A 272,740-nucleotide genomic window follows, 5' to 3' on the forward strand; every position below is an offset into this window, starting at 1 on the left:
GTTCGAACACAATGTAACGTTGGTAGAACAGAAACTGGCAAAGAGTCACGTTCACAGGAGAGAGATTCCAGCTTTTCCGAGCAGATGGGAGAATGTGTGACTACCGCCGACGAGAAACGTCACGTTGTTGCGTTCAAGATGTCAAACCGTTTGGAGGTGGTAGCATCTGTAGCCCTGTCCATGTTGATGCCTTGATGTGAAAGATTATGGCTTTGCTCACGAAATACTTTGTATCGATGAGTTGTGTGCACGTGTTTATTTCCTCTGTTATGTACACTCTGATGTCTAACGTTGACATGAAACTAATTGCGGTAGTTTTCTCACAGATTTCATTTTTCATATTTTCAAGAGTTTTGGTTACCGTATATGCCAAAATAACCTATACGGAATTTTATTTATAATTTTAGAAAGAGATAGGGTTCGCAAATGATTCAGTACTAAAACATATTAACTTTGGACTCAACATTTGGAGGTACCACTTGGATTTTATTATCCCCGAAAATTCTTGATAAAAATAATCGTACTTCAGACTGTTGAAAAACAAAATTGCCTGCCACAACAGAAAATATCTGGTTTTGTAGCTGAAGCTGAAATTGTTTTTCTAATCTCAATACAGATGTACATCATCGTAATATTTTAGGAAAGTATTTCTTAAGTCATATTTATTCAACTGTATTTATCGTTAAAATGGCCCGTCACTCATTCATAACAAACCTCATTCAGGAAATATGGGTTCCATGTGGTTTGTCTCAGAATGACAAAAGTTGTTGACTGGGCTACTGTCTACGTAAACTTGCAGCGCGTACCAACAGTGGAACCAGTTTACACAAGTTTGCTACGAATGTAAGCTCCACCCCAGCGCATGGCACCTTCCTTGGCGTGTACCCAATGTGGTATCGCTGCGTGGATATTGGACTCACGGAAGCTAAAAGCCGGACAGAATGTCAACAAGAGGAGCGAAGTGTGTGCTCATAGATCTGAGTGGGACGCTGCACATAGAGGATGAGGAGGTGCCAGGGTCTGTGGAAGCCTTGAAAAGGTCGGTGAGATGTCTTTCAAAATATCCACGGTTGTAGAAATAACGGGGGGTGGTGGGGGTGTTACGTTCCCATAGCAGCCCACGTGCAAGCCCCGCCGCCGGAGCCGTAAGTCACGTCGTTTGCCTACAGCTGTCCACACGTGCGCATATTAGGGCTGCAACGAATACACTATGAGGCGAATACGATTCGTATCACGAATATAGGGTAACGAATATGAATATTAATTCACGAATACAATAACAAGTCAGCAGCTGATGTTTTATTTGTTATATTCAGTGGAACAAATACAACACAAATTATTTGACATGGTTTGTTAATTATTAATAATTAAATTTTCGTTGTGTTCATGCAAATTCCTGCATTCTGATTAGCTGAATTGATCACGTGTTATTGCATTCATTTCCCAATGAATGTAAAAAATTAAGCCACGCCCACCGCGGCGCACTACTTTTATTACCGCGGAATGTCGGGGAATCCCAATATTACAGTCGAGGGAATTCCCTTTCTGCTCACGTGTATCGTCATGCACAGGACATTTAGCGACTTTCATGCATATTCATTTTCCAAACAACCCTTTGAAACCGAAGGCCGAAAACGAATGAAACAGCAAACGTGCAGGCTCTCTCGCCTATTTTTTTCCCGCTCGTCACGGTTCAACTTTCATGTCTTCGGGTTTCATTTCTAACTAGCATTTCTCCAACTGTGTTTTACCGTAATCAGGGAAGTAATGTTTGAATCAGCAGTAAATGACCATGTTATTTGAAACAGCCGCCTTCTCTCGGTCGACATATTTTTTCCGTTTCGTTACAGTCTGACTGTTGCAGTTCTTTTCGCCTCTTGCCTTAATTGACAGGTCTAATGAACATTGTTTTAATCCCACTCTCCGTTGATTGGCTACTGAATGTGTAGGCGTGTCAAGTTATGTGCATAAATTAAACGATCACCTGATTCATGTCACGCCACTGTATATATTCCTACACCTGGAATGTTTATCAATATCGTCATTTTTGTCTGTTTTGATATATGCAACTGTTTTGGGTTAAACTATTGTAGCTAAAACATTTTTAACGGTGTCGAATTTAATTATAAGCATTGACTGTATATTTTTTTCGGTTCATTGAGGTATGAATCGAAAAACCAATGTGCAAACTTTTGTAAGAATCCGCTACGCGGATTCATACAGTTTGCACATCGGTTTTTTGATTCATACCTCAATGAACCGAAAAAAATACACAGTCAATGCTTAAATATATTATACATTTATACATTTATACATTTATATACTGCACTTATCCAGGTCCTACGATCTGCTTAAATGCGACAATGACCAGTGACCACAATATTGTCAAATTAAATAGTATAAGAGTGTTGTCTTTTGAAGAAATCTATGCATATAATATGTTCTTATGGGTATTTTTATGTAAATGCACATGCTTGCATATTCATAAATATTCGATTCTAGTGGCCACGAATAACGTTTTTAATTCATGAATTGTTATGGTTCGATTCACCGAATACGTGAGTGAATCGTAACAGCCCTAGTGCATATACACGAATGTTTGGCGTATTAGGACTTGGACGAGTCCAAATTTACTACCCGGGTACCCACCACCCTATTACCCGACCCTACCCTGTAGGTATTTAGAGATAGGTACAAACTGTCCGATTTGGAAAAGTTTGTCCTTAGCCCTGTCAAAATGTATTTAGATTCACTTGTAAAACGATCTGGTCATGCATACACTGAAGTTTACTGCATGAAGTTTTATCTTTATTCAAACATATAAAAGTCAGAAGGAATTGGTCCATTGTCAGAAAGAAAAAGGAACATTAGTGACTTATAGTGTAACCACTGACTTTTAGATACTTTTTGTCAATAATATATCATGTGACTAACCACTGGTCCGGGTAGTCCTGTGGGTACCTGGGTCCTACTCAGTACCCACCCGACCCGAGTTGCCTGCCCCAGCCTTATGGCATATGGCCCTTTTCTAAAATGTTAAATAATTGTGGAAAAAGAAGTTTTTTTTAATGTGTTACCTATTTTCGAGTCTCCAACTCAGTAAATGAAATACAAATAATTTGAACAAGATATATCATTGTATAGTCGAAATGAAGTCACAGGCACATCATCGTACATATACTATAGAAGGGGCGGTCAGGTAGCCTGATGGTTTAAGCGTTTGCTCGTCACGCCGAAGACCCGGGTTCGATTCCCGACATGGGTACAATGTGTGGAGCCCATTTCTGGTGTCCCCGCCGTGATATTGCTGGAATATTGCTAAAAGCGGCATAAAACCATACTCACTCACTCACATACTATACATATAGAGGGGTGTGAGTTTTGATGATATGAATATGAGTTCCTGTGTATTAAAACTAATCCTTACACAGTCCTCAAGATCATACCAGCTGGTTGCAGAGAGAGTAGATTTAAAGGTAATGAAATTTTCAAAGAAGATGTGTACTTTCAAAATCATACTATTTTTCTTGCGACTGTTTTCCACATGTTCAAAACGATTTCAGCATCTATGTTATTTTGTCAACATGACCAGTATCAAAGACCAGCTTTGTACTAATTGTACCAGGAATGTTCCAGGCAGTGTTGGGGGCACGGGTGGCCCAGTCGTATAAGGCGCCGCAATTCGCTGTGCAGAGTTGCGTCCCTTGGGCAGGCCAGAAACCTATGATTGTGGGTTTGAATCCCGGTTCGCCCCGATTATGTTTCTAGGTTTGTCAGCACCATACCCGTGCTCGTGGGTTTCACCAAAGTGGTAAACGTCTGAGACCTGCATCTCTTCGGGCTTTCTTCCCATATTAAGCTGACACGCCGTGATATAACTGGAATAATGTTAAAAGCGGCATTTAACCCAACACACTCACTCACTCCAGGCAGTGTTAAACCTGACTCGGACACAGAATGTTTAATATGTGATATTTTCCCTGCAGGTTGAGGGAGAGTGATTTGAAAGTCCGCTTTGTGACCAACACCACCAAGGAGAGCAAGCGTGTTCTCCTCCAGCGCCTGAACCAGATCGGATTTGACGTGGCACTGGATGATGTGTTCACATCGTTGACTGCAGCCCATGATGCGGTGAGGGAGAAGAAACTGCGGCCCATGCTGCTGTTGGACGACCGGGCGATGGAGGACTTCGATGGTGAATATGGAGCTGCTAAGTGAACGATCACTCTTGGCAGTTTGAAGATTTCCTCTTTGCTCAAATTTGTGTTATTAAGTCAGATTTGCTTTGTTTTCTATGAACATTGAAGTTTGAAAAACTGTTTTGAAGAGATTCCTTTAAGTTTGACAGAGCAAACCTTATCAAATGTAGGGGAAACATTTTGTGATTTAGGTATGTGAGGACAGGGATTTTGCTGGAGAAGAGAGGACATTGTCATGATTTAATCATTTGTTGATAGGACGTTCTTCTATTCCATTATTACCCTGCTCAGCAATAAGAGGCACGGGTGGCCCAGTCGTCTAAGGTGCCGCGATTCGCTGTGCAGAGTTGCATCCCTTGGGCATGCCAGAAAGCTAAGATTGTGGGTTCGAATCCCGGTTCACCCCGATTATGTTTCTAGGTTTGTCAGCACCATACCCGTGCTCGTGGGTTTCGCCGAAATGGTAAACGTCTGAGACCTGCATCACTTCGGGCTTTCCTCCCACATAAAGCTGACACGCCGCAATATGACTGGAATACTGTTAAAAGCAGCGATAAACACAACTCACTCACTCACTCAGCAATAAGGGGATGAAACAAGGTCAGGTCAGCTTGTGGTCAGTATATAGTGTCTTGAGTGGGGTAACCATGTTAAAAGTGGGATGGTATCTCTGTGGGCTATCACTATGAAGTCAGCATAAGTCTCCGACTAATAAATATGTGTGCACACACACATATAAGAGGACTGGTCATTTATAATGGGGATGGGGGGGGGGGGGGCAGTGAGATTGGCCACAGGAAGACACACACACATTTTAAGTTATTGATTTGTTTAAGTTATTTATTTTCGTTTTCATGAAAGTACACTGGTTGATTCTGTAACATGTACGAATCTAATGGCTGACGTTTTTTGTTTCAGACATAGATACTGAAGATCCGAATGCGGTCGTTGTTGGCCTGGCTCCGGACAAGTTTCACTACGATGTTCTCAACTCAGCCTTCAGGTAGTCAGTGATCACCTTCCAGGTCATTGACCCGTGAAGACCCGGGGTAGAATAGGTCTTCAGCAACCCATGCTTGCCGTGAAAGGTCGACCATGCTTGTCGTAAGAGGCGACTAACGGGATTGGGTGGTCAGGCTCGCTGACTTGGTTGATACATGTCATTATATCCCATTTGTGTGGATTGATGCTCATAGAGTCAATCACTGGATTGTCTGGTCCAGACTCAATTATTTACAGACCGCCGTCATATAGCTTGGATATTGTTGAGTGCAGCGTTAAACAAAAACACAAACAATGGAGGTGAATCATCAGGGTTCAGGTTGAAACTGTGTCACGTGGTAGCACCTGTTCCTGTAGGAATTTACAAGGGTTGTTTATTCTGGGTCCCAGAGCACTCAAAGGGGTCCCTGGTTTGACAATGTGATTAAAATCAGATCTTAGTTCTCGCTACCGCTAAACAAACATCCCATTAGGGGTCACGTCAGACCAACCTTGCGCAAACTTTGACCAACCAATGGAATGACCATTCAGAAGGAAGCTTTCTCGTGCTTTACGGCACTAATTTCAATTTGGCGACTACGCTTCGAAACATATTTTGACAAATTCTCGATAAAAAATTTGAAACCTGAACAAAGAACATTCTGGAATGACTAATAGATGGTCTAGATTGTATGGATTCAGTCGTTAAACCCGTAACTATCGTTCAGAGTTAAAGTTTTCGAGGTTGCATGATTAGAAATCACATTCCGACTGTCACTTTCATAATCTGGTAAGGGATGCTCTGATTGGTTGGATGATAGGTCGTTCTGACATGACCCTTAATGGGATGTCCTCAGATCTTTGTTTAGCAGTAGCGAGAACTGAGGTCTTATTTTAATGAGATTGCCGGTTTAAAAAATTGGGGTTCGAAGCTAAAATAATTTGGGTCACAGGGAAATGTCAGAAATAGAATACCTTACTCTACCACACGTGACGTAAGATTGTGTATGCTCTGAGGCCGCTAGTTAAAATTAGTTCCCTAACTGAAACAAATCTACACATGCCAGCTGTAGAAGGTCATGGAGTGCGGAAATTACAATCAAACACGGGGCGGTCGGGTAGCCTAGTGGTTAAAGCGTTCGCTCGTCACACCGAAGACCCGAGTTTGATTCCCGACATGGGTACAATGTGTGAAGCCCATTTCTGGTGTCCCCCGCCGAGATATTGCTGGAATTTTGCGAAAAGCGTCGTAAAACCATACTCACTCACTCACTCACTACAATCAAACACTGTTGTGGCATATTCTGTCTTTATTCATCAGTTTTCAGTTGTGTCGAACCTCAGCTAACTAGGAAATATTTACATCGGTCCTTTCAACTTCGACACAACTGTTTGAAGTTATTGTATGTGGTACCAATGACATCCGATTGGCTAAAAATTACACACGGTTTGGGTTGTTGATGTTCGCTCACGCGTCTATGGAGGGGTCGTCAAGAGATATCACATCAGAATAAATGTGACAGTATCTGATTTTAGTGAGATCGGAAGGTATACTTGCTTATGACTATTTCATTATTTTTCAGGTTGTTGTTAAATGGCTGCCCACTGATTGCAGTTCACAAAGGAAGGTACTACAGGAGGAAAGATGGGCTGGCGCTGGGCCCAGGTAGGTCAACAATGATAATCTACAATGTACCGTATTAAGTCTAAATAACAGTCCGGCCCTTAGACAGTTGGGGGTTTATTAAAACCATTCACAGCAAGTTTAATTTGTTGTCAGAGATCGGGCCGCAGGGGTTGGTTTGTTTGTTGTTTAACGCCGCACTCAGCAATATTCCAGCTATATGACGGCGGTCTGTAAATAATCGAGTCTGGACCAGACAATCCAGTGATTGACATCATGAGCATCGATCCACGCAATTGGGATCAATGACATGCATCAACCAAGTCAGCGAGCTTGACCACCCGATCCCGATAGTCGCATTTTACGACAAGCAGTGTCGCCTTTTACGGCAAGCATGGGTTGCTGAAGACCTATTCTACCCCGGAACCATCACGGGTATCGAGCCGCAGTGAACCAACTTAGTAACTACAGGTTTCTGGTAATAGTTACCAGGCAATGATATTGCCCTTCTTCACTGCTGTTTCCTGTATTAATCAGCAATATATACACAAGAAACTATGGACTGTCATGTACATTTTCAGTCTTAGGAGGGGTGCTTATAAAGAAGTTTAGCTATGGCATTCCTCCCACATAAAGCTGACACGTCGTGATATACCGTATTCGACATAACAAGCGCCCAGGGCACTCTCAAAATTAGAAATGGGAGGCTCTTATTAGAATATTATTTTGGTGAAAAACAGTTGAAAGATCTTACATTTCGTGGTTTATGCTGACAGCCTGAAATGCCAGATATATTTTTCCAGAATTTAATTTCCCATGATTGAGGGTGCATATAACATACATATTATACAAGAATAAATAAGTCTTGTGTACATTGATCAATCGGAAGGGGTGCTAATTGGGATTGTTCACTAGCCAATATATAAGCAAATATCGCCATGGGTGCTTATTAGAGCGGGGTGCTTATTGCGTCGAATACGGTAACTGGAATACCGGTACTGTTAAAAGCAGCACTATGCCCAAAACTCTCTCACCCGCTCAGATTATGCACTTAATTGGCTTCTCTCCTGTTAATCCCACAAGCTTCACCAGCTTTACCTTTGTACATTAATCCTAACTTGTGAAAACAGATCAGCAAAAACGGAAAAAGCTTTTAAGACCAATGGCACTTTGACATTCTTCCCCCATTAAGCTGTCAAATATGACAGAAATAATGTGCACCATGTTCAAAGCCACCTTCCCGAGGCAAGGGAGTTATCTGACTATAAAATTCCAGTTTCCACCCTTGCCGAACTAGGCTGGTATTATGGAGTTACATTTTGTCTGGACTAACGAGTCTATGCATAGTCCAATCAAAATCGCGCACCGAAATCGAAATCCGGTTCGTAAACTGTCATGCAGATTTCGGTCGATTGCAGGATTTGCAAAGCATGTGCATCGCTAACTTGTTGTAAACAGATATTTTCTAAATCTTTTCATGTTTTTAATCAAGGTGCTCACGTGATTTGAAGCCCTTCGCGATGTAAGACTCGATTTATCACAATATAGATCTTGATTATCGATCAGATCGTCTTGACTGGGCGCCACCGTTTTGTTTGAAGCAAATGCAAGTGATACGAGATGTTGAATCTGATTGGTCAGTAGGAGAGGCATAGAAAGGACATAACTCGCAGTAGCCACTGGTGGCGCTATGATCGAGCCCAGTAATTCCAGCCTAGTTCAGGAAGGGTGGAAACTTGACTTTTAAAGTAAGTTAACTCTCTTGCCTCGGGAAGATGGTTCAAAACAGCTTAGAAACTCACTCATGTCTGCCTTCATACATGGTCACATCTGGACTGCATACATAGCTCCATCAGCTTGAGTGCATCATTTCTCCATTGTTTGACAACACATACCTTGCACCCTTTTCAAATTATGGTTTTCTAGTCACCAGTTTGTCACAGAATTTGTCTTGCTCATGTGCTTGAAATCCACCACCAATCAAATATGCCTCCTGCCAGTGTGAGTTCAGTGTATAGCTACATTCAAAATCGTGGCAGGGTAAAAAGCAATCCCTCGATAAGAAAACTTACAACTTGCAACTTGGATAACAGCTTCTGGTTTAGTGCATTATCAAGCTGGAGTGACAACAACCAAGTGATGAGAGGTTATAACAGTATAAGAATCTACGAAACGTCACTATATGCAATAAAGTTGTTATCTATAAAGTTGTATATTTTCTTACTCACCAACTTCTAGTTTGTTTTTTGTTTGTTGTTTAACGTCGCACTCAGCAATATTCCAGCTATATGACAGCGATCTGTAAAATAATCGAATCTGGACCAGACAATCAAGTGATTGACATCATGAGCATCGATCCACGCAATTGGAATAGATGACATGTATCAACCAAGTCAGCGAGCCTGACCACCCGATCCCGTTAGTCGCCTTTTACAACGAGCATAGTCGCCTTTTACGGCAAGTATGGGTTGCTGAAGACCTATTCTACCCCGGAACACCAACTTCTAGAATGCCAATCAAACAGTTTATCCCTCAAATATGTTTAATAGAAACGAGATATATTACACTGATTATTCGAGAATGCATTCAGAGCCACATCTGTTCAGTTCTTTAACATTTATTTTCCCTTACAATTCAGACCGCCTCCGTGGTCTAGTGGTAGAGCGTCTGCCCGGAGAGCAGAAGGTCCAGGGTTCGATTCCTGGCCGCGTCATACCAAAAGACGTTAAAAGATGGTACTTGTTGTATTTGTGTCTGGCTCTCGGCATTAAGGGGCTAAAACAAGGACTGGTCGGCTCGGAGTCAGTATACTGTGTCTGAGTGGGGTATTCATGTTAAACTGCGGCATGGTATCTCAGTGAGCTAGCACTATAAGTCGGCATCAGTCCGGACTGGTACAAGCAGCCACACAAACACACACACGTGCATGCACGACGCTATATAAGTGCAATAATCTTGGACGCGACGTTTAACCCCATTTCACCTCACCTCACCTCCTTACAATTCATTTTGGCCACTGAATAGAAATCAGTTGGTTATCTGTAGCAGCACCTGTTGAGCTGGGCTGACTCTGACAAGTTGTCCAACTTTGATGGTTTCTCCGACAGGTCCGTTTGTAGCCGGCCTGGAATATGCAACAGGGACAACAGCAGAGGTTGTGGGCAAGCCAGAGACACGCTTCTTCCTGTCAGCCATCAGAGACATGGACTGTCAGCCTGGCCAGTGTGTCATGATTGGTGATGTAAGTATACCAAGAGTGAGTGAGTGAGTGAGTGAGTGAGTGAAAGATGGACGTCGTACATATATTGTGATGTATTATCAATTAACAGACTAAAATGTTTAGAGAGTATGGAGCGGAGATTCCAGGCTAAATAAGTTGACTGTAACCTCTACTAATCATAGTAGCGGACTGTTGTTCAAGTAGTTACAATGAGTTACCAGGCTGCAGTTATTGTACTGATGGCTGTCTAGTTTAAATAGTTACGATGAGTTACCTGGTTGCAGTTATTGTACTGATGGCTGTCTAGTTTAAATAGTTACGATGAGTTACCTGGTTGCAGTTATTGTACTGATGGCTGTCTAGTTTAAATAGTTACGATGAGTTACCTGGTTGCAGTTATTGTACTGATGGCTGTCTAGTTTAAATAGTTACGATGAGTTACCTGGTTGCAGTTATTGTACTGATGGCTGTCTAGTTTAAATAGTTACGATGAGTTTCCTGGCTGCACTTATTGTACCAAGAGCTGTCTAGTTGAAATAGTTACGATGAGTTACCTGGTTGCAGTTATTGTACTGATGGCTGTCTAGTTGAAATAGTTACGATGAGTTACCTGGTTGCAGTTATTGTACTGATGGCTGTCTAGTTTAAATAGTTACGATGAGTTACCTGGTTGCAGTTATTGTACTGATGGCTGTCTAGTTTAAATAGTTACGATGAGTTACCTGGTTGCAGTTATTGTACTGATGGCTGTCTAGTTTAAATAGTTACGATGAGTTACCTGGTTGCAGTTATTGTACCAAGAGCTGTCTAGTTTAAATAGTTACGATGAGTTACCTGGTTGCAGTTATTGTACTGATGGCTGTCTAGTTTAAATAGTTACGATGAGTTACCTGGTTGCAGTTATTGTACTGATGGCTGTCTAGTTTAAATAGTTACGATGAGTTACCTGGTTGCAGTTATTGTACTGATGGCTGTCTAGTTTAAATAGTTACGATGAGTTACCTGGTTGCAGTTATTGTACTGATGGCTGTCTAGTTTAAATAGTTACGATGAGTTACCTGGTTGCAGTTATTGTACTGATGGCTGTCTAGTTTAAATAGTTACGATGAGTTACCTGGTTGCAGTTATTGTACTGATGGCTGTCTAGTTTAAATAGTTACGATGAGTTACCTGGTTGCAGTTATTGTACTGATGGCTGTCTAGTTGAAATAGTTACGATGAGTTACCTGGTTGCAGTTATTGTACTGATGGCTGTCTAGTTTAAATAGTTACGATGAGTTACCTGGTTGCAGTTATTGTACCAAGAGCTGTCTAGTTTAAATAGTTACGATGAGTTACCTGGTTGCAGTTATTGTACTGATGGCTGTCTAGTTTAAATAGTTACGATGAGTTACCTGGTTGCAGTTATTGTACTGATGGCTGTCTAGTTTAAATAGTTACGATGAGTTACCTGGTTGCAGTTATTGTACTGATGGCTGTCTAGTTTAAATAGTTACGATGAGTTACCTGGTTGCAGTTATTGTACTGATGGCTGTCTAGTTTAAATAGTTACGATGAGTTACCTGGTTGCAGTTATTGTACCAAGAGCTGTCTAGTTTAAATAGTTACGATGAGTTACCTGGTTGCAGTTATTGTACTGATGGCTGTCTAGTTGAAATAGTTACGATGAGTTACCTGGTTGCAGTTATTGTACTGATGGCTGTCTAGTTTAAATAGTTACGATGAGTTACCTGGTTGCAGTTATTGTACTGATGGCTGTCTAGTTGAAATAGTTACGATGAGTTACCTGGTTGCAGTTATTGTACTGATGGCTGTCTAGTTTAAATAGTTACGATGAGTTACCTGGTTGCAGTTATTGTACTGATGGCTGTCTAGTTTAAATAGTTACGATGAGTTACCTGGTTGCAGTTATTGTACTGATGGCTGTCTAGTTTAAATAGTTACGATGAGTTACCTGGTTGCAGTTATTGTACTGAGAGCTGTCTAGTTTAAATAGTTACGATGAGTTACCTGGTTGCAGTTATTGTACTGATGGCTGTCTAGTTTAAATAGTTACGATGAGTTACCTGGTTGCAGTTATTGTACTGATGGCTGTCTAGTTTAAATAGTTACGATGAGTTACCTGGTTGCAGTTATTGTACTGATGGCTGTCTAGTTTAAATAGTTACGATGAGTTACCTGGTTGCAGTTATTGTACTGATGGCTGTCTAGTTGAAATAGTTACGATGAGTTACCTGGTTGCAGTTATTGTACTGATGGCTGTCTAGTTTAAATAGTTACGATGAGTTACCTGGTTGCAGTTATTGTACTGATGGCTGTCTAGTTGAAATAGTTACGATGAGTTACCTGGTTGCAGTTATTGTACTGAGAGCTGTCTAGTTGAAATAGTTACGATGAGTTACCTGGTTGCAGTTATTGTACTGATGGCTGTCTAGTTTAAATAGTTACGATGAGTTACCTGGTTGCAGTTATTGTACTGATGGCTGTCTAGTTTAAATAGTTACGATGAGTTACCTGGTTGCAGTTATTGTACTGATGGCTGTCTAGTTGAAATAGTTACGATGAGTTTCCTGGCTGCACTTATTGTACCAAGAGCTGTCTAGTTTAAATAGTTACGATGAGTTACCTGGTTGCAGTTATTGTACTGAGAGCTGTCTAGTTGAAATAGTTACGATGAGTTATGTGAGATGCATCCTTAGGCACATCAGGATCAAATGATTCTGGGTCCAAACCTCAGAATTACTCACTCATGGGTTTCCCAAGGTAGTAAATATCTGTGATCTGCCACTCTGGACTGCAAGATGACACACTGTGTGAAAGATTGTTCAAGGCAATGGATCCAACTCACTTAGCCACGATTATTTCTAAACATTGCTAAAGTGTCATATTTGTCAGAGATGTTTGTTTCTGTGTAAAGGATGTGCGGGATGACGTGGGCGGGTCGCAGACTGCTGGCATGATCGGAATACTCGTGAAAACAGGTGGGTGTGTGTCTTGTCACGTGAAGATACTCAAATCTCTTTATGCTCTCCACACTAATGTCCAACCCAGTCGATGGAACCCGTGAAGATTCCGGGGTAGAATAGGTCTTCAGCAACCCATGCTTGCCGTAAAAGGCGACTATGCTTGTCGTAAAAGGCGACTAACAGGATTGGGTGGTCAGGCTCGCTGACTTGGTTGATACATGTCATTGATCCCAATTGCGTGGATCGATGCTCATGATATCAATCACTGGATTGTCTGGTCCAGACTCGATTATTTACAGACCCCCGTCATATAGCTGTAATATTGCTGAGTGCGGCGTTAAACAAAAAACCAACCAACCAACCCAGTCGACGGGTGCAAAGTCGAAGGACACCCTTAAATGAAATCGCAATAACTGTTTAACGAGTAGGCTTTGCGTAGCATTTACGTGTGGTATGAATAAATGCTCAACTTGCAAACTATCAAAACTTTCAGTAGTTTATTTACCTCTAAAAGAAAACATCGTGAGTTAAGAAAGTATCGGCAAAATTTATCGGTACACAAATACCAGTTACGGCCATTGTGGACTTTTGGCACTTCACGTTTAGCGGCATGCAGTCTGATATTTTCTATATAATTTGATCATAATTTTTGGTTTGCTGATGAAAATTATCCTAATAGTTATCCTAATTCATATGACTGCCTCTGTGAAGATCCAAGTTAGAATTGGCTTTCAGCAACCATGCTTTTCATAAGAGGCATCTGTTGGCATCGGGTGGTATTTCTCGTTGACTTGGTTAATGAATGTCATCGTATCCCAGTGGCATAGATTGATGCTCATGATGTCAATCATTGGATTGTCTGGTCCAGACTAAAAAATTTACAGACTGCAATCATGTAGCTGGAATATTACATTTCTTCTTATTCCTCGATCTTGGTGTGGAAACGCCCCAGAACAAAGTTTCAAGCTTAAAAAAACCCCACTCACCCAAACACATCCCACACATCCCACACATCACCAAATCACCACTGTGATCATGGGTCACCCACCACTTAAATCCCGTGCGACACGACCCCTGCGACCTGATCACCTGACATCGAGCACCCTCATTCTCAATTGTATTGCTTGGGGTCCGCCTTATGTCCTTGGGAGCGCATGTGTGAGGTCTGTCTTGTAGAACCTGCTGGCCGGGGACAGGGTGTTTGTACAAAAGGTTTAAGTACAAGTACAATTACATGAGGTTTAAGTCGTGACCGAGTAGGTGTCGCCTGGCTCACGGTTAGGCGGTCGTTCTTGGAACGGCATCCTGTGTAAAACCATGGAACACATGATTCCCCGATGTCATGATGTATATCTCTTGGTAGCATAAAGAGGGTTTTTGAAGCAACCCTTACACGAGTTTATCACTAATCCTTGTAAAATCCTTTGAATTTTCCTGATTAGTTCCAGCTTCCTCGTGTACGTCTCACGGTTGAAGTCCTTACAGGCTAGGGTGTCTGCGCCCCACCATCCAACTGTGGGATAAATGCATACTGTGAGATAGGATAAGTTTAAAAATTTGTAAATTTTCTAATGAATTGTATATTTATATACTTATCCTATCTCACATGCTAAATGCCCACCCAACCATCCCGCATCACAGTTACACCAGCCTGTACGCTCTAGCTCTGGATATGTCAGGTGATCAGGTCGCAGGGGTCGTGTCGCACGGGATTTAAGTGGTGCGTGACCGGTGATCACAGTGGTGATTTGGTGATGTATGGGATGTGTTTGGGTGAGTGGTGTTTTTGAAGCTGGAAACTTTGTTCTAGGGCGTTTCCATACCAAGATCGAAGAATAAGAAGAAGTGCATAGTGTGAGATAGGATAAGTATATAAATATACAATTTATTTGAAAATTTACAATTTCTTGCAGTATGAACCAAATTCATTATCAAGGTAACTAATCATTGCAGGAAAGTACCAGGATGGAGACGAAGGGAAGATCTCCCCACCACCGAGTCACGTAGCATCCGACTTCCCCCATGCTGTTGATATCATCTTGGGAAGTCAGCAACAGTGTAGCTCATGACAACAGACCAGCAACTGCGTAGCTCATGACAACAGACCAGCAACTGTGTAAACAGACCAGCAACTGTGTAGCTGTTGATAACAGACCAGCAACTGTGTAGCTGTTGACAACAGACCAGCAACTGTTTTAGCTCTTGATAAGAGACCAGCAGCTGTGTAGCCGTTGATAACAGACCAGCAACTGAGTAGCTGTTGATAACAGACCAGCAACTGTGAAGCCGTTGATAACAGATGAGCAACTGTGTAGCTGTTGATAACAGACCAGCACCTGAGTAGCTGTTTATAACAGACCAGAAACTGTGTAGCTCTTGATTACAGACCCGCAACTGTGTAGCTCTTGATAACAGACCAGCAACTGTGTATCTGTTGATAACAGACCAGCAACTGTGTAGCTGTTGATAACAGACCAGCAACTGTGTAGCTGTTGATAACAGACCAGCAACTGTGTAGCTGTTGATAACAGACCAGCAACTGTGTAGCTGTTGATAACAGACTCGCAACTGTGTAGCTGACAACAACAGATCAGCAACTGTGTAGCTGTTGATAACAGACCAGCAACTGTGTAGCTGACAACAACAGACCAGCAACTGTGTATCTGTTGATAACAGACCAGCAACTATGTAGCTGTTGATAACAGACCAGCAACTGTGTAGCTGTTGATAACAGACCCGCAACTGTGTAGCTGTTGATAACAGACCAGCAACTGTGAAGCTGTTGATAACAGACCAGCAACTGAGTAGCTGTTGATAACAGACCCGCAACTGTGTAGCCGTTGATAACAGACCAGCAACTGGGGCCGACGCTGAAATGGATTCATGAACTATCTGAACAATTGCCGGTCATGAAAACAACAGAACAACTGTGGCAAATGCCCAATGAAGAAACGGGTTAGAATTTGTCTTCAGCAACCTATCCTTGTCATAAAATGGCGAGTAAGATGTTCAGTTTGTCATGTCAGACTCGCTGACTTGGTTGATGCATGTCATTGTGTCCCAATTGCGTAGATTGACGCTCATGAAGTCAATCACTAGAGTATCCGGTCCAGACCTCCATCATATAGCTGGAATGTTGCTGGGTGTGGCATTGAACAACAAACGAAGCTACAGATCCTGCAGAGATCATCACAGATGATGAACTCGGGAACTTGTCGTGATTTGAAAACTCAGGATGATGAGGATGATGAGATGTTTGTTGATGGTGGTTGCGCATCCTTCAACACGGGTTCTGTTTGTCTCTCCATGCCTGCTTATTCCCCACATCTGTGTGGCAAGTGCTGAGGTACCTGTTTATAGGATGACAATGTCATTGCTACGCACAGTGTTCCTGCTGGCTTTTGAAACTGCGAGTCCCGGTTGACTGGCAACTCTAATTTACCATTCCCCTCAATTTTTATCAATCCCATCTTTGAACAAATCAAAATATGTGTGAAAATTACCTGGTTTTAATTCTTTAAAAATCACGTTCAATGCAGTTTCCCTTCATGGCTGACACATTCAATGACCTCATCTCTGAAATAATTTAGTTATACGTCATTCACAAGAAGTCCAGTCACAATTTTCTCTTCTTTTTTTCTGCAATATTTCACTTTGGTTCAAGGCTAGGTGGCTACAAATATAAGTCTGAGTGTCCAGTGCTGGAGATATTAGGGGTGACACAATTATCATCATGAGGCAATTACACTTGCCACAAAGACATCTGGTTTGATAAGAAGGAGCTCTATATCAACCTGTTACAATTTAACATTCACAGCTGATCTTAAGTTAGTTTTTCAATGTATAAAATGCTACCAGTTTATTAAAAAAAAGAAATGGTAATAGTTATATATATTCGTGAATACAGTAAACTACGTTCATAACAAACACACTTATAACGAACTGACCGATATAACAACCCTTTTTTTAGTCCCGACCATTTGTTGTATATATGCTGTACATATGCTTATAACGAACTACGGCGATTACGAACTAGATTTAGGGGTCCCTTTTAGTTTGTTGTAACCATAGTTTACTGTACATATAAAAATGTGCAGTCTGAAATACCAAGTCAGAAATCACCACCACTTGTGACCCATATACTGATTCTGTTTGTTTGGATCTGTCGTTCTAAGAAGTGTTACACCCCGATTATGTTTCTAGGTTTGTCAGCACCATACCCGTGCTCGTGGGTTTCAACGAAGTGGTAACATCTAAGACCTGCATCACTTCGGGCTTTCCTCCCACATTAAGCTGACACGCCGTGATATAACTGGAATACTGCTAAAAGCGGCGTTAAACCCAACTCACTCACTCACTCACTACGCCGCTTTTAGCAATATTCCAGCAATATCACGGCAGGGACACCAGGAATGGGCTTCACACATTGTACCCATGTCGGGAATCGAACCCTGGTCTTCCGCGTGACGAGCGAACGCTTTAACCTCTAGGCTACCCGACCGCCCCAAGAAGTGTTCAGAAACAGTCAGGTGTTATTTGTCTTTGGTGGTAAACTGCTGTGGTCCTACACCTAATCTCCTCTTGTTTTCAATATATTCTGGAAGGTTCAATCCACCTTTGTTATTGACTGTCCAGAATTTGTAGTACAACCCTCCTCTTAGAGTGCATTTGAGGAGGGGCTTGGGGGATTGTCTTCTCCCATCCAAAGAGAATATAATTGATACTACCAAGTTGAACTACTGCTTGGTAGTATCAATAATCTTCTCTTTGCCGGCTTCTTTGTCATAGCCGACAAAACACCTTTCTCACCACGATCCTCCAGGGGGCCTGAGTGGCCCAGTCGTCTAAGGCGCCGCGTTTCACTGTGCAGAGTTGCGTCCCTTGGGCACGCCAGAAGCTTATGATTGTGGGTTCGAATCCCGGTTTGCCCCGATTATGTTTCTAGGTTTGTCAGCACCATACCCGTGATCGTGGGTTTCACCGAAGTGGTAAACGTCTGAGACCTGCATCACTTCAGGCTTTCCTCCCACATTAAGGTCACATGACGTGATATAACTGGAATACTGTTAAAAGCGGCGTTAAACCCAACTCACTCACTCACTGCGATCATCCAGTTTCTTTATACTTTGGTTATGAGCAAAACAGTTTGTGCCAAATACATACCATCTTCCCGAGGCAAGAGAGTTAACTTGTGCAGAGTTGCGTTCCTTGGGCATGCCAGAAATCTATGATCGTGGGTTCAAATCCTGGTTCACCCTGATGTGTTTCAAGGTTTTTAGGTTTGTCAGCACCAATCCTGTGCTCATGGGTTTCACCAAAGTGATAAACGTCTAAGACCTGCATCACTTTGGGCTTTCCTCCCACATCAAGCTGGAAGCTTTTGTACAATTGGATTTATGCCATTTGAAGAGTCAAATGCTCTTCCTCTGGCAGTTCATCATACAAATCAAACTTCTGGATTTCCTTAGCACGGTCACTCACAGGAAGTGCTGAGATTACATCTCTGGAGTTTGACACAAACTTGTGAAGTCGCAGTCCACCCTTGGCACAAATACCTTTGATGTCACTGATCAAGCTAATGGCTTTGTCAGCTGTGGGAACAGATTCCAATCCATCATCAACATAAAAGTTGTGACTCACAAAGTTTGCTGCCTTTGATCCAAACTCCTTCTCATAGTCATTCGCTGTTTGTTTGAGTCCATGATTTGCACATCCTGGAGAAGATGTAGCTCCAAACAAATGTACATTCATTCTGTACTCTTTAGGCTCACTTTCACTTTGGCCATTCTCCCACCAAAGGAGTCCGCCCGGAGAGCGGAAGGTCCGGGGTTCGATACCCGGCCGCATCATACCAAAAGACGTTAAAAGATGGTACTTGTTGTTACCCTGTCTGGCGCTCGACATTAAGGGGCTAAAACAAGGACTGGTCGGCTCGGAGTCCGTATACTGTGTCTGAATGGGTTATTCATGTTAAACTGCGGCATGGTATCTCAGTGGGCTAGCACTATAAATCGGCATCAGTCCGGACTAGTACAAGCAGCCACACACACACGCACGTGCATGCACGTCGCTATATAAGTGCAATAATCTTGGACGCGACGTTAAACCCCATTTCACCTCACCTCACCCACCAAAGGAATCTTAAGAAGTGTCGGTGTTCCTTATGAACTTTGAACTGATGGAACATTTGTTCAATGTCATACAGAAATGCTACTTGTTCTTGACGGAATCTGCAAAGTATTTCAATCAAAACATTGGTAAGATCAGGGCCTTGCAGCAAGTGATCGTTCAAAGATTGACCCTAAAATTTGGCACTGCAATCAAATACCACACGTATCTGATCTCGTTTCTTGGGCTGATATACCCTAAGGGGGCACGGGTGGCCCAGTCGTCTAAGGCGCCGTGATTCGCTGTGCAGAGTTGCGTCCCTTGGGCAGGCCAGAAACCTATGATTGTGGGTTCGAATCCCGGTTCGCCCTGATTATGTTTCTAGGTTTGTCAGCACCATACCTGTGCTCGTGGGTTTCACCGAAGTGGTAAACGTCTGAGACCTGCATCACTTCGGGCTTTCCTCCCACATTAAGCTGACACGCCGTGATATAACTGGAATAATGTTAAAGGCGGCGTTAAACCCAACTCACTCACTCACTGATATACCCCATGGTGTGGGATATACCAAACCTTGCCTGTGACAGTTTGACATTCTGATTCCGGAACAAGCTCACCATGTCCATTCTGGATGATATTTTGCATGAATGTCACATAATCATTCCGGTATTTCGAGTTGTTCTTGAATCTACATTTCAACTGATTTAGCCTGCGAACAGCAAAGGATCTGTCATTTGGTAAAACAGGTTCTGTTTCTCTGAATGGTAATGGCATTGTATAATGTAGATCATATCTTTGCTGAATCCCTTCTTCAAGCTTTGACAGAAACTGTTGGTCATCATAGGACAGTGAAATCTTGTCAGACTGATGCTCACTGAAGTCAAGTTCCATCATTTTTGTCACTTGGGCAGGTGAGAGAGTTTCCTTGATGGAAGCGTGAAAGGCAACAAACACTTGATTTGTGCAATTCTCAGCCCTCATAGGAGCCAGCTGTGATGGAACTATTAGGAATGTTTGGTTTAACAAAACTGTCCAAATGGCATGCTGGTTTTCTTGGGGAATTAGTCAGCAAATAGCCGTAGTCAAAGGAGACTAATCAAAATTTTATTTACAAGAACAATTAACAATGAGCAATTTACAATATCTTAGAACATAGTTGATGGTGCCACAGAGAGTCGGTACAACGCTCTGGGCTGTGGGAGAGAGATCTGCTTGGTATGAGCGACAAACCCCTTCTGCCTTACATTTGGCTTCTGTATGAATTTAACAAAAATTAGAACAATAAAAAGAAATATGATTGGTTGATACACGATGGGCTGTGCCTTATGGTTAATGAATGGCTAGACAGAGGGGAATACTTAATCCTGTTAATCCTGTTGGACTGGCACTAATCTTGTTGACATATTTACTGGGTGCTTTGAAAGAATTTATGGTGTCACTATAGAAGAGCTTGTATGGTGGCTAATCCTTAATGCCCTATAGACGAGCTTGTATGGGGGCTAATCCTTATTGCACTATAGACGAGCTTGTATGGGGGCTTATCTTAAATGAGTCTAAATTGAAGTAATTGCTGAATGTTATTCTAATATAGGTGATGACAGATTTACTTAAATAAAATAGTTCAAGGTAATCTATAAGACTATGTAGACATATCTTTTGTCTGGGAGATGGGATCTTGATACCTTAGACTAGCATTTATCTAAAAGCTTCAAATCTATTAAACTATGTAGACATAACTCTTGTCTTATTGAATGGTATGACTAGGAGATGTGCTCCCGTTACCTTAGGCTAGCATCTATCTAAAAAGCTATAACTGAAACTATTGATATTTTATATGTGCATTTTACCTGATGATAAGTATTACTTGCTAAACTATAATTATATGAAATGATGTATAAATATTACACCATGATAACTCATAAAAGCACTTGATGTGGATCTAATTATTATAGGAAAACTTAGTATAAATGTTATATCATGATAGAACCTCGAAGCTCAAAATCCTAAGACTAACACCAATTGGATCATCAACGTTCTCATCAAGTTTGTTAGGGTCTACTATACCTACTATTCCCCAACCAAGATCAGTTCCTGGTCCATAGGGTTCATTGCCAACAGGAGGAATGACGTCACGTGGTGCTAGAGCACGCGAACAGTTGTAGCCAATAAGAAGTCCTACATCACAATCTTGCAATGGCATGAGCTTATCAGCTATCATCTCCAAATGTGACAACTGTTTGGCAGTGTCAGGTTTGGGAATATGAGATCGATCAGCAGGCATTATTTCTCTTGAATACACTGTAGGAAGTGATATTCTGTCAGGGTTATCATACCCTCGCACCAATAGTCCAGTAAACTTTTTACTTTCCACTAGCTGATCCTCAGCAAGCATAGTAGATAACGCTAATTTCACACTCGTACCTTCCACACCAAGTTCACTACAAGTGCTGTCTAATATAAACGAAGTGTCAGACAGTGTGTCCAACAAGGCATACTCTAGCTTCTCATTATCTGGATCGGTCTCCTCTCATTAGTAAGACAGCCCAGTTTTGAGACACCTTAAAAGAACAATGTCATACCTGGTTGCACATGTTAATCAGGTAATTAACCCCTATCATGAAAATGGATTTGTCTAATTATAGACAAAAGAAATGACTCAAGATGCTTGATACCCTCTTTTACTTTTTTTCATTCAACATTTTAATTCATCCATCCCTTAAATCCATTGTTTTAACATATTCGCCACTAAGAGTTCAGTTAAAGTTCACATCACAGTTCACATCGTTGTCACACTGACACAACCTTAATCCATCTTCAGAAGTTTGCCACAGCATCCAAGAACTGGAGTGGTGTCTTGACACCCTGGGATAGCTGATCCTTCAGTCTGGAAAGTCGATTGTCAATCTCCTTGTACACACGCTTTCTTGCTGGTGGAGCTGCACCTAGGTCTAACTGAGATAGCTTGGTCTTCTCAGATTTCTCAATCTTCTTGATCTCGATGAACCTGTAGAGAGATCATTGCAGTGAGATACCCACACTGGCACAATCATTGAACATTTGCTGCAGTTGCTTGTCTCATTAAGATGGCTCACTTCAGTATGTGAACTGATTGTCTTCACTTGTGTCTCTTGCGTACCACTTTCCTTGGTATCAGGAACGTTTGGCTTCAAATCACCATGTAGTGATGTTTGATGATGTTTTGAACAAGTTTTGCAAATGTTCCTCTTAGGACAATCCTTTGCTCTATGACCATGTTTCATACAACCAAAACACAGAGCATTTGCAAAGGCAAAGTCCTTTCTCTCTTGCAAAGTCTTTGATAAGAAAGTTTTGCAATCATCAAGTGAATGACCTTTTTGGCACAAAAGGCACCACCTTGTTTCAGGCATTTTCTCAGATTTGTCCTCCTTTTCTGACTATTTTCTCACCTTAGCAGTATGAGAGATCTTTCCACTGACATTCTTCAAATTCCTAGCCACATTTGCTTGTGAACGTGCATCACTGAGCTTAAGATTACCCCTCTGTGGCAGACAGGAAGTCACCGGGTCGCAAGCAATGTTTGATTCCTTGACCATGAATTTCACAAATTCTTTGAATGGTGGGAATCTTCTTTGAGTTTCTCGCCGGTCGGAGAAGGCATCGCTAGTTGTGAGAAGAAAATATCCTTCGACAGCTTCCTTCGCTGCACCCAACAAGTATCTCTTCAAGTAATATATTCTTTCTATTGGTGGAATCCCCTTTCGTTCTATTAGAGTTTCAAATGCACTTTTCCAATCAGGATACATAAGCGGGTCACCAGCAAATACACCTGGTTCTGGTGGACTAAGCGCCCAAGACTGATCTGTCCTGCAAATGATTTTGTCAGATAGCTTAGGTCAAGCACTTGCTGTTGTGGACAAATGTTTGCTTGATTCACACTTGCTGATGGGGGGGGGCATGGGTGGCCCAGTCGTCTAAGACGCCGTGGTTCGCTGTGCAGAGTTGTGTCCCTTGGGCACGCCAGAAACCTATGATCGTTGGTTCGAATCCCAGTTCGCCCCGATTATGTTTCTAGGTTTGTCAACACCATACCCGTGCTCGTGGGCTTCACCGAAGTGGTAAACGTCTGAGACCTGCATCACTTCGGGCTTTCCTCCCACATTAAGCTGACACGCAGCGATATAACTGGAATACTGTTAAGAGCGGCGATAAACCCAACTCACTCACTCACTGATGGGATTTGTGTATTCATCTGAGGTGGTGCTTGTATCATACTGATATCATGTGTGGGTACCCTTACATTTGAAACTGGCGCTGTCATTGGATGTGTATGCATCCATGTACTTTCAGGATCAGCCCTGTGGGTTTGCCCAACATGAGCTGAAATGTTCCTTGGTACAAATTCTTTCACAGATGCATTTAGTTCATAATGCAAAGAAACAGATGGTGATGTTTCACCCACATTTGTTTCGCCTAAAGAGTTGATTGGCATAGTATCAGAAACAACAGGTAATTTCCTCTCAGTAGAGTCTACTGTATTTGAAGACTGCACATACTCTTCAACATAACCTGCCATGTCATCAGGAGGTAATGAAGGTAGGCTTCTCTCAGAAACAGAACTGCTTTCTTCTGACTCAAACATAGCAATTGCATCAAATTTAGCTTCTGCCATACAAAGTTCTTTCATAAGCTGAATCTTTTCGTATTCTGCCTTTTTCTACACAAGTTCCAATCCTTTCATAGCCTGAATCTTTTCAAATTCCACCTTTTCCCTCTCAAGTTCCAATCTTTTCATAGATTCCATTCTATGAATTCAAGTTTTGCCCGAAGCTCAGCTGCTACAGCTGCTGCACCAACTAGTTTGGAATGGCTTGAACATTGTGATGAACTGGTTGATTTAGACTTAGCTGATCGTCTTGATTTATGACTCTTGGGAGACCTTTCTGACTGCTTTGATTTTCTTTCACTGTTACGTTTTCACTGGGGTATACATTTAGTTCCCAAATAACTACCGTATTTTCTTGAGTATAGTGCGCACCCATGTATAATGCGCACCCCCCTCTAGCGGATTCACTTTTTAAAAAAAATAAAAATTGAATACCAAGCGCTGAAAAGAAATTACACCTTTCCCCTTTAGTAATGTTCGGCAAACAAACGGGTGATGAGAAACTTGGTCAGTACAAATTCGAAATTTGAGAGAAAAAAATCACCAGACATGTTGATTTACCGTTTAAATTGTATTTTTTTGTTCTGCTAGGCATTGTTTTATATCCAGGGATTAAGATTACCTTGTGTATTTTCTCGTAAACTAAGCCGGACACAGCAATCAGCTGTACTCACGTTTTCTTGGAATCTACCGTTGATTCGGTCAAGACACGCCCAATGATATAACTTTACAGGATTTTAATGCAAGGATCGGCAAAAATTGTATCTGAAACTATTTTTTTATCAGGCTGTTTGTTGGTTGATGGCTTGTTGTCCTTAGGGTTGAATGAGACCTGCCGCTAGTTTTGGTGGGGCCAGTTAGATCGGTTTTCCTGCCTCAGTGGTTCGAGTGGGGCAGTGCTGGTGTTCCTCTTCCTGGTGTCGATTGCGACGTAGGATGGAGCCTTCTGTGGTTTCCACTATGTATGACCTTGGCTCTGGTGATTTTCGTACTATAGTGGCATTCTTCCACCTTCCAGATTGTTGGTCTCTGACACTGATAGGCTGGTTAGGAATAAGTGGCGGAAGCTCCTCACCTGCCCTGTTGTCAAAGTGTTCCTTTTGCTGAAGTTGTCGTTCTTCTAGATGGCGTCTGACGTCTTCCCGCATATTGTTGTTGTTTTTGGCCCTCATTGGTATGTTCAACTTCATTTTCCGGGTGTTTAGGAGTTCGGCTGGTGAGGGAAGGTTATGATCGATTGAGGTTGCACGTAATATGAGCATAGCTTGGCTTTTTGCAGTGTTCGTTTGGCTGTTTGGATTTGCCGCTCTATGAAGCCGTTCGACTGGGGGTAGTGTGGGCTGGATGTTATATGGGTAAATCCCCAGGCTTGGGCAAATTTGTGAAATTGTTCAGCTGAGAAATGTGGGAAGTTGTCGCTAATGCCTTTCTCTGGTATGCCTTGTTCTGCAAATATGGCTTTCAGTGTTGAGATGGTACCTCTGCTGCCTCCGGACATCTTCCTGATTATGGGAAATGTAGAATAGTAGTCACTTACTATGATGTATTCTTCTCCCTCCATGTAAAATAGATCGGTTCCCAGCACTTGCCACGGTTGTGTGGGAAGTTCATGTTGGAGCAGGGGTTCTGCAGGTTGGCATTTCTGGAACTTTCGGCACACATGGCAGCTTTTTATCATGTTTCCAATGTCGGTCCCAATGGAGCGCCAAAAGACACATGTCTTCGCTCTGAGTTTGGTCTTCTCTATCCCCTGATGTGCTTCATGTAGTTTCCCTAGTATCTCTTGCTTCATACTTGTTGGGATGATGACACAATCCCCCTTCAGTAGTAATCCATCCTCAATGGATAGTTCGTCCCTGTATGCCCAGTAGGGCCTGATGGGGGCTGGTAGTTGCTAGGGTCTTTCAGGCCAGCCTTCCAATATGATCTCTTTTAGAGCTTGTGGTGCAGCGTCCTTACTGGTCTCTTCTTTTAGGGACCGTATCTTTTTGTCGGAGAACTGTCAATTGTCTTGCTGGTCTTGCCAGGTGATCGGGAGAGGGCATCTGCCACCTCCATCATGCTTCCCGGTCTGTATTTGATGGTCACATCGTAAGGCTGTACCCGCAGTAGCATTCTTTGAAGTCGTTGGGGCACTACTGACAGGTTTTTGAGGTGGATCATGGTTTGTGGTCTGTTTCCACGACGAACTGTTTCCCGTATGGGTATGTATGGAACCATTCACACCCGAATACAACAGCGAGCATCTCCCTCTCTATGTTTGCGTACCTTTGCTCTGTCTCACTTACAGATTTTGAGGCGAATGTTATCGGCTTTTCGTTTTGCATCAGGACAGTTTCGAGACCTTTCATGGAAGCGTCCACTCTGAGATTGGAGTCCAGTGTGGGGTTGAAGTAAGTCAGCGTTACAGCCTTACAATACCGGAGGTCGACATCAGCAACGCCGACCATCTTCAACTTGTTCCCGGTGTATGAACGCAGAACTGTATTTGTTTTCCAGATGACAGGAGCTTCTGTACTTGAGCAGGTCTTGTCAAATATTTTCTTGGTTATAATGGAGTAAGTTGTGCCGGTGTCTAACTGTAGTTGTAGAGGTGAGGTGAGGTGAAATGGGGTTTAACGTCGCGTCCAAGATTATTGCACTTATATAGCGATGTGGATGTACGTGTGTGTGTGTGTTTGTGTGGCTGCTTGTACTAGTCCGGACTGATGCCGATTTATAGTGCTACCCCACTGAGATACCATGCTGCGGTTTAACATGAATACCCCACTCAGACACAGTATACTGACTCTGAGCTGACCAGTCCTTGTTTTAGTCCCTTAATGCCGAGCGCCAGACAGGGTAACAACAAGTACCATCTTTTAACGTCTACCGGTATCACTGACAAAACCTAGTCCGTATTCTTGAACACAATCACTGTCGTAATTGTCCGTCTGGTGTGAATTGTCTTCAACAGCATTTGCACTGTGGTTATACTTTGAATGTTTACGAAGTCTACACATCTTCACAATATGTCCCTTTCAATCACAATATTTGTGGAATTCTTCTTTGAACTTTCATTTGTCACTGGAATGATCTTCACCTCCACAGCGATAACATTCCATTCATATTGTCTCTCACTGTTGTCATGGTAACCAGGCTTGAGCGACTATGCTTGTCGTGAAAGGCGACTAACGGGATCAGGTGGTCGACTCGCTGACTTGGTTGATGCATGTCATCGATCCCAATTGCGTGGATCGATGCTCATGACATCGATGACTGGATTGTCTGGTCCAGACTCAGTTATTTACAGACTGCCGTCACATAGCTGGAATATTGCTGAGTGCAGCGTCAAACAACAAACCAACCAACCAACGTATCTTTTTGGAGTATTTGCCCTCAACAATCCTAAGGGCTACCATGCTGCATAGGAAAGGGGCTTGTGTCAATCGGACAAGTTAGGTTACCCTTGTCCTGAACATTTTTATTAATTTTGTCACAATCGTGGTGTTGATGGATCCTCTGGTTGATAATCAGTTGCGACATGCTCGTGTTATGGTTGGTGGATTTGTAATGCCTGTATGGAAACCTTCTTGGAAACCTAGGATGAAGTATGAGGTCATATTTGTGTCAGGAGTATCAGATAATTTGGCCTTCAGTGTCTCAATGGTATCTGAAGATGGGCTTGGCATCAAGTCATTTATCAGACTTCCCTGTCTTTATGGCTTGGTGTTTGGGATGGTTTTGCTTGCATATCAAGAAAACATGCATAAACCTGCAATGTTGGTGGCTGCATCCTCTGTCGTTGTAATTGTTGCAAATGTATCGTCCATGGTGGAAGATGATAGCTCGTCCATAGGCGTCAGAATTGCTCTTCCTTGCTCTTGCATATCTCTGGGTGCCAATGATGATTTGGGTTGGTCGTCGAGTGACAAGGGACAGAATTCAGTTGCATGATTCAATTCACGGCACAGTTGACATGCGTCAGCTTTCCTGAATGTGAAGATTTTGGGGTACACTTCTCAGTCCAGCTTGCCCCTGCTACTTGTGCTGGGAACATCCTGTGATATGTGTAGAAAACATTGTCATCTGTCATCTGAAGAGGCTTATTGTGTCGGGAGAGGGCGGTGAGGACTGCGTTTTGTGCTGCAGTACAACTCTTGTGATAAGGTCGACTGATTGTTGAAGGGCTTGAACTAGGTATGTGAAACCATATTTATACAAATAAATATGTCCAATAAAAATAGTTCAGTATTTTTTATTGAAATGTTAGAAGGAAATTACAGATGTATCTGAGCAGAAAATCTTGCTGTTATGGTCCACATTCAGGGACATTGGGCAGCTGGAGGCTCGGGCAAAACAAAAGTAACCTATAGTAAAAGTAACCACCCGTGAAGATCCGGGGTGGGCCTTCAGCAACCCATGCTTGTCATAAAGCAACTATGCTTGCCGTAAGAGGCGACTAATGGGATCAGGTGGTCAGGCTCGCTGACTTGCATGATGTTGTGTTTTCCCACTAAACTTTCTGATATCAGGAACTGGTTTCCACAATTGTCGAACCACCAACAATAAAACCTCGTCAGTATGAACAGGTGGTGCAGAAGATACACTTTCTTGTTCGTCAGGCGACTGAACAAAGATACGACCTTCACGACGTCTGGGTGTGTTCCGATCTGAATGTCTCCTCTCCCTATGACCTAGCTCATTCTGTTCTATGTCATTGTTACCATCATGATTTCCAGATGTGTTCCGATCTGAATGTCTCCTCTCCCTATGACCTAGCTCATTCTGTTCTATGTCATTTCTACCATCACTACGTCTAGATGTGTTCCGATCTGAATGTCTCCTCTCCCTATGATCTAGCTCATTCTGTTCTATGTCATTGTTACCATCATGATGTCCAGATGTGTTCCGATCTGAATGTCTCCTCTCCCTATGACCTAGCTCATGCTGTTCTATGTCATTGTTACCATCATGATGTCCTGATGTGTTCCGATCTGAATGACTCCTGTCCATATGACTAGGCTCATGCTGTTCTATGTCATTGTTACCATCATGATTTCCAGATGTGTTCCGATCTGAATGACTCCTGTCCTTATGACTAGGCTATTGCTGTTCTATGTTGTCTGTACCATCAACATGTCCAGATGTGTTCCTATCAGAATGACTCCTGTCCTTATGACTAGGCTATTGCTGTTCTATGTTGTCTGTACCATCAACATGTCCAGATGTGTTCCTATCAGAATGACTCCTGTCCTTATGACTAGGCTATTGCTGTTCTATGTTGTCTGTACCATCAACATGTCCAGATGTGTTCCTATCAGAATGACTCCTGTCCATATGACTAGGCTCATGCTCTTCTATGATGTCTGTACCATCAACCTGTCTAGATGTGTTCCTATCAGAATGACTCCTGTCCTTATGACTAGGTTATTGCTGTTCTATGTTGTCTGTACCATCAACATGTCTAGATGTGTTCCTATCAGAATGACTCCTGTCCTTATGACTAGGCTCATGCTCTTCTAAGTTGTCTGTACCATCATACCGATCAAGAACAGACTTCTTCGCCTCTGTGATAGCTAGTTCTGTCAATTCAAGTTTTTCTTCTTCCATCTCAAGTTTCAATTTCCTAAATTCTAGATCTGGCTTTCTCTCTAATGCAGCTGCCCTTGCCGACAATTCGGCACTCTTCTGTTCCTCCCTGAGCAGTGCTGAGGCTACTGAACTCACCCTGGAAACAAGTGATCTGTTACTTCTACTTGTCCTGGACCTTACTTCATGCCTCTCCAAATGAACAGATTCAATAGGTTCTTTGTCCTTAATTAGTAGCCATGTATAGTCTGGAAGGTAATTTAAGGTACCGATGTTTACTACAATATCTGAACAACTATTTGACCTACTCCAGTCAAAGTTGGTATGAGATTATTAAACAGTCATACATAACAGGATTTTACATTTAAAGACAATCGGTGCGTGAATAAAAAATCTGTCTATTTAGCTATCACTATATTTCATCAACAACCAGACCTGTTTGTCATGGGTGGAACGAGCAGTCATTGAAACAGCCATATGCATAATGCTACCCCTGCGTCACAGGGCCATATGACACAGTTGAACCAATCGACTCAACTCGAAATGGTGCACGGGAATCACGCACGTTGAGATGCAAACGCTAACACCGTATTCGTGCGTGCGTGATTCCCGTGCAACCTTTCGAGTTGAGTCGATTGGTTCAACTGTGTCGCACTTGTGAACAGCCAGTCTCTATAAGCACCTTGTACATAAGAATAATCATCTTCAATGAGCATCAAAGAATCTATATGCCCTTCTACTAGTTTGAACTTCTTACAAATACCATGTATTTTCTTTTCTTTTAATTCCATGCGGTATTGAAGACCTTTCTCTGTCTCTTTTCTAATCCTAGCCTCTGCACTACCATCAATACTTGTGAGATTATCATCACCGGTCTTTTCATTGTTTGGGTAAAACGTCAATATTTGTTCTTCTTTATAGTAGATGGATCTATATAGCCAATTCAGAAAACAAGCAAAACTGAAGACTGTAGTGTAAGTTTATATCAAAGCTCAGTTCATATTTCATAGTGTTTACAGTTGTTGAACATGTTGAAGTCTCACTTGTAACAGATTGACTGCAATAAATAAGAAAATAGGGAAAATATAGCATGGCATAATGCTATTTTACATTGTGATAATATTACAATATTATGTATCAAACTTCACCAATAAAGATGTATTTTTACAAAGTCTACATCTTTGAAATACTACAGAACTGAAACATGTCAGACAGGTCATATAACCAAGCTTTATATGAATATGCATTTATTGTTAAATATTACGTTTGAAAAGCCCTCGCAAAACAACCTGTTGCGAAATCTATTTTTCATACCTCTTGCAAAGCGAGCGAGTTTTGAATGCAGTAAACATCTTCGAAAGCCATGTGAAAATACAGACTAAATAACGTGACTGAATACTATAGAAAATGCTGCTAATAAGTTAATTATATTAACACAAAATGCTTCCAAGCAAAAAATGCTATTAAAGTAATTCATAACGTTTGTAGACCATCTGTTCTTCCTAAAGAACCCTAATGGCCATGATGGCAGGCAGGCAGGCGACATACTTCCAAAATAAAACATACCATGTCCCAGCAATTAGCCCCCCTTTGTAACCACAAAAATTGCAACCCGCTAAAAACTTGACAATAAATCACCCCTATTTGTGCCAAGGTCAATCATAGCAATTCTCAGACAATCTTACGAGAACACATAAATACCAAATAATAAATTTATCGTTTTGGCCGTAACACATGTCATCGTATCCCAATCACGTAGATCGATGTTTGTGATGTCGATCACTGGATTGTCTGGTCCAGACTCGATTATTTACAGACCGTTGTCACATCGCTGGAATAGACTAAATAACGTGACTGAATACTATAGAAAGTGCTGCTGATTATATTAACACAAAATGCTTCCAAGCAAAGACTGCTAATATAGTTATTCACACCGTTTTTAGACCATCTGTTCTTCCTAAAGAACCCTTATGGCCATGATGACAGGCAGGCAGGCGAATACCCACTCAGACCTGTCAACCCCTCATCATGATGTGGGAGATTTGCCTCCAAAGGGGGAGATTTTTAAAAAGTGACAATAACACTTGACGAAGATAATATACAAGTTTAATTATAGCTCAGATAAAGGCATCATATCACAGCATATCAAACTGGATAGAGGGCATTTGACAAATAAACGAAACAATAACAAAATTCTATATGGCCATTTAACTGTCTCAAATGTGCTGTGAATTGTACAGTTTTGTAGCACATTCAGCTTTGCTCAAGGTGTCTTTGTTGAATGTGCAGCTGTCGCATGGGTCTCTGCAGTTCACCTTACAACTCAGCAGAGCACTGACCGTGGAATTATCCAGTTCTGATCTGCCCTCTGTCTTTATTTTCCTGACCTTGGAAAACAATCTCTCGGTGTCAGCATTAGAATTAGGAATGAGACAGAGCTTGATGGCCAGGGCAGACAGATACTTGAATCTTCTGGTGCCATCCAGAGTCTTCTGTTTCTGCAGCTTAATCCAGTACTGCTCTGGCTTTAGTGTGCTTGAAGGCAGCTCCCCTGGTGGTGTCAGGCTCAATCTCATTAAAATCAGACCTCAGTTCTCGCTACCGCTAAACAAAGATCTGAGGACATCCCATTAGGGGTCACGTCAGAACAACCTTTCACCCGTCCAATCAGAGCATCGCTTACAAGATTATGAAAGTGACAGTCGGAATGTGATTTCTAATCATGCAGCCTCGAAAACTTTAACTCCGAACGATAGTTACAGGTTGAATCCATACCATCTAGACCATCTATTAGTCAAAACCAGAATGGTCTTTTGTTCAGGTTTCAAATTTGTAATCGAGAATTTGTCAAAATATGTTTCGAAGCGTAGTTGCCAATTTAAAATTTGTGCCGTAAAGCACGAGAAAGCTGCCTTCTGATTAGTCATTCCATTGGTCGGTCAAAGTTCGCGCAAGGTCGGTCTGACGTGACCCGTAATGGGATGTCCTCAGATCTTTGATTAGCGGTAGCGAGAACTAAGATCTGATTTTAATGAGATTGTGTCAGGCTGTACTCCAAGAACTCCTCTACTCCAGGAGCTCTTCTGTCAGTTCATCTGTCACGGAAATGCTATGACAGAAGCACAGGCCAGGACTGAAACATTAGGAAGATATAATATTATAATGTTATATAAATATCTCAATGCTACATCATGTAATATTTAAATTAATTAGGAAAATTAATAAATAGATGAAATATTTATTGTACATGACTATACCTGAGTCTGATGTGAAAGCCTGCTTTTTTTCAAGGTCTGGGTTGATCCATCCAGTATTTTTCAGGACTTCATTCCCAAATGGTAATTTCTTCAACATTGTTGTCACAGTTTCCTGATAGAAGAGCCTGATGTTTCTGAAATAAAGAGGTTGCACTAGTTTTTAATACACATTTTATGTGATATAATGCAGATATAATAACATATGCTGCATATTTCAGAATATTAAGAACTTACCTCATGAATCAAGGGGCGGTCGGGTAGCCTAGTGGTTAAAGCGTTCGCTCGTCACGCCAAAGACCTGGGTTCGATTCCCGACATGGGTACAATGTGTGAAGCCCATTTCTGGTGTCCCCTGCCGTGATATCGCTGGAATATTGCTAAAAGCGGCGTAAAACCATACTCACTCACTCCCTCACTGTGGCACCCTCACCTATACTTAAGATATTGTTCATTGTTAATTGTTCTTGTAAATAAAATTGTGATTAGTCTCCTGTGACTCCGGCTCTTTGCTGACTAATTCCCCCAAGAAAACCAGCACACCATTGGAAGGATTTGTTCATCCGAACAGAACCATAATATATCTCTCTATTCTTTTGCTTTTTGCCATTTTTAGTCTTTGGTTCGTGTTTTCCCAATAGCACTTTTTGTCTTCTCTTCTTTGAGACGGGGCAGTCGGGTAGCCTAGTGGTTAAAGCGTTCGCTCGTCACGCCGAAGACCCGGGTTCGATTCCCGACATGGGTACAATGTGTGAAGCCCATTTCTGGTGACCCCCGCCGTGATATTGCTGGAATATTGCTAAAAGCGGCGTAAAACCATACTCACTCACTCTTCTTTGAGACAACCTCTTGTCTAGGGGAAAGAGTGCCTGCCTCTATATATATAAAATTCTCGCTCGGGAAATAACGGAATTTAGACACCCGTGTCGTAAACATAGTATGACATGAACACGAATATGATGTTCTATTTGAAGACGATGTCTACACACAAAGACAAATTCTAGTGTTTACCTATAAAGACAGCAAGGAGCAACAGCAGTGGAACCACAATATGTCAAAATGATGTCAACAATCTTCAGCTATGATGTCGTTTCTGGTATGATGTCATTCTGACCTCACGTCACAATAAGATTCGAATGACGTCAACAATGACATCCGGATGACGGAAACGATACACTGTTGTCTCGTGACGTGATATGACCCAAGGGCACATACGATTTTTATGAACCCTGATATGTTCGCCCTGGTTGGTAATAAATCAATGCTATGTTAAAGTGTAGGGAATGGGCACAAGGTTTGGTTGGTTGGTTGTTTTTTTGTTTAATGCGTACTCAGCAATATTCCAGCTATATGACGGCGGTCTGTAAATAATCGAGTCTGGACCAGACAATCCAGTGATTGATATCATGAGCATCGATCCACACAATGGGAATCGATGACATGCATCAACCAATTCAGCGAGCCTGACCACCCGATCCCGTTAGTCGCCTTTTACAAGCATAGTCGCCATTACGGCAAGCATGGGTTGGTGAAGACCTATTCTACCCCGGATTTTCAAGGGTGTGGACACAAGGGATATAGTACTTGAGCTGAAATTTTGATTCAGTATGTTATTTGAAAGCTTTTATTGTTTAGGGACAAGAATGTGTTCATATTTTGATACTGAGTCATCAGCATGTGAGGATGTCACTAAACATTGCTAGCATTACTGTTTCCAACTTCACTGGCTTAAATATGTGACCGTTAATTTTTCCAGAAATGTGCAAATGATGAACAAAATATTACGAGTGGTAGGGGTAGCTCTGATCTTGCAGCCTCGTTTCAGTACGAATATTCATTTCATGTCTTGAATTTTGATGGTCATATTAATCTACAGAATTTTTTTTTTTTTTTTTATTAACTGAGAGGTGTGAATAAGAAAATCACCTATAAAATCTCATTAGCCACTCAGCTGATATTTCAGAATCTTTAGCCCAACCTGCATGTTGCTAGCCATGGTCTAGCAGGCTGGTGTATATTTCACACTGACTCATTCATACATGAAAAGAGATTGATTTGAATGTTTGGAAAAAAAGTCCTTTTTGTTTTAGTGTTGTTTTTGTCAGGGTAACATGGCCCATGCTAGACAGCTGTTTCTATTCCACCTTCACGGGGCCTCATCCCAGGTTTTACCTCCATATCACTTTGTTCCCTTGTCTGTTGTCTTTGTACATCTCAATGCTGTATATGTAGCTCTTACTTTTATATAACTGTCATAGCGACTGATTTACGACACCCATTGTCTGAAGAACATTTAATTGCAAAGGCTCATTACCCTGGAGCCATGACATTTATATGCCTTGAAACATTTAATTGCTGTTATTTATAAGACGCTAATCCTATTTGTTAATCCCAATTTTTGTGTACATTGACCGTCTGCCATCCTGAACAGGATGTGCAAGTATGTCACTGATGATTTACATTTATATTTATTACTTACTAAATGTCAGGTGACCTTGGCTATATAAGCCTTGGTCCAGAAAGGAGAGAATAGGAAAAAAGAAAGGTCTTACCCTTAGCCTAGCTAGGGTTAGGCTGGGTGCTCCGGGGCACCAAGACAACAACCACTACCACTATGTGCTGACCTGGCACATAGTGTCTTTTGTATGTATATATCTACATGTATAAAATAAAACTGTATATACTGCAAGCCATCGTCTCCAAGTTGTCACTTCCTACTGAGAACCATACGTCGGCCTCTTGCATATACGAGTATGCAAATTGTTCATTAATCAACGTCAACACCGCCACGCGTTGTTATAACCATGTCTAGGGCTGGGACAGGTTACTTGGGTACTCGGGTCAGTTGGGTCCTGACTGGGACGCGGGTACCCACAGGACTACCCGGACCCGTGGTTAGTCACGTGATATATTGTTTGATGACAAAAACTTACTGTAGCTCAGTGGTTACATGATAAGTCGCTTATGTTCGCATTTCTTTCTGACGATGCACACTTCAGTCAAATTCAGTGAATGCATGATCTGACTGTTTGACACATGTATCTAAATAGTTTTAGCCAGGGCTGCGGTAAAACAATTACCAAATTGACATTTTGTTCCCTACTCTTGAGACTTGCAGTGGGTACTCGGGTAGAGTCGGGTAATCGGGGGTCAGGTACCCGGGTAGTAAATTTGGACTCGTCCCAGCCCTAACCATGTCCTACACAGATTTGATGGCTTGCTTGATGAACGTTCAGAAACAGTGCATTGAAAGAATAAAGAAGTTGAAATCCATGCCTGGTCGGTCTTATTGTTACTACAGCTTTCTAAAAGATTAAAGTTTGTTTGTTTGTTGTGTCATAGCGACTGATTTACGACATCCATTGTCTAAGTTGTCATAGCGACTGATTTACGACATCCATTGTCTAAGTTGTCATAGTGACTGATTTACGACATCCATTGTCTAAGTTGTCATAGTGACTGATTTACGACATCCATTGTCTAAGTTGTCATAGCGACTGATTTACGACATCCATTGTCTAAGTTGTCATAGTGACTGATTTACGACATCCATTGTCTAAGTTGTCATAGTGACTGATTTACGACATCCATTGTCTGAAGAACATTTGATTGCAAAGGCTCATTACCCTGGAGCCATGACTTGAAACACTTTCTTTTCTCTTCTCTCTCTCAATCATTCTGGACCAAGGCTTATATAGCCAAGGTCACCTGACATTTAGTAAGTAATAAATATAAATATAAACAGTAATTCATCAATGACATACTTGCACATACTGTTCAGGATGGCAGACGGTTGATGTAGACAAAAATGGGGATTAACAAATAGGATTAGCATCTTATAAATAACAGCAATTAAATGTTTCAAGTCATGGCTCCAGGGTAATGAGCCTTTGCAATCAAATGTTCTTCAGACAATGGATGTCGTAAATCAGTCGCTATGACACCTGCATCACTTCGGGCTTTCCTCCCACATTAAGCTGACACGCCGTGATATAACTGGAATACTGTTAAAAGCGGCGTTAAACCCAACTCACTCACTCACTCATAGATATGCAAGTTCTTATTTTCATAATCTGAACAAATACTTACATCATCTGCCATTCACATTAATAAAAAAGAGTACAACACTTTGCAAATATTTTATTAAACAGCAACAACTCAAGCTATGATATACAATGCATGTATATAAAGACAAACAAGACAAACATAAAAATTGTGCAGAACATTCAGTGTACCCAAGTGACCATGTTGAGTGCAATAACAAAATTCCTTTGGGAGACATATTTTTGATTTGCCCATTTGTACCAGTTTCAACCTCGCGACGGCCATTCCAGACTATCCTTTTTAAAAGTATTTTGAATAAGTCATACAGTCCGTAACAGTTGTTCTGTGTTGAGCTTTAGAAGTTGCATGATAAGACAACATATTCCGTTAACAATGTAACATAACAATATGAATCGATAAACGATCACGCACGTTGATACTACTTAATTTTGTTTATCTGACATACTCGTAAATCCGACATAATCATATGCAACCAACAGTGTCGGATTAACGGGACTTGACTGTATATGCCAATCACATATTCCTAGGTTTGGTCCCTAATAGCATTCATAACAAAAATGTGATTAAAATAAATCTAGTCATGCAGATCTGTTTGTTCTCATGTGGTTTATTGTAATACCGTATTTGACGTAATAAGTGCCCCGCTCTAATAAGCACCCACGGAGATATTTGCTAATATATGGCAAGTGAACAATCCCAATTAGCACCCCTTCCGATTGATCGGTGTACACTAAACTTACTTATTTTAGTATAATACGCACTCGTGTGTTATGCGCACCCTATATCATTTACCACATTCCGCAGCAGCGCCAACTCATATTTATCAATGCACCAATAATCATATTTTCTTCTGTTTCATTTTTTTACGAGTCTATACATCAAGATAAACTTTTGTCATGGTTAACTTTCAGTGAGAAAATATCTCAAGAGTCGAAGAACTATTTCCATTTGCGTAGTTTTCATCTGTTTGTCATCGAAGGAGAGTTAGCGGTACGGTCACTTTGATGTATAAATATATATTGTCTTGCACCTCACAGTCGTAGTTTTAGTGTCAAATAATGATTCAAAACAATATGCAAAGCGTCAGTCTATTCTGATTTCAGGGGGCGGTCGGGTAGCCTAGTGGTTAAAGCGTTCGCTCGTCACGCCGAAGACCCGGGTTTGATTCCAGACATGGGTACAATGTGTGAAGCCCATTTCTGGTGTCCCCCGCCGTGATATTGCTGGAATATTGCTAAAAGCGGCGTAAAAACCATACTCACTCACTCACTCACTTTGATTTCAGTGTTTGTTTAAAAACGAGAGAAAAGTCCGGTCACATGATATGCAAATAAGCCCGTGGTAGTGCTTTTATGGGAAGTGATGTTACTTCTGAAAACGCTGATTAATTAAAACTAGATGTACTTTTTAGGATATTTGTATTTATACATTAATCTTGTGTAGGTGGTTGTAGTTGTTTATTCACAAGCTGTATACATCGATTGTTAAACTGGTGACATGTCATGTCATTGTTTGTGAGAGACATACTTATCTTAAGGGGTAAAATACTGAGTGGTCGTTTTCTGCGTTCGTCAAACCACGAAATTTATGATCTTTCAATTCCGGGTTTTTTCACTAAAATTATATTTCAATAAGCGCCCCCTATTTCTAATTTTGAGAGCGACCTGGGCGCTTATTACATCAAATACAGTAATTGTTATTTCAATAAAATATGTGTGTGTTATTTTAAAAGGAAATAACTCGTGGATAGTTCTCTTTGACATTTTAGTTCAAATGATTATGCATACTGTATATTGCTGTGTATAAGGCGAGTTTTTCATACCTAAAATGAGGGGGTTAACAGGATTATGTTTCCAGGTTTGTCAGCACCATACCCGTGCTCGTGGGTTTCACCAAAGTGGTAAACGTCAGAGACCTGCATCACTTCGGTCCTCCCACATTAAGCTGGCTATCTGTGATATAACTGGAATACTGTTAAAAGCGGTGTTGGACCCCACTCACTTACTCTTTTCAAAGGAAATAACTCATGGATAGTTATCTTTGACATTTTAGTTCAAATAATTATACATAACCATGACAACAGGAGCAATACTTTACCAAATATTTACATAAACACTACCAGTGTGAATAATCTTTCTCAAACATTCACAAAGAGCTATGTACAAAATATGAAATGTTATGTTTGAAAGGGACTTCATTCAGCCATCAAAGTTAAAAAATATAATGGTTGATATGTGAAAATGATGTTGAGGGGTTTGGATCTGTATCGCCCACCTGATGAAGGGGCAAGATTGTTTTGATTTTTGCTAAACGCCACACTCAGCAATATTGCAGCTTAATGGTTGTTTGGTTTGTTGTTTAACGCAGCACTCAGCAATATTCCAGCTATATGACGGCGGTCTGTAAATAATCTAATCTGTACCAGACAATCCAGTCATTGACATCATGAGCATCAATCCACGCAATTGGGATCGATGACATGCATCAACCAAGTCAGCGAGCCTGACCACCCGATCCTGTAGGTCGCCTCTTACGACAAGCATGGGTTGCTGAAGAGCTAGTCTACCCCCGATCTTCATGGGTCTTCTGTGGCCTCGAATGGCCAGCATGGGTTGCTAGGACCAGATCTGACACAGAATCATGGGGTGACCAGCAAGTAGCCGCAAAGAGTTGTGTAATACGAGTGAGTGAGTGAGTTGGGTTTAACGCCGCTTTTAACAGTATTCCAGTTATATCGCGGCATGTCAGCTTAATGTGGGAGGAAAGCCCGAAGTGATGCAGGTCTCAGACGTTTACCACTTCGGTGAAACCTACGAGCACGGGTATGGTGCTGACAAACCTAGAAACATAATCGGGGCGAACCGGGATTCGAACCCACAATCATAGGTTTCTGGAGAGCCCAAGAGACACAACTCTGCACAGCGAATCGCGGCACCTTATACGACTGGGCCAGCCGTGCCCCCTGTGTAATACAAATACAGAGTTAAAATCTACAAATCTTACAATCAACATGTAAACGCCAACACTAGATCACAACTAACATCAAGCAAACTGATCATGTTTGTAAGATTCTATGAATTGCTACATGTATATACCTCATGTACCAATGTTACATTTATGTCTACTGAATTAAAATAAAAATATTTATAAAAAAAGAGAAAAAAGCAATATGACATAAAAACGTGTCAAGGAGTAGCTTGTATTGAAATCTGGTTATAAAAAACATAATTCTGTGTGTGAAAAGATCAAACAATAAATTTCTTACATTATTCACTTCTTACATTATTCACTTCTTACATTATTCAATTCTTACACTATTTAATTCTTACATTATTCAATTCATACATACATCTGAATGAGACACCACTCTTTCGTTTTCACATCCTGAACTTCCACGTAACCATGGAAACATTTACCTTTGACATAAATCTAATTTTAGTATATACTAAAAAAAGTAATTAAAGTGTACTCAATGTTTGAATGACAGATTAACTTTAGTGTTCATTCACTTGTTTTGAGTAGTGCAGGTATACATCTAGGAGACACAAATGCCGGAATTAAAAGTGTGTAACGGAAGAGTCTTCCTTGACTCGAGAACCGATCCACTTCTTTATATTCAGATGCAGAGGAAACAACTACATCCTTCTTGCCATTCAATACAATATATCCTCTTTATCACATCTCTACAGCCAAGTGTAGAATTACTTCCATATAAGAGTTGGACAATCAGTTGACAGCAATTTGATTTACCGTATTCGACGTAATAGGCGCCCAGGGTACTCTCAAAATTAGAAATAGGGGCCTAGAATTAATTTTTGTGAAAAAATAAACAGAGTGGAAAGATCGTAAATTTCGTGGTTTTTTTCTGACAGCCTGAAATGATACAAATGAAAAGTTTTCCAGAATTTAATTGCTCATAATTGAGGGTGCATATAACACATGAGTACATATTATTCACGAATAAATAAGTCTTGTGTACATTGATCAATTGGAAGGGGTGCTAATTGGGATTGTTCACTAGCCAATGTATTAGCAAATATCTCCTTGCACGCTTATAAGAGCGGGGCACTTATTACGTCGAATATGTTTTTTATAATCAAGCAAATATCATAAAATATTGTAAAATATATGAATAGAAAAACAAGAAGATATCAATATGCCACTAAAAACCAATAGCTATGCAATGAGTAAATACAAACACAGTCAGGAATAAAACAATTGGAGCACTATGTACTCTCTGCCATAAAAAACTCTGGTTGACTCTGATTTTAAGGGGCTCCAATTATCCTTACATACAAGATAGCTACGCGATAAATCACAAAGAACAATGAACAACGAAGCATGGTTTATTTCACGATAAAACATTGTTTTATCGGGAGGTCATTTCGGGAGATTCAATCATACGCTCGCAACATGATGACGTCGCATATTAGGTGACGTTAATTTTGAGAGGCGAGTGTCTATTGAGTTGTTTCCCCACTGATAAAGCTGGGCAAGGCAGATGAACATGATGGCCAAACAATTGCATGCAAAAGCAGGAGAGATATGACAATTGGTATAAGGAGAAAAGGTACAAATAATCGATACAAGTAGAGATTCTCGACGAGAATATGCGAGAAAGACCAAATTTACCCCCCTGTTCATAAAATGGACTTGTCCGGCCGAGGTCAGGTATAATTCAGGGAGTTATCATTATTCAAATACAGGTAAATATTTTGAAAGCTTGCACATTTTATTAACATTCTTAAATAGGCTGTACATAATATTGATCTCTCAAATAAGAAATAAAGGACTCATCATCGCTTATCTTACAATCTGAACAAGAGTTTGCCAATAACGTGGCTATATCCCCTGCCCCTGTTGCAGAATTTATGACATAATTAAATCTAAACGAACCGGAAACGAACCCTACCCTCACAGAACCTAAGTCCATCTTGTTGCCATGGAAACGTAAAAAATAAAAATTTCTAAATAGCAAAAGGCACCAGTTCAGCATGTACCTGACATACCTGCAAAGTTTGATGAAAAAATATTGAACGGTTTATGAGTTATGCTCCGGAAACGAAACGTGACGGACGGACGGAGCCCGTTTCTATATCCCCCGCCAACTTTGTTGGGCGGGGGATAATAAAAAATCAAAGCGCATCATATGTTATTTTGCATACCACATTTCTCCTGCATTCACAACATGCAGAAATGACGAAATAATGGACAAAAATTATAATTTCAATCTGTTTATATTCAGATAAGAGTTGAGTGACGCTACAGCTGAGGTCATTCTAGCAAAGTTTCAGCTTCAGGTAAGGTGAGGTGAAATGTGGTTTAACGTCGCGTCCATTATTATTGCTCTTATATAGCGACTCGCATGCGTGTGTGTGTGGCTGCTTGTACTAGTCCGGACTGATGCCGATTTATAGTGCTAGCTCACTGAGATACCATGCCGCAGTTTAACATGAATACCCCACTCAGACACAGTATACTGACTCCGAGCCGACCAGTCCTTGTTTTAGCCCCTTAACGCCGAGCGGCAGACAGGGTAACAACAAGTACCATCTTTTAACGTCTTTTGGTATGACGCGGCCGTGGATCGAACCCTGGACCTTCCACTGTCCAGGCGGACGCTCTACCACTAGACCACGGAGGCAGTCTTCAGCTTCCGGAGCCTTGTAGTTTGAGAGGACACAACGACAAGGCAAAAGCTAACAATGGACATCCGCACAACATACAACATTTCACTGTTGAGCTGAAAATCTTTTGTGGCGGCATCGGTCAACTTCAAACAAACCTTAAGAGCAGTACTGCTTCAAGAGGCCATTTAATAGTCTTGCCAACTCACACTCCGACACAGTAAAGATACTTATCATACCTTCATGTCAGAATGATGAGATCGGATTGGTGATTTTGATAAAATATGATGTATCCTGCCTTGGAGGGGGAATATTATTTCTCATTGGGTGAATAAATCCCTATACCCCACCACTGGCAAGTCAGGCAGCACGTGGGTTTCTGAGAGGCAAAACAAATCCCTTATACCCCGCTCCAAAGCAAAAAGCTGCTTGTTTTTTCCCCCGAGTCATTAGAAGGTTGAAGCTGAGTTACCGTATTCAACGTAATAAACGCCCAGGGAGCTTTCATAATTAGAAATAGGGGGCTCTTATTAGAATATTATTTTGGTGAAAAATAACAGAGTTGAAAGATAAATTTTGTGGTTTATGCTGACAGCCTGAAATGTTTAAATACGAGAGATACAATTTTTGCAGAATTTAATTGCCCATAATTAAGGCTGCATATAACACGCTAGTGTGTATTATATGCGAATAAATGAGTCTTGTGTACATTGATCAATCGGAAGGGGTGCTAATTGGGATTGTTCACTAGCCAATATATTAGCAAAAAATTGCCGTGGGCGCTTATTAGAGCGGGGTGCTTATTACGTCGAATACGGTAATTTCAAAGCATGTTTATCTTTTCAACAGTCCTAAGACAGTCTCAATGTCGTTACCAGGAATCAAGATGAGGATAGGGCAATCCTCTGCAGATGAACCACATAATGATCCAGGTCAAGATCCAGCTTCATGAGGCTTGCACTTTCATGAGTTGTTGAACTTCAAATGAAATTTTACACCGAGAGGATGATAGCCAATGCACGATTCATTTCAGGCCACCCCAAAATAAGGAGAGTCCTTTCTATAAACTGTTTCATAACATATTTGTTCCCTCAATCAAGCTGACGGCTGCCATTTGCCGTGCAGAGTTGTGTCCCTTGGGCACGTCAGAAACCTATGATCGCGGGTTCTAATCCTGCTTCCGCCGTTGCTTGTGGGTTTCACCAAAGTTTACCCTCGAAGACCTGCACTTCAGGTTTATCTCCCACATCAATGTGACAGGCCGTGATAGAAATTAAGGCTGGGACGGGTAACTCGGGTACTCGGGTTGGTTGGGTCCTGAGTAGGACCCGGTACCCACAGGACTACCCGGACCCGTGGTTAGTCACGTGATATATTGTTTAATGACAAAAATTATCTAAAACTCTGGTTACACTATAAGTCACTAATGTTCCCATTTCTTTCTGACAATGCACCCATTCCTTCTGACTTTTATATGTTTGAATAAAGATAAAACTTCATGCATTAAACGTCAGTGTATGCATGATCAGATCGTTTTAAACGTGAATCTAAATATATTTTGCAGGGCTAAGGTCAAACTTTTCCAAATCGGATAGTTTGTACCTATCTCTAAATATCTACAACGGGTACCAGGGTAGGGTCAGGTAATAGGGTGGTGGGTACCTGGGTAGTCCCAGCCCTAATAGAAATGGAATAATGTTCCAAGCAGCCTTAACCCCAACTCACTAGGGCTGGGACGAGTCCAAATTTACTACCCGGGTACCCACACCCCTATTACCCGACCCTACCCAGGTACCCGCTGTTGGTGTCAAGAGATAGGTACAAAATGTAATAGTTTGACAGTAGCTCTGGCAGAATGTTTTTAGATAGACGTATAAAACGATGTGGTCACACTGAAGTTGACTTAAGGTTTAGCTTTGTTCAAACATATTTAAGTCAGAAGGAATGTGTTCATAGTCATGAAGAAATGCGAACATTAGAGACTTAAAATTATCGTGTAACGATGTAGTTTTATAGTGATTTTTTGTCATGAAACAATACATCACGTCACTAACCACGGGCCTGGGTAGTCTTGTGGGTACCCGGGTCCTCTCAGTACCCACCCGACCCGGGTACCCGAGTTGCCCGTCCCTGCCCTACAACTCACTCACTCACTCGAGTTGAGTAGAGGTTCTGTTGAAGATTCCGAAGCGTTGTCAACCGACTCCGGCAGATGAGACTGTATGGCACAGATAAAATTCTTCTTCACTCTTGCATTCCTATCAATGTCTGAAGGCCATTTAATATGATGGACAAGTCCCAGTCGAGATCGTAATCCAGCTTCAAGTCCTTGCAACGAATCTCTTAAGGGGCCATTGTGAATGAGGATGATTCGTGTCCCTCCCTGGCAATTTGTAGCTGCATCCATTAAAGATTCCAACCGAGGAACCCGACTATCTGAGGGTCTGAGATAGATTAGCGCGAAGGAACTGCTGGTTAGGGCATCCATCGCAGCGGAAGCTTCCACTGGAATGAAACATGTTAAAAGATAACTTCTTTGAGTGGCATTTAGAAGTTGGAATGGTAACTAAGACAAAATTGTTATGGATGAGCAACTTCTTTATTACAATTGGGCGACGTTTCGGTGTAGATTCTAACACAGTGATCGGTTATAACGGTGTTAGAATCTACACCGAAACGTCACCCAGTTGTAATTAAGAAGTTGCTCATCCATAACAATTTTGTCTTAGTTATGTTAAAAGATGTTACAGTGGATAATATTGAAAGTCCAGTAAAACTAAATTTGATCGTGAAAATCAATATCTACATGTTATAAACATGTTTTTCTGCATTTCAAAGCATTTCAGGTGAGTACTGTTTGTGGATACTGATTGATCTTCATCCGAAACGCCCTGAAGATTCTGATCACTTGGTTACGATTTTGGAGAATGTCTGATAAAATCATTAAAATGTCCTCATGGCATTTGTCGGTGAATCAGTACCTCAAGTAAACTGCATGTTTCAATTCCATATTGTTATACTTCTATTAAGAATCTTGCAATTCCATAGGTTAATCAGTACAACATGACGAAAAATACATTCGATATAGACCCCGAAATCATGTGACTGACCCTGTCCTCAAATATTGACTGATCACATGCAAGGCCGTGCTTAACTTTTTTTGACAGGGGGGGGGGGGGGGGGGGCAAATATTTTTACAAGTATCACTTGTCCCCAACTTGTATTTTCATGATTCAAATAAAACTGTTTTAGTACAGGGGGGTCCGATCCCGGTTCGCCCCGATTATGTTTCTAGGTTTGTCAGCACCATACCCGTGCTCGTGGGTTTCACCGAAGTGGTAAACGTCTAAGACCTGCTTCACTTGGGGCTTCCTCCCACATTAAGCTGACACGCCGTGATATAACTGGAATACTGTTAAAAGAGGCGTTAAACCCAACTCACTCACTCACTCATTCACTCATAAGATCAATTGATCTTCCCATTCCAGTGACCTTAACAGGCACAAACGTTTGTTATGTTGAGATCTACTACATGCTACTGTGACAAGGGATTAACTTTAATAACCATGGCAACCTCATTAAAATCGGATCTTAGTTCACTCTATGGCTAAACAAAGATCTGAGGACATCCCATTACGGGTCACGTCAGAACGACCTTTCATCCAACCAATCAGAGCATCGCTTACAAGATCGTGAAAGTGACAGTCGGAATGTGTTTTCTGATCATGCAACCTCGAAAATGTTAACACGGGGTATTCCGAACGACTGATTCCGTCAAAATTATTGTCTATCTCTCGCTTCCGTGAGATAAACATTTGAGCGGAGGAGGCGTTGCACAGTACGTGGAAACCACTTCCAAACAATCGCAACCATATATTAGACACTTCGGAATGTTCGTTTGTTCATATTTCAAAATTTTAATCGAGAACTGTGTCAACATATTTTTAAAGCGTAGTCTGAAATGGAAGTCCCCAGGTTGAAACAAGTGCTGTAAAGCTTGAGAAAGCTGCTTTCTAATTGGCTGATGTCAACTTCTTGTTCTTGTTAGTCATTTAGTCACTATATGGCTCAGATACTGCCGATGTGACGTAAAACTTTTACTCACTGACTGTTAGTCATTTCAGTGGTCGGTCAAAGTTCGCGAAAGGTCATTCTGACGTGACCTGTAATGGGATGTCCTCAGATCTTTGTTTAGCCGCACATGAACTAAGAGCTGAGATTGATAACCATGGTAACAGTAAAAATGGTGAAACAATGGCTGAAAAGAATTATTAGGGTCACGACAAATAGGAAGACATCCTGAAATTGTGAAATACTTACATTCTGCTCCTTGGATGTCATCATAGGGAAAGAAGACAGCGTAATCATTTCTCAAGTTACTCGTTATATGATTCCTCACTTCGTCATCGTTGTCTGGGTGGCACAAGACGATCAGATCGTGTCGCTTGTTGGCTGAAAGGTAAACTTAAAAGTCAGGGCCTCGTTCCTCAAAGCTATCTTAGCGCTCAGGTGATCGTAAGTCCCATACTTTAACATAGGCTTATGATCATCATAGTGCTAAGATCGCTTTGTGGAACAAGGTCCAGGCCTAGTTGTTTGTTGTTTAATGCCTCACTCAGCAATATTCCAGCTCCATAATGGCTCTGAATACACAATGCCATTTACAAAGTGTTCAAATGTAACAAATGTTATATTTGGGATAACACTTTCTTTGTAAAGTACAGATTCTCGTACTTTTTGGGTTGAGTCCTGTCAGGGAGCCTCGTCAAGATGACACGCAATCAACCAAGTCACTGAGCTTGACCATGTGATTTAATATTTTTTGTTTTGTTTGTTGTTTAACGCCGCACTCAGCAATATTCCAGCTATATGACGGCGGTCTGTAAAATAATCGAGTCTGGACCAGACAATCCAGTGATTGACATCATGAGCATCCAAGTCAGCGAGCCTGACCACCTGATCCCATAAGTCACCTGTTATGACAAGCATAGTCGCCTTTTACGACATGTATGGGTTGCTGAAGACCTATTCTACCACGGAATCTTCACGGGTTATGTGTTTTAATAAGTCAGCTCTTACATACAGCATGGTTGCTAGGGACCTACTCTAACATGGGTTAAAGTCAGGAATGTTGAGGGGTGAGGACGAAGGTTGCCAAAACGACCACAGGCATGGTGCTGAGAAATCAAGGATCATAACGGCAGGTCTGGGACGGGTCCAAATCTACCCTGCTAACAGACCCTCCCTTGGAGACAAACAGGATCGGGTGGTCAGACTCGCTGACGAATAGGTCTTCAGCAACCCATGCTTGCTGTGAAAGGCGACTATGCTTGTCGTAAGAGGCGACAAACCGGATCGGGTGGTCAGACTCGTTGACGTGGTTGAAGCATGTCATCAATCCCAATTGCGGGGATCGATGCTCATGATATCAATCACTGGATTGTCTGGTCCAGACTCGATTATTTACAGACCGCCGTCATATAGCTGGAATATTGCTGAGTGCGGCGTAAAACAACAAACAACAAACCAATCGAATCCTATTGTGACATAAGGTCGGAATGACTTCACACTAGAAATGATGTCATACCTGAAGACTTTTGACGTCATTTGACTAATCATGGTTTATGATGTAACTCCAATGTGCACTGACTGGACAGGAGGAAAGGATTATTATTCTGCACAAAAAACACCAGTATTAATCAAAGTTTCCACTGAAGCACATGTAGCACATGTGGTGTCACCTTTGGCACGTCACTTTGCTTGTAATATGCCTCTGTTTACACCGCAGCATGGGGCACGGGTGGCCCAGTCGTCTAAGGCGCTGCGATTCGCTGTGCAGAGTTGCGTCCCTTGGGCACGCCAGAAACCTATGATTATGGGTTCGAATCCCGGTTCGCCCTGATTATGTTTCTAGGTTTGTCAGCACCATACCCGTGCTCATGGGTTTCACCGAAGTGGTAAACGTCTGAGACCTGCATCACTTCGGGCTTTCCTCCCACATTAAGCTGACGTGCCGTGATATAACTGGAATACTGTTAAAAGCAGCGTTAAACCCGACTCACTCACTCACTACACCACAGCAAATGGGTACCCAGTAGGATAAGATGATATTGTGACCTTCTTGAACCTCACAGGCAGAGCTTGGGTAGTATACTCCCCAGGGAGCTGAGAATGAATATCGATTGCACACTGATCCATTGACCTCAGTGATTATGACAGGGCTACAGAAAATATAACATAAAATGTCATGATTTACAGCTACGTTACTGTAGTGACACGGGATGGATTAAAGGATTCGTAAACTACAAAGTGAATTTCGGGATAACAATAATTGCGACAAGGTCAATATGTTAAAACAAGGACCCTCATACATTTTAGAATCAAATGCCAAATGGTCTTTGTCGCCAATACAAATTGTCTAGAAGTAATGAAGCAAAATAAATGAGGTGTGAAAACGAACGCTGAAAAAAGTGCACTTGTTGGAAATGTAAACAAAGCCATTCGTCTATTCGTTGAGTACATTGGCTCGAGATCTGCATTTTCAGAATATACACGGAAAGAGAATCGTAGGAAGAATTAGGGAATTAAACCTATATACATTGCAATAATTTGATATTTTCAACAGAACTTGTCGAAGTTCCCGTCCTGTGTGACGCCATGACTGACGCAAAATAACGCACAACGACAACGGTATTTATCAGAATTTCTGACTATTTTCGTTGGTTTCAATGAAAAATACAACAACAAAAAACAGTACACAGATTGTCAGAATGTTTCTGTTTACTTACATGTCACATTTATGTATATATGAACCCTGAATCAACGAAAGTCCCCTCGTAAAATCCCGCGCACTGTTGACAGTCAACACGCCATTTTGTAAAATTCGGTCACCGGTAGTGATGTCAAACTTCAACATATTTGTTGTACATATTTGGTAATTTCTCTGAGGTGAAGGTCCTTGAATGAAAGTACACACGATCATTGTTAACTGCTTTTTACTGTTTCATGATTTAGATCTTGCATATCTTTTGTACATTTTTTTCACACAATTAATTTCACTTTGGATATTAATCAATGTTCAATATGATATCATACCTAGATATAGGCCACAACGTATATGAACGTTTGATAATCTCCTGTTTGTTTGAAGAATGTTCACATATGAAGTTGATAAGTTTATAGTGTTGTATACGATATTTCTTTAATTTGAACAAGTGTACATGTGACAGGTACATTTACATTTCATCTTGTATGTATTTCTAGGGAGTGTAATAGTCAATATTATAAGTTCATATAAATAGTGTCCGTGAATAGCCGTTTCATTTTATTTTATAACTAAAACTGACGATATAACTTAACCATAATCGATATTATTTTTCGTTAAATTATATGCACACATTTCTTGAAGAATTGGCTTGGTCTTGGATTTTTTTTATGCCATTTGATATACAGAACAGTGATATCTCAGGATTCGCCAGGAGCGCGTTAGTCACTATGGTGATTGTGATTTTGGTAATTATTTCATTGTAATTTTTTTTAATTAAAAATTTAAAATCCCAATAATTCCCATGAATAGAGATAATAAAAATATTTGTTATCAATTTTGTATTTCAATTTGCGTCCATTGTTAATTAGTATGCAAAAAATGCTGAGTAATTATATATTCCTACACAGTGATTCGGTCGCTTGCTTCAGGGAATTCAAATAATATTTTCACCCTCTGACATTTGGTCATGTGACCCAAATCAGCCAATCACAACACAGAACACACTTTCTATAGGTTTACAATGTTGATTTATCAACCAAACTGGCTCCCACAGGAGATATTGCTTGGATTAGATCAAGCAATATCTACACTGTAGATATCTCTGCAATGAAATTACATCACAATGCTTTGCAGACCATTGTGACGTCACTGGTTACCATGACATCACAATCAAATGACATCACTAATGGCTCTGCTACTGAAGCTGTTAGCAGTACTCTTTACACTGAAGACACTGCTAATTGTAAACCTACAGGAAGTGTGTTCTGTGTTGTGATTGGCTAAATTGGGTCACATTACCAAATGTCAAAGGGTGAAAATATGATTTGCATTCCCTGAAGCAAGCAATAGGTTTACAATATCGATAAATACTATGTGTGTGTCTATTTCCGGGATTTTATTGAGTATTTGCATCTTGGAAATTTTCATTCGGGTCCCTCAGGCTAACGCTTTCAGGTTTCCAGATGAATTTCCAAGATGCAAATACTCGATAAAATCCCGGAAATAGACACACACATAGTATTTATCTTCTAATTACTGTCTACAAATAGAAAAAGTTGGAAGAATGATGTTTGATGATAAATAAAATCTCACCCTCGTGTCTTTGATATCAAATACATCAACAACTCGTGTTGATATATTTTATATCAAAAGAAACTCAGGTGAGATTCTCTATATCTCATATTAGATATAAATGACTGGACTCTCTGCACCCCTCATTGTTTATTCTCCCTGCAGTGTTTTATTGTCTGATACACAGTTATTTCTTCTTATTTACCTTGTCTTAGTGGTAGACGGTGAAACTTGGTTCTCATCCAGAACTGGACCTGGTCTTTCCAAGGCAGGATGAGAAGTGTGACGAGAAGAGGCACGATGATGACGACAGCCAGAACAGCCAGAACAGCCACCCCCCACCCGGGGAGAACTTCCTTTTGTGCTGAAACAACATTGCTGGCGTGTAGCTACAGTGGCTGACCTTGGCCTGCTTAGATGCTGATAATTTGCTTCAAGTCTGAAGCAAACACATTATCTTGTTATAGAATCTTGCCATTCCATTGGTTAATCCGTACCACAGAGTGAGTGAGTGAGTGAGTGAGTGAGTGAGTGAGTGCGTGCGTGCGTGCGTGCGTGCGTGCGTGCGTGCGTGCGTGCGTGAGTGAGTGAGTGAGTGAGTATGGTTTTACGCCGCTTTTAGCAATATTCGAGCAATATCACGGCGGGGACACCAGAAATGGGCTTCACACAATGTACCCATGTTGGGAATTGAACCCTGGTCTTCGGTTTGACAAGCAAACGCTTTAACCCCTAGGCTACCCGACCGCCCCTCCACAGGATGAATCAGTACATTTCAATGTAGACCTCCAAATCATGTAACCGACACTGACCTCAAAGATAGACTCATAACATGATCAGTATTGACCTGTCACTTGATGAATAATGACATGTCTGGTTTGTTTGTTTGTTCGTTTGTTGTATAACGCCACATTCAGCAATATTCTAGCTATATGACATCCCAGACAATCCAGTGATTGATATCATGAGCATCAATCTACGCAACTGGGAGACGATGACATGCATCAACCAAGTCAGCGAGTCTGACCACCCGATCCCATTAGTGGCCTCTTACAACAAGCACAGTCGCCTTTTACAGCAGGCATGGGATGCTGAAGACCTATTCTACCCTGGATCTTCACGGGTCGGTGGCAGAGAGTAGGTGGATGGGTGACGGTGTTCAGCAAAGTTGACTCCTCAGAGGTCGAAGGGCTTCAGTCCTGCCCCACACTGAAACTCACGTTACATTTGGTGTCCCCTTACGCAAGTGACTTTGTTAGATAGGCACCTCTGTATAACCAGCATGGAATGGGAAGTAACATTTCATGGTTTGCAGGGGGCACAGGTGGCCCAGTCGTCTAAGGCGCTGCATTTCGCTGTGCAGAGTTGCGTCCCTTGGGCACGCCAGAATCCTATAATTGTGTGTTCGAATCCCGGTTCGCCCCGATTATGTTTCTAGGTTTGTCAGCTCCGTACCCGTGCTCATGGGTTTCACCGAAGTCTTAAACGTCTTAGACCTGCATCACGTCGGGCTTTCCTACCACATTGCTGACGCGCTGTGATATGACTGGAATACTGTTAAAAGCGCCATTAAACCCAACTCACTAACTCACTCATTCCTGCAGCGAAACAGAGGAAGGTTTAATGGCTTCATAAACTTTAAACTCAGTTTCAGTAAAACAAATCAAATGGTTACATCTGACGAGGTAAATCTGGGAAAACACAACCCTCGGACCCCACCCTTTTGGGACTCAGACCAATTTAGGTGTCGGGTCTTTGGGTCCTTGTTTTCGCATACTGACCTCGTCAAGAATCGGCATCACTGAGCAGTGCACAATAAAAGAGGAATATATCTTACGTAAATCGACAAATTGTACGGGAAAGGACTTTCCATTAGGCGTCACTGCGAAAAGATAACACATATAACTGGAGGTCATGTTGTCCTGGGTGATGGTCTTGAAGGTCAGTATACTGCCAAGTATATTCCCGTTGCTGAAACGACAGAGATTTTATAAAATGCATTTGATCAACTATAATCTAAAAATTATATTTTGTTTGATTTTGTAATATTATTTATGACAAAAAGAGGGTCAGGAAAACATGAAAAAAATGAAAAACATTTTAGTTTATAATTGCGACTTTTGATCTGGGACCCATTATAAATGAGATTTACAATCTCTTGACATGTTTTGCCTTAGTAAACATAACCATCTAATTTCTATCATTAAACATTCAACATTAAAATAAACCAGAAACCAGGTCTGGACCCAGAGTGAGTGAGTGAGTTGGGTTTAACGCCGCTTTTAACAGTATTCCAGTTATATCATGGTGTGACAGCTTAATGTGGGAGGAAAGCATGTGATGCATGTCTCAGATGCTTACCACTTCGGTGAAACCCATGAGCACGGGTATGGTGCTGACAAACCTAGAAACATAATCGGGGCGAACCGGGATTTCAAACCCACAATCGTAGGATTCTGGCGTGCCCAAGGGAGTTGAAAAGCACGGAGCAAAGGCCATAACTCTTTAAAAATGAATTTAAGACACAAATGTTCAAACTCAGTTAAGATCATGATCAGTAATATCAGTGTGTAGAATTTCATTTCTCTGACTCTCTGACTTAATTAGTTTGTGAGAAACTTTGTCGCTTTAGAAAGCGAACAGATGGACGGACGGACGAACACTGTTCCTATACCCCACTTCATGTCTGGGGATAATCGATTATCAATGGCGTCTCGATTACCCAATGAAACAGATTTCACTGGGCACAAAAGGCAAGATAGCTGAAAATCTTCAAAATTCCAGATTAGAACAGCTCCCTAGCAAAAGATGCTGGTTGTACAGTGGGGATTCCAGATTAGAACAGCTCCCTAGCAACCTATGCTGGTCGTACCGTGGGGAATCAGGGTTAGAACAGCTCCCTAGCAACCTATGCTGGTCGTACCGTAGGGATTCCGGGTTAGAACAGCTCCCTAGCAACCTATGCTGGTCGTGCCGTGGAGATTCCAGATTAGAACAGCTCCCTAGCAACCTATGCTGGTCGTACCGTGGAGACTCCAGATTAGAACAGCTCCCTAGCAACCTATGTTGGTTTCACTGTGGGGATTCCAGATTAGAACAGCTCCCTAGCAACCTATGCTGGTCGTACCGTGGAGACTCCAGATTAGAACAGCTCCCTAGCAACCTATGCTGGTCTGAAGTGACCTGAAATCCTACCTCTTATTCACCATCTCCACAGAAAATAACGGATGATCTCCTTCAAGCTTAAAGGGGGGTTTTCCTGTCCTCATCCAGAAAGCACTTTTAGTGTTTGGCAAGCCACAGCCAAAGTATCCTCGGCACTCCAGGGTCTTCGTTTGGCCGAGTCTGACCATCTGCTTTGGCTCCGGCATACGCTCCACTATCACCTTGCCGGCTGCTTTGTCACATTCTGACATTAAGACATAAAGAGTGAGTGAGTGAGTTGAGTTGGGTTTAACGCCGCTTTTAACAGTATTCCGGTTATATCGCGGCGTGTCAGCTTAATGTGGGAGGAAAGCCCGAAGTGATGCAGGTCTCAGACGTTTACCACTTCGGTGAAACCCACGAGCATGGGTATGGTGCTGACAAACCTAGAAACATATTCGGGGCGAACAGGGATTCGAACCCACAATCATAGGTTTCTGGCATGCCCAAGGGACGCAACTCTGCACAGCGAATCGCGGTGCCTTAGACGACTGGGCCACCCATGCCCCTTAGACATAAAGACATTAAGAATATCAACATGCATGATTATATATCATTAACTGTAAGAGCAAAAGGATCTTATTGGCTAATCAATGTCTGGTAAAATAGACATTAAAATTTGACTAAACAGCTAACAGGGCATTATGACATCATTGTTTGATGTGACAGTACGACCCAAAGTCCTCTGAAGTTCGCTGGGTCAAAAGCGATTTTGAAACCTCATTCAGGAAAGGTGGGCGGTATGACCAGTATATCATGATATGAAATACGATTGAATACATACCTGTTTTGAAAATACTGGATCTTTTCCGTTTTTTACAATCATGGATATTTTCATCTTGTTAGCAAAAGTTACATAAATGATGTTATTATGATATTCAGAAATTTGCAACTGCTTCCTGTGATGGAAGAAGCGAAACCATTATCAAACAACTTACTATTATAATGCATCTATTATGCATGCTTTGTAACCATGGCATCATCTTACAAAATGGCATCTTCCCTTTAAAGCAAACGCAAGTGATACGAGAGGTGGAATCTGATTGGTCCATAGGAGAAGCTTAGAAGGGACATAACTGTTAATAGCCACTCGTGGCGCTACGATCGAGCCCAGTAATTCCAGCCAAGTTTGGCAAGGGTGGAAACTGGACTTTTAAATTCAGTTATGTCTCTTACCTTTGGAAGATGGGTAATTCTGGAATACAATAGGGAATAGGTCCCCAGCAACTGAAGGGATCGGTGGTTAGACTTGGTGATGGTCAATTGCATGGTACTGCACCGCGATGGAGTGGATTGTTGCTCATGACATTGAGCAGTGTTTGTTGGTCCAGACTTAGTTATTTCAGACAGCATTCGTGCCCAACTCGTGTTATTCCGGGACAAGCCGAATAGCGACTCGTGCCCCTCTCATGGCCATTTCTGCGACCGGGTTTCGTCTTAGCGCAAACGGGCATACCCAAAACAATTGTCAACTCGTTGCGTAATGGTTCACATATTATTTCCCCATGTAGTTTATATGTTTCAGATGCAATTTAAAGCACATTGGGACGTGCGGAATTATACAGTATGATTGAACCCATTTAACTGTGTCTTGGGTATATTTTAGATGAAAGACATATGTAAAATCAAAAATTATTTCTGAGGGATTCTTTGACGAAGAACTTAAAATCATACGTGCATTCTGATTAGTTTGTCGTATTTTCGCACATAACATTCATCGACAGGGGGACGAGTCTTCTTGCAGGTAACGAGTGGTGACGAATTTTCACAGAGATCATATGGCTGACATTTTGCTTAGTTCGCGAAGAACGAACAAACATACAAGATCGGGATTGGGTTTTTAGTAACGTTTACCATGGTTACAAAGACAGATACAGGCTGAGATGGATCACCATATAATTGCAGGTTTTTACGTGATGCGGAAATGTGCATCCAGTACACACAAATGTGTATGGAAAATGGACACAGAATTTTTTTTTATAGCGTCCTAAACATGCTAAAAGACGCAATATAATCATAATAATATTCATTGTATAAATTCAAGGAAAATAAAGTTCCTGAAATTCAGGTTATTATTAAATCTTACAGTACACTACACCATTTCATTACTTAACATATATTTCCTGTAAGCACTCTTGAATCAGTAACAGTGGGTCCTCATTCTAACATGATAACTTGAGTAGTAGTAAGTAAATATTCTCTGATGGCCCCAAACTCTGCGTGTACGGATTGGTCCACCTCCAGAATATTGGATACCTATCCGCTATGTTTGTTTCAAGCTAATCCCACAGCTGCATTCTAAACTAGGGCGATGAAGCTCAAAATAAGCATATAAAATTACTCTGCTTGCGTAAACAAGGATTATATCCAACCTAAATATTATCCCAGAGGAAGTTTTACTCTAGAGTATAGCGTAGGGTAGGATTAAACACACTGATATGGGTTCAAATTCACTCGGGAGAATCATCCTGACACAAGAGAATTTCATGAATGTATGAATGAATAAATATTTATTTTTACTTTTATTTCAACCGACCTTTTCTCGAAAAGCAGGAATAAAACTGAAACATCGAACATAGGTCTTCAGCAACCCATACTTGCCGTTAAAGGCGACTATGCTTGTCGTAAGAGGCGACTAACGGGATCGGGCGGTCAGGCTCGCTGACTTGGTTGATACATGTCATCAATCCGAATTGCGTGGATCGATGCTCATGATGTCAATCACTGGATTGTCTCGTCCAGACTCGATTATTTTACAGACCGCTGTCATATAGCTGGAATATTGCTGAGTGCGACGTTAAACAAAAAAACACCAAAAAAACTGTGAAACATAAAACTTAACGTGTGGCCTAACAAAGATGGGGAAACTAAAAATGACATCAAATTATGATAGCAACGATTCCATTTCAGATTTTTACTTACCAGCAACATAGAGTTCAAACTGAAAGGTGACATTGCGTGTTGTGTTGTGGGCCACACAAACATAGGTTCCGTTGTCCAGCATTAAAGCCTTGTTGATCTCCAAAACTTGCTGACGTTCTTTGAAAGTATACCTCTTGTTATCAAACACCAATACAGTCATGGTTCCATTGTATTGTCGGAACCATTTAATATCTCCCATGAAGTTGTTAGCACAGCAATGGATGTTCACAAAATGATCCTTGCGTACATCGTCTGCCTCGGAATTCTCCCTCGAGAAGGACAGCTCGTCTGAAAGTTGGAACAAGAACTAGACTTATCCAGTTACTTGACCCACAGTAAGTTTCACTTCAGCCAAACTAAAATTCACTTTAATGATTTTAACCTCCTTAGTGAGTGAGTGAGTATGGTTTTACGCCGCTTTTAGCAATATTCCAGCAATATCACGGCGGGGGACACCAGAAATGGGCTTCACACATTGTACCCATGTCGGGAATCGAACCCGGGTCTTCGGCGTGACGAGCGAACTAACCTCCTTAGTGACACAGCAAGAGGATGGCGCCATCCTCATCACCCTGCCTTTCTTGCCGCAATTCACACCAATCAAATAATTTGATATTTCAGAACAGAAACAACTCATTAAGTCGAATTCCTGTGAAACCATAGAATATGTTGTGTTGTGTGTACTTGAAGATAAACAAGAAACCATATCATAAAGATTTAAGTTACACCATGATCAAACTAGTCCACAACCCATGTTCAGACAATGAGTTTCAGTTTATGAAAAAAAGTGTTCCAGATTAAGGGGATTGTGGGGCAGTTGAGGTATACTCCTTCGGGTTTTTTAATCTAGGGACCTATTAACATAAGGGTTATGAAAAGGACCCCTTGACATTTATGTTTAACTTCAAACACTGTAAAATACAGAAAACTATGGTTTAAACTAACTCAAAGGGAACATTTATATTCATTCATTATAACTGTAGTTTGTTGAAAGCCTATATACAACATATTAGGGGTGTCACGATAAATTGAACTATCGATATATTGCTCATAATAATTGGTAAGCACTTAAAGTCAATAAATCGATTGTTAAATCAGTTTCCCATCAATAGCATCGATTTCATCAGGAATATCGATAGTTTCGATTGTATTTACCATATCAATAAAATACATGCAATGCTGTACAAATTTGTTTTTCTTTTGATCATGAGTGGTAGTAATTTACACATGGTAATGTGGAAGTTACTTTTTCTTAAATTATTAGGGTAAAGAACAAAAAAATCAGTCATATCTCAAACTTTACTTTTTATTTGTTGTTATGGTTATCACATTCAAAGGAAACTTCAGTTCCAAGGTTTAATCCAACTCTAAAATTCATCTAAAATGATACACTGAAAACTATCGATATTTATCACAATGGTTGCTTGCAATATCAATAGTTATCGCAATAGTTTCTTTCAATATCAATAGTTATCGCAATAGTGAATTCTAGGCCAATAGTCACCCCTACAATTCACAGTGCAGAGTTGCATCCCTCGGAACATCCCATTAGGGGTCATGTCAGAACGACCTTTCATCCAACCAATCAGAGCGTCACTTACAAGATCATGAAAGTGACAGTCGGAATGTGATTTCTAATCATGCAACGTCGAAAACTTTAACACGGGGTATTCCGGACGATAGTTACAGGCTAAACGACTGAATCCACACAATCTAGACCATCTATTAGCCATTCCAGAATGTTCTTTTGTTCAGGTTTCAAATTCTTAATTGAGTATTTGTCAAAATATGTTTTGAAGCGTAGTCGCCAATTTGAAATTAGTGCCGTAAAGCACGAGTAAGCTGCCTTCTGATTGGCTAATGTCGACTTCATGTCAGTCATTCCATTGGTCGGTCAAAGTTCGCGCAAGGTCGGTATGACGTGACCCGTAATGGGATGTTCTCAGATCTTTGTTTAGCATCAGCGGGAACTAAGATCTGATTTTAATGAGATTGGTTTTACACAGATACATCCAACTGCTACTGTTGAATTTTGAAATCTATGTTTATTTATTATCTTTGTTATTTCAGTCATCCATTGATGACTTTAATAGAAAATAAAAAATAGAAAGTAAATAGCCTCCTCCCACTATTGACAAAAAGGCAGATGATAATCAAGCAATTACCGTATTCGACGTAATAAGCGCCCCGCTCTAAGCACCCACGGCGACATTTGCTAAGATATTGGCTTGCGAACAATCCCAATTAGCACCCCTTCCGATTGATCAATGTACACAATACTTATTTATTCGCGTATAATATGCACTCGTGTGTTATATGCACCCTTATATGCATTTAATTCTGGAAAAATATATCTGTCGTATATAAACATTTCAGGCTGTCAGCATAAACCACGAAATTTATCTTTCGACTCATCTTTTTTCCACCAAAATGACATTCTAATAAGAGCCCCCTATTTCTAATTTTAAGAGCGCCCTGGGCGCTTATTACGTCGAATACGGTAATGTGTTATGGCCTCAACATGACACTTCTCACACAGAGACTTGATTGTATACATCTGCAGCAATAACAAAGTGGTACCTGAATCCTTGACACAGATGCAGGTGACAGGGTCGACCATCAACAACGCCCAGATGAGCAGCCACTGTAGCAGACCTTCCATCACCACCTGGCAACCAAGAAACAGTCATTAAAGCACTGAGGTGAGGTGAGGTGAGGTGAGGTGAGGTGAGGTGAGGTGGGGTGAGGTGGGGTGAGGTGGGGTAAAAGTGGGTTTAACGTCGCGACCAAGATTATTGCACTTATATAGTGACGTGCATGCACGTGTATGTGTGTGTGTGGCTGCTTGTACTAGCCCGAACTGATGCCAATTTATAGTGCTAGCACACTGAGATACCATGCCGCAGTTTAACATGAATACCCCGCTCAGACACAGTATACTGACTCCAAGTCAACCAGTCCTTGTTTTAGCCCCTTAATGCCGAGCGCCAGACAGGGTGACAACAGGTACCATCTCTTAACATCTTTTGGTATGACGCGGCCGGGGATCGAACCCCGTACCTTTCGCTCTCCTCCAGTGAAAGACATTTCATCAGGTGGGGTAGAGGTGTGCGATGATATCAGTATTCTTTAATATGAAATACTAATGACTACGGATCACAATACATTTGTAAAAATACCGGTATATTGCGTTTTTCAAAATATATTCATCTTGTTTACACACGTGACAATTCAAATTCAAATTCTGAAATTCTGAAATTAGCAACTGTTTCCTGTGATGGAAAACGTTAAAGCTTTGTTACCATAGCAACATCCAACAAAATAATAAGTTGACAAAAATGTGCCGTGGGAGTTCTTTTTATTCAGGTTTATAACAAATTACAGATGAGAGAAAGCATACAATATATTGTGGTGTGTATTGCTATACAAGAATCATTATTGAAATATAGCTACACATCGTATCCCTTCAGCGAATTCAGGTGAATAAACAGGTATAACAAACTTCAATAAAATTATGAAATGTGATATAAAACATCACTAGACATGATGATTTACCATTCAGGGTGCATTTCCTGCTCTCCAAGGCATTGTTTTATATGCAGAGATTAAGATTACCATGTGTATTTTCTCGTAAACTAAGTTGGATATAGCAATCAGCTGTGCACGTTTCCTCCCAATCTACCGATGATTCAGTTAAAACGTACCCAATGATACAACTTCAAAGAATTTTGATGTAATGGTTGGAAGAAATTGTATCTGAAATTATTATTTTATCAGGAATAATATATTCCAATATGGTGTTATTTTAGTTGCAGCTTCCAATATATACTTAAAATGATAAGAACCATAAGCATAGCACTTTGGTACGTATGGAACAATTTGGACCAGTCACCGTAGGGACTATCACTAAAGTGGAGCAAAGATATCTGAAAACTTTTCGGGCAGAAAGTACTAGGGCTGAAACTACATCCCGAAACACCGATGCATTGCGATTCACTCCACACGATACGGTGCGCGATTTGTGAGGTGCTGTATCAAATTTTCATGATACCTTTTTCTTAATAAACTTTTATCACTAATACGTTTTAAATGTGTTTTAAATTAATTTTAAATTCGAACCAAGTCATAAAAAGTAGGGAAAATATAATTTCGCTACACATGCGTACGTCTTCAAAAATACAGCGGCTATGCTAGCATTGTATATCAGTAGCAGTTCAAGCTTTCTGATTGGCTGTGCGGTCTCTAACTCAAACATGTCGGAAAAAGCAGATGATCGTCCTTTGCTGGAAAAACCATCAGAGACTCACAAATCAGTAGTTTGGGAACATTTCGGGTTCCTAGTAACATTTGAAGATGGAATCAAACACATGTGCAAAGATCAAACGTGCTGTCGCATGTGTCAAACAAGGTTGAAATACACGGGCAGCACGACAAACATGACAACACACATACGCCGCCATCACCCATTTATAGACATTACTATCTAGTCACAACTCTCAAATATGTAGGACCGTTACTTTCATGGAAATGGCAGATGAATCATTAATTTTAAATACTCATTACAGTATATAGTTTATGACTCATGAGCATTCATTCACTTTCATTTTAATAAACTGAGTTTAATTCATTTATCTCTTGTCTTCTCTTGTCACTATGAGTATCGGAGCGTATCGAGATACGTATCGAATCGTGAAGTAAGTATCGAGATGCGTGTCGTATCGTGATCTAGGTGTATCGTTGCAGCCCTAGAAAGTATAGCGAAAACTGCAAGTGGTACACACTCATTATAGTTTCATGAAGCAGATATGCAAAGCTATAGAAGCTACGTATTTCCGTAAAATACCCCCCCCCCAAAAAAAAAATATTCAATCCCCAATTACTTTCATTACATACAGAAACGCATGCATTCAATGAAAAACTCAAATGTATAAAAACAGCATGCATAAATATGGTTTATTATACCCAATGAAGCTTTTTCAGCATGTGTACAACGGAACTAATTTCTGAAACACAATTAGAGTTAATTTAATTTCCGAGTCAAGCCTATATTTTGAACCATTATATATATCTGAAACATTATTTAATTTTTTTTTAATCTCAAAATGTTTACTCATTTTGGGAAAAACCCTATTTAGTGATGAATCGATGAGTGAAAAAATAATGAAAACTGTATCAACCCAATTAAGACAGAAATCCTTCGAGTAAAAACTCAATTGCTCAAAAAGTTATCTGGAACTCCAAGATATGGCTCATCCATCGAAAATCTTTCCCTCAATGAGGGAGTCTTTCTCATAAGAGCTCCCTAGTAGGGCTGGTATGGGTAACTCGGGTACCCGGGTCAGGTGGGTACTGAGTAGGACCCGGGTACCCACAGGACTACCCGGACCTGTGGTTGGTCACGTGACATGTTGTTTAAATTATCTAGAATTCTATGGTTACACTACAAGTCACAAATGTTCGCATTTCTTTCTAACTATGCACCCATTCCTTCTGACATTTCATGGTTGAACAAAGATATAACTTAAGCCAACTTCAGTGTATGCATGACCAGATTGTTAAAAACATGTATCTAAATACGTTTTGCCAGTGCTATGGTAAAAAAAATGCCCAATCGGACATTTTGTACCTATCTCTTGAGACCTGGAATGTTGCTGAGTGCGGCGTTAAACAACTAACAAACACACATCATAGCATTCATTCACTCACCTGATGAAGGAGTAAGAATATACTCCAAAAAGTTGTGTTCCTCGTTATAAAGAGGTTGACATCCATAAATTCTCTACTTCGTACTTAAGTTGAAAAATTTATTTTCCTATTTTCCGAAGAAGTAAAGTCATAACAGTCTTACAGTACTTACCCTCATTACCGTCAATATTACATTCAGTATTACAGTATATTAGTCAATGGTAATCTTGACAGGATGTTGCAAAACTTACCAGACACCGTGAAGACTATTGTTAGCCACTCGCAACAATTTCATGGCGCAAAACTTTCCGGGATTACAGTATGTATAAATATCCTGGTAAATATACGACGTACAGTACAGGGCTGTTGTTGACAGATCTATCAGTGTATCATGCCTGATTAGTCACACATACATTTCAGTGTGATATCCGGCTGTGCTTTAACACTGAGAACTTGTGACAGTATATTGTCATGATACAATGGTATCAGCCTTGCATATAAAAATGCTTGCTTTTACCTCACATTGCTTTTCAACAGCAGAACAGGTCTACCCGGAACAAATAGAGGATGTGTTACAAGGCATTTATTTTCCTCATAAGGGTAGAATGTTTGTGATACCCGGGATGATCCGGGTTAGAATAGGTCTTCAGAAACCCATGCTTGTCTCCCCTGTGAAGATCCGGGGTAGAATAGGTCTTCAGCAACCCATGCTTGTCTCCTTCATGCAGATCTGGGTTAGAATTGGTCTTCAGCAACCCATGCTTGTCTCCCCCGTGAAGATCCGGGGTAGAATAGGTCTTCAGCAACCCATGCTTGTCCCCCCTGTCAAGATCCGGGGTAGAATAGGTCTCAGCAACCCATGCTTGTCATAAACGACGACTATGTTTTCTAAGAGTCAACTAACAGGATCGGGTGGTCAGTTTCACTGACTTGGTTGATGCATGTCATCATATCCCAATTGCATAGATCAATGCTCATTTCAATCACTGGATTGTCTGGTCCAGACTAGGAACTTATTTTAACCATGACATTACGATTTTAATGGCACACTAAAACAAGAAAGAAGTGAGCATACCCCCTTTATCCCCGCTGGTCAACAACAAACAGTAAATAGTTTGTTAATTAATGAAATATACCTGTTGCTTTAAGTCAGAGGAACTGCCCTTTCCTTTGTAACCCCATTATGTTTGAAATGAACACATGTTTTTGCAAATATATTTTAATCTAGTGTGGGATAATCAATGCTTAGCACAACATACATTCTTGATGTTTCTTAATGTTTCTATGGAAACGGCAAAAATATAAAAATTCAGAATCTTCAAACTAGCAAAAGGCACAAGTACTCATTGTGGTGAATGTGTCTAGCAAGTTTGGTGAAGCTAGGGTGCATGGTTAAAAAGATAAGGGCCGTACAAAACACCCACCCTAAAAGTTTAAGTTTCTAATGTTTCCATGGAAACGGCAAAAATATAAAAATTCAGAATCTTCAAACTAGCAAAAGGCACAAGTACTCATTGTGGTGAATGTGTCTAGCAAGTTTGGTGAAGCTAGGGTGCATGGTTAAAAAGATAAGGGCCGTACAAAACACCCACCCTAAAAGTTTAAGTTTCTAATGTTTCCATGGAAACGGCAAAAATATAAATATTCAGAATCTTCAAACTAGCAAAAGGCACAAGTACTCATTATGGTTAATGTGTGTAGAAAGTTTGGTGAAGCTAGGGTGCATAGTTAAAAAGATATAGGCCGTACAAAACACCCACCCTAAAAGTTTAAGTTTCTAATGTTTCCATGGAAACGGCAAAAATATAAATATTCAGAATCTTCAAACTAGCAAAAGGCACAAGTACTCATTGTGGTGAATGTGTCTAGCAAGTTTGGTGAAGCTAGGGTGCATGGTTAAAAAGATAAGGGCCGTACAAAACACCCACCCTAAAAGTTTAAGTTTCTAATGTTTCCATGGAAACAGCAAAAATATAAAAATTCAGAATCTTCAAACTAGCAAAAGGCACAAGTACTCATTGTGGTGAATGTGTCTAGCAAGTTTGGTGAAGCTAGGGTGCATGGTTAAAAAGATAAGGGCCGTACAAAACACCCACCCTAAAAGTTTAAGTTTCTAATGTTTCCATGGAAACGGCAAAAATATAAATATTCAGAATCTTCAAACTAGCAAAAGGCACAAGTACTCATTGTGGTGAATGTGTCTAGCAAGTTTGGTGAAGCTAGGGTGCATGGTTAAAAAGATAAGGGCCGTACAAAACACCCACCCTAAAAGTTTAAGTTTCTAATGTTTCCATGGAAACGGCAAAAATATAAAAATTCAGAATCTTCAAACTAGCAAAAGGCACAAGTACTCATTGTGGTGAATGTGTCTAGCAAGTTTGGTGAAGCTAGGGTGCATGGTTAAAAAGGTAAGGGCCGTACAAAACACCCACCCTAAAAGTTTAAGTTTCTAATGTTTCCATGGAAACAGCAAAAATATAAAAATTCAGAATCTTCAAACTAGCAAAAGGCACAAGTACTCATTATGGTTAATGTGTGTAGAAAGTTTGGTGAAGCTAGGGTGCATGGTTAAAAAGATAAGGGCCGTACAAAACACCCACCCTAAAGTTTAAGTTTCTAATGTTTCCATGGAAACAGCAAAAATATAAAAATTCAGAATCTTCAAACTAGCAAAAGGCACAAGTACTCATTATGGTTAATGTGTGTAGAAAGTTTGGTGAAGCTAGGGTGCATGGTTAAAAAGATAAGGGCCGTACAAAACACCCACCCTAAAGTTTAAGTTTCTAATGTTTTCATGGAAACAGCAAAAATATAAAAATTCAGAATCTTCAAACTAGCAAAAGGCACAAGTACTCATTATGGTTAATGTGTGTAGAAAGTTTGGTGAAGCTAGGGTGCATAGTTAAAAAGATAAGGGCCGTACAAAACACCCACCCTAAAGTTTAAGTTTCTAATGTTTCCATGGAAACGGCAAAAATATAAAAATTCAGAATCTTCAAACTAGCAAAAGGCACAAGTACTCATTGTGGTGAATGTGTCTAGCAAGTTTGGTGAAGCTAGGGTGCATAGTTAAAGGATAAGGGCCGTACAAAACACCCACCCTAAAAGTTTAAGTTTCTAATGTTTCCATGGAAACGGCAAAAATATAAAAATTCAGAATCTTCAAACTAGCAAAAGGCACAAGTACTCATTGTGGTGAATGTGTCTAGCAAGTTTGGTGAAGCTAGGGTGCATGGTTAAAAAGATAAGGGCCGTACAAAACACCCACCCTAAAAGTTTAAGTTTCTAATGTTTCCATGGAAACGGCAAAAATATAAAAATTCAGAATCTTCAAACTAGCAAAAGGCACAAGTACTCATTATGGTTAATGTGTGTAGAAAGTTTGGTGAAGCTAGGGTGCATGGTTAAAAAGATAAGGGCCGTACAAAACACCCACCCTAAAGTTTAAGTTTCTAATGTTTCCATGGAAACAGCAAAAATATAAAAATTCAGAATCTTCAAACTAGCAAAAGGCACAAGTACTCATTATGGTTAATGTGTGTAGAAAGTTTGGTGAAGCTAGGGTGCATGGTTAAAAAGATAAGGGCCGTACAAAACACCCACCCTAAAGTTTAAGTTTCTAATGTTTTCATGGAAACAGCAAAAATATAAAAATTCAGAATCTTCAAACTAGCAAAAGGCACAAGTACTCATTATGGTTAATGTGTGTAGAAAGTTTGGTGAAGCTAGGGTGCATAGTTAAAAAGATAAGGGCCGTACAAAACACCCACCCTAAAGTTTAAGTTTCTAATGTTTCCATGGAAACGGCAAAAATATAAAAATTCAGAATCTTCAAACTAGCAAAAGGCACAAGTACTCATTGTGGTGAATGTGTCTGGCAAGTTTGGTGAAGCAAGGGTGCATGGTTAAAAAGATAAGGGCCGTACAAAACACCCACCCTAAAAGTTTAAGTTTCTAATGTTTCCATGGAAACGGCAAAAATATAAAAATTCAGAATCTTCAAACTAGCAAAAGGCACAAGTACTCATTGTGGTGAATGTGTCTAGCAAGTTTGGTGAAGCTAGGGTGCATGGTTAAAAAGATATAGGCCGTACAAAACACCCACCCTAAAAGTTTAAGTTTCTAATGTTTCCATGGAAACGGCAAAAATATAAAAATTCAGAATCTTCAAACTAGCAAAAGGCACAAGTACTCATTGTGGTGAATGTGTCTGGCAAGTTTGGTGAAGCAAGGGTGCATGGTTAAAAAGATAAGGGCCGTACAAAAGCTCCGACGGAAGGACAGAAGAACAAACAAAACAAATATGAACAACAGGCTTCACTGACAACATACCATTTTTCAGTTCTTGGACCTAGTTCAATCTAATGATACATCATTCCAACACAACACATTATACAATGCATGGGGATGCCCTTTACACATGACTGTGGTTACAGCATCTGCACAACAGGATGCTAGGCTCTCACTCCTCAGGAAATAGTTGAAACAATACCTCACATAGTGGCGCGTCTTGCATGAAACAAAGTGTACCATTGTTCATTTACGTGGTGAATATAATCAGTGATGAAGGTAACTGTGTGAATTCCACTTGTCACATACTGGTACATACAATAACTGTGTTTATACATACACACTATGGTATACGCTGCAATATCATATATGTGGTGAATATAATCAGTGATGAGGGTAATATGTAGATTCCACTTGTCACATACTGGTACATACAATAACTGTGTTAATACATTGCACACACTATGGTATACGCTGCAATATCATATATGTGGTGAATATAATCAGTGATGTGGATAATATGTGATTCCACTTGTCAAATACTGGTACATACAATAACTGTGTTTATACATATACACTATGGTATACGCTGCAATATCATATATGTGGTGAATATAATCAGTGATGTGGATAATATGTGATTCCACTTGTCAAATACTGGTACATACAATAACTGTGTTTATACATATACACTATGGTATACGCTGCAATATCATATATGTGGTGAATATAATCAGTGATGTGGGTAATATGTAGATTCCACTTGTCACATACTGGTACATACAATAACTGTGTTTATACATACACACTATGGTATACGCTGCAATATCATATACGTGGTGAATATAATCAGTGATGTGGGTAATATGTAGATTCCACTTGTCACATACTGGTACATACAATAACTGTGTTTATACATCATACACACTATGGTACACGCTGCAATATCATATATGTGGTGAATATAATCAGTGATGTGGGCAATATGTAGATTCCACTTGTCACATACTGGTACATACAATAACTGTGTTTATACATCATACACACTATGGTATACGCTGCAATATCATATATGTGGTGAATATAATCAGTGATGTGGGTAATATGTAGATTCCACTTGTCACATACTGGTACATACAATAACTGTGTTTATACATATACACACTATGGTATACGCTGCAATATCATATATGTGGTGAATATAATCAGTGATGTGGGTAATATGTAGATTCCACTTGTCACATACTGGTACATACAATAACTGTGTTTATACATATACACTATGGTATACGCTGCAATATCATATATGTGGTGAATATAATCAGTGATGTGGGTAATATGTAGATTCCACTTGTCACATACTGGTACATACAATAACTGTGTTTATACATACACACTATGGTATACGCTGCAATATCATATATGTGGTGAATAATATCAGTGATGTGGGTAATATGTAGATTCCACTTGTCACATACTGGTACATACAATAACTGTGTTTATACATATACACACTATGGTATACGCTGCAATATCATATATGTGGTGAATATAATCAGTGATGTGGGTAATATGTGAATTCCACTTGTCACATACTGGTACATACAATAACTATGTTTATACATCATACACACTATGGTATACGCTGCAATATCATATATGTGGTGAATATAATCAGTGATGAGGGTAATATGTAGATTCCACTTGTCACATACTGGTACATACAATAACTGTGTTTATACATCATACACACTATGGTATACGCTGCAATATCATATATGTGGTGAATATAATCAGTGATGTGGGTAATATGTAGATTCCACTTGTCACATACTGGTACATACAATAACTGTGTTTATACATCATACACACTATGGTATACGCTGCAATATCATATATGTGGTGAATATAATCAGTGATGTGGGTAATATGCAGATTCCACTTGTCACATACTGGTACATACAATAACTGTGTTTATACATCAAACACACTATGGTATACGCTGCAATATCATATATGTGGTGAATATAATCAGTGATGTGGGTAATATGTAGATTCCACTTGTCACATACTGGTACATACAATAACTGTGTTTATACATATACACACTATGGTATACGCTGCAATATCATATATGTGGTGAATATAATCAGTGATGTGGGTAATATGTGAATTCCACTTGTCACATACTGGTACATACAATAACTGTGTTTATACATCATACACACTATGGTATACGCTGCAATATCACCAAATAATCACGTGCTACATGAACGGGCCTGCTGTTCATATTTATAAAACAAACAAAGAGTCATTATGTAAGCAGGAGGGATAAAACTAGGGATGACAATGTAATTTATGCACGATTAAATGCAATACAGTTTAGACAAGGATATTTATGTGCTTTTACAAAAACTTTAAATATGTTTGTTGGAATTAAATTGTGCCAACGGGAAGAATGCCTTTGACATCAATGTCATTTCACCATGCGATTGATAATAACAAACGGTAGAGTAGTTTAGATCGGTTGGTTTGTTGTTTAACGCCTCACTCAGCAATATTACAGCTATATGACGGCGGTCTGTAAATAATCGAGTCTGGACCAGACAATCCAGTGATTAATATCATGAGCATCGATCCACGCATTTGGAATCGATGACATGTATCAACCAAGTCAGCGAGCCTGACCACCCGATCCCGTTAGTCGCTTTTTACGACAAGCATAGTCGCCTTTTACGGCAAGTATGGGTTGCTGAAGACCTATTCTACCCCGGAATCTTCACGGGTCGTGTAGTTTAGAAAGTCTGCCCTTTCCTTTTCATTGCGATTGATAACACTGTTTTCAATTTCTGAATCCCCAGGTTTCTTTGTGAATACTACAGTGTATTATGTGTATCCCTATATTCATCGTCTATATTTCCTGTCCAGTTAAAGACCGCCTCCGTGGTCTAGTGGATAGAGCGTCTGCCCAGAGAGCGGAACCTCCGGGGTTTGGTCCCCAGATGCGTCATACCAAAAGACGTTAAAAGATGGTGCTTGTTGATACCCTGTCTGACGTTCGGCATTAAGGGACTAAAACAAGGACTGGTCGGCTCGGAGTCAGTATACTGTGTCTGAGTGGGATATTCATGTTAAACTGCAGCATGGTATCTCAGTCAGCTAGCACTGTAAATTGGCATCAGTCCGGACTAGTACAAGCAGCCACACACACACACACACACACACACACACACATGCACGTAGCTATATACGTGCAATGATCTAGGACGCGACGTTAACCCCAATTCACCTTACCTGTCCAGTTGAAGGAGACTACAGATCCCTTGCTTCATACAATACACACTGACACAGGTATTTTTGTTAAGAAATTTCTAAAGTCACCATTCAGATACTAATAACTTATTTCAACCCTACCATTATGTCTTTAATGGCACTCTAAAACAAAGAACTGCCCACTAAATCACCCAAACCCACAAATACTGAAAGTCAAGATGCAACAATTTACAGCTTCAATCTGTTCTGTCATTCTGATTAAGTGAGTGAGTGAGTTGGGTTTAACGCCGCTTTTAACAGTATTCCAGTTATATCATGGCGTGTCAGCTTAATGTGGGAGGAAAGCCCGAAGTGATGCAGGTCTCAGACGTTTACTACTTCGGTGAAACCCACGAGCACGGGTATGGTGCTGACAAACCTAGAAACATAATCAGGGTGAACCGGGATTCAAACCCACAATCATAGGTTTCTGGCGTGCCCAAGGGACGCAACTCTGCACAGGGAATCGCGGCGCCTTAGACAACTGGGCCACCCGTGCCCCCCATTCTGATTAAGACATACAGAGTAGAGAGACACTTCCTATTTTTAAGGAGTCAGTTAGCAATACAGGCAGCTGTTTGGGAGGGAAGCCACAACTCGGATGCCATTAATCAGAGCTCCAGATAAGCTTGTCGTGTTGTGGGTATTTTACCCATGCATTTTAAAATCATTGGGTATCAGTAATTCTATCTGGGTATTCAAATTTCCACAAGAATACTTCCACAAGAAAGTGTGATGGCAAATGATCATGATGTAACTGTCATCATGGAGTTTGCAAGGTTGACAGAATGCCCGTTTATAATTTCAAAATAAGTTGCTGATTTGCTAAACGAATACGCAGGGTTACTTCACAATATTTTGATGATACGCACAAGTTTTATTTTTGTAGCGTATCTGTAATGTTTGTTGCATATTTGATACGCTTCGATTATATTTTACTGCGTATTTATGCATTTCTGATGCGTATTTTACGCAGATACGCAGCTTATCTGGAGCTCTGCTATCTATTTTTGTTTATTTATTTTTGCAATACAGGCAGTTGATGTGGGAGAAAAGCCACAACTCAGGTGCCATTAAGTTAACATTCACATTTTTCATTGGTAAACTGGTGTCTCAGTCTAAAATATAGCGAGTAAATAACAGTAAACATGAAGTTAATTTTCATAATTAAATATATTATATACTTTCATAATTTCTGTGATTATGGGTAGGTCTCCAGTAACCTAAGTAACTAAAGGGATTGGATGGTCAGAGTCGGCGCCTTGGTAGGGAGTTGTTCATAATATCAACCACTGGTATGACTGATCCATGAATACACAATGCCATCTTGAAAGTGGTCAAACGTAACAAATGTTATATTTGGGATCACACTTCCACAGTGAAGTACAAATTCTTGTAATTTGGGGGGTTGAGTCCCATCCGGGATTTGAACCTACACTGCCAGAGTGAGGCACCTAATCGCCAGCCCTCAAAGTCAGCGATCTAACCCACTCAGCCACTGAGGCTTCCACAAAAGAAAACACAATGCCTTTCAAAAAGTGGTCAAATGTAAGAAATATTATGTTTGGGATAACACTTCTTTAGTAAATTAAACAGAGCTCCAGATAGCTTATTGAGCAATTGATATTTTTACTGGCTGGCCGCAAGGAACCCTGGGTTGGCGAGTGATTTGGCTTCATTCGACCGAGGTATATTTATATCGTAATCTAGGCTTTGATAAACACTGGCTTCTAATCAAATCAAACTGGAAATGAGTATTTTTGGTAACTCAATCGTAAGGAAAATACACAAGCTTTCTCTTCAATTTACCAATATAAAATACAAAGACTACACTCTGCGCAGCACTTGCGTTGTTGGCTTCACTGTGTGGAGCTCTATAGTTTTGTTTTGAAATTTGATTCGGGTGCGTGACATCACATTCAAAAATTATTTCATGCATGACTTAAAAACACACAGAACAATCGACGTAATGTCCCCTTAAAGGGCAACAACACTGCAAGTGTGAAAGTATTGAAATACAGACATCATGGATTCCAAATTTGCTAATTATGGACCATAGTTTCGACTGGTTGGACTTGTGATAAAATTATCAATAAGTTGTCATCAGTATCAGTGTTGTCAGACACTGTATTCGGTTTGACAGCTGAACCGATCACTGTTTAATATATCTACTGATTGTCTATATAAAGACATGAAAATCTATTGATGATGTTGACTGCTGACCTCATATGCTTAATTACTAAGTAATGAGTTGGCAAAGCACTGGGAAACCACTCACCATATCGGACTTTACATGTCAAAGCTGGCAAATATTGACAAAATCTCTGATGGTGCCTACCTGTTATCTGGTCCCTACACACAAAGACCACTGCACTGGTGTTCAACTTCAAGACAATCTCGAGGAAAGCTGCAGTCGACACTATCAATGTTGTTTACTTGACAGCACTACTGGGGTGCTGGCGACAATCTACCGGATCCATATCTCTACTGTCGACACTATCCGAGTTGTTTACTTGAAACAGCAGCGATACGTATTCTTTCGATGCACTTGAATTCGCCAAGATAGAAAACTCTCACCATATACATCTACCTTCATATTTACAACGCGATTGTAGCTTGTATTCCAAGACGCAATACCAATTTAGTTGTCACGGCTTCTGCAAATTATATGCATTTAATCTACACCGTTCGGCCCCACCGTTCATTAACTAAAGCATTGCCAACAAGTCGCCGTTATTGCGTTAAAGTGAAGTTGAGAAACATTTTAGAATTGATAACAACGCGCTTAATTTGCGAGTCATTTTCAGGTAGATATACGCACTCTGAAACAAAACGACACATTGTCAAAGCATACCTTTGTCTTTACGTGAAATCTGAAGGTGTTGTCTGCCTCGGATATTGTAAGAAAACATCCACAGGCGGATATGTAACAGTCCTCCCGTGAGTCAGGCGTGACCCATATGACACTCCTGACTGTACGAACACGGAAGTAAGCCTGACTGCTGTCGATGTGCGGAGCAGACGACCTATCTCAAGTCAAATTTCAGATTTGATGTGTAGATCACAAAGCATGTGGAAAGTATATGACTGAATTTCTTGATAATTCGTCCACACAATCGGACAATCACCTGTCTGAATGGTGAACGGCGGTACCAGCGGCGAGGGGGACGTCACACACGGTGCAGCAGAACTTCTGATTGTTCTGGCTGGTTCCTGAATCTTGGTGGTCGATTGGCGGGAATTGGTGCAACTCGAAAGGTAAGATTGGCGCGCGGCGTGTCCTTTCACGTGATATAGAATGAGGGGAATCACCCGTCTTGCCCCAAACCCCCCACGAGGTGGATTTCTTGTAATCAGTAATCAGTGATATAACGGTTGGCGCAGTATTGAACACGGCAAGGCCACCGCGAGCGTCGCTGGCAGTGTCGTGATCCATTATCACATATCTCTCAATTACTGGGCCTACCTTTAGAATTCAGCACCAGAAACGCTTTCAAACTAATGACATGTAACCCCAGAGAATCGTCCTCTCGAGATATTGCATGTGGTGCTGTATTCTAAAGGTGCTCCAATTACTGTTTTGACAAGTGATAAACAAGAGTCATCAGAAAGATGACATATCCCCCCCCCCCCCCCCCCCCCCGCAGCTGTCTGTAAAGTAACCACAAGTAAATGTTCAATTCTGTATGTAATTAGTCAAGAGTTGAATGTTCTTAAAGAAGCATACATTGTTTACCCACGAAAGATCCACCATGGTCGCATCCATATGAAATGGAAAGTAAAACAAGTGTGTTTCTGTGGGTTTTTTTTTATGCAAACAAATGACAAATTACAAGAAACAATGACTAAACAAGCGTATAGTCAACAAAGTCATCTATATCCCCCGCCCATTTTAACACGTTATGGTCCCAAACCAGGTAACTGACCCAACATTTCTCTTAGCCCATGTCAAAATAGCTGCAATGGAAATTCTAAAATACATTTCTAAAACTCCTGAATATCAAATGGCACCAGTTCAGTATGTGCTTTATATATAGACTTGCAATGTTTGGCAAGGAAATATTTAACAGTTTGTTTGTTATAATTATATACTCCATAAGTGAACCCACCCTATATTAAAACTTAATTCCAACTTGTTGCAAAATGAAACGTAAAAAAAATAAAAAAATAACATTCCTAAATAGCAAAAGGCACCAGTTCAGTATGTGCCTGGTAGACATGCAAAGTTTTGTAAGAAATTATTTAACGGTTTTTGAGTTACACTTTGGAAATGAACACCACCCTTATAGAACCTAAGTCCAACTTGTTGCCATGGAAACATAAAAAAAATAAAAAATTCTAAAATTCCTAAATAGCAAAAGGCACAACTTCACCACTTGAGTGATATAAATGCAAAGTTTGATGAAGAAATTTTTAACAGTTTCGGAGTTCTGCTCCGGAAACATACATCACTCACAATGTAAGCCTATGTCCAGCATGCTTTCATGAAAATTGGAAAATGAAAAAATTGGAAAAATTCCAAAATAGCAAAAGGCACAACTTCACCACTTAAGTAATATAAATGCAAAGTTTGATGAAGAAATATTTAATGGTTTTCGAGTTCTGCTCCGGCAATGATTCAGACGGACGGACGGACGGACGGACATACATGCCCATAGCTATATCCCCCCACATTATATGCCGGGGGGATAAAAATGCGCTTGTACAGCTTTTCAAACGGTAAGACGCATCCGAATCCTTGAGAGCAATAACACTATATGTAGTATCATTGACTTGAATTTATCTGAAATGTCATAGAAAGAGATTGCCAGCAGAAAAAGCATGGATGATAAATTCAGTACCTAGTTTTGTTTGTTTCTTGGTGTGGTTGGTTGGTTGGTTTGTTGTTTAAAGTGGCACTCAGCAATATTTCAGCTATATGACGGCGGTCTGTAAATAATCGAGTCTGGACCAGACATTCCAGTGATTGAAATCATGAGGCTCGATTCTGGGGGAATATAGCTGATATCTTCTGTGTTTGTTATTTGGGGGGAATATAGCTGATATCATCTGTTTAAGTTGCTCGGGGGAATAGAGCTGGTATCATCTGTTTATGTTACTCGGGGGAATATAGCTGATATCATCTGTTTATGTTACTCGGGGGAATATAGCTGATATCATCTGTTTATGTTACTCGGTGGGAATATAGCTGATATCATCTGTTTAAGTTACTCGGCGGGAATACAGCTGATATCATCTGTTTAAGTTATTCAGCGGGAATATAGCTGATATCATCTGTTTAAGTTGCTCAGGGGAATATCACTGATATCATCTGTTTATGTTACTCGGGGGAATATCACTGATATCATCTGTTTATGTTACTCGGGGGAATATAGCTGATATCATCTGTTTATGTTACTGGGGGGAATATAGCTGATATCATCTGTTTATGTTACTCGGGGAAATATAGCTGATATCATCTGTTTATGTTACTCGGGGGAATATAGCTGATATCATCTGTTTATGTTACTCGGGGGAATATAGCTGATATCATCTGTTTATGTTACTCGGGGGAATATAACTAACATTTAGTGTGTTTGTTTTCAGGCATGTGGTTCACTCTTGCTTTGGCCTTGACCTTGCCATCAATGAGTATTTCTGCAGACTGTACATCCTCCAAGTGTAGTGGTACTGTTAACACGTCAGGTGAGTGAGCATGGTTTTACACCCCCTCTTGCAATATTCCAGCAATTGTACGACAGGGTCACCACAAATGGGCTTCACACATTGTGGGAACTGAACCCAGGTCTTAGTCATGACGAGCGAACGCTTCAACCACTAGCCCCCCCCCCCCCAAATATCTGCACCCAGTAGACTACCATCTTGTCTTGAAATGAAAATCTTTTTCAGAACAGTTGTAAGATTATCTTAACATGATAAAATAAAAGGGAGTCAGGAGACTGTCCTCAGAACCTGCAGTAATCTAGACTTGCCAACTATTATAGACTTGCTTGGGATATATTGGATATATTTGTTTCAGGGTCTGTATGACGCACTATGCACCAAGCTATAGAACCAGAAACTATGCTCACTGAGAGTCAATATAATATCTTGTTTGTTTGTTTGTTGTTTAATGCCACACTCAGCACTATTCCAGCTATATGATGGGGGTCTGTAAATAATAGTGTCTGGACCAGACAATCCAGTGATTGACATCATGACATGCATCAATCTATGCAATTGGGATACAAGTCATCCAAGTCAGTGGGCCTGACCACCAAATCCTGTATAGCAGGATCTTCACAGATTTTGTATTGAGACTAGATATTTTCTCAGCTCCAGCTGCAAAGCCAGGTATCTTTTTAATTGAAACAATTAGACAAGTATTATTTTTTGTTAAAACATTGTAACAATGTAATTTTGGTTTCAAACAATTTCCTTCTTCTTTTTTTTCCAAGAGACTAAAGCATAGATTTTTTTCCAAGCATTTACAGGGACAATTTTGTATTTTGGGGAGGGAGGGGGCGGGGGAGGGGGTTACAGATCAAACCCAAGGCCCAACCACCACCCCAGAATATCAAATGGTTGGTCCTATAGTAAGGGCAGGGTTAGAAATTGGCCCTTGTCCTGTAGTCCTTGCCAAACTGCCCAATAGTGAAGGTATCATGAGGACTAGTAGATATTTGCCATATTTAAGGATATTGCTATATGTTATCATTATAAGGACTAGTGGACCAAAAATGTTAGTTTCTAACACTGAAGGATTTCACCTATACATCAGACGGTAGGGGATGCAATACCACCTTCCTGTATCAATTCATATTTTACACCTGTATAGATTCATATTTTAATCCCGTATCGTTTCATACATGGGACATTTAAAACAGATATGTAATGACTTTGTTGGCAAAATGGGCCATACCTAATATTAAGTGAACAATTTTTATCATTATCCATTTATGTTATATCTACATTGTACAATGTACATAGTTTTAAGACTTAAATTTTGTCCTAGTCTTTTCCTAGCTGGTGTTGTCGGTCCAGTTTTATTTGAAATTTGAATAAAATTGATTGAAATAATATATATTTTCAAATGGACCAGATATGTAGAAAGATTCAAACCATTTGAATGCTGTTTATCATACCCCATGAAATATAAAAATACACACCAAATTGCTTTGATGTAATAGACCTGTGAAGATTCCGGGGTAGAATAGGTCTATGGTGACTATGCTTGTCGTAAAAGGCGACTAACGGGATCAGGTGGTCAGGCTTGGTTGATGCATGTCATCGATCCCAAATGCGTGGATTGATGCTCATGATATCAATCACTGGATTGTCTGGTCCAGACTCGATTATTTACAGTCCGCCGTCATATAGCGGGAATATTGCTGAGTGCGGCGTTAAACAACAAACCAACCAACTTTGATGTAATACATGTCATATCAGGTCATAGTCATATCGTTACATCCCTTCTCATTAACATAACTGAATGAATTGATACAGGTATAGTCTCTGGTATAACTGGTATAGTCTCATTGAGTGTAAGTATCCATTATTTTTGTGAGTTTTAAATTATTCTTTACTTGTACATCTGCCATCATCTCTGTGAGTGAATGTTGTTTTATGCCAGACAGCAATATTACATATACATCCTAGGGGCTTGTGAATAATGCGGAGGAAAAAAACCAACGTAAAATTTGTTTTGATGTTAATATTAAAAGATGAAACTTTATAAAGAATGCATTCGCTATCCATTCACCAAAGGGACAAAATAGTTTTTTGAAATTTGGGAAAATGAAAAAGGATACTTAACAAGAAAAGTGCTAATGTAATACTCATAAATAGTCCCATTGATTCCCTGGCTTGGAATCCCGACTAACCATTTATTTTCAACAAATCAGATTGCAGCTTAAACTCCCATTTATTTAACAGTCATCCTCAACAGCCAGGATAATTGAGTGAGTGAGTGAGTATGGTTTTACGCCGCTTTTAGCAATATTCCAGCAATATCACAGCGAGGAACACCAGAAATGGGCTTCACAAATTGTACCCATGTTGGGAATCGAACCCGGGTCTTCGGTGTGACGAGCGACCACTTTAACCACTAGGCTACCCGACTGCCCCCAGGATAATTGCTTATGCTTGGCTCATTTAGGCATCTGTGATATAACTAGAATATCACTGGTCCTCATGCTATCAATCACTGGTTTGTCTGGTCCAGACTTGATCCTTCACAAGCCACCATGACATATATGTAATATAGACAACTGGCATAAAACAACTTTCACTCACTCATGTTGTAGTTGTTCCCCATGCTGTCAATCACTGGTTTGTCTGGTCCAGACATGAATCTTTACAAGCCACAGTGACGTATCCGTAATATTGCCGACTAGCATAAAACAACATTCACTCACCCAGGACTATCTGTTTCAGCTTCCCTTCAATTTATTGACAACCCCGACTTACACCCGTTTCGTCAACCTGGTCGGTACTTGTCCATGGATTGCTGTGCAGATGGATTCACGGACATGGAGTGGTACTTCAGCCACAACAAGAGCAGTCCGTGGCAGCCTTGGCCGTGGACGTCGTGCGAGTGGTGTGCAGGAGGTGTGGACCCCTACCATGAGCTGTGTGGGAGCAACCAGACTCTGAGCATCATCAGTACCAACACCGATACTGACACGGGATGGTACTTGTGCAATGCGTCCAACTCCGACACACAACAATATATACAGAGGAGGTTCCGCGTTGTGGTTGCAGGTAAGATAGGGATGTTGTAGTTGCAGGTAGTGGAGGTGTTGTAGTTGCAGTTAAGATGGGGATGTTGTAGTTGCAGGTAAGAAGGGGATGTTGTAGTTGCAGGTAAGATAGGGATGTTGTAGTTGCAGGTAGTGGAGGTGTTGTAGTTGCAGGTAAGATAGGGATGTTGTAGTTGCAGGTAAGATAGGGATGTTGTAGTTGCAGGTAGGGGGGATGTTGTAGTTGCAGGTAAGATGGGGATGTTGCAGTTGCAGGTAAGATGGGGATGTTGTAGTTGCAGGTAAGAAGGGGATGTTGTAGTTGCAGGTGAGACGGGGATGTTGTAGTTGCAGGTAAGATGGGGATGTTGTAGTTGCAGTTAAGACGGGGATGTTGTAGTTGCAGTTAAGATGGGGATGTTGTAGTTGCAGGTAAGAAGGGGATGTTGTAGTTGCAGGTAGTGGAGGTGTTGTAGTTGCAGGTAAGATGGGGATGTTGTAGTTGCAGGTAAGAAGGGGATGTTGTAGTTGCAGGTAGTGGAGGCGTTGTAGTTGCAGGTAAGATGGGGATGTTGCAGTTGCAGGTAAGATGGGGATGTTGTAGTTGCAGGTGAGACGGGGATGTTGTAGTTGCAGGTAAGATGGGGATGTTGTAGTTGCAGGTAAGATAGGGATGTTGTAGTTGCAGGTAAGATGGGGATGTTGTAGTTGCAGGTAAGATAGGGATGTTGTAGTTGCAGGTAGTGGAGGTGTTGTAGTTGCAGGTAAGATAGGGATGTTGTAGTTGCAGGTAAGATAGGGATGTTGTAGTTGCAGGTAGGGGGGATGTTGTAGTTGCAGGTAAGATGGGGATGTTGCAGTTGCAGGTAAGATGGGGATGTTGTAGTTGCAGGTAAGAAGGGGATGTTGTAGTTGCAGGTGAGACGGGGATGTTGTAGTTGCAGGTAAGATAGGGATGTTGTAGTTGCAGGTAAGATGGGGATGTTGCAGTTGCAGGTAAGATGGGGATGTTGTAGTTGCAGGTGAGACGGGGATGTTGTAGTTGCAGGTAAGATGGGGATGTTGTAGTTGCAGGTGAGACGGGGATGTTGTAGTTGCAGGTAAGACGGGGATGTTGTAGTTGCAGGTAAGATGGGGATGTTGTAGTTGCAGGTAAGATGGGGATGTTGTAGTTGCAGGTAAGACGGGGATGTTGCAGTTGCAGGTAGTGGAGGCGTTGTAGTTGCAGGTAGTGGGGATGTTGTAGTTGCAGGTAAGATAGGGATGTAGTTGCAGTTAAGATGGGGATGTTGTAGTTGCAGGTAGTGGAGGTGTTGTAGTTGCAGGTAAGATGGGGATGTTGTAGTTGCAGGTAAGAAGGGGATGTTGTAGTTGCAGGTAGTGGAGGCGTTGTAGTTGCAGTTAAGATGGGGATGTTGTAGTTGCAGGTAAGAAGGGGATGTTGTAGTTGCAGGTAGTGGAGGCGTTGTAGTTGCAGGTAAGAAGGGGATGTTGTAGTTGCAGGTAAGAAGGGGATGTTGTAGTTGCAGGTAAGACGGGGATGTTGTAGTTGCAGGTAAGATAGGGATGTTGTAGTTGCAGGTAAGAAGGGGATGTTGTAGTTGCAGGTAGTGGAGGTGTTGTAGTTGCAGGTAAGATAGGGATGTTGTAGTTGCAGGTAGTGGAGGCGTTGTAGTTGTAGTTGCAGGTAAGACGGGGATGTTGTAGTTGCAGGTAAGACGGGGATGTTGTAGTTGCAGGTAAGATGGGGATGTTGTAGTTGCAGGTAGGGGGGATGTTGTAGTTGCAGGTAGTGGAGGCGTTGTAGTTGCAGGTAAGATGGGGATGTTGTAGTTGCAGGTAAGATGGGGATGTTGTAGTTGCAGGTAAGACGGGGATGTTGCAGTTGCAGGTAAGACGGGGATGTTGTAGTTGCAGGTAAGACGGGGATGTTGTAGTTGCAGGTAAGACGGGGATGTTGTAGTTGCAGGTAAGATGGGGATGTTGTAGTTGCAGGTAAGATAGGGATGTTGTAGTTGCAGGTAGTGGAGGCGTTGTAGTTGCAGGTAAGACGGGGATGTTGTAGTTGCAGGTAGTGGAGGTGTTGTAGTTGCAGGTAAGATGGGGATGTTGTAGTTGCAGGTAGGGGGGATGTTGTAGTTGCAGGTAGTGGAGGCGTTGTAGTTGCAGGTAAGATGGGGATGTTGTAGTTGCAGGTAAGATGGGGATGTTGTAGTTGCAGGTAAGACGGGGATGTTGCAGTTGCAGGTAAGACGGGGATGTTGTAGTTGCAGGTAAGACGGGGATGTTGTAGTTGCAGGTAAGATAGGGATGTAGTTGCAGTTAAGATGGGGATGTTGTAGTTGCAGGTAAGATGGGGATGTTGTAGTTGCAGGTAAGATGGGGATGTTGTAGTTGCAGGTAAGACGGGGATGTTGCAGTTGCAGGTAAGACGGGGATGTTGCAGTTGCAGGTAAGATGGGGATGTTGTAGTTGCAGGTAAGATAGGGATGTTGTAGTTGCAGGTAGGGGGGATGTTGTAGTTGCAGGTAAGATGGGGATGTTGTAGTTGCAGGTAAGATAGGGATGTTGTTGTTGCAGGTAAGATAGGGATGTTGTTGTTGCAGGTAGTGGAGGTGTTGTAGTTGCAGGTAAGATGCAGATGTTGTAGTTGCAAGTGAAAACGTAAATATATTCATCCATTGCGCCATACCTGACACTTCCAACAGTAAATTGATAGTGTGCCAGGTATTTGGCCATTTTGTCTATGAAAGAGATGGCTTACAACCCACCGATAAGAGCATGTGCAAGTATCGTGATACGTATCAGATCGAACAGTTGGGGATATTCTGAGTATCCAGGTGTGGGATAAAACTGACCGGTAGTTCGAAGATGTTGGTGTTCGAATAGCATGCGATTTGGGTTAGACATGATGCATGGTAAGCTTCATTTCAAAATAAACAAAAGTAACCAGTCTATACATTGTTGCCTCCTTAGAGTGTAAGCTTGCACAGTATCACTGAGTGGAGTGGTATTGTTAAGGCTCACGCATTTTAGTGAGCGTACAGTGTTCACGTTTACTGGTAATTACCAGTTTTGTACCAATAGAATTAGGCTTAGACCAGTAATTCATGTGACTGCCAGTCCCTGTGGACTGGCAAATAAGGTACCTTATCATACCTCCATGTCAGATTGATGAGACCTGATTGGTCCACATGATCTTGATAAAATACTGTGTAACCCGCCTATGAGGTTAATAAGTGTCTCAGCGGGGGAATAAATCTCGTATACCCTGCCACAAACACTACAGGCTGCATGTGATTTTCTGAGAGAAAAGAGAAATCCTTTATACCCTACTTCAAAGCAAAAATCCGCACGCTTTTCCGAAACAATGGATGTCATGTGACGATGGGTGTCATAGCGCGAGGTAACTTCAGCTCAATCGAGCAGCTGTTTTCTATCAATTTGGAATATATTTGAATTATTTAACAATGTCGTATTAAAACATGTCGGTAAAATAAATTCGTTGTAGCAGGGTCACTCAGGGTACAAGGGGTTTTATACAACTCGCCTCCTGCGTTAGGTTTTATATTAAACCTCACGTGGGACGCATAAAACCCCATGTACCTCGCATGATCCTTTTACAACTTATAGGGGCGGTCGGGTAGCCTAGTGGTTAAAGCGTTCGCTCGTCACGCCGAAGACCCGGGTTCGATTCCCGACATGGGTACAATGTGTGAAGCCCATTTCTGGTGTCCCCCGCCGTGATATTGCTGGAATATTGCTAAAAGCGGCGTAAAACCAAACTCACTCACTCTACAACTTATATTGAATATCGACAACAAAAATTGGGTGGGACAGGTCATTTTTAAGCCATTTTCAAAAGCCAGCATGAGCACTGACTTAGGACACATTTTTATCGCATTTTGGGAGAGACGTGAAGCCTGTATGCGACAAATATTTACTTCTTCCCATTCACTGTCTCAACAAAAACATCCGCTGTTTATATTATGCAATAGCTTCTGCGAATTTGCTGATATGATCGAAAACTTTGCTTGCATGCATGTTGTCACATTTACTTTCGTTTACTGTAAAACATGAAATTAACGCGAGCGCGAAAAATGCGAGTGGTCTTTGCTCGCATTATTAAACATCGCATTTATATCAACAATAAGACATTTTGGATAGCAGAAATACCAAATACAAACAACTATGTATTCCACATCAATGTTTATTGAGCAGCACTTGTAACAATTACATACACAATGTCATTCAAACACTAATTACATCCTGTGAATTGTCACTGCTGGGGTCAAGACAAGAGTTCTACTCACTCATGTCATCACTGATCACACCTGCAAGTCCAGACAGATGCCACCCAACACGGTGTCTTTGCACTTTGCGACTGCATCAAAGACCGACACAAGCCAGCTCGCAAGTATTGTTTTAGTGGAAGTACTCTACACAGCGCTGATAAGCGGTGCTATTTGGTGTGTGATTGGATTAATGTAAGGTTGGATTAGGGTGAGGATTCTCCTGTAAACCTGACAGGACATTTTGTTCAGATATAAATCCACTTGAGAGGAGGGTGTGTCGCATTCATATTGAGTCGCTATTTTTGCTAGGGGCCAGCAGTCACATTCTTTTGGAGACACATTAATTTCACGTTTTACAGTATTATTATTTGAAATGTCAAGCTTAACGTGCGTCAGTTCCAGCTCAAATCCCATCCTGTTCGCACGCCATGTCCAAACATCCAATCAGATTTAACTCCATCTGGACACTCAGATTAAACCTATCAAATGTTTAGTAGTATAGTTTAGCCCACTACCATTTCAATGATTAAACATGGTGGACAAAGATGTATTTAATAGGGGTGAAACGATACTGCAAGGTAACGATACGATACGTATCATGATACACAGATCGTGATACGATACGTATAGCAATACACATATTCACGTCAAATTGCATGGAAACTTCTTGACAATAAATATTTCAGAGCTGCTTCAAAAGGAAAAGCTAGCTGTAGACACATGATTGTAATGCAGAGGACCAGATAAGCTTTTGGTGTTGCGGGTATTTTACCCATGCATTTTAAAATCATTGGGTATCAGTAATTCTATCTGCGTATTCAAATTTCTGTTACCCACTAGTTTTTACACATGTGGGTATTTAAGTTAAATATTTAAAAACACTCTTCATCAAGTCCCTGCAAACTGGTGTCGTGTGGGTTCGAGAGCTTTACAGGACCCAAAAATACCACGATACTTCCACAAGAAAGTGTGATGGCAAATGATCATGATGTAACTGTCATCGTGGAGTTTGGCAAGGTTGACGGAATGCCCATTTATAATTTCAAAATAAGTTGCTGATTTGCTAATCGAATACGCAGGGTTACTTCACAATATTTTGATGATACTCACACGTTTTATTTTTGTAGCGTATCTGTAATGTTTGTTGCGTATTTGATACGCTTGGATTTTATTTTACTGTGTATTTATGCATTTCTGATGCGTATTTCACACAGATATGCAGCTTATCTGGAGCTCTGTAATGGCTTTTTTTGGTAGTGAACTTGAAACGCTAATTACAACACATTTTCCATTATCTGACTGATAAAAAAGCCAGGGGTCAATAAACGAATTCCCGTAGTAAGTAATTTGTTTCAGCAAGTGTATTGCCTTGTATCGATACTGAGAAAAATGTATCGTATTGACATGTGAAAAGTCACGATGCACGGGTGCACTGATATATCTTTTCACCCCTGGTATTTAATACACTTGCTTCACTCTGTGATGACCTTGACGGCAGCATGTCCAAACAGCCAGTCAAATTCATCCCTATCTGGACACCCAGAATACCCCTATCAAATGTTTAGTGGTATAGTTTAGCCCACTCCCATGTCAATGGTTAGACCCGTGAAGATTCGAGTAGAATAGGTCTTCAGCAACCCATGCTTGCCGTAAAAGGCAACTATGCTTGTCGTAAGAAGCGACTAACGGGATCGGGTGGTCAGGCTCGCTGACTTGGTTGATGCGTGTCATCAATCCCAATTACGTGGATCGATGCTTATGATGTCAATCACTGGATTGTCTGGTCCAGACTCGATTATTTTCAGACCGCCATCGTAAAGCTGGAATATTGTGCACGTTAAACAACAGACAAACAATGTTTAGACACGGTGGACTGATATGTATTCAACACAGTACGTGTGACTTGCTTCAGACTGTGATGACCTTGACGGCAACATCCAAGTGTTCCAGCAACCTGGCCTCACCCAGAAAGCAGTCATAGGCAGCAACTTGACCTTGACCTGTGGTGGAAACTTCGGATGTCCAACAGCTGATAAGGATCGCCATGCCAACTGGTCCCGTGTGTCCCCAGATGGCAAGGCCCATCCCCTTCTCCCTGATGCAGATAAACATTACAGGATTGTCTTCAGTCATGGGTAGGTAGCCAGGGCTCCATTTAAGGAACTTGAGTTAACTTGCACCATGTCGACATAAAAACCAGGTTGCACCAAAAAACCCATCTTCCTGAGGCAAGGGCATTAACTGACTTTTAAAGTCCAGTTTCCACCCTTGACGAACTAAGCTGCAATTTTCAAGCTCGATCATAGCACCACCACTTGCTATTACGAGTGATGTCCCATCTATGTCCCTCCTACTGACCAATCAGATTCCACCTCTTCTGTCACTTGCAATAGCTTCAAGCAAAATGGCAGCGCCCAGTCAAGTAATAAAACGGGTCTTACCTCGCAAAGTGGATCAAATCACTTGAGCACCTTGATTGAAAACATGAAAAGATTTCCAAACTATCTGTCGACGATCTGTTTGTGGCACACATACTTTGCAAATCCTTCAGTCGACAGAGATCTGCACGTTGAAATCTATATTGTTTACTAACCGGATGTCCAGTTCGTTTCGCAATTTTGATTGGACTATGCAGACTTGTTAGTCGGACCAAAATGTAACTCCGGAATACCAGCCTAGTTCTGCAAGGATGGAAACTAGACTTTTACTGCCAGTTAACTCTCTTACCTCGGGAAGACGCAAAAGACCCACACAGGTTGCATCCTGGTCCAAAAAATGTATCAAAGTTGAAACATAGCCAGTCTGCTGCCACTGTTGCATAAATTAATTATAAATTGCTGTACATAACCCACAGTTTGATGACTTCAAACCTTAAAAAGCATGACAAATTACACAAAACACAGAGATAAGCAATGTACATGTAGTATGGTAATTATATAACTTCGTTGGGCAGGGGACATAGAAACGGGCTCCGTCCGTCCATCACGTTTTGTTTCCGTAGCATAACTCAGAAACCGTTATATATTTTTTCATGAAACTTTGCATGTCTGTCAGATACAACAGTTAACTTTATGCTGACATCAATGTCATACGATGTATATTTGTTAGTTCCAGAGTTGAAGATACAACAGTTAACTCTGTACTGACATCAATGTCATACAATGTATATTTGTTAATTCCAGAGTTGAAGACACAACAGTTAACTCTGTACTGACATCAATGTCATACCATGTATCTTTGTTAATTTCTCAGTTGAAGATACAACAGTTAGCTCTATACTGACATCAATGTCACACAATGTATATTTGTTAATTCCAGAGTTGAAGATACAACAGTTAGCTCTATACTGACAGTGAAAGGAGTGAGAATGTCAGACTTCAATCAGACTTATATCTGTCATCTATCAACAAACACCAGTGTACTCACATGGAACCTGACAATACACAAGCAGGGTAAGTTTGTTTTCTATCTTTGTGTCCAAATTTCTCTTTGGTTCACTCACTCACTCACTCACTCACTCACTCACTCACTCACTCACTCACTCACTCACATAAATACAAATCATTTCTTATTAGAGACTGGTCCTTTAATGAGGGGAGCGGGAAGATTAATCTTGTATTTTGCCAAGACACACTAGGACTGGGATGGGAGACTCGGGTACCCGGGTCGGGTGGGTACTGAGTAGGACCCGGGTACCCACAGGACTACCCGGATTCGTATTTAGTCACGTGATATGTTGTTTAATGACAAACATTATCTAGAACTCTATGGTTACACTACAAGTCACTAATGTTCGCATTTCTTTCTGACTATGCATCCATTCCTTCTGATTTCTCATATGGTATAATGATATAACTTAGTTCAACTTCAGTGTATGCATGACCAGACTGTTCAATACATGTATCTTAATATGTTTTGCCAGGGCTATGCTAAAAATGTTACCAATCGGACATTTTGAGACATTCCTGAGACCTACAGCTGGTACCCGGGCAGTAAATTTGGACTCATCCCAGCCCTAACCCTAATACACACAGACACACACACATCTTTTATGTCAAATCATTTTCATTTTTGACCCCCTCTCCCTCCCCTCCCCTCCCCCTTCCCTACACACACATTTCATGTCATATTTTTTCATTTTCTAGGGCCCCCCTCCCCCTTTCAGTGTGGAAAGCTGGAGGGAGAATAGGTCTTCAGCAACCCATGTTTGCCGTAAAAGGTGACTATGCTTGTCGTAAGAGGCGGCTAACGGGATCAGGTGGTCAGGCTCGCTGACTTGGTTGATGCATGTCATGGATCCCAATTGCATGGATCAATGCTCATGATATCAATCCCTGGACTGTCTGGTCCAGACTGGATTATTTACAGACCGCCGTCACATAGCTGGAATATTGCTGTGTGCGGCGTTAAACAACAAACAAACAAACAACAACAACAATCAGTTGGAAGATCCTGTGTGTCAACTATACCCTTGTTTCATTTTCTATCCCCCCCTCCCCTTCAGGGTGGAAAGATGCTGGTGATGTGAAGCCCTGATCGTGTGTTTCAGATGTCCAGGAGAAGTTGAAGTGGATGGAGATAGTCGTCAGTGTGGGGGTTGTGGGGGGTTTTGCTCTTCTTCTGGGGATAGCAGTGGTTGTCTACTTGTGTTACAAGCCTCAGGTTCACTACAGATTTCACAGAATGCGTGGCCACCTGCTTGTCCGAGGTAGGTTTCTCTGTTTTTTTAGGGTTTGATAGTTTGTTTGTGTCTTGACTGGGCATTGCCATTTTGTTTGGAGCAATTGCAAGTGATAGAAGAGGTGGAATCTGATTGGTCAATGGGAGGGACATAGAAGGGACATCACTCGTAATAGCTACTGGTGGCGCTATGATCGAAATGAAATCGAAATCCGGTTCGTAAACTGTCATGCAGATTTCGGCCAAATGCAGGATTTGCAAAGCATGTGAGCCGCAACTCGGTGTGAACAGATATTTTCCAAATCTTTTCATGTTTTTAATCAAGGTGCTCACATGATTTGATGCATTTCGCAATGTAAGATCCGTTTTATCACAAAATAGATGTTGATTATCGATCAGATCGTCTTGACTGGGCGCCGCCATTTTGTTTGAAACAAATGCAAGTGATACGAAGGGTGGAATCTGATTGGTCCGTAGGAGAGGCTTAGAAGGGACTTAACTCGTAATAGCCACTGGTGGTGCTACGATCGAGCCCAGGAATTCCAGCCTAGTTCAGCAAGGGTGGAAACTGGACTTTTAAAGTCAGTTAACTCTCTTGCCTCGGGAAGATGATTGCAGACATGTCAAGGGAAGAAACAGCATGCTATATCAAATAGCATTGTTTTAAGTATTAGGATTTTTTTATTTTGGGGAAAATGGAAATAAAAACGAAACGTTCAGCTGACTTTACAATGATGCGGGCAGTGCCTGAGAACCAAGACAATTATTTTTTTTAGCCTTACTTTCTGCAATAAATTGAAAAGGGTATTTTCAATTTTGTCTAGATAAGCCATGTTGCTTGGTGTTTTACTAAAGATTATATTTATTCCTGAACTCAATTTATGTACTCCAAAATTAGTAGAATTTCAGTATTTTCAATTTTGCCAGTTCATATCCTTTTACTTGAATTGTTTGAAGAGCTGTGTTCCAAATTAAGCAGGGAGGCCAAGAACATTAGTGAAGGACATCAGTGAAAGTTCCAACTGGGAGGGAGGACTAGCTCCTTTCTTTTCCTTTCCCTGACACTGTCCCACAGTGAAGATTACTGGTCCTCATTGAAGTGAAAATTGAAATTCTAATTACTGTTGACACATGCAATAGGAGTTTTACAAAACTTTTTTTTTTCAATGTAATCCACCACTCATCTACATTAGCTAGCCCTAACTGATTCCCAACCCTGACAGATCCCCAACCCTGACAGATCCCCAACCCTGACAGATCCCCAACCCTGACTAACTCCCAACCCTGACTGACTCCCAACCCTGACTGATTCCCAACCCTAACTGATTCCCAACCCTAACTGATTCCCAACCCTGACAGATCCCCAACCCTGACTGACTCCCAACCCTGACTGACTCCCAACCCTGACTGACTCCCAACCCTAACTGATTCCCAACCCTGACAGATCCCCAACCCTGACTGACTCCCAACCCTGACTGACCCCCAACCCTGACTGACTCCCAACCCTGACTGACTCCCAACCCTAACTGATTCCCAACCCTGACAGATCCCCAACCCTGACTGACTCCCAACCCTGACTGACCCCCAACCCTGACTGACTCCCAACCCTGACTGATTCCCAACCCTGACAGATCCCCAACCCTGACTGATTCCCAACCCTAACTGATTCCCAACCCTAACTGATTCCCAACCCTGACAGATCCCCAACCCTGACTGACTCCCAACCCTGACTGACCCCCAACCCTGACTGACTCCCAACCCTGACTGATTCCCAACCCTGACTGATTCCCAACCCTGACTGATCCCTAACCCTGACTGATCCCTAACCCTGACTGACTCCCAAACCTGACTGATCCCTAACCCTGATTCCTTGTTGAAGGTCCCAATGAAGAGGATTTCCACGACACTGCTGTTATACATGGTACTTCTGACAAGATCGCTGACTTTGCCAAGGAGGAGATTATACGTCCTCTGCAGAATGAAGGCTACGATGTCTTCACCCATGAAAGTCTTCCAGATTCCGCAAGTGAGTGTTTGCTTACATTACACGTGAGAGAGTGAATATGTTTTAGGGAGATCTTAAATATTTCAGCAATATCACTCTTTATTACTTATGAGGGCAAATATCGGGGTTCATAAAAATCATACGTGCCCTAGGGTCATATCACGTCACAGGACAACAGTGTATTGTTTCCGTCATCCGGATGGCATTGTTGACGTCATTTGAATCTTATTGTGACGTCAAGTCGAAATGACACAGCACTAGATTGTTGACGTCATTCGACAAATTGTGGTTCCGCTGCTGTTGCGACTTGCTGTCCTCGTAGGTAATCACTAAAATTTGTCTCTGTATGTAGACATCTTCTTCGGTAATAAATAAAACATTATATTCGTGTTCATGTCATACTATGTTTACGACACTCGTGCCTAAGTTCCGGTATTTAAACACTCATGTTGTAAACATAGTATGACATGAACATGATTATAATATCCTCTATGTGTGATGCAGTGAATGGCTTTTAACTCTTGGAGGGGTGACACTAGGGATGTCATGATTCACAAATACATCAGTCTTTCAAAATATTCTCAGACGATACAATACGCGATACACACTTACATGTATCGATTCATGTTTTAATTCTGTATCGTTTCAAACATGGACCAATTCATACAAATTTAATTAATTACTTTTTGGAGGAACATCTTAAGTATTTCACAAAATACTTATGTTGACATTCTAGTTTTATTTGAAATAAAATATTGATTGAAATGTGACATTTGTATTATTTGATGGTTATTTGCAAGTATCTAAGTTACATGAAACTCTCTGACTCGGGGGGCGGTCGGGTATGCCAGTGGTTAAAGCGTTCGCTCCTCACGCCGAAGACCCGGGTTCGATTCCCGACATGGGTACAATGTGTGAAGCCCATTTCTGGTGTCTCCTGCCGTGATATTGCTGGAATATTGCTAAAAGCGGCATAAACCCATACTCACTCACTCCCTCACTCACTTTGTGGAAGTTGTTTGAATGTCTGTTCTGTTGTATTTCAGCTGTGATCGAGCCGGTTGATGCGATCGAACGGTGTATGAGTGTGATTCTGGTCCTGAATGCGGCCGAGATGAGTAGGGAAGAAATGAAACTACTTGTGAGTGTTGCAATGGACTGCCACGGCACCCGAATGGTGGTCATTGAGATGAAGGACAAACGATCCACTGGATCCTTGAGGGAAGAGGTTCTTGACAACTACCTCAACGACCTGCCCAAAGTTCTAAAAACAGTCCCGTGGTACGGATCACGGAACATGAGCAGGCGACAGAAGGACAACTTGTTGTACACCATCAAGTCCTCCCTCCCTGAACCACGGGGAAGTGTTGAAGAAGGGCGCAAGAGTCGTGTCAACCCAAGACAGACAAGCAGTTCAAGCACTGCACGACTACTACCAGGAGGTGATCAGTCTGTTTCTTCAGTTTCTGGAGCTGATATTGAAATGAGAAAGTCAAACTCAGAACATCCAGATTTTGCGGATGGTGAAGGTAATGATGAAGTGTTCAGTGTCGATGTGCAGTCTAGACCTGTTTCAAAGTCAAGGCCAACATTGCGTCGCTCCGATCGTGTGTCAAGCAGTAGTCCGTTTGTGAAACAACTTTCAGACGATAGTGGCTATGCAAAGTCTCCATGTTTTGGCTCAGAGCCGAACGAATCAAGAATTCCTTTTAAAGATGCATCACATGACAACTCGGCAGTGGGATCAGATGGGGGCGTACGTGCAGCTGTACCTAATTTCTAGTATTTCCCCATCATTTTGAGAAAGTAAATTTCTAAGACATGTTTCCTCATCTTCACCAAGTCCATCATTCTTGGGGTAGAATTATTTATGATGTTATGTAGACTTTACATTGTATGATAGGCATTACTTTAAAGTTGACAGATGACAAAGTGGACACACTTTATGGATAACAGTTTCTTTATTTACTGTAAAGGCGATGTTTTGGTATAGATCCTTATACCATTGTCAAGCAAGGCTGACTTATGTTTACTTGCTGAAAATACACAATCACAGGTGCTGAAAAATCACGGAATCATTATTGTAGGGCCAGGTACGCGACTCGCTATTACCCAACCTACCCGGGTACGCGACTCGCTATTACCCGACCTACTGGGGTACACAACTTGCTATTACCCGACCAACCCGGGTACACAACTTGCTATTACCCGACCTACCCGGGTACACAACTTGCTATTACCCGACCTACCCGGGTACACAACTTGCTATTACCCGACCTACCCTGGTACACAACTCGCTATTACCCGACCTACCCGGGTACACAACTCGCTATTACCCGACCTACCCGGGTACACAACTTGCTATTACCCGACCTACCCGGGTACACAACTCGCTATTACCCAACCTACCCGGGTACACAACTCGCTATTACCCGACCTACCCGGGTACACAACTCGCTATTACCCGACCTACCCGGGTACACAACTCGCTATTACCCAACCTACCCGGGTACACAACTTGCTATTACCCGACCTACCCGGGTACACAACTCGCTATTACCCGACCTACCCGGGTACACAACTCGCTATTACCCGACCAACCCGGGTACACAACTTGCTATTACCCGACCTACCCGGGTACACAACTCGCTATTACCCAACCTACCCGGGTACACAACTCGCTATTACCCGACCTACTGGGGTACACAACTTGCTATTACCCGACCAACCCGGGTACACAACTTGCTATTACCCGACCTACCCGGGTACACAACTCGCTATTACCCGACCTACCCGGGTACACAACTTGCTATTACCCGACCTACCCGGGTACACAACTTGCTATTACCCGACCTACCCTGGTACACAACTCGCTATTACCCGACCTACCCGGGTACACAACTCGCTATTACCCGACCTACCCGGGTACACAACTTGCTATTACCCGACCTACCCGGGTACACAACTCGCTATTACCCGACCTACCCGGGTACACAACTCGCTATTACCCAACCTACCCGGGTACACAACTTGCTATTACCCGACCTACCCGGGTACACAACTCGCTATTACCCGACCTACCCGGGTACACAACTTGCTATTACCCGACCTACCCGGGTACACAACTCGCTATTACCCAACCTACCCGGGTACACAACTCGCTATTACCCGACCTACCCGGGTACACAACTCGCTATTACCCGACCTACCCGGGTACACAACTCGCTATTACCCAACCTACCCGGGTACACAACTTGCTATTACCCGACCTACCCGGGTACACAACTCGCTATTACCCGACCTACCCGGGTACACAACTCGCTATTACCCGACCAACCCGGGTACACAACTTGCTATTACCCGACCTACCCGGGTACACAACTCGCTATTACCCGACCTACCCGGGTACACAACTCGCTATTACCCGACCTACTGGGGTACACAACTTGCTATTACCCGACCAACCCGGGTACACAACTTGCTATTACCCGACCTACCCGGGTACACAACTTGCTATTACCCGACCTACCCGGGTACACAACTTGCTATTACCCGACCTACCCTGGTACACAACTCGCTATTACCCGACCTACCCGGGTACACAACTCGCTATTACCCGACCTACCCGGGTACACAACTCGCTAATACCCGACCTACCTGGGTACCTGCTGTTGGCCTCCAAACTAGGGTACAAAATGTCCGACTTGGAATTGTTTTACTAGAGGCCGGGCAAAAATCTTAGATACAGGTTTAAAACAATCTGATCGTGCATTCACTGAAGTTGAATGATGCTTTGTCTTTACTCAAACATATAAATGTCAGAAGGAATGTTTGCATAGTCAGAAAGAAATTTGAACATTGGCAATCGCAGTGTAACAATGGAGTTTTATTTGCCATTACACAGTACAGTCAAGTCTCGTTATTCCGACAATCGGCTTTATCCGACACTAATGATGGGAACCGATTAAACGATTAAATCAGTGATATTTAGACCTCTTAATCGGATATTCTTGCACTCCGACTTCGACTCCGACTCCGACACTCCTAATTTGCAACGAAGTACAGAAATCACTCATTAATCTGTCTCGTTAATCCGACACAGTGATCAGCTTACTCCGTGGTCATCTGCCTGCGAGTACACAGCCAGTGTTTTGATGCGAGACGAGCCGTCTGCTAGCTGCATATTACAACGGCTGTAGAGATAAACTTGTTCAACAATAAACAAAAAGAAGCTTTTGATAAACAAAACAATAATAATCACATGCTTAGATTACTGTTTATTTCGTTTATTCGACATACTCGTTAATCCGACATGATTATCAACCAACCATGTCGGATTAACGGGACTTGACCGTATATCACATGACTAGTCACAGGTCCGGCTCCCCAGGAATGACCCGCCCGGAGGACTGACGTTACCCACCCGAGCCATATTGTCATGTGTGTTGTATGTGTGTTGTATGTTTGTTTGTTTGTTTGTTTGTTGTTTAACGCCGCACTCAGCAATATTCCAGCTATATGACGGCGTCCATAAATAATCGAGTCTGGGCCAGACAATCCAGTGGTTGACATCATGAGCATCGATACACGCAATTGGGATTGATGACATGCATCAACCAAGTCAGCGAGCCTGGCCACCCGATCCCCTTAGTCGCATCTTACGACAAGCATAGTCGCCTTTTACGGCAAGCATGGGTTGCTGAAGACCCATTCTACCCCGGATCTTCACGGGTCGTGTGTTGCATGAAATCAGACTGAACTGAAATTCACCTGTGACGTCATATGACTTCAACTGAAACTGACCGATCAGCCTTTGACATTTTTTGTTTTTTTATCAATTGGTTTACAGATCTGCTGTCCATAAAAATCAGGAAAGTAGGGGAAAAAAATTATTCTCAATTGACACTTTATCACTGAGTCTGAAAACTGATTTGGCAATAAAATATACCGTATTCGATGTAATAAGCGCCCTGCTCTTATAAGCGCCCACAGTGACATTTGCTAAGATATTGGCTTGTGAACAATCCCAATTAGCACCCCTTCCGATTGATCAATGTACACAAGACTTATTTATTCGGGTATAATACGCACTCGTGTGTTATATGCACCCTTATATTGTCAGATATAAACATTTCAGGCTGTCAGCATAAACCACGAAATGAATTGTTCAACTCTGTTTTTTTCCCACCAAAATAATATTCGAATAAGAGCCCCCTATTTCTAATTTTGAGAGCGCCCTGGGCACTTATTACGTTGAATACGGTATCACAAACTGTTTTTATGCATGTCTGGACACAAGATGCTAAACTCACCACGACAGCATGTTAAAATAATTGTACAGGAACTTGGCGATCCTGACATTGAATTATTATTAATATTTTTAATACCATATTTTTTTTTTGAAAGTGCTTAATTTTGTTTTAAAAATGAGAGAAAAAATCTGTAAATTAACTAATAAAAAAGGCTGTGAGCATTATTAAAATGCACATTTGCAAATATTGACTTACTCTCATCAGTCAATGTAGGTTTAAGGATACTTTTTGTTTGTTTGTTGTTTAACATTGCACACAGCAAGGTTCCAGCTATATGACGGCGGTCTGTAAATAATCTAGTCTGGGCCAGACAAGCCAGTGATTAACATCATGATCATCGACCTACGTCAATGGGATACATTGACATGCATCAACCAAGTCAGCGAGCCTGACCACCTGATCCCGTTAGTCGCCTCTTCACGAGCGAAGTGTGTAATACAGTGAATGCAGCACATGTTTTCGGACATGCTAACAAGCATTGCAGTTTTTAAGACACCAATTTTTGTATACATTCCCAATTGGTCTCTCTGGAGTGAGAGTGAGTTGGGTTTAACGCCGCTATTAACAGTATTCCAGTCATATCATGGCGTGTCAGCTTAATGTGGGAGGAAAGCCCGAAGTGATGCAGGTCTCACAGTGTTTACCACTTCGGTGAAACCCACGAGCAAGGGTATGGTGCTGACAAACCTAGAAACATAATCGGGGCGAACCGGAATTCGAACCCAAAATCATAGGTTTCTGGTGTGCCCAAGGGACGCAACTCTGCATGAACAGCAAATCCCGGTGCCTTAGATGACTGGGCCACCCGTGCCCCAATGTTTCTCTGGATGATAGTCCTGTTGATAATGACAACAACAGCAACTTTATGTAGCAGGGCGTAAGATGACATCCTTACCTTGTCAGCCTGCTGACGGGGTTAACCTCTTTGGTCATGTGGACAAGGCATCCGACCTGGGTCAGAAGGTCCGTGGTTCAGATCCCATCACGGGACTCGGAAATTTTATGGCTGCTACATTGGCGCCCAATGTGGGGCTGAGCAGGTTCATATTAAATTTGAGCAAAATAAGCCTCAGTACCCTACTAAGCGGCCCGGGACGTGCCTTCTGTTGACGGGGGAGTATGTAGCAGGGCGTGGAGTCATCCCACAGATGACATCCTTACCTTGTCAGCCTGCTGACGGGGTTAACCTCTTTGGTCATGTGGACAAGGCGTCCGACCTCTGATTAGAAGGTCAGTGGTTCGGATCCCATCACGGGACTCGGAAATTTTATGGCCACTACATTTACATTGTACAGTTTTCAAATGAACTCCAACCTTGGTTAAATGCAATATTTTGTACCATGCTAATTCACATGGTAGAGGGGTTTTCTCAATTAACCTAAATTCTTTCCTATATTGCAGGTGTTTCAACCAGAGTAGTATGATGGAGACGAGGGGGCGATGGCGATGGTGAGATCTGCATATACTGATATATCCTGAATCACAAGCACAAATAATGGTCACTTTTTTGGTTTACAGATGCTCCGACTATCCGAGTCAATCTGTTTTTTTTGTTTTTTTCCTTTTTAGTTGCTCACTGGTTCTTGATAATTCTTAAAAAGTATTGATTATCAGTTATGTTTTCTGGCCTTTTTGTTATTTTATGAAATAAGGCTTTTGTGCTTCCATCTTTGTTCCGGTATTCCCTTTGTTTTTCAACCAACAAAACCAACCAATCCACACAATATGATGCTAAATGACATGTTACAAAAGGCTATGGTTTTATTTTTTTTAAACCTTTCTCACATTCACATGATAGTCAAATAATATAAACCCTAGATGAGAAAAAGACTTTCCATGCCTTTGCATGTGTTTGTGATAAGCTCAGCAAACACCTGGTGTCATCAGTATTGATAGTGATTTATTAACACATACTTATCATATGGTCGGAATCGTACCATGGACTCTGAATTTAGCAGAAATTTCTTATGATTCTGGAAAGGTTTTGTTGTTGTTATTAGATCAATCTCCGTCTTTATGCTGACCATGCTCCTGTAGTGCCCATCCTTGGTCTAGACATTGTTACTGGTGACTGGCAATCTCATTAAAATCAGATCTTAGTTCTCGCTACCTCTAAACAATAAACCCTCCATCTTGATTTGAAACCTCCTGTCTTTGTTCTGTAGTTCCCCTGGCTACAGAGATATATATGTAACTAAAGCATTTATCCATGACATAAGCTTATGACATAAAAACATGTATGTCATACCCCAATGACATAAGTATGCAAATTAGATATGCAAATTAGATAACCGGAAGTGGGACTTTTTCGCCGGTGCACGTGAGTAGGTGTTTACAAACAACATGGATACATTTGATGTTGGAGACATTATTTCAATTATTCTGGAAAAGTCTGTGCAAGTATATTGTTTAAAATAATCCGAGGAACTTTTTTTCTCAGCGAAGGAATATGTCATAACGGAGTTAGGAGGTTGTTTATTTTGGTTTACACGGCTATGGAAAACATGTATCACTACGCATGATCTATACGTAAGATTTCGACAAGTTGCTGATGTTAATGTTTAATGCAATTATTCCTTAATTGGGAAGCAAAAATGTGAAAATGATAAATAGAATTCATCACGAGTGTTTTTTAATATGGGAAATATCAACCTCGTCCCGTTAATCGGTATTTGCCTCGTCAAAGGCTCGGCAAATACCAATTAACTAAGACTCGGTTGATATTTCCCATATTAAAAAACACTCGTGATGAATCCTCTATATTTATGTAACAGGGATACAGGAATACAAAAAGTTAAAAATGTCATGTTCGTATTGTGTCCCAAGAATATTAGTCAAAACAGACCATGTGATTTGGTCATTGCGGCACATTTTTACTGGCACCCAGTTCAAGCCAGTGGTGCCTTCACTACGCATAACGGTATTGTCGCAGGCGCACATTCGTCCAGGCACAATCTCATTAAAATCAGATCTGAGTTCTCGCTACCGCTAAACAAATATCTGAGGACATCCCATTACCGGTCACATCAGAACAACCTTTCGCAAATTTTGACCAACCAATGAAATGACTGACAAGAAATTGACATCGGCCAATCAGAAGGCAGCTTTCTCGAGCTTTACGACACTAGTTTCAAACTGGCGACTACGCTTCGAAACATATTTTGACGTATTCTCGATTAAATATTTTAAACTGATAAGAAGAACATTCAGGAATGGCAAATAGATGGCCTAGATTGTATGGATATAATCATATAACCTGTAACTGTCGTTCAGAATACCCCGTGTTAAATATTTCGTGGTTGCATGATTAGAAAACACATTCCAACTGTTACTTTCATGATCTGGTAAGCGACGCTCTGATTGGTCGTATGAAAGGTCGTTCTGACGTGACCCCTAATGGGATGTCCTCACATATTTGTTTAGCGATAGCAAGAACTAAGATCTGATTTTGATGAGATTGGGTGACTGGTGTCAAGTTTGAAATGGTCTCTGTGTAGGGTAATCATGAACTGTTAGTTTAAAGTAAATCATTAAATTTGAGTTTACAGACAAAAAGTTTTGAATGATTTGAATCAAAGACTGTGAATTAGCCAAACCCTTGTCTGCCGGACTGTATGTAACATTTATTTTTAATTGGGCATTTTATTAAACATTTTGAAATAAATAAATAGCAAATTATTCAATGGCTTTGGAATGGCAAACCTAGCCATTTTTGATGCTGAACCAAAAAATAAATTAAGCCAGGCCCACTAATGAATTACTGTTTCCTGATTGGTTAATATTAGAATGGGCGGGGCTTGTGTTGCATTGTTGTGCTCAATGATGTCACTGATGTTGTATTGTTGTCTACAGTTTTTTGTCCAAATGATTAAATAAACAGTCAGTGAAGTTATATTTTTTACGGATTTATTTTAAAAATTGATTTAAATTTGTCAACGTAATTAAAAAAAAAGGTGTGCCCAGAGTTTTGTGTTTATAATTCAATAACGCAAAATATATATGAAGTCAATTCTTATATAAACCTTGATGAAAATAAGAACAACTGGGAGTGAACTTCAGCGAGCTGCTCCAAACTCAAGACTGCATCAGTACCAAGTGTGGTTGCTGTGTAGGAGAGCGCCGCCATCTAACACCATCTGTGTGCATACCCATAGCTTTTGTGTGGCTGCAAACCCTGGTCCATCATCTATCCTATAGACACCCCTATATGTGAAGCCCATTTCTGGTGTCCCCTGCCATGATATTGCTGGAATATTGCTGGAATATACTCACCCATGCCCAATCCTCCCAGAGATCCTTGCCCTTGAGAGAGCTCAACGCTTTGCCTCCCTGTGGGGTACCCGGGTCCTACTCTGTACCCCAAGTTACACATCCCCTAATACCCTAATCTTCAGTGCTTGACATAATCATTTCATCCTGACACTAATCTTGCTCAGTTTTGTACGTTGATTGAATTATTTTTATAAAATTCTGAAATAGATAAATTCTAAAAGACAGCTGTCAATGTTAAATGCTGATATTGTGACATATTAATGTATCATTGTGATGTTATAATATGCCACAGACTCCCCAAGGATATCACTGAAACATGTTAAAAGATTTTTAATGTGGTGTTATTTTTTGTCATTATGTCTTTGAGATATGTATGTGTATATTCTCATTCAAAAAGTGCTCAACGAATTTGTTATAAACATGTGTATATTTCATCCTTCAATGATGGAAATATCTGTCTATTCGGTCTTTCAACAACTCCTGTGAATGTGCACATTAACATGAAGTGAGTTTTTTTCATTTTTTTGCGGTCTGATCCATTGCGGAGATGTGGTATAGAAATGTGATGTAATTAGATATCATCTCTGAGAAAATATATGGAAATATGTTGTACATCTCAAAGAAAACTCATTGGCGTACATGATACGTGACCAGACGGACCAGTGGATGATATAATGAGCAACTACTCACGATGACACCCAATCAACCCAGTCATGGAACCTGACCATCTGATCCATCTGGTCACCTCTTACGACCAGCATACGTTGCTGGGGACCTTGTCTGACCCGTAATCTGTGAAAGGTTGACAATAGAGCCACACGGATAGGTTTACTTACATTGGACCTTGTCTGACCCGTGATCCGTCAGGGGTTGACAACAGAGCCACACGGATAGGTTTACTTACATTGGACTTTGTCTGACCTGTGATCCGTCAGGGGTTGACAACAGAGCCACACGGATAGGTTTACTTACATTGGACCTTGTCTGACCAGTGATCCGTCAGGGGTTGACAATAGAGCCAAGCGGATAGGTTTACTTACATTGGACCTTGTCTGACCCGTGATCCGTCAGGGATTGACAATAGAGCCACACGGATAGGTTTACTTACATTGGACCTTGTCTGACCCGTGATCCGTCAGGGGTTGACAACAGAGCCACACGGATAGGTTTACTTACATTGGACCTTGTCTGACCCGTGATCTGTCAGGGGCAGTTAACAACAGAGCCACACGGATAGGTTTACTTACATTGGACCTTGTCTGACCCGTGATCTGTCAGGGGTTGACAACAGAGCCACACGGATAGGTTTACTTACATTGGACCTTGTCTGACCCGTGATCTGTCAGGGGCAGTTAACAACAGAGCCACACGGATAGGTTTACTTACATTGGACCTTGTCTGACCCGTGATCCGTCAGGGGTTGACAACAGAGCCACACGGATAGGTTTACTTACATTGGAAAACTCACACATGGGACAGACATGGAACTAAAAAGGGCTTCACACTTTGTACCCACGAGGGGAATTGAACCCTGGTCCACATTATGGTCTTGTATGTTTGTTTGTTTTTTTGTTTGTTTGTTTGTTTGTTAGTTGTTTGACGCCGCACTCAGCAATATTTCAGCTATATGACGGCGGTCTGTAAATAATCGAGTCTGGACCATACAATCCAGTGATTGACATCATGACATGCATCAACCAAGTCAGCAAGCCTGACTACCCGATCCCGTTAGTCTCCTGGAATATTGCTCAAAGTAGCGTAAAACCAAACTCACTCACTCACTCATGTACAAGAATGGAATCCCATTGTGATGCAAGCTTTGTCTTTTTCATACCCCGTTATTTGAAATTATTTGAAATAAATCTTACATTCATAGGTTTTGAAGCACTAATGTACAGAAAATAATTACCCTCCCCTAATTCTTGTCCCTGAAAATACAAAATGCAAAAGCTTGTTAATTCATGGTTGCGTTAATTTCAAGATTAACATATTTTGTTCAAATTGGTATTTTGTAAAAATTCAATTCAAATGAAAGGTATGTTAACATTGCATTCAATGCAATAATGTTAAACTGAGCATTAAAGCGTTGTCCTCTATATTAGTCATGTTATGACTAAAACACAAGTCACCTGGCAAAGCCATGACATTAGTCATATATAAATGACATATGATAGATATGATAGTGATTCATAAACACATGATCATGGAGTTGTACTATGGACTTTGTTTTATCAGATATTTAATGTGATTATGAGAAGGGTTTTGTTGCTTATATTTAATATATTAACAACGCGTGTGGTCTGATGTTGATTAATGAATAATTTGCATACTCATATATATATGCAAGGGGCCGACGTATGGTTCTCAGTAGGAAGTGACAAATTGGAGACGATGGCTTGCGGTATATACAGTTTTACTTTATACATGTAGATATGTACATACAAAAGACACTATGTGTCAGGTCAGCACATAGTGGTAGTGGTTGTTGTCTAGGTGCCCCAGAGCACCCAGCCTAAGCCTTAGCCTACAGTTAGCCTGAGTGTTTCAAGGCATATAGATGTCATGGCTCCAGGGTAATGAACCGTTGCAATTAAATGTTCTTGAGACAATGGGTGTCGTAAATCAGTCGCTATGACAATATGCAGAAGCCCGAGGTCTTCCATTAAATGCCCGACGAAGGAAGGCAGTTGAAAAGACCGAGGGTTTCTGCAAATGACAATGCCCTGAAAATAGTGTTACTGTTATTACAGCTAAAATGGATGGAATTTGTTATCACATAAATAGAAACAATATCGGTTTTGAAAAATTTACTGCAATCAACACGAATGTCACTGACCCACTTTTACAAATATGGAAACGTCATAGAACAAACCAGATGACGTCACTATTGAACGTGACGTCACCTATCCCTATCCTACGACGTCGCCTAACAACGGGCGTGATAATGGCCAGTTGTAAAGCAACAGCAGCCCGCTCATTTTTGATATCATGCGGGCGGTTTAATGATAATTCTATCCATTTTACCTATAATTATAAATATAACAGCATCAATTGGGAATGTTTTATTCCAATTTGGGAGTTTTTACTGACATTTACTGCAGACTTAGGGTAAAATTTCGGCTACAATCAGGCCTAGATATATCCCTGGAATGGGTCGCAAGTGTTTATCACAATATATGTTTAGGGTGTACAAGGTGATGATATCAAAGTCTGGGTATTGCCGCTCAATATTTCCAGGTTAAAATATTTCTTGTATAAATGTAAGATAACAAATGACCTACCATGATTTGTACAAGTCTATTCATTTTAGTAAAAATGGTTTGAATGAGTTTTTTTACCGGTTGGGAAATGTATCTTTGTTTATTAGAAAACCGGTAAGAAACTACTAATTACTACTTTTTTAGAGAAGCTGCCATAACATTGTACATCATAATTTAAATCTAATATGTGTGAATGCTGCCTTTGTGTTGTCCAGTGAAAGAACTACAATTGTTTGTTTGTTTGTTGTTTAACGCTGCACTCAGCAATATTCCAGCTATATGACGGCGGTCTGTAAAATAATAGTCTGGACCAGAAAATCCAGTGATTGATATTATGAGCATTGATCCACGCATGCATCAACCAAGTCAGCGAGCCTGACCACCCAATCCCATTTGTCGCCTTTTACGACAAGCATAGTCGCCTTTTACGGCAAGTATGGGTTGCTGAAGACCTATTCTACCCCGGAATCGAAAGAACTACAAAATAAACCCTCTATCTTGATTTAAAACCTCATGTCTTTGTTCTCTAGTTCCCCTGGCTACAGAGATATATATGTAACAGGGATACAGGAATAAAAAAAGTTAAAAATGTCATGTTTGTATTGTGTCCGAAGAATATTAGTCAAAACAGACCATGTGATTTGGTCATTGTGGCACATTTTTACTGGCACCCAGTTCAAGCCAGTGGTGCCTTCACTACATTAGGGGTCACGTCTAAACGACTGAATCCTTACAATCTAGACCATCTAGTCCTGAATGTTTTTTGTTCAGGTTTCAAATTTGTAAATCGAGGATTTGTCCAAATATGTTTCGAAGCGCCAATTTGAAATTTGTGCCGTAAAGCTCGAGAAAGCTGCCTTCTGATTGGCCAATGTCAATTTCTTGTCAGTCATTTCATTGGTCGGTCAAAGTTCGTGCAAGGTCGGTCTGACGTGACCCGTAATGGGATGTCCTCAGATCTTTGTTAAGCGGTAGCAAGAACTAAGGTCTGATTTTAATGAGATTGTCCAGGCACCTGCTTGAGAGCCTGTATCTGCTTAACCTTAGCCTGCTGAATTTTTTTAGCATGAGGCGCCATAAAGAGGATGGGCGATTTCAAACAGTCGGTTCATCATTAAACAAGGGACAGTTGAAGAACTATTTCGCACATTTATTCCTGAGAGAAAACAACGTGTTATTATAATATAAAAATAATAAAAATATCCTAATGTTTTCAGTCAAACCAAGGTTTAGACCAAAGCGAACATAAATATTTTAAATTTTGTTGAACTTACCTGAATTATGTTATTGAAGGTGGTATGCATTTCATGTTAGGAACCTGTTAAAATCGTTAAATTTGTGCAAATTGTTTCAATAATTATATCTCTGATATCTTAATTCTAACTCGATTTTTATCCACCCGATCCCGTTAGTCGCCTTTTACGACAAGCAAAGTCGCCTTTCACGGCAAGGATGAGTTGCTGAAGACCTGTTCTACCCCGGAATCTTCACAAGTTACATCTTACATGACAAGGTATAAACAAAAGCAGACAGGGATGCAAGTTGTAGCTTTTAATTAAACAGAAAAACATCACAGCACTCATGTTTTTTAAAGCAAAGCCAACACTCAGATATTGTATGGCTTTTGTCACACTGCAGTATCCTTTGGTGTGGTTTTTTTATAATTACTTGGGTTACGGATCTAACCCCCCCCCCAAAAAAAAAATAAATGAAAATTGTGAAGAAAAAATAAATAAATAATTTTTTAAATATTTTTTTTATCTCTCCAAAGGATGTTGAAAAAAATCTTCCGAGAAGGCAGATAGGGAAGAAAAGTAATCCGTTTGACGTATAAAACTTCCCATAACATTTGGTATTTAATTTTATAATGATTTACTGAAACAATACTTAAAAAGGATAATTTTAAGAAAATATGTTTGGGAATGTTTGCTTTTATCTTTAGTTTGACTACCATTCCCATGGTCCTTGAAAACAATCTGCTTACAAAAAATAATTAAACAGAGGCCTCGATATGTACCACTCTAGTCAGCCATAACTAATACTGTCGTAACCATTACGTGTCACATCAACTTTTCTTGTCCAGTATGTCATCAATGTCTTGTATGAGTTTGTTCGTTTGCAGGAGAGCATGTCTCACTGAACTAAATCCATCCAACATTTCCATCGTACGCTTATCACTTGATCCCATTGGCTGCAGCTGGTTGCCTGGATACATCATGTTAGCTGGAATATGATTGGATGATGGTCTAGAGCTCTGCACAAAAGACCCTGACCCAGGGTAAGAGGAATGAAGTGAAAGATTGTTTCTGATTGGCTGTGGATATATTGTTGATTGCCATGAATTTGATGTTAACTTGTCTGTCATTGGCTGAGCAGGTGTCGAACTATCAATAATTGGACAGAATTGATTGGATGTCACAGATTGTTGAATACTGTTTGGTGCAGATTTCAGTCCTTGATATTGTGGCACAGATCCCAGGCTGCTGTAACCATGGTTACTTCCCATGATGTCGGTTGTACCACCGTTTCCTGTTGCCATGGATACTGGATCCACCTTGCTGGCGGAAGCTGCTCGAAGGACAGTGTTCTCCACGATGTCTGATGTCATGTGAAGGAAGTTCACCAATGAGTGAAGGAGTACCCTTATTAAAACACTAAACCTTTTTATCGCCCCAAAAACAGTAAATATTTCAGCAAAATAAAAGTCTTATATTTCCCGATCCATATGTCCTAATTATATTATTGGTAGAAAAAGAAATGATTAATTGAGTGAGTGAGTATGGTTTTACGCCGCTTTTAGCAATATTCCAGCAATATCACGGCGGGGGACACAAGAAATGGGCTTCACACATTGTACCCATGTGTTCAACGTGACGAGCGAACACTTTAACCCCTAGGCTTCCCGACCGCCCAGAAATTATTAAGCTAAGTGTGTTTTCGAAATTGTAAATATCATATTTTAAATATAAATTGTTTTGTGCAAGCCTATGGCAAAATATACCATATATGGCCGTAGATAAGCCGAACTTTGAGGACCAGAAAAAAAAAAGATTCTGCAGAAAGGGGTCGGCGTAAGTAAAGGTTGCACTTTCATCAAACTCTTTTTCTGTTATTAAAAAAAAGTAACATTTACGATACAGAAATACATGAGGATAAAAATCTCTTTATCTTACAATGTCATATATAAAATAACCAAAGTTAAAGACATTTAACCTGAGTGGTTTAACGCCGCTTTTAACATCATTCCAGTTATATGTGTCACCTTAATGTGGGAGGAAAGCCCGAAGTGATGCAGGTCTCAGACGTTTACCACTTCAGTGAAACCAACGAGCACGGGTATGGTGCAGACAAAACTAGAAACATAATCGGGGCGAACCGGGATTTGAACCCATAATCATAGGTTTCTGGTGTGCCCAAGGGACGCAACTCTGCACAGGGAATCACAGCGCCTTAGACAAATGGGCCACCCATGCCCCCACATTTAACCTGGACCCTTGGTTTGAAAGGATACAATTGAAACAGTTTATTTTCTGAAGCTCCAGGGCTGCTGACCTGAAAAACATGAGAAACAAAATGTTAGCTTACTCATATTGTTGTGGCCAACAGCATGAGAAGGGGCAGAATGTTTGTTGGTTGTTAGTTTGTTTATTTGTTGTTAACGCCGCACTCAACAACATTACAGCCATATGAAGGCAGTTTGTAAACAATCAAGTCTGGACCAGACAATCCAGTGATTGACATCATGAGCATCGATCCATGCAATTGGGATATAATGACATTCAACAAGAAAGTCTGACCACCCGATCTTGTTAGTCGCCTCTTACGACAAGTATGGATTGCTGAAGACCTTCTAGCCTGGACCTTTATCAGGTGTCCTAAACTTCACGGAAGCTTGTTTTAATCAAATTCAAATGTAAATTAAAATAAAGCCTTTTGTTTTCATTGGGTGTGTGTGTTTGGTCTATAGTGTCCCTGACTTACCCTTGGGCGTTCACCGTCTGTCCCAGTCTCTCGTAGAACTGTTTCCTGTCGAGAGGGGAAGCGTTTACCCATGACGCCCACTCCGTGGCCTGACTCACGTATCTGCAACGGATGACAGCACAGCGATAAAAACTACTGTATTCAACATAAAAAGCGCAAAGGGCGCTCTCAAAATTAGTAATAATTAAGGGGCACTTATTAGAATATAATTTTGGTGGAAAAAAAACAGTGTGTAAGATTGTAAATTTCTAGGTTTATGTACCTGAAATGATACAAAAGAAAACTCTGTGCGTTTTATACACCACAGATATATTTTTCCAGGATTTAATTGCCCATAATTAAGGGTGTATATAACACAGGAGTGCGTATTATACACTAATAAATAAGTCTTGTGTACATTGATCAATCGAAGAGATGCTCATTGGGATTGTTCACTAGCCAATATATCAGCAAATATCACTGTGGGTGCTTATTAGAGAGGGGCGCTTATTTACGGTAATACGGTAACTATTTTAGTCCACTAGTCCTTATAATGACAACCTATAGAAAACCATTAAAAATGGCAAATTTCTTCTAGTCCTTATGATAGCTTAATTATTGGTCAGTTTGGCAAGGACTACAGGACAAGTGCCAATTTCTAACGCTGTGATAGCTTAACTATTGGTCAGTTTGGCAAGGACTACAGGACAAGTGCCAATTTCTAACGCTGTGATAGCTTAACTATTGGTCAGTTTGGCAAGGACTACAGGACAAGTGCCAATTTCTAACGCTTTGATAGCTTAACTATTGGTCAGTTTGGCAAGGACTACAGGACAAGTGCCAATTTCTAACGCTGTGATAGCTTAACTATTGGTCAGTTTGGCAAGGACTACAGGACAAGTGCCAATTTCTAACGCTGTGATAGCTTAACTATTGGTCAGTTTGGCAAGGACTACAGGACAAGTGCCAATTTCTAACGCTTTGATAGCTTAAAGGGGAAGTGTACACGCAAAAATCACTTTCTTTCTTTTTCTAAACAAAACGCAATTTTAGAATTAATTAGTATCTGTGTTTGAAAATATACACTAATTTTTTTTCACAGTGAAAGTAGGAAGCTCACAATAGTGTTAAAATGATATGCCGTTATGAGGCCTTCGTTTGACGAGCGAAATAGGCCTGAGTTATCCCCCTTAGATTATGACGTAATTGGTGCCAATTCAACTGGGTCCCTGTCTATTCTCAACGCAAAAGATATCAAGGACCAGTTTGCGGTCAAACAACATGGTCTACGACACACTCTGGCGCAGTAGTGACTCAGCATAACACAATTCTGGCTGGCATCTGAGACGCTAGAATCACAAAACTGTACCTACACCACGTGAAGCGGCTCTAACAAAGCATGATGACGTCATAATGTTTATCAATTGGCACCAATGACGTCATATTGCAAGGGGCATAAGCCATGGTGTTTTTGTTATGGAAATAGAACACTTGGTAAATGTGAAAAATATAAATCGTTTTAATGCAAAAAATATGTTAATTAAATATGATGTTTTTATATTTTTGTCTATGACACTTCTATGTTAACACTTTTAATGTGGAAAAAGTACAAGAAAAATTGGTTCATTTCCGTGTGAACTTGCCCTTTAACTATTGGTCAGTTTGGCAAGGACTACAGGACAAGTGCCAATTTCTAACGCTGTGATAGCTTAACTATTGGTCAGTTTGGCAAGGACTACAGGACAAGTGCCAATTTCTAACGCTGTGATAGCTTAACTATTGGTCAGTTTGGCAAGGACTACAGGACTAGTGCCAATTTCTAACCCTGCAGCATCACACATACAAGGATGAGAACGGATATTTTCCTTTTCAGCTGAATCTTCTTTTCAATAGAGCATGGTCCATAATTTGGAGGCGTTTAACAAATTTGTGGTCACTAAAAACCGTGGAAATTCGTGGATCCGTGGAAGATTCTCACCCCTGCACATATACAGCACCATCAACCGAGGTGAAGTATTTTGTCCCCAACTTAACATCCAGTTGCACTGGAGACCACAACAAAGGCTCTGTAGCTCACTTGAATTTTTTTGGATTGTTTCTCAGCATTAGGTTTAAAGGGCAACAAGACTTTAACTTTGAAAGAATTGAACTATGGGTGGCTTTTTTCTTCGCGGATTTAAAATTTGCTTATTATGGACTAAAATCGCAACTGGTTTGTCTTGTGTCGAGCGCTATTCTCTGTTTTTAATCATAAATGTACAGGGATTAGAATGTGCTTTTTTTTTAAAACACAGTAAGTTTCTGGGCAACTATGTGTTTATTGTAATGGCCTGTGTCACAAAAGTGAGCCTTGCCGAAATTAGCGGTTTCGTGGTAAATTCTCAATCCCAAATGTTTATATGGTTGAAAAATTGGCAAAACTGACATTTTCAATATTTCAGACATTTTCTAAAATAAAACAGAATTTTGTGAGATGTTTTTGAAACTACGTAGCTGGAATTATCCTTTCAACATCACTGACCAGACAAGCATGTTGTAGACCAGACAAGCATGTAGATCAGACAAGCATGTTGTAGACCAGACAAGCACGTTGTTGATCAGACAAGCACATGGTAGTTAATCTTTGCTATAGGATACACGACTCACTTGTGGTACGTCCCAGGTTTCAACTTGTTGACCAGGATGTATTTCCCAGAAGGCAGCAGGAGGCGGCAGGTGTCGCTGTCAACTTCGTTGTCAAGAGCGGTGACAGTTGCAACGTTTGGGAGAGAGGAGTTAACACACTGGAATATGATCAGAAAAACATGCTAGATCATATGTTCTTTTAACATCAGATATACAACCTAGATCATGTGTTCTTTTAACATCAGATATACAAGCTAGATCATGTGTTCTTTTAACATCAGATATACAAGCTAGATCATGTGTCCTTCTAACATCAGATATACAAGCTAGATCATGTGTTCTTTAAACATCAGATATACCAGCTAGATCATGTGTCCTTCTAACATCAGATATACAAGCTAGATCATGTGTTCTAACATCAGATATACAAGCTAGATCATGTGTTCTAACATCAGATTTACAAGCTAGATCATGTGTTCTTCTAACATCAGATATACAAGCTAGATCATGTGTCCTTCTAACATCAGATATACAAGCTAGATCATGTGTCCTTCTAACATCTGATATACAAGCTAGATCATGTGTTCTAACATCAGATATACAAGCTAGATCATGTGTCCTTCTAACACCAGATATACAAGCTAGATCATGTGTTCTTTTAACATCAGATATACAAGCTAGATCATGTGTTCTAACATCAGATATACAAGCTAGATCATGTGTTTTAACATCAGATATACAAGCTAGATCATGTGTTCTAACATCAGATATACAAGCTAGATCATGTGTTCTAACATCAGATATACAAGCTAGATCATGTGTCCTCCTAACATCAGATATACAAGCTAGATCATGTGTCCTTCTAACATCAGATATACAAGCTAGATCATGTGTTCTTTTAACATCAGATATACAAGCTAGATCATGTGTTCTTTAAACATCAGATATACCAGCTAGATCATGTGTTCTTTTAACATCAGATATACAAGCTAGATCATGTGTCCTCCTAACATCAGATATACAAGCTAGATCATGTGTCCTTCTAACATCAGATATACAAGCTAGATCATGTGTCCTCCTAACATCAGATATACAAGCTAGATCATGTGTCCTTCTAACATCAGATATACAAGCTAGATCATGTGTTCTTTTAACATCAGATATACAAGCTAGATCATGTGTTCTTTTAACATCAGATATACAAGCTAGATCATGTGTTCTTTTAACATCAGATATACAGGCTAGATCATGTGTCCTCCTAACATCAGATATACAAGCTAGATCATGTGTCCTTCTAACATCAGATATACCAGCTAGATCATGTGTTCTTTAAACATCAGATATACAAGCTAGATCATGTGTTCTTTTAACATCAGATATACAAGCTAGATCATGTGTTCTTTTAACATCAGATATACCAGCTAGATCATGTGTTCTTTTAACATCAGATATACAAGCTAGATCATGTGTCCTTCTAACATCAGATATACAAGCTAGATCATGTGTCCTTCTAACATCAGATATACAAGCTAGATCATGTGTCCTTCTAACATCAGATATACAAGCTAGATCATGTGTTCTTTTAACATCAGATATACAAGCAAGATCATGTGTCCTTCTAACATCAGATATACAAGCTAGATCATGTGTTCTTTTAACATCAGATATACAAGCTAGATCATGTGTCCTTCTAACATCAGATATACAAGCTAGATCATGTGTTCTTTAAACATCAGATATACAAGCTAGATCATGTGTCCTTCTAACACCAGATATACAAGCTAGATCATGTGTTCTAACATCAGATATACAAGCTAGATCATGTGTTCTTTTAACATCAGATATACAAGCTAGATCATGTGTTCTAACATCAGATATACAAGCTAGATCATGTGTTCTTTTAACATCAGATATACCAGCTAGATCATGTGTCCTTCTAACACCAGATATACAAGCTAGATCATGTGTCCTTCTAACATCAGATATACAAGCTAGATCATGTGTCCTCCTAACATAAGATATACAAGCTAGATCATGTGTTCTAACATCAGATATACAAGCTAGATCATGTGTCCTTCTAACATCAGATATACAAGCTAGATCATGTGTTCTTTAAACATCAGATATACAAGCTAGATCATGTGTCCTTCTAACACCAGATATACAAGCTAGATCATGTGTTCTAACATCAGATATACAGGCTAGATCATGTGTCCTCCTAACATCAGATATACAAGCTAGATCATGTGTTCTAACATCAGATATACAAGCTAGATCATGTGTCCTCCTAACATCAGATATACAGGCTAGATCATGTGTCCTAACATCAGATATACAAGCTAGATCATGTGTCCTTCTAACACCAGATATACAAGCTAGATCATGTGTCCTCCTAACATCAGATATACAAGCTAGATCATGTGTTCTAACATCAGATATACAAGCTAGATCATGTGTCCTCCTAACATCAGATATACAGGCTAGATCATGTGTCCTAACATCAGATATACCAGCTAGATCATGTGTCCTTCTAACACCAGATATACAAGCTAGATCATGTGTCCTTCTAACATCAGATATACAAGCTAGATCATGTGTCCTTCTAACATCAGATATACAAGCTAGATCATGTGTCCTTCTAACATCAGATATACAAGCTAGATCATGTGTTCTTTAAACATCAGATATACCAGCTAGATCATGTGTCCTTCTAACATCAGATATACAAGCTAGATCATGTGTCCTTCTAACATCAGATATACAAGCTAGATCATGTGTTCTTTTAACATCAGATATACAAGCTAGATCATGTGTCCTCCTAACATCAGATATACAGGCTAGATCATGTGTCCTAACATCAGATATACAAGCTAGATCATGTGTCCTAACATCAGATATACAAGCTAGATCATGTGTTCTAACATCAGATATACAAGCTAGATCATGTGTCCTCCTAACATCAGATATACAAGCTAGATCATGTGTTCTAACATCAGATATACAAGCTAGATCATGTGTCCTCACATCAGATATATACAAGCTAGATCATGTGTTCTAACATCAGATATACAAGCTAGATCATGTGTCCTCCTAACATCAGATATACAAGCTAGATCATGTGTCCTTCTAACATCAGATATACAAGCTAGATCATGTGTTCTTTAAACATCAGATATACAAGCTAGATCATGTGTCCTCCTAACATCAGATATACAGGCTAGATCATGTGTCCTCCTAATATCAGATATACAAGCTAGATCATGTGTCCTTCTAACATCAGATATACAAGCTAGATCATGTGTCCTTCTAACATCAGATATACAAGCTAGATCATGTGTTCTTTTAACATCAGATATACAAGCTAGATCATGTGTCCTTCTAACATCAGATATACAAGCTAGATCATGTGTCCTTCTAACATCAGATATACAAGCTAGATCATGTGTTCTTTAAACATCAGATATACCAGCTAGATCATGTGTCCTTCTAACATCAGATATACAAGCTAGATCATGTGTCCTTCTAACATCAGATATACAAGCTAGATCATGTGTTCTTTTAACATCAGATATACAAGCTAGATCATGTGTCCTTCTAACATCAGATATACAAGCTAGATCATGTGTTCTTTAAACATCAGATATACAAGCTAGATCATGTGTCCTTCTAACATCAGATATACAAGCTAGATCATGTGTTCTTTTAACATCAGATATACAAGCTAGATCATGTGTCCTTCTAACATCAGATATACCAGCTAGATCATGTGTTCTTTAAACATCAGATATACCAGCTAGATCATGTGTCCTTCTAACATCAGATATACCAGCTAGATCATGTGTCCTTCTAACATCAGATATACCAGCTAGATCATGTGTTCTTTAAACATCAGATATACCAGCTAGATCATGTGTCCTTCTAACATCAGATATACCAGCTAGATCATGTGTTCTTTAAACATCAGATATACCAGCTAGATCATGTGTCCTTCTAACATCAGATATACAAGCTAGATCATGTGTTCTTTTAACATCAGATATACAAGCTAGATCATGTGTCCTTCTAACATCAGATATACAAGCTAGATAATGTGTCCTTCTAACATCAGATATACAAGCTAGATCATGTGTCCTTTTAACATCTGATATACAGGCTAGATCATGTGTCCTTCTAACACCAGATATACAAGCTAGATCATGTGTTCTAACATCAGATATACAAGCTAGATCATGTGTTCTTTTAACATCAGATATACAAGCTAGATCATGTGTTCTAACATCAGATATACAAGCTAGATCATGTGTTCTTTTAACATCAGATATACAAGCTAGATCATGTGTCCTCCTAACATAAGATATACAAGCTAGATCATGTGTCCTCCTAACATCAGATATACAGGCTAGATCATGTGTTCTAACATCAGATATACAAGCTAGATCATGTGTCCTTCTAACATCAGATATACAAGCTAGATCATGTGTTCTTTTAACATCAGATATACAAGCTAGATCATGTGTCCTCCTAACATCAGATATACAAGCTAGATCATGTGTCCTTCTAACATCAGATATACAAGCTAGATCATGTGTTCTAACATCAGATATACAAGCTAGATCATGTGTTCTAACATCAGATATACAAGCTAGATCATGTGTTCTAACATCAGATATACAAGCTAGATCATGTGTTCTAACATCAGATATACAGGCTAGATCATGTGTCCTTCTAACATCAGATATACAAGCTAGATCATGTGTCCTCCTAACATCAGATATACAAGCTAGATAATGTGTCCTTCTAACATCAGATATACAAGCTAGATCATGTGTCCTTCTAACATCAGATATACAAGCTAGATCATGTGTCCTTCTAACACCAGATATACAAGCTAGATCATGTGTCCTAATATCAGATATACAAGCTAGATCATGTGTCCTTCTAACATCAGATATACAAGCTAGATCATGTGTCCTTCTAACATCAGATATACAAGCTAGATCATGTGTCCTTCTAACATCAGATATACAAGCAAGATCATGTGTTCTAACATCAGATATACAAGCTAGATCATGTGTTCTAACATCAGATATACAAGCTAGATCATGTGTTCTAACATCAGATATACAAGCTAGATCATGTGTCCTTCTAACATCAGATATACAAGCTAGATCATGTGTTCTAACATCAGATATACAAGCTAGATCATGTGTTCTAACATCAGATATACAAGCTAGATCATGTGTTCTAACATCAGATATACAGGCTAGATCATGTGTCCTTCTAACATCAGATATACAAGCTAGATCATGTGTCCTCCTAACATCAGATATACAAGCTAGATCATGTGTTCTTCTAACATCAGATATACAAGCTAGATCATGTGTCCTTCTAACATCAGATATACAAGCTAGATCATGTGTTCTAACATCAGATATACAAGCTAGATCATGTGTTCTTCTAACATCAGATATACAAGCTAGATCATGTGTCCTTCTAACATCAGATATACAAGCTAGATCATGTGTCCTTCTAACATCTGATATACAAGCTAGATCAAGTGTCCTTCTAACATCAGATATACAAGCTAGATCATGTGTCCTTCTAACACCAGATATACAAGCTAGATCATGTGTTCTAACATCAGATTTACAAGCTAGATCATGTGTTCTTTTAACATCAGATATACAAGCTAGATCATGTGTTCTAACATCAGATATACAAGCTAGATCATGTGTCCTTCTAACATCAGATATACAAGCTAGATCATGTGTCCTTCTAACATCAGATATACAAGCAAGATCATGTGTTCTAACATCAGATATACAAGCTAGATCATGTGTCCTTCTAACATCTGATATACAAGCTAGATCATGTGTCCTTCTAACATCAGATATACAAGCTAGATCATGTGTCCTTCTAACACCAGATATACAAGCTAGATCATGTGTTCTAACATCAGATTTACAAGCTAGATCATGTGTTCTTTTAACATCAGATATACAAGCTAGATCATGTGTTCTAACATCAGATATACAAGCTAGATCATGTGTCCTTCTAACATCAGATATACAAGCTAGATCATGTGTCCTTCTAACATCAGATATACAAGCAAGATCATGTGTTCTAACATCAGATATACAAGCTAGATCATGTGTTCTAACATCAGATATACAAGCTAGATCATGTGTTCTAACATCAGATATACAAGCTAGATCATGTGTTCTAACATCAGATATACAGGCTAGATCATGTGTCCTTCTAACATCAGATATACAAGCTAGATCATGTGTCCTCCTAACATCAGATATACAAGCTAGATCATGTGTTCTTCTAACATCAGATATACAAGCTAGATCATGTGTCCTTCTAACATCAGATATACAAGCTAGATCATGTGTTCTAACATCAGATATACAAGCTAGATCATGTGTTCTTCTAACATCAGATATACAAGCTAGATCATGTGTTCTTCTAACATCAGATATACCAGCTAGATCACGTGTCCTTCTAACACCAGATATACAAGCTAGATCATGTGTCCTTCTAACATCAGATATACCAGCTAGATCATGTGTTCTTCTAACATCAGATATACAAGCTAGATCATGTGTCCTTCTAACATCTGATATACAAGCTAGATCATGTGTCCTTCTAACATCTGATATACAAGCTAGATCATGTGTCCTTCTAACATCTGATATACCAGCTAGATCATGTGTTCTTTTAACATCAGATATACAAGCTAGATCATGTGTCCTTCTAACATCAGATATACAAGCTAGATCATGTGTCCTTCTAACATCTGACATACAAGCTAGATCATGTGTCCTTCTAACATCAGATATACAAGCTAGATCATGTGTTCTAACATCAGATATACAAGCTAGATCATGTGTTGTAAGATCAGATATACAAGCTAGAAAGCTCAAAATTAGAAATGGGGGCTCTTACAAGAATATTATTTTGGTGGAAAAAAAACAGATTTGAAAGTTTGTAAATTTTCGTTGTTTATGCTGACAGCCTGAAATGTTTATCATAAGTCTTGTGTACATTGATCAATCAGAAGGGGTGCTAATTGAGATTGTTCAGTAGCCAATACGTTAGCAAATATCGCTGTGGGCGCTTATTAGAGCGGGGGGCTTATTACGTTGTTTACGGTAAGCCATCTAGCTGTGTTTGGTTTTATGAATGGATCAGTAAAAGGCAGTGACGACACCAGGGGTATGTGAAGGGTAAGCTAGTCCTGCCCTACCGATACCACTCACACAATAAACATAAAAAGATAAAGTGCTTGTAGCCTGATGCCTACCATGCAACGGTGGGCTGTAAACAAACCAGACAATCAAATAATTGACTAAAATTCTATAGACACTGCACTGACTCTACCTGGTGACTGTCTGCATGACTATCACATTCCTCAATGGGCCTACCTGGGGACTGTCTGCATGACTATCACATTCCTCAATGGGCCTACCTGGGGACTGTCTGCATGACTATCACATTCCTCAATGGGCCTACCTGGTGACTGTCTGCATGACTATCACATTCCTCAATGGGCCTACCTGGGGACTGTCTGCAGGACTATCACATTCCTCAATGGGCCTACCTGGGGACTGTCTGCATGACTATCACATTCCTCAATGGGCCTACCTGGGGACTGTCTGCATGACTATCACATTCCTCAATGGGCCTACCTGGGGACTGTCTGCATGACTATCACATTCCTCAATGGGCCTACCTGGTGACTATCTGCATGACTATCACATTCCTCAATGGGCCTACCTGGTGACTGTCTGCATGACTATCACATTCCTCAATGGGCCTACCTGGGGACTGTCTGCAGGACTATCACATTCCTCAATGGGCCTACCTGGTGACTGTCTGCATGACTATCACATTCCTCAATGGGCCTACCTGGTGACTGTCTGCATGACTATCACATTCCTCAATAGGCCTACCTGGGGACTGTCTGCATGACTATCACATTCCTCAATGGGCCTACCTGGTGACTGTCTGCATGACTATCACATTCCTCAATGGGCCTACCTGGTGACTGTCTGCATGACTATCACATTCCTCAATAGGCCTACCTGGGGACTGTCTGCATGAGTATCACATTCCTCAATGGGCCTACCTGGGGACTGTCTGCAGGACTATCACATTCCTCAATGGGCCTACCTGGGGACTGTCTGCAGGACTATCACATTCCTCAATGGGCCTACCTGGTGACTGTCTGCATGACTATCACATTCCTCAATAGGCCTACCTGGGGACTGTCTGCATGACTATCACATTCCTCAATGGGCCTACCTGATGACTGTCTGCATGACTATCACATTCCTCAATGGGCCTACCTGGGGACTGTCTGCAGGACTATCACATTCCTCAATGGGCCTACCTGGGGACTGTCTGCATGACTATCACATTCCTCAATGGGCCTACCTGATGACTGTCTGCATGACTATCACATTCCTCAGTGGGCCTACCTGCTGACTGTCTGCATGACTATCACATTCCTCAATGGGCCTACCTGCTGACTGTCTGCATGACTATCACATTCCTCAATGGGCCTACCTGCTGACTGTCTGCATGAGTATGCTGTGCACATTCCTCAACCCGCCTGGAGAAGTCGCAGACCATGTCCAGAGATGTTCGGTCATCAAACACCACGCGGACCCGACCGTTAGTGTGTGCCGTGAAGCGCCCGGCGCCGGGGATGTACGCCTCTTCAAGGATGCTCACGGACAAAGGCTCCTGGACTGTTGTCGGCGCCACCTGGTGGAGAAGTGAGTCAGTTAATTAGATCAGCAACACTACAAATATATCATGGTAGGAAACTGTAATTTGTTCAGCAACAGATGGCTGATGTGTTGACCCTCTTCCAGGTAAATCACCCACGTCCACTGTGGTTGGTTGGTTTGTTGTTTTACGCCGCACTCAGCATTATTCCAGCTATATGATGGCAGTTTGTTAATAATCGAGTCTGGACCAGACAATCCAGTGATTAATATCATGAGCATCGATCCACGCAATTGTTTGTTTGTTTGTTGTTTAACGTCACACTCAGCAATATTCCAGCTATATGACAGAGGTCTGTAAATAATCGAGTCTGGACCAGACAATCCAGTGATTGACATCATGAGCATCGATTTTGGGATCGATGACATGCATCAACCAAGTCAGCGAGTCTTACCACCCGATCCTGTAAGTCGCCTTTTACGGCAAGCATGGGTTGCTGAAGACCTGTTCTACTCCGGAATCTTCACGGGACCCATGTCGACTGTTACACCATTTGTCCCAAGTACACATCATTCTGTTGGATTTTGACTATTTGTTTGGGTTAAGTTTATGTTTAGCGGGCTTTGTTTAAGTTGGAAGGGAAGTAACTCTTATTTGTTGCTGGTATCGATATGTGCAAGAAACTGTGCTGTTAGCAAGGGACCATGGAGGTTATAAAATGGCAATTACTCTATTACTAGAAAATACAAAACTTCAGTAACCAAGAAGTAAGACATTATTAATGTGGCCACTTATTTACATATTTGTTTCTAAATATTAGTATATTTCATAGATGTTTCTGCATTGTATTGCAGTCCAGTATTTTAACTCAAAGGCACTCTTCAACTTTGAACAAGTGTTAGAACATGTGTCTATTAACTAGAATAAACTCGATGAAGCTTAGGCCAGGCTTTTTTTATTTTTAGGATTACAGATATTTCAGCCCAAAGTCCAGGGTTGGAGAAGGGGAAAAAAAAGAAGAAAAAGCCAGATGCATTTTTGTTAATGCAGAATGCATCTGGTATACTTTATGAACATATTGTGTGCTCAAAAAAATGCCATTTGTGACAATAAAGCCCCTTGTAACAATAAAATTCTACCACTTACAACACGGACAATTGTCAAGGCTTTGAGATCAACAAAGATCAATTATGTATCTCTTTACTAGTTTACAACGGTAAATTCATATGTTTTTTATTAAAAGGTGATGATAACAAAAAAAATAACTATTTATAATAAAATAATTTATAATAAATATTTTTTTTACATTTTCTCAAGAATTGGAGTCGGCAGGTCCGTAATCCGAAAAATATAAAACACCTGGTCTTACGAGTGAAAATACACAATCCTCAAAACCCACACATTCTATGGTTAGGTTTTAATCTCTTATGGTGATGAAAGACGAGGCTGAGGTTCTATTTATCATCTAACAGTATCCAACATCATTCGTCCAGTTCTTTTTAGTTGAAAACAGTAATAAGCAGTGTCTTGAGTGCACCCAGCTTCAGCAGCAGAAAGATTAGCAATGTCATTTGATTGTGATGTCATTGTGATGCAGTTTCATTGCCGTGATATCTCCTGGGAGAGACTACTTGATCACACACAAGTGATATCTTGTGGGAGAGACTGCTTGATCACACAAAAGTGATATCTCGTGGGAGAGACTGCTTGATCTCAGCCAAGTGATATCTTGTGGGAGAGACTGCTTGATCACACAAAAGTGATATCTCATGGGAGTGACCGCTTGATCTCAGCCAAGTGATATCTTGTGGGAGTGACCGCTTGATCTCACACAAGTGATATCTTGTGGGAGTGACCGCTTGATCACACACAAGTGATATCTTGTGGGAGAGACTACTTGATCACACACAAGTGATATCTCATGGGAGTGACCGCTTGATCTCAGCCAAGTGATATCTTGTGGGAGTGACCGCTTGATCACACACAAGTGATATCTTGTGGGAGAGACTACTTGATCTCACACAAGTGATATCTCGTGGGAGAGACTGCTTGATCACACACAAGTGATATCTCGTGGGAGAGACTGCTTAATCGCACACAAGTGATATCTCGTGGGAGAGACTGCTTGATCACACACAAGTGATATCTCATGGGAAAGACTGCTTGATCACACACAAGTGATATCTCGTGGGAGAGACTGCTTGATCACACACAAGTGATATCTCCGGCGGAGGCCAGTTTTGGATGATAAATGATGTTATCACATCTTGACACGTCTTATTGTGGGAACCAAATTCTTATTTAGTTATCTTTCAAAACAATCTTTGGAATCTACATCTTCTTCTTAGAGGCAGCCAAAAAATTTAACTTTAGGCCCGTAATGAATGTGGTTTAAGCCTGTAAGTTCTCATGTCTGAGTCAGTAAGAGGGGCTACAATGGTGGTCTACGATCCAGACTTCTCAATTGTCACATGTTTTATTATAAATACTCAAAGCTTCATTTCGGAAGTGACGTCCAAATCTCCATCTCTCTTTTCACCAAGAGCACAGGATTTCTCTCACTCAAAAGTGCTATGTGACTGATGCGAAAGAGAACAATGAATGTGAATGGGTCTGTGGCATTTATCATAACCTCTCAGCAACCACTTTGTTGTTTGTTAGTTTGTTGTTTAACTCCGCTCTCATCAATATATGATGGGGATCTGTAAATAATCGAGTCCGGACCAGACGATCCAGTGATTGACATCATGTGCATCCATCCACACTGGACATGCATCAACCAAGTCAGCGAGCCTGACCACCCGATCCCGTTAGTCGCCTCTTACAACAAGCATAGTCGCCTTTTACGACAAGCATGGGTTGCTGAAGACCTATTCTACCCCGGATCTTCACGGGACAGCAACCCATGAGTGAGTGAGTGAGTGAGTATGGTTTTACGCCACTTTTAGCAATATTCCAGCAATCTCACGGCGGGAGACACCAGAAATGGGCTTCACACATTGTACCCATGTCGGGAATCGAACCCGGGTCTTCGGCGTGACGAGCGAACGCTTTAACCACTAGGCTACCCGACCGCCCCCCAGCAACCCACGAGATGAGGGACTACACTAACGTCCTACCTTCCAGCATGGCTGCTCCTCAGAGTGGGAGAGCTTGTCTCTCTGTACGGCTTCACACAGCAATCTGTCAGGAGAATCAGAACATTGTCACATGTGCTCATACATCTCCTCTTGGTCAGCCAAGGAAAGGTCTAATAGTTGATGTCATCTTGGCCACAAAGAATATATAGCTTCATACTTATGATGATGACAGGAATATTATAAATAATAACTTCTCTCTGATACAGACACAACGTTTCACAGCTACTTCGTGCCTCTCCGTAAGATGTCAGGAGAATCATTCATTTTATTTCCAGTACATATAGGCCACAGGCCTTCATGTACAAAAATTGAGTACAGACAGGTTTTAAACATTCAGTTTCGCATTTCTTACTTCATTTGCATATTATAGATATTTTGCTAGATTTGTAATAATATATGTATCTGGTGATGACAGAAGCATATTAAATTTATGGACGTTAGGATGACAATAGAACTTTGCTTTGAGATATAGTTGCCGTAACTTGACATACGATGGACAAATAAGCAGGAAGTGGTACTCGGTTTCAAGGAGAATCAGAACATTGTGACATGTGCTCATACATCTCCTCTTGGTCAGCCAAGGAAAGGTCTAACAGTTGATGTCATCTTGGCCACAAAGAATATATAGCTTCATACTTATGATGATGACAGGAATATTATAAATAATAACTTCTCTCTGATACAGACACAACGTTTCACAGGTACTTCGTGCCCCTCCGTAAGGTGAACAACAGAGTTGGGGAACATGCCATATATAAATATACATACTAACGTACGCATAAAAAGCCATTTATAACTATAGTCTGGAAGGTAATTTAAGGTACCAATGTTTACTACAATATCTGAAAAACTATTGGACCTACTCCAGTCACGGGTGGTAGCCTTATGCAGATGGCTGTTTCAATGAATGCTCTTTCCACCCGTGACTGGAGTAGGTCCAATAGTTTTTCAGATATTGTAGTAAACATTGGTACCTTAAATTACCTTCCAGACTATAGACGATCCCGGGCCGCGTCATACAAAAAGACGTTAAAAGATTGTACTTGTTGTTACCCTGTCTGGCGCTCGGCATTAAGGGGCTAAAACAAGGACTGGTTGGCTCGGAGTCAGTATACTGTGTCTGAGTGGGGTATTCATGTTAAACTGCGGCATGGTATCTCAGTGAGCTAGCACTATAAATCGGCATCAGTCCGGACTAGTACAAGCAGCCACACACACACATACACGTGCATGCACGTCGCTATATAAGTGCAATAATCTTGGACGCGACGTTAAACCCAATTTCACCTCACCTCACCTCCAGACTATAGATACATACAAGTGAAGCCAGTTGTGACAAAATTATTGTTGATATATCAATTACATTCCTGTCATAATATACTCACCGCCAAAAGAAACATGAATACCATACATGTTGGTTATTACCATATTCGACGTAATAAGCGCCCCGCTCTACTAAGAGCCCACAGCGATATTTGCTAATATATAGGCTAGTGGACAATCCCAATTAGCATCCCTTCCGACTGATCAATGTACACAAGACTTATTTATTCGCATACAATACACACTCTTGTGCTATATGAACCTTTAATTATGGGCAATTAAATTCTGGAAAAATATATCTGTCGTATATAAAGATTTCAGGCTGTCAGCATAAACTACGAAATTTATCTTTCAACGCTGTTTTTTTCCACCAAAATAAAATTCTTAATCTATTTCCAATTTTGAGAGCGCCCTGGGCGCTTTTTACATCGTATACGGTATATGAAGAATTACTCATATTCAAGAGATATTAGATTTATTTGATACACAATGGTATGTTGTGTGAACTGACGCTTGGGAATACATTGCATGTGACGTAAAGATCCATGACTTGAGATGCACCATTTGTCTCGTGCAGGATTATCTTGTAAAGTTTGGAAATCACGTGCAGCATATCATGAAAAGAATGAAGACACTCTGTGGAAACACTTGACTGATGTCAGTTTTGTCATTAATTGGTACAAACTGGAAACATCTCTTCTTAACATAAATACTTCTCTATATGGTTATAAGGTTCACGTTTCTTTTGGCATTAACGTAGGAAGAATTAAGTGGCGCCGGTTTGAGATGGTTGCCACTTTTGTGTAATCCGCACGCACAGGTGCCAGGGATGGAAAGTTGCACAAGGTAAGTGAATTTTCCTGATGACTGACTCTGAGTGACAATGGGTTATAAGAAAACAGGACGTGAGGTATTATTTATTTATTTATGTTCTGGCTGGTTGGACAAGGTATGGAAGTGAAAATACGAAATATGTCTACGTTTTTTTTGTTCTTTGTCTCCTAAGGGCTAGCAGATGTTTCAAACATTTTGTGGGTGTTTGCTATAGGTGGCCACTGTTAGGGCACTAGACATTCTTGGTTAATTTCCATACCTGCAGGTCCTGACAAACCAAGAATAATGATGTTATGTTTTTTCTTTTCTCCTTTTGTCCTTTCCTTGCCGATGTTACACCGTACACTCACCTACTTGCCCTCTTGAGCACCTTCTCCAGGGAGTACTTGGTGGTGGACGTGGGTGGAGGAAGTGCTCGTAACGAGAAAGTCCTCTCCTCCAGCTGGGGATAGAACCACTTGTTTAGTAAATCGGTTCTAGCAAATCGGTTCTAGTAAATTTGTTCTAGCAAATTTGTTCGAGTAAATTTGTTCTAGCAAATCCGTTCCAGCAAATCTGTTCAAGTAAATTCACAATTATACCCTGCTTGTGAGTGAGTTGGGTTAAGGGCTGCTTTGAGGTGTATTCGAATAATGTCAGGGCGTGTCAGCTTAATGTGGGAGGAAAGCCCGAAGTGATGCAGGTCTCCGACGTTTACCACTTCGGTGAAAGTTTGAAACCCACGAGCACGGGTATGGTGCTGACAAACCTAGAGGTGAGGTGAGGTGAAATTGGGTTTAACGTCGCGTCCAAGATTATTGCACTTATATAGCGACGTGTATGCACGTGTATGTGTGTGTGTGGCTGCTTGTACTAGTCCGGACTGATGCCGATTTATAGTGCTAGCTCACTGAGATACCATGCCGCAGTTTAACATGAATACCCCACTCAGACACAGTATACTGACTCCGAGCCGACCAGTCCTTGTTTTATCCCCTTAATGCCGAGCGCCAGACAGGGTAACAACAAGTACAATCTTTTAACGTCTTTTTGTATGACGCGGCCCGGGATCGAACCCTGGACCTTCCGCTCTCCGGGCAGACGCTCTACCACAAGACCACGGAAGCGGTCGACAAACCTAGAAACATAGTTGGGGCGAACCGGGATTCAAACCCACAATCACAGGTTTCTGGCGTGCCCAAGGGACGCAACTCTGCACAGCGAATAGCGGCGCCTTAGACGACTGGGCCACCCGTGCCCCCAAGTGAATCCAGGATTGTATATTGTATTACAAGTTCTCATAATCACATGAGATGGGTGGACCCGTGAAGATCCGGGGTAGAATAGCTCTTCAGCAACCCATGCTTGCTGTAAAAGGCGACTATGCTTGTCGTAACAGGTGACTAACGGGATCAGGTGGTCAGGCTCGCTGATTTGGTTGATGCATGTCATCGATCTCAATTGCGTAGATCAGTGCTCATGATATCAATCACTGGATTGTCTTGTCCAGACTCGATTATTTACAGACCGCCGTGATATAGCTGGAATATTGCTGAGTGCGGCGTTAAACAACAAACTAAACAAACCCACACAAGATGGTAGAGAGGTCACAAGAGGTCGTTGGTGACAAAAAACATGAAATCATCTTTCTTGTGGCAATTACAAGATAACTATTGTTTTTTGCTACATATTTCATTACTTGAGGAGCCCTTTCAATACTTGGTTAAGGGGTGTCAACAATTGTGTGATGTATGAGATAAATATTTCTTTGAACATGATTGACACACGTATCATGAATGTCCGCCATTTTTATCTTTAATATTATTTTATGACTTTGCAGCAGCTGTTTTGAACTTGGGGAAGAAACCTAACACTAAAGATCATCTACTACAAAGACTGTAGATCCTAGCCATGCAGATAATGTCCAGACAGAGTCAGTTTTGACATCTTATTGCAACAGTTTAGAGGATTTAACTTATGACTGATTTTTTAGGCATCTGCAGGAAACACATTTATTAAAACATGTCTTCTTTGTTTGTTGGTTAGCACCACATTCAGCTATATGACGGCGGTCTGTAAATAATCAAGTCTGGACCAGACAATCCAGTGTTTGACATCATGAGCATCATTCTATACAATTGGGATATGATTACATGCATCAACCAAGTCAGCAAGCCTGACAACCCGATCCCGTTAGTCGCCTCTTACGACAAGCATAGTCGCCTTTTATGGCAAGCATGGGTTGCTGAAGACCTATTCTACCTATCAGTGTTATATGCTCAAATGAAGGAGGACACAAAATTATATATGTTTGTTTGTTGTTTAACGCCTCACTCAGCAATATTCCAGCAATATGACGGCGGTCTGTAAATAATCAAGTCTGGACCAGACAATCCAGTGTTTGACATCATGAGCATCAATCTACACAATTGGGATATGATGACATGCTTCGACCAAGTCAGCGAGTCTGACCACCCGATCTTTTTAGTCCTCTCTAACAACAAGCATAGGTTGCTGGAGACCAATTCTGGCGTTATTTTTAATTTTTGTTTCTGTGGATCTGAACTGCCATGTCTCACCTTGTCCCCAGCAGGAAGGATCTGGGTGTAGAACTGTCCAGACACGCCCTGTGAGAGGAAGACACTGCCGTCCCCGGGGTAGATCTCCAGCACCTTCATGGCGGGCAGGTGGATCAATCTGTACACACACTCAACATTCAGAGCAAACTTCTACACAATAGGGGTGACTAGTTAGAAAGATAAATAGTGCTGGCACCTCATTACCTGCCCAACCATAGACTGTAGGGGCGAAACGATACAGCGAGGTCACGATAAGTATCAGTGAGTGAGTGAGTACGGTTTTACGCCGCTTTTAGCAATATTCCAGCAATATCACGGCGGGGGACACCAGAAATGGGCTTCACACATTGTACCCATGTCGGGAATCGAACCCAGGTCTTATGCGTGACGAGCGAACGCTTTAACCACTAGGCTACCCGACCGCCCCACGATAAGTATCAAGATACAAAGGTCCAATATGATATGTATCGCGATATGCATATTTCTTAACTATGAGGAGTGAGTGAGTGAGTATGGTTTTACGCCGCTTTTAGCAATATTCCAGCAATATCACGGCGGGGGACACCAGAAATGGGCTTCACACATTGTACCCATGTCGGGAATCGAACCCAGGTCTTAGGCGTGACGAGCGAACGCTTTAACCACTAGGCTACCCGACCGCCCCACGATAAGTATCAAGATACAAAGGTCCAATATGATATGTATCGCGATATGCATATTTCTTAACTATGAGGAGTGAGTGAGTGAGTATGGTTTTACGCCGCTTTTAGCAATATTCCAGCAATATCACGGCGGGGGACACCAGAAATGGGCTTCACACATTGTACCCATGTCGGGAATCGAACCCGGGTCTTTGCCATGACGAGCTAACGCTTTAACCACTGGGCTACCCGACCGCCCCTCTTAACTATGATTATTTCAGAGCTGGTTCAAGAAGAAAAGCTAGCTGTAGACACAGTTTTGTTGCGGTTATTTTTAGTAGTGAACTTAATTACCACACATTTTTCATTTTTTGACTGACAAAACGCCGAGGGGTCATTAAACGAACAGTAATGTATTTAAGCAAGATTATCGTCTTGTATTGATACTGATAAAAATGTATCATGTATCATATCGGCACATGAAAACTCATGATGCACTGGTGCACAGATGTATTGTTTCACCTCTAATAATCATTTTTTTTATGAATTCATGATATTTAGCAGCTTGCAGATTCACAAGGGATAAGAAAACATATGAAAACATGTGAAAACATATGAAAACATGTGAAAACATATGAAAACATATGAAAACATGTGAAAACATGTGAAAACATATGAAAACATGTGAAAACGGCTAGGAATGTCATCGATAATCGCGATATCGACAAGTTTTATATGTCAATACTGATTCAACAGTGTTCGAAATAAGTAACTGTGGCAGGTAGATCTTGTGTTGGGCCGCCATTTCAAATTTTTATGTGTTCTTATGCCCTGCAGCAAATTAACGTGAGTATTTACTTGTCACAATAAGCTGCCATTTTTTAAATGAGGGCCCGAAGAGTTTAGTCAGAGCCTGCAGCTTCTAAAGTCTGTGGGTTCTGGTGACAACCTGGTAATTCTTTTATTTCAAACACTGTGTATCGATACAAATTTATGAACATCAATACTAAATTAATAATTTACTGAGACAGAAACATTTACATTTATTGAGATTGCCCTGTCTAAGATTGACAATAAGAGTGAGTGAGTGAGTTGGGTTTAACGCCGCTTTTAACAGTATTGCAGTTATATCGTGGCGTGTCAGCTTAATGTGGGAGGAAAGCCCGAAGTGATGCAGGTCTCAGACGTTTACCACTTCGGTCAAACCCACGAGCACGGGTATGGTGCTGACAAACCTAGAAACATAATCGGGGCGAACCGGGATTCAAACCCACAATCATAGGTTTCTGGCGTGCCCAAGGGACGCAACTCTGCACAGCGAATCACGGCGCCTTAGACGACTTGGCCACCCGTGCCCCCCTGGACAATAAGAAGGCAGAAATTCACTTTTCAACATTTAATGGATGAACCTCGTTCATATTTAGCAATAAGTTAATTATTTGCAGGTGTACTTAGGGAATTTTTATTTCTACACATTGAGAATAACTCAATTGTTATTAATCAATATCTCAATATATTGTGACTGTGATATTGTGTACTTTTTAGTGACGTCAAGCCCTCCAATCAATGACACCTCTAGTTTAGTCTACCTGTATATAATCCCATCCACCATGATGACCTTGAGTCGGCCGGGGTTGAATCTGTCCAGGTCGCCCTGGTGGGCATCAACAGGCGCCCACTTGTGGCGGTGTGGGGCGTGGCAGGTGAGGGGGATCGGCTGAGGGAGGGGGGACATGCTGGTGTGTTTCTTGTCAATCTTCAGTGGGAGACGACCCGGGGGCATCTGACTGTTGTCCTCATCTACAAGCAACACTCCGACTTTAGTAACTAAACAACTGACTTCAGTATTTGTCGCGTTTATGGAGCTATATACGTTAAAACTGATGTCCACACTGTATAAGTGTGCGTAGTACGCAGGTTTTGAAGTTTATAACTCCATTAACATAAAAAAATATGGAAATCATTTCTTATAAATAAATACGACAATAATAATAATTTAATCCTCAACACACACAAACCTGTAGAAACGAACACAAAATCAGCGACATCATTCAGCGCAATAAGGCTACAAAATAATTATAGTTTTGGTCCTCAGGCACTGCCCGTCAGAGTGTCCACTGCATGTTTCGTTTTTATTTCCAAATCACAAAAAAATCCCAATACTTTTAAACAAAATGTGATCCAATATAGCACACAGTTACTTCCCTTCACATGTGCACCGCTTTACTGCACATCTCGTGTTATGGTCATGGCGGCAATAGGAATTTGTATGCTTGTTTATGTAGGGAGGCCCTTTCCCAGGTTGATGATACACAACTTTATTTGGTTACATACTAGTTCGAACAAGCATAAAAAAAACACCGCCCGCCGGCACTTTATTTTCAAAAATCAGTGCCTGAGAACCAATTCTTTCATTTTTTTAAGCCTAATGCTATACAAACCTCTCCCATTGTAATTAGCCAATCAGGAAACAGTAGGCAGTTTGTGGATGTGGCTGAATATTTTCTTCAGTTTATAGAAACATAAACGCCAAAACAAATTGCTTGGTCAGCCAATCAAATCCACAGAATCATGTGCAATATATTTCTTGTTGTCATTCACACTTAAAGGTGTCAAAATCGTAGTGACAAACATCCTCGAATATCCAGGGTATAATATCTCCATTTCATTCCCACAAACACCCTGGACCCGTTCAGCACCATAGTTTCAGGAGCTGCATCACTGTCTCCGTCTCCCTTATCACTAGCGTCCGCCCGGAGAGCGGAAGGTCCGGGGTTCGATCCCCGGCCACGTCATACAAAAAGACGTTAAAAGATGGTACTTGTTGTTACCCTGTCTGGCGCTCGGCATTAAGGGGCTAAAACAAGGACTGGTCGGCTCGGAGTCAGTATATTGTGTCTGAGTGGGGTATTCATGTTAAACTGCGGCATGGTATCTCAGTGAGCTAGCACTATAAATCGGCATCAGTCCGGACTAGTACAAGCAGCCACACACACACACACACGTGCATGCACGTCGCTATATAAGTGCAATAATCTTGGACGCGACGTTGAACCCCATTTCACCTCACCTCACCCTTATCACTAACCTAGCACAGAAAGTCTCTTGCTTGTGACAGTCGTTTGATTAGACAGCTGTTAAACTATTCAAAGCTGGCTCGCAACAATGATGTGTATATTTTATTCACTTCTTCAGTGCTCCAGATAACTTTTTGAGCAATTGAGTTTTTACTCTAGGGTTTCTATTCTAATTGGGTTGTTACATTTTTCATTGGGTAACCAATATTTCTTCTCTCATAAATTCATCACTCTATTGGGTTTTTCCCAAAATTAGTGAACATTTTAAGATTTTAAAAAATGAAAAAATGTTTTAGATGTATATTGACTCGGAAAGTAAATTGTGTTTCGGAAATTAGCTCATTTGTATGCATGATGAAAAAGCTTCATTTGGTATATATGTTGAGTTCTTCATTTAATGCATGCGTTTCTGTACACAAGTTAATTGAAAGTCACAGAGTCAGACCACCTATCCATTAGGTCTCCCCTTATATAGCGTAGAGGACCTAATCTAACCTTGAGAAACAGAATGTCTTTCATCTTAGGGACTTAATAACAACTGATTACTGAGAACCTATTCGAACCCAGAACAACACAATGTCTTTCATCTTAGGGACATTATAACAGCTGATTACTGAGGACCTATTCTAACCCAGAGCAACAGGATGTCTTTCATCTTAGGGACATTATAACAGCTGATTACTGAGGACCTATTCTAACCCAGAACGACAGAATAACAGCTGATTACTGAGGACCTATTCTAACCCAGAACGACAGAATGTCTTTCATCTTAGGGACATTATAACAGCTGATTACTGAGGACCTATGCTAACCCAGAACGACAGAATGTCTTTCATCTTAGGGACATTATAACAGCTGATTACTGAGGACCTATTTTAACCCAGAACGACAGAATGTCTTTCATCTTAGGGACATTATAACAGCTGATTACTGAGGACCTATTTTTACCCAGAACGACAGAATGTCTTTCATCTTAGGGACATTATAACAGCTGATTACTGAGGACCTATTTTAACCCAGAACGACAGAATGTCTTTCATCTTAGGGACATTATAACAGCTGATTACTGAGGACCTATTCTAACCCAGAACGACAGAATGTCTTTCATCTTAGGGACATTATAACAGCTGATTACTGAGGACCTATTTTTACCCAGAACGACAGAATGTCTCTTCAAGGATGAGAAAAAAATGTACAAACTTCAAAAACATTTACCCAAATTATAATAATGATGACTCCCTGAATAGAATCTGACCATTCTATGCACAGGTGGATATTCTCATAATCCTCATGTCGATTACCTGTACCTTTTCTTCAAATATCAATTATCATATCTCTCCCGCTTTTGTGTGTGATAGTTCGGCCATCACGTTTATCTATGTTGCCCAGTTACATCTTTGGAGGACAACTCACTAGATAGTCCCCTCTCAAATATAATGTCATCCAATATATGATGTCATCAAGTTTTACAAATCTCCAGAAATGATGTCAAGATAAAACAATATTTTATCGTCAAATAAACCGTTCTTCGTTCTTCTTTACTCTTTGCGATTTATCGCATAGCTATCTTATCCAATAGCTTTAATTATAGACAGACTTCTAATCTATTTGGTCGCCTTGTACGACAAGCATTATGAGCAAAGGGCACTGGCAGGGTTTAACAAAACTTGGACTGAAAATTTAAAAAAAAGAAGTAAATTACCATAACTAAAAAGGAAAATATAGTTCGATGACAGACTGGCTAACATATTACAACAGTGTCATGTAAAACATGCATCACTCCAAGTTTCTCAATTTCACAATTATAATTATGGATATTAATTACATAATCTATGACCCATGAAGATTCCGGGGTAGAACAGGTCTTCAGCAACCCATGCTTGCCGTAAAAGGCGACTTTGCTTGTCGTAAGAGGCGACTAACGGGATCGGGTGGTCAGGCTCACTGACTTGGTTGATGCATGTCATCAATCCCAATTGCTTGGATTGATGCTCATGATATTAATCACTGGATTGTCTGGTCCAGACTCGATTATTTACATACCGCTGTCATATAGCTGGAATATTGCTGAGTGCGGCGTTAAACAACCAACCAACCAACCAACCAACCAACCAACATAATCTACATCCACTAACCTGTGTGACTCTCAGACGCTCTCTCCTCCGCAAGTTTTAATGGATGCCGCCATCGAGTTGGACACTCGTTACAAGAAATATGTCTGGTGACCCATGTATACAGCTGGCGACAGGCGGGACGGTCTGCACTGCTGTTGGCGGACGACACACTTTTCTCTCTCTCTTCTGAAGAGTAACTGATGTTTCGACTCATGCTGTGTTCGCCTGTACTGTTTCCGACACTGTTTGACAATTGTCCCACATTGTGTCCGTGGTTTTGTCCTGGTAACACAGGCGAGGCGGACCTCTGTTCCAGGGAGAGTTCATGATGTCCCACTGTGACGTCGACATCAATAGTTGTACACAGCCCTTCCGATGAGATCTTGCTGATGCTGGAGATGTCGTGAGTGGCAGGTGACGTCTCTGTGCTGCCGGCACCGTAGCGCCGAAACATGGACGTCCGACCGAATGGCGTCATTACAGCTTCGTCTCCCCCACCTGGGTCTCCCTCGTCGGCGAAGTTGGTCGGTGTGGAAATACGAGTGTACGCGGGGTCGACTCTTGTCTTCTTGTCTTTGGCTTCATTAACAGATTTGCCTTCAACAACAGATTGGCCTTTCTTCGGAATCGAATTGCTTCTTGTTTCCGTGGTCTGACCTCCATCAAGTGGCCCCATGTTGCCAGCATTACTCTCCGACCGATCACCCGTCTGACATCCTGATGTATTGTTCAATGTCTGGTTACGTCCCGATAAAGGTTTTTGAGAGTCGTCACTCTTGTTCTGAGATGAATTGCAAGATGCTGACCGTCTGGATGAAGACACATTCTTATTCTTCACTGGTTCCTGACTTATTTTTGAAAGGTAACAAACAGTAAAGTCACGCTTGTGTTCTGACAGAGACAGACTGGCAAACTCGTCACAGGAGAAGATGCGGACGCTGCCATCTGGGAGGTGCTCTGCCCGGGACCGGTCAGCTGTCTTCGGCCAGGCTACCTCCTGGACGTCTGTATACAAGGGCTGAAAGACGAAACTTATCCCCTGGTGATCTGGATGATACACTTAATGTCATCAATGAATATTTGGTTCAGATTCCAGGCAAGGAACCGATGATGAAATGTTATCATTCTCAAATTACATAATTTCATTTTCATAAATTTCTGGGGGATAACAAGGTTGACATAAAGTTTTATGTGTCTGACAATTAATAAATTTCCAAACCTTTTTAGTCTACTAGTCCTTATGATGATAACATATAGCAAAACCCTTAAAAATGGCAAATTTCTACCAGTCCTTATACTGCCTTAACTATTGGGCGGTTTGGCAAGGACTACAAGACAGTGCTGTAAAGGTTTTATTTTTCTATTCTATCCATAAATCAGCCTTTTTTGACACATAAATTGTGACAGTTTGACCACCACCACGACAGCGTACCACCACGTCCTCATTGACCAGCAGGTCGTCACACAGGTAGGGTCGGTCAGCAAATCGGTTGCGGAAGTCCACAGCCTGAAGCACTTTCTGCCTGTACTCGCTGGTCACATACCGACATCGTTGTTGTATCTTTCGCAAACCTACACAAATATTACATCTTGACAATAGTTTTTTAAAGGAATACACTTAAAAGAGTCTTGTTTGATTGTTATTTAACGTCGCTCTCAGAAATATTCAAGAAAATGCCCTGTAAATAATAAAGTCTTGACCAGACAATCCAATGATTGATACTGTGAGCATAGATCTACGTCATCAGGGTGCGATGCATCTTCCTGAGGCAAGAGAGTTAACTGACTTTAAAAGTCCAGTTTCCACCCTTGCTGAACTAGGCTGGAATTCCTGGGCTCAATCATAGCGCCACCAGTGGTTATTATGAGTTATGTCCCTTCTAAGCCTTTCCTATGGACCAATCAGATTCCACCTCTCGTATCACTTGCGTTCGTTTCAAACAAAATGGCGGCACCCAGTCAAGACAATCTGCTCGATAATCAAGATCTATTTTGTAATAATCGCGAAATGCATCAAACCACATCACTACCTTGATTAAAAACATGAAAAGATTTTGAAAATATCTGTTCACATGAGTTGGCGGTGCAAATGCTTTGCAAATCCTGCAATCAACTGAAATCTGCACGACAGTTTACGAACCAGATTTCGATTTGGTTGCGCAATTTTGATTGGACTATGCATAGACTCGTTAGTCCAGCCCAAATGTAACTCCATAATACCAGCCTAGTTCGGCAAGGGTGGAAACTGGACTTTTATAGTCAGTTAACTCTCTTGACTCGAGAAGATTGGTGCGATCACATACAACCAACAAGTCACTGACACTATTTGGTTGCCTTTGTTTGTTTGTTTGTTGTTTAACGTCACACTCAACAATTTTCCAGCTATATGACGGCGGTCTGTAAATAATCAAGTCTGGACCAGACAATCCAGTGATCGATGTACGCAATTGGGATAGGATGACACGCATCAACCATGTCATCGAGGCTTACGACAAGCATAGTCGTCTTTTACAGCAAACATAGGTTGCTGAAGACCTATTCTCTACCCGGAGCTTCTACAGTTTGGGGACCTTATCTAACATTGGTGGAGAATTTCTGATTCAGGCCCGTTCCACAAATCAATCTAAGCACTAAGACCATCGTTGCTCCTATACTTTAAAATAGACAGCAGAATTACAGCAAGACATTATTAAAATATCTGTGCACTTTAAAAGCAGTAGGCCAGCTACTTTCTTATTTCATAGTCCTCTGATTTTTAGGTGAAAAATACTTGGTCAGTAGGGTGGCAAAACAAATAGAATAAAATAAACATTACAGGGTATTTTTTGTTCTTTGAAACATTATCCCCACACATTGCCATGTGTCCCATGGAGATTCCGGGTTGGAATAGGTCTTCAGCAACCCATGCTTGTCGTAAGAGGCGACTAATGGGATCGGGTGGACAGGCTCACTGACTTGGTTGATGAATGTCATCTTATCCCAATTGATAAGATCAATGCTCATGATGTCAATCACTGGATTGTTTGGCCCAGACCCATCATTTAAAAACAGCCATCACATAGCTGAAATATGGCTGAGTGTGGCGTTTAACAAGAAACATCAAAACATTGCCAAGTTTGCTGTGTCTACCTATTATAAGGGTAACGCTATTTTTCAGGGCATTATCATTTGCAGAAGCCCGAGGCCTTCCATTAACTGCCCGACGAAGGAGGGCAGTTGAAAAGACCGAGGGCTTCTGCAAATGACAGTGCCCTGAAAAAGAGCGTTACTGTTATTATAGCTAAAATGGATGGAATTTTTTATCAAATAAAAAGAAACAACAACATCGGTTTTGAAACATTTACTGCAATCAACACGAATGTCACTGCAACATTTTACAAATATGTAAACGTCATAGAACAAACCAGATGACGTCACTATAATATGTGACGTCACTTTCTCTACCCTATGACGTCACCTAACAACTGGCTTGCTAATGGCCCGTCGTCAAGCAATATGAGGGCATTATCAAGTTACAGTGGCCCGCTCATTTCTGATAACGTGTGGGCGGTTTAATGATAATTCTATCCATTTTAGGTATAATGTCAGATAATTAAGTTCTTCATAGGCAAAATATATTTTCTCTCAGATTTCTTTCTTTACCCACTGTAAATGTTTTTACGGTCTGCAGAGTTTGAAAATATATTTAGATCAAAAGTTTCAGCGTAACTAATCCTCAACACTACCTGCTACAGGGTGTTGTCCTGGCTGTGGTTTGTCGTGGTGTAACACACTAGCCCCGCATGGCGACAGCTGCAGACTTGAGCCATCACAGTATCGCACCTCCACCGCATCGTTAGTGTACAGCACCATCAGCGACGGCGTGGAGGACATCTTCAGAACCTGTCACGACAAATGAACCCAGACTAATTTCATAAGATTTGCAGTCCCCCAAGTTCTTTAAACCTTACTAGCCTGCTAACTGTAATGGCCATCTTCCCGAGGCAAGAGAGTTAACTGACCATAAAAGTCCAGTTTCCACCCTTGCCGAACTAGGCTGGTATTATGGAGTTACATTTTGGCTGGACTAATAAGTCTATGCATAGTCCAATCAAAATCACGCACCGAAATTGAAATCCGGTTCGTAAACTGTCATGCAGATTTCGATCGATTGCAGGATTTGCAAAGCATGTGCACCGCCAACCTCGGTGTCAGCAGATATTTTCCAAATCTTTTCATGTTTTGAATCAAGGTGCTAAACGTGATTTGATGCATTTCGCGATGTAAGACCTGTTTTATCACAATATAGATCTTGATTATCGATCAGATCGTCCTGACTGAGCGCCACCATTTTGTGTGAAGCAAATGCAAGTGATGGAATCTGATTGGTCCATAGGAGAGGCTTAAAAGGGATGTAAATGGTAATAGCCACTGGTGGCGCTACGATCGAGCCCAGTAATTCCAGCCTAGTTCGGCAAGGGTGGAAACTGGACTTTTAAAGTCAGTTAACTCTCTTGCCTCAGAAAGATGTGTAATGACATGATGTTGATCAATGTAGTAATAGTAAGTGAATGTTGTTTTACGTGCAAATCAGCAATACTCCACAGGGTTTTATAGGATGCAGAAGTGTGTGTGCTGTACTCACAAATGAATAGAATGGACGTAGAGAAAACAATTTGTATCAAATTCTTGTTAAGAAATAAAAGGGTCCTGAAATTAAAGTAATCATCAAATCTTACAGTTCTACATACTAGGGTTGGGACGGGTAACTCTGGTACCCGGGTCGGGTGGGTACTGAGTAGTACCCGTTTACCCACAGGACTACCTGGACCGTGGTTGGTCACGCGGTATGTTGTTCAATGATAAAAAATATCTGGAACTCTACACTACAAATTACTAATGTTCGCATTTCATTCTGACTTTGCACCCATTCCTTCTGATTTGTCATATGGTTGAATAAAGATTTAACTTAATTCAACTTCAGTATATGTGTAGCGGCCATAAAATTTCCGAGTCCCATGATGGGATGCGAACCATGGACCTTCTGATCCGAGGTCGGACGCCTTGTCCACATGACCAGAGAGGTTAACCCTGTCAGCAGGCTGACATGGTAAGGATGTCCTCTGTGGGATGACTCCACGCACTGCTGCATATGCATGACCAGATTGTTCAATACATGTATCTAAATACGTTTTGCCAGGGCTCTGTTAAATAATTCCTAATCGGACATTTTGAGACATCTCTTGAGTACAACAAAGGGTACCCGGGTAGGGTCGGGTAATAGGGGTGTGGGTACCGGGGTAGTCAATTGGGACTCGTCCCAGCCCTACGATACACTACACCATTTTACTGTTTTATTATTATTATTATTACAGGACCCTCATGAGTTCTGACATCAATGATGAGGGGTCCCCAGGACCCCCAGATTTATAAGTCAAGATAAAAACCTGGCCACTCAGCGATATGGCAGCCACTGTTACACCCGTCTCAGCCAGGGGAACCAGTGACTTAAATCATTAGTAATTTGTCGTAAGAGGCGACTAACGGGATCGGGTGGTCAGGCTCGCTGACTTGGTTGATACATGTCATCGATCCCAATTGCGTGGATCAATGCTCATGATATCAATCACTGGATTGTCTGGTCCAGACTCGATTATTTACAGACCGCCGTCATATAGCTGGAATATTGCTGAGTGCGGCGTTAAACAACAAACCAACCAACCAACCAACATTAGAAATTTTTCAGTAGGGGCACTATGAAACGTTATAATAGTTTATCATCTTGTTTCACATACATCGCTGTACAAGTAGCAGTGATCTCAGATTTAATTTGGCGCTAGACCATATGTAGATCTATAATGTTTATGTTATCAATGTTTTTGTTGGTACAGTCCTGTTCAAAACACTGTACACTCTCTTCAATTACAAATTACCTTGCCAAGGGACCCATAGAAATATTATTTCTTTCAGAAACATAACAATACAATTATTGTTTTTATTAAGCAATTTATCAGAAGAGTACAGATATATTATAATATTGATTAGAGAGTATATATATGGGGTATTTACAAAGATATTTTGGAAAGTAACCCTCTAGTATTATTTACTAATTCAGAGTGTGACAAATACGTCAAATAACCTAGCACAACTTGTGTCAATTTTGACATTTAGGGACACATATAAAGTCATGCCACGCTGATTGTCTCCCTTGACATGTTATTTTTCATCGCCGATCGCTTGCCATAACACTTAGGTGTGCACATTTCGTTCCTCTTTCTAATACGTGTTGACTACTGACTTAAACATCAACTTGAAATAATTTACCTATATAGGTATTTTCACATCGTTTTTGTTGTTTCCGCCATTTTTCGATTCGACAAGACTAAACACGAAAGACCAATCATTTTGAGAAACTGATCAAGGGAGGTCACTCCAAAATTAATTGACTGTACGTGCTTCGTGAAGTAGCGTATTCAGTATTCATGGCTGTCGACTACAAGTTCGATTCTGCAAAACCAAATAATTTATACTCTGGTCTCTGATTATGTATAGAAAGAGGGCGCATGCTCTTTGAAAATAATTTAATCCATGAATGAATATTCCATGACGAATGATAAAAGAAAACGATTCAAGTTTATTTTTCAGTGTTGTGTAAAAGATATCTATAAACATGTAAGGTCGGTCTACAATCTAAGTATACTAAGTTGATTCACGTAACATTCCTTCCCAAATTATCGAGTTTGCTCTCTTGAGAGGAACGTTGCATAAACCTCGTCGCAGTTGCGGGATATCCTGTGTGCTTCATTGTTCTCACATCAGGAAAAAGGACGTACGTTTGTTCAATCTGTTTGATGTTATCTGTCTGTGTTTGACACGTGGCCCTGCTGATATAACGCACGTGTTTCCTGTCCTGGTACATATAGTTTCCCTTTCGCTTTCAAGTTGGGGACAAGTGATACTTGCATGCACAAATATTTGCCCCCCCCCCCCCCCCCCCCCCCTTTCAAAAAAAGTTAACTACGGCCTTGTCTGTCGATACGAATATTTAATTAACTGGCATAGTGTCCAAAGGTCTATTACATGTCCTTCTTTAGCGGTCGGGTAGCCTAGTGGTTAAAGTGTTCGCTCGTCACGCCGAAGACCCGGGTTCGATTCCCGACATGGCTACAATGTGCGAAGCCCATTTCGGGTGTTCCCCGCCGTGATACTGCCAATCTCATTAAAATCAGATCTAAGTTCTCGCTGTCGCGAAACAAGGCTAAGCTTAGCGAAAGCGAGAGCTAAGATATCTGATTTTAATAAGATTGTGATATTGCTGGAATATTGCTTAGAGCGGCGTAAAACAATACTCACTCACTCATTAGCCCCGGGATAGCATACTTATCTCACGCTGCAGTCTGAAATAATATCATACAAATATCACTTGAACTATTTTACTGTGTAGCATTTGGACGATCTGCTGTTTGAGTTGAACATTGTTGCTTTAAGCAGTGCACAGATATTGTCTTCGCTTTGTGTCCACATTATTTCGGTTGCGTGAATGAAAAAAACGTCGTAAACTGAGAGACCTGTAAAGCCCAACAATACGACATATTGGCGACGTGACGTCACTGAAAGCAAAATCGGGGTCATTACTACTCATCTCCGCATGTAGTTTTTATCGTTTCATACTTTTTATTTCTGAATATAAATCTTCTATGCTTGCTGTGTCTATTTAGATAGGAGAACTTCCCGGGGTAAGGGAGTTTGCATATTTAACTTTTGTTTGTTTGTTTGTTTGTCGTTTAACGTCGCATTCAGCAATATTCCAGCTATATGACGGCGATAATCGAATCTGGACCAGATGATCCAGTGGTTGACATCATGAACATCGATCCACTCAATTGGCATCGATGACATGCACCAACCAAGTCAGCGAGCCTGACCCTTCGATCCCGTTAGTCGCCTCTTACAACAAGCATAGTCGCCTTTTACGCAATCTCATTGAAATCAGATCTTAGTTCTCGCAACGCTAAACTTTGTTTAGCGGTAGCGAGAACAGAGGTCTGATTTTAATGAGATTGCCTTTCACGTCAAGCATGGGTCGCTGAAGATTTATTCTACCCCGGATCTTCACGGGTGGCATATTTAAGTGGTTTGATAGGACGCTATGTCCAGGTTAACCATTAATGAATGATCTGCAGTCTAAATCGCGGATAACTACTTTTGTAGAATTGTACCATTTCACAAATTGCTGTATTAATTCCTGTAGTTTGTTGCAAGGGGAAAAAACGTGTTGTGGCGTTTCGTGTTCATTTTCGTATAAAGCACATAGCGCAGAAAGTACATGCGCCGTCACCTCGTCTACCTGTTTTGTGTAGAAATGAACTTGTAATAATTTTCTGACTGTTTATATTGAAAGTTCCGCGTTTTATTGTCAATATTTGCATCTTGATTGAATTCAAAGCATCTAGACGAGTTTTCTAATTTTATTGTCAATTTTTAACTTCAGCAGTTTAGTAGTTTAGATTTATACTTTGGTTTTCCTGAAACAGTTTTTATTAAGCTTGACAGGATTTTTTTGGTCGCACTCCGCAATATTCCAGCTATATGACGGCGGTCTGTAAATAATCGGGTCTGGACCAGACAATCCAGTGATTGATATCATGAGCATCGATGCAAACAATTTGAATCGATGACATCCATCAACCAAGTCAGCGAGCCTGACCCTCCGATCCCGTTAGTCGCCTCTGACGACAAGAACAGTCGCCTTTTACAGCAAGCACGGGTTGCTGAAGACCTTTTCTACCCCGGATCTTCACGGGTCCCCAATGGTTTGTTGCTCGTATGGAGCCTTTCAATTAATTTTATCCATATCACAATTTATCTTTACATCCTAACTGGTGATCTAACTGTTCGCAGATCTTAAAGAAGAAACGAACATCCTTTTACAAATAGACAATATCCGTGTCCCAAACCTGTTACAATGTATTTGATTTTCTGGCTATGGTAAGGGAGGTAATCGCTTAATTAGTAGTAAAGAAAAACATAGTGTTAGATGTAAAACAGGGAATGGGTTGAAACCTTCATTGTACATATTGTTTTAAACATGCCTGTGTTGGTAAGACCAGACGCCATAAACATTTTATGGTCTCTGATAAAACAAAATGAGAAAATTATTTTCTGTTTATTTATTTGGTTTGCCATTTGAATGAGGACATGCTAATTTGTTGCCACCGCGTTTATGCCTCGTATCAACGTTCCTTGTTTATGTTTCTTTACTGATTTTTGTTTGTTGAAAGAATGATTTTGGATAATAAATCTCACCTTCCTAACTCGTGTTTATGGAAGCCTTTTAGGGCCATTTGTTTTTTTTAATTTGTTTTCGATACAATCTTGAAATTTCAAGATACTAAGTTGAAATTTCAAGAAACTAAGTTGAAATTTCAAGAAACTATCTTGAAATTTCAAGATACAGAAGTTGATACTATCTTGAAATTTCAAATTAGTTTCTTGAAATTTCAAGATAGTATCGAAATTTTTTTTAAAAACCAAATGGCCCTAAAAGGCGTCCGTACGTGTTGATATTATGGCATATGAAAAGACACGAGAATGAAATTTTTTATTTATTTGTGACTGGTTGGTCCCGAAAAGTGCCTGAATCTTCACAGAGTCAATAGATAAGCGAGAACCAGTATTCCTCTATTGCTTAATCATTGTGTGCCGATATATGTACGTGTGTATTTGTTTGTGACTTGTATATCCGCATAATAATATTTGCAACAGTAGGTACAATTAATACAAATATATTATTTTATGTACAGTTTACTCTTATTTTTAATTTTTTTTATTTTTTTTATCTTAAACATATTTTATTTCAGTTCAGTAGACATAAATGTAACATTAGTTAAAACATGATCAGATATGGGAATCATATATTGATTGACCGATAAATTATAATAAGTAGGCTGATAATTCCTTCCATTTTCTGTGGAATCTATTAATACTACTATTTTTCATTTTCATTTTTCATTATTTTCTATTTTACATACATCTTTCAATATTTTTTATGAAAAGAGGAAAGCATAATGGAGTGACAGTTTACTCTTATTAATTGTTAAATGTCGTTTGTAGGGAGAGGTGTTTAAACAGTTTTAACCTGTTTACCAATCCCATTCCGTTTGAGGAAATAAATATTGTTCAAGTCATTATCTTGTGAACCAAAAGCATACTGGTCTTATAACTAACGTAAACTCCACGTTCGTAATTGACTTCCACGTGTGAGTGATAATTTTTAGGCAACCCAGAAGGTGGCGCTGCGATATTGGAAGAGGAAGCCATGTTTGATTGATTTTTAAGGTACGAAAGCGTAACATTTTGTTCGAGTTTGCGTTTGTTCCGCATTAATTTCTTATGGTAAACATGAATTTTGATAAGTTTCCAATTGTACACGTTGAATGGACAGAATAGCATGCTCGAAGGCAATATCGTTCCTGCTTTATTCTCGACTAGAAATCCGTAAATACAAAGCGCATTTTGTTTGCTGACGTTGTGCTTGTGTTGAATGTTGCAACGTATGTACTGAGAATTGTACCTATTTTCAACTTATTTCAGGAGAACATTCGTTTTAATGTCCTGTTTTAGGCCATTTGAAAGGGTTAACGTGTTTTTGTTGCAGTATTGTAAGGTCAAAAGTTCATTCGTCGTGAAATTGATGTTGACCAGCTGACCGCGATAATCCTCGTCCGTCATTGCCCAAAATAGGAGCATTTTACGAGAGCGTTGCAATTAGGTTTAGATCTATTGCGGATGGCTTTATAGATTGCAGAATACCAGATACAGGGTTAGAACTAAACTGTAAAGCTTTATTAGCCTGGTTGAAGATAAAATGCCCTTGTAATGTTAATACAATGGGGAAATTTTGAAATAGGTACTAGCCCGTAGGAATTTGTACTAGCCTCGGGCTAGCAGGCTAGTGTTAATTTCTAACCCTGAGATATGTGCGATTATAGAATCTACCCTTGTCCCCTGGATCCTTGGGTAGCCTGGTGTTAGCTCGCGTTAGCTAGTCACACCGAAGACCTGGGTTTGATTCCTGACATGGGTACAATGTGTGAAGCCCATTTCTGGTGTTCCCTGCTGTGATATTGCTAAAAGCGGCGTTAAATCAAATTCACTCACACACTTCAATAAGACAGTGGCGAAAGTATTCTATCATGTCTATAGTGGCTCTAAACTAAGAATGAAATACAAATGAGAGGAATTGGTAGGCACTTGTATTATCAATTGGCTAACAAAGCAGTTTACCAGGCACAGCTTACTCAAGCGCTAATAGGCTCAGGATGCTGACGTCTGTTCTCGCTTCACAGATCTTTTGTGCATATTGGTAGCATAGCTTCTGTATTGGAACAGAATGCATTTACTATGCAAATAAGTATCAAGTTTGGTAGTTTCTTTTAGTTAGTCTGACTCAAATTCTTGACTATAAAGCATAGAATCCATGGCAACTAGTATTAATATGCATGAGAATTTGTTATCTTAAGTGGGAGATATGTTTTTTTCTCTCAGTTATCGCAAATAAATGGACAGTAGTTGGGCATGGCAGAGACTGTATACCGATATATGGTCTGAACAGGCTGAAGATGTCTGACATCTCGGCCATCTGCCCACCAGGTCCCAGCAATCTTGGCAGCTGTGTAATAACCAACAACACACAAATTGAGATCTGGTAATGGTATATGGGGCACGGGTGGCCCAGTCGTCTAAGGCGCCGCGATTCGCTGTGCAGAGTTGCGTCCCTTGGGCACGCCAGAAACCTATGATTGTGGGTTCGAATCACGGTTCGCCACGATTATGTTTCTAGGTTTGTCAGCACCATACCCATGCTCGTGGGTTTCACCGAAGTGGTAAACGTCTTGAGATCTGCATCGCTTGGGGCTTTCCTCCCCATTAAGCTGACATGTCGTGATATAACTGGAATATTGTTAAAAGCGACGTTAAACCCAACTCACTCACTCACTCACTCACTGGTAATGGTATATGTCAATAAAGTACATATTAATTAATATTAAGTGCCAATCAGTACCTACAGCGCATTAGGAGCAGTTATCTCTGTCTATTATTTCATCCATCAATACAGGCTCTAAAGCAGTGATAGAAACTAACAGTTTTAGTCCACTAGTTTTTATGATAACGTATAGCTGAACCCTTACAAAGGGGCAAAACTCGTCTTGTCCTTATAACTTAACCATTTGGCAGTTTGGTAAAGACTATGACTAGTGCCAATTTCTAACGCTGTAAAGTAATTATGTACAAGTACAGAACGCAACATGATTTCATTACTTTAAGTTACAGGATGCTCATATTGCCTGCAAGGACCCTTAAAATCAATTATTGGGGTCCCCTGAAACCCCACTTTTGTAAGTCAAGGTAAAACCCTGCATGATATAGCTGGAATACTCTTCAAGGTGGTGTTAAAACCAACCAACTCGCTCACTCACTCAGCAAAATCACTGAAATATTGAGTTGGTTGGCTGCTTGTCGGACGCCTGGGAAATTCTGAACATGCTGAAAGGACTATAGAAATATGAAATATTTAAATTCAAACTGACAACTCCCATGCAGATTCTATCAGTCTCTGGCTTTCATTACCCATACTTGATTATTTACATGCAACCGTGATATGGATATAATCTGATAATACTGCAGGCTGATGTAAGACATCATCCGTTCAGTGGGCCGGCCACTCCATGAGATATTAGTAGTTTCATTGACACCATGCAGGGTTTCAGATGGCCCTCGGTCACCGGTCATAGACCGATAAACTTTCTATTTGACTGATGGTTTGTTTAAGTTGTCAGACTTTTGACTGATAGAAATGCTAAGCAAGGCGTCACACGTGTCATAATTTCATGATTAAATAGTAAATAGTAAGGATTATTCCACTTAGGGTATCGATTTGGAGCCATCGATTTTAATGCTCTCATAAAGTATAGTGCCAATCAAGACTCAGTTGTCCTTGTGTCTGGGGGATGGGGGGTGAAGTTGATTGTACTGTATTGTACTGATTTAACTTCGAAATTTTACTGCATCCGGCATCTTTGTTTAAGTGACTTACTGACTTTTGCCACTGACTTCTTACATTTCTTGGGTCCAAGTCATTGACCTGTATACAGCTTTTTGTGTCAAAATCACTGCCATGGGTTCCACTTACCCTCTGTTTATTTGTGATAGACAATTCTTATTCTTTCAGCTTCATTTCACACAACTACAGCAAGATGATTGAACAAGACAGACCTGGAAAGATATTTGTTGGAGGCCTTACTTCAAATGTTGACAGAGAGACACTTGAAACAGCATTTGCTAAATTTGGCAGAATCACAGAAAGTAAGTGAACACTTACCATTTGTTAATTGTATCAGTCAGTGACCCACAGATGTTTGAGCAAACTATACCGAGTAGTGTTTTGCAACCTTATTAACCTGAGATCAGAGTTCTTGCTGCCACTAAAGAAAGATCTGAGAACATCCCATCACAGGTCATGTCGAATGACCTGTCATCTGACCAATCAGTGTTGCTTACCAGATCAAGAAAGTGACATTCGAATGTTTTCGGCATCTGGCATCCCCAAAATGGTTAACATGGGGTTTTCTGAATGACATTTTCTGGCTGTACAATCTTGCTTCAGTGGGATAAACATTTCAATCAGAAGACTTTCCATAGCCCGTGGGAAGTACTGCCATACAATCTTGGTCATCTAGGACTACCTCTGTGGTCTAGTGGATAGAACGATGCCCGGAAAGTGGAAGGTCGTGGGTTTAGTCCCCGGCATCACACCAAAAGATGTTAAAAGATGGTATTTCTTACCATGAGAGCAGGGTTAGAAACTAAGAGTTTTCGTCCACTAGTCCTTATAATGATAACATATAGTAAAACCTTAAACAGGGCAAATTTCTACAAGGTCTTATGATACCTTTACCATTGGGCAGTTTGGCAAGGACTATAAGACGAGTGCCAATTTCTAATGCTGTCAGAGAGGCTAAACAAGGACTGGTCGGCGCGGAGTCCGTATACTGTGTCTGAGTGGGGTATTCATGTTAAGCTGTGGCATGGTATCTTGGTGGGCTAGCACTATAAATTGGCATTAGCCTGGACAAGTACAAACAGCCACACACAGACGCAAATGCATGCGCGTCGCTATATACATAAGTGCAACAATCTTGAATGCAGCGTTAAATTCCATTTCACTTCACACATCTTGGACACCTATTACTGTATTAGACATTTATTTTGTTCAGATTTAAAATTTTGAATTGCTTTTTTTTAAGGCGTAGTCTTGAATGGAATTTGCCATTTTGAAATTAGAGTCATAAAGCTTCGGAAAGCTGCTTTCCAATTGGCGTATGTCGACTTCTTGGTCGTTTCATTTGTTGGTCGTGTTTGAGTAATATGTTTGCAAAGGACATGAAGTGCAGGGGGCGTTGGGTAGCCTACTGGTTAAAGCATTCGCTAGTCACACCAAAGACACTGCTTTGATTCCCGACATGGGTACAATGTGTAGAGCCCATTTCTGTGTCCCCCGCTGTGATATTGCTAAAAGCGGCGTAAAACCATTCTCACATCATGTGCAGATACTGCACAAGGTTGGGGGAAAACCCAGTCCCATTATAGGAAACTATGTACCATGATGTACAGTAAATCTGCTTTTTGTTCATAAAATGCACTGTTCAATGTTCACTGTCTGACTTGTATTATACTCACAAATTCACACCTATATACCTTGTATATACAGTTTCAATTTTGGCATGATTGCTGCAATATTGGGAAAGATAGATCTGATATAATAAAGAGTTGACTAAGCAACTTGTTTCATCCAATTTACAGTTCTCATAATAAGAGACAAAATCACCAACCAGTCACGTGGATATGGATTCATCACATACGAAAATCCCTTGGATGCTGAGGATGCAGTGAAAGGAATGGATGGAGAAGTAAGCTGCAATGATTTATGTAATAGTTGAACAAGGCTCTTGTTGTCAAATGCTACTAGCCAACTGATTCTTCCCCGAGTGGAGTTTATGCACATAGCCTTTGACCATGAGGTCCCTGACATGTCAAAATGATATACCGTATTCGATGGCGTAAGGGCGCTCTCAAAATTAGAAATAGGGGGCTCTTATTAGAATATTATTTTGTCGAATAAAAACAGTGTATGCTGACAGCCTGAAATGTTTATGTACGACCGATATATTTTTTCAGAATTTAATTGCCCATAATTAAGGGGGCATATAACACAGGAGTGCGTATTATACTTGAATAAATGAGTCTTGCGTACATTGATGAATCGGAAGGGGTGCTAATTTGGATTGTTCACGAGCCAATATAATAGCAAATATCGCCGTGGGCTCTTATTAGAGCGGGGCGCTTATTACGTCGAATACGGTACATGTTTTACAGTTGTTAGTGGGTTGTCTGTATTGTGACTGTGCCGTGATAATTTCAGTTTTCACTTAATTTTCTGCTTGGAATGGGGCACATATGCCCCCTTTTCTGCTTGAATGGAGAGGCATGTGGCCAAAAAAATTCAGATTTCTAGGTTCAGCCCTGCAGTACTAACACAGCCAACCTGTTATTGGCCCATTTATTTTTGGGGGGGGGGGAATCTACTGCAGAAATGTTAAAATTCAATCCTAAATTCTGCAGCTAGTGTTAGCAACTTCTAAAATATTTCTATCCCAACTGAGACAACTAATTCATTGTACTGACTGCCAATAAGAATGGTAGTTAAATCAATATTGTGTAATTTCTATTTGGCCTAGCACAGGGGTCAATTTAACCGCTGTCCCACTGAACGGCGGCCAGTTAAAATTATGGAGTGCTTGTTGAAACGTAAAGTAGATGTCCATCTGGCTAGTCAAACTTTCAACCTCTGTGTGTATTTTTTATTTTTTTATTTGGACACTAACCGTGAATCATGTAACTTGGATGAAAAATTATTTAGGTGGGGTGAGGCCCTGTGAATGGTAACACAAAGAAAGATATATCAACACCATCTGGGTAGACTGACAACCTGTGGTCATTTTGTAATGTTGTGTACAACAACATCTTTATTTGCTCATATTAGTCATAATAATCTCAGAGTGCAGGAAAAGGCGTTTTTAGGGGTGAAGAGTTCTAAAATTTCCAGAGCACTGGTGTATTCTCCCTGTGATAGTATTACCCTGGACCTGTGAAGATCCGGGGTAGAATAGGTCTTCAGCGACCCATGCTTGCCATAAATGGTGACTATGCTTGGTGTAAGAGGCGACTAACGTGATCGGGTGGTCAGGCTCGCTGACTTGGTTGATGCATGTCATTGTATCCCAATTGCATGGATCGATGCTCATGATGTCAATCACTGTATTGTCTGGTCCAGACTCGATTATTTACAGACCGCCGTCGTATAGCTTGAATATTGCTGAGTGCGGCGTTAAACAACAAACAAAGTATTTCCCTGAAGCTCCCTTCATGGTCAGTGTATGGGCAGCCCTACAATTGTACTATATCGATAGGACTTTAATAATGCAAACAGCATTGACGATGGTATGCATAACGATTGATAGTTTCAATAGTTGCAGTTAGTTATAATTAAACAAATTATGCATCAGAAAACTTTATGGTCAGATTTCAAACCTGCTGTGTGTTGGCGACAAAGAAGGTGAAAACTTCAGATTGGAGTTACTTCCCTTTAGTTTGTGTTGCTTTTGGAAGGAAATTAGCCAACTTTGATGGCAATACTTTATTTTTTTCTATTGCATTGATTAATTTACTTATCAAGTTTTGATATAATACTATTGAAAAACCATTGCAATACCGTTGCAATAGTTGATAACTATCGCAGTACTATTGCAATAGTGTGGGGTACTATTACAATACAATTGCAATAGTGAGTGTATCCTCAATAGTCATCCCTAGCACTTGGCAATAACAACCTATGTATTCAAATATATGTGACTCTCATGTCAAATCTGGAAACTAGTTGTTACAGAAGTTGTAGGTTCCCTCATTTCAGACCATTAATGGCAAGGAAATTCACGTTGAACAAGCCGTGAGAGCAGTACACGATGACCGAGGCGGAGGGATGAGGTCCAGCCGTGGGGGTGGCAGGTCAAGGGGTGGTTCCTCCATGCGCAGCAGGGGCAGTCGAGGGGGTCTGTCAAGTAGAAGGGGAGGTTTCAGCACACGGGATGGTGGCGGCAGTCGAGACAGTTCACGAAGGATGGATTCCATGAGACGAGGATCTCCGCCACCAAGGCGTGGATCTTCAGGAATGAGAGGGCGTGGACGTGGTGGACCTATGATAAGGTATGTTCACTGTACTGCTGATATTGAAATCTTGAAGTATAACATACCCAAAACACCTGTGTGTTAGTAAGTTGTTTTTCTAAATGATAAACACCTCCCTTTTCATTACATTTAGAGCTTTTTCTGTACAACTTATTTTTGATAATATTTTGTTAATGTGAAGACTGAATGAATTAGTTGGAAGTTTGGTATAAAAGGAATATGATAAGGCTAAAAAAATAATAGTCTTGGTTCTCAGGCACCTCCCGCACCGTTCTCAGGCACCTCCCGCACCGGTCTCAGGCACCTCCCGCACCGGTCTCAGGCACTGTCATCATAAAAAAAATCCTAATACTTAAAACCAATGTGATCCAATATAGCACACAGTTACTTTCACATGCGTACTGCTTTACTGCGCATCTCGATTATGGTAATGGGAGCAATAGGAATTTGTATGCTTTTTAATGTAGGGAGGCCCTTTCCCAGTTTGATCGTACACAACTATTTATATGGCTACATACTAGTTTGAACAAGCAAAAAACACCAAAACAACCTGCTCGCTCTTTATTTTCAAAAGTCATTGCCTGAGAACATGTTCTTTTATTTCTATGAGCCTAATTTCTCTTATTTTTAGAACTTGATTCACAGGAAAAGATGCAATTTTGTTCACTGTTATTATGATAACTTACTGTTCTCCATCCACCCCAAAAAAGCCCAGGGCACTTGTTGGATGCCTCTTTTAAGAGACAGATAGCTTTGACTTTGTTTCGTAGTCTATCCCAGTAAGACAGACCTTACTTGGTATTGTATGCTATGGTGTTTTGAAGTGACTTATAGTCTCTAGGTGTTTCTTGAAGTAACTGTGAACACTGAAATATCTCGCATCAACAAGATTTCACTTTACTATGATGATTTCTTCCAAGTCAAGAGGTGAATAGTTACTTTGCTTTTGTTCAAGGATTTGAATTAAGTTTTGTTTGTTTTGTACAGAAAACATATTAATCGACGCACAAGTTTTTCGTAAGTAGTGGGTGGAATTTTTGTACATGTTTCATGATCATTTTGGGAGCTTAAGAAAATAAGACCTTTGTCGTCTGAAAATGTTTGAATCCACTGTATAAAAATTGTTTCCCGACCAGTGTTTGAAATAAGTGCTTGCCTGACTGTGGCAGGTAGACCTTGTGTCTGGCCCATAGTTTCAAATTTGTGTGGGTCTTCATGGCCTGTGGTAAATTTACCTCTCGATTTATTGGTCAAAATAAGCTGCAGTTTTAATAATGAGGGCCTGAAAAGTTGAGTCAGAGCCTGCCACATCTAAAGTCTGTAGGTTCTGATGGCAGCCTGGCAATCTCTTTTATTTCAAACACTGTTCCCGACAAGAAAAAATGTTCATGATCATCATCATTTCCCAGATCTTTAGCTTGAAATCTGCTTATTCTTGTGTGTTAAATGTCACATGCAGTCTTATTGCAAGATCTATCCAGGGAAAAAACTACTAGCTGGAATATTATTTTACCTGAGGCACAATCAGGCTAAAGTATCTGATCTTTCATTGTATCACTAATATTATGTAGGTATTTTATTAATAAATTTCGGATAAATGTGAGAATGAAAGGATCATAAGATCATTTGACAGTATTTTGTAAGTTTCACTGAAGCTAAAATGTTCTCAGTCATGTAGGAGACTACCCAAATTGTCTGTTAATTTCTAATTAAGAGCTGGTTGATGACAATTTTATGAGCCATTAGACATAGCAGTTCTTAAGAGCTTTGACCTCTCTGCACTGCCGAGACTCATGTTTGCAGTTCCTGTCATTTCCATTGTTGGTAGCACCATAGTTCTTTAAAGCTCTGCACGCTAACGTCGAACCCATTCGACAGAGGTGTCCATCCCCGTGCATCTGATGTCGAACCCATTCGACAGGCGAATAGCATAACAACACCCCAAAATAAAACTCGCCATATCTATTTACCGAGAAGGCTTTGCGTAACATTTAAATTACGTATGACATGCATAAATGCTCAACTTGCTCAATATCAAATGTTCAGTCATTTATTTACCTCAAAAAGAAAATATCGCGAGTTTAAAATGTTTCGGCCAAACTTCTCGGCACACAACTACCAGAAACGGCCATTGTTGACTTTTGGCACTTCACGTTGAGCGGCATGCAGTCCGATATTTTCTTTATAATTTCATCATTTTTCCTATTCGATCATAATTTTTTGTTTGCTGACGAAAGGAAAACACCCATGTTCCTTTATTTCTAAAAATTAGCAACTTTCGGTGTAACTAATTGTAAACAAAAACAATCTGAATCGTAACATCATCGATTGGATGGAACTTGTACGATCATGGCAACGGCGGTAAACAAACAACTCCACATGCATAGTTATCCCGTTAGACTATTACAATCATTTTGTTACATCTAACTTAATTTTCTAGAATTATTGACACGTATGTATAAATCTTTGTAAAAAGAATTTCATTTTTAAAGAGTTTGCAAATGATTTCGTTTGATAAACTTTCCGACACATTGACAAGCCGACAAACGTCAGTGATACGTTTGGGCGTGGCCTAACTCGCGATTTGTTGAGTTGAACAAAGTCAACACACACTGCGAAAAATGACAAATATTGAATGAAACGCAAAATCTGAACTGATATACATTCTAGGTAAACCATTCAATAGCAAAATAATGCATTTTACGAGAAATAATCAAAATACTTGCAATTTTAGCTATCATTTCTGAAACCGGAAGCACGTACCGCATGTGACACATGGAAGCAAAATATGCAAAAGTTGGTAAGCTATCATAAAGAAATTCCGAAATAGATTCAAATTCAAAAGAAAATACATAATTTACTATTTATTGATATGGAGAGCAATCTTCACTCCTATTTGTTTCATATTTCTTCGTGATTGTCGCCATCAAATGTGTAAGTCTAAATCCGAAACCGTAATGGATTTCACGCTCGATGATTTTAATTTTAAAATATTTTCTAAAAACGAACGCAACGGAGAGCGATACAACGTATTGATATGCCATAATAATAACATAATATTGTTATTGGTCTAACATTACAAAAAGAACAATTTAAATATTAAAGATGTTGTTGAAAACTTTCTGAGAACCTCCCGTCCTCTGAACCGATAACATTTTGGTACACAACGAGGTGTAAATAGATATAGATTCTAGGCTCCTATTTATATATATATATGTGATTTTGTACCCAAAACAAATTAAATTGTACCCAAAATACTTTGTGCATTTGTACCTAAGAAAATAAGACAATAATCTATAATTATATTTATGTTTTCATGTAGATGAACAGAACACATAATAAAATATTTCATCAAGTTCCAAATATGATTATGACTGTGATCCTTGAAATTGATTGTTTAGTTTTGAGAGAAAATTGACGTCTTGTCACAGAAGGAGAGGCCAGTTATTTTGGTTAAAGTAAGAATGAATTGTTTTGATAGGAAAGTGATATTATGTTAAGTTTAAGACACCAAATTAATGTATATCTTTGAAATAATTCTAGGTAGATCTACAAAATCACATACCCATTTGGGTAACAAATTACTAGAAATTTTGGGTACAAAAGTCACCACTGTACATTTCAATTGATTTTCGTGAATCAATGGGATAAAAAAAATTCGTATGAATGATTCCTTTTCTCATTTTTTTAAGACAAGAATTTGTTTTACATAACAAAACAGGCAGATCTACACGGATCACATTTAGTCCTAAAAAGGTGAAAAATATGGACACCTCAGAAATGAGGGCTTATAAGGTTATAATTCTACCTAACTAGTCACATGGTTTGACTTAGATCTAGGTCTATCTAAGAAAAGTCCTTATGAAAATCTTTTTTAATTTTTTTTATGACACTGACATTTCTGGCACTTAGACAAAGAGTATTCAAGGAAAGACAGATATGTTTTTGAATGAAAATATGACTTTCCTTTATAATTCTTTTTTCATGATGACAGGGGAACTTTTATACACACCAGCTGAGGAAGTTGTGATACTGTGATTGCATACAAAGAAAAAACAGGTTGGAAGCAGTACCTGTATGTATAAAATAGACCACATAAGGTGAACAAAAGTAATGGATTGGCTGACTGGAAAAAATACATCTGGCAAGGGTAAACATGTACACAGGCATGTTTCTTTTCATTCCAACCAGAAGACTGAGATAGCATTTTCTAAGAAACCTATGGCAAACTTACCAGCTCATGTGCCACCATGGTTCTTGTGATTAAACAAACAAAAATGTCATGTACTGTTACAAGTACTTTTACTGTAATTAAATTACATTAATTCCTATTAAATTATATTTCAGAATTGTTTTATTTGGAAACAAACCACATAATGCACAAGATTAATGTCCATATGAGTTTAGTATGTATATGTTAAGGATCTGATTTATTCATTATTCATGGAATACTAAAATTAAAATGATGACATCAGAGAGTTACTTATTCACATAGTTGATTTTCAGAGTGCAAGATAATAATTGTTGTATAAATATGTTTAAACTAAAGATAATAATTGAAGTTTGATCAGTTACACTGTGCTGATGCAAAGACTAATATTTACTGTCCCCACACACCATCATTGTGGGAAAAATAACTATTAAATATAACTTAAAATTTTAAAACCTGTAAACAGCTGTAAATAATTAAACAATTACAAATCTATCATCAATGCGCAATCATGGTGGTCTTCATATTTTTGGAATAAATTTAGAAATCCTTCGTGAAACTGTTCTAAAATCATGCTAGAATCTATGAATGTATTCCCGAAAGGAAAACTATCCTAAATGTAATGTGGAACTAACACCGAAAATATGTACGTAGCATTTTATTGCTTATATATACCCTATCATATTCGGCAACGCGGGGATGTAATTTTGAAACAAGTTTTGTCAAGCCCATTTTCGCGCACCTGTTGTTGAGGGTGATCTTGCTGATCGACGATATCCATAGACGTATTGCGTGGGATACACTTGTTGTAGTGAAACTTATCAGCATGTACATCGCAGAAATATGAATCATGTCCCATTTATATTCACAACATTGAATGGTGATTTTTTAAATATCAACAGAAGTTCAAATAAAAGATACCGAGAAACTTGCATGTGGCATGTTGATTTATCGTCTACCGTTTCCGGGTCACGGGAGCATGCAAGGTCAAACGGATTAACTAATACGCGAATTATATCGTCAAAGTCACATTTTTATTTCATGTTAGTGGTGATTACTGATACTGTGTATCGACTTATATTTTTGCTGTATGTGATAGGCGAACTATTTCAAAATTTACTGTAATTGTTTTGTTTCGAAAGCTTATCAGCAGACTACCCCTGTCTGTGACATCACATCCGGTGACCTTTGCACTTATTGAAATAGTGCTGTCAGAATTCACGATCTTTATTTTCATTTTTCTCTCGTCATATTTATTGGAATATGACGAATAAAACATTCTTCGATTGAGAAGATCGTCAACTTTCGTTAAGTTATATTTATAAAGGCAATGTAAACTTTGTTGATATTAAAATAGCAATAAGTTATGCGGAGGTCGGGCGAAGCGCGCCATGTTTGATTTTAGGACGTCTGCTAGCATCATGACACGGGTTGTTTATTTTTGTATATCGTAAATATTCAACCAAAACGCTTGAAATTAGGATTAGTGAATATTTATAAGTCATTAATTGTTTCCTGCAAATTTTATAACATGACACGTCAGATTTACCCGAATATTCGTATTTCTGCAACCGACATGATGACCTCGAAAATTAAGTTATTTTTCTGTTTAACGTTTAGATAATAAATTCACTGAAATGGTTCATAATTTACCATCGCGCTGATATGTGCCGATTATAAAACCCGAATTTTTACTCAATTAAAATTAAGATATCGGAGATATGATTATTGAAATCAATTTGCAAAAATGTTACGATATTAAAAGGTTCCTAGCATGAAATGCAAACCACCTTCAATAACGCAATTCAGGTAAGTTCAAGAAAATTTACAAATTTTGTGTTCGTTTTGGTTTAAACTTTGGTATAATTGAAAACACCAGGATATTTTTATATAGAATTGTGTAGTTTTCTATCAGGAATAAATGTGCAAAATATTTCTTCAATTGGCCATTGTTTAATGAGGCACCGACTGTTTGAAATCACCCACCCTCTTTAGAGCGCCTTATGCTAAAATTAATCCAGCAGGCAGGGGTAAGAAGTGTGAAAATAATTCAGCAGGCTAAAGGTTAAGATCTACCAAACCATTTGGCATCAATAATAATGCCTCTTCCTTTTTATTGGTCCTATTATCAGTGATGAACAAGTTTCATCTTCAAAGCCATGACATTAGTTATGAACATGAATTGGGAAATGATTAATTCCAGTTTTGGAATTTAGACTTCGGACAAATTTCTGCCTCTGAGCAGGTCTAGAAAGTGAAAATAAGAAACATGTTTGGCCTTGAAAGGTTGTTATCCATTGTTCTGGTATTGTTTGACCTGGGGTACACTGATTACAGCATACATTTTGCACATCTGTGTGAGCTGTAGAGACCTTAGTTAGAATCAAGTTATGTTTCCATCGATTCATGTTGTCATTTTGTAGAAGTTGCCCATTTGCACTTCTTGTTGAGTATTTGCTGATTGTACTCACTTCAGTCTGATGTATACTTCTCAAAAGAAGTTAAAGAACAGTCAGTTTGTTCATATGACTTTAGTAGTCTGTCATGATATGACTGATAAACCAGAGCCATATGATAAAATCAGGTGTTTAACTTCCTTTGAGTAGTATATTTGCCAGATCTATTTACAGATATATACGCAATCTGAAAAGGTTACATTGGGTGATTACACATAGTGTTGTTGTACTGTTGGGATTTTAAAGCTTTCCATGTGTAGTTGTACTCAGAATTTATGGGGTCATGGTGCTTTATTGTGCTTATGTTACACAGATACGCAGACAATCTCATTAGAATCTGATCTTTGCACTTGCTACAGCTACACAGGCAGCTGAAGACACCAAAATACATGGCACGTCAGAGCAACCTTACATCTGACCAATTAGATGTGAGGGTTAACAAAGGGGATACCATACAACAGTTAACGGATGTACGACTGATTCCGTATGCTAGCCATAGTCCATCTTTCGCTTGAATGTCCTATGCCTTTATAAACAGGGTAGACTCTCCATAGTCCATGAGGAGTACTGCTACACAATCTTGGCCATCTATTACTAGTATTAGACATTGCAGAATTTTCTTTTGTTCAGTTTTCACATTTTGAATTTAGAACTAATCAAGCGTGTTAAAATATTTTTCAAAGCATAGTCTGGAATGGAAGTCGACATGTTGAAATAAGTGCCATAAACTTTCAAAGGGTTGCTTTCTGATTGCTTAAAGTTGACTTCCTGTTAGCATGGTTAGTCAGTTCTTTATGATTTCTTTGTTCAGGATCTATGCAGAGCTCCAGATAAGCTTTTGGTGTTGTGGGTATTTTACTCATGCATTTTAAAATCATTGGGTATCAGTAATTCTATCTGGGTATTCAAATTTCTGTTACCCACTAGTTTTTACACTAGGGTATTTAAGTTAAATATTTAAAAACACTATTCATCTAGTCCCTGCAAACTGGTGTCGTGTGGGTTCGAGAGCATTATAGGACTCAAAAATACCACGATACTTCCACAAGAAATTGTGACGGCAAATGATCATGATGTAACTGTCATCGTGGAGTTTGGCAAGGTTGACGGAATGTCCGTTTATAATTTCAAAATAAGTTGCTGATTTGCTAATCGAATACGCAGGGTTACTTCACAATATTTTGATGATACGCACAAGTTTTATTTTTGTAGCGAATCTGTAATGTTCGTTGCGTATTTGATACGCTTGGATTTTATTTTACTGCGTAATTCTGCATTTTTTATGCGTATTTTACGCAGATATGCAGCTTATCTGGAGCTCTGATCTATGTCATGTAAATGTTTGACTCCCCACCATGCCCACTGTGGAATGAAAACTGAAAGGGAAGCTATGTTAACATGTAAACTTTTAGTGGTTGGAATTATCATCATGAACATACTCATTGGTTATCATCAGCTTCTTGCAACTGATTGATCGGTCATCAGCATAAAATTGTGAGTGTATTTTCCACATATTAGCAGTGCACGTTATAAATGTTTCCCATCAGCACGTGAAATGGTCAAAATCTTATTCATGACATGAAAATAACTTTATGGTTTACATGGTATTGATGTGTACTTATTCCATGTATTCATAACCAAGTTAATATGAAAACTTAGCTGCACCAGACAAAACCAGGTTGTTGTGTGCACTTGGTGCATGTAGACAGAAATATTAGGTTGCAGTTTTCAATAATAGATTGAACTTGTGCCAGTTTTATATAGTTTAATCAAGCCCTGTCATATGATACTGCTTTGCACAAGTTAATTAAGAATGAAGTACCAGTGTTGCAGTCTTTGTATTTATGTTGTACAGTGTACTGTATTAGTACTTGGTAGCTCAGTTGTTGTTTTTGATAGTAGATATTGCGCTTGTGGTATGCAAATGTTGGAAAAGGGAGCCTTTGTTAATCACAACTGAGTGCCTGGCTTATGTTATTGCCGCAATCAATTCTTTATTTATTATTGAGTTTCAAAGCTGTTAGTTCTGTTAGTTAGTCAATCAGTCATGCTAATACTACATCTTTTGCCCAGTGGCAACCATGGACACCGTTTTGCAGTGGTTTTCCTTGTCTGGTCAGTGTGATGGAGAATGTTGTATTTGTATTTCAGGGGTCGCAGCAGCAGTTTTGGACGGAGAGAAATGACTCCCCCTAGGAAGTCCATGATGCTTCACTCCTCCCCACCCCGTTATTCTGATGGTCCGTCCAGACGGGGCCCGTCCTACAATGATTCCCCTCCACCAAGAAGAATGTCCTCTGATTATGGTATGCTTTTTAATGTAGGGTACATTTCAATTTTCCCAAAATAAACCTACACAAAGCACTGGATCCATGCCCGTGGCAGGAATATATCTAGGACTCCAAACTAGGTAAAATTTGTAAATTTGATCCTAGGAAGGTAAACAGTGTAAATTCACATGTTTGTTTGGCCAGGTTATTGACTCAATGTTGTGTTTATTTTTCACAAAAAACAGTACTGCTCATGATTTTCATTTTTTTGTTGTTGAATCAGATTTTGTATATCCGTGGCTTTTCCCACCCAGAAAATGATTCGATCCATTTCTAGGCTGTAATCCTATGAAAACCATAGATCTGAACAGCCAGTGCAATTTGCCATGACTTTCACAATATGTTGTGCAAGTGGCTGTATGGTACTCTGATGAAACAAAGTGAGATCGATATCAGAACAAGGAAGTAAACATTACACGGCTGTCAGCTGGATTGGTCCTGGGTTTACACTTTTAAAGTTATAATCAGTACTTGTTACTAATATTTTGTCAAAATTGCCCCAAAATCTTCAAATATTTAAAGATGTCCTGGGTTTCATTGCATGAAGAAGAGTCAAGCAAGTCAGGAAATCATTTTCCACACCTCTGCCCTTATCCATTGATAAATTGTACCATTAAAGTTTGTGGTTCTTCTGTTCTACAGTTCTATCATGTGGTCTCAGTATTTAAATATTGGTTTTATAAATACTAGCATCAACTTTTATGTTTTGTAGATCGCAGAGATAGCAGATTTACAAGCAGTGGTATCTCTGATCGTCTTCCTCCACGTAGCCGAGATATATATCAGTCTTCCCCTCCACGAGACTCGGGCCGGCTCATGGACAGGTACTTGCCTCCACATGCGCACACACGCACACACACACCTTCAAATAGGTATACTGTAATCATATCATATGGTTGATGAAACATATGGATGCTATACCTATTTGCACCTGATTGCTTTCAACTGGCTTCACCATAATGTTGCCATGATTTGTTTGTAGTTATTGTCTGATGACATCCTCCTGTCTTTTGTGTCTTCCCGCTGCCAGTATGTCGTGCTTTGTTTACTAGTAATAATATCTCATACACAGGGTCAATTCCACAAGGTGATCTTAGCGCTAAGATGATCATAACTCCCATATTATGACACTAACTTACAACAACTGTAGTGCTAAGATCGCTTTGAGGAACCGCCCAAGCCTCATGCCTCAAAGCGCTCTTAGCAATGTGGTGTTCCTAACATCCATCCATACCTTGACATAACCTTGCAATAGTCTTAGCGCTAAGGTTGGTTTGTGGAACTGGAGATTCTCAGAAAAAAGTCATGAAAAGCTTGAGAGTTGTCTCCCTTTGATCATGACTCAAGTTGAAGAAATATCATGAAATATTTGTTTGATATATATATATTTTCTGGTTAACCATTTTAAAGACTTTAACTGGAATTAAAGATGAAATCGTTTTCATTTAAACTGTAAAGTGAAAACCATTCCAATCGAAGGGTTGTATTTTTTTACTTCAATTATTAATCAGTTCCAGATAATGCATGTAGTGCTGTTTTTGCATGAGTTTTGTTTGTTCACTGCCTGCTACATTTCATTCATGGCTTCGGGCACTTTGCAAGGATTGTGTTGAAAGTTTGCACAAATATTCCATGTGCGGTTAAATTTGATGAATAGATTGAATTGAAATTATTTAATAGTGAGCATTTGGGTCTTTTATTCTATGTGCATCTGAAGTCACAAGTGCAAATTCGATATTAGTAAATTTCTTTCAGTCTTCCAGCAAGCTTAACTTATGGAAATTCATGTAAGACAGGGATTTATCGAGACCTGCTCAGAGGCCAATATTTGGCCACAAGTCTGAATTAAAACAATCTCATTAAAATCAGATCTTAGTTTTTGCTACCGCTAAACAAAGATCTGAGGACATCCCATTATGGGTCACGTCAGAACGACCTTTCGCGAATTTTGACCGACCAATGAAATGACTCACAAGAAATCGCCATTAGCCAATCAGAAGGCAGCTTTCTCGAGCTTTACGACACTAGTTTCAAACTGGCGACTACGATTCCAAACATATTTTGACATATTCCCGATTAAAAAAATTAAAACTGATAAGAAGAACATTCTGGAATGGCTTATAGATGGCCTAGATTGTATGGATATAATCATAAAACCCGTAACTGTCGTTCGGAATACCCCGTGTTAAATATTTCGTGGTTGCATGATTAGAAAACACATTCCGACTGTCACTTTCATATTCTGGTAAGCGACGCTCTGATTGGTTGGATGAAAGGTCATTCTGACATGACCCTTGGGATGTCCTCAGATCTTTGTTTAGCGGTAGCGAGAACTTAGATATGATTTTAATGAGATTGGAATTAAAAATTTCCCTATTCCTCAGAATGTATGAAAACAAGAACATTATGAAATCCAACTTGACCAATATTGTGATAAACGTTTTTCCAAATTGGACTGACAAGGGTACTAATTCTGAAGTCATAGATAAATCCCTGAAAGTAGTGTGGAGGAAAAGTTGAAGAAAAATAACTAAGGGCACTATGGTTGGGGCTCTTTTATCTTGTTCCTGGAAATTGAATTCTCCTAACATGGAAAATAAGTGCAAACTTTTAAGATGATCGGCCACTCCCAGCATGATGTGGATGTGCTTTTTCATTGCAGTCGTATGTCATCAGGTCGGGGTAGCCGAGATTATCAGAGTTCGCGAGATTACCCCCCACAGAGGGACTACAATTCTCGCAATTTCACTCCCGACAGAGAACCAATCAGATCACGGCTGCCTCCGCAAAGGTGGGTTTCCATGGTGACACCGTGGGCCATGGGTTCATTGTATTGTGTGAGACTATGGATCTTGCTGTTCACACACCAGTGCAGTATTTGACGTATGTTCTTGTTGAATGTTTAATTCCACATTTTCCAGACAATGATCAATGAATATTGAGGAAGTTATAGCCTCCAGTAGAGGCAAGCCATTGTGATACTGTTGTATCAAGGTGACATTAGCAATACAATCTCGGAAGTGTTGTGTAATACTTGGCCAATTGTCTCCCTTGGACCATGCTTGTAGTTGAAAATGATTTGCGTCCATCACTTACAAGTGATTAGTAGCTGAGGCAGGTAAAAGTAGCCGGTATAAATGTTGTGACTGGTGTTGTTTGTGTCTTGCTGACATCTGGTTGATGTTGATTGTTGCTGTTTAGATTCTAGACATTTAGGTTTGTTATTCTGCAATTAACAAAAAACAAGGATATTTCGATTATATTTAATATTTAGCATGTGAAATTTTGCTCTTTGTGCCCATTGCTTACAGGGTTTGAATTTCCTTGAATTTTCGAAATGGCACAGTGTCTTAAGGGCACACTTTAAAGGATTCCATTTTGATTATATTAAAAATATGTTATATGAAGGCAGTGATAAATGTTACACATTCACAAGTAAACTGGACAAAGACATGGCAAATGATGGATTTATTAACATGGTTAATGAACTGAAATTCAAGTTACCCTTTCCTTTTTCATTGAAAAGTATTCAGGTTAGCACACCTACCGTATTCGACATAATAAGCGCCCAGGGGCCTCTCAAATTTAGAAATAAGGGGCTCTTATTAGAATATCATTTTGTTGAAAAAAAACAGAGTTTAAATTTTTTTTTCGTGGTTTATGCTGACAGCCTGAAATGTTTATATACGACAGATTTTTTTCCCCAGAAATTAATTGCCCATAATTAAGGCTGCATATTACACGCTAGTGTGTATTATGTGCGAATAAATAAGTCTTGTGTACATTGATCAATTGGAATGGGTCCTAATTGGGATTGTTCGTTAGCCAATATATTAGCAAATATCACCGTGGGCTCTTATTACGTCGAATACGGAAAATCCTAAAGGGCACTCCTAAACATCCACACAGGCGCCTTGTGGCACACTCGAAACAAAATGCATTTTGCTCCTGGCTTGGATCATGGACCCAAGATCCTATTTATTCTAATGTGTAATTAAACCATGTTAATTGGTCTACTATTAAGATGTTATGAATATTATGAAAACAAATATGAATCAAGTTCTGAAACAAAGACTTCTTAAACATCTTCATCACGGCTAGTGATTTAGAAACTGATATTGTAACCCTAAACTTTCAAGGCAGTGTTTTATTGGCATTTGCTTGTGGTAGTTTGACATTTTTTATGGAAATAATTGATTGTAATTGTATTGATATACTTGATAAGGGAGTTCTCCCTGTTGGGATTCCAGGTTGAAATAGGTCCCAACCTTTGCTGTTTGTATTGGTGGTCAGAATTGGAGACTTGGTTGATATCGTGTCTGTACTCTGATGACTTCTGATGAATATTGATGTCATTTTGATTTTATGGTAGAGGATTGGTTATTTAAAGCCTCCATTATACAGCTAGGATATCCCAGATTGCAGTATCAAACATCATGCAAAACAAAATGTATTGTTATTTATGGATAATATTGAACATTCACAGCACTCACATGTAAAGCTTGCTTCAGAACGCATTGTCATGATCACCTCTGGTGGTGTTCTAAAGCATGAGGTCTTCAGCAAACCATGTTTGCCGTGAAAGGCGACTACACTTGTAGGAGGTGACTTACGGGATTGGGTGAAAAGGCGACTCGGTGACTTGGTTGATGCATGTCATTGTATCCCAATGGATCGATGCTCATGATGTCAATCACTGGATTGTCTGGTCCAGACTCGGTTATTTACAGACCATTGTTAGAATATTGCTGAGTGTGGCGTTAAACAAACAAGCAACCAAACTAAAGCATGAACTGCATCTTGATATATTGTGAATCATTCACTTCCCATCATCTCCCACACTCCACATAGTCTCGCACGCTCAACACCGTCTCCCACTCATCATCCTCGCCTTGACTTACATTCAGTGTGCTAGAATAACTTAGATGGATGTCCTAAATGTGAGAGTATGTGAGAGTCCTCCCATTGCTCTGTAACATATAGAGATGCTTTTTCGCCATGGTGTCTGTCACTAGTGATGACCTTCAAAAGGTTACATGTTTGTTGTGGTATTATGAGATGTGGAGAACAGATACTGGTGTCAAGATCAGTGCATAAGGAACATGCCCCAGAGGATCAACCAGGAAAACAGGAACATCCAGGCTTCGTATCATACACTGCAACATGTGTGTTAATGCTAGTCTATCTGAGTTTCATACAACCAGCAATATAATTATGTTCATGCTTGTCTACCCGTGAAGATACGGCGTAGAATAGGTCTGCAGCGACCCATGCTTGCCGTATATGGTGACAATGCTTGTCGTAAAAGGCGACTAATGGGATCGGGTGGTCAGGCTTACTGACTTGGATGATGCATGTCATCGATCCCATTTGCTTGGATTGATGCTCCATGATATCAATCACTGCATTGCCTGGTCCAGATTCTATTATTTACAGACTGCCGTCATATAGCTTGAATATTGCTGAGTGCGGTGTAAAACAACCAACCAATCATGCTGGTCTATTGGAGAGTCATACACCCAGCAACATAATTATGTTCATGCTTGTCTATTGGAGAGTCATACACCCAGCAACATAATTATGTTCATGCTAGTCTATTGGAGAGTCTTACACCCAGCAACATAATTATGTTCATGCTAGTCTATTGGAGAGTCATACACCCAGCAACATAATTATGTTCATGCTAGTGTATTGGAGTGTCATACACCAAGCAACATGTTCATGCTAGTGTATTGGAGTTTCATACACCCAGCAACATGTTCATGCTAGTGTATTGGAGTTTCTTAAACCCAGCAACATGTTCATGCTAGTGTATTGGAGAGTCATACACCCAGCAACATGTTCATGCTAGTGTATTGGCGTTTCCTACACCCAGAAACATGTTCATGCTAGTGTATTGGAGTTTCTTAAACCCAGCAACATGTTCATGCTAGTGTATTGGAGTTTCATACACCAAGCAACATGTTCATGCTAGTGTATTGGAGTTTCCTACACCAAGCAACATGTTCATGCTAGTGTATTGGAGTTTCCTACACCAAGCAACATGTTCATGCTAGTGTATTGGCGTTTCATACACCCAGCAACAGGTTCATGCTAGTGTATTGGAGTTTCTTAAACCCAGCAACATGTTCATGCTAGTGTATTGGAGTTTCATACACCCAGCAACATGTTCATGCTAGTGTATTGGAGTTTCTTAAACCCAGCAACATGTTCATGCTAGTGTATTGGAGTTTCATACACCCAGCAACATGTTCATGCTAGTGTATTGGAGAGTAATACACCCAGCAACATAATTATGTTCATGCTAGTGTATTGGAGTTTCATACACCAAGCAACATAATTATGTTTGTGCTAGTGTATTGGAGTTTCATACACCCAGCAACATGTTCATGCTAGTGTATTGGAGTTTCATACACCCAGCAACATAATTATGTTTGTGCTAGTGTATTGGAGTTTCATACACCCAGCAACATGTTCATGCTAGTGTATTGGAGTTTCATACACCCAGCAACATAATTATGTTCATACTAGTGTATTGGCGTTTCATACACCCAGCAACATAATTATGTTCATGCTAGTGTATTGGAGTTTCATACACCCAGCATCATGTTCATGCTAGTGTATCAGAGTTTCATACACCCAGCAACATGTTCATGCTTGTGTATTGGAGTTTCATACACCCACCCAGCAACATGTTCATGCTAGTGTATTGGAGAGTCATACACCCAGCAACATGTTCATGCTAGTGTATTGGAGTTTCTTAAACCCAGCAACATGTTCATGCTTGTCTATTGGAGAGTCATACACCCAGCAACATAATTATGTTTGTGCTTGTGTCATCGTATCCCAATTGTGTAGATTGATGCTCATGTCAATCACTGAATTGTCTGGTCCAGACTCAATTACTTACAGACTGTCTTCACATTGCCTGAATATTGTGCAGTGTTAACAACGAACAAGCATCTACAACAAGTCTTGAGTTTACTAGCTCAACTTGTAATCTGTGTATGATGCTGTATGAAAGTTGAATCAGATGGCAGTAATAGTGCCAGCTCTTACATGCAAGACTTTCAACTTTCTTATACTCTTTACTGTAAGCCTGTATGTTCAAATATAAGCCAATTCTATATATGGAATTCATCATGAAACAGAAATATATAAATTTGGAATTTCTTGCGCTTACCTTTTGTGATCAGTATATAATCCAAAGGCATAACAGGCACATGGGTGGTTAAGGAGCGCAATTTGCTGTGCAGCGTTGCGTCCCTTTGGCACACCAGGAACCAATGACTGCGTTGGAATCCTGTGCTCGTGGGTTTCAGCAAAGTGGTAAATGTCTCAGTTGCTTCAAATTTAAGCTGATATGCTGTTCTTTAACTGGAATACTGTTAAAAGCGGCTTTAACCAAACTCACTCACCCCAAAGACATAACTTAGTTGTATACGCATGTAACATTCTTTAAGATGTTTCAAATGTTTGGAAACTTCACCCAAGAAACCTCCCAAGTCACAGGTATGACTGACACGACAGATGGATCTTGTTCACATACCCAGTACGGCTAGTGGGGGCACGGGTGGCCCATTCGTCTAAGGCGTCACGATTCACTGTGCAGATTCGCATGCACGCCAGAAACCTATGATTGTGGGTTCGAATCCCGGTTCGCCCCGATTATGTTTCTAGGTTTGTCAGCACCATACCCGTGCTCGTGGGTTTCACCCAAGTGGTAAACGTCTGAAACCTGCATCACTTCGGGCTTTCCTCCCACATTAAGCTGACATTGCGCGATATAACTGGAATACTGTTAAAAGCGGCGTTAAACCCAACTCACTCACTCAGTAGGGCTAGGGATTATTGAATAACTCACGATAGTACAGTGTTCCCTTGCTATTGTGCTCTTCAATATAGCGCTAACTCGGTTATAGCACACGGTAAAGTAAGGCTCCCAAAATTTACTAAGAAACTCAAGTTTTCCAATGACACGATGTTTTCCCCCATTATCAGCTGATCAACGTGATCACTGTGATAACACAACACCGGAAATACCAGTCAACAAATCCGAACTGAAGTACGCAATTTAATCCTATTCTTATAATATCTAGTTATAAACAAATTGTTCATTGTTTATCTGGACCAATGTTTGCAATATATTTTATTAGTTATATTCAAAATTTCATTCAATAATAATAATAATGTTTACAATAATTTTTCGGCGAAATCGTATGCGCAGTGATCGGTAGATCGCACAACTCATCGTTATTTACAGCAACCACGGTCAGTTTACCGCTATTGACGCCTTGAAACGAACTTTAGTTGCAAAAGAAAGGATACACATATCATACATGCCGATCCGTGACCCGCTAAAAGTCATATTTGAGGCAGTTTGACTATTAAATGTCAACATGACGTTTTCGCAATCGAAATACATGTAGCGCGGGAAGTCCCTATGGTGACTGGTCAAATTGTTCCATACGTAAAAAAATATCCTGCATACCACTTGTACCAAAGTGCTACGCTTATGATTCTTATAATTCTAAGTAGATATGTAGGGGAAGCTCCAACTAAAATAACACGATATTGGAATATAGTACTCTTGATAAAATAATAATTAAAGATACAATTTCTTCCGACCATTACATCAAAATTCTTTGAAGTTGTATCATTGGGTACTTTTTAAGTGAATCACTGGTAGATTGGGAGGATTACTATTACGATAAAATACACACAGTAATCTTAATCTAATATAAAACAATGCCTTGGAGAGCAGGAAATACATTTTAAATGGTAAATCATGTCTAGTGATGTTTTATATCAGATTTAATACTTTTATTGACCAAGTTTGTCATTCCTATTTATTCAGCTGAATTCGCTAAAGGGATACGATGTGTTTTTTGAAAGCACATATTAATAATCTTTTTTACACTATGTATCGTAAACACTTCTATTCTAATCTTTTTTAAAGTCTGAAATGTGCAACGTAGATCGTGTTAGGTAGGCAAAACATGTATTCTGTTGTACTGGTCATCTACCACCTACGACTCGATCTTCGTTCAACCGCTGATCATCTATGAAGCTCATCAATTATTTGTACCCCTAAGGTAGCGTTGTAGCGAGGGATCACTGTAGCAATACCTTGTTTGAGCCGAAATAGAGGTAGGTTTTTACAGGCTTAAAAAGATATGTATATCTTGTTTCAGACTGAACTAGCCATAACAATAAGCAACGTGTTGTGTGTGCTTTTCAAGCCTATTGAGGGGGCACGGGTGGCCCAGTCGTCTAAGGTGCCGCGATTCGCTGTGCAGAGTTGCGTCCCTTGGGCACGCCAGAAACCTATGATTGTGGGTTCGAATCCCGGTTCGCCCCGATTATGTTTCTAGGTTTGTCAGCACCATACCCGTACTCGTGGGTTTCACCGAAGTGGTAAATGTCTGAGACTCGCATCACTTCAGGCTTTCCTCCCACATTAAGCTGACACACCGTGATATAACTGGAATACTGTTAAAAACTCACTCACTCACTCATTCAAGCCTACGGTTTTTCACATGCTCTGTTTGTCTCCCTGATGGTATATAGATGGGATGTTGATTAAGCATAGACATTCCCACCCTGACTGTTTCAGAGATTCGTATTCCATGAGTAGTCGAGATGACCGCCGTGATACTTTCAGCCGCAGCAGTGGTGGCCGGGATTACTTGTCTCCACGCAGCAGTGGCGATTACATCAGTTCCAGGGACACTGGGCGTGATTACGGCTCATCACGAGACTATGGCTCATCTAGTCGGGAGTACCAGTCCAGCAGAGACCCACCAAGCAGGGATTACAGTTCTCGATTCGACAGCCAGTAAGTTTATCTCAATTGTCGTGATGTTTTACCGCCTGTAGGGAGTCTGGATGGTGATCTGGAGTCCTAGTGCCCATGCTTGTCTTGCTGAGGGTGGGCGGTCGGGTAGCCTTGTGGTTAAAGCGTTCGCTCGTCATGCCGAAGACCCAGGTTTGATTCCCGACATGGGTACAATGTGTGAAGCCCATTTCTGGTGTCCCCTGCCGTGATATTGCTGGAATATTGCTTAAAGCAGTGTAAAACCATACTTACTCACTCACTCACTCGCTGAGGGTATGCAGGATACACATTTTAATCAGGTTGTTGAAAGGGATTTTTTTAGAAGGGAATAGAGGCCGATATTTTGCCCTAAGTCTGCAGGATATGTCACTAAAAAAATTTAAAATTGCAATCAAACATTTCCAACTTCAGGTGATTATTTTATGATTAAAAAAACTCAACAAATCCCTTTCCATAATCAAATGAAATCTCTGGTAAAAGCAGATTCCAAGCATGTGTTTATGAATCACCATCATCTGATTGTGTTTGTTTATTTAGTTTATTCATGGCTAATTGTTGGTTTTGTAAGGTATCAAGCACTGTCTCTATCTATCAAGAGCTCTGTCAAGATCCATTGTTTTGTTTCAGTGACATCGGCGGCAGTAGCAGCCGTTACTCGTCCCGGGACCTTGACAGACCAACACAGAGTAGAGGCCCACCACTCCGCAGCTACGATAGCCTGGATGGTTAGTTTTCAGCCTATACTCCATTACATACATATCAACAGTTGGAAGAAAATGGTTATGTGGTTGTGATGTCTTAATTAATAGATATCAAGTTTAACATTAAAGTCAAATTAAGAATAACTAATGATGAATACTCTTCTGTGCCAGAGCGGGCATAGATAGCCCAGTCGGCTAAGGAGCCGCAATTCGCTGTTGAGATTTCATTTCTTTTCCATCCCTTCAAGAATATATGTTTCAGGCATTTTTATGGGGGCCCAGTTGGCCCAGTTGTCTTAAAGCTCCCGAGTTCACAATTCAAACTTATGATCGTGAGGTCGAATCCCAGTTCTCCCTGATTATGTTTCTAGGTTTTTCAGTTTGTGCTCGTGGGTTTCACCAAAGTGGTAAACGTCTGAGGCCTTCAGCTTGAACTTCCATCCCATCAAGCCGACACACCATGATATAACTAGAATACTGTTCCAAGTGAACATTAATTCATTGAGGCATTCCTGCAGATGGTTCTGTAGTGTTCTCTGTACTGTGACAAAATGTGTTCTGTTCGTTCCAGACTTGCCGCCAAGTAGGAGCAGCTATAGCAGCCCGGCAGGAGGTGAGTTGGTCTTTTCTATCACCTAGAGTGGGGGTGTCGGTGTCACGCATGACGCACTTGTCAGTGTCATGTGATGGTGAGTCACTTCTCCATCTCATGGGGCAGGTGACATTGTGTATGGTTCTTTTCTCATTCATGTTGGCATTAACCTGAATTTTAAACAACCCACAAGGTTCTCTTCAACACACATTAGAAGTATGTTTTGTGAAGAGGAATACACAACAGATATGGGAATGAGATTTGTGAAGAGAAATACCCTACGAACAGATGGAGATATGATATTTGTGAAGAGGAATACTCGCTAATATGTGAAGAGGAATACTCACCAATATGTGAAGAGGAATACTCGCCAATATGTGAAGAGGAATACTTGCCAATATGTGAAGAGGAATACTCACCAATATGTAAAGAGGAATACTCGCCAATATGTGAAAAGGAATACTCGCCAATATGTGAAAAGGAATACTCGCCAATATGTGAAGAGGAATACTTGCCAATATGTGAAGAGGAATACTTGCCAATATGTGAAGAGGAATACTCGCCAATATGTGAAGAGGAATACTCGCCAATATGCGAAGAGGAATACCCGCCAATATGTGAAGAGGAATACACAACAGATGTTGAAATATGATATTTGTGAAGAGAATACACTACAATATGTGAAGAGGAATACCCGCCAATATGTGAAGAGGAATACACAACAGATGTTGAAATATGATATTTGTGAAGAGGAATACACAACAGATATGGACATATCATAGTTGTGAAGAGGAATTCTCTCCTATATGTGAAGAGGAATACACAACAGATGTTGAAATAGGAGATTTGTGAAGAGGAATACATTTTAGACATGTTTAAAAGATATTTGCATCCTTAGAGTTCTGGAACATAAGCGTACAGAGGAATACACATCAAACATAGAAATGTAAAGAGGAGTTCTCTCTGCATCCTTGACCCAGAAGGAAAAGTATCAGATGCTGTTGACAGTCATCTTATATCATGAAGCAGCATCATCACACACATCTGCTCCCTCACATTCACAGTTAGAGGAACACAATGAAATGCCTGGCAAACAAGCCTCAAATGGAACAAGTATCTTCGCAAAGAAATATTTCTCCAAGAATTTCTTCAGCAAGAATGGTTTAGATTCTGATTATCTCCCCTTGACCACACGCATAAGCATCATCAAGACACACGATAACTACATTTTGTCAGAAGAAAATCTGAGGATTTAAGGCTTCAATCAAACAGCACTGCCATTCAGGGTTTGTGGATATTGTTAGTCATATTATTACAAATCCAACACACTTTCCTGTAATTTGTCGCAAATACTGGTTTTGTTGAGAGGACATTAGAGAACACCACTGGGGATACTATAGATTGATAGGCAGGTTCAATACCAACTTCCACCTGTGCCAACCAGTAGATTCCACCAATTCCTCCAGCTGCTCTTCACTCACCAGCCCAACAAACATGCCATCTTCATTCAAGGACATATCATTAATTGGTCATCTGAGTTGTCAGACAAAGCCTTGGAAAAAACAAGTCTCTACCACACACCTCTTCTAGGAAATGAACGAGGGTCATTGCAAATACAGTTGTCTGAATACTTATTAGGTGCTAGTCAACGGTCATCATTGGAGAACGAAGACAGATGTTTCTATGTGATTGCAAACCATGCCACTTGAACCCTTCTGTGAAGTCATCTTTCTGGCAAAACTGTCAGCTCTAATGGTTGTACCTGTCGACCACCCTGACCATACCTGTCAACCACTCCAATGAAAGTACCCTTCAACAACACTGATAAGGAGACTGACACTGTTTGTACTTCATACAATCAGTTTGTGTAAAATCTCCTTAAAATCACTTAAATTCATCACTACATAAGTATATCTGAAGAAACTAATCAGAAGAAATCCTTGAAGTGAAGAAATACCAGGTGTGCATTTTTAAGAACGCAAAGCCTTAGGGATAGCGATACCCTCCACAGGAAAAATTCCAAACGGAATTGAACCAGCATTCAAGGACCTATTTTCACAAATAACAGCACTGACACCAGGTGGTCATGACGTAGTGATCATATTATGACCTGGTAGTATTTATCATGTAGGTACTCAAGAAATGTACAAACTTCTATCTATCAAGGAAATTGTTCTAGCTGGAGTAACTTTGATTTGGAAAGTTGTTTTCAAGACCAGCAAGTGGACTGACATGACCCATTGACACCCTGCATGAACTCATGAGGCATCAGTAGATGGAACCACAGATCAAGCTCCGCACTCATTAAGGAAACAGTTGAAAGGAAACATCCCTTGGAAGTGCAACTGCAGAATAAACTACCTAATCACTTCACTCTCATCATATCACTTTCAAACATAGCATGCTTGGTGATTGTTCACATTTGCTGTCTACAAGTCACATTGTCATATCGAAAAAAATGAAGTGGGGAACGCTTTTGGCTGTACATACTTGAAGGGTAAAACTACCCACAATAATGCATGAATTATCTCCCCTCCACTAAGTTCAGCATTCCAGCATTCAACACCTCAAAGCTAAAGGGATATGGTAGCTCAGCAGCAAGTGCATTTACTTTCCATATTGCCTTGTGAGAACCCGGTTGAGAATGAAGTTGTTGACATGCCAGAAACTACAGCAACATAAAGATAACTCCCTCAAGCCTATTGCACCTCATGCCTTTTGGCAACTAAAGACAGACAATTGCCTTGTTTTTGTCAAGTGGACCAGAAATGATCAGTAACTGTGATATAGTCAGTTTGAATTGTTTTACATATGCTCTGAAGTACACATGAAAAACATTGCATCTTTAAAAGGAAGTATGACAACAACTGTTTGAAAATGAAGAGGATTTTAGAGTGCATCATCTTTGATCAATTGTACTAAATAATCTACCAGATGATACGTTTGTGAATTCAGAGAGATGCTATGTAAGATTGCATGATCCATTAAAATATATATCACTGATTGTTCCCTGAAAGTATGGAGCTTATTGAAATGTGAGTGAAGGGGAAGTGAGATATTACATATTACCATGTAGACTTAATGGGGAACAAGGCTCAGGTCAATTGGCAACCTCAGCATGAATGATTCAAGTTATCCAAACCTTTTCTGCTGGCTCACATTTTATTATGTAATTCTATATCAAGCTAGTAGATAAACATTTCCTTAATTGTCCAGAGATGTTAAGTTTCACCGAGTGGAGTCTTGAAATTGGTTCAGGACCCTTTAGAGATATCAACCAACAAAGATTAATTTTTCCACTTTTTGAATAGTTTAAAGGTTTAACAGATTCAGCAGTATCATATGGAATTGTTAAATAAACAAGGTATTGCATTTCTCAGTGACCTCCCTCATGGTTCAGAATATTTTCAAATGTTTGAAATGGGAAATCCTTGCAACAATCTACATAGCTTCAAATCAGGAATCTCAGGATTCTTCTTTCTTGAAATGGTGCTTGGGTGCTAATATTGAAAATATGGAACTCATTGATGAATATTATGGAAACAAACATGATTTCGTGCCTCAATAAACAGCATAATGGTTTAGTGGGTACCCTCTATGGATCAAGAACCCAAGTATCTGTCCAATACAAATCTGAGCAAGCGCTTGAAAGTCTCATCCTCAGAATTACTGGAAAATGTGAACATTCAGTTACACCTTACAATGTTTAAAGAAAACATTTGTTCATAAGATGGTTTGTGCCAACAGTGCTGGTTCACAAACTTCAGTGGAATTCAATACAACAGTTGGTAAGTGAATGAAATGTCAACAATGTGAACAAAAACGTGGGTTGCTCCTAAAATATTCTCAAAATGTACTTTGTACCAATCCACTAGGTTCTCGAGGACCACCATCTAGGTCAGGACCATCATTCAGCTCCCGTGGAGGTGGTGGCAGTAGTGATCGCAGAGACAGTCGAGGAGGAGGGGGAGGTGGAGGTGCAGTTTTGGGAAGCCGACGTCCAGGGCCTACCCTGTCACGTGGGGCCCCCCCACCAAAACGATCCCGCGTTGACGGACCCCCAATGAAGCACGGAGGAGCACCATCATCATTCAGGCGCTAAACATTGTACGTGTCTGATGTACTTTCAGATTAGAATGACTTCCTCCACGAAATAGCAGTGACTATTTTATGTTGTCAAATTTCATCCCCTCACCATACCAGCCATCCTGACAATATTGCTCGTTTTATCTCAACAAATGTTTCAATGTGTAACTCAAAACATGACTGGAATCAATTTCTTTTAATGTTATTAGTTTTATGCTACAAATCATGGACATTTGATGGTATCTTACATTTCAAAGGCCAAGTGCGTTTATGTGTATTCTTGCTTATATGTCAAATAGGAAATAAACACCGTTTCATGTCAACGTACCTGTATGTCCACATTGCGCTGGAGAAGAGGAGAACGAAGCTAAGAATTCACAAACATGCTCTACTCTTGCATAGTTATCAAAGTTTCCCCACAAAATTGACACGAAGTGAGTCTGTGAAACCATGCATTGCACAACGACATTGAGGGAAAGGAAACTTTGCATGGAAGTTGTACTGCATAGGTCAATTCTCAGTATGGATAGCAACTGAGCATATACTCTCCTGACATCTAGAACAAGAACTAGCATGCCTGAAATAATTCCTTTCACAGAATTGATAACATGCAAGAGTAAGCAGTTTTGAAAATTCTTAGAAATGATCCCACTGATATGGACAAGAGATCAGAATGCAACGATGGATCATCAACACCTTCTTGAAACAACCATTGAAGACTAATGACATATTATTTGGTACAGGTTCTTCAACTGTGCATCTGTATTTATGAAGAATTCTAACAGAAATGCACTGCCATAGATATTTACCCAACAGCTCCAAACCAAAAACTGTTGAGCACAGATTGAAACTTCAGATATATTACTGCATACACAACAACTCTTACCTTTGTATTGAATATAAAATATTTACTTTTCAAATTTGAATGTGTTCAATAATTCAAAACTAAGGTAAAATCTGTATTATATGATGATGAGAAGATCCAGGCAGATGCTGTGTGTGTATACCACACTTGGTGTAGAAAGAAGGGTATCAACCACATGAAGCTCATGGTGAGTTGTCATAAGCAGGGATCGCAACGGAAATGTTACTGCAAGGCATCTCTGGGAATGGTGCTTTACACATCTGATGACAAAATGAATGAACTGGAGGTGAACTGTCTGAAACACATCTTAAGTTCTATACTTTGACGTCCTTGTCTATGACAACACTTTTGTCTCACGATACACAGTGAACTCTCTTCCAACCTTTTCCAAAATGTATTGGAAAGATAATATGCAACATATTTCACTTGCAAATCATACTTAGGATAATGTGACCTGGTGTTTATGGAAAGGGTGATCATCTCCTGCCCTTGCCTTAGCACCCCTAGTCTGTGTGGAGTTCCAAAACTGTTGGTCGTAGAAAATAGCCTGATGATTTGGAAAATTGCTGTATGCTTAATACTAGAGACCAAAATTCAATTACCTACCAGCATAGAAATGACTTAGGCTCAAGTGTAACATTTTTCCAGCTGTATCACCTGACATGTCTTGGAATTTCTATGAATATCAACCCTGCTTGAAATATCCCCGCTTGCTTCAGTACCTTTTCTTTTATGTTCTCTGGTCACTGAGGAATATGACAATTCAGTACGTGGTATTTCAGTTGAATACTTGGCAAATATATAACTTAAAACATCAACCAGAAGATCACCAAAGCAAGAATGTGATGTGTGCCTTATAAGACAAAAGTTACGTCAATGCCAAAGAGATATTCATGCTTCCATGTATGTATCTGCTCACATGAAGTATGCCAAAACATCTCTTTGACGACCAACCTCACCCAGCTGTGAAGACTATCCAAATTAAACCTTGAGGAAATATGCATTCAAGAGATATGACATGATCTCCTACCATGCAGGAATCATTATGAAAATGCATGGTGGTTCAGTTCTCAGATCTCAAGAAAAGCATCATGAGAGACCACACCTGTCTTTTCAACGAGACAGCAACTGCACACATGCAATATCAAAAGGTGGTGCTCCTGAAACTGAATACATGAACTTGATCAGTATCACCTGGTACTGATGATTTAGTAACCGGAAGCATCTATGTACATGATCCATTTAGTTCTTGAATATATGACTAGACATGAACTAGTAATGATCAATAATTAATAACAACCATAAAATCTATGAGCAAGCAATGGATTTGGACCTGTTACTGCTTCCAAAATGTCTGTGGTTAATACCTTAAGGTCAGTCAAACACATTTTCTTTATATCTATATATTAACGACTGTTTTGGAAGATACGTTTTATGTGTGGCCCACTGAAGTCTTGGAAAGAGCACTGGGATGTCCGTTAAAAGAACCAATCAAGCTTCAGTGCCCTGGATATGGAAAACAATCTGCTACAGTGAGCAATGGCATCGTCTTTCTTTATGTACACATTAACATTTCTATTTATGCTAGCTGGCTTCATAGTATTTAGCATAGAACACCACGCAGTACCCTTGAAATCAGAACCTAAAAGGAATCATGTGTTAAAGAAAACAGTGCCATCTGCATGAGCAACCTGGAGAGGTTGAGGAGAACTGACAATGATTCCAGAGGCTGCAAACTTCACCAAAGTGGCAGGCTCTGGTGACTAATCATCCTGCAAGTTCAGGATGTCAATACACATGCACAAAGATAATTGATGTTTTATAGATGAATATTACATTCTTGTTTGATCTAGAGTCAGGAAACTGTGAAAAATGCAATGGTCTGAAACGTGAAAGTTCACAATATTAGTGGAGACGAGGCTTAGTCCTCTGGCAGCTGGTGACATTTTTTCATGTTACATACGTCCATATGTGCAGATGCTTTTCTCTACATTGTCTGCAAATAACCAAAAGAAGCCTCCAAAGGTTTTCAGTAAAAGATGGGACATAAACGAGGGATGGATGCACTGAACGGATGTTTAGTGCAAGGTGAAGAAGAATGACATCTAACTACCTTAATCATTAAGTAGCACATGAAAAAGTAAGCGACTTGAAGGCATGGGAAGATGTCATTTGTCATACTCAACTAGTCCAAAACATTTCGGACTAATGGTTTATGTAAAATAACAAGATGTGAGGATAAACAACCAGTCCATTTAGATCTTTACTTGTCTCGGACTAACAGACCAGTGGCCGGGTCGATCCCTGTGAAGGTTTCTATTGAAATGTGTTACAGCTTTGCGAGTATATGTCCAAAACGCACTTGCAAATATATTAACATTTTATGAACCAACAGTATTCTGTTGACAAGGTATGCATATCCAGAAACTTCTTTTCCAAAAGACCATTATAATGGGTTATAGTTCACTCCCAGAATAATGCACCCTACTGTGATAGAGAAAATGAAATGTGTTAATTACACCTGCACGTTGTATTTATTGTACCACGGACACGAACACGGATCAACGACAATCAACAAAACTTTCCAGGAGATGCATCTTGCATGATTTTTAGTTGGATGAAATTGCCACACATCAAGATACAATAACAAGATCAAGTCAAATTAGATAAAGCGACTCATTATCATGTTCATACCCTCCTATTGAACCCTGTTCTTGAAATTCTCTGTCAGGATGTTGAACCATGTGTGTAAATCTGCCGTCACAGGGTGTAGACGATGCACCTGGAATAACATACTTCATGATGATGATGCTAAGGAGTTGCATTGTCATGTGCAGCCAAATGTATGTGTCATCTCTTCACAGTTATTGAAGGATTTGTTTCATGGGAAACAACAGTCCATGGATTACTGTGAAACAAATTTCCTTTCATTTATCATCTCCATTTGTTAAGCAATGATTATGTAAAACTGACATGACATTGAAAAAACTACTCATACCTTCTAAGAGCGGTCGTAAGTATTTACCAGCCTGAGCAAGTATTGTTGCTAATTTAATTTACAAGGACTAGGAATCCACATAAATGCTGTTCACCTTTTGTGTGCAGACACCAGGTGCTTGTGAGACAGATAAGGCCATCAATGACACCAATGACCGCTGAAAGTATCCGAAACACGGTCAGCACTTACCCTTACAAAGATAAAGCTCTTGAATGTGATGGTTGATATATGATGGCAAATATCATCTATCGAGCCTGTGACCCATTCCACAACGAGTATTTTTCAAACCCCCAGGAACAACCACATTATAGCCAGGTTGTCCACCGAAGACATAACTATTCTTGTGAACCTCCTTGTTACAAACAGTAATGCTGTTTATAGCTGTGCGTCAACTTTGAAACATGGAAACAAAGACTGGTTTGGAAAGAGCTATCAGTGGAAGCAGTGACAACAGGTCAGGTGAGGAAGGCATTGAAGAAAACGTACTGTGCCAGTCATGCTACAAATTGAGGCTCTATACACCTTTGAAGTGAGGCATGTGGACCCATGAAAGACAATCACAAAATATATATCTTGCTTGAATATGTTTAGAACAAAGCTAGACATGGATTTATTTCAATCCTCTTCCAACACAAGAGGCATGCGTGGCCAAGTCGACTAATGCCCGCGATTCGCTGTGCAAAGTTGCGTCCCTTGAGCGGGCCAGAAACCTATGATTGTGGGTTCGAATCCCGATTTGCCCCGATTATGTTTCTAGGTTTGTCAGCACCAAACCTGTGCTCATTGGTTTTGACAAAGTGGTAAATGTCTGAGACCTGCATCACTTCGGGCTTTCCTCCCACATTAAGCTGACATATAACTGGAATACTGTTAAAAGCGGTGTTAAACACAACTCACTCACTCCAACACAACAAAATACAACAAAACCACAGACGGATGTTCTTTTACAAGACCATCCTCATCCTGTGAGCCACCCACTGACACCTCAACGGCTGACACAGGAGGAGGAACAGCTGAAGCAGATGGACTCCCAGAACCCCTACTCAACTTAAGTCACTAAATTCCAACATCCCATATCCTCTCTTCTGGCAGGTCTAACCCCCCACCAACCTACTACATCCCATATCCTCTCCACTTGCAGGTCTAAACCCAGATTAACTTACATTCACTACATCCCATATCCTCTCAACTCACGGATCTAGACCTCCACTAACCTACATCCCATATCCTCGCAACTCGGGGATCTAGACCTCCTCTAACCTACATCCCATATCCTCTCAACTCACGGATCTAAACCTCCACTAACCTACATCCCATATCCTCTCAACTCACGGATCTAGACCTCCACTAACCTACATCCCATATCCTCGCAACTCGGGGATCTAAACCTCCACTAACCTACATCGCACCCTCTATTCACATATCTTAACCCCTGCTAACCTACTTCGAAGATCCAGGGTAGAACAGGTTTTCAGCAACCCATACTTGCCGTAAGCGACTATGCTTGTCGTAACTTGGCAACTATCGGGTTCGGGTGGTCAGGCTCATCGTATCACAATTGCGTGGATCGATGCTCATGCTGTCAATGTCTGGATTGTCTGGTCCCGATTTCATTATTTTCAGACCGCCGTCATATAGCTAGAATATTGCGGTGTGAAACAACAACAAAAAACAGCTTCATCCTGCATCCTCTTCAATCACAGGTTCAAACACCCACTAACCTCCTACATCCCATATCCTCTCCACTAGCAGATCTACTCCCTACAAACATACGACATTCCGTATCCTTTCTAACAGATCTAAACCCAGACTATCCTTTTGAATCCCATATCCTCTCCACTCACAGATCTACTTCCTACAAACCTACGACATCCTTTCTCCTTTCTAACAGATCTAAACCCAGACTATCCTATTATATCCTCTCCACTCCTAGATCTACGCCCCCACTAACCTACTAAATCCCGTATCCTCTCTACTAACAGATCTACTCTCTACAAACCTACGACATACCGTATCCTTTCTGACAGATCTAAACCCAGACTATCCTATTACATCCCATATCCTCTCCACTCACAGATCTACTCCCTACAAACCTCCTAAATCCCGTATCCTCTCTACTAACAGATCTACTCCCTACAAACCTACGACATACCGTATCCATTCTGACAGATCTAAACCCAGACTATCCTATTGCATACTATATCATCTCCACTCCTAGATCTACACCCCCACTAACCTACTACATCCCGTATCCTCTCTACTAACAGATTTAAACCCCAGCTAACTTACTACGTCCCAGATCCTCTCCACTCACAGATCTAAACCCCCAGATCTCCGTGATGGTCTAGTGGATTGTGCGTCTGCCCGGAGTGTGGAAAGGTCGTGGTTTCGATCCCCGGACGTGTCATACCAAAAGGCGTTCAAAATGGTACTTGTTGTTACCCTGCCTGGCGCTCGGCTTTAAGAGGCTCCAAGGACTGATCGGTATACTGTGGGTATTCATATTAAACTGCGGCATGGTATCTCAGTGGGCTAGCACTATAAAATCGGCATCAGTCCGGACCTGTACAAGCAGCCACACACATGCGCACGTGCATTCACGTCGCTATGTAAGTGCAATAATCATGAACGCGACGTTTCACCTCACCTAACCCCCCACTAACCTACAACTCCCACCAACTTACGTACGGGAAGATAAGAACCGGGTTAGAATAGCAGCCCATACTTGTCGTAAGAGGCGAAATACGAGGTTCGGGCTGTCGGGCTCGCTGACTTGGTTGATGCATATCCTTGCATTCCAGAAGATCCGGGGTAGAATAGGTCTTCAGCAACCCATGCTTGCCGTAAAAGGCTTGTCGTAAGAGGCGACTCACGGGATCGGGTGGTCAGACTCGCTGACTTGGTTGCTGCATGTCATCGGTCCCAATTGCGTGGATCGATGTTCATGATATCAATCACTCGATTATCTGGTCCACACTTGGTTATATACAGCCCGCCCAATGTAGCCGGAATATTGCTGAGTGCGGCGTCAAATAACAAACAAACAAAACAACTAAGCCCCCCATCTCGCAGGACTAACTGGCGTTAACTTCATTCACTCACCAAGTAAGTGAGATTGGACACAGATCTGGTGTTACCAATGGCAGAATAACGAAGACTCAATTATAAGACGCTACTGTTCAAAGTCTCCTCGTTGAAGACAAGATGCATATTGTACAACTTTGCCGAGGACAATTCGATCAACTCCCTGTCCCCATTCTAAACAATCTGTAACAATTTTGTATGGAATTCTATTGCAGATCGCTTCATCCATTCGCTTTGTATGACTGATTATCGCGGCTATTTGGTTGGAACAATACCGATTTAACGATATCTTGAAATTCACTCCATCGCTCGCACGTCCGTCATCCAACACCACTGTTTCTCCGAAAGCCCGACTTTCCGACTAGCGACAATTCAGGAAGGAAAGCTGCTATTATACTACTAATAACACTTTTTTGTTCTTCATAATGTGTAAAGGTTATAATGTAAAACCACGTTGCTTTATAAGTGTTATAATCTCGAAGGCGATGTTTTCGCCCCACAACCGACGTGAAACCATCAAACGAACCGATTCGAGTTTTTTTTCATGAATACAAATACAAGGAAAAAGTACATTCCACGCTCATGCGTTAATTTTCCATACATTTAAGTGCGGTAATGTAAATAATAAAACTCAAGAATTCCCAAGTACAGTAGTGTTTAAGTTACTACCGACAATTTTTAAAAATGAAAATACGACCGTTGCAATTCTGATTGAGTGTAAAGAGACATGGAACGCATGTTATCCAAGTAAGCAATATGATAATTAATCAATTCTAGCCTTAATTCTTTAGCGATAGGCGCAGGTGCGCTGAATATCTTCTATCGACGTTGTGAGGACATTGTACGCTTTTGTATAAAAAAACAAAACTTAGCTGTCATTTTTGCTCAATTTGATTGCATATGCAGATAGTTCGGACATTAGCGAGAGTCAGAAGAGGACATAAACAAGATTAGTTTCGTATTAAATGCTTGTAAATGAGAAGAGGCAATCTAAGGGTGGGGTTTTATTAACGATGAGTCATCACGCGCACTGTAATCGTGGATCTGAACCACACCGGTCGATAAACAGGTTCTTATTAAGGACATGTTATTTTTATTTTTCAATTCGCGGAAGTGATGATATGACAACTTTGACAATATCAGGACGTGGTATGAAATGCTTCCATTTGAATATCATTGAATAAGGATGACTTTCAGTCATTATGGTTGCGCGAAGCTGCCTCGTTAATCTACAGACATTATCATCGGATTACATCGGGCCAGTTCAGTTGCCAGCCAAGCTTGTGAGGGTAGTAGAGCCAGGGCTTATCCTGGTATGAAACACGTACGCGGCTTCAGGCTTACTTCAAGTATTTCAACTTCAGCAACGTTTAACTGATATTAAATTTGTCCAGCAACGTTTTACTGATATTAAATTTTTCCAGCTACGTTTTACTGATAATAAATTTGTCCAGCAACGTTTTATTGAAATTAAATTTGTCCAGCAACGTTTAACTGATATTAAATTTGTCCAACAACGTTTTACTGAAATTAAATTTGTCCAGCAACGTTTTACTGAAATTAAATTTGTCCAGCAACGTTTTACTGAAATTAAATTTGTCCCTTCCATCTAAAAAATTACTTTACCCCCAAGGGCGGATCGAGCATTTTTGAAAGGGAGAGGTTCAGAATATCAAAATCCTCTCGCAGATAATTTTCAAAGGAGTTTTTGGTGAGTGGGAGTCCGGACCCCTTGGACCCCCTCACCTCTGGACCCCCTCACCTCTGGATCCGGCTGTGCCCACTCTACAGTTATTTCTAATATGGGTACAATGTGTGAAACACTTTTCTGGTGTCCCCCCACCGTGATTTTGGTGGAATAATATAAGACAATGAGCACTCACTCACTCCTTCACTCAAATGCATATTTGGCCTAAGTACTAGTGACCCGCGAAGATTCCGGGTTAGAATAGGTCTTCACTAACCCATGCTTGCCGTAAAAGGCGACTATGCGTGTCGTAAAAGGCGACTAACGGGATCGGGTGGTCAGGCTCGCTGACTTGGTTGATGCATGTTATTGATCCCAATTGCGTGGATCGATGCTCATGATGTCGATCACTGGATTGTCTGGTCCAGACTTGATTATTTACAGACCGCCGTCATATGGCTGGAATATTGCTGAGTGCGGCGTTTAACAACAAACCAACCAACCTAAGTACTAGTATTCCACACACTGTTTAACGAAGGGCTTGTGTTATTTCTAACCTTATGCTTAACGATAAAGAATCTGATCAACGTTGAGTTAATACCTGAACATTAATTTATTTATTATGTTGTCAACTATTCACTAACAGATAAATCTTCTGTGGACACAACTAACCACTCGCCAAGACAGACATGGGTAACCAGATGTGTTTATTTAGTATTGCTGTAAAGAATGTTCCCGCAATTTCTTTCTCTCGCTCAAACTGGTGCAGAACTTTAAATTGCACTAAAAAATATCCAGATATTTCACCATACATTGTATAAATACAAAATTATGCGAACATATTAAAATGTATGTTTGAATGTATACAGTTACCTTTGTATATGAGTACGTTACAGAAATGTTTTGAAATCAGTTTTAGAAACAGGTGTGCCATGCACAGTATCGACTCTCCAGACTTACATGTGATGATGCTTTAATGTCCCAGATGTTGCACCTCGAGTGGGTTTATCACTTTCTACGAACACCTGGTATCATCACTATCAGATTGTGATTCATAAACAGTTGCAGACCTTACAGTCTCAATCGTACAATGGACTCGGGGTTTAACAGAGGAGTGTTTATCGTTTATATTAAAAGTACTTCCTGCATGTTTTGTAATGAAACTGGTGGAAATTCTAACGAATTCTAAGTTATTGCAGAGTCTTAGTATTTTTACGGGAACAGTTTGAATGAAATTGAGCGCCATAAAACTGTACCCTGGGAATATGTTTCGATTGGTACCAGTCCAAAAATGTTTCCTTTTGAAATAAGTGGTTTGATAGGGGAAGAGTAGCATAATATAAGGTATAGCGGCCTGTTAACACGTGCGTCTTCCCACTGTACATCCTCAATACATGTGGAAATGCGTGTGAAGAGAACGACATTGCCTTGGCCCATCATCTGACCAATGAAGCACTGTAAGAACCATTGACACATTAACCGAGAAAATACTTGCATTGAAAGTGCACTTGAGTAGTTATATTGAGTATATTAGCTAAGTAGGGTCACCTTGTAAAATCTTTCTCGCTTCCGTTTCGGACGTGTTTTCTTGAATAATCTTTTGACCAGTGCGTGGACAATGCACAACCTTAAGGAGCCCTGTTTACCATCGCGTCCAAGGAGATTTATGCCCCAGTGATTGTGGGCATCCGGTGATTAGGCACAAACATTGACCGAGGTGCTTTCTTTTTCTTTTATCTCATAAATTCGAACGTGAGAGGTAACTTGTGATAGGAATTTCATGTCGATATGACCGATTTTAACGTCAGGTGCGTGTCATTTGTAAGCCTTCAGTACGGAAGAACTAGACGTTTTTTAATGAAGGATGACTTATTATTTTCTGAGATTTGTTTTAGCGTATGTTTCCACACACTATTTACTGTATGACCAGAACCATCTGGAGGAGATATGACTGGGTTCGACTCCCAGGGTTCTGAACAGTGCCGGTGGGTGCTGTTACATACGTTCAAACAAGTTGAGAGATTTTAAAAAAGTACTTTTTGAAAGGTATCTGTTAACTGCACCATTTATTTTTGGGTTATATGATTTGTGTCTGCTTTTGTTATAGGGGGGTGGCTCTGTCAGTGTCTCAGTGTTGGTCTTCGTCGACAGATGTTTACATTCCCTAAAACTCGTTCCCATGGCTACATCAGGAAAGAAATTCAATGCAGTGTGAAATTACTATCACTCACTCGCTTCTCAATATCTCTATATTACAAGAGTACAACATGTAATTAACATCACACACATATATACACTGGCCCAGCCCGATTATTTACACGAACCGCCGTCATATAGCTGCAATATTGCGGAGTGCGGCGTTAAACAACAAACGTACGTTGAACCAGCTCTAGTATCTGTGTGCCTCACCAACCCCCACCACACACGCACGCACGCACGCACGCACACACACTATTCAGTATATTTATTCAGTATATTGATCCGAGTGATATTCCAATCAGACAAGTGCCGCCTCCGTGGTCTTGTGGTAGAGCGTCCGCCCAGAGAGCGGAAGGTCAGGGGTTCGATCCCCGGCCGCGTCATACCAAAAGACGTTAAAAGATTGTACTTGTTGTTACCCTGTCTGGCGCTCGACATCAAGGGGCTAAAACAAGGACTGGTCGGCTCGGAGTCAGTATACTGTGTCTGAGTGGGGTATTCATGTTAAACTGCGGCATGGTATCTCAGTGAGCTAGCACTATAAATCGGCATCAGTCCGGACTAGTACAAGCAGCCACACACATACACGTACATGCACGTCGCTATATAAGTGCAATAATCTTGGACGCGACGTTAAACCCCATTTCACCTCACCTCCAATCAGACAAAAACTTTGATTTTATTATAAATAGGCCATAATACATTTATTAGAATTTCATCCCCGCCCTTTTCTCTACCATACATCCCTACTCCCATCGTGTTAGTGATTCCAAGTACCTACAGACGAACGGAGTGCAATGTCATCGTTTCTTCACACGATGCAATTTACCACATACATAGTCCTATCAAGCACTCATACTTCATGTGAATCCCATCCATCGACATGTACACGGATGCCTTGAACAGTTTGTTTAAAGATAACCAAACCAAAAAAAATAATTCCCCATTCACATTTTTTTAAAATTTGATAATCTAAAAGTTTGTTTATTGTGGTGACAAATTGATTTCGTGGTAACGCTGACAAACTTTACATTCAAGATCATTCCAGCTTGTTAAAATCGCTCAAGCATTCACCACACTGATTGATCATAAATAATGGAGAAACTCAATTTCTTGCAGCAAATATCGATCATCTTTAAATCGATTTTCAAATGTTGTCGTGAGATTGTATATATTGACATTTATTTTTTCATTCCTGTTATTCCCAGGAAATATGATACGGGCTGGTAATTCGTGTTTTCTTTGAAGATCAATTACTCACTGAAGGGCACCTTGTCCCGATGTCCCAAGTTAAAAAAACAGCATAGTCATCAGTTCATTATTTCATCTTAGGCAAAAACTCAAGAACAGGGATGATCAGTGCTATGGAACTTTGCACATACAGCAGCCAATCGAGTCAATGATTATGGTTTTTGTGTTTGTTGTTTAAGGCCGCACTCACAACATAACAGCTGTATGACGTTGGGCTGTCAATAATCGAGTCTGGAGTAGTGAGTAGTGAATATGGTTTTACGTCGCTTTGAGCAATATTCCAGCAATATCATGGCGGGGGACACCGGGATAGCTTCTCACATTGTACCCACGTCCGGAATGGAACCCGGGTCTTCGGCGTGACGAGCAAACGCTTTAACCACTGGGCTACCCGACCGCTCCGAGACTGGATCAGGCAATCCAGTGATCGATATCATGAGCAACGATCTGAGCTGTTCGGTACACGCAATCAACCAAATCCACCCGATCCATTTGGTCACCTCTTGAGACCAGCAAAGGCTGCTTGGGACAAATTCTAACCCGGAAACCCCTTGTGGGGAAAAGAGGAACGACCAGTTGGAAAGTACGATGTTCTGCTTAAATGAACAACACGACAGACATATCACGGCAATCTGTAGATGGTCGAGCCTGGATCACACAAACCAGTGATCGAAAACATGAGCAACAATCAACTCTGTAGGTTTGTTTTTGTTGTTGTTTTTTTAAAGCCGCACTCAGCAATATTACAGCTATTTGACGGCGGTCTGTAAATAATCGAGTCTGGACCAGACAATCCAGTGATTGACATCATGAGCATCTATCCACGGTTTGGGGATACGATGACATGCATCAACCAAGACAGCGAGCCTGACCAACCGATCCCTTTAGACGCCTGGGACCGCCTCCGTGATCTAGTGGTAGAGCGGAAGGTCCGGGGTTCTATCCCCGGCCGCGTCATTCCAAAATACGTTAAAAGATGGTACTTGTTGTTACCCTGTCTGGCGCTCGGCATTTAGGGGCATAAATAAGGACTGGTCGGCTCGGAGTCAGTATTCATGTTAAACTGCGGCATGGTATCTCAGTGAGCTAGCACTATAAATCGGCATCAGTCCGGACTAGTACAAGCAGCCATACACAAACGCGTGCATGCACGTAGCTATAAAAGAGCAATAATCTTGGACGCGACGTTAAACCCCATTTCACCTCACCTCATCTTTAGACGACTCTGACGACAAGCATAGTCGCCTTTTACGGCGGTTCGGATGGTTCCATGATAAGCTTGTGTAATTACGAAAATGTCCACGAATCATCCCTGCATATTATACCTTGAGAGACAACCTAGTGTCTATATTTGATTGAATTAGATGAAAACCTCTTATTGTTTCCCCATTATTTCTCGAAATGTTTTGTTTTGCCAATGATTAACAAGTTACGGAATGAAATGGTAAACATTCCAAAATTCTGTTTTTCGTGTTTTCATTTTAGTTTCAAACTTGATCCAGAGTGACGTGTTTGATGTGATCCGCGCTCACGTGATATATCGCGAGACTCGTACACCTTCCTTGAAGCTGATACACTCATTTAACGGGGGAACGGTTTTCTGATACCAAACGAACAAACGGGGAATACAACTATGCTTAAAAACAACTTTGTACGATTATATATGTATTTGAATGCTGTGTGTTCAACATGAGAAAGTTGTGAAATGTGATCGGCTAATAAAAAAGTGACAGGTCCCAGTAACCCAGGTTGACTTTTATCTGTGCCCGAGATTGTAGCAGCATTGTCACTTTACGACGGGAAATCTTTCTTTACTGGGCGATGTCTGAACGTCTGATAAGGCGCCGCACGTTAACCAGCGACCTGTGAACTATCAACATCAAACCCAGACTTGGTCCGACTCTTACCTTTACGGCAGTCATTCCGCGGGAGGAGTTGCTATTCCTACGTAATACGATATGGATACTCACTTAAGTCTCTGATTTAAAGTCAATTTGTCACCAGTTTGTAAACGGAATCAAATCAACACAGGTAAACGTTTATTCCCAGTACGACCAATTTGATAATAATATATCCGGTAATTTATCACGGGTTATGGGCGGGAGGATGTCAATGGTACAACACCATACTAGCTGGGTCAAGTCGTGTAATATTCAGATGTTTGCTCAAAAGCAGTAAAATTGATCAATAGGTTCAACGTTAAGCACTTCAAAGGCGGTCTTCAGCAACCCATGCTTGCCGTAAAAGGTGACTATGTTTGTCGTAAAAGGCGACTAACGGGATCGGGTGGTTAGGCTTGCTGACTTGGTTGATGCATGTCATCGTATCCCAATTGCGTGGATCGATGCTCATGATGTCGATCACTGGATTGTCTGATCCAGACTCGATTATTTACCGACCGCCGTCATATGGCTGGAATATTGCTGAGTGCGGCGTTAAACAACAAACAAACAAAACAAAACTTCAAAGCCGGGCCATGTAAACACGCCGTTCAGCACATGGGCGATGGAACGTCTCCTGTTCGCCGCAATTAGAACTTTTGATAAGGTCCGATTGATACGTGTATTGTACTAAATAGTGTATGTTTATAAATTATATACAAGTGTGTCTCTATATGCCTGTGTACGTTAATGCTGGAGAAAACCATCCCAGTTTCTTAACGTGTCTGATCTATTTATCTTTTCAAAAACATATTTTTACACACAAAGTAAAATGATGTGTCATGTGGCCATGACAACACATGCCGACACATTGGAGTACATGGCAAGACATGATAACACATGACAACACATCGCGACATATGACAACACATTGCAGTACTTGGCAAGACATGACAACACATCGTGACATATGACAACACATTGCAGTACATGGCGAGACATGACAACACATCGCGACATATGACAACACATTTCAGTACATGGCAAGACATGACAACACATCGCGACATATGACAACACATTGCAGTACATGGCAAGACATGATAACACATGACAACACATCGCGACATATGACAACACATTTCAGTACATGGCAAGACATGACAACACATCGTGACATATGACAACACATTGCAGTACATGGCAAGACATGATAACACATGACAACACATCGCGACATATGACAACACATCGTGACATATGACAACACATTGCAGTACATGGCAAGACATGACAACACATTGCGACATATGACAACACATTGCAGTACATGGCGAGACATGACAACACATCGCGACATATGACAACACATTTCAGTACATGGCAAGACATGACAACACATCGCGACATATGACAACACATTGCAGTACATGGCAAGACATGACAACACATTGCGACATATGACAACACATTGCAGTACATGGCAAGACATGACAACACATCGTGACATATGACAACACATTGCAGTACATGGCAAGACATGACAACACATCGCGGCATATGACAACACATTGCAGTACATGACAACACATCGTGACATATGACAACACATTGCAGTACATGGCAAGACATGATAACACATGACAACACATCGTGACATATGACAACACATTGCAGTACATGGCGAGACATGACAACACATTGCGACATATGACAACACATTTCAGTACATGGCAAGACATGACAACACATCGCGACATATGACAACACATTGCAGTACATGGCAAGACATGACAACACATTGCGACATATGACAACACATTGCAGTACATGGCAAGACATGACAACACATTGCGACATATGACAACACATTGCAGTACATGGCAAGACATGACAACACATCGTGACATATGACAACACATTGCAGTACATGGCAAGACATGACAACACATCGCGGCATATGACAACACATTGCAGTACATGACAACACATCGTGACATATGACAACACATTGGAGTACATGGCAAGACATGATAACACATGACAACACATCGCGACATATGACAACACATTGCAGTACTTGGCAAGACATGACAACACATCGTGACATATGACAACACATTGCAGTACATGGCAACACATCGCGACATATGACAACACATTGCAGTACATGGCAAGACATGATAACACAACGCGACATATGACAACACATTGCAGTACATGGCAAGACATGATAACACATGACAACACATCGTGACATATGACAACACATTGCAGTACATGGCAAGACATGACAACACATCGCGGCATATGACAACACATTGCAGTACATGGCAAGACATGATAACACATCGTGACATACGACAACACATTGCAGTACATGACAACACATCGCGACATATGACAACACATTGCAGTACATGGCGAGACATGACAACACATCGCGACATATGACAACACATTTCAGTACATGGCAAGACATGACAACACATTGCGACATATGACAACACATTGCAGTACATGGCGAGACATGACAACACATCGCGACATATGACAACACATTGCAGTACATGGCGAGACATGACAACACATTGCGACATATGACAACACATTGCAGTACATAGCAAGACATGACAACACATCGTGACATATGACAACACATTGCAGTACATGGCAAGACATGACAACACATTGCGACATATGACAACACATTGCAGTACATGGCGAGACATGACAACACATCGCGACATATGACAACACATTGCAGTACATGGCAAGACATGAAAACACATTGCGACATATGACAACACATTGCAGTACATGGCAAGACATGACAACACATCGCGGCATATGACAACACATTGCAGTACATGGCGAGACATGACAACACATCGCGACATATGACAACACATTGCAGTACATGGCAAGACATGACAACACATCGCGACATATGACAACACATTGCAGTTCATGACAAGACATGACAACACATCGCGACATATGACAACACATTGCAGTACATGACAACACATCGCAACATATGACAATACATTGCAGTACATGGCGAGACATGACAACACATCGCGACATATGACAACACATTGCAGTACATGGCAAGACATGACAACACATCGCGGCATATGACAACACATTGCAGTACATGGCGAGACATGACAACACATCGCGACATATGACAACACATTGCAGTACATGGCAAGACATGACAACACATCGCGACATATGACAACACATTGCAGTTCATGACAAGACATGACAACACATCGCGACATATGACAACACATTGCAGTACATGACAACACATCGCAACATATGACAATACATTGCAGTACATGGCAAGACATGACAACACATCGCGACATATGACAACACATTGCAGTACATGGCAAGACATGACAACACATCGCGACATATGACAACACATTGCAGGTCATGACAAGACATGACAACACATCGCGGCATATGACAACACATTGCAGTACATGGCGAGACATGACAACACATTGCGACATATGACAACACATTGCAGTACATAGCAAGACATGACAACACATCGTGACATATGACAACACATTGCAGTACATGGCAAGACATGACAACACATTGCGACATATGACAACACATTGCAGTACATGGCGAGACATGACAACACATCGCGACATATGACAACACATTGCAGTACATGGCAAGACATGAAAACACATTGCGACATATGACAACACATTGCAGTACATGGCAAGACATGACAACACATCGCGACATATGACAACACATTGCAGTACATGGCGAGACATGACAACACATCGCGACATATGACAACACATTGCAGTACATGGCAAGACATGACAACACATCGCGACATATGACAACACATTGCAGTTCATGACAAGACATGACAACACATCGCGACATATGACAACACATTTCAGTACATGGCAAGACATGACAACACATCGTGACATATGACAACACATTGCAGTACATGGCAAGACATGACAACACATTGCGACATATGACAACACATTGCAGTACATGGCGAGACATGACAACACATCGCGACATATGACAACACATTGCAGTACATGGCAAGACATGACAACACATTGCGACATATGACAACACATTGCAGTACATGGCAAGACATGACAACACATCGCGGCATATGACAACACATTGCAGTACATGGCTAGACATGACAACACATCGCGACATATGACAACACATTGCAGTACATGGCAAGACATGACAACACATCGCGACATATGACAACACATTGCAGTTCATGACAAGACATAACAACACATCGCGACATATGACAACACATTGCAGTACATGACAACACATCGCAACATATGACAATACATTGCAGTACATGGCGAGACATGACAACACATCGCGACATATGACAACACATTGCATTACATGGCAAGACAGGACAACACATCGCGACATATGACAACACATTGCAGTTCATGACAAGACATGACAACACATCGCGACATATGACAACACATTGCAGTGCATGACAAGACATGACAACACATCGCGACATATGACAACACATTGCAGTTCATCGCAAGACATGACAACACATCGCGACATATGACAACACATTGCAGTACATGGCAAGACATGACAACACATCGTGACATATGACAACACATTGCAGTACATGGCAAAACATGACAACACATCGTGACATATGACAACACATTGCAGTACATGGCAAGACATGACAACACATCGCGACATATGACAACACATTGCAGTACATGGCAAGACATGACAACACATCGTGACATATGACAACACATTGCAGTACATGGCAAGACATGACAACACATAGTGACATATGACAACACATTGCAGTACATGACAACACATCGCGACATATGACAACACATTGCAGTACATGGCAAGACATGACAACACATCGTGACATATGACAACACATTGCAGTACATGGCAAGACATGACAACACATCACGACATATGACAACACATTGCAGTACATGACAACACATCGCGACATATGACAACACATTGCAGTACACGGCAAGACATTACAACACATCGTGACATATGACAACACATTGCAGTACATGGCAAAACATGCCAACACATCGCGACATATGGAGTACATGGCGAGACATGACAACACATCGTGACATATGACAACACATTGCAGTACATGGCGAAACATCACAACACATCGCGACATATGGAGTACATGGCAAGACATGACAACACATCGCGGCATATGACAACACATTGCAGTACATGGCGAGACATGACAACACATCGCGACATATGACAACACATTGCAGTACATGGCAAGACATGACAACACATCGCGACATATGACAACACATTGCAGTTCATGACAAGACATGACAACACATCGCGACATATGACAACACATTGCAGTACATGACAACACATCGCAACATATAACAATACATTGCAGTACATGGCGAGACATGACAACACATCGCGACATATGACAACACATTGCATTACATGGCAAGACATGACAACACATCGCGACATATGACAACACATTGCAGTTCATGACAAGACATGACAACACATCGCGACATATGACAACACATTGCAGTGCATGACAAGACATGACAACACATCGCGACATATGACAACACATTGCAGTTCATCGCAAGACATGACAACACATCGCGACATATGACAACACATTGCAGTACATGGCAAGACATGACAACACATCGTGACATATGACAACACATTGCAGTACATGGCAAGACATGACAACACATCGTGACATATGACAACACATTGCAGTACATGGCAAGACATGACAACACATCGCGACATATGACAACACATTGCAGTACATGGCAAGACATGACAACACATCGTGACATATGACAACACATTGCAGTACATGGCAAGACATGACAACACATAGTGACATATGACAACACATTGCAGTACATGACAACACATCGCGACATATGACAACACATTGCAGTACATGGCAAGACATGACAACACATCGTGACATATGACAACACATTGCAGTACATGGCAAGACATGACAACACATCACGACATATGACAACACATTGCAGTACATGACAACACATCGCGACATATGACAACACATTGCAGTACATGGCAAGACATGACAACACATCGTGACATATGACAACACATTGCAGTACATGGCAAGACATGACAACACATCACGACATATGACAACACATTGCAGTACATGACAACACATCGCGACATATGACAACACATTGCAGTACACGGCAAGACATTACAACACATCGTGACATATGACAACACATTGCAGTACATGGCAAAACATGCCAACACATCGCGACATATGGAGTACATGGCGAGACATGACAACACATCGTGACATATGACAACACATTGCAGTACATGGCGAAACATCACAACACATCGCGACATATGGAGTACATGGCAAGACATGACAACACATCGCGGCATATGACAACACATTGCAGTACATGGCGAGACATGACAACACATCGCGACATATGACAACACATTGCAGTACATGGCAAGACATGACAACACATCGCGACATATGACAACACATTGCAGTTCATGACAAGACATGACAACACATCGCGACATATGACAACACATTGCAGTACATGACAACACATCGCAACATATAACAATACATTGCAGTACATGGCGAGACATGACAACACATCGCGACATATGACAACACATTGCATTACATGGCAAGACATGACAACACATCGCGACATATGACAACACATTGCAGTTCATGACAAGACATGACAACACATCGCGACATATGACAACACATTGCAGTGCATGACAAGACATGACAACACATCGCGACATATGACAACACATTGCAGTTCATCGCAAGACATGACAACACATCGCGACATATGACAACACATTGCAGTACATGGCAAGACATGACAACACATCGTGACATATGACAACACATTGCAGTACATGGCAAGACATGACAACACATCGTGACATATGACAACACATTGCAGTACATGGCAAGACATGACAACACATCGCGACATATGACAACACATTGCAGTACATGGCAAGACATGACAACACATCGTGACATATGACAACACATTGCAGTACATGGCAAGACATGACAACACATAGTGACATATGACAACACATTGCAGTACATGACAACACATCGCGACATATGACAACACATTGCAGTACATGGCAAGACATGACAACACATCGTGACATATGACAACACATTGCAGTACATGGCAAGACATGACAACACATCACGACATATGACAACACATTGCAGTACATGACAACACATCGCGACATATGACAACACATTGCAGTACACGGCAAGACATTACAACACATCGTGACATATGACAACACATTGCAGTACATGGCAAAACATGCCAACACATCGCGACATATGGAGTACATGGCGAGACATGACAACACATCGTGACATATGACAACACATTGCAGTACATGGCGAAACATCACAACACATCGCGACATATGGAGTACATGGCGAACCATTACAACACATCGTGACATATGACAACACATTGCAGTACATGCGAAACATGACAACACAACGTGACATATTGAGTACATGGCGAGACATAACAACACATCGTGACATATGACAACACATTGCAGTACATGACAACACATCGCGACATATGACAACACATTGCAGTACATGACAAGACATGACAACACATCGCGACATATGACAACACATTGCAGTACATGGCGAGACATGACAACACATCGCGACATATGACATCACATTGCAGTACATAACAACACATCGTGACATATGACAACACATTGCAGTACATGGCAACACATCGCGACATATGACAACACATTGCAGTACATTGCAGTACATTGCAAGACATGACAACACATCGCGACATATGACAACACATTGCAGTACATGACAACACATCGCGACATATGACAACACATTGCAGTACATGGCAAGACATGACAACACATCGCGACATATGACATCACATTGCAGTACATGGCAAGACATGATAACACATCGTGACATATGACAACACATTGCAGTACATGACAACACATCGCGACATATGACAACACATTGCAGTACATGGCAAGACATGATAACACATGACAACACATCGTGACATATGACAACACATTGCAGTACATGGCAAGACATGACAACACATCGCGGCATATGACAACACATTGCAGTACATGGCAAGACATGATAACACATCGTGACATATGACAACACATTGCAGTACATGACAACACGTCGCGACATATGACAACACATTGCAGTACATGGCAAGACATCGCGGCATATGACAACACATTGCAGTACATGGCAAGACATGACAACACATCGCGACATATGACAACACATTGCAGTACATGGCAAGACATGACAACACATCGCGACATATGACAACACATTGCAGTACATGGCAAGACATGACAACACATCGTGACATATGACAACACATTGCAGTACATGGCAAGACATGACAACACATCGTGACATATGACAACACATTGCAGTACATGGCAACACATCGCGACATATGACAACACATTGCAGTACATGGCAAGACATGATAACACATCGCGACATATGACAACACATTGCAGTACATGGCAAGACATGATAACACATGACAACACATCGTGACATATGACAACACATTGCAGTACATGGCAAGACATGACAACACATCGCGGCATATGACAACACATTGCAGTACATGGCAAGACATGATAACACATCGTGACATACGACAACACATTGCAGTACATGACAACACATCGCGACATATGACAACACATTGCAGTACATGGCAAGACATCGCGGCATATGACAACACATTGCAGTACATGGCAAGACATGACAACACATCGCGACATATGACAACATATTGCAGTACATGGCAAGACATGACAACACATCGCGACATATGACAACACATTGCAGTACATGACAACACATCGCAACATATGACAACACATTGCAGTTCATAGCAAGACATGACAACACATCGCGACATATGACAACACATTGCAGTGCATGACAAGACATGACAACACATCGCGACATATGACAACACATTGCAGTACATGGCAAGACATGACAACACATCGCGACATATGACAACACATTGCAGTACATGGCAAGACATGACAACACATCGCGGCATATGACAACACATTGCAGTTCATAGCAAGACATGACAACACATCGTGACATATGACAACACATTGCAGTACATGGCAAGACATGACAACACATCGCGGCATATGACAACACATTGCAGTTCATGACAACACATCGTGACATATGACAACACATTGCAGTACATGGCAAGACATGACAACACATCGCGACATATGACAACACATTGCAGTTCATAGCAAGACATGATAACACATCGTGACATATGACAACACATTGCAGTACATGGCAAGACATGACAACACATTGCGACATATGACAACACATTGCAGTACATGGCAAGACATGATAACACATCGTGACATATGACAACACATTGCAGTACATGGCAAGACATGACAACACATCGCGACATATGACAACACATTGCAGTTCATAGCAAGACATGATAACACATTGCGACATATGACAACACATTGCAGTACATGGCAAGACATGACAACACATCGTGACATATGACAACACATTGCAGTACATGACAACACATCGCGACATATGACAACACATTGCAGTACATGGCAAGACATGATAACACATCGCGACATATGACAACACATTGCAGTACATGGCAAGACATGACAACACATCGCGGCATATGACAACACATTGCAGTACATGGCAAGACATGACAACACATCGCGACATATGACAACACATTGCAGTACATGACAAGACATGACAACACATCGTGACATATGACAACACATTGCAGTACATGACAACACATGGCGGCATATGACAACACATTGCAGTACATGGCAAGACATGACAACACATCGCGGCATATGACAACACATTGCAGTACTTGGCAAGACATGACAACACATCGTGACATATGACAACACATTGCAGTACATTACAACACATGGCGGCATATGACAACACATTGCAGTACATGGCAAGACATGACAACACATCGCGACATATGACAACACATTGCAGTACATGGCAAGACATGACAACACATCGTGACATATGACAACACATTGCAGTACATGGCAAGACATGACAACACATTGCGACATATGACAACACATTGCAGTACATGGCGAGACATGACAACACATCGCGACATATGACAACACATTGCAGTACATGGCAAGACATGACAACACATCGCGACATATGACAACACATTGCAGTACATGGCGAGACATGACAACACATCGCGACATATGACAACACATTTCAGTACATGGCGAGACATGACAACACATTGCGACATATGACAACACATTGCAGTACATAGCAAGACATGACAACACATCGTGACATATGACAACACATTGCAGTACATGGCAAGATATGACAACACATTGCGACATATGACAACACATTGCAGTACATGGCGAGACATGACAACACATCGCGACATATGACAACACATTGCAGTACATGGCAAGACATGAAAACACATTGCGACATATGACAACACATTGCAGTACATGGCAAGACATGACAACACATCGCGGCATATGACAACACATTGCAGTACATGGCGAGACATGACAACACATCGCGACATATGACAACACATTGCAGTACATGGCAAGACATTACAACACATCGTGACATATGACAACACATTGCAGTACATGGCAAAAGATGACAACACATCGCGACATATGGAGTACATGGCGAGACATGACAACACATCGTGACATATGACAACACATTGCAGTACATGGCGAAACATCACAACACATCGCGACATATGGAGTACATGGCGAACCATTACAACACATCGTGACATATGACAACACATTGCAGTACATGCGAAACATGACAACACAACGTGACATATGGAGTACATGGCGAGACATAACAACACAACGTGACATATGACAACACATTGCAGTACATGACAACAAATCGCGACATATGACAACACATTGCAGTACATGACAAGACATGACAACACATCGCGACATATGACAACACATTGCAGTACATGGCGAGACATGATAACACATCGCGACATATGACATCACATTGCAGTACATAACAACACATCGTGACATATGACAACACATTGCAGTACATGGCAACACATCGCGACATATGACAACACATTGCAGTACATTGCAAGACATGACAACACATCGCGACATATGACAACACATTGCAGTACATGACAACACATCGCGACATATGACAACACATTGCAGTTCATAGCAAGACATGACAACACATCGCGACATATGACAACACATTGCAGTACATGGCAAGACATGACAACACATCGCGACATATGACAACACATTGCAGTACATGGCAAGACATGACAACACATCGCGACATATGACAACACATTGCAGTACATGGCAAGACATGACAACACATCGCGACATATGACAACACATTGCAGTACATGGCAAGACATGACAACACATCGCGACATATGACAACACATTGCAGTGCATGACAAGACATGACAACACATCGCGACATATGACAACACATTGCAGTACATGGCAAGACATGACAACACATCGTGACATATGACAACACATTGCAGTACATGGCGAGACATGACAACACATCGCGACATATGACAACACATTGCAGTACATGGCAAGACATGACAACACATTGCGACATATGACAACACATTGCAGTACATGGCGAGACATGACAACACATCGCGACATATGACAACACATTGCAGTACATGGCAAGACATGACAACACATCGCGACATATGACAACACATTGCAGTTCATGACAAGACATGACAACACATCGCGACATATGACAACACATTGCAGTACATGACAATACATCACAACATATGACAATACATTGCAGTACATGGCGAGACATGACAACACATCGCGACATATGACAACACATTGCAGTACATGGCAAGACATGACAACACATCGCGACATATGACAACACATTGCAGTTCATGACAAGACATGACAACACATCGCGACATATGACAACACATTGCAGTGCATGACAAGACATGACAACACATCGCGACATATGACAACACATTGCAGTTCATCGCAAGACATGACAACACATCGCGACATATGACAACACATTGCAGTACATGGCAAGACATGACAACACATCGCGACATATGACAACACATTGCAGTACATGGCAAGACATGACAACACATCGCGACATATGACAACACATTGCAGTTCATCGCAAGACATGACAACACATCGCGACATATGACAACACATTGCAGTACATGGCAAGACATGACAACACATCGCGACATATGACAACACATTGCAGTACATGGCAAGACATGACAACACATCGCGACATATGACAACACATTGCAGTACATGGCAAGACATGACAACACATCGCGACATATGACAACACATTGCAGTTCATCGCAAGACATGACAACACATCGCGACATATGACAACACATTGCAGTACATGGCAAGACATGACAACACATCGCGACATATGACAACACATTGCAGTACATGGCAAGACATGACAACACATCGCGACATATGACAACACATTGCAGTTCATCGCAAGACATGACAACACATCGCGGCATATGACAACACATTGCAGTACATGGCGAGACATGACAACACATCGCGACATATGACAACACATTGCAGTACATGGCAAGACATGACAACACATTGCGACATATGACAACACATTGCAGTACATGGCAAGACATGACAACACATCGCGACATATGACAACACATTGCAGTACATGGCGAGACATGACAACAGATTGCGACATATGACAACACATTGCAGTACATGGCGAGACATGACAACACATCGTGACATATGACAACACATTGCAGTACATGGCAAGACATGACAACACATCGCGACATATGACAACACATTGCAGTACATGGCGAGACATGACAACACATCGCGACATATGACAACACATTGCAGTACATGGCAAGACATGACAACACATTGCGACATATGACAACACATTGCAGTACATGGCGAGACATGACAACACATCGCAACATATGACAACACATTGCAGTACATGGCAAGACATGACAACACATCGCGACATATGACAACACATTGCAGTTCATGACAAGACATGACAACACATCGCGACATATGACAACACATTGCAGTACATGACAATACATCACAACATATGACAATACATTGCAGTACATGGCGAGACATGACAACACATCGCGACATATGACAACACATTGCAGTACATGGCAAGACATGACAACACATCGCGACATATGACAACACATTGCAGTTCATGACAAGACATGACAACACATCGCGACATATGACAACACATTGCAGTGCATGACAAGACATGACAACACATCGCGACATATGACAACACATTGCAGTTCATCGCAAGACATGACAACACATCGCGACATATGACAACACATTGCAGTACATGGCAAGACATGACAACACATCGCGACATATGACAACACATTGCAGTACATGGCAAGACATGACAACACATCGCGACATATGACAACACATTGCAGTACATGGCAAGACATGACAACACATCGCGACATATGACAACACATTGCAGTACATGGCAAGACATGACAACACATCGTGACATATGACAACACATTGCAGTACATGGCAAGACATGACAACACATAGTGACATATGACAACACATTGCAGTACATGACAACACATCGCGACATATGACAACACATTGCAGTACATGGCAAGACATGACAACACATCGTGACATATGACAACACATTGCAGTACATGGCAAGACATGACAACACATCGTGACATATGACAACACATTGCAGTACATGACAACACATCGCGACATATGACAACACATTGCAGTACATGGCAAGACATTACAACACATCGTGACATATGACAACACATTGCAGTACATGGCAAAACATGACAACACATCGCGACATATGGAGTACATGGCGAGACATGACAACACATCGTGACATATGACAACACATTGCAGTACATGGCGAAACATCACAACACATCGCGACATATGGAGTACATGGCGAACCATTACAACACATCGCGACATATGACAACACATTGCAGTACATGCGAAACATGACAACACAACGTGACATATGGAGTACATGGCGAGACATAACAACACAACGTGACATATGACAACACATTGCAGTACATGACAACACATCGCGACATATGACAACACATTGCAGTACATGACAAGACATGACAACACATTGCGACATATGACAACACATTGCAGTACATGGCGAGACATGATAACACATCGCGACATATGACATCACATTGCAGTACATAACAACACATCGTGACATATGACAACACATTGCAGTACATGGCAACACATCGCGACATATGACAACACATTGCAGTACATTGCAAGACATGACAACACATCGCGACATATGACAACACATTGCAGTACATGACAACACATCGCGACATATGACAACACATTGCAGTTCATAGCAAGACATGACAACACATCGCGACATATGACAACACATTGCAGTACATGGCAAGACATGACAACACATCGCGACATATGACAACACATTGCAGTACATGGCAAGACATGACAACACATCGCGACATATGACAACACATTGCAGTACATGGCAAGACATGACAACACATCGCGACATATGACAACACATTGCAGTACATGGCAAGACATGACAACACATCGCGACATGACAACACATTGCAGTGCATGACAAGACATGACAACACATCGCGACATATGACAACACATTGCAGTACATGGCAAGACATGACAACACATCGTGACATATGACAACACATTGCAGTACATGGCGAGACATGACAACACATCGCGACATATGACAACACATTGCAGTACATGGCAAGACATGACAACACATTGCGACATATGACAACACATTGCAGTACATGGCGAGACATGACAACACATCGCGACATATGACAACACATTGCAGTACATGGCAAGACATGACAACACATCGCGACATATGACAACACATTGCAGTTCATGACAAGACATGACAACACATCGCGACATATGACAACACATTGCAGTACATGACAATACATCACAACATATGACAATACATTGCAGTACATGGCGAGACATGACAACACATCGCGACATATGACAACACATTGCAGTAGATGGCAAGACATGACAACACATCGCGACATATGACAACACATTGCAGTTCATGACAAGACATGACAACACATCGCGACATATGACAACACATTGCAGTGCATGACAAGACATGACAACACATCGCGACATATGACAACACATTGCAGTTCATCGCAAGACATGACAACACATCGCGACATATGACAACACATTGCAGTACATGGCAAGACATGACAACACATCGCGACATATGACAACACATTGCAGTACATGGCAAGACATGACAACACATCGCGACATATGACAACACATTGCAGTTCATCGCAAGACATGACAACACATCGCGACATATGACAACACATTGCAGTACATGGCAAGACATGACAACACATCGCGACATATGACAACACATTGCAGTACATGGCAAGACATGACAACACATCGCGACATATGACAACACATTGCAGTTCATCGCAAGACATGACAACACATCGCGACATATGACAACACATTGCAGTACATGGCAAGACATGACAACACATCGCGACATATGACAACACATTGCAGTACATGGCAAGACATGACAACACATCGCGACATATGACAACACATTGCAGTTCATGACAAGACATGACAACACATCGCGACATATGACAACACATTGCAGTGCATGACAAGACATGACAACACATCGTGACATATGACAACACATTGCAGTTCATCGCAAGACATGACAACACATCGCGACATATGACAACACATTGCAGTACATGGCAAGACATGACAACACATCGCGACATATGACAACACATTGCAGTACATGGCAAGACATGACAACACATCGCGACATATGACAACACATTGCAGTACATGGCAAGACATGACAACACATCGTGACATATGACAACACATTGCAGTACATGGCAAGACATGACAACACATAGTGACATATGACAACACATTGCAGTACATGACAACACATCGCGACATATGACAACACATTGCAGTACATGGCAAGACATGACAACACATCGCGACATATGACAACACATTGCAGTACATGGCAAGACATGACAACACATCGCGACATATGACAACACATTGCAGTTCATCGCAAGACATGACAACACATCGCGACATATGACAACACATTGCAGTACATGGCAAGACATGACAACACATCGCGACATATGACAACACATTGCAGTACATGGCAAGACATGACAACACATCGCGACATATGACAACACATTGCAGTTCATCGCAAGACATGACAACACATCGCGACATATGACAACACATTGCAGTACATGGCAAGACATGACAACACATCGCGACATATGACAACACATTGCAGTACATGGCAAGACATGACAACACATCGCGACATATGACAACACATTGCAGTTCATGACAAGACATGACAACACATCGCGACATATGACAACACATTGCAGTGCATGACAAGACATGACAACACATCGTGACATATGACAACACATTGCAGTTCATCGCAAGACATGACAACACATCGCGACATATGACAACACATTGCAGTACATGGCAAGACATGACAACACATCGCGACATATGACAACACATTGCAGTACATGGCAAGACATGACAACACATCGCGACATATGACAACACATTGCAGTACATGGCAAGACATGACAACACATCGTGACATATGACAACACATTGCAGTACATGGCAAGACATGACAACACATAGTGACATATGACAACACATTGCAGTACATGACAACACATCGCGACATATGACAACACATTGCAGTACATGGCAAGACATGACAACACGTCGTGACATATGACAACACATTGCAGTACATGGCAAGACATGACAACACATCGTGACATATGACAACACATTGCAGTACATGACAACACATCGCGACATATGACAACACATTGCAGTACACGGCAAGACATTACAACACATCGTGACATATGACAACACATTGCAGTACATGGCAAAACATGACAACACATCGCGACATATGGAGTACATGGCGAGACATGACAACACATCGTGACATATGACAACACATTGCAGTACATGGCGAAACATCACAACACATCGCGACATATGGAGTACATGGCGAACCATTACAACACATCGCGACATATGACAACACATTGCAGTACATGCGAAACATGACAACACAACGTGACATATGGAGTACATGGCGAGACATAACAACACAACGTGACATATGACAACACATTGCAGTACATGACAACACATCGCGACATATGACAACACATTGCAGTACATGACAAGACATGACAACACATCGCGACATATGACAACACATTGCAGTACATGGCGAGACATGATAACACATCGCGACATATGACATCACATTGCAGTACATAACAACACATCGTGACATATGACAACACATTGCAGTACATGGCAACACATCGCGACATATGACAACACATTGCAGTACATTGCAAGACATGACAACACATCGCGACATATGACAACACATTGCAGTACATGACAACACATCGCGACATATGACAACACATTGCAGTTCATAGCAAGACATGACAACACATCGCGACATATGACAACACATTGCAGTACATGGCAAGACATGACAACACATCGCGACATATGACAACACATTGCAGTACATGGCAAGACATGACAACACATCGCGACATATGACAACACATTGCAGTACATGGCAAGACATGACAACACATCGCGACATATGACAACACATTGCAGTACATGGCAAGACATGACAACACATCGCGACATATGACAACACATTGCAGTGCATGACAAGACATGACAACACATCGCGACATATGACAACACATTGCAGTACATGGCAAGACATGACAACACATCGTGACATATGACAACACATTGCAGTTCATGGCAAGATATGACAACACATTGCGACATATGACAACACATTTCAGTACATGACAACACATCGCGGCATATGACAACACATTGCAGTACATGGCGAGACATGACAACACATCGTGACATATGACAACACATTGCAGTACATGGCAAGACATGACAACACATTGCGACATATGACAACACATTGCAGTACATGGCGAGACATGACAACACATCGCGACATATGACAACACATTGCAGTACATGGCAAGACATGACAACACATCGCGACATATGACAACACATTGCAGTTCATGACAAGACATGACAACACATCGCGACATATGACAACACATTGCAGTACATGACAATACATCACAACATATGACAATACATTGCAGTACATGGCGAGACATGACAACACATCGCGACATATGACAACACATTGCAGTACATGGCAAGACATGACAACACATCGCGACATATGACAACACATTGCAGTTCATCGCAAGACATGACAACACATCGCGACATATGACAACACATTGCAGTACATGGCAAGACATGACAACACATCGCGACATATGACAACACATTGCAGTACATGGCAAGACATGACAACACATCGCGACATATGACAACACATTGCAGTTCATCGCAAGACATGACAACACATCGCGACATATGACAACACATTGCAGTACATGGCAAGACATGACAACACATCGCGACATATGACAACACATTGCAGTACATGGCAAGACATGACAACACATCGCGACATATGACAACACATTGCAGTTCATGACAAGACATGACAACACATCGCGACATATGACAACACATTGCAGTGCATGACAAGACATGACAACACATCGCGACATATGACAACACATTGCAGTTCATCGCAAGACATGACAACACATCGCGACATATGACAACACATTGCAGTACATGGCAAGACATGACAACACATCGCGACATATGACAACACATTGCAGTACATGGCAAGACATGACAACACATCGCGACATATGACAACACATTGCAGTACATGGCAAGACATGACAACACATCGTGACATATGACAACACATTGCAGTACATGGCAAGACATGACAACACATAGTGACATATGACAACACATTGCAGTACATGACAACACATCGCGACATATGACAACACATTGCAGTACATGGCAAGACATGACAACACATCGTGACATATGACAACACATTGCAGTACATGGCAAGACATGACAACACATCGTGACATATGACAACACATTGCAGTACATGACAACACATCGCGACATATGACAACACATTGCAGTACACGGCAAGACATTACAACACATCGTGACATATGACAACACATTGCAGTACATGGCAAAACATGACAACACATCGCGACATATGGAGTACATGGCGAGACATGACAACACATCGTGACATATGACAACACATTGCAGTACATGGCGAAACATCACAACACATCGCGACATATGGAGTACATGGCGAACCATTACAACACATCGCGACATATGACAACACATTGCAGTACATGCAAAACATGACAACACAACGTGACATATGGAGTACATGGCGAGACATAACAACACAACGTGACATATGACAACACATTGCAGTACATGACAACACATCGCGACATATGACAACACATTGCAGTACATGACAAGACATGACAACACATCGCGACATATGACAACACATTGCAGTACATGGCGAGACATGATAACACATCGCGACATATGACATCACATTGCAGTACATAACAACACATCGTGACATATGACAACACATTGCAGTACATGGCAACACATCGCGACATATGACAACACATTGCAGTACATGGCAAGACATGACAACACATCGCGACATATGACAACACATTGCAGTACATGACAACACATCGCGACATATGACAACACATTGCAGTTCATAGCAAGACATGACAACACATCGCGACATATGACAACACATTGCAGTACATGGCAAGACATGACAACACATCGCGACATATGACAACACATTGCAGTACATGGCAAGACATGACAACACATCGCGACATATGACAACACATTGCAGTACATGGCAAGACATGACAACACATCGCGACATATGACAACACATTGCAGTACATGGCAAGACATGACAACACATCGCGACATATGACAACACATTGCAGTGCATGACAAGACATGACAACACATCGCGACATATGACAACACATTGCAGTACATGGCAAGACATGATAACACATCGTGACATATGACAACACATTGCAGTACATGGCAAGACATGATAACACATCGTGACATATGACAACACATTGCAGTACATGGCAAGACATGACAACACATCGTGACATATGACAACACATTGCAGTACATGACAACACATCGTGACATATGACAACACATTGCAGTACATGGCGAGACATCGCGACATATGACAACACATTGCAGTACATGTCAAGACATGACAACACATCGCGACATATGACAACACATTGTAGTACATGGCAAGACATGACAACACATCGCGACATATGACAACACATTGCAGTACATGGCAAGACATCGCGACATATGACAACACATTGCAGTACATGGCAAGACATGACAACACATCGCGACATATGACAACACATTGCAGTACATGACAACACATCGCGACATATGACAACACATTGCAGTACATGGCAAGACATCGCGACATATGACAACACATTGCAGTACATGGCAAGACATGACAACACATCGCGACATATGACAACACATTGCAGTACATGACAACACATCGCGACATATGACAACACATTGCAGTACATGGCAAGACATCGCGACATATGACAACACATTGCAGTACATGGCAAGACATGACAACACATCGTGACATATGACAACACATGTGGATGTGGATGTGGGTGTGCTAGTGGTAGAGAGAGTGGATGGTGTGGGTGTGCGTGTGGTAGAGGGAGTGGGAGTGGGAGCGGGTGTGGATGTGGGTGTGGGTGTGGGTATGGGTGTGGTAGAGAGAGTGGGAGGTGTGGGTGTGGGTGTGCGTGTGGTAGAGGGAGTGGGAGCTAGTGTGGATGTGGATGTGGGTGTGGGGGTGGGTGTGCGTGTGGTAGAGAGAGTGGATGGTGTGGGTGTGCGTGTGGTAGAGGGAGTGGGTGTGGATGTGTGTGTGCGAGTTTGCGTGTGGTAGAGGGAGTGGTAGGGGTTGTTGGGGTGTGGGGTGTGAGTGTGGGTGGGTGTGGTAGAGGATGTGGTATAGGGTGTGGGTGTTGGTGTGGTATTAGGAGTGGGAGGAGGTGTTGGTGTGTGTGTGTGTGGTAGAGGGAGTGGGAGCGGATACTTGAGTGGTAGAGGGAGTAGGAGCGGGTGTGGGCGTGAGGGTTGGCGTGGTTGTGGTAGAGGGTGTGGGAGCGGGTATGGGTGTGTGTGTGGTATAGGGAGTGGGAGCGGATGTGGGTGTGTGTGTGGTAGAGGGAGTGGGAGCGGGTATGGGTGTGTGTGTGGTAGAGGGAGTGGGAGCGGGTGTGGGTGTGGTAGAGGGAGTGGGAGCGGGTATATGTGTGTGTGTGTGGTAGAGGGAGTGAGAGCGGGTATGGGTGTGTGTGTGTGGTAGAGGGAGTGAGAGCGGGTATGTGTGTGTGTGTGTGGTAGAGGGTGTGGGAGCGGGTATGGGTGTGTGTGTGGTAGAGGGAGTGGGAGCGGATGTGGGTGTGTGTGTGGTAGAGGGAGTGAGAGCGGGTATGGGTGTGTGTGTGGTAGAGGGAGTGGGAGCGGGTATGGGTGTGTGTGTGGTAGAGGGAGTGAGAGCGGGTATGGGTGTGTGTGTGGTAGAGGGAGTGGGAGCGGGTGTGGGTGTGTGTGTGGTAGAGGGAGTGAGAGCGGGTATGGGTGTGTGTGTGGTAGAGGGAGTGGGAGCGGGTATGTGTGTGTGTGTGTGTGGTAGAGGGAGTGGGAGCGGGTGTGTGTGTGGTAGAGGGAGTGGGAACGGGTATGTGTGTGTGTGTGGTAGAGGTAGTGGGAGTGGGAGCGGTTGTGTGTGTGGTAGAGGGAGTGGGAGCGGGTGTGGGTGTGGTAGAGGGTGTGGGAGCGGGTGTGGGTGTGGTAGAGGGAGTTGGAGCGGGTATGTGTGTGTGGGTGTGGTAGAGGGAGTGGGAGCGGGTGTGGGTGTGTGTGTGGTAGAGGGAGTGGGAACGGGTATGGGTGTGGGTGTGGTAGAGGGAGTGGGAGCGGGTGTGGGTGTGGGTGTGGTAGAGGGAGTGGGAACGGGTATGGGTGTGTGTGTGGTAGAGGGAGTGAGAGCGGGTATGGGTGTGTGTGTGGTAGAGGGAGTGGGAGCGGGTATTGGTGTGTGTGTGGTAGAGGGAGTGGGAGCGGGTGTGGGTGTGTGTGTGGTAGAGGGAGTGAGAGCGGGTATGGGTGTGTGTGTGGTAGAGGGAGTGGGAGCGGGTATGTGTGTGTGTGTGTGGTAGAGGGAGTGGGAGCGGGTGTGTGTGTGGTAGAGGGAGTGGGAACGGGTATGTGTGTGTGTGTGGTAGAGGTAGTGGGAGTGGGAGCGGTTGTGTGTGTGGTAGAGGGAGTGGGAGCGGGTGTGGGTGTGGTAGAGGGTGTGGGAGCGGGTGTGGGTGTGGTAGAGGGAGTTGGAGCGGGTATGTGTGTGTGGGTGTGGTAGAGGGAGTGGGAGCGGGTGTGGGTGTGTGTGTGGTAGAGGGAGTGGGAACGGGTATGGGTGTGGGTGTGGTAGAGGGAGTGGGAGCGGGTGTGGGTGTGGGTGTGGTAGAGGGAGTGGGAGCGGGTGTGGGTGTGTGTGTGGTAGAGGGAGTGGGAGCGGGTGTGGGTGTGGTAGAGGGAGTGGGAGCGGGTGTGGGTGTGTGTGTGGTAGAGGGAGTGAGAGCGGGTATGTGTGTGTGTGTGTGGTAAAGGGAGTGGGAGCGGGTATGTGTGTGTGTGTGGTAGAGGGAGTGGGAGCGGGTGTGGGTGTGGGTGTGGTAGTGGGAGTGGGAGCGGTTGTGTGTGTGGTAGAGGGAGTGGGAGCGGGTATGGGTATGTGTGTGGTAGTGTGTGTGTGGTAGTGTGTGTGTGGTAGTGTGTGTGTGGTAGTGTGTGTGTGTGTGTGTGTGTGTGGTAGTGTGTGTGTGTGTGTGTGTGTGTGTGTGTGTGTGTGTGTGTGTGTGTGTGTGTGTGTGTGTGTGTGTGTGTGTGTGTGTGTGTGTGTGTGAGCAGGTGTGGGAGTGGCAGATGGAGTGGGTGTGGTAGTTTGAGTGGGAGTGAGAACAGGCGAGGGAGCGGTAGTGGTAGCGGGAATGGGTGTGGGAATGGTAGAGGGAGTGGGAGCGGGAGTTGGTATGGGTGTAGAAGTGGAAGTTGTAGTTTGAGCGGGAGTTTGAGTGGAGGCGGGATAGGGAATGGAACAACAACTAGTCACCTTATGCAAGCGAAAAGCCACCTTTGATGAAACCGTCTGATTCTAATAATAGTTCCATCAGCGAACCCTGACTGAGGGACGCAACATGTTGGACTGTGGTTTAAAACCGGAGGGAACCAGTGTCGGAGAGATACGTATCCATCTACGTTATATTTGACGTATTTCATCGAATGAAATGAGAGCTGTTTACAAATATTAAGCAACATCGAGCATGTTTTAACTGCGTTTATTATCATGTCGTGAACAAGGTCAGATACATGATCTTCACAAGCTATTTTGCTTTACAGATGATGAATTTGTGAGAGTGATCGTAGAAGTACGACCACATCCTTCGCATCGTGTTTGGCAAGTAGGGCAACGCGGAACAACGTTTAGTATAGATGTTGAACTTCCCGTCCATGTCGTTGTAGCCGGGGACGTACCAGACAGACCAAGCTCCATTGAACCACTGTATCTTGTAGGCGATGATACGGCCCCCCTCAGCTATCTGGTCAGCAAAGGGGTTGAGTCCAGCCGGCCAAATACAGTTACGGGTAGCGCGTCTTGTCACCTCGGTACACTTGGCCTGTGAATCAAAATGTCAAAGACTTACTTATTCAATCGTTTTCGTTTGTCACTTTCATTAAAAGATACACAAAAGTGAGATTTTCTTCACAGAAAGTTTAAACAACGCATACCCTGTTGTCAGAAATATCACGACCAATATCTGGCTACTCTGTAGGCAAATTGTAAACGTTAGTACATTACAGGTTTAAATATTTGTTTTATCTGTTAATAAAATAAATAAAATTAAATAAAAAGCCCGCATGTATCGAGATACGATGACACAGACAGATCCACGTCACGCGAGGTGTTCCTATTGCCATCAATGTCGTTATTCCTCAACTTTGGATGAGAACGCCGAATTCGCTTTTCAAAGCATGGCCATGACCCCGAACATTTTGGCATGTTTACCGTTTTCAATAATCGCATATTGACTGTGCAAACGAACGAGTGATGGGTATTATAAGCAACAATATCGACAACCGCACAATTTCAATTAATGTCAAATAAAATATTACTATAAAATTGTGGAAGAACTGTACCATTGTGGTGAGGATATAAAATGCATGCATAGAAACACAAACCTAAGAACTTGGTTTTTTTCTTTTTCACGAAAGGAAAATCTAATTACTGTGACTGTGGGATTAATTTCCTCTAAAGTAACTCAATACTATACTCTTCAAAAAAAAGAAACGCAACACGGCCATAACACGGCGGACAAAGATGTGCAAAATGAAGAGGTGTAATGTGTTATAGTGTCAGTGACAAATTTTCCGGATCAAATTGATCACAACAAGAACATGCAAACCATTAGTCGGGAAACACGTACGATTCGGAAAAACGCACCCAGTGCATTAACAAAAGGGCCATGGAACTGCACGTACTGCACGTGCAGCAGCACTGTGAACGGTATTAAAGTGCAGGGTTTTTGATTGCCTGGCATCTGCGTCAATCGAACAGTGACAGTTTAACAACATGCCAAGATTAACAGATGTGCAAAGAAACAACACCATAGGCCGCTTGCAGGCAGGGGAATCCCGATCAGCTGTAGCCAGGGTTTTCAATGTAGCGCCCAGCACCATCACAAGGCTATGGGATCGGTTTCAACAGCATGGGTCAACACGAGTAACAAGAGTAACAACTCCCGCCCAAGATCGCTACATCTGACTACGCCACCTACGTGCGCAGAATCTCCCATCAGACAGTACGAAACCGTTTAAGAGCAGCAGTCTCATATTGAGTCGACAGCAAAGTCAACAACGACTGCATTGGTGTCGTCAACACAGGGTATGGCCTTAACTGCGATGGAGAGATGTCTAAATGCACGGTGATATGCACTTTGTCGTAATTATAAACTCAGTTGGCTTTTTATGTAATTAAAAGAAATGGTGTTAAATTTGATTATGTCTATTTAACCATCACTCATTCCTGCAACGGTTTGTAAATAGTAATCTATGGCCGGGTAATTTGGTGTAATACTCAAATGGTTCCATGAAGCATGTGGTAAGAAATGCATTTGCAGCCACACTTCCCCTACCATCTTTGAAATGTTATAAATGTGTCCCTTAATGAGCAAAGTTATTGATTTTCAAAGAAAGGATATCGAAGATTCCCATCAGCAGCTGTGTATTAGCTAAATTCTTTTTACAATTTTTAAAACTTTTAAAATCAAATTAAATTTTAGAAAATCATACCAAGTAGAATTGTTTTCTTGAGTGTTGAATTAGCGCCAGTACAAATAACGTTTTAGATATAATATCGCTAACTTAATATATTTTAAATTGAAAATCAAACAAATTATTAAATCAACTTTATAGGGGTATAGTTTCTTTTGTCTCTCAGTTTATTTAAATTCAAAACATCCTTAAATTATGGGAATGGTCAGAAAAGGTGGTGTTTAGGCAATGCGACGATAGCTCATTATAGCGACGATAGCTAATATTTCACGATTAACTGTTTTTCTTTATATAAAGTGTCACTGTAAATAAATCTGACAGATAATGCACGCCAATTGCTTTCCTTTACATAAACACTAAGTAAAAACTCTATATTCAAACTCACCTGAGTTCTGATGTTGTACTTCACAATGTCATTGTAGCCGACCACAGACGTTACCGTCACCGCCAGCAGAACCGACCACAGCATCACGCACGTCATGATGAACATATAACATGCATCAACGATGGTCGACATTTATAGTTGCAGAAATAAAAAAAATTCAAAACTAGATAACCAACTGGCCAATGTAATGGTTTCCCGTCACTTTGGTCGCCACGAATGGCTGCCAGGTTGCTGATGCTGCGTCAAGCAATATTTTCACCCACCATGTTCTATTGTCTAATTCTGTGAAGGGCGTGTCAGTTGTATGTATCCACGATAGCCTCTGAGTGTTAAAATCATTATCACGCTTTACCTCCATTGTTTAAAACTTCAGGACCTTCAGTGATGAGTTTGGAGGACAAGATGTCAACAGTCCATGTAGACGCCAATGTTTGTTTTAATTTATAGAACTCTTCCGGAGGTTCTCAAACTGGGTTCAGTTGAATAATGTAACACTCTCATCACTATGCTTGGGTTTGTTTGTTTGTTTGTTTACCGTTGCACTCAGCAATTTTGCAGGTATATGACGGCGGCATGTAAATAATCTAGTCTGGACGAGTCAATCCAGTGATTCAAATCATGATCATCGATCCACGCAATTGGGATCGATGACATGCATGAGGCACGTCAGAGAACCTGACCACCCGATCCCCTTAGTCGCTTCTTACGACAGGCATGGTCGCCTTTTACGGCAAGCATGGGTTGCTGAAGACCTGTTCTGACCTGACCAGATGCGTCACAATTCTCTGTGCAGAGTTTTGCCCCTTTGGTGTGTGCCAGGAACCTTTGACCGGCTCCGAATCCAACACTCAACATGATAATTTTTCTATGTTTGTCAGCGCCATACCCACGATGGATTGTGTCACGAAAACGGTATGACCACTCCCACTCCGGCCTTTTCTCTTAAATAAAGCTGAGAAGGAGAAATATAACTTAAATACTGTGTGTTTATCTAAATACACCCTGTTCTTCTGATTGTACACATATCATATACAGACTCGCGACCCTCTGTAAACATGTAATCGTCGGTTCGAATCCCTGTTCGTCCCGATTATGTTTCCAGGTTATTGATCCGTTTCTAGGTTTGCCAGCACCATACCCGTGCTCGTGGGCTTCACCAAAGTGGTAAACGTCGGATACCTGCATCACTTCGGGCTCTCCTCATATTTCTCTGTCACGCCGTGGTATAACTGGAATACTGTTCAAAGCGGCGTTAAAGCCGACTTGCTCTTTCACTGTTTTTCGGACCTAACATATGTTTATTTTCAGAATGAATATCAACCAGCCATGTTAAAGTACAGCGAGGATTAAGTGCTGTCTGTTACATAGACCGACATCTACACTGCTGCAGCCAGCTGGACTGATGTGGTTGGTTCATATATTGACACCCCGAGGAAGTAGTACCATGCCATTTCATAATGTCGGATCTCGTTTATCAAGACCTCGTTATTCCGGACAGTATTTTAACTTGTTAAATGGGACTCTTCATATAAACGTGTTGTGTTGATAATCAAATTACATGTTTGACTGCGTTTTAGTAACAACTATTTTTCTAGTTATTTTTTTTATCCGTTATATATCGTGTTACCTCGTTTGTCTGGATCCATTATTTACAGTTTCGATATACAGTATCACCTTGTTTGTCCGGACTCGTTATATACAGTGCCACCTTATTTGTCTGGATCCGTTATATACAGTGCCACTTCTTTTGTCCGGATCCGTTATATAGAGTACAACCTTGTTTGTCCAGGGCCCACTTGCACAAAGCGATCTTAGCGCTAAGATTATCGTAAGCCTATGTTAAAGTATGGGAGTTACGATCATCTTAACGCTCAGATCGCTTTGTGCAAGTGGGCCTTATATACAGTCTCACTTCATATGTCCGGATCCGTTATATACAGTGTCGCCTCATTTGTCTGGATCAGTTACATATCGTGCAAGCTGGTTTGTGGGTGTGAGATATGGGGAGGTTATATATCCTTGTATGGTGACAGCCCATGGTATCGTATCATGGTAAGTCATATGAAGTGTTTTGTAATTATCTGTTGCAGTTCCTGGGGCTGGAGGACTTGAGCATCTACTGAAACCCTTTCATCCCGGAGCCCCACCCTGTCAAAGCCCAGGGTAGGGACATGTTTTCACGATCCCTTATAATTAGAATTGTCTCTGTGCAACGTTATTTTCGTCATCTTGATGAAATTTTATACAGTGTCGCCTCGTTTGTCCGGAATCATTACAAATAGTGCAACCTCGTTTGTCCAGATCCCTTATATACAGCGTCGCCCCATTTGTCCAGATCCCTTATATTCAGCATCACCTCGTTTGGTCGGGTCCGCTATATACATTGTCACCTTATTTGTCCGGATCCATTTTATATATATAGTGCAACCTGGTTTGTCCAGATCCCTTATATAAAGCGTCACCTCGTTTGTCCGGATTCGTTATATACATCGTCAACTCGTTTGTCCGGATTCGTTATATACAGTGTTACTTCGTTTGTACAGATCCATAGAATACAGTGTCACATCATTCGTCCAGATCCCTTATATACAGCATCACCTCGTTTGCCCGGCACCGCTATATACAGTGCCACCTCGTTTGTCCGGATCCGTTATAGACAGTGTTACCTAGTTTGTACAGATCAATTAAATACAGTGCCCCCTCGTTTGTCCGGATCCGTTATGTACAATGTCACCTCGTTTGTCTGGATCCGTTATATACAGTGCCACCTCGTTTGTCTGGATCCGTTATAGACAGTGTTACCTAGTTTGTACAGATCAATTAAATACAGTGCCACCTCGTTTGTCCGGATCCGTTATGTACAATGTCACCTCGTTTGTTTGGATCCGTTATATACAGTGCCACCTCGTTTGTCCGGATCCGTTATGTACAATGTCACCTCGTTTGTTTGGATCCGTTATATACAGTGCCACCTCGTTTGTCCGGATCCGTTATGTACAATGTCACCTCGTTTGTCTGGATCCGTTATATACAGTGCCACCTCGTTTGTCCGGATCCGATATGTACAATGTCACCTCGTTTGTCTGGATCCGTTATATAGAGTGTCACCTCGTTTGTCCAGATCCGTTATTGACAATGTCACCGAGTTTGACCCTATCACAACTCACTCACACTCAACTCACAAGTCACACTCAACTCACAACTCACATCTTACACCCACACTCAGAACTCACTCACAGCTCATAGCAAACAGCTCTCAGCTCACAACTCACTCTCAACTCCCAACCACATTCCCAACTAACCACTCACACCCGCATTCCCAACTCGCAACTCATACTCAGCTCACAACCCACTCATAACTCACAACTCACATCTTACACCCACACTCAGAACTCACTCACACTCCCAACTCCAAATCACATTCCCAACTAACCACTCACACCCGCATTCACACCTCACTACTCACACCAACAACTCACATCTGCATTCACCTTACAACTCACACTCACTACTCACGCCAACAACTCACACCAACACCCGCACCCAAACCCACAACTCAATCTCACAACTCACAACTCACACCAACAACTCACATCCACATTCAACTCACAACTCACTATTCACACCAACAACTCACATCCACATTCAACTCACAACTCACTACTCACACCAACAACTCACATCCATATTCAACTCACAACTCACTACTCACACCAACAACTCACATCCATATTCAACTCACAACTCACTACTCACACCAACAACTCACATCCATATTCAACTCACAACTCACTACTCACACCAACAACTCACATCCACATTCAACTCACAACTCACTATTCACACCAACAACTCACATCCACATTCAACTCACAACTCACTACTCACACCAACAACTCACATTCATATTCAACTCACTACTCACACCAACAACTCACATCCATATTCAACTCACAACTCACTACTCACACCAACAACTCACATCCATATTCAACTCACAACTCACTATTCACACCAACAACTCACATCCACATTCAACTCACAACTCACTACTCACACCAACAACTCACATCCATATTCAACTCACAACTCACTACTCACACCAACAACTCACATCCATATTCAACTCACATCTCACACTTACAACTCAACTCACTATTCACAAAAAGATATCGCATTGCATGTCGATTGTATATAATTGCATTTCTAACTAAATGGTCAACAGCACCCTGGTTTTAACGAAAACCACATTGAATATTTGTGATAAAATTATTGGATTCCAAGTACCATGTCAGTCTATTGTTGATCATGCGTTCCATGGTTTTGCAAACGCAGCTGGTCAATGAAATGGGTCGGTAGTTTGAGGGATCGGTATGATCACGTCCAGGTTTTGGTATGGGAACAACGATGGCATCACGCCATGATGAAGGAAATGTACCAGAGGTCCAAATGTCATCAAATATATTCAACAAGGTTCCTAAACAAGGTTCTGGTAAATGTTTCAGGAATAGATAATGTAAACTGACGTCCAAAAGAAACTTTACCAGAGTTTGAAATCACTCTTGCTCAAAAACATCAAAACATACATGCATGAAGTAAAGTGTATTGAGAAGATCCATATATCAACATAATCAACACTGAAGATGACAATCATACCGCGACCGAGAATGACGTCAGAGCCCCCCAAAGTTGGGTGTGCTACAAAACTCGAGCTTTCAGAATCATTGACAATAGGCAGAGTACATAAACAATCGCTCACGTTCAATAACAAGTCCTAAGTGGCGTGTGTGACTACCAAATGCCTCAATACACGCAAAAACTCTTCGACGCACAGAAAAAGTCAGTCGTCTGATGAGGTCACGTGGGATTTGACGCCATTCTCCTTGGAGGGCAAAGATCAGTTCTTGCCGGTTGGTTGGAGAGTGTGGTCGTTGTCGAACACGACGATCCATCAAGTCCCAGAGGTGTTCTATGGGGGACATGTCGGGTGAGCGTTCAGGCCACGGCAGGACGTTGACGTTGTTGGTTGCGAGGAAGTTAGTGGCAATTCTGGCTGTATGGGCGCTAGCGTTGTCATGCTTATAAATGACACCACGTGGCTGCTGTTGGAGAAATGGTAGGACAACTGGACGAAGAATGTTATCCATGTAACGCTGAGCTGTCAAGTTTCCGTTAACGATTACCAGCGGAGTCCTCTCCTGCCCACAGACCCCTACCCACACCATGACACTCTCTCCACCATATGGTACGACCTCCTGCACGCAACTCGCCGCCGTTCGTTCACCCCTTCGGCGGTAAACATCAGCCCTAAACATACAGAATCGAATTTCGTCAGTGAAGACAACCCTCTGCCAGTCACGTCGTTGCCAACGTCGTACAGTCCGGGCCCATCTCAATCGCAGACGACGATGTTGCGCTGTCAATAGCTGTCCCCTGTATGGTCTAACAGCCCTGATTCCATGAGCCCTGAGTCTCCTGGCCACTGTCTGTCGACTAACCCTGTGACCTAAGGCATTTGTCGCCGATGACGTCACTGTCAGGAAGCGATTTCGGAGGTGCAAGGTACGCAAGTACCGGTCATCATGGGGGTGGTCACCCTGGGTCTGCCTATTCTTGGCCTGTCAGTGGTCCGCCCTGTCTGTCTGTAACGTTGCATCAAGTTGGTAACGGCAACACGGGAGCAACCGAAGGTTCATGCAATGTGGTCGTGGTTAGCTCCCATCTGTACCATACCCAAGGCTCGTTCACGTTGTTCGACTGTGAGTCGTGGCATTTTTTGTGTGTTTTTTTTTTATAACTGTGGATGTCTGACTTGCTGTTGCAATCGTTTTATACCCTTACCCGCACGTGCATTTGCAGTTGTCCGTGGTGCACGTGTTTTTCACTTTTTCGCGTGTTATCTCGCAAACATGTAACAGACGATTAACATTTTCTGCATACACTATTGTTGTATTTAGGTTATATGTTTTTGATAGACTTCATCGAAAACAAAATTATACTTTGTCTGAAATATATATTTTCAGTCGGTAAAGTTTCTTTTGGACGTCAGTTTATATTATCAGCGCCTGAAGCAGTATCGTTGGCTTGCCCAAGGGCAGTATGGAGCTCATGAAGAGAAAAATACTTCATTATAATCTGAATTAAAATTAATAGTTTCTTTTCCTGCTGTTTTTGGTACTTCTGGCATTGAGGAACATAGTTAGATGAGGAAGGATGTTTAGCTAAAGTTTCACCAAGTTTAATAGCAATATCGGATTTATCAGTTAACAACTCATTCCAATTTTGAAGATAGTGGATACCAGATTTAGATCCCTTCCCTTTGATTATTTAAATCATGTTCCATACCTTGGATATTGGTGTACGTGAATTTAGTTTTGAAACGCAAGCTTGCCAAGCCATGCGTTTATTTTGTTTAAATGTCCGTCGTGCTTTGGCATTTATGATTTTGAATTTATTTAAATCATGAACCATAGGATGACGATGGAAATAATTCTCAGCCTTCTTCCACGCCTTCCTAGCTTGTTTGCAAGTATCATTAAACCATGGTTTATGGATGTGTGGATTTGCAGAGGACTTTGGAATGCATTCATCAGCTATATTATGGAGTGCATCAGAGTAACATGTGATAGGGTCAGGAACATCAAGAAACAATTTACAATAAACATAAACATAAAAGAAACAATTCAGGTTTAAGTTGGTTTGCACAAAGAGTTTCATACAAAGGTCAGTTAACCTTTTGGAAATTCCATCGTGATGATGGAGGAACGTCAGATGGGGTCACAGTCTTTAGAATGGTAGAATGGTCACTACCACAGAGGTCGTTGTGGACTGACCACTCAAACTCATTAAGCAAATCTGAATATGAAATTGACAAATCAATGAACGAGTATGTCTCAGTACCAGGACGAAGATATGTTTTGGAACTATCGTTGGAAACACATAAATCATTATTTGACATAAAATCTTCCAGCAGCTTTCCTTTAGTGTTGGTATGCGCACTGCCCCATAAGGGATTATGCCTATTTAAATCACCCATGATGACGCAGGGCTTTGGTAGTTGGTCATAAAGGGCTTGGAGATCAGTTTGCACACGAACCGCAAGAGCCTGAAGAGGGGTATAAAGGGGAACTGGGCTGTGAAGAACACCTTGCTTTACTAATACTGAAGAACCTCCAGTGGCCTTAGCCCCCGGGGGAGAAAAGAAATGGTAGGAAGTATAGCCTCTTATGTCAATTTGATCGGTAGTTTTCAAGTATGTTTCCTGAAGACATAATGCTGATGGTTGAAAATCTTGAAGTAATAATTGGATATCATTATAATTATTCTGTAGTCCTCTGCAATTCCATTGAAGGATTTGACTTGAGCAGCTCATGGCGGCTCAACCGGGGATCGTGAGCGGGAGGAGTGTCCACTCCCATGGACTAGTTGTGTGGGAGTGACATCCATCTCCAGAGGTGCATAGGGGTTATGAACCTCAACAGAGGTTGTAACAGAAGGCACATCCGTGTGCTGGAGTGCCCTGGTTCTTCGTAGTTTTTTTTTCTCACTTTTTTGTTAAGTGAGCTACGCCCACTGGTTGGCTGTCGACGATTGTTTGTGGTTCTGTCTGAGATGAGGACGTTGACATCAAAGGATCACTTTGGGAGTTTGGAGTTGTAACATCAAGAAATCCTGGTCAGCCTTGATCCACGAGATGTCAGTTTGGCAGGAAATAGACATAGTAGAGGGTTTAGTAACTGGATTTGGGGAAGAAATTGCTGCTGAGTATGTTTTTTATAGAAGGAGTTTGAGGTGCAGATGGGACTAATTGTTTTGCTTCCATGTTCACGATTTTTTACTCAAATTCAAAAGAAATACAGGATTTGGAGGAAGCCATATGCTCTCCATCGCAGTTGGAACGCTTCATGTCATTCGTGCACTCTAACCTTTCATGAGCTCCACTGCAATGGCAGCACAAGACCTCCTTGCCACGGCAGAATTTGGCTCGATGACGAAACTTTCGACATTTGAAACATCGAAGCAGATGTGGAACATAAACCTCCACTCTGATGTTGAAGTAGCCAGCTTTTATTGAATTAGGGATTTTGGTAGAGAGAAGGTGAAAAGCTATGTTTAAGTATTGACAATATTGCCTTCATGTGTTTTCCTTATAAAATGTTTAAGAATGGTGACTCCTTGGCTTTTAAGTTCAGCGGCAATCTCTCCCTCGCTCATGTCAGAAAGACGACGAGCTAGGTCTCTGACGATGGCTCTGCTTGCGTTCAGTGTCCTGTGCACGGAAACAACAACCTGAGTATTAACAAACTGCTGTAAACCCAGCAGATTGACAGATTGCTGCCTCCGTGCACATTCCACGAGGATGGAACCAGTCTGAAGGCGCGTTACGTTTTCCACTTCTCCGCTGGCACTTTGAATGCTCTTGGAGATGGCGAACGGATTCAATTTTAATGGAAGTCCATCAGAAGTGATATAACAATAAACCTGGGCCAAGCATCCTTAACTTCAGGCTAAACTTCATCATCTGACGACGTTAACTCTATATGTCGACGTTTGTTCGTCTTGCTAGAACCAGAAATGTTTGTTTGAGACATGGTGGGATAATATGGTTCAGCACCCCTGCTCCCCACCCGCCACCGAGTGTCAACAAATACGATATTGCTGTGGAAGCCAGCCTGCAACACCAAGGGTACAGGTGTGTTATACTCTAGTAAATATCGACTTGAATAGCTATGACATCCAAATGAAGAAGTGTCCGGCTGGTTTTGCCCATAACACTTCTCCCAAGAAACACAGAATTAAGAGGTCTCTATCACCACATTGGCCCATGAGCCCTCGCTTCTGGCATACGACTTTAGGCAATTAAGTATATCAATAATATAAGTATACTTGTGTCATCCAAGTCCAAAAAAATACATTTTTGAAAAACCAAAGATGTGCAGTAATAATTCTACGCACAGGGCTCGGCATGACCAGCCGATTGATAGGACCGGACCCATCCTACCACCTGTCTAGGCGAAGTAAGGGTCAAAGTGATGTGCTGGGCAAAAGGAACATCGGTTCCTGACTCACGTGCCCTAACCCACCAGAATCCCGTCCTCGGCCGACACAGGGTCGCACCCCACGGCAAACAGACTGCCCAATTCGGTCGCCTTTTACGACCAGCAAAGGGGTGCTGAGGACTCATTCTTGTTTATCTTCCCCGGGTCCCCACAGGGACGTAATGTATTGGATGAAATGAGAGTTGTTGAACATATTAAACAACATAGAGTATGTTTTAACTGCGTTTATTATCATGTTGTGAACAAGGTCAGATACATGATCTTCACAAGTTATTTTGCTTTACAGATGATGAATTTGTGTGTGTGATCGTAGAAATACGACCACATCCTTCTCATCGTGTTTCGCAAGTAGGGCAACGCAGTACAACGTCGAGGATAGGGGTTGAACTTCCCGTCAATGTCGTTGTAGCCGGGGACGTACCAGCCAGACCAGTGTCCATTGAACCACCGTATCTTGTAGGCCATAATCCGACCTTTCTCAGCTATCTGGTCAGCAAAGGGGTTGAGTCCAGCCGGCCAAATACAGTTACGGGTAGCGCGTCTTGTCACCTCGGTACATTTGGCCTGTGAATCAAAATGTCAAAGACTTTCAATCATTCTCTTGTGTCACTTTCATTGAAAGATACACAAAAATGAGATATTCTTCACAGAAAGTTTAAACAAAGTTTGAACCTGTTGTCAGAAATATCACGCCCAATATATCGCTACCTCTGTAGGCAAAGTGTAAACGTCACTGCATTAGGGGTTTACATATTTGCTTTATCTGTCAATAAAATAAATAAAATTAAATAAAAAGGGCGAATGTATCGAGATACGATGACACAGACAGATCCAAGTCACGCGAGGTGTTCCTATTGCCATCAATGTCGTTATTCTTCAACTTTGAATGAGGACATTCGACCCGTGAAGATCCGGTGTATAATAGGTCTTCAGCAACCTATGCTTGCCGTAAAAGGCGACTGTGCTTGTCGTAAGAGGCGACTAACGGGATCGGGTGGTCAGGCTCGCTGACTTGGTTGATGCATGTCATCGTATTCCAATTGCGTGGATGAATGCTAACGATGTCAATCATTGGATTGTCTGGTTCAGACTCGGTTATTTACGGGGCGGTCGGGTAGCCTAGTGGTTAAAGCGTTAGCTCGTCACGCCGAAGACCCGGGATCGATTCCCGACATGGGTACAATGTGTGAAGCCCATTTCTGGTGTACCCCGCCGTGATATTGCTGGAATATTGCTAAAAGCGGCGTAAAACCATACTCACTCACTCACTCACTCGGTTATTTACAGACCGCCGTCATATAGCTTGAATATTGCTGAGTGCGGCGTTAAACAACAAACAAACAAACAAACAAATCAAATCATGACCATGACCCCGATCATTGTGGCATGTTTACTGTTTTCAATAATAATCCCGCTGCACCACAGCGGCCTGTTAACAATCGCATCTTGACTGGCAAACAAACGAGTGATGGGTATAACGAGCATCGTTCCATTGAGATCACGGATCTACAGTATCTACAACTGCATAATTTAAATTTTTGTCAAATGAAATATTAATGTAAAATTGTGGAAGAACTGTACCATTGTGATGAGGATATATAATACAAGTAAAGAAACACAAACCTTAGAATTTGTCAGTTGTCTTTTTCACAAAGGGAAGATTTAATTACTGTAAGTCAAATTAAATTTTAGAAAATTATACCAAGTAGAATTATTCTTTGAGTGCTGATTAAGCGCCAGTACAATTAACGTTTTGGTTATAATATCGCTAACTTAAGACATTTTAAATTGAAAATGAAACAAATTATAAATTCAACTTCAAATTCAACAGGTATAGTTTATTTTGCCTCTCAGTTTATTCAAATTCAAAATTATGGGAGTGGTGTTTAGGCTATACGACGATAGCTCATTATAGCGACGATAGCTAATATTTCACGATCAACTGTTTTTCTTGATATAAAGTGTTACTGTAAATAAGTATGACAGATAATGCACGCCAATTGCTTTCCTTTACATAAACACTAAGTAAAGATTCTCTGTCCAAACTCACCTGAGTGTTGATGTTGTATCGCACTCTGTCATTGTAGCCGACCACAGACGTTACCGTCACCGCCAGCAGAACCGACCACAGCATCATGCACGTCATGATGAACATATAACATGCATCAGTGATGGTCGACATTTATAGGTACAGAAATGCATTTTTTAAACGTCGATAACCAGCTGACGAACTGATGGGTACACATCGTGTAATAGTTTTCCGTCACTTTGGTCGCCACGCATGGCTGCCGGGTTGCTGATGCTGCGTCAAGCAATATTTTCACCCACCATGTTCTATTGTCTAATTCTGTGAAGGGTGTGTCAGTTGTATGTATCCACGATAGCCTCCGAGTGTTAAAATCATTATCACGCTTTACCTCCATTGTTTAAAACCTTCTCCACATCCGGCTTCAGTGATGAGTTTGGAGGACTATGTGTCAAGAGTCCATTTAGACGCCCATGTTTTTTTTATATCTATACAACTGTTCCGTAGGCACTAAAACTGGGATCGGTTGAATAATATAACACTCTAATCACAAGGCTTATATTTGTTTAGTTTGTTGTTTACCGCCGCACTCAGTAATATTCCAGGTATATGACGGCGGTCTGTACATAATCGAGTCTGGACCAGACAATCCAGTGATTAATATCATGATCATTAGCATCGACGCAATAAGGATACGATGACATACATCAACCATGTCAGAGAACCTGACCACCTGATCCCGTTAGTCGCCTCTTACGGCAAGCACAGTCGCCTTTTACGGCAATCATGGAATACTGAAGATCTATTCTACCCTGGCTCTTCACTGGTCTGTATTTGTTGAGCTGTACAATTGTTGATTCTTAAATAACGAATCTCGAGTTAACGCTTCACTGAGCAATATTCCAGCCATGTCCACGCGGCCAGTAAATGATGAAATCTGGACCAGACAAACCAACGACTGATATAATGAGCGCCATGCCATCGACCACCAGATAGGCTCTACTGACCAGCATAGTTTGATGGGGACCTATATCAACTCGGAAGTCCCACCATGTGAGACTCTACAGCAGTAGCACCAGGGTCCGATGGTCGTGGACTTGAATCACGGATTGCCCGAATTAGGCGCCTTACCAGGAACCTATGACTGGGTACGAATCCAAGATTAAACCCGATAATTGTTCTATGTTTGTCACGATCGATGGTGTCACGAAAACGGCATGACCACTCCCACTCCGGCCTTTTCTCTTAAATAAAGCTGATAAGGAGAAATATAACTGAAATACTGTGTGTTTATCGAAAACCACCCTGTTCTTCTGATTGTACACATATTATATACAGACTTGCGTCCCTCTGTAAACATGTAATCGTCGGTTCGAATCCCTGTTCGTCCCGATTATCTTTCCAGGTTATTGATCCGTTTCTAGGTTTGCCAGCACCATACCCGTGCTCGTGGGTTTCACCAAAGTGGTAAACGTCGGATACCTGCATCACTTCGGGCTCTCCTCCCATATTACTCTGTCACGCCGTGGTATAACTGGAATACTGTTCAAAGCGGCGTTAAAGCCGACTTGCTCACTCACTGTTTTTCTGACCTGTTTATTTTCAGAATGAATATCAACCAGCCATGTTAAAGTACAGCGAGGATTAAGTGCTGTCTGTTACATGGACCGACACCTCCACTGCTGCAGCCAGCTGGACTGATGTGGTTGGTTCATGCATTGACACCCCGAGGAAGTAGTACCATGCCATTTCATAATGTCGGATCTCGTTTATCAAGACTTCGTTATTCCGGACAGTACTTTACCTCGTTAAATGAGACTCTTTATCTAAACGTGTTGTGTTGATAATCAAAATATTTATGCTCACATGCTTTGACTGTTAAATTATTTTTCTAATTATTTTTTTAATGATTATTAATGTTTTTTTCGTGGAAGTATCGCGGAACACATTTGCTTTCAACAAACAAAATTATATAGTGTAGAGTTTGACGATGGGTTTAAAACACAGAGATACTCGTGTATTTATAGTATGCCATTGATATCATAATTGTTAGGACACTTGAAGGGCTACAGTTGTTATCGTATCTTTGCATGAAACACCATCATACTTTGGGAAGAGAAACAGGAAAATCACGTCCCACAGTCAAATTACATATTGATTGATCCGTTATATACCGTGTTACCTCGTTTATCCGGATCCGTTATATACAGTGTCACCTCATATGTCCGAATCAATCTTATAGTGCAACCTCGTTTGTCCAGATCCCTGACATACAGTGTCACCCTTTTTTCCCGGACTCGTTATATTCAGTGTCACATCATTTGTACAGATCCATTATATATAGTGCAACCTCGTTTGTCCGGATCCGTTATATACAGTGTCATATTTTAGTCTCGATCAGTTATAAATAGTGCAGCCTAGTCTGTCTAGATCGCTTACATAAAACATCACCTCGTTTGTCCGGATCCGTTATATACTGCATCAAATGGTTTGTCCGGGTCCGCTTTATACAGTGTCACCTCATATGTCCGAATCAATTTTATTGTGCAACCTCGTTTGTCCAGATCCCTGACATACAGTGTCACCTTTTCTCCAGGACTTGTTATATACAGTGTCACATCATTTGTACAGATCCACTATATATAGTGTAACCTCGTTTGTCCGGATCCGTATTATTCAGTGCAAGCTTGTTTGTCCAGATCTCTCATATGCAGTCTGACTTCATATGTCCAGATCCGCTATACACAATGTCACCTCATTTGTCTGGGATCAATTGCATATAGTGCTACCTGTTTTTTCCGTATTCGTTATATACAGTGTCACCTCTTTTGTCCGGATCTGTAATATACAGTGTCTCCCCGTTTGTCCGGATCCGTTGTAAACAGTGTCACCTCATTTTTCCACATCCGTAATATACAGTGTCACCTCGTTTGTTCGGATTCGTAATATACAGTGTCACCCCGTTTGTCCGGTTCCGTTGTAAACAGTGTCACCTCATTTTTCCAGATCCGTAATATACAGTGTCACCCCGTTTGTCCGGATCTGTTGTAAACAGTGTCACCTCATTTTTCCAGATCCGTAATATACAGTGTCACCCCGTTTGTCCGGATCCAAGAAATACAGTGTCACCTCGTTTGTCCGGATCCGTTATACACAGTGTCACCTCCTTTGTCGGGATCCGTTATATACAGTATCACCTCGTATGTCCAGATCCCTTAAATACAGCATCACCTCGTTTGTTCAGATCCCTTATATACAGCATCACCTCGTTTGTCCAGATCCCTTAAATACAGCATCACCTCGTTTGTCCAGATCCCATATATACAGCATCACCTCGTTTGTCCACATCCCATATATACAGCATCAGCTCGTTTGTCCAGATCCCATGTATACAACATCACCTCGTTTGTCCGGATCCCTTATATACAGCATCACCTCGTTTGTCCAGATCCCTTATATACAACATCACCTCGTTTGTCCATATCTCTCATATACAGCATCAGCCCGTTTGTCCAGATCCCTTATATACAGTATCACATCGTTTGTCCAAATCCCTTATATACAGCATCACAGCGTTTGTCCAGATCCCTTATATACATCATCACCTCGTTTGTCCACATCCCTTATATACATCATCACCTCGTTTGTACAGATACCATATATACAGCATCACCTCGTTTGTACAGATCCCTTATATACAGCATCACCTCGTTTGTCCAGATCCCTTAAATACAACATCACCTCGTTTGTCCAGATCCCATATATACAGCATCACCTCGTTTGTCCGGATCCCTTAGACACAGCATCACCTCGTTTGTCCAGATCCCTTATATACAGCATCACTTCGTTTGTCCATATCTCTCATATATAGCATCGCCTCGTTTGTCCTGATCCCTTATATACAGCATCACCTCGTTTGTCCGGATCCCTTAGACACAGCATCACCTCGTTTGTCCAGATCCCTTATATACAGCATCACTTCGTTTGTCCATATCTCTCATATATAGCATCGCCTCGTTTGTCCTGATCCCTTATATACAGCATCACCTCGTTTGTACAGATCCCTTATATACATCATCACCTCGTTTGTCCAGATCCCTTATATACATCATCACCTCGTTTGTACAGATACCATATATACAGCATCACCTTGTTTGTCCACATCCCTTATATGCAGCATCACCTCGTTTGTCCAGATCTCTTAAATACAGCATCACCTCGTTTGTACAGATCCCTTATATACAGCATCACCTCGTTTGTCCAGATCCCTTAAATACAACATCATCTCGTTTGTCCGGATCCCTTATATACAGCATCACCTCGTTTGTCCGGATCCCTTAGACACAGCATCACCTCGTTTGTCCAGATCCCTTATATACAGCATCACTTCGTTTGTCCATATCTCTCATATATAGCATCGCCTCGTTTGTCCTGATCCCTTATATACAGCATCACAGCGTTTGTCCAGATCCCTTATATACATCATCACCTCGTTTGTCCAGATCCCTTATATACATCATCACCTCGTTTGTACAGATACCATATATACAGCATCACCTTGTTTGTCCACATCCCTTATATGCAGCATCACCTCGTTTGTCCAGATCTCTTAAATACAGCATCACCTCGTTTGTACAGATCCCTTATATACAGCATCACCTCGTTTGTCCAGATCCCTTAAATACAACATCACCTCGTTTGTCCAGATCCCATATATACAGCATCACCTCGTTTGTCCAGATCCTTTATATACAGCATCACCTCGTTTGTCCACATCCCTTATATACAACATCACCTCGTTTGTTCAGATCCCTTAAATACATCATCACCTCGTTTATCCAGATTTCATATATACAGCATCGCCTCGTTTGTCCAGATCCCTTATAAACAGCATTACATCGTTTGTCCAGATCCCTTATATACAGCATCACCTCGTTTGTCCAGATCCTTACATACATCATCACCTCGTTTGTACAGATACCATATATACAGCATCACTTCGTTTGTCCAGATCCCTTATATGCAGCATCACCTCGTTTGTCCAGATCCTTTATGTACATCATCACCTGGTTTGTACAGATCCCTTATATACAGCATCACCTCGTTTGTCCAGATCCCTTAAATACAGCATCACCTCGTTTGTCCAGATCCCATATTTACAGCATCACCTAATTTGTCCAGATCCCTTATGTATAGCATCACCTCGTTTGTCCAGATCCCTTATAAACAGTACCACCTCGTTTGTCCAGTTCCTTTATATACAGCATCACCTCGTTTGACCAGCTCCTTTATATACAACATCACCTCGTTTGTCCAGATCCCTTAAATACATCATCACCTCGTTTGTCCAGATCCCATATATACAGCATCAACTCGTTTGTCCAGATCCCTTATATACAGCATCACCTCGTTTGTCCAGAACCCTTATCTACAGCATCACCTCGTTTGTCCATATCTCTCATATATAGCATCACCTCGTTTGTCCAGATCCCTTATATACAGCATCACATCGTTTGTCCAGATCCCTTATATACAGCATCACCTCGTGTGTACAGATACCATATATACAGCATCACCTCGTTTGTCCAGATCCCTTTATATGCAGGATCACCTCGTTTTTCCAGATCCCTTAAATACATCATCAACTCGTTTATACAGATCCAATATATATACAGCATCACCTCGTTTGTACAGATACCATATATACAGCATCACCTCGTTTGTCCAGATCCCTTATATGCAGGTTCACCTCGTTTTTTTTCAGATCCCTTAAATAAATCATCACCTCTTTTTTCAGATCCCTTATATGCAGCATCACCTCGTTTGTCCAGATCCCATATATACAGCATCACCTCATTTGTACAGATACCACATATACAGCATCACCTCGTTTGTCCAGATACCTTATATACAGCATCACCTCGTTTGTCCAGATCCCTTATATACATCATCACCTCGTTTGTACAGATACCATAGATACAACATCGACTCGTTTGTCCAGCTCCCATATATACAGCATCACCTCGTTTCTCCCGATCCCATATATACAGCATCACCTCGTTTGTCAGGATCCCTTATATACATCATCACCTCGTTTGTCCACATCTCTTATATGCAGCATCACCTCGTTTGTCCAGATCTCTTAAATACAGCATCACCTCGTTTGTACAGATCCCTTATATACAGCATCACCTCGTTTGTCCAGATCCCTTAAATACAACATCACCTCGTTTGTCCAGATCCCATATATACAGCATCACCTCGTTTGTCCAGATCCTTTATATACAGCATCACCTCGTTTGTCCACATCCCTTATATACAACATCACCTCGTTTGTTCAGATCCCTTAAATACATCATCACCTCGTTTATCCAGATTTCATATATACAGCATCGCCTCGTTTGTCCAGATCCCTTATAAACAGCATTTCATCGTTTGTCCAGATCCCTTATATACAGCATCACCTCGTTTGTCCAGATCCTTACATACATCATCACCTCGTTTGTACAGATACCATATATACAGCATCACCTCGTTTGTCCAGATCCCTTATATGCAGCATCACCTCGTTTGTCCAGATCCCTTATGTACATCATCACCTGGTTTGTACAGATCCCGTATATACAGCATCACCTCGTTTGTCCAGATCCCTTAAATACAGCATCACCTCGTTTGTCCAGATCCCATATTTACAGCATCACCTAATTTGTCCAGATCCCTTATGTACAGCATCACCTCGTTTGTCCAGATCCCTTATAAACAGTATCACCTCGTTTGTCCAGTTCCTTTATATACAGCATCACCTCGTTTGACCAGCTCCTTTATATACAGCATCACCTCGTTTGTCCAGATCCCTTAAATACATCATCACCTCGTTTGTCCAGATCCCATATATACAGCATCAACTCGTTTGTCCAGATCCCTTATATACAGCATCACCTCGTTTGTCCAGAACCCTTATCTACAGCATCACCTCGTTTGTCCATATCTCTCATATATAGCATCACCTCGTTTGTCCAGATCCCTTATATACAGCATCACATCGTTTGTCCAGATCCCTTATATACAGCATCACCTCGTGTGTACAGATAACATATATACAGCATCACCTCGTTTGTCCAGATCCCTTTATATGCAGGATCACCTCGTTTTTCCAGATCCCTTAAATACATCATCAACTCGTTTATACAGATCCAATATATATACAGCATCACCTCGTTTGTACAGATACCATATATACAGCATCACCTCGTTTGTCCAGATCCCTTATATGCAGGTTCACCTCGTTTTTTTTTCAGATCCCTTAAATACATCATCACCTCTTTTTTCAGATCCCTTATATGCAGCATCACCTCGTTTGTCCAGATCCCATATATACAGCATCACCTCATTTGTACAGATACCACATATACAGCATCACCTCGTTTGTCCAGATACCTTATATACAGCATCACCTCGTTTGTCCAGATCCCTTATATACATCATCACCTCGTTTGTACAGATACCATAGATACAACATCGACTCGTTTGTCCAGCTCCCATATATACAGCATCACCTCGTTTCTCCCGATCCCATATATACAGCATCACCTCGTTTCTCCCGATCCCACATATATAGCATCACCTCGTTTGTCAGGATCCCTTATATACATCATCACCTCGTTTGTCCAGATCCCTTAAATACAACATCACCTCGTTTGTACAGATCCCATATATACAGTATCACCTCGTTCGTCCAGATCCCTTATATACATCATCACCTCGTTTGTCCAGATCCCTTATATACAGCATCACCTCGTTTGTCCAGATCCCTTATATACAACATCACCTCGTTTGTCCAGATCCCCTAAATACATCATCACCCCGTTTGTCCAGATCCCATATATAGAGCATCGCCTCGTTTGTCGAGATCCCTTATATGAAGCATCACCTCGTTTGTACAGATACCATATATACAGCATCGCCTCGTTTGTCCAGATCCCTTATATGCAGCATCACCTCGTTTGTCCAGATCCCTTAAATACAGCATCACCTCGTTTGTACAGATCCCTTATATACAGCATCACATCGTTTGTCCAGATCCCTTATATACAGCATCACCTCGTTTTTCAAGATCCCTTATATACAGCATCAACTCGTTTGTACAGATACCATATATACAGCATCACCTCGTTTGTCCAGATCCCTTATATACAGCATCACCTCGTTTTTCCAGATGCCTTAAATACATCATCACCTCGTTTATACAGATACCATATATACAGCATCACCTCGTTTGTCCGGATACCTTATATACAGCATCAACTCGTTTGTCCAGATCCCTTATATACAGCATCACCTCGTTTGTCCAGATCCCTTATATACAGCATCACCTCGTTTGTCCAGATCCCTTAAATACATCATCACCTCGTTTGTCCAGATCTCATATATACAGCATCAACTCGTTTGTCCAGATCCCTTATATACAGCATCAACTCGTTTGTCCAGATCCCTTATCTACAGCATAACCTCGTTTGTCCAGATCCCTTATATACAGCATCACCTCGTCTGTCCAGAACCCTTATCTACAGCATCACCTCGTTTGTCCATATCTCTCATATATAGCATCACCTTGTTTGTCCAGATCCCTTATATACAGCTTCACATCCTTTGTCCAGATCCCTTATATACAGCATCACCTCGTTTTTCCAGATCCCTTATGTATACATCAACACCTCGTTTGTACAGATACCATATATACAGCATCACCTCCTTTGTCCAGATCCCTTATATGCAGGATCACCTCGTTTTTCCAGATCCCTTAAATACATCATCACCTCGTTTTCCAGATCCCTTTTATGCAGCATCACCTCGTTTGTCCAGATCCCATATATACAGCATCACCTCATTTGTACAGATACCACATATACAGCATCACCTCGTTTGTCCAGATACGTTATATACAGTATAACCTCGTTTGTCCAGATCCCTTATATACATCATCACCTCGTTTGTACAGATACCATATATACAACATCGACTCGTTTGTCCAGCTCCCATAAATACAGCATCACCTCGTTTCTCCCGATCGCATATATACAGCATCACCTCGTTTGTCAGGATCCCTTATATACATCATCACCTCGTTTGTCCAGATCCCTTAAATAAAGCATCACCTCGTTTGTCCAGATCCCATATATACAGTATCACCTCGTTTGTCCAGATCCCTTATATACATCATCACCTCGTTTGTCCAGATCCCTTATATACAGCATCACCTCGTTTGTCCAGATCCCTTATATACAACATCACCTCGTTTATCCAGATCCCCTAAATACATCATCACCTCGTTTGTCCAGATCCCAAATATAAAGCATCGCCTCGTTTGTCCAGATCCCTTATATGAAGCATCACCTCGTTTGTCCAGATCCCTTAAATACAGCATCACCTAATTTGTCCAGATCCCTTATATACAGCATCACCTCGTTTGTCCAGATCCCTTATATACAACATCACCTCGTTTATCCAGATCCCCTAAATACATCATCACCTCGTTTGTCCAGATCCCAAATATAAAGCATCGCCTCGTTTGTCCAGATCCCTTATATGAAGCATCACCTCGTTTGTCCAGATCCCTTATATACAGCATCACCTAATTTGTCCAGATCCCTTATATACAGCATCACATCGTTAGTCCAGATCTCTTATATACAGCATCACCTCGTTTGTCCAGATCCCTTATATACATCATCACCTCGTTTGTACAGATACCATATATACAGCATCGCCTCGTTTGTCCAGATCCCTTATATGCAGCATCACCTCGTTTGTCCAGATCCCTTAAATACAGCATCACCTCGTTTGTCCAGATCCCTTATATACAGCATCACATCGTTTGTCCAGATCCCTTATATACAGCATCACCTCGTTTTTCCAGATCCCTTTTATACAGCATCACCTCGTTTGTACAGATACCATATATACAGCATCACCTCGTTTGTCCAGATCCCTTATATACAGCATCACCTCGTTTTTCCAGATGCCTTAAATACATCATCACCTCGTTTATACAGATACCATATATACAGCATCACCTCGTTTGTCCGGATCCCTTATATACAGCATCAACTCGTTTGTCCAGATACCTTATATACAGCATCACCTCGTTTGTCCAGATCCCTTATATACATCATCACCTCGTTTGTACAGATACCATAGATACAACATCGACTCGTTTGTCCAGCTCCCATATATACAGCATCACCTCGTTTCTCCCGATCCCATATATACAGCATCACCTCATTTGTCAAGATCCCTTATATACATCATCACCTCGTTTGTCCAGATCCCTTAAATACAGCATCACCTCGTTTGTCCAGATCCCATATATACAGTATCACCTCGTTCGTCCAGATCCCTTATATACATCATCACCTCGTTTGTCCAGATCCCTTATATACAGCATCACCTCGTTTGTCCAGATCCCTTATATACAACATCACCTCGTTTGCCCAGATCCCCTAAATACATCATCACCTCGTTTGTCCAGATCCCATATATAGAGCATCGCCTCGTTTGTCCAGATCCCTTATATGAAGCATCACCTCGTTTGTACAGATACCATATATACAGCATCGCCTCAATTGTCCAGATCCCTTATCTACAGCATCACCTCGTTTGTCCAGATCCCTTAAATACAGCATCACCTCGTTTGTACAGATCCCTTATATACAGCATCACATCGTTTGTCCAGATCCCTTATATACAGCATCATCTCGTTTTTCAAGATCCCTTATATACATCATCACCTCGTTTGTCCAGATCCCTTATATACAGCATCACCTCGTTTTTCCAGATGCCTTAAATACATCATCACCTCGTTTATACAGATACCATATATACAGCATCACCTCGTTTGTCCGGATACCTTATATACAGCATCACCTCGTTTGTCCAGATCCCTTATATACAGCATCACCTCGTTTGTCCAGATCCCTTATATACAGCATCACCTCGTTTGTCCAGATCCGTTAAATACATCATCACCTCGTTTGTCCAGATCTCATATATACAGCATCAACTCGTTTGTCCAGATCTCTTATATACAGCATCAACTCGTTTGTCCAGATCCCTTATATACAGCATAACCTCGTTTGTCCAGATCCCTTATATACAGCATCACCTCGTCTGTCCAGAACCCTTATCTACAGCATCACCTCGTTTGTCCATATCTCTCATATATAGCATCACCTCGTTTGTCCAGATCCCTTATATACAGCTTCACATCCTTTGTCCAGATCCCTTATATACAGCATTACCTCGTTTGTCCAGATCCCTTATATATACATCAACACCTCGTTTGTACAGATACTATATATACAGCATCACTTCTTTTGTCCAGATCCCTTATATGCAGGATCACCTCGTTTTTCCAGATCCCTTAAATACATCATCACCTCGTTTTCCAGATCCCTTTTATGCAGCATCACCTCGTTTGTCCAGATCCCTTATATACAGCATCACCTCATTTGTACAGATACCACATATACAGCATCACCTCGTTTGTCCAGATACGTTATATACAGCATCACCTCGTTTGTCCAGATCCCTTATATACATCATCACCTCGTTTGTACAGATACCATATATACAACATCGACTCGTTTGTCCAGCTCCCATAAATACAGCATCACCTCGTTTCTCCCGATCCCATATATACAGCATCACCTCGTTTGTCAGGATCCCTTATATACATCATCACCTCGTTTGTCCAGATCCCTTAAATACAGCATCACCTCGTTTGTCCAGATCCCATATATACAGTATCACCTCGTTCGTCCAGATCAGCATCACCTCGTTTGTCCATTTACCTTATATACAGCATCACCTCGTTTGTCCAGATCCCTTATATACAGCATCAACTCGTTTGTCCAGATCCCTTATATACAGCATAACCTCGTTTGTCCAGAACCCTTATCTACAGCATCACCTCGTTTGTCCATATCTCTCATATATAGCATCACCTCGTTTGTCCAGATCCCTTATATACAGCTTCACATCGTTTGTCCAGATCCCCTAAATACATCATCACCTCGTTTGTCCAGATCCTATATATAGAGCATCGCCTCGTTTGTCCAGATCCCTTATATGAAGCATCACCTCGTTTGTACAGATCCCTTATATACAGCATCACATCGTTTGTCCAGACGCCTTATATACAGCATCACCTCGTTTTTCCAGATCGCTTATATACAGCATCACCTCGTTTTTCCAGATGCCTTAAACACATCATCACCTCGTTTATACAGATGCCATATATACAGCATCACCTCGTTTGTCCGGATACCTTTTATACAGCATCACCTCGTTTGTCCAGATCCCTTATATACAGCATCACCTCGTTTGTCCAGATCCCTTATATACAGCATCACCTCGTTTGTCCAGATCCCTTAAATACATCATCACCTCGTTTGTCCAGATCCCTTATATACAGCATGAACTCGTTTGTCCAGATCCCTTATATACATCATCACCTCGTTTGTACAGATTCCATATATACAGCATCGCCTCGTTTGTCCAGATCCCTTATATACAGCATCACCTCGTTTGTCCAGATCCCTTAAATACAGCATCACCTCGTTTGTCCAGATCCCTTATATACAGGATCACATCGTTTGTCCAGATCCCTTATACACAGCATCACCTCGTTTTTCCAGATCCCTTTGATACAGCATCACCTCGTTTGTAGAGATACCATATATACCGCATCACCTCGTTTTTCCAGATCCCTTATATACAGCATCACCTCGTTTTTCCAGATGCCTTAAATACATCATCACCTCGTTTATACAGATACCATATATACAGCATCACCTCGTTTGTCCGGATACCTTATATACAGCATCACCTCGTTTGTCCAGATCCCTTATATACAGCATCAACTCGTTTGTCCAGATCCCTTATATACAGCATCACCTCGTTTGTCCAGAACCCTTATCTTCTGCATCACCTCGTTTGTCTATATCTCTCATATATAGCATCACCTCGTTTGTCCAGATGCCTTATATACAGCTTCACATCGTTTGTCCAGATCCCCTAAATACATCATCACCTCGTTTGTCCAGATCCCATATATAGAGCATCGCCTCGTTTGTCCAGATCCCTTATATGAAGCATCATCTCGTTTGTACAGATACCATATATACAGCATCGCCTCGTTTGTCCAGATCCCTTATATGCAGCATCACCTCGTTTGTCCAGATCCCTTAAATACAGCATCACCTCGTTTGTACAGATCCCTTATATACAGCATCACATCGTTTGTCCAGACCCCTTATATACAGCATCACCTCGTTTTTCCAGATCCCTTATATACAGCATCACCTCGTGTGTACAGATACCATATATACAGCATCACCTCGTTTGTCCAGATCCCTTATATACAGCATCACCTCGTTTTTCCAGATACCTTAAATACATCATCACCTCGTTTATACAGATATCATATATACAGCATCACCTCGTTTGTCCGGATACCTTATATACAGCATCACCTCGTTTGTCCAGATCCCTTATATACAGCATCACCTCGTTTGTCCAGATGCCTTATATACAGCATCAACTCGTTTGTCCAGATCCCTTATATACAGCATAACCTCGTTTTTCCAGATCCCTTATATACAGCATCACCTCGTCTGTCCAGAACCCTTATCTACAGCATCACCTCGTTTGTCCATATCTCTCATATATAGCATCACCTCGTTTGTCCAGATCCCTTATATACAGCTTCACATCCTTTGTCCAGATCCCTTATATACAGCATAACCTCGTTTTTCCAGATCCCTTATATATACATCAACACCTCGTTTGTACAGATACCATATATACAGCATCACCTCCTTTGTCCAGATCCCTTATATGCAGGATCACCTCGTTTTTCCAGATCCCTTAAATACATCATCACCTCGTTTTCCAGATCCCTTATATGCAGCATCACCTCGTTAGTCCAGATCCCATATATACAGCATCACCTCATTTGTACATATACCACATATACAGCATCACCTCGTTTGTCCAGATACGTTATATACAGCATAACCTCGTTTGTCCAGATCCCTTATATACATCACCACCTCGTTTGTACAGATACCATATATACAACATCGACTCGTTTGTCCAGCTCCCATAAATACAGCACCACCTCGTTTGTCAGGATCCCTTATATACATCATCACCTCGTTTGTCCAGATCCGTTAAATACAGCATCACCTCGTTTTTCCAGATCCCATATATAAAGTATCACCTCGTTTGTCCAAATCCCTTATATACATCATCACCTCATTTGTCCAGATCCCTTATATACAGCATCACCTCGTTTGTCCAGATCCCTTATATACAACATCACCTCGTTTATCCAGATCCCCTAAATACATCATCACCTCGTTTGTCCAGATCCCATATATAGAGCATCACCTCGTTTGTCCAGATGCCTTATATACAGCATCACCTAAATTGTCAAGATCGCTTATATACAGCATCATATCGTTTGTCCAGATCTCTAAAATACAGCATCACCTCGTTTGTCCAGATCACTTATATACATCATCACCTCGTTTGTACAGATACCATATATACAGCATCGCCTCGTTTGTCCAGATCCCTTATATGCAGCATCACCTCGTTTGTCCAGATCCCTTAAATACAGCATCATCTCGTTTGTCCAGATCCCTTATATACAGCATCACCTCGTTTTTCCAGATCCCTTTTATACAGCATCACCTCGTTTGTACAGATACCATATATACAGCATCACCTCGTTTGTCCAGATCCCTTATATACAGCATCACCTCGTTTTTCCAGATGCCTTAAATACATCATCACCTCGTGTATACAGATACCATATATACAGCATCACCTCGTTTGTCCGGATACCTTATATACAGCATCACCTCGTTTGTCAAGATCCCTTATATACAGCATCAACTCGTTTGTCCAGATCCCTGATATACAGCATCACCTCGTTTGTCCAGAACCCTTATCTACAGCATCACCTCGTTTGTCTATATCTCTCATATATAGTATCACCTCGTTTGTCCAGATCCCTTATATACAGCTTCACATCGTTTGTCCAGATCCCTTATATACAGCATCACCTCGTTTTTCCAGATCCCCTAAATACATCATCACCTCGTTTGTACAGATACCATATATACAGCATCACCTCGTTTGTCCAGATCTCTGATATGCAGGATCACCTCGTTTTTCCAGATCCCTTAAATACATCATCACCTCGTTTTTCCAGATCCCTTATATGCAGCATCACCTCGTTTGTCCAGATCCCATATATACAGCATCACCTCATTTGTACAGATACCACATATACAGCATCACCTCGTTTGTCCAGATACCTTATATACAGGATCACCTCGTTTGTCCAGATCCCTTATATACATCATCACCTCGTTTGTACAGATACCATGTCTACAACATCGTCTCGTTTGTCCAGCTCCCATATATACAGCATCACCTAGTTTGTCCAGATCCCATATATACAGCATCAGCTCGTTTGTCCACATCCCATTTTTACAGAATCACCTAGTTTGTCCGGATCCCTTATATACAGCATCACTTCGTTTGTCCAGATCCCTTATGTAGAGCATCACCTCGTTTCTCCAGATCCCATATATACAGCATCACCTCGTTTGTCCGGATCCCTTATATATATCATCACCTCGTTTGTCCAGACCCCTTAAATACAGCATCACCTCGTTTGTCCAGATCCCTTATATACAGTATCACCTCGTTTGTCCAGATCCCTTATATACAGCATCACCTCGTTTGTCCAGATCCCTTATATACAACATCACCTCGTTTGTCCAGATCCCCTAAATACATCATCACCTCGTTTGTCCAGATCCCATATATAGAGCATCGCCACGTTTGTCCAGATCCCTTATATACAGCATTACCTAATTTGTCCAGATCCCTTATATACAGCATCACATCGTTTGTCCAGATCTCTTATATACAGCATCACCTCGTTTGTCCAGATCACTTATATACATCATCACCTCGTTTGTACAGATACCATATATACAGCATCGCCTCGTTTGTCCAGATCCCTTATATGCAGCATCACCTCGTTTGTCCAGATCCCTTAAATACAGCATCACCTCGTTTGTCCAGATCCCATATATACAGCATCACCTCATTTGTACAGATACCACATATACAGCATCACCTCGTTTGTCCAGATACCTTATATACAGGATCACCTCGTTTGTCCAGATCCCTTATATACATCATCACCTCGTTTGTACAGATACCATGTCTACAACATCGTCTCGTTTGTCCAGCTCCCATATATACAGCATCACCTAGTTTGTCCAGATCCCATATATACAGCATCAGCTCGTTTGTCCACATCCCATTTTTACAGAATCACCTAGTTTGTCCGGATCCCTTATATACAGCATCACCTCGTTTGTCCAGATCCCTTATGTAGAGCATCACCTCGTTTCTCCAGATCCCATATATACAGCATCACCTCGTTTGTCCGGATCCCTTATATATATCATCACCTCGTTTGTCCAGACCCCTTAAATACAGCATCACCTCGTTTGTCCAGATCCCTTATATACAGTATCACCTCGTTTGTCCAGATCCCTTATATACAGCATCACCTCGTTTGTCCAGATCCCTTATATACAACATCACCTCGTTTGTCCAGATCCCCTAAATACATCATCACCTCGTTTGTCCAGATCCCATATATAGAGCATCGCCACGTTTGTCCAGATCCCTTATATACAGCATTACCTAATTTGTCCAGATCCCTTATATACAGCATCACATCGTTTGTCCAGATCTCTTATATACAGCATCACCTCGTTTGTCCAGATCACTTATATACATCATCACCTCGTTTGTACAGATACCATATATACAGCATCGCCTCGTTTGTCCAGATCCCTTATATGCAGCATCACCTCGTTTGTCCAGATCCCTTAAATACAGCATCACCTCGTTTGTCCAGATCCCTTATATACAGCATCACATCGTTTGTCCAGATCCCTTTTATACAGCATCACCTAGTTTTTCCAGATCCCTTATATACAGCATCACCTCGTTTGTACAGATACCATATATACAGCATCACCTCGTTTGTCCAGATCCCTTATATACAGCATCACCTCGTTTTTCCAGATGCCTTAAATACATCATCACCTCGTTTATACAGATACCATATATACAGCATCACCTCGTTTGTCCGGATACCTTATATACAGCATCACCTCGTTTGTCCAGATCTCATATATACAGCATCAACTCGTTTGTCCAGATCCCATTTATACAGCATCACCTCGTTTGTCCAGGACCCTTATATACAGCATCACCTCGTTTGTCCAGATCCCTTATATACAGCATCACCTCGTTTGTCCAGATCCCTTATAAACATCAGCACCTCGTTTTTCCAGATCCCTTATTTGGAGCATCACTTCGTTTGTCCAGATCCCTCATATACAGCATGACCTCGTTTGTCGAGATCCCTTATATACAGCAACACCTCGTTTGTCCAGATCCCTTAAATACAGCATCACCTCGTTTGTCCAGATCCCTTATATGCAGCATCACCTCGTTTGTCCAGATTCCATATATACAGCATCACCTCGTTTGTCCAGATCCCTTATATACAGCATCACCTCGTATGTCCAGATCCCTTATATACAGCATCACCTCGTTTGTCCAGATCCAATATATACAGCATCACCTCGTTTATCCGAATCCGTTATATACAGTGCCACCTAGTTGGTCCGGACACATATACAGTGTCATCTTTTTAGTCTGGATCAGTTATATATAGTGCAGTCTAGCTCGTCTAGATCGCTCACATAAAACACGTTTTTATCCGTTGGCTTTATCCTGCCGAGAAACCGACCCATTATATTGTTAAACATGAATACCAAACAAAGATACATAGTGGAGAAGTTAAGTCTGGATTTTGTTCAAATTTGGCACTTTGGGTTAAAAGCAACACACTTGGAACACTTATACAATGAACATTGCTGGATATGGATCAACCTCAGCAGTGCCACCTGGTGGTTTTGGGTTTGGTTTGTTGTTTCACGCCGCACTCAGCAATATTCCAGCTGTATGACGGCGGTCTGTAAATAATCGAGTCTGGACCAGACAATCCAGTGATCTACATCATGGACATCGATCCACGCAACAGGAATCGATGACATTCATCAATCAAGTCAGCGAGCCTGACCACCCGATCCCGTTAGTCGCCTTTTACGACAAGCATAGTCGCCTTTTACGGCAAACATGGGTTGCTGAAGACCTATTCTACCCGGCATCTTCACGGGTAGAAAATCCAAAATGGCCACCAAAACAGTTAAAATCTCTTATGATGTCAATTTATGTTCAATATATCATAATAATGTTGTCAATTTTTAGGAATTTATGCCAACCATAATGTTGTACATAATTCAAATCTAATATGCAGCGCCCACTTGTGGCGAGGAAAATCCAAGATGGCTGCCAAATGCCAAAATTACTTAATCTCAAAGAAATGTCCAATATTTGTCCACAATATCAGTATCTTTTGTTTATTTCAATCATTTTATGGTCATACTGCAAACGCAAATATTTGTGAAATGTTAATCGCCTTTAAACAAGTTTACACTAGAAATTCGCCTCTACTCCAATTTACTCACCGACTCTGATTGGGAGGCGCAACTAAACTTATTGTTGCGACATCAGATTATCTGAGTATCAGTAAAATAAAACGTTCTTCCCAAATTGCCTTAACATAATATAGACTAGTAACTTTTCACATCTGAAAATAAGAACAACGTGAATATCATGGTATAATTTACAAACACATTTTTGAAAGGGTTGATATTATATAGTTTAAGTGATATGTCACCTTTGTCGTCAGCATAAGGCACGTCTGTCAGATTTTTCAATCCATCTACAGTAAACTACGGTAATAACGAACACGCTTATAACGAACTAACGGATATAACGAACTAGTCCCGACTATATGCTAAAGTAATGCTGTATATACGCATATAACGAATTACGGTTATAACGAACTAAAATTGGTAGTCCCTTTGAGTTCGTTATAACCGTAGTTTACTGTATAACAAGTTTCACACAACCATGAGATATTTGAGATATGAGAAACAGTCAATTTATCCTGTTGAACAGAAATATATATACAAATGATGACCCCCGACTCGTCAAATGTTTGAAAACAATAACAGACAAAAGATAGTGGATTTGACTAACTCGAATCAAATGCTAGGACTGAGGATTACACGCAATAATAAACACGTCAGAGTAAGACAATGGTTACATTTTACTTCTGGTAGTAGGCATTGACTTGCATTTCTCGTGTTAATATTCTCATATTGTCAACATTTATCATCATCATCAGCAGCACATTTTTTCAAGATAAGAAAAATACTGCAACGGACTCGTACTAACGTTCTAACGGCTATAACGAACACGGGTATCATGTATTACGGTTGTAACGAACATGGATATCACGTACTAACGATTAGAATGAACACGGGTAACACGTACTAAAGGTTATAACGAACACGGATGTCACATACTAACGGTTATCATGAACACGGGCGTCACGTACTAACAATTGACATGAATACGGGTATCACGTATTTCGGTTATTATGAACACGGATATCTCGTACTAACGATTAGAACGAACATGGTAACACATACTAAAAGTTATATCGAACACAGATGTCACATACTAACGTTTATCACGAACACCTGCGTCTCGTATTAACGGTTATATAGAACACGGATATCACGTATTAACTGTCGCCGGCAGCCTTATTTCTACTTTTATCCATCGTAAGGCCGCTCCTCCACTGTCTGCATGTAATGAGTTGTACGTGCTACCCGTACCTGGCTTAACGTCTAATTCACGGGCTTCTACCTGTGACGTCACGGCAATTTGAACGCATAGTCAATTGTCACCTGTCAGCCTGGTAGGATTGGCCGAGAGCACTCAACACTTTTCTAATGTTGACGTTTCATGTTACAGGCAAATAAATACATTTTAAAAGAAACTCCGTCTTTAATATTTGTCTGGGACGACTAGAAGCCTGAACCTGTGACAAAATGGCGCCCGAACAGGTACGGAGTTGTCATTACACCTGAGCAACGAAACGTTGACGACGACCCCGCTTTCACGACGAGGCCTATGTACTTGCATTGTACGTCGACCCCCGATGCATCGATCATGATACGGCATACAACCTACCAACAAGTGACTGATTCACGATTACTGTGAGTGACTTTGTGATACCCGTGACATCAACCATGACTGTGTTTATCTGTGATACTTCCACCCGTGATATATATTCTGTGATTAACTTTTAACAAGTGATCATCATCAGACTTAAAGACTTTACATCATCGTCTACTTTATAAACACTTCATCATCTGTGTTGCCGTGACTTGCATGTCATAACTTTTTTGATACATCTACATCTATGATACATCTACAACCATTGCGCAATATACACTTTGTACATAAACTTGTATTCTATCTTAAAACCTATAGGTGCATTATACGCCTATCGTTTTAAGCTAGAATATCTACTACTGCAGTTTATCTTAGTTCCTGTGTTTATAGTATTTAGTTTAGCATTTGGTTCTAGTCTAGTTTAGTTTAGTTTAGTCTAGATTAGTTTAGTTTAGTTTAAATTTAGATTCATTGCCATGTCTTATTTTCATCGTCTGTAAAACGATCTTCAGTGTTGTCAATAATATTGGGGGTTTGTTGTTCTTCATTATTTACATTACGTGATTGCATGTGTGAGCGCGTCCGTCACGTACCCTTGCACTAATAACAGCTGCACTCGCGTTATACGTTTCCTCGTTGTTTGGCCGCGTTCGCGTTAAAGTAAATGTAACTTAATTTTCATCAATCATTTGACTTTGTTTATATCAATAAAGTGTTAGTATATACCTACACCCCCATGTCACCTTAGCGTTTGTCTCTCTGTCCTTTTCACCCATCCTCATACTTTACCTGTCGGCGATTGTCTCCCTTGGTATTCTCTTCGTCTGGGTACGTCATTGTTGAGGTATATTTATTCCGTTTCAGCACAACGGGTATATTTTACTGGTGCTTTCCTGCACTGTTGTGTTCATAGTCCACACTGTGAAGGTTTGGTGCTTTTTGTGCATATTTTCTGCGATTATTATATGTGTTTATTTGTTTTCTTTAAACACATATCTTGTGATCAAGGTCACTTGTATATTGCGTACTTGCAATTGTGGATTTTAAGTTTTTCTAAAAAAAAACAAACAAAACAGCTCTTATTGTGTTTTCTTTATCACCTATCAAAGCATTATACATACAACAGTGCTTCACCATTGGCATAATGTAATTCAGTGACATATATCGTCATTTGTTTTTACATTGATGTGTGCACAGCCACGTTGTGTTGAGATTGTCATGTAATTCAGTGACACACATTGTCATTGTTTACATTGATGTGTGCACAGCCACGTTGTGTTGAGATTGTCATGTAATTCAGTGACACACATTGTCATTGTTTACATTGATGTGTGCACAGCCAGGTTGTGTTGAGATTGTCATGTAATTCAGTGACACACATTGTCATTGTTTACATTGATGTGTGCACAGCCACGTTGTGTTGAGATTGTCATGTAATTCAGTGACACACATTGTCATTGTTTACATTGATGTGTGCACAGCCACGTTGTGTTGAGATTGTCATGTAATTCAGTGACACACATTGTCATTGTTTACATTGATGTGTGCACAGCCTGCTTGTGTTGAGATTGTCATGTAATTCAGTGACACACATTGTCATTGTTTACATTGATGTGTGCACAGCCACGTTGTGTTGAGATTGTCATGTAATTCAGTGACACACATTGTCATTGTTTACATTGATGTGTGCACAGCCACGTTGTGTTGAGATTGTCATGTAATTCAGTGACACACATTGTCATTGTTTACATTGATGTGTGCACAGCCACGTTGTGTTGAGATTGTCATGTAATTCAGTAACACACATTGTCATTGTTTACATTGATGTGTGCACAGCCTGCTTGTGTTGAGATTGTCATGTAATTCAGTGACACACATTGTCATTGTTTACATTGATGTGTGCACAGCCACGTTGTGTTGAGATTGTCATGTAATTCAGTGACACACATTGTCATTGTTTACATTGATGTGTGCACAGCCACGTTGTGTTGAGATTGTCATGTAATTCAGTGACACACATTGTCATTGTTTACATTGATGTGTGCACAGCCAGGTTGTGTTGAGATTGTCATGTAATTCAGTGACACACATTGTCATTGTTTACATTGATGTGTGCACAGCCACGTTGTGTTGAGATTGTCATGTAATTCAGTGACACACATTGTCATTGTTTACATTGATGTGTGCACAGCCACGTTGTGTTGAGATTGTCATGTAATTCAGTGACACACATTGTCATTGTTTACATTGATGTGTGCACAGCCTGCTTGTGTTGAGATTGTCATGTAATTCAGTGACACACATTGTCATTGTTTACATTGATGTGTGCACAGCCACGTTGTGTTGAGATTGTCATGTAATTCAGTGACACACATTGTCATTGTTTACATTGATGTGTGCACAGCCACGTTGTGTTGAGATTGTCATGTAATTCAGTAACACACATTGTCATTGTTTACATTGATGTGTGCACAGCCACGTTGTGTTGAGATTGTCATGTAATTCAGTGACACACATTGTCATTGTTTACATTGATGTGTGCACATCCGGGTTGTTTTGACATGGTCATGTAATTCAGTGACACACATTGTCATTGTTTATATTGATGTGTGCACAGCCACGTTGTGTTGAGATTGTCATGTAATTCAGTGACACACATTGTCATTGTTTACATTGATGTGTGCACATCCGGGTTGTTTTGACATGGTCATGTAATTCAGTGACACACATTGTCATTGCTTATATTTATAGTGTACAACCGGGTTGTGTTGACATGGTCATGTAATTAATTCAGTGACTCACATTGTCATTGTTTATATTTATAGTGTACAACCGGGTTGTGTTGACATGGTCATGTAAGTCAGTGACACACTTTGGCATTGTTTACATTCATTGGTATACAACCAGGGTGTGTAGCTCACATGTACTATAGGTATATAACATATCTTTCAACATATCATTGGTTGTATTAATCAACATGGCTCAAGGTGGTGAAGATTGGGAGGTTTAGTCTGAAGTTTTATCTGATGAAGATGAATTTAAGATGTTAGCCTACTTGAAGAGCACTGGTAAATATAACATTCATCAAGTTACAACCCAACCAAAACAGAAACATCTATCCACACCCAACCCAAGCCAGGAACACATGTTCACACCAATCAAACCAGGTTATTCTCCTTTCACTCCTGGTCCAGCAGCAAGTGAAAACCCTTACTTTTATCCACAGCCTTTCTCGACTACTCCTTGGCCTGTATATCAGCAACCACTTAGGATATCTAACTTTTCAGGTGAAGATCCAGGGAGTGAGGGAGATACATCCGTTGAGATGTGGAAGTTCGAGATCCGATGCCTCATTAGAGACAACACTTATCCTACAGCCACTCTGACTCAGGCAGTTAGGAAGTCACTTAAAGGTGATGCTTCTCGTATTCTCCTTTCCTTGGGTGAAGACGCTACAGTAACTGATATTATTAACAGGCTTGAGGGTCCCTATGGTACAGTTGTCACTGCAGAAAATCTATTTCAAGAATTCCACCAAGCTATGCAATGAGATACAGAGTCAGTAGCGTCTTGGGCTATTCGTCTTGAGGATTTACTTCAACGTGCACTGGATAGAGGAACGTACACAGATAAACCAGCTAGTAGTGCTATGCTATGGAACTGCTTCTGGACTGGACTTAGGAGTACACATCTGAAGGATGCTACAAGACATGCCTTTTATTCCAACCTGGACTTCAGTACACTTTTGCAGACTGTGAGAATTATGGAGCAAGAGCTCACTTCCAATAGTCAAGCCCAAGTCCACTCGTACACAACACCAGCCACAGAACGTGGATTCATCAACCACCTCTTCCAGCAAGGTGTCTGAGAAGTTATCGGAAGTTCTTAGAAACCAACGACCGATAATAAGATACTCCAGCAGATCTTGGACAGATTAACAGCGTTGGAATCTCGCAAGGAACACCCACCTCCAGAGTACAACCTGAGGCCAACCAGGTCTAGAGGTAGAGGCCGAGGTGAACGAAGAGGCAGGAGGTATAATCGTGGTCAATCGTTAAACTAATTCAGCCTACTGCTGCGGGGCAAGTGGAGGCTGAAAACAGGACTAGCCCCTCATTTGATTTACATCAGAGAATGGTCGGCAAGGCGAATATAGACCCTATCAACATTGATGGTTCTGACTGTCCCGCACTGTTAGATGCAGGATCCATGATTACCACAGTTTCAGAAGGATATTACCAATCCAGTCTTAGTCATTTTCAACTGAAGGACCTCACAGACTTTGAAGTGAAACTGGCAGGTGATTATGTGCTTCCATATTCAGGGTACATCGAGGCTAGGATCTACATCCCCTTTGTCGATACAGAGTATCTGGTACCTATACTCGTTACCACCGACACTAAGTTCAACAAGGATGTAGCACTCGTACTTGGAACCAATGTAATTGATTTATTTGAGATGCAAATGAAACCACCGGACACTGACATCCCAGCACCATGGATAACAGCACTGCGCTCTCAGGCTGTAGGAGGAATACTTGGCCAAGTCAAGTCAACCAACAAAGTTCCTATCAGCATTTATCCGAACCAGATGATGACCATCTGTGGCCTTGTCAGACACGCTCCAGGAAGATCCATGGCTGTCACAGAACATTATGACTTGGACACAGACTTACAGACTGGATTATCTGTTTGCCCAAGACTTGTAGAGATTGGTAAGAGAGGTAGACTCTCTAGAGTACCAGTCAGAATCTGTAATCTATCAGCTCGAGCTCACCATTCCTGCCAAAGCAAAACTATGTCAACTTCATCAGGTACGTGTGCTCAGCCAGGTACCAATCGATGCACTGCCCACAAAGACTCATCACAAAGAAGATGTCACTTCAGCTCCAACTGTTAACATTGACCTTACAGACTCATGTCTGACAGAGCAACAGAGGAACACAGCTCTCACTTTGCTCCAGAAGTGGGATTGTATTATGTCAAAGAGCCTTTTGGACTTAGGACACAGTACTACCATCCAACATGGGATCAAGCTTAGTGACGATACTCCCTTCAAGCAGCCTCACAGACGAATACCTCCTGGGATGTTTGAGGAAGCTAGAGAGCATCTTCATGAAATGATAGCCTGTCGAGCCATTAGGGAAACCCACAGTCCATATTCATCCAACGTTGTCCTTGTGAGAAAAAAAGATAGGTCTCTGAAGTTCTGTCTAGATTTTCGCCGCCTAAATGAACGGACCATTAAAGATGCCTACGCCATCTCAAGGATAGAAGAAACTCTGGATTGTCTTTCTGGTTCTTCCTTGTTCTCAAAGCTGGATTTACGCTCGGGATATTGGCAAGTGGAGATGAAGGAAGATGATAAGCAAAAGACCGCATTCTCAGTAGCCCCACTTGGATTCTACGAGTGTAATCGGATGCCATTTGGACTGACAAACGCTCCGGCAACCTTTCAACGACTAATGGAAAACTGTATGGGCGATCTTAATCTGAAAGAATGTCTGATATACCTGGATGACATTATCATCTTCTCCAGCACTTTTGAAGAACATTTGCAACGTCTGGAAGCTGTATTTCAACGTTTGAAAGACAATGGATTGAAACTAAAACCTTCCAAATGTGAATTCTTCAAGGACCGAGTAAAGGACTTGGGACATGTGGTATCTGTGAACAGAATTGAAACAGACTTGGACAAGATTGCTGCACTCAAGGACTGGCCAATCCCCAAGGATGTTAATGATGTCAGAAAATTCCTCGGATTCACTGGGTATTACAGCCGCTTTGTCAAGAACTTTGCCAGAATTTCTCGACCCTCAAATGATCTCCTGAATGGACAGCCAAAAAAGAAAGGAAGGAATGCTAAGCCAGATCCAAATTGGAGGTGGGATCAAGAACACCAACAAGCCTTTGACACTTTGATGGAGCACTTGACTACACCACCCATCTTAGCTTATGCAGACTATTCTCTTCCATTCAAGGTCCACACAGATGCCAGCATAGAAGGACTCGGGGCTGTTCTGTATCAGAAACAAGAGGACAAGATGAGAGTGGTTGCCTATGCTAGTCGAGGATTAAGGAAAAGTGAAAGGAACTACCCTGCTCATAAACTGGAGTTCTTGGCACTCAAATGGGCAGTCACGGACAAGTTTCACGAGTACCTTTATGGGAACAAGTTTGAAGTTAAGACTGACAACAATCATCTGACATGTCTTAACCTCTGCCAAACTCGATGCTACAGGACACAGATGGCTTGCTGTTCTCTCAGCATATGAGTTTATCATCACCTACCATGCCAGTAACACTAACAAGGATGCTGATGGATTGTCAAGGCGGCCAGATTATTCAGAGAACAGACAAGAGATAAAACAATCAGTCATCAAGGCCATCTGTCAAGCTCACCAGACCTCATGTGTTGCTGCTGAGAGTCTCTCCTGTGATGTTGATGTTGTGTGCCCAGATGAAGTATTCCCACTGGCTCCATCATCATTGTCTTGGAAACAAGAGCAACTAAGTGATAAGTCGATCCAGCGGGTACTACTCTTCTACAACCTTGGACACAGACCAACAGCTCGTCAGCACTCTTTGGAGGATCCAACAGTCAGAAGGTATCTTCATGAGTGGGACAAGTTGGTTGTGAAGGAGGACGTCTTGTATTGACAGCTGCAGAGTCCAGATGGGACAGGGCTCCAACTAATATTGCCAAAAGAAAGAATACCAAGGATTCTTAGGTCTCTTCACAATGACTCTGGACACCAAGGATGGGATCGAACTCTCAGTCTTATTCGATCTAGATTCTTCTGGCCTGGAATGTCTGAAGACGTGGAGAAGTATGTGAATTAGCTGTGGAAACGCAAAACTAAGACCACTGTGAAAGCTGCTGGACTCGTGAATATCAAATCAGCACAGCCATTGGAACTACCTAAAGCTCGAGGAATCCAAGGGAGGTTATGAAAACATCTTAGTCATAACAGACCACTTTACCCGTTATGCCATTGCCATCCCAACTCGCAACCAATCAGCCAAGACCACAGCAAGAGTACTTTTTGACAATTTCCTAGTACACTACGGATTCCCAGCTAAACTCTACAGCGACCAAGGAAGAAACTTTGAGGGGAATATCATCAAAGAGTTGTGCCAACTAACTGGAATCAAGAAGATAAGAACGACGCCATATCATCCCCAAGGCAATGGTATGACTTAACGTTTCAATCAGACTCTAATGAACATGTTGGGCACTCTTGATGAAGAAAAGAAATCAGACCCGAAAACCTATGTCTCACCTCTTGTACACTCGTACAATGCAACCCGGCATGAGAGCACAGGATTCACCCCATTCTATCTAATGTTTGGTCGACATCCACGTCTCCCTATAGATGCTTTCCTGGGAACCATAGTGGGAGAAGGACAAGTGAATCACACCCAGTATGCTCAGAATCTAAGGAAACGACTGCGATTCGCCTACAACATTGCTTCCAAGGAAGCTCAGAAAGCAGGCCATCGCCACAAGTACCAGTATGACAAGAAGGCCAAGGAGTCCTATCTTCAATATGGTGACAGTGTTAATACGACTGGTTGGACTCACAGGAAGGAACAAACTCTCTGACAAGTGATTGTGAAACAGCCAAATTTGGATATCCCTGTCTACTATGTGAAGCAAGAGAGTGGACAAGGGATAATGAAGACTCTTCATTGCAATATGCTTCTGCCACTTCAATTTGTTTCCCCTCCAGCAGTCCCAACCAGGAACCACCCACAACAGAACTCTAGACGCAGCCAAAAATCAACTTCCCTTCAAGTGAAGGAATACCTTGCTGCTGAAGGAGCTCCTGATGAAGACAGTGAAGAGGAAATGGTACTGTTACCAAGACTTAGGAGTAAAGCAAGATCTAGAGCCGAGTCTGACATTCACATGTCAGGCAACGATCACACTTCCAGTGATCATCCCACTGAGCACAGTTCTTCCTACAGTCTTACCAAGGATTCTCTTGTGTCTTCTGTGTCGGGTGGATCCCCTGAGGACCATCAGACACAGCCAAAGATTCAAGACTCGGGTCCCTTGTACTCATCACCCGATGTTTTGCAAGATCCATTAGTAGCAGCTACATCACCTGATACCAATTCTCATACAGGTTCTGCTCCAGATGATTCGACCTACCAGTCGTATCCTAGTATATATAGAAAACCTGTTAACATTGTTGGATCTCCTCCAGCTCCATCCCAAACTGACAGTCCAAAGCCGGGGAGGCCTACCCGACGGAGAACATGTCCTGCCTGGATGAGGAGTGAACAATGAACAAGGCAGACACAACGAACGAAGTCTTTGTATAGGATCATTTGTAAGCAGTTGTAGTTTGTATGTGTTGCTCAAGTTCTGTGTTTTGCCTGTGTTTTCATTCAATTGGAATAGCATTATTCAAACCTATGTTGTTCACTGTGTATGTTAGTGTGCATCAGTTCCTCCGATGACTTCTCGTTTTTGGATCATTACCCAGCAAACCTCTCCCAGTGACTTCTTCTCTTCATCCTTTTCAATGTTGGGGACAACATTTTCTAAAGGGGGGGAATATGTCGCCGGCAGCCTTATTTCTACTTTTATCCATCATAAGGCCGCTCCTCCACTGTCTGCATGTAATGAGTTGTACGTGCTACCCGTACCTGGCTTAACGCCTAATTCACGGGCTTCTACCTGTGACGTCACGGCAATTTGAACGCACAGTCAATTGTCACCTGTCAGCCTGGTAGGATTGGCCGACAGCACTCAACACTTTTCTAATGTTGACGTTTCATGTTACAGGCAAATAAATACATTTTAAAAGAAACTCTGTCTTCAATATTTGTCTGGGACGACTAGAAGCCTGAACCTGCGACATAACGGTTATAACGAACACGGATTTCATGCATTTACGTTTATAACAAACACGGCAGTCATGTATTGACGGTTATTACGAATACGAGATTGACGTATTAACGGTTGTATAGAACATGGATGTCACGTATTAACGGTTATTACAAACACGGTTGTCATGCATAAATGTTTATAACGAACACGGGCATCACGTGCTAACCGTTATAACGAACATGGGTGCTATGGAAGCTATGGTAGCGAATGGGCTTAGGGTACTTTAAATCGTAGATGACTGCTCTATACCTGCACCCTACAATACCATATCGAGAGTGCAATCTCCCATCACGTGATATCAGGGTTGTCAGCGAGTAATTAAACCGAGGATCTACATTCCTACAACGTGTAAAGTCTGATATCTGTTACCTCTCGATCTAACTGACACCAAACACGTTCGGACATAAGAACAATGTGTGATGATCGCCTTTGGGTCGAAGTAGTGCACTTCTTGACCACGTCCTGTCAAAATACGTTAAAATATGGTACTTGTTGTTACCCTGCCTGTTGCTCAGGATTAAAGTGGTACAACAAGGACTGGTACAACAAGGACTGGTCGGCTCGGAGTCAGTATACTGTGTTTGGGTTGGCTATTCAGTTAAACTGCGGCATGGTATCTCAGTCAGCTAGCACTAGTCCGGATAAGTACATGCACGAGCTTAAAGGCACGCACTCGCACTCGCACTCGCAAACGCATACGCACACATGTGCATGCACGTCGCTAATGGCCCTGTCACACTACGACGTTTTAGAGTTAGTTGCACCTAGCGTGTTAAAGACAGTAAGTCCGCTGTCATACGCCGAGCTTTCATAGAAAGCCCATGATTTTGGCGTATACATTGGTTGGTTTGTTGTTTAACTCCGCATTCAGGAATAGTCTAGCTATATGACGGCGGCCTGTAAATAATCGAGTCTGGACCAGACAATCCAGTGATTGATATCATGAGCATCAATCCAAGCAATTGGGATCGATGACTTGCTTCAACCAAGTCAGCGAGCCTGACCATCCCATCCCTTTTACGACAAGCATAGTCATGGGTTGCTGAAGACCTGTTCTACCCCGGAATCTTCACGGGTCCATAGCATATACAAAAAGAGAGTTTACCGTATATGTAACGCATGTCTAACTTATATATAGCATATCACTGACTTAAAAATAACTTATGACAGCGTAAAAAAGCGTTTTGCCAGCTTGTGTCTGGCGTGTTTAACGTATGGCCAGCGTATGTCCAGCATATGCGTAACGTATGACTAGCGCGCTCAGCGTAGGGGAAAGGTGCCTAAAACGGGCCGTATGGGTAACGAATATCTGGCGTATGTAAACGTATGCATGTAGAGCGTACACCTTAAGTATGCCTAACGTATAATTCATACCTTCATTCGTTCCCATACGCCGAAACGTTTGTGCATGCACAAAAATGTTTTTAAGCATCGGCGTACTACAACGTATACATGCGTGTTTTTAACGTATACAACTTACACCTAACTGATCCATGGTGTGTTTCAGCGTTGCCAGCGTTTTGGCAAAAATTATCATACGTCGCATTACGTTACTGCTATACGTTGCAGTGTGACAGGGCCATAGATATGAATAATCTTGAACGCGACGTTGAACCCCATTTCACCTTACGTCAGCCAGCTTCCCTCTGAATATTACACGGTCGTTCACTAATATCTATTAATCTGTGTTCAATAAACAGAGGAGACCAAGGGTGCCCAAGCTAAGGCGGCAGCCATGTTGACCTCATCAACGAAGTATGTGACTACAAACGATATCCTCCACACTGAAGAGACACACAATGATACACATGTTACATGTAATTCTGTGCAACTCTGGCAACCGGGGCCGAAGACGTCTAAGGCACCACTGTTCGCTGTGCTGACTTGCGTCCAGAAAGTTATGATCATGCCTTCGAGTCTAGGTTTCTATGTTAGTCAGCCTCGAACCCGTGCTCGCGGGTTTGAAATCGGCCTTCCTCCAACACCACAGCTAACGCCGTGTTGATAGAATCGGGTCCATTCTACCGCCCATCTAGGGTTAGGGTCCAAGAGGACCAAGGACACTATTGCCGGCACCGGCGCCCTCAACCACCAAACTCTCTCCTCTACAGTCACAGGGTCGCAGCCCACGGTAAACAGGCTGCCCACTTCGGTCGCCACAGGGCAGGAGCGGGGTTTGGAGGGAGAGAGAGAGAGAGAGAGGGAGAGCAAGAACGAGTCGGAGTGGGTATGTGGGGGTGGGAGTACGTCTGCAACGTTGATGCTGCTAGGCTAGTAATCGTACGATCAGCGGATCCTGACACGACTATGGGACGCAACTCAGTGAGTGAGTGAGTGAGTTAAGATTTAATGTCACATCGGCAGTATTTCAGCCATATCATGACGAGAAGTACATTAATAATACATAGATTTAGACTAATTAAATTAAATGTCGCTTTTCTCGTCAGCTTAAGGCACGTCTGTCAGATTTTTCAATCCATCTATAACAAGTTTCACACAGCCATGAGATCTTTTGGATATGAGAAACAGTCAATCTATTCTGTTGAACAGAAATATATCCAAAAGATGACCCCCGCCTCGTCAAATATTGAAAACAATAACAGACAAAGATAGTGGATTTGACAAACTCGAATCAAATGTTAGGACTGAGGATTTCACGCAATGACAAACACGTCAGAGTAAGACAAAGGTTACATTTTACTTCTGGTAGTAGGCATTGACTTACATTTCTCGTGTTAATATTCTCATTCTCATTGTCAACATTTATCATCATCATCATCAGCACATTTTTTCAAGATGAGAAAAATACTGCAACGGACTCGTACTAACGTTCTAACGGCTATAACGAACACGGGTATCATGTATTACGGTTATACCGAACATGGATATCACGTACTAACGATAAGAACGAACACGGGTAACACGTACTAAAGGTTATAACGAACACGGATGTCACATACTAACGATTATCACGAACACGGGCGTCACGTACCAACAATTGACAAGAACACGGGTATCGCGTATTTCGGTTATTACGAACACGGATATCTCGTACTAACGATTAGAACGAACACGGGTAACACGTACTAAAAGTTATATCGAACACAGATGTCACATACTAGCGATTATCACGAACACGGGCGTCTCGTATTAACGGTTATATAGAACACGGATGTCACGTATTAACGTTTATAACGAACACGGATTTCATGCATTAACGTTTATAACGAACACGGAAGTCATGTATTGACGGTTATTACGAATACGAGATTCACGTATTAACGGTTATAACGAACACGGATGTCACGTATTAACGGTTATTAAGAACACGGATGTCATGCATTAATGTTTATAACGAACACGGGCATCACGTACTAACCGTTATAACGAACATGGGTGCTTAGGGTACTTTAAATCGTAGATGACTGCTCTATACACACACTTCACCCACAACACACTGCACCCCATATACGCATACTGCACCATTCGCGATGTTTTATAACGCCTCACTCAGCAATATTCCAGCTATATGACGACGGTCTTTAAATAATCAAGTCTTGATCAGACAATCCAGTGATTGAGATCATGAACAGCGATCTACGCATTTGGGATACGATGACATGCATCAACCAAGTCAACGCGCCTGACCATCCGATCCCGTTAGTCCCTTCCCACGGCAAGCATAGTCGCCTTTTACGGCAGTCATGGGTTGCTGAAGACCTATTCCATCCATCTAACTGCGGCACCCTTCACAACCTGCACCCTAAAATACCATATCGAGAGTGCAATCTCCAAAACGTGATATCAGGGTTGTCAGGGAGTTATTAAACCGAGGATCTACATTCATACGACGTGTAAAGTCTGATATCTGTTACCTCTCGATCCAACTGACACCAAACACGTTCGGACATAAGAACAATGTGTGATGATCGCCTTTGGGTCGAAGTAGTGCACTTCTTGACCACGTCCTGTCAAAATACGTTAAAATATGGTACTTGTTGTTACCCTGCCTGTTGCTCAGGATTAAAGTGGTACAACAAGGACTGGTCGGCTCGGAGTCAGTATACTGTGTTTGAGTTGGCTATTCAGTTAAACCGCGGCATGTAACAGTACGACGTTTTAGAGTAACTTGCACCTAGCTTGTAAAAGACAGTTGTACCCTGTCATACTTGGAGCTTTCATCGAAAAGCCATGATTTTTGCGTATCCATTGGTTGGTTGTTTAACGCCGCACTCAGCAATAGTCCAGCTATGTGACGGCGGTCTGTAAATAATCGAGTCTGGACCAGACAATCGAGTGATTGATATCATGAGCATCAATCCAAGCAATTGGGATCAATGACATGCTTCAACCAAGTCAGCGAGTCTGACCATCCGATCCGGTTAGTCGACTTTTACGACAAGCATAGTCATGGACTTTCACCCACCATGTTCTATCATCGAATTCTGTGAAGGGCGTGTCAGTTGTATGTATCCACGTTAGCCTCCGAGTGTTAAAGTCATTACCACCATTGCTTAAAACTTCATTGTGGTCTCCACATCCGGCTTCAGTGATGAGTTTGGAGGACAAGGTGTCAATGTTTTTTTTAAAATTTATACGACTGTTCCGTACGCACTAAAACTGGGATCGGTTGAGTAATATAACGCTCTAATCACTATGCTTATATTTGTTTAGTTCGTTTGTTCGTGTGGCATATTCTATTAGTAGACAACCCGACCGTAAACGAGTGACGTTCTTAACATCACCACATATACCTTTAACTGCTTTTGAAACAACAAAAGGTTTTACCTTGAGTGGCAGGCGATTAACACCTTCCACAACCAGAAATCGAGGCCATGAATCAACATTTGTAACAGAAGTTTCATCATCAGAAGATGAAACTAAATCAACATGTCTTCTCTTAATTTTCGAACGCGAACCAGTGATTTGTGGGGAATCCATGATGTAAGAAAATAAATTCAACACCCCCGCTCCCCATCCACCATCGAGTGACAACAAGTGACGACAGTGTTGCAGTGGAAACCAATTACAAACACTAGGGTTACAGGGGTGCTATACTCAAGCAATACCAACACAGGTAGCTAAGAAAGCCAAACAGAACAAAAGTCAGGTTGGTTCTGCCCTTTACATTTATCTGAAGGCTATAAGAAGCTGGAGGTCAATAACGCCAGATTGGCCCATGAGACACCGCCTTCTGGCATAGGACTCTAGGCAAAGTTGTAATACATTTAGAATGTAATGTTCCGTACAGTGTGGAATACACTAAACTATTCAAATTGAGGGCGACCATGCACAGGGCATGGCGTGACCAGCCGATTGATAAAACCGGGCCCATTCTACCACCCGTCTAGGTGAAGTTAGGGTCAAAGTGGTGTGTTGGGCAAAGAAACACTGTTCCTGGCTCCAGTGCCCTCAACCACCAGAATCCCTTCCTCCACCGACACAGGGACGCAAACCAAGGCAAACAAGTAGCCCAATTCGGTCGCCTTTTACGACCAGCAATGGGGTGCTGTGGACAAATTCTACCCTGAGTCCACACGGGGGAAGAGTTATTAGCGCTACCCAGCACTCACCACGAGGAGGTTGCTCTTCACGAGTGCCAGACGCAACTCAGAAACTGCCATTGTTGGGAAGCTGCGTTGAAGAGATACTTTTCCATCAAACGACCTACATATGTGACGTATTTCATCGGATGAAATGAGTGCTGTTGAAAAAATATTTAACAATTTATTAAACAACCGCAATAGACTCCCAGAGCATGTTTTTGCACAATGCCAATACATACAAATACCCTCAAATGAAAAACAAAAATCTACAATAGTTTTAACTGAGTTTATTACCATGTCGTAACAAGGCCAGATACATGATCCGCAGGAGTTATTTTGCTTTACAGATGATGTATTTGTGGTTGTGATCGTAGAAATACGACCACGCCCGTCTCAATGTGTTCACCAGGTAGGGCAGCGCGGAACAACGTTTGGTACCAAGGTTGAACTTCCAGTCCATGTCATTGGAGCCGGGGACGAACCAGCCAGACCAGCGTCTATTGAACCACTGTATCTTGTAGGCGATAATACGGCCCCCCTCAGCTATCTGGTCAGCAAAGGGGTTGAGTCCAGCCGGCCAAATACAGTTACGGGTAGGACCTCTTGTCACCTCGGTACACTTGGCCTGCGAATCAAAATGTCAAAGACTTAGAGGTATTCAATCATTATCGTTTGTCACTTTCAATTAAAGGATACACAAAAGTGAGATATTCTTCACAGAAACTGAAAGGGTTTGATCCTGTTGTCAGCAATGTCACGCCCAATGTATCGCTACGGTTGTAGGCAAATTGTAAACGTTAGTGCATTAAGGGTTCACATATTCGTTTTTACTGTCAATAAAATAAATGAAATTTAGTAAAGAAATGGCGGATGAGTCGAGATACGATGACATCAGACAAATTTGTGGAAGATTTGTGTACCATAGTGGTGAGGATATAAAATACATGGATAGAAACACAAACCTAAGAGCTTGTTTGTCGTCGTTTTCGGTAATGGAAGATCTAATTCATGTGACTGTAGGATTAGGTTTCAGATCAATGGTGCACTCAATCGTACAAATTGCTGTTTTTGGAGGTCTGCGCTGTTCTCGTTCATTTTCAGCTTGCAAATTGACACAACTTGCTAAGAAATATGTAAACATATGAGGTAACTATTCGTCTTTATCGTCTTCACCATGTTTAACAACTCAAGATATTCCCTCTTTGCAAGATCTACAGATGCCTTGTGATTTCTCTCAAATAACTCAACACAATAAAGTTGTGAAGTTGACGTGTGCAAATATGTTCTTATTCGAAAACATTTGAATTGTTATGTACGGTGGAACACCTTATAATTATGATTGTTATGTTTCATAAGTTGGGAATTAATGTTTTTTTGTCTGATTTATGGAAAAACCTAATTACAAGATATACTGTACATCTAATCGATATTCGATTTAATGCACGATGTTATGCATTTTCATATGTAATCATAAACTGAGTTTGCTTTTATGTAATTGAAAGAACTGGTGTTAAATTTGATTATGTCCATTTATCCATCACTCATTCCTGCAACAGTTTGTGAAAAGAAGTCTGTGCCTGGGTAATTTTGTGTAAGTATCAATTGGTTCAATGAAGACTGGTTAAGAAATACATTTGCAACCACATGGTCCCTACCCTGTTTGAAATGTTATAAATTAATTCGCAAATTGATTGATTTTCAAAGATAAGATATCCAAGATAGCCATCAGCAGTTGTATATTATGCGAAAATCTTTTTACAAATTATAAACTTTTTAAATAAAATTCAATTTTAGAAAATATAACTATGTTGAATTTTTCTTTGAGTACTGACCGAGTGCCTGTACAGTTAACGTTTTGGATATAATATAGCTAACTTAAGATATTTTAAATTGAAAATCAAGCCAATTATATCAACTTAGAGGTTTTTTTTGCCTCTCAGTTTATTCAAATTCAAAACATCCTTAAATTATGGAAATCAGGAAAGGTTGTGTTAAGGCTATGCGACGATAGCTCATTATAGCGATGATAGCTAATATTTCACGATTAACTGTTTTTCTTGATATAAAGTGTTACTGTAAATAAATCTGACAGATAATGCACGCCAATTGCTTTCCTTTACATAAACACTAAGTAAAGATTCTCTATCCAAACTCACCTGAGTGTTGATGTTGTACTTCACCAAGTCGCTGCCGACCACAGACGTTACCGTCACCGCCAGCAGAACCGACCACAGCATCATGCACGTCATGATGAACATATAACGTGCATCAGTGATGGTCGACATTTATAGGTACAGAATTATTTTGATCAACGTCGATAACCAGCTGACGATCTGATGGGTACACATCATGTAATGGTTTGGTCGCCACGAATGGCTGCCAGATTGCTGATGCTGTGTCAAGCAATATTTCCACCCACTATGTTCTATCATCGAATTCTGTGAAGGGCGTGTCAGCATCCACGATAGCCTCCGAGTGTTAAAGTCGTTATCACGGTTTACCTCCATTGTTTAAAACTTCATAGTGGTCTCCACATCCGGCTTCAGTGAGGATAAGATGTCAAAAGTCATGTTTTTTTAAAATTTATACAACTGTTCCGTACGCACTAAAACTGGGATCGGTTGAATAATATAACGCTCTAATCACTATGCTTATATTTGTTTAGTTTGTTTGATTAGTTTGTTTTTTAACGCCGCGCTCAGCAATATTTCAGCTATATGACCGCGGTCTGTAAATAATCGAGTCTGGACCAGATAATCCAGTGATGGACATCATGAGCTTCGAACCTCGCTATTGGGATACGATGACATGCATCAACCAAGTCAGAGCCTATGTCGTATCATGGTAAGCCATATGAAGTGTTTTGTAATTATTTGTTGCAGTTGCTGAGGCTGGCGGACTTGAGCATCTGCTGGAACCCTTACATCCCGGAGCCCCACCCTGTACTGTCAAAGCCCAGACTCAACACTGATGGATGGCGGGTAGGGACATGTTTTCACGATCCCTTACAATTAGAATTGTCTCTGTGCAATGTTATTTTCGTAATCTTGACGAAATTGTATTCGTTTGTCCGGAATCATTACAAATAGTACAACCTCGTTTGTCCAGGTCCCGTATATTCAGCATCACCTCGTTTGTACGGATCCGCTATAAACAGTGTCACCTCATTTGTACAGATCCCTTCTATACAGTGTCACCTGGTTTGCCCAGCTCTGTTATAAACAATGTCACCTCGTTTGTCCGATCCACTATATACAGTATCACCTCGTTTGTCCAGATCCGAAATATTCAGTGTCACCTCGTTTGTCCAGATCCATTAAATACAGTGCCACCTCGTTTGTCCGGATCCACTATATACAGTGTTACCTCGTTTGTACAGATCCCTAAAATACAGTGCCACCTCGTTTGTCCAGATACACTATATACAGTGTTACCTCGTTTGTACATATTCCTCAAATACAGTGTCACCTCGTTTGTCCTGATCCGTTTTATACAGTGTCACCTCGTTTGTCCGGATCCATTATACATACTACAACCTCGTTTGCCCAGATCCGTTATATACAGTGTCACCTCATTTGTCCAGATCCGAAATATTCAGTGTCACCTCGTTTTTCCAGATCCATTAAATACAGTACCACCTCGTTTGTCCGGATCCACTATATACAGTGTTACCTCGTTTGTACAGATCCCTAATATACAGCATCACCTCGTTTGTCCAGATACCATATTTGCAGCATCACCTCGTTTGTCCAGATCCCTTATATGCAGCATCACCTCGTTTGTCCAGATCCGAAATATTCAGTGTCACCTCGTTTGTCCAGATCCATTAAATACAGTGCCACCTCGTTTGTCCGGATCCACTATATACAGTGTTACCTCGTTTGTACAGATCCCTAATATACAGCATCACCTCGTTTGTCCAGATCCATTAAATACAGTGCCACCTCGTTTGTCCGAATCCACTATATACAGTGTTACCTCGTTTGTCCAGATCCATTAAATACAGTGTCACCTCGTTTGTCCTGATCCGTTTTATACAGTGTCACCTCGTTTGTCCGGATCCATTATACATACTACAACCTCGTTTGCCCAGATCCGTTATATACAGTGTCACCTCATTTCTCCAGATTCCTTTATACAGTGCCACTTCGTTTGTCCAGATCCGTTATATACAGACGTGATCCCATTTGTCTAGAACCGTTATATATAGTGTCCTGTCATTTGTCAGGATCGCTTAAATACTTATATATATTGCCCGAATCCATAATATAAAGTGCAGCCTGGTTTGTCCGGATTCGTTATATACAGTGTCACCTTGTTTGTCTGGATCCCTTATTTAAAGTGTCACCTCGTTTGTTCAGAAGAGACAACACTCTCCTGCGGCCAGAGGGATGGCGTAAATCCAGTTGGGGGTAGAAGCAGTAACGTAGGCCCCATAATCCCTAGTGTGGTGGCTTAACTTTGGTTGCTGGTCATCTATAGCCCGTTTTGTTGTGTGTCTTGTCACTTACTATTTTTAAGTTCAAATATGCGTCATAAAACTGCAGATGTGCCTTAAAATTATATTTACTCACTCACTCAGTCGTATCCCACATGAAAGATGTAGTGAATAAGACGTGGAGCATCCAAAGTATAACAAAATATACCAACTAAGGGTTCTCATCTATCTACACAAACACGCACATTCACACGCGCGCAAACACACATACATACACACATACGCACATGCATACACGCTCACACACACACGATGACTTGGTAAGTGGCCTGTAGACGACCGTGAAGGAAGTTGCTAATAACATCACCCACTTGTTTGTCTGGCCCTGAATTGATAATATACAGGCCGTCGTGATGCTGGATCATTGTGCAGCGTAACATAATAACACACAATCTATTGTCCTTAAAATCAGAGTGAGTGAGTGAGTTATATTTAAAGTCACATCGGCAATATTGCAGCCATATCGTGACTATCAAGGTTTTATGTTTATAAATACAATTATACTTATATAAAAACCTGCCAACGAAGGACAGTAAAAAGTACTAGACTTATCACAGAAAAAGATTTTAAAACTAGTATGGGATCATAAAAAAGATAACACTGATACATAACAATAATATGATAAAAACGGGCTATAGATCGCCAGCCCCTGAAGGGAGAGCACCATACTGGGGACCATGGGGACTTACAGTACCTTAGCTACCTGCATGGGTCCCAGCAGGATTTACATCATCCCTTCAAGTGGTGGCGATTATTGGCAGAGTTAGCCTTACATCTTAAAATGACACATATTCTACGATTAAAAACACAGTAGTTCTAAATTTACCTTGAAAGAAGTGGAACTTATGTACCCTCTCAGGAGGACAATAATTTTACAGTACTTTAACCCCCCTCGAGGATACAGCCACGAACATTCTCAGTTGCTAATTTAATCTACCGATCATAAAATATTTATATTTCACAAAACACAATCAAAATTTTGCACACAACTCTATTTCTTTTAAAAAACCAATGATGAAACGAGAATCGATACTGCTAAAAAGATCCTTAATAGATGACGAATTGAAATATTTATCCCTTGTGATGGAAAAATCAATGCAGTCAAGCAGGACATGCTTGACCGTGATTCTTTCATCACAAGGGATACAAAACGGAGGATCCTCACCTTTTAATAAATATTCATTTGTGTATCTGCTGTGGCCAATACGACATCGTCGCATAATGACCTCTTCAAATCTGGACTGACAGCCCAAGTAGGTGTAACCGATATTTGGTTTAATTTCATGTAATTTATTGATACCTACTTGGGCGTCCCACTTCTGTTGCATAAGATCTCGGATGTAAGATCGAATCATGGGTTTAAAATCAGTGTATGGGATCAGAAGTGGTGTCACAGATTTGTTGAGTGCTGCTTTTGCAGCAGCATCGGCCATTGTGTTACCAATGATACCAACATGGCTTGGCAACCAACAGAAGACGATTTCGTATTGGCCAGTAGCAAGCTCATTTTGTAATTCAATGATGTCAAGTAAAACGGGATGCTTACACGAATTATTTTTAATAGCCTGAAGACAGGACAGAGAGTCTGAAAAAATAATGAATTGCATATGTTTAGATCCTTGAATATATTCAAGAGCTGTTAAAATAGCTTTTGATTCTGCTGTAAATATTGAAGAATTACCTGGCAATCTGGTTGATATAGTTTTGGTTCCAACGATGGTGGCGCTGGCGACAGCGCCACCATCCTTGGATCCATCCGTAAAGATTGATTTGTAAGTATTGTAAGAAGCTCGTAATTGATTATATTCTTGTTGGTACTGAAGTTGATTTGTGTCTGCTTTCTTTAGTTTGGACAGTGACAGGTCCACATGTGGCTGCACCAATTGCCAAGGAGGAGAAGACAGGAGTCTGAAAGGAGATATAGTTTTGAGATCAATATCAGCAGCAGAAAGGAAAGGTTTAATTCTTATTCCCAGAGGGGGAATAAGAGATGATTTCTTATGGTACAGATCCTCATAAAGGGGATTAAAAACACAGTTGTAGGCAGGGTTGGATTCATTAGAATATAACTTTGTAATATACTGTAAAGATAGTTTAATGCGGCGGTGTTTAAGTGATGGCTCATCGGCCTCAATATATAAGCTGTTAATTGGAGAAGTACGGAAAGATCCAAGACAGAGTCTTAGACCTTGATGATGAATAGCATCTAATAGTTTTAGATTGCTTTTGCAGGCTCCACCATAGATGATGGAGCCATAATCCAGTTTAGAACGGATGAGTGAACGATATAAGTGAAGAAGGGTTGACTGGTCCCCTCCCCACTGGGAATTTGAGATAACTTTTAATAGATCTAGCGCCTTTAGGCACTTTGCTTTAAGATATTTAATGTGTGGTAGAAAAGTAAGATGGTGATCAAAAATTATACCTAAGAATTTTGCTTCCTTTACAACTTTAATTGGAGTGCCTGCTAGATGTAAGACTGGATCAGTATGGGGTTTATATTTCCGACAGAAATGAATGCAATTTGTTTTTAATTTAGAAAATTTAAAGCCATTACGTTCAGACCAAGCATTGATTTTATTAAGACAAAGCTGCAACTGTCTCTCTATCGTGTGCATGTTTTTTCCTCGACAGGATACATTAAAATCATCAACAAACAATGACCCATCAACAGAGTCAGTTAAAACCTTAGATAAACTATTTATCTTTATACTAAATAAAGTTACGGATAAAATGCTACCCTGTGGGACACCCTGATCTTGATCATAAACATCAGACAAGGTGGATCCTACACGTACCTGGAAACTTCTATCTGTTAAAAACTGTGATATGAAATTAGGCAAACGGCCTCTCAATCCCACTTAAAATCAGATATCACATTCGGGCTACCGTGGTGTATGTGCTGCTTTTTTCATACGTTCAGTCTTCTCGCCAACAAAAAAAACCCCAATTAATCTGTAACACTTATTATATCTGCGACATAACGGACAGCGAATCAACATTTTAGAAGCGCATTTCTGTATCCTCTGAAAAGTGAAGTTATTCTCTGGTTCAAGACAAGACTTGATGTATCTGTAAACATATTTACTGAGCTGGTTTTTAATTTGCATATACATTTGTGACAAAACATATTACCCTCGTTATCAACACCCGAAGAAATAATCAACCGTATTCTATGATGAATACAATAACTGAATCTCCACGAAAGAAAATATTTATCAGATATTTACTGGAAAGGATCTCTTTCTCAAATAATGATACTAACTAATATATGTTGCGATATACTGCGTTCTGTATTGCATGAAATCTACAGCCCACTCTTACCAACGACAATCCTGGATCATATACATTAGCGTTAAAAATACAGATGAGATAATCGTTTAGTCCATGATTTGACTTATCCTGTGATTTTAATGATTTATTAGCTGTACAAGTTAGATGACTTGAAAATATATGTGAAACAACAACCTAAAATTATTCGGCTGATGTATTTATTATGAGGGCCGTAGCCGAGGTCTGTCGTTGCAGCCGCCGTCAGTAAAAATAAAACATCCACATCATCATGAACATAATCATCTGTTTCCCGGTTTTTGTTAAAGTCGGCGTCAGCAGAAATAAAACATCCGCATCATCATGATTTACTGATTCAAGCATGTTGTACACATCTGTGGAGCTTTCATTGTGGAACTGGATCCCAACACCCTTGAATAGAACTTGTGTGAGATCAGTAATTGTATCTATCGATAAAATTATATCCTTTTCACAGCTAAATATATCAGTGTTTCAATCTCAGTCACTTCCAGCCTCCATCCGGATTCTCATATATTTTTTTTCATTGTCAAAAATGGAAATCAGCTAGATATGCAAAATAATAATTGCCGTCTGTTACATATACAAGAACCCATATCTGCTTCATGTTTCCTGGTTGTGAAGGGTGCAAGTGTCACGTCCTGGTTGTGTAGGATACACGTGTCACGTCCTGGTTGTGTAGGGTGCAAGTGTCATGTCTTGGTTGTGTAGGATACACGTGTCACGTCCTGGTTGTGTAGGGTGCAAGTGTCATGTCTTGGTTGTGTAGGATACAAGTGTCACGTCCTGGTTGTGTAGGATACACGTGTCACGTCCTGGTTGGGTAGGATGCAAGTGTCATGTCCTGGTTTTGTAGGATACACATGTCATGTCCTGGTTGTGTAGGATACACGTGTCATGTCCTGGTTGTGTAGGGTGCGAGTGTCATGTCCTGGTTGTGTAGGATACACGTGTCATGTCCTGGTTGTGTAGGATATATGTGCCATGTCCTCGTTGTGTAGGTGACACGTGTCACGTTCTGGTCATGTTGGATATATGTGCCATGTCCTGGTTGTGTAGGATATATTTGTCATGTCCTGGTTGTGTAGGATATACGTGCCACGTCCTGGTTGTGTAGGATATACGTGGTATGTCCTGGTTGTGTAGGATACAAGTGTCATATCCTGGTTGTGTAGAATACACGTGCCACGTCCTGGTTGTGTAGGATATACGTGGTATGTCGTGGTAGTGTAGGATACAAGTGTCATATCCTGGTTGTGTAGAATACACGTGCCACGTCCTGGTTGTGTAGGATATACGTGGTATGTCGTGGTTGTGTAGGATACAAGTGTCATATCCTGGTTGTGTAGAATACACGTGTCACGTCCTGGTTGTGTAGGATACACGTGGCATATCCTGGTTGTGTAGGATACACGTGTCATGTCCTGGTTGTGTAGGTGACACGTGTCACGTTCTGGTCATGTTGGATATATGTGCCATGTCCTGGTTGTGTAGGATATATTTGTCATGTCCTGGTTGTGTAGGTGACACGTGTCAAGTTCTGGTTGTGTAGGATATATTTGTCATGTCCTGGTTGTGTAGGATATACGTGGTATGTCCTGGTTGTGTAGGATATATTTGTCATGTCCTGGTTGTGTAGGATATACGTGGTATGTCCTGGTTGTGTAGGTGACACGTGTCAAGTTCTGGTTGTGTAGGATACACGTGTCACGCCCTGGTTGTGTAGGATATATTTGTCATTTCCTGGTTGTGTAGGATATACGTGCCACGTCCTGGTTGTGTAGGATATACGTGGTATGTCGTGGTTGTGTAGGATACAAGTGTCATATCCTGGTTGTGTAGAATACACGTGCCACGTCCTGGTTGTGTAGGATATACGTGGTATGTCGTGGTTGTGTAGGATACAAGTGTCATATCCTGGTTGTGTAGAATACACGTGTCACGTCCTGGTTGTGTAGGATACACGTGGCATGTCCTGGTTGTGTAGGATACACGTGTCATGTCCTGGTTGTGTAGGTGACACGTGTCACGTTCTGGTCATGTTGGATATATGTGCCATGTCCTGGTTGTGTAGGATATATTTGTCATGTCCTGGTTGTGTAGGTGACACGTGTCAAGTTCTGGTTGTGTAGGATACACGTGTCACGCCCTGGTTGTGTAGGATATATTTGTCATGTCCTGGTTGTGTAGGATACACGTGCCACGTCCTGGTTGTGTAGGATACACGTGTCACGCCCTGGTTGTGTAGGATATACGTGGTATGTCCTGGTTGTGTAGGTGACACGTGTCACGTTCTGGTCATGTTGGATATATGTGCCATGTCCTGGTTGTGTAGGATATATTTGTCATGTCCTGGTTGTGTAGGTGACACGTGTCAAGTTCTGGTTGTGTAGGATACACGTGTCACGCCCTGGTTGTGTAGGATATATTTGTCATGTCCTGGTTGTGTAGGATACACGTGCCACGTCCTGGTTGTGTAGGATACACGTGTCACGCCCTGGTTGTGTAGGATATACGTGGTATGTCCTGGTTGTTTAGGATACAAGTGTCATATCCTGGTTGTGTAGGATACACGTGCCACGTCCTGGTTGTGTAGGATATACGTGGTATGTCCGGGTTGTGTAGGATACACGTGTCATGTCCTGGTTGTGTAGAATACACGTGCCACGTCCTGGTTGTGTAGGATATACGTGGTATGTCCTGGTTGTGTAGGATACAAGTGTCATATCCTGGTTGTGTAGAATACACGTGCCACGTCCTGGTTGTGTAGGATATACGTGGTATGTCGTGGTTGTGTAGGATACAAGTGTCATATCCTGGTTGTGTAGAATACACGTGCCACGTCCTGGTTGTGTAGGATATACGTGGTATGTCGTGGTAGTGTAGGATACAAGTGTCATATCCTGGTTGTGTAGAATACACGTGCCACGTCCTGGTTGTGTAGGATATACGTGGTATGTCGTGGTAGTGTAGGATACAAGTGTCATATCCTGGTTGTGTAGAATACACGTGTCACGTCCTGGTTGTGTAGGTGACACGTGTCACGTTCTGGTCATGTTGGATATATGTGCCATGTCCTGGTTGTGTAGGATATATTTGTCATGTCCTGGTTGTGTAGGTGACACGTGTCAAGTTCTGGTTGTGTAGGATATATTTGTCATGTCCTGGTTGTGTAGGATATACGTGGTATGTCCTGGTTGTGTAGGTGACACGTGTCAAGTTCTGGTTGTGTAGGATACACGTGTCACGCCCTGGTTGTGTAGGATATATTTGTCATGTCCTGGTTGTGTAGGATATACGTGCCACGTCCTGGTTGTGTAGGATATACGTGGTATGTCCTGGTTGTGTAGGTGACACGTGTCAAGTTCTGGTTGTGTAGGATACACGTGTCACGCCCTGGTTGTGTAGGATACAAGTGTCATATCCTGGTTGTGTAGAATACACGTGCCACGTCCTGGTTGTGTAGGATATACGTGGTATGTCGTGGTTGTGTAGGATACAAGTGTCATATCCTGGTTGTGTAGAATACACGTGCCACGTCCTGGTTGTGTAGGATATACGTGGTATGTCGTGGTTGTGTAGGATACAAGTGTCATATCCTGGTTGTGTAGAATACACGTGTCACGTCCTGGTTGTGTAGGATACACGTGGCATGTCCTGGTTGTGTAGGATACACATGTCATGTCCTGGTTGTGTCGGTGACACGTGTCACGTTCTGGTCATGTTGGATATATGTGCCATGTCCTGGTTGTGTAGGATATATTTATCATGTCCTGGTTGTGTAGGTGACACGTGTCAAGTTCTGGTTGTGTAGGATATATTTGTCATGTCCTGGTTGTGTAGGATATACGTGGTATGTCCTGGTTGTGTAGGTGACACGTGTCAAGTTCTGGTTGTGTAGGATACACGTGTCACGCCCTGGTTGTGTAGGATATATTTGTCATGTCCTGGTTGTGTAGGATATACGTGCCACGTCCTGGTTGTGTAGGATATACGTGGTATGTCGTGGTTGTGTAGGATACAAGTGTCATATCCTGGTTGTGTAGAATACACGTGTCACGTCCTGGTTGTGTAGGATACACGTGACATGTCCTGGTTGTGTAGGATACACGTGTCATGTCCTGGTTGTGTAGGTGACACGTGTCACGTTCTGGTCATGTTGGATATATGTGCCATGTCCTGGTTGTGTAGGATATATTTGTCATGTCCTGGTTGTGTAGGATTTACGTGGTATGTCCTGGTTGTGTAGGTGACACGTGTCAAGTGCTGGTTGTGTAGAATACACGTGTCATGTTCTGGTTGTGTAGGATATATGTGTCACGTCCTGGTTGTGTAGGATACACGTGGCATGTCCTGGTTGTATAGGATACACGTGTTATGTCCGGGTTGTGTAGGATACACGTGTCAATTCCTGGTTGTGTAGGATATATGTGTTGTGTCCAGGTTGTGTAGGATAAACGTGATACACCAAGACTCCAACACTTCCTCACCAACACACCAACACTCCAACACATCCATATATCAACACGCACATTGTCCCAAACGCTCCAGCACACCAACACACCGACACACAAACACTCCAACACTCTATCTCACCAACACACCATCTTACCAAAACACGCCAGGGTGGTCCAGTGGCAGAGTTGCGTCCCTAAGGGAATCATGATCCGCTGATGGTTGGTCCGAATACCAGATTCCAACTGATCGTGATCAATGGCTTTTGTTATCAAAATGGCATTTGTCTACAACGTCTTACTTGATTTTCCTCCCACATCAAGCTTACACGCCAAAATAAAAAAATGTTGAAGATGGTTTCATCAAAACTCACGCGGAACAACGAAGGGCACGAATGTTGAACTTCCCGTCAATGTCTTTGTAGCCGGGAACGTACCAGCCAGACCAGCGTCCATTGAACCACCGGATCTTGTAGGCCATAATCCGACCTTTCTCAGCTATCTGGTCAGCAATGGGGTTCAGTCCGGCTGGCCATATACAGCTACGGGTACGATGTCTTGTCACCTCGGTACATCTGGCCTGTGAATCAAAATGTCAAAGACTTATAGGTAGTCAATCATTCTCCTGTGTCACTTTCATTAAAAGAAACACAAACGTCAGATATTCTTCACAGAAGGAGAAACAAAGATTTACCCTGTTGTCAGGAATATCTTGCCCAATGTATCGCTGCCGGTGAAGGCAAATTGTAAACGTTAGTGAATTAAGGGTTTACATATTCGTTTCATCTGTCAATAAAAATATTAAATTAAATATAAAAGTCAGATCAGACAGATCCACGTCCCATGAGGTGTTCCTATTTCCACCAATGCCGTTATTTAGATGAGGACATTCGCCCTTACACTTGATAGAACATGACCCCCATCATATTTGTTTGCTTGTTGTTTAACGCCGCAGTCATTAATAATCCAACTATACCACGACTGCCTATAAATAATCGAATCTTGACTATGGGAAATGAGTAATGGGTATTATAAACATTTTACACTGACCCTGCCCACAGATCCATTATGTCACCTCTTGCGACAAGTCACAATTTACAGTATTTCACGTTGTAAACAGTTATTAGAATGAAGAAATGTTGTTTTAAGCCACGGCAGTATGCAAGAAACGTCATGGCACCCTGGTTGTTTGTTTGTTGGTTGGTCGCCACTTATGACAACCGTGGGTTTCTGAAGACCAATTCGAACGTCACGTCACGTCACGTCA

General features: G+C 41.2%; 9 protein-coding genes across 22 annotated transcripts; 3 read left to right on the plus strand and 6 right to left on the minus strand.

The window, feature by feature from the left end:
• The first annotated feature begins 932 nt into the window (after positions 1–932).
• On the plus strand, positions 933–17,278 carry LOC124125670 (haloacid dehalogenase-like hydrolase domain-containing protein 2). The gene is made up of 7 exons (XM_046489020.2): positions 933–1,039; positions 3,987–4,195; positions 5,118–5,202; positions 6,764–6,846; positions 9,912–10,045; positions 12,942–13,005; positions 14,944–17,278. The coding sequence occupies exons 1-7, from the start codon at positions 942–944 to the stop codon at positions 15,057–15,059; spliced, it is 789 nt and encodes a 262-aa protein (XP_046344976.2). The 5' UTR covers positions 933–941; the 3' UTR covers positions 15,060–17,278.
• A 14,031-nt stretch (positions 17,279–31,309) lies between these two features.
• Positions 31,310–31,957, minus strand: LOC124125675. The gene has a single exon (XM_046489025.2). The coding sequence runs from the start codon at positions 31,888–31,890 to the stop codon at positions 31,531–31,533; it is 360 nt and encodes a 119-aa protein (XP_046344981.2). The 5' UTR covers positions 31,891–31,957; the 3' UTR covers positions 31,310–31,530.
• Positions 31,958–42,890: 10,933 nt separating this feature from the next.
• LOC124125673 lies at positions 42,891–73,269 on the minus strand. Of its 4 annotated transcripts, none has more exons than XM_048388810.1 (8): positions 73,140–73,269; positions 59,305–59,392; positions 56,725–57,012; positions 53,794–54,007; positions 52,436–52,569; positions 50,804–50,962; positions 46,581–46,712; positions 42,891–44,765 (listed from the first exon to the last, which is right to left on the minus strand). In XM_048388810.1, the coding sequence occupies exons 2-8, from the start codon at positions 59,384–59,386 to the stop codon at positions 44,407–44,409; spliced, it is 1,368 nt and encodes a 455-aa protein (XP_048244767.1). In that variant the 5' UTR covers positions 59,387–59,392; positions 73,140–73,269; the 3' UTR covers positions 42,891–44,406. The 4 variants fall into 4 exon arrangements, with proteins under 4 accessions (XP_048244767.1, XP_048244765.1, XP_048244766.1 ...); XM_048388808.1 differs by lacking the exon at positions 73,140–73,269 and adding an exon at positions 72,866–72,996; XM_048388809.1 differs by lacking the exon at positions 73,140–73,269 and adding an exon at positions 72,350–72,485.
• On the plus strand, positions 73,042–104,812 carry LOC124121978. Of its 7 annotated transcripts, none has more exons than XR_007219264.1 (11): positions 73,042–73,269; positions 75,598–75,696; positions 78,427–78,753; positions 84,939–85,161; positions 86,345–86,478; positions 87,576–87,734; positions 89,586–89,732; positions 90,758–91,467; positions 96,425–96,472; positions 103,968–104,068; positions 104,678–104,812. XR_007219264.1 is itself a non-coding variant. In XM_048388805.1 (10 exons), the coding sequence occupies exons 2-9, from the start codon at positions 75,600–75,602 to the stop codon at positions 96,440–96,442; spliced, it is 1,815 nt and encodes a 604-aa protein (XP_048244762.1). In that variant the 5' UTR covers positions 73,042–73,269; positions 75,598–75,599; the 3' UTR covers positions 96,443–96,472; positions 104,678–104,802. The 7 variants fall into 7 exon arrangements, 5 of the variants coding, with proteins under 5 accessions (XP_048244762.1, XP_048244764.1, XP_048244761.1 ...); XR_007219265.1 differs by having other exon boundaries at positions 90,758–91,240; XM_048388805.1 differs by lacking the exon at positions 103,968–104,068 and having other exon boundaries at positions 104,678–104,802.
• On the minus strand, positions 104,092–137,972 carry LOC124121977 (uncharacterized protein C5orf34 homolog). Its single transcript, XM_048388802.1, has 13 exons — positions 137,870–137,972; positions 135,292–135,448; positions 132,999–133,138; positions 131,588–132,584; positions 127,965–128,175; positions 125,735–125,852; positions 123,527–123,618; positions 120,999–121,062; positions 117,715–117,915; positions 109,162–109,298; positions 106,537–106,638; positions 106,067–106,107; positions 104,092–105,153 (listed from the first exon to the last, which is right to left on the minus strand). The coding sequence occupies exons 2-13, from the start codon at positions 135,437–135,439 to the stop codon at positions 104,621–104,623; spliced, it is 2,784 nt and encodes a 927-aa protein (XP_048244759.1). The 5' UTR covers positions 135,440–135,448; positions 137,870–137,972; the 3' UTR covers positions 104,092–104,620.
• A 3,773-nt stretch (positions 137,973–141,745) lies between these two features.
• On the plus strand, positions 141,746–173,385 carry LOC124121985 (RNA-binding motif protein, X chromosome-like). Of its 5 annotated transcripts, XM_046485123.2 has the most exons (12): positions 141,746–141,883; positions 144,777–144,910; positions 146,408–146,514; positions 148,560–148,867; positions 149,837–149,866; positions 157,667–157,821; positions 158,558–158,669; positions 160,508–160,636; positions 167,462–167,683; positions 168,311–168,408; positions 168,956–168,997; positions 172,852–173,385. In XM_046485123.2, the coding sequence occupies exons 2-12, from the start codon at positions 144,802–144,804 to the stop codon at positions 173,076–173,078; spliced, it is 1,539 nt and encodes a 512-aa protein (XP_046341079.2). In that variant the 5' UTR covers positions 141,746–141,883; positions 144,777–144,801; the 3' UTR covers positions 173,079–173,385. The 5 variants fall into 5 exon arrangements, with proteins under 5 accessions (XP_046341079.2, XP_048244728.1, XP_048244729.1 ...); XM_048388771.1 differs by lacking the exon at positions 141,746–141,883 and having other exon boundaries at positions 167,510–167,683; XM_048388772.1 differs by lacking the exons at positions 141,746–141,883; positions 160,508–160,636.
• Positions 173,386–211,025: 37,640 nt separating this feature from the next.
• On the minus strand, positions 211,026–213,515 carry LOC124121983. Its single transcript, XM_046485121.2, has 2 exons — positions 213,419–213,515; positions 211,026–211,379 (listed from the first exon to the last, which is right to left on the minus strand). The coding sequence occupies exons 1-2, from the start codon at positions 213,512–213,514 to the stop codon at positions 211,086–211,088; spliced, it is 390 nt and encodes a 129-aa protein (XP_046341077.2). The 5' UTR covers position 213,515; the 3' UTR covers positions 211,026–211,085.
• A 9,171-nt stretch (positions 213,516–222,686) lies between these two features.
• LOC124121976 lies at positions 222,687–224,674 on the minus strand. The gene is made up of 2 exons (XM_046485108.1): positions 224,528–224,674; positions 222,687–223,041 (listed from the first exon to the last, which is right to left on the minus strand). Exons 1-2 carry the CDS (start codon positions 224,657–224,659, stop codon positions 222,748–222,750), a joined length of 426 nt encoding a protein of 141 aa, XP_046341064.1. The 5' UTR covers positions 224,660–224,674; the 3' UTR covers positions 222,687–222,747.
• A 34,810-nt stretch (positions 224,675–259,484) lies between these two features.
• On the minus strand, positions 259,485–261,462 carry LOC124114857. Its single transcript, XM_046475644.2, has 2 exons — positions 261,369–261,462; positions 259,485–259,837 (listed from the first exon to the last, which is right to left on the minus strand). The coding sequence occupies exons 1-2, from the start codon at positions 261,459–261,461 to the stop codon at positions 259,544–259,546; spliced, it is 387 nt and encodes a 128-aa protein (XP_046331600.2). The 5' UTR covers position 261,462; the 3' UTR covers positions 259,485–259,543.
• Positions 261,463–272,740: the final 11,278 nt, after the last annotated feature.

Source organism: Haliotis rufescens, unplaced genomic scaffold (assembly GCF_023055435.1).
Source record: "Haliotis rufescens isolate VD_foot unplaced genomic scaffold, xgHalRufe1.0.p SCAF_79, whole genome shotgun sequence".
NCBI classification, from domain to species: domain Eukaryota; kingdom Metazoa; phylum Mollusca; class Gastropoda; order Lepetellida; family Haliotidae; genus Haliotis; species Haliotis rufescens.

Bases quoted from the DNA above. Each gene is read 5' to 3' on its own strand.
- LOC124125670 (XM_046489020.2), top strand. From the start codon at position 942: ATGTCAACAAGAGGAGCGAAGTGTGTGCTCATAGATCTGAGTGGGACG. The intron at 5,203-6,763 runs GTAGTCAGTGAT...ATTATTTTTCAG, and splicing joins GTTCTCAACTCAGCCTTCAG to GTTGTTGTTAAATGGCTGCC. The intron at 10,046-12,941 runs GTAAGTATACCA...TTCTGTGTAAAG, and splicing joins AGTGTGTCATGATTGGTGAT to GATGTGCGGGATGACGTGGG.
- LOC124125675 (XM_046489025.2), bottom strand. From the start codon at position 31,890: ATGAGATTGAGCCTGACACCACCAGGGGAGCTGCCTTCAAGCACACTA.
- LOC124125673 (XM_048388810.1), bottom strand. From the start codon at position 59,386: ATGGAAGGTCTGCTACAGTGGCTGCTCATCTGGGCGTTGTTGATGGTC. The intron at 54,008-56,724 runs GTAAGTAAAAAT...TCTTAATGTCAG, and splicing joins GTTTGAACTCTATGTTGCTG to AATGTGACAAAGCAGCCGGC. The intron at 50,963-52,435 runs GTAAGATATATT...ATGTTGTTTCAG, and splicing joins CGTACAATTTGTCGATTTAC to CACAAAAGGAAGTTCTCCCC.
- LOC124121978 (XM_048388803.1), top strand. From the start codon at position 75,600: ATGTGGTTCACTCTTGCTTTGGCCTTGACCTTGCCATCAATGAGTATT. The intron at 87,735-89,585 runs GTAGGTTTCTCT...TCCTTGTTGAAG, and splicing joins TGGCCACCTGCTTGTCCGAG to GTCCCAATGAAGAGGATTTC. The intron at 89,733-90,757 runs GTGAGTGTTTGC...GTTGTATTTCAG, and splicing joins AAGTCTTCCAGATTCCGCAA to CTGTGATCGAGCCGGTTGAT.
- LOC124121977 (XM_048388802.1), bottom strand. From the start codon at position 135,439: ATGTCCTCCACGCCGTCGCTGATGGTGCTGTACACTAACGATGCGGTG. The intron at 128,176-131,587 runs GTTAGTGGATGT...TGTTGCTTGTAG, and splicing joins AGCGTCTGAGAGTCACACAG to ATGAGGACAACAGTCAGATG. The intron at 109,299-117,714 runs GTAGGCCCATTG...ATCATATTCCAG, and splicing joins CTCATGCAGACAGTCAGCAG to TGTGTTAACTCCTCTCTCCC.
- LOC124121985 (XM_046485123.2), top strand. From the start codon at position 144,802: ATGATTGAACAAGACAGACCTGGAAAGATATTTGTTGGAGGCCTTACT. The intron at 146,515-148,559 runs GTAAGCTGCAAT...CAGAAGTTGTAG, and splicing joins TGAAAGGAATGGATGGAGAA to GTTCCCTCATTTCAGACCAT. The intron at 168,409-168,955 runs GTTAGTTTTCAG...TGTTCGTTCCAG, and splicing joins CAGCTACGATAGCCTGGATG to ACTTGCCGCCAAGTAGGAGC.
- LOC124121983 (XM_046485121.2), bottom strand. From the start codon at position 213,514: ATGACGTGCGTGATGCTGTGGTCGGTTCTGCTGGCGGTGACGGTAACG. The intron at 211,380-213,418 runs GTGAGTTTGAAT...TTTGATTCACAG, and splicing joins AGTACAACATCAGAACTCAG to GCCAAGTGTACCGAGGTGAC.
- LOC124121976 (XM_046485108.1), bottom strand. From the start codon at position 224,659: ATGTCGACCATCACTGATGCATGTTATATGTTCATCATGACGTGCATG. The intron at 223,042-224,527 runs GTGAGTTTGGAC...TTTGATTCACAG, and splicing joins GATACAACATCAACACTCAG to GCCAAATGTACCGAGGTGAC.
- LOC124114857 (XM_046475644.2), bottom strand. From the start codon at position 261,461: ATGACGTGCATGATGCTGTGGTCGGTTCTGCTGGCGGTGACGGTAACG. The intron at 259,838-261,368 runs GTGAGTTTGGAT...TTTGATTCGCAG, and splicing joins AGTACAACATCAACACTCAG to GCCAAGTGTACCGAGGTGAC.